General features: G+C 38.6%; 4 protein-coding genes and 1 long non-coding RNA gene across 29 annotated transcripts, besides 4 other annotated features; 3 read left to right on the top strand and 2 right to left on the bottom strand.

Moving 5' to 3' along the window:
* Positions 1-1,703: 1,703 nt before the first annotated feature.
* Positions 1,704-28,207, bottom strand: TRAF6 (TNF receptor associated factor 6). 2 transcript variants are annotated; one of them, NM_145803.3, is made up of 8 exons: positions 27,983-28,207; positions 19,654-19,746; positions 19,155-19,472; positions 16,425-16,575; positions 15,043-15,201; positions 12,911-12,982; positions 10,486-10,563; positions 1,704-8,585 (listed from the first exon to the last, which is right to left on the bottom strand). In NM_145803.3, the coding sequence occupies exons 3-8, from the start codon at positions 19,448-19,450 to the stop codon at positions 7,773-7,775; spliced, it is 1,569 nt and encodes a 522-aa protein (NP_665802.1). In that variant the 5' UTR covers positions 19,451-19,472; positions 19,654-19,746; positions 27,983-28,207; the 3' UTR covers positions 1,704-7,772. The 2 variants fall into 2 exon arrangements, with proteins under 2 accessions (NP_665802.1, NP_004611.1); NM_004620.4 differs by lacking the exon at positions 19,654-19,746.
* Positions 18,733-19,932: an enhancer, noted in NCBI's record as "CDK7 strongly-dependent group 2 enhancer chr11:36522348-36523547 (GRCh37/hg19 assembly coordinates)". NCBI's record gives its function as "activates an origin of replication core promoter dependent on BRD2, BRD4, P300/CBP, MED14 and CDK7 cofactors, with strong dependence on CDK7, by STARR-seq in HCT116 cells {active_cell/tissue: HCT116}" and the evidence as "EXISTENCE:reporter gene assay evidence [ECO:0000049][PMID:35650434]".
* Positions 28,026-28,075: an enhancer, noted in NCBI's record as "active region_4633". NCBI's record gives its function as "activates an Ori minimal core promoter by ATAC-STARR-seq in GM12878 lymphoblastoid cells {active_cell/tissue: GM12878}" and the evidence as "EXISTENCE:reporter gene assay evidence [ECO:0000049][PMID:35858748]".
* Positions 28,208-28,287: 80 nt separating the features above from the next.
* RAG1 (recombination activating 1) lies at positions 28,288-97,697 on the top strand. 8 transcript variants are annotated; one of them, NM_001377277.1, is made up of 5 exons: positions 28,288-28,472; positions 38,067-38,164; positions 41,318-41,379; positions 81,320-81,433; positions 91,226-97,697. In NM_001377277.1, exon 5 carries the CDS (start codon positions 91,240-91,242, stop codon positions 94,369-94,371), a length of 3,132 nt encoding a protein of 1,043 aa, NP_001364206.1. In that variant the 5' UTR covers positions 28,288-28,472; positions 38,067-38,164; positions 41,318-41,379; positions 81,320-81,433; positions 91,226-91,239; the 3' UTR covers positions 94,372-97,697. The 8 variants fall into 8 exon arrangements, with proteins under 8 accessions (NP_001364206.1, NP_001364207.1, NP_001427417.1 ...); NM_001377278.1 differs by lacking the exon at positions 41,318-41,379; NM_001440488.1 differs by lacking the exons at positions 41,318-41,379; positions 81,320-81,433.
* Positions 99,515-100,018: an enhancer, noted in NCBI's record as "NANOG hESC enhancer chr11:36603130-36603633 (GRCh37/hg19 assembly coordinates)". NCBI's record gives its function as "activates a minimal SCP1, AML or CMV promoter by ChIP-STARR-seq in naive H9 embryonic stem cells {active_cell/tissue: H9 hESC(naive)}" and the evidence as "EXISTENCE:reporter gene assay evidence [ECO:0000049][PMID:30033119]".
* On the bottom strand, positions 108,931-116,171 carry RAG2 (recombination activating 2). Of its 5 annotated transcripts, none has more exons than NM_001243785.2 (3): positions 116,037-116,171; positions 112,742-112,936; positions 109,878-112,130 (listed from the first exon to the last, which is right to left on the bottom strand). In NM_001243785.2, exon 3 carries the CDS (start codon positions 112,101-112,103, stop codon positions 110,520-110,522), a length of 1,584 nt encoding a protein of 527 aa, NP_001230714.1. In that variant the 5' UTR covers positions 112,104-112,130; positions 112,742-112,936; positions 116,037-116,171; the 3' UTR covers positions 109,878-110,519. The 5 variants fall into 5 exon arrangements, with proteins under 5 accessions (XP_047283341.1, NP_001230714.1, NP_001230715.1 ...); NM_001243786.2 differs by having other exon boundaries at positions 112,742-113,130; XM_047427385.1 differs by having other exon boundaries at positions 108,931-113,130.
* Positions 112,344-112,483: an enhancer, noted in NCBI's record as "active region_4634". NCBI's record gives its function as "activates an Ori minimal core promoter by ATAC-STARR-seq in GM12878 lymphoblastoid cells {active_cell/tissue: GM12878}" and the evidence as "EXISTENCE:reporter gene assay evidence [ECO:0000049][PMID:35858748]".
* IFTAP (intraflagellar transport associated protein) lies at positions 112,437-177,207 on the top strand. Of its 13 annotated transcripts, none has more exons than XM_011519885.4 (7): positions 112,437-112,527; positions 115,579-115,665; positions 128,016-128,174; positions 151,219-151,373; positions 153,986-154,052; positions 165,951-166,090; positions 176,954-177,207. In XM_011519885.4, the coding sequence occupies exons 3-7, from the start codon at positions 128,039-128,041 to the stop codon at positions 177,119-177,121; spliced, it is 666 nt and encodes a 221-aa protein (XP_011518187.1). In that variant the 5' UTR covers positions 112,437-112,527; positions 115,579-115,665; positions 128,016-128,038; the 3' UTR covers positions 177,122-177,207. The 13 variants fall into 13 exon arrangements, 12 of the variants coding, with proteins under 12 accessions (XP_011518187.1, NP_001263651.1, NP_001263652.1 ...); XM_006718138.5 differs by lacking the exon at positions 112,437-112,527 and adding an exon at positions 112,751-112,850; XM_047426341.1 differs by lacking the exon at positions 112,437-112,527 and adding an exon at positions 112,751-112,850 and having other exon boundaries at positions 115,583-115,665.
* On the top strand, positions 188,824-191,397 carry LOC107984325 (uncharacterized). The gene is made up of 3 exons (XR_001748186.1): positions 188,824-189,457; positions 189,933-190,020; positions 191,122-191,397. It is a non-coding gene; the product is annotated as an uncharacterized LOC107984325 (long non-coding RNA).
* The last annotated feature ends 22,361 nt before the right edge of the window (positions 191,398-213,758 follow it).

A 213,758-nucleotide genomic window follows, 5' to 3' on the forward strand; every position in this document is an offset into this window, starting at 1 on the left:
ATGATTTATAGTCCTTTGGGTATATACCCAGTAATGGGATGGCTGGGTCAAATGGTATTTCCAGTTCTAGATCCCTGAGGAATCGCCACACTGACTTCCACAATGGTTGAACTAGTTTACAGTCCCACCAACAGTGTAAAAGTGTTCCTATTTCTCCACATCCTCTCCAGCACCTGTTGTTTCCTGACTTTTTAATGATTGCCATTCTAACTGGTGTGAGATGGTATCTCATTGTGGTTTTGATTTGCATTTCTCTGATGGCCAGTGATGATGAGTATTTTTTCATGTGTTTTTTTGCTCATGGGTAGGAAGGATCAATATCGTGAAAATGGCCATACTGCCCAAGGTAATTTACAGATTCAATGCCATCCCCATCAAGCTACCAATGCCTTTCTTCACAGAATTGGAAAAAACTACTTTAAAGTTCATATGGAACCAAAAAAGAGCCCGCATTGCCAAGTCAATCCTAAGCCAAAAGAACAAAGCTGGAGGCATCACACTACCTGACTTCAAACTATACTACAAGGCTACAGTAACCAAAACAGCATGGTACTGGTACCAAAACAGAGATATAGATCAATGGAACAGAACAGAGCCCTCAGAAGTAACGCCGCATATCTACAACTATCTGATCTTTGACAAACCTGAGAAAAACAAGCAATGGGGAAAGGATTCCTTATTTAATAAATGGTGCTGGGAAAACTGGCTAGCCATATGTAGAAAGCTGAAACTGGGTCCCTTCCTTACACCTTATACAAAAATCAATTCAAGATGGATTAAAGACTTAAACATTAGACCTAAAACCATAAAAACCCTAGAAGAAAACCTAGGCATTACCATTCAGGACATAGGCATGGGCAAGGACTTCATGTCTAAAACACCAAAAGCAATGGCAACAAAAGACAAAATTGACAAATGGGATCTAATTAAAGAGCTTCTGCACAGCAAAAGAAACTACCATCAGAGTGAACAGGCAACCTATAAAATGGGAGAAAATTTTCGCAACCTACTCATCTGACAAAGGGCTAATATCCAGAATCTACAATGAACTCAAACAAATTTACAAGAAAAAAACAAACAACCCCATCAAAAAGTGGGCGAAGGACATGAACAGACACTTCTCAAAAGAAGACATTTATGCAGCCAAAATGCAGTCTTAAAGGCCCCCGGGCAGAAACCACAGCCCACACCAAGGAGTAAAATGGAACCTCACTTACCATTTCCTGAAGGAGCAAGTATTAGTTATTTCAAGTGAAAACTAGTGCCTGAAACTGTTCTCTTCCAATATAGTTAGTTACATAGTCCCCCAAATAGAACAACTATGAAGCAAAAATCTAAGTAGTTATTTCATTAAAAACCACCTGGGCCAGAAGCGGTGGCTCATGCCTGTAATCCATGCACTTTGGGAGGCCGAGGCGGGTGGATCATGAGGTCAGGAGATCGAGACCATCCTGGCTAACACGGTGAAACCCTGTCTCTACTAAAAATACAAAATAAAAAAAAAAAAATTAGTCGGGTGTGGTCACGGGCGCCTGTAGTTTCAGCTACTTGGGAGGCTGAGGCAGGAGAGTGGCGTGAACCCGGGAGGTGAAGCTTGCAGTGAGCTGAGATCCCGCCACTGCACTCCAGCCTGGGTGACAGAGCGAGATTCCGTCTCAAACAAAAACAAAAACAAACTAACAAAAACCACTTGGACTATCATATTTTAATATATATATTTCATTTTAATGAAGAGTGCTTTCTTGTAGACATTGATGCAGTACATAGGGCTGGTAAGGAAGTAGTAACAGTGCGGAGGGGGTAAGTATGTCAGTCTGGCATGTTTTCTTCTAAATTAATATTCAAAAAGGTGCCATTCAAGGAACACTTTTGGTCATACCTTGCAACCAGTACTGAGACATGACATAAAGTTAAAACTCCAGGTGCCTTTTTGAGATAAGTGTGAATCCACATTCACAACCTGGGTTGAGAAAGGTCACACTTCTCTACTTACTAAAATGGAGTCCTTCAATCTTAAGTCAGCCCAGCAATTCAGTTGTATTGACCTGATGGAGGCCATCCGAGGTTTCACTGCCATTAGGAGCAGGGCTTGTTTTATGCGCTCCGTGCATGCTGATGGTGCAGGGAGTGGTGGAAGATGTGCCACCTCAAATCTGGATAATTCCTTTAATCCCTTCCTTCAATACAACCTGCTCTTAAAACTGAACACTGATTTTCATTCTTTTCATGATTAGTGTTTCCCCACCCTTATCTTTGCATTCACTCCCTCTCATAAAGGATGCATTTTCAGAGTCCAGATGGATTAGGATAACTGCTTACAAATTCCATGGCAATAGTTAAGTTCTGAGGAAAAGCAGGCTTTGTGATAAGACCACTGGATGTCTTTCAATTTTCAAAAGTCAGATTTCATTCCACAGCTTGTCATACAGTTTACAGAATTATGAGAATCCTCCCTGGATTCACAGTGTCTTTCTTAATAGAGTCATACATTAATGAATGTTACCCATTATTTAATATTTAAATTTCAAATTCTAGTTTCTACTTTACAAGGAAAAGGACACGAAGACAAAACTGATTGACCCATGGTCAGTCAGGAGAAAATGTGTCTTAGCTCCTAATTTAGTGACCTATATGCTAAATTACACCTTTTCATCCCTCTGAGAACATAATTCTGGAAGCTTGTATAAACAAAATAGGCCCCAAATTACATTCTCACCACAGAAATTAGATAATTTATCAAGTGCAAAAAGAACACGAGAATATTCTGCACAATTTATCAAGGACCTTCAAATAAATCCATTACAAAAAATACCCCTTCAGGCAAAATAAATAAGACTGAAATTCAGCATAACAAATTTGCAAAGTTTAAAATTAGCTTAACGTGAGGGCTGCAATTCCAGTTACAAAGCAAATGTCCCAAGTTCCCCCAAAGAACTTAAGACAAATTGATTAAAGTTGTTCAGTTATTTTAGAATATTTTGTTTAGAGAAACCAAACTTGAAGTCTCATTAAAAGTAACATCTATCAAGTGATAAAGCAAATGTAACATAATATTACTGCAGATTCTAGGTCGTAGATGTTCACTATACAAGTCTTTCAACATTTCTGCATGTTTGGGAAATTTCATCAAGTGCTGAAGAAAAAAAGCAAAAAAAGTAACATCTGCGCCTTACCATCTAAAATTTACATGACAAGGTACCAGAAATTGGTCAGCTTCAACTGCTGCTTTCAATAAATGTTCATTATTACGTATTTGAGTGTGTGCAACGTGCCAGGCACTGTGGTAAGAAGAGGGGATTCAGCAGCAACCAGAACACATCCCCATTCCACACAGTTTACCTTCTCCTGGGGACTTGCATAGAAGAGAACTATGGTCACTGCTGCTTGGGCGATTGTCCGAGTGGGACAGCACCTACCTTCAGAGCTGCAGACAGTAAGAGCAGAGGCACATGCCCCAACTTCCCCATCTTAAAGGCAGGGCTAGTGTCCTGCTGAGAAAGCACTCTGAGAGAAGAAAAGCAGCACCACATCTCTCATTTCCTAAAATGCTTTTCCCACCTAGAATTATTTTTCAGGATTTTATGACCCGAATTTCCTGTGGGGAAAAAGCTTTAAAATATTACACACACAAGTGACATTTAGTGAAACAACCAGGCACCTCCTTGCCAAGTGTCCGTTTTTGACTGAAAGTGAAGGCTGTAATTGAGTGTCACAGTCTGCCAAGATCCATCCAATTTGATTTCATCAGATCATCTTTCTGGATACTGGGAATTTGTAAGTGCCAAGTACACTCTACAGGCACAAAGACAGAAACAGAGAAACTAACTTACAGTCCATCATGTCAATCTGGGAGTTTAGAAAAAGCACACTTCAAAATAAAAATATAAATGACTACTTATGGCTCCTTTTCATTTCCTTAAGGCATTGCACTGTTTAGGTTGTAAGCAACTAGGCATCACAAACAGAATCTGATGTTTTTGTTTTGTTTTGTGAGACAGTGTTGCACTCTGTCACCCAGGCTGGGGGTGCAGTGGCATGATCTTGGCTCACTGCAACCTGTGCTTCCCGGGTTCAAGCGATTCCCGTGCCTCAGCCTCCCAAGAAGCTGGGATTACAGGCATGTATCATGACACCTGGCTAATTTTTGTATTTTTATAGAGATGGGGTTTCACCATTTTGGCCAGGCTGGTCTCGAACTCCTGGCTTCAAGTAATCCGCCAGCCTCCACCTCCCAAAGTGCTGGGATTATAGGCGTGAGCCACCGTGCCCAGCCTAATAGTATTTTATATAAAATAATGAGTAGAACTTGAGGCAAGCCAAGAGAACAGTGTTAGTACATACAAGCAATTGTTCCTCTGTAAAAATAATGCATTCTAACTGTATACATAATTCATAAGCATGCTTAGTTTATCTAAGACTTACTGGTGTAAAAACGGTAATAGAGAATTATACTGTGACCTGTATAATTTTATATGGGTCACAATAATTAACTGCTAGAGATCGTCCAGTATCTCTGTATTATTCCATCATTAGAATAAAAAACACCTGCCTTCATTCTGTTTCACTTTTTTCTACTATTTATCCCCAAAATAAAAGTTAAATCATATTGTAGTATACCAATAAACAGTCTTTGCTGCCAATAGATAGTAATAAACTACCAAACTTCAAATCAACATTCAGACTTGTTTGCCAACAGCAAAATGTATGACGTGCAGCAAGTTTCATCCAACAGTGGGTTGGACGCTGGGCGTGGTGGCTCATGCCTGTAATCCCAGCACTTTGGGAGGCTGAGGCGGGCGGATCATCTGAGGTCAGGAGTTCCAGACGAGACTGGCCAATATGGTGAAACCCGGTCTCTACTCAAAATACAAAAAAATTAGCTGGGCGTGGTGGCGGGTGCCTGTAATCCCAGCTGCTTGGGAGGCTGAGGCAGGAGAATGGCTTGAGCCCGGGAGGTGGAGGTTGCAGTGAGCCGAGGTTGCACCACTGCACTCCAGCCTGAGCGTCAGGGTGAGACTGTCTCAAAACAAAAAACAAAACAAAACAACCTTTAGTTGAACATCTCCAGAAAAAAGTGGAAACAATTTCTTTTTTAATTTAGCAATGTCCCAGAATGATGCCAAAAGATAAATATGGTAAAAGGTGGTTAGTAACATACAACATAAAGCCCAAAGGCTTGTATACCCAACTGAGTGAAACTAGCATGTTTAAGAATAGAGTAGGAGATTGGGAAAATGTAAGGAAGAAACCAACTTTCCAGGTTAAGGCTTAATTCTGATTGAAGTAAAAAGTTTTCTATTTGGAATGACAGCTTGACTATTCTACTTTGTAGTCAAGATGAATGACCAGCATAAAATAACTGGCTGGTTTATGACAAAATGCCAAATGTTGGGGGTTAAAATTGCTCATTTTACTTAAGATGTGACCCAGCTGATAGACACTAAATTAGAGGAAAGTATCAGTGTCAGCAAAGAGTAAGTTAAAGACATTTTATACTGGCAAAATACTTTCCTAAGTATTGTCATTGTTCTGCTGGTTGGAACTTAATTTGAGACAGAATGTTATGGCTGGAGGGGACTCTAGAAATATCTGGTCCAAATCATTTTACAGATGGGAAGCTTGCTAAAAGCTGAAATTAGGCAAAACAACTTTTTTTTTTAATAAAGACTCTTGAGTTAGTAGAAAAAAATAGTATCACCAAGGCAGGAAATGACTCCTCTTTGTATCTAATGCACAGCCAGTGCTTTTAATAGAAATCTGACCAGGAAGCTTTTAAATATCATTTCCTTTTTTGAGCTGGGGGCGTGGAGATTAAATGTTTTGTGGCAACATTTAATTTTTTTCTCCGATAAAAGTACACATTTATTGTAGAAAATGTAAAAAATATAAGCAAGCGCAAAGGAAAATAAGCCAACAAAAAGTTTAGTATATTTCCTTCAGGCTTTTTCTACGCAAATACAAAAATACTACTGTTCAGTTTTTAAATGGAACTTGACAATTATTTATTCATTGTAAAATAATCACAGGAACAGCAGCAGTGTAGGTTTCCCTACCTAGAGGGTGGTATGCAGTGATTCTCAGGCGCTGGTTGGAAGGCACAGCTGAGGGACACAAACTGCCAGGAAGTAATGTGGTAACTAGCCATGAGCTTGTGGTACTAATGGTGGCACGGGAAACAAGGTCTCTGCTTGACTTTTATTTTCACTCCATAACAAACTCACCAGATCAGGAGCCTAAGGGTGGGTGGGGAGGGAGAAGAGAGAAAAAAGCAAAGGGAAAGTTCAAAGTGACACTCGCTGGGGCTGAAAACCACACTCCCCTGCAGATGAGGTCCTTGGCTTTCTCTTGAAATTAAGGCTGATCTAGAACGCTGGCTGGCGACTCTGATTTGGCCTCTCTGGGGGATACAATGTCATCTCTCATTACCAGACAACTTTAAATGGTGGATGGATCTTTAGATCCTTTATAAGCTTATACTAGTTGCGGGTCTCCCTGAGAACTAGATTCCACGATATTTTATATCTATATATAGGCCTTTAACAAATACATGATGGCACACAAAAAAATCATCTCCCTATTAGGAAAATCTGGTTACTTCCAGGATTCTACAGGATCCTTCTCAGAACCTGCAGTTGTTAGGCTACAGCAACATACTCAAGCTAAGTTGTGATACAACCACTGTGACTTCTAATCCTAGTTTGGTGACCTCCTAGGTATCTCCAATCATCTCCCAAGTTTTAAAAAATTCTGATTTTAGGAAATCAATTTTGTTCTTTTTAATCGAAATAAACCAGAGGGTATTCAAAAGAGCTGAAAACTTCTGGCTCACATAGCTTCTGTCACCACCAATGAGATGCCACATGCGCTGACTACTTGGGTCACTTTTAATTTTTATGTTGCTGATTGTATGTGTGCATCTCCTGTCTTGTAAGCATTAAACAAATGAAGACATATGCAGAGCTGTGAAATTCACTCTGCACTGAATAGACAAAAAGGGTTACATAGCATAACAATGAGCAGTTGGTATCCACGTGGTTCTCAGCATTATAAACTCTGGGGAAGATGCTACTTCGTAACCTCAAGGAAATAAGTAAGCAAGGCAGAAGGAACACTTAAACAAGTATTATTCAACAGACATGTTTACACTAAATAATTAAGGTTATATTTAGGGTTTAAACTCATCCCTGAATATCCTTAGTAACAACCTGGAGGAAAAACTGGGGTGAATGAGAACTTAAGTTTTCCAAGGATTATGGTTCAAATCCTCTGAAATCTATAACAGGTTAAAAAAATGAGAACTCAACTTTCTAGAGCAATAACTCTTCTCGAGGGCACTAGCACAAGGCGGTAGTGATTTTCACTTTTAATATATTACATATAATACTACAAAAAGACTGAAGTTTTAAGGAAAATCCATTATTATTAAAAGTTTAGTACTCTTGAGTCTGGACTTTCTGACAATAAAATACACCAGAGCAAAAGCCCAAGAAAGTACAACAAAGAGGTATACTAACTGGCAAAATAGCTGCTGCAACATGCCACAGGCACTTCAGGCCTAACATTTCTGAAAAAGCATGGAACGTGTGGATTCCCAGGAAAAAACTGCCTCAGATCATTTGTAACAGGAAGAAATAGTAAGTGACCTCTCTAACAACACTCACTAGTAGATATTACATATTTCCCGTGGCTTGTTTGTTTGCATGTTATTGAGAACAGGGCAAGGAAAGGCACTGTTTTCTCCAGGTAGTTGTTTTTGAGCAAGTGAGGGCAAGCTATACCCCTGCATCAGTACTTCGTGGCTGAAAACCCTCCCTCCGAAGGCTACCCATGTCAAAGCGGGTGGAGACCTCACAGCGCACTAATAATGTGTCATCCTTAATGAAAGTTCTTTGTCTTAGGGCTTCCAGATGCATAAAAGTTACATAGCCAAAACCTTTTGGGTTCCGTGGGATTGTGGGTCGCTGGAAAGCAAGCAGCTCTGGTTTGGCATCCATTATCTCTTCGTGGTTTTGCCTTACAGGTGCTTCAGACTGATCAAGAATTGTAAGGCGTATTGTACCCTGGAAGGGCCAAGGGAGGTGGCTGTCATATTCTCCTTGCATTGTGTGGACAAAAAGGGATATATAGTTTGCACAGCGCTGAGCAGTCGGTAACTGAAGGTGCAAGCGCATGCACAGTTTGTACCCGGGTTTGCCAGTGTAGAATCCAGGGCTATGAATCACAACAGGTTTCTCCTCTTCTTGACATTTCAAATGCATTCCAAAGTTGCCAATCTTCCAAATATAAATTCCATTGCACTGCTGTGCTTCGATTTCAGCAACTTTGTCCTCAAGGGTTCGAATGGTTCGTTTGAGCTCACTTACATACATACTCTGAGTTTCCATTTTAGCAGTCAGCTCCCGGATTTGATGGTCTTGTCTTACAAGGCGACCCTCTAACTGGTGAATAGTTTCCTGGAAATTCCGGACCTCTGAGATATACCCAGAGTCGGGTATAACGCTCAAACTATGAACAGCCTGGGCCAACATTCTCATGTGTGACTGGGTGTTCTCTTGTAGGTGGCGTGCCAAGTGATTCCTCTGCATCTAAAAATCAAGCACAAGCCTTAGGCTGGGAATAGATACCGTGAGGAGTAGGAAAAGGACCTGGCCAGGTCAAATAAGAAGTTTTCAAGTAGTCACACCACTTCCCTCAATTCTCTACAATTTTCCTTTGCCTTCAACAGATTCTTGATCCAATGAGGCGACTCTGCCTCTTAGTTCACTGAAAAACAGACTATCTGATGACTACTCTCCCAGCTTTCACTCACATAAATCTCCCTCCCACCTACAAAAAATGTATTTACACACATCCTTCTTTTCTAACTGAGATGCCTGTCCTCTCCAAGATTAACATTCTACCTGTGCTCTAAATGTTACCTGACCTGTTGCGACACCCCAGAGATTTTACTCAGTGATTTTTCTTCATCTTTAAACATCTCTTCCTCTAACACTTTCCTTTAGAATACAATTATTGAAGTCTTTCCCATCAAAAAAGGACAAACCTCTCTGAAGAGCTTTTGTCTCTCTCTAGTTAATATTAATACCATTTTTTTTAAAGTCAAGAATATAGTCTACCTGTATTGTCTGCAATTCCCAGTATACAAATCTATTGCAAATTGGAATTTCTCCTGGCACCATGCCATTCTAAGGTCATTAAGAACACCCTATTATACGAAAAACATTCATAATACAACAATTTTTATTATAAAAGGTCATATAGTCTTTAAAAAACCTAGAAAATATAGATGACCAAAAAGGGTGTTACCTAATATCTCACCTAACTTCCATTAACATTTTATTTCTTTCTTTTTCTCTAAGCACAATACAGAATTTTCCCACAAAATACAACCATACCATTTTGCTCATTTTATTTTTTAAATTATTAAATGTATGTTTGTTACACATAAGTCAGGGAAAAAAAAGTATAATGGAAAACCAAAAGTGTAACTGCACTCTCCAAAAAGAAAGACATATCATAAACAATGATCAATCTCAGACATTTGACACTACTGATCATGAATCTTGAAACTAATTTTGGAGACCATAATACTACTTTCTCTTTGCCTGGTTCATCTGTTTCTTATACTGTTTGTTCATGGCTCTTTTCCTTGGCATACTTCTCTTTCCTGTACATACGCCATATGATCTCAATCACAACTTCCATTATTACCACAAATCACTTTCCCAAATCAATACTCTGAGTCCTAATTTCTCTTTGGGGCTTAAGACAGCACATAATGCATGTCAGTCATCCCACCTGTTCCCTAGCTGGGTGAAGTCATTATCTGTAATTCAATACATTAAAACAGATTTTTTTTTTAAACTCTACCTCCAGTCAGTTCTTCCTGTGTTCACTCTTTTTTGCCGAATGGCCCTTCCATCTACCCAGTGACAAAGGCCAGAAACCAAGAGTCATTCTAGACGCCTCCCTCTCCTTCACTCATCACATTTATTTAGTCACACAGGCAGTAGATCTTCTCTCCTAAATATGTACTGGCTCCTAGGTCTATCTTGACGGTCATCGCCATAATTCAAGCTGTCTTCACTTAGGTATTCCAACAGCTCAGGTACTAGTACCCCCACCTCCACCTCAAATCATCTACATTGCTATTGGGTTGAACTAGCACAACACAAACTACTTGTAGTTCCTCAAATCACCATGCTCACTCTTTCTCACTGGTCTTCTCTCCTTTGTCTTCTTGGAAAACTATTTCACCTGTCAAGATTCAGCCCAAAGCATCATGTTTTGTCAAGTCTGTCTGAATGCTTTAGGCATTGCTAAGTATGCCTTTGCTTCTGCTCACAGCATCCATGAATAACTCTATTATATCACTTATTACACTGCTTTACAACTACATCTACATTCTTGTTGTTATTCTCCACTACATGATGTAAATATTTTTTTTTACTTATATTCAAGAATTAAAAGAAAAAAAAACCTTACCTTTTCATGGCAACCAAAAGTACTGAATGTGCATGGAATTGGGGCTGTAGGGCAGTCTAGATCATAATGATTAGGCATCTGAAATCCAAAACAAAGGCTGAAAAATCTCTTCCTTGCATATCATTTTCTAGTTTGATGCGATCACATTTAAACTGTATTGTCAATGGCTGCTTTGTACCACATTGGCAGTTGAATAGGTGCAGCATAAACCATCACCCACAAAAATTAAAAGAACATCTACTTTCAAAAGTTATAGAGAAAGGAAATATCAACATCTCATAATATCCCCTCCAATTATCCAAAATTCATTTCAAGAAAATGAATTTGTTCCTCTTGCTGGGAACTGGCACCCTCTAGTGGCACTTTACAGAAAAAACACCTAACAATAGCTACAAGTGCAAACTGGATTAAGACTCCCACTATGGTCTAGGCCATTTAATAGGAACCAGTCAACTGCATGCACTGAAGCCACTGACTACACCCATACTTGCCTCATGACCACCTCTCAAAAATCATCTTTGACCACCTTTCAACAATCTTCTTAACTTTTGTTAAGCTGGGCATATTTTAGCTACAATGGGGAGACTCAGATGTTAGAAGGTACTTTAAACACATTAATAGAAGCTCTAAAAAAAGTCTCAGTCCTGGATTTTGGGACTCTAAGACACATTCTCTAAGGTAAGATCCTTTATACTCAATCATATTTTTTCAAAGAGGTGCCAAATTCCCTTTAGAAATTTAATGTAGCTATAGTTGTAGATATTTCAAACAGGAAGTACCTGAGAGACCATTTATTATAATTCAATCCTTCATTTCTCAAGAGGGAACAGTGTAGAACAGGGGCCAATAAAATTTTTTGTAAAGGATCAGATAGTAAATATGGGCTGTACTGCCTCTGTCCTAAGTATTAAACTCTACCATTGTCATACAAAAGTAGCCATACACAAGACATACACACATGGGTATGACTGTCTTTCAATAAAACTTTATTTACAAAAACAGGTAGAGAGACAGATCTAGCTGGCAGGCCAGTTTGCTGATCCCAGATCTATTTAGAATGTCAACTTGTTAAAGATGAGAGGGCACAGTTAAAATCACAGTTTAAACCTAGGACTAAAACCCAGGTTTTCTGACTCTTAGCCTAGGGTTTTTTCTTGTATTTTCTTTTGCTGGGTTTTAATTTGTTGCATGGTTTCCTTTAAATGTTAAAAGACAGCAAAAAGGAAAACGAGTTAGGACTTCATAAGCAAAAGATGTTTAACACCTTCAAATTAAGGCTTTGTTGGAAAAATTAAGAGACTGTTAACAAACCAATGAAAAAGTTTTAAGGTTAACAAACTTGTCCAGTGACAGGTTTTGCTTGCTGCTTCTCAGTAAGGTATATCAATAATGATCTCTGGGTTTACAGATTTCATGGGTATATAAATATTTAATGGTTAATATTCATATTTTGTGGGTAAACTCCCCAAATGTCAGAAGATAGCAATCAGATGGAATTTTCCTTTCTCTACTAATAGTCAAAACAATCTTTGGGCTGGGCTTGGTGGCTCACACCTATAATTCTAGCACTGTGGGAGGCTAAAGCAGGTAGATTGCTTGAGCTCAGGAGTTCGAGACCAGTCTAGGCAATATAACAAGACCCCGTTTCTACAAAAAATCTAAAAAAATAAAAAATTAGCCGGGCATGGTGGTGCACGCCCGTAGTCCCAGCTCTTTGGGAGGCTGAGGTAGGAGGATCGCCTGAGCCAGGAATTTGAGGCTGCAGTGAGCCATGACTGTGTCAATGCACTCCAGCTTAGGCAACAGAGTGAGACTCTATCTCAAGAAACAAAAAAACCCCACCATATAATTTTCTATTACAATTACTACTTCTAATGATGCCCGGTCAGTGGCCTACAGGACAACTGAACAGAAGGGCTACAGGTCCTAAAAATCTGAAAACTTCCCTGTATGCCTCAGGGATTACAGCTACAAATATTATTCTCCTACTGAACAGAACTGCCTTCCTTTATTTCGCTGTTCCCTCTTATTCTTTCAGCCAATCTCTGGACACTTGAGATCCTCATTTCACAGTGTGTAAATATATATATATATATCTTAGTTTTTTCTTTCTTTAAATGGGGACCCTTACTTTTGATTATTTTTATCTTAAAATTGGTTTTGTTGGGAATTTTTATGAATATACAAAAGCACAGGTATTATGTTAATGACTTAGGAATTTTAAGTACTTAAAAAGGGCTGGATGTTTTGTTCTCCCTGAAAGTATTTATTACTTATATTAATTTATATAAAAAATTTTCACACAGCTCTAATACTTCTTCAATCTGTATTTCTTTGCCTTATTGATTTAAATTTTCAATTAAAAAACCTAATTCACTTCTTTAAGCTGTTTATGAAAATAATAATTTATGAAAATGAATAATACCTGTTCTCTGATGAGTATAGTATTGCAGTATTCACAGATGACATTTGCCAAAGGACAGTTCTGGTCATGGATCTGAATTTTATTAGAGAAATATAATTAAAGCATGAGAATATCTGAAAAAGTGAAAACAACTAATTTTGATAAAAAGCAATTTTTCACTATAAACAAATAAGGACATCAATTTGTACAAAGCAAAAGTGAGTGAAAGTGAGAGTAATATATAAAGGCTATTTTCTTTCTCTTTCCCAGTGTAATAATGAGATTCATTCAACTTTCCAGCTCTTTAAAAGAGCAGGGTAGTATATAAAAAATAATTTTTCAAATCCCTTCCTTTTATCCTGAGGTGGTACACCTGTATCTACTTTGGACATCATCTGCCGAGGCTATACTTCTCCAAAGGTAATCTTACAAAAATTTTCAGCAGCAGCATGACAATTTAATTAAAATTTCTTGTCAGTAGAGTTAAAGAACAAATCTTTTATTAGGACATGAGGATTTGGTGCTCAGTTTCTCATATGCCCCAGAAGGGTAAGCCTTATTTTCTAGAATATAATGACTTTAGTTGATGTGCTGAGAAATAATTAGCCTTCCAGGTTAAGTCAATCTAATTTACTAAAGTTTAGAAAGGAGTTGTCGGGCCGGGCGTGGTGGCTCATGTCTGTAATCCCAGCATTTTGGGAGGCAAAGAGGGCAGATCACCTGAGGTCAGGAGTTCGAGACCAGCCTGACCAACATGGAGAAACCCCATCTCTACTAAAAACACAAAATTAGCCGGGCATGGTGATGCATGCCTGTAATCCCAGCTACTTGGGAGGCTGAGGCAGGAGAATCGCTTGAACCCAGGAGGCAGAGGTTGTGGTGAGCCGAGATTGCGCCATTGCATTCCAGCCTGGGCAACAGGAGTGAAACTCCATCTCCAAAAAAATAAAGAAAAAAAGGAGTTGTCATTTTACTCTAATTATGACTGAGACTTCTCTACATTTATACCAAGTTAGCTAACTTTTTTTGAATATTTTATCAATGTAATGGATAAAATATGCTTGATCTCAAAGTGGGGAAAAACTGCCAACGTGAATTTATAAAAACTATAGTTTAAGGAAGTATCTAAGTAACAGAATAAAAACATAAATTATATGTAGGTTATTTTATAAAAGTATACATAGGATAGGGATCAAGGGCTTCGATTTCAGGGTTAGCTTTTTTTATTGGCAATATTAATACAAGTCTACTTAATCTATCTCAGTTTCTGAATATAAAAACTGTCCTATAATCATGATGCTGTTAGGCACTACCAAGTTTCTTTTTAAAAGATAAACTTTTGGCCTGGCATGATGGCTCGTGCCTGTAATCCCAGCACTTTGGGAGGCCAAGGCGGGCGGATTACCTGAGGTCGGGAGTTCGAGACCAGCCTGACCAACATGGAGAAACCTCGTCTCTACTAAAAATACAAAAATATTAGCCGGGCATGGTGGCACGTGCCTGTAATCCCAGCTACTCAGGAGGCTGAGGCAGGAGAATCGCTTGAACCCAGGAGGCTGAGGTTGTGGTGAGCTGAGATCATGCCATTGCACTCCAGCCTGGGCAACAAGAGTGAAACTCTGTCTCAAAAAAAGAAAAAAAAAAAAGGATAAACTTTTAAATTTAACATACAAAATGAGAAGTAAATACATTATATACGCTGCACGATAAAGTATCATCAAGAAAACATACTTTGTGGGTTTGATTTATTCTTTGTAATAGTTAGAACAACCTATTCTGTTTCTCAGAATAATTTTGTGTAGATCTTATCTTAATCTACTTGTTTGTCTCCAATCCAAAATTGGTTATTAAAATATCACACAGGAAAGCTGATCGGCATATGCCTTTCTTAGAAGTTCTGTTACTTGCATATCTACAATAGTGATAACTAGTATAAATGTTTTTTTAAGAAAGACATGCAAAACAAATTCTACACTTATGTACTAAAATGGCTTATTGAACCTTCTTTTTCTTAAAAATCATTTTTCCCAAAATTGATAATGTAGACTCAGAGTCGGAGTCACATCCTTATCTACTGCTAACCCCCTCAAGTACACATTTAAGAACAATATTTTAAGAAGTAGTGAATTTAACAAATCCAAGTTAGTACATGCCTCTTTATCTTCAAATGCCATTGATGCAGCACAGTTGTCACAAGAAACCTGTCTCCTTGGACAATCCTTCAGAATGTGAATATTAATATGGAATTTTTGGAAGGGACGCTGGCATTGGGGACAATCCATAAGAGCAAACTCACAATGTGCTTGATGATCCTATAATTAAAAAAATAATGGATTAGCATTAGCCAACTCTGAAGTCTTCTACATATAAGCTCTCCTAATCATATACTGTTCTCTTTCAGCAGGCTACTGAACCTACTTTGTCTAATGCACACCACAGAACCATTCACAATATGAACGTCTTTAGCGAATTTTTTAAAATGGTCATGGGTTGCAAATTTATACAAAGGATGTGAATTCTCAAGTTCATGCATCCAACTAGCAAAGAGTGTTGGAAAGAAGTCAGATTTCCTATTTATCAATTTATTACTGTGTCAAAAAGGCCACTCTCTTTTAAGAGCTAATAAGTAAAAGGAGCAAGTAGTATATCTGCCTTAAACATTTAATTTCAAATATAACACTAAATTTAATTTCTGGTAAAAATCACCAAGCTAATAATTGATCTATTTAGTATAAAAGCAAATTATTTTATAATCTGATTGTTTCTGTTAATCTGAAACTATAGGCGTATTCCACTTAGTTCATAATAAAATGCACAATTTAGAAAAACAGAAAAAAGTATAATGAGGATACTGAGATGATTACTTGGGAATTACTGCTTATTTCAAAATGACAAAAATGAAATTGCAAGATTAAAATGTGACACTTGTATTTTTTTTTTTTTTTTTTGAGGCAGAGTCTCGCTCTGTCGCCCAGGCTGGAGTGCAGTGGCGTGATCTCGGCTCACTGCAACCTCTACCTCCTGGTTTCAAGTGATTCTCCTGCTTTGGCCTCCTGAGTAGCTGGGATTACAGGTGCACGCCACCATGCCTGGCTAATTTTTGTATTTTTAGTGAGAGACGGGGTTTCACTATATTGGTCAGGCTGGTCTTGAACTCCTGACCTCGTGATCCGCCTGCCTCAGCCTCCCAAAGTGCTGGGATTACAGGCGTGAGCCACTGTGCCTGGCCGACACCTGTATTTAAAATGCTCCTCAGGTTTACTGCAGATAAAGCTTACCAAAAGCTTATGAAACAATACTGATTTTTTAAAAAAATTACTGCTGGGCAAAGCCAGAGTAGATAAAACAGTATATTTCTGGTTTCTACTTACATTTATATTCAATAATTAAAGGGTTGGCATTAATTCAGCAAGAATTTATTAACCAATCATCATATGCTAGGTACTGGCAATACACAGATGGACACAGCAAAGTCCCTATTCTGTAGGAACTTCCTTTTATACATGTGCTAACAGCTAGAAAAGAACTTTAATACCTCAAGATGTCTCAGTTCCATCTTGTGCAAACAACCTTCATTTGGACATTTCACCATCAGAGAAAGAATCTCACGTTTTGCAAAATTGTCTGGAAATAGTTGATTTTCCAGCAGTATTTCATTGTCAACTGGACATTTGTGACCTGCATCCCTAACAGAAACAAAATACACACAATTAGATTTAAAGACTCACATTAGAAAATCCAAACAACTTTAATTCACCATATATAAATTCTCCATTTACTGTTTCATAAGTAAAAACAATTTAACATATTATATTGCAGGTCACCAAAACAAACTGTCCTTTTATGGAGAGCTTACAAACTGTTCTTTTATGAAATGAGTACAACTAGCATACTGATAACCTATCAAAAGCTAAGGGATTTTTATATGGTGGGATAGATTCCAGCTTTTTGAGAAAAATTAGCTGAATAAGGTATTTTGATTGGTACAAAATGAAGTGAAAGAATGGGAATTTTGGCAGTCTGGCCTCTGTGTTGTCACACCTATATAATACACTAGAAAGATGGAATATGCTGCTCACAGTACCAATAACATGTCTATAATGCAATTGCTCAGTCATAAGTAAAAATTTAAGCACTTAGCAGTACCTCCGTGAGGTCACATTTTAAAGTTTACTCTGAAATAGTCACTATAACACTCCAGCTAACAGGCAACAAAAGTTTCCTTTATTTGTATGTCTAGGGTCCAATGTTACAGAAAGTTAAAGGACCTCTATGTCCTGCTTCTCAGTGGTTTATTCTTTCTTATGATGGAAAAAACTATCCTCAGAAAAAGAAAATGGGATTGTATTGAGATGCACTTTGATTCCTTGAGTGAACATACTCAATGAGAAATTTCAGAGCAGTTCCTTTAAGAACACTGGGGCTAAGTGTTCATTTTTAAAAAGCTTACAGGGAGACAGAAAAAAAAAAGCCTCAGACTTCTTTTTGTGGGTTGTATTTCCTTTTCAGACCACTGTCCCACTACTTTCATGAACATCTTGCTATTAAAAAGCTGCTGAAGATTAGCTACCTTCCTGGGCATGGCAGTGAGCCGAGATCGCGCCACTGCACTTCAGCCTGGGAGACAGAGCAAGACTCCATCTCAAAAATAAAATAATGTGGAGGTTGAGAAAAATCTACCCAAAATAGATCTTGTTAAGTCAGCGCTGTGTAATACATCTTTCCCCAAAATTGAAACAGCAGACATTATCTTTTGTGATTTAAATTAAGCCAAGTCCCGAGTATGGATGTAGTTACTCTTAAATTCAAGTTTTATAGAAAAGTTAATGTAAAAGTTGGCAGATAAAAACTTTGGAGACTAACAAATTGCCAGGACAGACTTATAATGAATTCACTAATATAACTAGATGGCTATTTATTGAAGAACATAAAATCTGCCCCCCTTCATCCAATTTTTTGTCCTGTATAGGACTCCTTAGTTACCTACAAAATTCCCATGTACTTTTGAATTATAGTAAAATGTATCTATTTCCATGGAAATTGCAAGTACTTTCATTCAGTTAAAGCAACCATGATTTACTGATCATCTACTATGGGTCAGGCACTATTTCCAGAACTTGGGAAAAATCAAGAAATAAAACAGATCTAATACTTTGCTCTCAAGGAGCTTATCATCCAGTGGGGCAGACAATAAACACATAAATTATTTGGTGCTTTAGAAGGCAGAAAGTGCTAAGGGAAAAAAGAAAATTAGGGCCAGGTGGAGAGATTGGGATTGTTCGGCAAGAAAGGTGGAACCACGCTGTGGTATAAATACGGTGGTGAGGGGACCTATGAGAAGGTGAGATTTGAGCCAAAGTGGAAGAGTTAAGGGGTTAGCTGTGGCAAGAGTGTTACAAACAGAAGAGCTAAAGCCACCACTCACCAAGGCAGGAGCATGCCTGACATGTTCAAGGGATAGCAAAGAGGGAATGAATGGGTAGAAGGACAAAGAGTGCAGCAGAAAAGAGGTCAGGAAATGAATCATGGGCCTATCACACAGGGTCTTATAAGGATTTTAGCTTTTACTCCCAGATACCCTGCTACAATGGTCTGAGCAGAGATGACATCATCTTACTTATTTTACTAGGTCCACTCCCGCTGCTGTATTGAGAACAGCCTGGAAGACAAGAATAGAAAGCAGGAGGCCTGTTAGAGAGCTGGTGGTGAGTCACAACAGGGTGGTAGCAGAGGGAGGAAGTGAGAAGGGACTGGATTTTGGATATATTATGAAGGTAGAGCCTTCAGTTAATACTTTCTTTAAAAATACTGGTAATTTTACAGTTGACCATACACTTTAGGTAATAAACAAGATTTAACATGCCTAAAATCACAATAACTGATCACTTACAGAGTCAGTATTCTTTGTGTGGTTGAGATTATCCTTATCTAGTAGCATCATAATTTAAGGTACATTTAAAAAATACTATTTTCTTTAAAGCATAGAGTCACTCCCCAGTCTGCATTAGAATTGCTTTAAGTAAAAGTAGCAAATTATTTACTTATTTATCCAAGGGTCAAGAGAGGAGGAGATTCAAGTCACTTTTCACACAACAGTGGAAACTGGGATAAGAATCTAACTTTCTCAATTTTCTGTCCATTGTTCTTTTTTCCTAAGTAGCTTTTTATGTGTAAGACTACTTTTGGGATGTTCCATGTTCTATGTAACAATGTTCTCTGCATCTGGTTCTGTTATAGGACACCATTTTTTCTTATGCTCACGTACCTTATTGATTTTATGATGCAGGCTTTGCAGAACCTATGGCCGCATGGCGTTTGCACTGCTTCTCGTAATGCCATCAAGCAGATGGGGCATTCATACTTGCTTTCCAGGGGTGGGTCAAACTCTACATCATATCCCTGGATCTCCTCCATAAATGAGCTGGAGAGGTTCCCCGTGCTGGCAGTTCCACCCACACTATCATCTTTTGTTACAGCGCTACAGGAGCTGGCCATGGCCACACAGCAGTCACTTTCAGACTGGCTGGATCCACAGCTGTTTTCACAGTTTAGCAGACTCATAGTAACTTGATTATCACTTGCTCTGTAGAAATAGCAAGAAAAAAATGCCTTTATAAGTAACACACACACTCACACCCCACACATATATATCATAGCTTATCTATACAAGTCACTTTTTAATTCATGTACATCAGCTGTATTAATGTTATTTACAGAAAACTTTTAAAAGTGTTTTGAGCTTTTTCATGACTATTATAAGTTACCTGATTCTCTCCTTCAATAAATATATATATTATTATTTGTGCAAATCACTTGGAGCACACAAAGAAAGCTGGGTCCCTTCAGAAGTTCATGATCTAGTAGAACGACAGCATATAAAGTTAAAAAAGGAGAAGCACCTCAGTTGTAATACTCTTCTATATCACAATTATCTGTTTACATGTTTGTTTCCTGTGATTGAGCTAAATATTTTAATTTCCATTTCCGCAGTACTTAGCACACGATTTTTCATACAGTAAGTGTTCACTAAGCATCGCTAAAGAACTTATCCATGTTGTTGAAGTTCCTTGAAGTATCCTGAGCTGAAGGGAATAGTATGGCTAGCAGCTCAGTGCCAGGAAAAGCAGTACGCAAGGAATCAGGTGATCATGTGCCACTGTTAGATGTGTGATTTAGTGCAAGTTACTTAACCATTTAGATCTTGGTTTTTTCTTCTAGGTCTAAAATTCTATAAGGACTTCCAAATGCTCAGTGTGGAGATTTCTATTAGGTATTAAAAATAGAATTGAAAAAGTGTATTTTTATGTCCTTCTGCCTTCAGTCAGGTCAAGTGACTATGTTTCATTATTAATGACTGGAAAAACAAGTGATGTTTTGTTTGCCTATGGAAAACTATTGGTTTCATGAGCAGATGAGATATCCTCAAATTCTAAACCATTATGGTATTTACAGGCGAGAAGCTAATATTTAAAAGCAATTCACAGCCCATGTAACCACAACTGTATTTTAAATAATTACTTTTGAAAAAAATTTCTAGTATGTGTCAGATATCATTCAAGAAACAGAATGTAGGCCTCCAGTCATATTCTCCTGCTTGTCTCACTTTTATATAAAATTCCTGGCTGCCACTTCACCAAATCGAGGATTAAGACAGTAGTACTCAATCCTTTTACCACTACAAATACCTTTTTATTCTTTTCAAAGATTCTGAGTAGCACTTGATGACCGCCTACAATGAGGTACTATTCTGGCTGGAAACGCAGTGCTAATAAGTGGTGATGAGCTCAGGTGCTGGAATTGAATGATACGAATTTAACTCTTTTCTTCCATTTATGAGCTGGGCAAATTATATAACCTTTCTGTGCTTCAATTTTCTCATCTGTAAAATGGTTCTAACAATAAAATCCACTTGAGTTACTGAGAAGATTAAATGTGTTAATATGTGCAAAGCACTTAGAACAGTGCCAGGCAGTAAGAATGAATTATTACAACAACTTTATGTAGTATTTAAGTTTTGTTGTCACCACTTATCAAAGTGGTAACTATGGAGCTTAAAAGGTTAAGTAACTTACCTAAGATTACCCAACTAATAAGTAACAGAGTTGGGATCAGAACCCACGTCTACCTGACCTTGGAGCTTTGCACTTTGTAATACACTACTTTTATCCATGTTTTGACCAATTTGTCCATGAAGCTGCATTTAAAATTTATTTGCCTTTATTTTATTACACTAAAGTGCTGGCCACAGCTACTATTAAACATGGTCTGTCCAGCACTACTACACTACATTGACAGAATTCCAAAGAATCTGCAAAGAAACTTGGCATGTGGTTTACTTAAGTTTTTTTTTTTTTTTTTGAGACAGAGTCTCACTCTGTCGCTCAGGCTGGAGTGCAATGGCACGATCTCGACTCACTGCAACCCCCGCCTCTGGGTTCTCCCGCCTCAGCCTCCCCAATAGCTGGGATTACAGGCGCCCGCCACCACGCCCAACTAATTTTTGTGTTTAGTAGAGACGGGGTTTTGCCATGTTGGCCAGGCTGGTCTGGAACTCCTCACCTCAAACGATCCACCTGCCCTGGCCTCCCAAAGTGTTGAGATTAAGGCACGAACCCCCGAGCCCGGCTGTGGTTTATTTAGTTTTGATACAGTATTCCCGAAGTTAAAAATAGCTCCCATGGCCTTGCTATATCTGATGTGGACTCCTAGGGAAGGTTCATACAGATTGAAAGGAAGCAAACAATGGCAAGACAGCAGAAAATAGCAGAACTAGTCACTACAGCTGGGTCGTAAAATACGGTATAGGGCCCCCTTTATACCTTCCAAATCTGAGGACAAATGATGCTGTTATGCTACACTAGGGTATATATCCTTTGTTATTTTTATTCCCATATACAGGCATACTCAGACATTTTGGATTCAGTTCCAAACCACCGCAATAATCCAAATACCATAATAAAGCAAGTAATACAATTTTTTTGTTTCCCATACAAAGTTATGTTTACACTATACAGTAGTCTATTAAGTGTGCAATAGCATTATGTCTAAAAAGACAATGTATATACCTTAATTTAAAAACACCTTATTGCTAAAAAATGCTAGCGATCATCTGAGCCTTCAGCGAGCTATAATATTTTTTGCTGGTAGAGGGTCCTGCGTCAATGTTGATGGCTGTTGACTGATCAGGTTGGTGGCTGCTGATGGTTGAGGTGGCTGTGAAAATTTCTCAAAATAATACAACAATGAAGTTTGCTACCATGAAGTATTTCTCTGTAGCATGTGATGCTGTTTGATAGCATTTTACCCCACGAGAACTTCTTTCAAAAATAGCGTTAATCCTCTCAAATTCTCCCACTACTTTATCAACTAAGTTTGTAGAATATTCTAAATCCTTTGTTGTTATTTCAACAATGTTCACAGCATCCTCACCAGGAGTTGATTCCATCTCAAAAAACCACTGTTTGCTCATCCATAAGAAGCAACTCCTCATCTGTTCAAGTTTTTTACCATGAGACTGCAGAAATTCAGTCATATCTTCAGACTCCACTTCTAATTCTAGTTCTCTTGCTATTTCTACCATCTTCAGTGACTTCTAATGAAGTCCTGAACTCCTCAAAGTCATCCATGAGGGCTTCTTTCAAGTTCAACTTCTTTCAAACTCCTGTTAAGGCTGATATTTTGACCTCCTCCCATGAGCCACAAATGTTCTTAATGGCATCTAGAAAGGTGAATCCTTTCCAGAAAGTTTTCAATTTACTTTGTCCAGATCCATCGGGGGCTCATTCTCTATGGCAGCTATAGCCTTATGAAATGCATGTTTTAAATAATAAGACTTGGAAGTCTAAATGACTCCTTGATCCATGGGCTACAAAATGAATGTTATATTAGCAGGCATGAAAACAACATTAATCTTCTTGAACATCTCCATCAGAGCTCTTGGGTGATTAGGTGCATTGTTAATGAGCAGTAATATTTTGAAAGGCATCTCTCTTTCCTGAACAGTTCTTGACAGTGGGCTTAAAATATTCAGTAAACTACGCTGTAAACAGATACGCTGTCATCCAGGCTTTGTTGTTACCTTTATAAAGCACAGGCAGAGTAGATTTAGTATAATTATTAAGGGCTCTAGGATTTTCAAAAGTGTAAATGAGCACTGGTGTCAACTCAACATTCACCAGCTGCATTAGCCCCTAACAAAAACGTCATCAGCCTGTCCTTTAAAATTTTGAAGCCAGGAATAGACTTGTCTGTAGCTATGAACATCCTAGGTGGCATCTTTTTCCAATAAAAGGCTGTTAAGTATACACTGAAAATTTGTTGTCTGGTGTAGCCACCTTCATCAACGATCGTAGCTAGATCTTCTAGATAATGTGCTGTAGTTTTACATCAACACTTGCTCTTTCATCTTGCACTTTTATGTTACGGAGATGCGTTTCTTTCCTTAAACCTCATAAACCAATCTCTGTTAGCTTCCAACTTTTCTTTTGCAGCTTCCTCACCTCTCTCAAACTTTACAGAATTGAAGAGAATTAGGACCTTGCTCTGGATTAGGTTTTGGATTAAGGAAATGTTGTGGCTAGTTTGATCTTCCATCCAGACCATTACAACTTTCTCCATATCAGCAATAAGGCTGTTTCACTTTCTTATTAGTGAGTTCACTGGAGTACCACTTTTAATTTCCTTCAAAAACTTTTCCTTTCTATTCACAATTTGGCTAAATGGCCCATTTTGACTTCTGATGTGCCTTCTTCAGTAAGCATAATTATTTCTAGCTTTTGATTTAAAGTGACAGACATGTGGCTCTTTGGTTTACTTGAACACTTAGAGGCCATTGTAGGATTATTAATTGGTCTAATTTCAATATTGCTGTGTCTCAGGGGAGTAGGGAGGCCTGAGGAGAGGGACAGTAAGGGAACCAGCTGGTCAGTGGAGCAGTCAGAGCTCTCACATTTATTAAGTTCATCATCTCATATGGGTGTGGTGCATGTACTCCAAAACAACAATTACAATAGTAACATCAAAGATCGCTGATCACAGATCACTATAACAGACATAATAAAGTTTAAAATATTCCAAGAATTACAAAAATGTGACAGACAAATACAAAGTGAGCACACGCTGTTGGAAAAATGGCGTGCAAAGACTTGCACAACACAGGGTTGACATAAATCTTCAATATGTTAAAAAAAAAAAACAAAAAAGTATCCGGGAAGTGCAAAAAACCAGTGCTATAAAATGAGGTATATCTGTACATTTCTGTGTCCAATTACTTCCTTAGGTAAATTTCCTAGAGGTAGAATTGTTGGATCAGAGGGTATGTAACTTTTTAAGCTTTCTGATAGATAATGCTGGTTATCTAATATGTATCAAAGACATTCTAATTTCCACTCACACAAGCACAGTATATATGCAAGAGTCCATTTTCTCTACGCTTGACAACATCAGGTATATTTCAGTCTTGAACCATTTTTTTTTTAAGTAAAATCACTTTTGAGAAATTAGTATTTGTTATTTGGTGTAGGACATATATCCAAGTGCTGGCCACAAGACAAAGGCAGAAATTATGAAGCTAGGTGTATCTTTTCTTTTCTGCCCAAATGTCCAGTTTAAAATATAGTTTATTGGATAGTCTATACACTGCCTGCTTCCAGTCCAGTTCAAAAGGCTTGAAGGTCTTTAGGTCTGAAGAGACCTTTTATAGCTAATGTGTTCCTAAGAAAATCTGTCTAATCAGTTATAATTCCTTAAAAGGAACTCCACTGTGGGAATGCAGTGTGACACATAAAAGTGAGCATGTTCAAAATCTATTTGCCTTCAAGTTTCACATTACTTTCCACGCTTTAAGATGCAATCCAGAAGCTTTCTATTTTCCAAATAAACTTTTTCATATAGTTATCCTTTAAGTCCACAGTATTTAGTTTCATGTAACTAGACATAAAGGGAAAATTAAGTTAAAAACAATTCTTGACTGCCACTTAGCATTTTTGTTTCCTCTTTCTTTGGTAAAACATTTTGTCCCTTTAGTTTTAAGAACTGCAATGACTTAAGGAAAAATCACCTAACTTAATTATAACGATAACTAACACTAAGAGAAGAACAAAAAGTGCTTTGTATATATACGTATATACACATAAATGTATATACGTGTATATATGTATATATACATGTATTATACATACATAAATGTATATATGTATATATACATGTATTATACATACATAAATGTATATATGTATATATACATGTATTATACATACATAAATGTATATATGTATATATACATGTATTATACATACATAAATGTATATATGTATATATACATGTATTATACATACATAAATGTATATATGTATATATACATGTATTATACATACATAAATGTATATATGTATATATACATGTATTATACATACATAAATGTATATATGTATATATACATGTATTATACATACATAAATGTATATATGTATATATACATGTATTATACATACATAAATGTATATATATATACATGTATTATACATACATAAATGTATATATGTATATATACGTGTATACATGCATATATACATGTATATATGTATATATACGTGTATACACGTATATATACATGTATATGTATACATACACGCGCGTGTATATATGTATACATACACGCGCGTGTATATATGTATACATACACGCGCGTGTATATATGTATACATACACACGCGCGTGTATATATGTATACATACACGAGCGTGTATATATGTATACATACACGCGCGTGTATATATGTATATATACACATACATACATGTATTATACATATAAACATATACAAATATATGTATATATTATATATGTGTATATATACACATATATACATGTATTTTATATATGTGTATATATATACATATATATACACACACTTTTTTTTTTGTCAGGGTCCTGCTCTATTGCCCAGGCTGGAGTGCAGTGGCACGATCATGGCTCATTGCAGCCTCCACCTCTTGGGCTCAAGTGATCCTCCCACCTCAGTCTCCCAAGTAGCTGGGACTACAGGTGTGTGCCACCAAGCCTGGTTAATTTTTGTATTTTTTTGTAGAGACAGGATTTTGCCATATTGCCCAGGCTGGTCTCAAGCTATCCTCCCACCTCAGCCTCCCGAAGTGCTGGGATTACAGGCATGAGCCATTATGCCAGGCCTAAAATAAAAATTTCTTACAGCCTCTATTCTAGTATACTTACGTGGCTTTCTACAGGAATTAATGAAGGGATGGAACAAAGTATAAATTGTTCCTTAACTTGTATGTTAAGAGTGTCCTGACTGTAATCCCCTTTTGCAGTTGCGAAATCTAGTATGATAAGCACTACCTTAAAGATTGTGGAACGTTAACTACTGCTAACTTATTTCAGCCGTAAAATGAGTAGTATTGAAAGCAGCCTTGTCATAAATCAAGACTTAAATTCACGAATTAGTATCTGGGTGTACATTATAATCAAAAGAGAATACTGTAACATGTCTTGGGGGAGGGGGAAGTAGGATAATCCACAAAAAGTTTGTCCTCCAAGGCAGATGCTAAGGAGGTATGTGCCAAGTTAAAAGAAGTCAACAAGTTATGTCTTAAATGAGTCAATTTTAAGTCAACTGAAATTCATACGAGTAAACATGTAACTTATTGAAGTAAAACCATGTAAAGAAAATATGAGAAATTATCTTTAATGTGCTACTAGCTTTAGAAACAGAAACTGTTTACCAGCTTCTTAAATTTCTAAAGTGTGAAGACCTACAAATGTACTCCAATGGCCAAGAGATGCTGCAAAATACTCAACTGTTGTGCCTTAACTTTGAATCCAAATTCAAGGGGCATTCCCCTTCCTGGGCACTATTTACTCTGCTCCAGGAGGCAAGGATTTGAACTTCTCTCCAAATCTAAGTGTCCAAAAGTTTACCGGCATCACATGCCCAAATTTATCACAGAGAAGAGCTCATGTTACAATTCTGAAATATTGTGGTGCATGCAGGCTGAAACTCTGATGTGATCCTGTACCCACCACATGCCGGACTCCTTCCTAGAGTCACAAAAGAGGCCACATTGTTCCTGCCTATACACTCAACCTCAAAATTTGAAAAGCCCCTCTCCCTTCCCTAGTAATCAAAGGAGAATGAATGAAATGATAGCGGCCAAGTTCACAAGGCCAACACAGAATTTCTTTACCAGTTTTTCTCGTTTCTACATGGAACCTGTGTAACAAGACATTCAGTAATAGTAATCTGCTCTCAGAGAAAGAAACAATTAAATACCATACAGCGAAGCTGCTAATACTTTATTTAGGTGCTTTCTGTTCACATTCAAGACAGTCCTAACTCAGCTGGAGTTCCCCTTAAGCCAAATACTAGGAACAGCTTTATCAACCCGGCGTCTGGAACAATCGCTCGAACTACCGAGTTTAGGGGCGGGGGAGAAAACATTCGTGTCATCTGAGCCTTTTTTTTTTTTTAAACTCGCTGCCTGAGACTTCTATAGAGTTCAACAGGGAATCCAAAAATAGCTTTCCCATGACAGTGACAGCCGGAGTCGCCAGGAACGTAAAGGATTTTTTAAAAATTTAAGCAGGTGTTTGCTCCAAGGAGCGGACAACTGCAGGAGGCAATTTCCTTATCTGGGAAGGGGAAAAAGCGGAGTTGAGGGGAGCGAGGTTGAGTAAGGCGACGCGGGGTTTTTTAGGGGGTGGAATGAGCGAGGAAGAGGAGGCCTGGGGAGCAGAGGTCAGGGGACAGGGAACGGTGTCCCCGACCTGTGGGAAGCGTGGGGACAGAGGCTGCGTCCCGACCTGCAGGAAGCGAGGGGCAGGGAACGGTGTCCTCGACCAGCGGGAAGCGAGAGGACAGGGGCGGCGTCCCCGACCCGTGGGAAGCAAGCGGGTAGGGGCGGCGTCCCTGACCTGTGAAAAGCGAAGGGACAGGGGAGGCGTCCCCGACTGGTGGGAAGCGAGGGGACAGGGACTGCGTCCCCGACCTGCCGAGAGCGAAGGGGCGGGGGGCGGCGTCCCTGACCGCTGGGAAGCGAGGCGGCGGCCGCCAGGAGGAGGCGCCTGAAGGAGACTCACCGTTCTAGTGCGCGGGGAGGCCGAACCAGGAGGGCAGGGCTCCCCCACCAACCGCACGACTCCGCTCAGCCAAGGCGCTGGTAGAGGACGGACACAGACACTGCGCGCCGAGACGAGGCTGCTTGGACGGCAAACTCTGGATCCAGTGGGAGCCTTCGCCACCTTCGCTGGCCGCCCGCAGGCCAAGCCCCAGCTGCGGACGCCACTGCTTCCGCCTTCTCTGCTGGCTGCGGGGAGCGAGGGGCAGGGAGCGCGCCGGGGAGGAGACAGAGCGGCCGAGTTCGGAGAGAGTGCCCCCTGGCGGTGATCCTCCAGGCGGACTGTGGCGCGGGCCGGGCGGCGCCCCCAGCCCCGCAGCCTGGCTTTCTTCCTGCTCGGGTGTCCCACCTGGGAATTCGTTGCACCGCACAGCCGAACCCGAGTGTGTCAATGGGTGTGTGTTGGAATGAGGATGGCGACGAGAAGATCCCTCCCGGAATAACTTAATTTGGTGAGCAGTGGCGACAGTAGTAATCCCAAACTGCGCTTTTATAGCACCCCTCTCCAAGCAGGAGAAAACCCCAGCTGGGCTAGATCGCTTGACCTTCAGGAATTCTTAAACCCCTCCCCAGCTCCACCCTCCTTGCCCAGGAAGTTTCTGCGATCCATAGAACCCTCTATTATTACCTGCTCTTCCCCTTCATCCGGTCCAAGGGAGTCAGCCCTTGCCTTAAATATTTCTTTGAATTTCCTGCCAAGAACACCAGCGCTTTGTCTTTCTCTGTCATGGGAAAACTATTTTAAATTCCCTGTTTAACTGGTCATAAACGTCTAGAGAATGTACCACGCGTTTTGCTGGAGAAGCACAAAAGAGTTTCATCCACCTCTGCATATTTGGTTCATCGTCCACCTCTTAGGGGAGGTTTTCCAGGATAGTAGTCATGCGTATGTATCCTGAAGCCAGAATGCTTGGTTCCAATCCGGTTTTTCCTACAATAAATGTGTGATTCAGGTAAAATACTTAATCTGTACTTGTTTCAGTTTTCTCATCTCGTATTAACATGGGGATAATAATAGTATCTACCTCACAGGGTTGTTGGAAGGATGAGATAAAATATGTAAAGAAATTATTTAAAACTATCTGGCCAGGCACAAATAGGCTCATGCCTATAATCCCAGTACTTTGGGAGGCTAAGGCAGGAGGATCACTTGAGGCCAGGAATTTGAGACCAGCCTGGGCAACATAGTGAGACCCCATCTTTACACAAAATTTAAAAATTACCTGGGTGTGGTGGTGCATATCTGTAGTCTCGGCTACTCTGGAGGCTGAGGTGGGAGGATGGCTTGAGCCCTGGCAGTCAAGGCTACAGTAAGCCATGATTGCACCACTGCATTCCAGCCTGGGTGACAGAGTGAGACCCTGTCTCAAGGAACAAACGAACAAACAAATAAACCCAAAACTAGGACATAGTATGGGCTCAATAAATGTTACCAATACTATATGTCCTACTTTCTGGCTGCCAATATTCATTAAAAATGCTTCTCTTTTTAAGAAGAATTTATCACTGGTTCTCAGGTTCTGTCAACCCCCTTTTAAAAGATTGTATTTTGAAACACTTAAGACATAAAAAGAGCACAAACATCTGTGTGCTCACCACCCAGCTTTAAAAAATAAAACATTGCCAGCCTTTGTGTATCCCTCCCTAGAAGCTCCTCTTAAAAATTAAATCTCTTATGGGATGGAAGAAAAGATCATTATATGAAATTGAGAGCTGGAGAAAAGGAAGAGCAAGAGAATCAGAGTTCCCTCCACTTCTTAGTGTGAGCTCTGGGGCAGGTTACATAACCTCCATGAACTACAATGACCAAAAACTATAAAAAAGGGGATAATGTCTACCTTACCAGGCTTTTGTCAGTATAAAATAATAAAAATCTATTGTGAGAGACTCCAGCACCAGGCTTTCAAAAAGATTAGGTGTTCTGTGTATGTTTCTTTACATTGTTTTCATAAGTGCCCTCAAGGGGCCTTTTCCTACTCCTTCAAATCCAATTTATTCAATATAGGAGAGAGTTTTAGTGCTCATCCATGCCTTGGGCACACAGGAAACTTACAAATACCATTTCCCTTTGCAATCAGGCAGGGCCACGTGACTAGTTCTGGCCTGTGAGCTATGACGAGAAGGATGCATATCATTCCTAGGTCAAAGCGTTTTATTTTCATTGCAAGACTGTTTCCCCTGTGTGCAACCAAGGAGCAAAGGGCAACTACAAGAGGGAAGAGATGTATCACTCAGTTGATGTATGAAGGGCAGTTGCCTTGGAAAGTCAATCCACCTGCATTGGACTTACGAGAGCAGGAAACAAACGCCTGTTATTTTAAGCCATTGAGATATTGGGATTGTCTTTTCTGCTGCATAGCTAAGCCTACTTTATGCACAGTTCTTTCTTGAATTCTTTCCTGATACTCGAAATAAGAAAGCCAAAGTTCTACTCCTGCTTCTGACTCTCATTGAAATTGGGACCTGGTCAGATGTCCTTATCTATAGAGTTGTAATGAAATCTATCCTGTCTTCTTTTCAGAGCTGTTATGAGTTCAAATGAGGTCATATGGAAAGATACCTTGCAAACTAGGAAGTCCTACGCAGATGGAAATAATTGAATATTCCTATTAGTAAAGTTACCTATATATAGCAACCACAATGATCAGGTTTCCTGAAAAGCTGCTATTAGATTGGTGCAAAAATAATTGTGGTCTTTGCCTTTACTTTTAATGGAAAAAATGCCAATTACTTTTGTACCAACCTAATAATTTAAAATATTTTGTCCAGTTGTCCTTATAAGTAAATCAAACATGAATAAAGATATAGTCTCCATATCTTCTATAGTTTCAATGCGTCCCCTAAATTTCATGCGTTGGAAACTTGATCCCCAATGTGGTGGTTTTGGGAGGTGGGACCTAATGAGAGGCATTTGGGTCGTGGAAGGACACTCTTCATGAATGGATCAATGCCATTATCATGCGAGTGAATTCGTTATTCTGGGAGTAGGTTCCTTATAAAGGGACAAGTTTGGTTCAGCCCCGTCTTTCTCTCCATCTCTTTCTCTCTTGCCTTCACTTTGCCCTCCAACATAGGATGACACAGCAAGAAGGCTCTTGCAAGATACCAGCCCCTTGAGTTTGGACTTCCCAGCCTCCAGAACTAAGCCAGTAAATTTCTGTTCATTATAAATTACCCAGTCAGTGTTATGCTGTTATAGCAGCACAGATTGAACTAAGACAATATCATTCCTGGGTTGCTGTTTCTCACATCCTATTTGAAAAATGAAATAGGAAATAGTTTTACACAGCTGAAGGTAGAGTTGGGAAGGTAAAACTTCCCCAAACATTTGGAAATAAGATGGCTCTCTACAAGTTGAATTATAAAATTATGACACAATTCATTAGCTCAAAATACACTTATTGAACAACCATTATAAGTGTGTGTGGCAGCCTGCCTTGAAGATGGTATTTATGCCCACGTGTAGTTTGCTTCCACAATACATAGGGCTGCCTCATGTAACAGTATATTAGTCTGTTCTCACACAGCTGATAAAGACATACCTGAGACTGGGTAGTTTATAAAGTAAAAGAGGTTTAATGGACTCACAGTTCCACATGACTGGGGAAGCCTCACAATCATGGTGGAAGGCAAAAGGCATGTCTTACATGGCAGCAGACAAGAGAGAGAATGAGATCTAAGTGAAGGGGGTTTCCCTTTATAAAACCATCAGATCTTGTGAGACTTATTCACTACTACAAGAACAGTATGGGGGAAACTGCCCCTGTGATTCAGTTATCTCCCACTGGGTCCCTCCCACAACACGTGGAAATTAGGGGAGCTACAATTCAAGATGAGATTTGGGTGGGGACAGAGCCAAACCATATCAAACAGGATATTGTGGAAATGACGGAATGTGCCTCCCTAGACTGGGCTATAGAAGACATTGTAGCTTCTGTCTTGCTCTCTCTTATTTGCTATGAGGGAAAAGCCCTGCCCTGTCCTGAGGACACCCAAGTAGCCCTTTAGAAAGGCTGCTGAGCAACTGAGCCCTCTTGCCAATAGCCAGACGATTGCTGAGGCTTTCTGCCAAAGCCTTGTGAGTGAGTCATCCTGGAAGTGGATCTTCCAGCCCCAGTCAAGCCATCAGATGACATCTTGACTGCAATCTCACAAGAGACCCTAAGCTGGAACCTACAAAAACTGTGATATAATAAATGTTGTCTTAAGCTCTAAAGTTTGGGTAATTTGGTACACAGCAATAGATAATTAATAGAATGTGTTAGGCACTGTTCTTAGCCCAGGAGATACAGCAGTGCAGCAGTCCCCAAACATTTTGGAACCAGGGAGTGGATTTTTGGAAGACAGTTTTTCTACAGAGCAGAGTGGGGCAGAGGGATGGTTTTGGGTTGATTCAAGTGCATTACATTTATTGCGCACTTTATTTCTATTATCATTACATTGCACTATATAATGAAATAATTATACAACTCACCATAATGTAGAATCAGTGGGATTTCTGAGCTTGTTTTGCTGCAACTAGACAGTCCCATCTGGGGGTGATGAGAGACAGTGGCAGATCATCAGGCATTAAATTCTCATAAGGAGTGTGCAACCTAGATCCCTCACATGTGCAGTTCACGAAAGGGTTTGTGCTCTTGTGAGAATCTAATGCCACAGCTGATGTGGCAGAAGGTGGAGCTCAGGCAGTAATGTGAGGATGGGGAGTGGCTGTAAATACAGATGCAGCTTCATTCCCTCACTCACCACTCATCTGTGAAGGAGAGATTTAAACTAAATACCTGAGTGATGGTTTCTGCATGCAAAGATCTTTCAGCAGAGTGGTCCATGCAGAGGGAACACCTATTGCAAAGGCCCTAAAGCTGAAATAAGCTACATTTATAATCCAGAGCCTTAAAGTCAGTGTGGTTGAGGCAGGGAGAAGGAACTAAAGCAGCAGGCTTCAGATCAGAGTGGGCATACTCCTGAGGGGACACAAAACTTTCCAGAAGGTGTCTGTGCCCAGCTGTTTTAAGGAGGTGACACAACCTGGGGAGACTGTGTGTTCAGAGAAGAAACGCAACCTGGTACATGCGATCTGGACAAAAACACCTGAGAGTCAGAATCTTTCTTGTGCCAGAAGCAAGAATAAGAATGTAGATACGCTAACCTTTTATGAAAGTATAGACCAAGAAAGAATGAGGTAATTAAAAGGCGAAAGAGGAATTCGATATGATGGGACCTAGGCAAGGTCAGAGATCTAGTGTGGCAGCTGTTTGGAGGAGGAGGTGCCTTGGATCAAAATCTCCCCCTGGTTGCCCATTTTCAAAGGCAGGCATTTTGGAGATGGCCTGATGTCATAATCTTTGAGTTGTTAAATGTTACAATTGCTACCAGCAGTTAATGAAGCCAAAGAAGCACATGAAAGGATATTTCTGAATACAGGATTCTGGCCTTAAAATACACTGTAAGTGTCCTAAGTTTCTCAGCAGCCCCCACCATTCCACCCTCTTCTCCATCCTCCCCACTACCGTACTCCATCAACATGAGGGAAAGTGCTCAGAGCAGTGGAGGGGCAGGGCAGTGGGAGGGGGTGACAAAGAGGGAAGGGAAGGTGTGTGGACATGTGGATTTGTGCAGGGAGGCTCCCGGGGAGACTGTACACAGTAATGGCAGGCTTTGGAGATGCACCTTTGGTTGTCAACTGTCCAGGCTAGAAGCAGAGTCTGAGCCACCAGGAGGCAGAAGTTTAGTTTTAGAAATCACATTGAAATCTACAAAAGTTCTCCAAAATTTCCAAGACAACGAGTTTTCCTTGGTAAAGCCCATCTACTAGCAAGGAATACAAATATGTGCCCTCCTTCTCCGTTGTCTTCCCCAAATCCAATAAAAAACCTAGGCTTTTTTTGTGGTCACGCTCATTTTTCCTGCTCTTGGATAAAGGAATGAGTCTATTTTTTTCTTAATTTTGAAGAAAGGGGAAGGTGGGCACATATCCACTGCATTGGAGCCAGTTTTGTTCTTAATTTTGCCGCTGTTCATCAAGCAATGTTGAGATGATAAATTCACCCAATTAACTGCTTTCCTTGAGGGAAAAAATGTACCAGCCAGAGGATGTAAGTATCTGATCTACTTGTGAATTATAGTTTTAATGCAAATGAATTGCTTTTGTCTGATTTGCCTATATGTTTCTTGTGAGCCGAGTTAGTGCCCAGACACATGGTGTGGTAAAAATCACTGTTGTGTTTTTTGTTTGTTGGTTTGTTTGTTTTTTTGAGACGGAGTCTCGCTCTGTCGCCCAGGCTGGAGTGCAGTGGCGCGATCTCCGCTCGCTGCAAGCTCCGCCTCCCGGGCTCACGCCATTCTCCTGCCTCAGCATCCCGAGTAGCTGGGACTACAGGCGCCCGCCACCACGCCTGGAGAATTTTTTTGTATTTTTAGTAGAGACGGAGTTTCACCGTGTTAGCCAGGATGGTCTCGATCTCCTGACCTCGTGATCCACCTGCCTCGGCCTCCCAAAGTGCTGGGATTACTGGCGTGAGCCACCGCGCCCAGCCGGCAGATTCAGTTTTTGAACTGAGCTAAAAGTCAGATTAATTCACCGAAGTAAGTACTACCTTATGAATTCTCTTTGTACCTTCCCTTCTGGACACATTTTTGAAAATTACTAAAATCACCCCAAACCTGAAATAAAGCAAAAGGATGCCTACATGTCCTTTCAGTATTATTGCTTAACATGTTCACCTAATAAATATTTATCTATGTTGGAGCATGTGCCTTTGTTTGACTTTGCTACTTACTGCTGGAATTACAGGTGTTAACCACTGAACCCGGCCCAAAAACGTATATTTAAGCTTTTGGTTTATCTGTATTTTGAAACAATTGGAGGTTTATCGTTTAGGAAGTGTCTGAATTTAAAAGCCTGGTTTGTGTATATTGCTGATGGTTGCTAGGTGTGGAGGCTCTCGCAGCAGCAGCGAAAGGAGAGAATCTGAGGCAGGACAGGAGGAAGTGTCCCAAACTGAGGTTTGAACTTGGTGGGAAAAACAGGATACTTGTTTCCAGTGTTCCTGATTCGAATTTGTGATATGATTTCCCAAAAAGGACACTAAATCACGATTAGTTTTCTTGAATTGCCCACAATGTAGTTGAAATAATGTCTTTTATGCAACAGTATTATTTTCAATAATTGCATATTTTCATCGCAAACATATTTTAGTTACAGTATGAACCAAATTGTCTCTTGTGAGGCTGACTGGAAAACTAATCCCAATTTATAACATTGTTTCTATAGAAGAATGTGTATTTTGTTCCAAACAACTAAATGCAAATGTTTTGGGGTGGGGGGAATATACAATTTTTTTAGAGCAGAGTCAGCCTACAATGAGGTTTATTAGAATGACAAAATTAGGTAAATTACAAATGGCTTTACTATCAAAGGAAATGGAAGGTTTGTGTAAGTGTGTGTGTGTGTTTGAGTGTGTTTTATTAATGCTATCATACCTTTTCGTTTTCTGTCACATATAGTAGGACACATATTCCAGACTCCTGCAATCTTTACCCACATTTGCCTCTCTCATATGGTGTGGTCGTTAATACCTTGTGATTATTAAGAACAAAATAACTTTCAATTTCAAATTGAACTTGCAGAATGCATCCACCAAAAAGTCACTTTCATCCCAATTCCTGCCAGAACAGAACAGATTTCTTTGTGGATTTACTAAGTAGAACATTGCTTTAACAAACAACATGAGAGTGTTCGCTTTTCTTTTTAAATTTTATTATTATTATACTTTAAGTTTTAGGGTACATGTGCACAACGTGCAGGTTTGTTACATATGTATACATGTGCCATGTTGGTGTGCTGCACCCATTAACTCGTCATTTAGCATTAGGTATATCTCCTAATGCTATCCCTCCCCCCTCCCCCCACCCCACAACAGTTCCCGGTGTGTGATGTTCCCCTTCCTGTGTTCATATGTTCTCATTGTTCAGTTCCCACCTATGAGTGAGAACATACAGTGTTTGGTTTTTTTGTCCTTGCGATAGTTTGCTGAGAATGATGGTTTCCAGTTTCATCCATTTCCCTACAAAGGACATGAAACTCATCATTTTTTATGGCTGCATAGTATTCCATGGTGTATATGTGCCACATTTTCTTAATCTAGTCTATCATTGTTGGACATTTGGGTTGGTTCCAAGTCTTTGCTATTGTGAATAGTGCTGCAATAAACATATGTGTGCATGTGTCTTTATAGCAGCATGATTTATAATCCTTTGGGTATATACCCAGTAATGGGATGGATGGGTCAAATGATATTTCTAGTTCTAGATCCCTGAGGAATCGCCACACTGACTTCCACTATAGTTGAACTAGTTTACATTCCCACCAACAGTGTAAAAGTGTTCCTATTTCTCCACATCCTCTCCAGCACTTGTTGTTTCCTGACTTTTTAATGATCGCCATTCTAACAGGTGTGAGATGGTATCTCATTGTGGTTTTGATTTGCATTTCTCTGATGGCCAGTGATGATGAGCATTTTTTCATGTGTCTTTTGGCTGCATAAATGTCTTCTTTTGAGAACTGTCTGTTCATATCCTTAGCCCACTTTTTGATGGGGTTATTTGGTTTTTTTCTTGTAAATTTGTTGGAGTTCATTGTAGATTCTGGATATTAGCCCTTTGTCAGATGAGTAGATTGCAAAAATTTTCTCCCATTCTATAGGTTGCCTGTTCACTCTGATGGTAGTTTCTTTTGCTGTGCAGAAGCTCTTTAGTTTAATTAGATCCCATTTGTCAATTTTGTCTTTTGTTGCCATTGCTTTTGGTGTTTTAGACATGAAGTCCTTGCCCATGCCTATGTCCTAAATGGTATGAGTGTTCGCTTTCTTATAACCAAGTAATGTTCATGTTCTGAATGAGCTAATGATACTACTTTCCTGAAGAAGATTCTGTAGGGGATATCAATTATGTTAAATAAATAATGTCCTTTGAAGATTTGATATATGCCCATTGGAAGATTTCTAAAATGGTTATTTGAGGGTGATAATGGTGGTAATTTTTTCTTAAGGCATTTATTAAGGACCATTTACATTTTTTTTTGTTGTTTTCTGCACCAGTAAGGTAGGGATATAAAGGGTCAATATTACAAGTCAATGGGCAACAAAGAATTTTAGCCATGACCAGACAGGTGTGTTTTCTAATGGGAAATCCCTCAAAACTAAGGTAGAGAAGTGCCAAAAATCGTATTCCGGAGAGGAAATAAAATATTAGACATTGGAACACAGTTGGAAACTGAAATTCAACAGCTTTAGTTGCATTGCTCTTAAAGTCACTTATATTTACTTCAAACACATCAAGCATTTTTATTTGTCATCAAATGTTTCAGGATAATATTAAAGAATGTACAGTTTCCTATCTATACAACTGCACTTATAGTAAATTAACTATTCCTCTAAGGTTGAACATTAGGTTATTTCTTCTACCTTTGCATTTATAATGTGCCAATGAACTTTTTTTGCATGAATCTTTGTCAGCATTTTAAATTATGACTTTAAGAAGGATTCCTTCAAGGGAAATTGGTAGGCCAAAGGCTGTGAATATTTATGACTCCTGTTACAAATGACTTCCCAGAAAGGTATCAGTTTGTGTTCCATCTGGCTCTTGGTATCATCCTATTTGTTCTTTCCAGGATTCTAAGATTGAGTATTGTCTTAAAAACCAAATGAACATAACCCCTCCACGCCCTCCCACCAACCCACACCCACAACTTTAAAAAGAAATTCAAATTCACAGACAAGAGAAAATAGTCATGTTACAGAAGATTATAAAATAAAAAGTAAAAATGTCCTCCTTAACATTTTGAAACTCAGCTCTACTTTCTGAAATAGCCACCGTGATTGGAATTTAAATTTAAATTGACTACCAATTTAAAAATTTAAAACATAGTCTTGCTGTTTATGTAAGAACTACATTGGGAAAGGAAGGAAGAGCTTACCCACCAGGGCTTGAGGACCACTATCCCACAGTTCCTAAATTCATCAACATCACAAGCTTTCTTTTGACAGGAGTGCAATCTGAAGCCACTTCAAAGAATCACCTTGTTTTCTTGCTGACATTGCAGTGGGGACGATGAGACCCAAGGACATTCAGCCAAGAGGGAAATGTGAGTCATATGTTCACAAACTGGATAAAGGCTATTTATTTTTTAATTTTTTTTTTTTAGACAAAGTCTTGCTCTGTTGCCCAGGCTGGAGTGCAGTGGCGTGATCTTGGCTCACTGCAACCTCCATCTCCTGGGTTCAAGTGATTCTCCCGTCTCAGCCTCCCGAGTAGCTGGGACTACAGGCTCGTGTCACCACGCCCAGCTAATTTTTTGTATTTTTGTATTTTTGGAAGAGACGGGGTTTCCCCATGTTGGCCAGCTGGTCGCAAACTCCTGACCTCAGGTGTTCCACCCGCCTCGACCTCCCGAAGTGCTGGGATTACAGGCATGAGCCATGGCGCCTGGCTGAAAAAGGCTATTCAAATGTAGTGATAACATATATTTGAAAAAGGTTACAGTATCTATCCAGTAAAACATATCAGATATATAAAAGGGTTACAAACTTTATCTAAGAAAGTGAAACATTAGTGTTATGAAAAGGAATTGCTGTGTTTGTCCAGGCCAGTGAGACATTAAAGATTACTTTGTTAGTTGAGATCTTAACTCTTAAAATATGGGACAAAGTTGATAGCTATTGGTTATGGAGGCTGCTTTCCTTTCCTTCTTTCATCCTACTTCCCTTTCTCCAGTTTATAATTTCTCAATGGTTTGAGAGTAAGGGGCATGTTATCCTTAAATATTTCATTACACTAATTATATGGTTTGGCCTGTGTCCCCACCCAAATCTCATCTTTTTTTTTTTTTTTTGAGTTGGAGTTTTGCTGTTTTTGCCCAGGCTAGAGTGCCATGGCATGATCTTGGCTCACTGCAACCTCCGCCTCCTGGGTTCAAGTGATTCCCCTGCCTCAGCCTCCTGAGTAGCTGGGACTACAGGCATGTGCCACCATGCCTGGCAAATTTTGCATTTTTGGTAGAGACGGGGTTTCTCCATGTTGGTCAGGCTGGTCTCAAACTCCTGACCTCACACGATCCGTCCTCCTCAGCCTCCCAAAGTGCTGGGATTACAGGCTTGAGCCACTGCGCCTGGCCCAAATCTCATCTTTCAGCTCCCACAATTTCCATGTGTTGTGGGAGGGACCCGGTAAAAGATGATTGAGTCATGGGGGCAAGTCTTTCCTGTGCTGTTCTCATGATAGTGAATGAGTCTCACTAAATCTGATGATTTTAAAAATGGGAGTCTCCCTGCCCAAACTCTCTTCTCTTGTCTGCTGCCATGTGAGATATGCCTTTCATCTACCATGATTGTGAGGCCTCCCCAGCTAAGTGGAACTGTGAGTCCAATAAACCTCCTTCTTTTGTAAATTGCTCAGTCTTGGGTATACCTTTATCAGCAGTGTGAAAAAGGACTATTACAGTAAATTGGTACCAGCAGAGTGGGTGCTGCTGAAAAGATATCTGAAAATGGGGAAGCAACTTTGGAACTAGATAACAGGGAGAGGTTGGAACAGCTTGGAGGGCTCAGAAGAAGACAGGAAAATGTGGGAAAGTTTGGAACTTCCTAGACACTTGTTCAATGGCTTTGACTAAAATGCTGATAATGATATGGATAATGTAATCCAGGCTGAGGTGGTATCAGATGGAGATGAGGAACTTGTTGGGAACTGGAGAAAAGGTGCCTCTTGTTATGTTTTAGCAAAGAAACTGGATGCATTTTGCCCCTGCCCTAGAGATTTGTAGAACTTTGAACTTAAGAGAGATGATTTAGGGTATCTGGTGGAAGAAATTTCTAAGCAGGAAAGCATTCAAGAGGTGGCTTGGGTGCTGTTAAAGGCATTCAGTTTTATAAGGGAAGCAGAGCATAAAAGTTTGGAAAATTTGCTGCCTGACAATGAAATAGAAAAAAAAAATCCCATTTTCTGAGGAGAAATTTAAGCCAGCTGCAGAAATTTGCATAAGTAATGAAGAGCCGAATGTTAATCTCCAAGACAATGGAAAAAATATCTCCAGGGTATGTCAGAGGCCTTCGCAGCAGCCCCTCCCATCACAAGCCCAGAGGCCTAGGAGGAAAAAGTGGTTTTGTGGTCCCGGCCCAGGGCTCCTGTGCTGTGTGCTGTCTTGGGACTTGGTGCCCTGTGTCCCAACTGCTCCAGCCATGACTAAAGGGGTCCAAGGTATGGCTCGGGCTGTGGCTTCAGAGGGCGCAAGCCCCAAGCCTTGGCAACTTCCATGTGGTGTTGAGCCTGCGAGTGCCCAGAAGTCAAGAATTGTGGTTGGAGAACCTCTGCCTAGATTTCAGAAAGATGTATGGAAACGCCTGGATGCCCAGGCAGAAGTTTGCTGCAGGGGTGGGGCCCTCATGGAGGACTTCTGCTAGGGAAGTGTGGAAAGGCAATGTAGGGTCAGAGCCCCCACATAGAGTTCCTACTGGGGCTCTGCCTAGTGGAGCTGTGAGAAGAGGGCCACCATCCTCCAGACCCCAGAATGGTAGATCTACTGACAGCTTGCACTGTTTGCCTGGAAAAGCTACAGACATTCAACACCAGCCTGTGAAAGCAACTGGGAGGGGCTGTACCCTGCAAAGCCACAGGGGCAGAGCTGCCTAAGACCATGAGTACCCACCTCTTGCATCAGTGTGACCTGGATTTGAGACATGGAGACAAAGGAGATCATTTTGGAGCTTTAAGATTTAACTGCCCTGCTGGATTTTGGATTTGCATGAGCCCTTTAGCTCTTTTGTTTTGGCCAATTTCTCCCATTTGGAACAGGTGTATTTACCCAATGACTGTACCCCCATTGTACCTAGGAAGTAACTAACTTGCTTTTGATTTTATAGGCTCATAGGTGAAGGGACTTGCTTTGTCTCAGATGAGACTTTGGACTGTGGACTTTTGAGTTAATGCTGAAATGAGCTGAGACTTAGGGGGACTATTGGGAAGGCATGATTCATTTTCAAATGTGAAGATACGATATTTGGGAGAGGCCAGGGGTGGAATGATATGATTTGGCTCTGTGTCCTCACCCAAACCTCATCTTGTATCTCCCATAATTCCCACGTGTTATGGGAAGGACCTGGTGGGAAATGATTGAATCATGGGGGCGGGTAGTTCTTGTGCTGTTCTTATAATAGTGAATAGGTCTCATAAGTTCTGACGGTTTTAAAAATGGGAGTTTCCCTGCACATGTTCTCTCTTTGCCTGCTGCCATCCATGTAAGATGTGACTTGCTCCTCCTTGCTTTCCACCATGATCATGAGGCCTCCCCAGCCATGTGGAACTGTAAGTCCAATAAACCTCTTTCTTTCATAAATTGCCCAGTCTTGGGTATGTCTTTATTAGCAGTGTGAAATGGGCTAATACAACTAAGAACAAGGAGAGTTTTCTATATAACTATAATATAATTATCACACTTGAAAACTTAACTTACATAATAAACATTATCCAATACACACCCATATTTAAATTTCTCCAAATGTACTTCAAATATTTGTTAGAGATGGATGTTTGGCTTGGGCTTCCATCCCGGATCCAGTCCAAGTTCACAATTGCATTTGCTGGCCATTGCATAATTTTTTTAAAAAAATTACACTTTCAATTTTGAGATCATTGTAAATTTACATGCAATTATAAGATATAAGAAATTCCATTTATGCTTTACTCGGTTTCTACCAATGGTAACATCATGCAAAACTGTAGGCTAATATGACAATATCTTGACATTCATACAGTCAAGATATAGAATATTTCTGCTATCACCAGGATCCATCCGTCATGTTGCCCTTTTATACCACACCCACTCTCTCCTCCTCTATCCACCTTTAAACCCCCCAAACTACTAATCTGTTCTCTATTTCTATACTTTTATCATTTCAAGAATTTTATATGAATGGAATAATATAGTGTATAGATTTTTGGACTGGGGTTGGCTATGAACATTCCTGTGGCAGGTTTCTGTGTGAACATAAATTTTCATTTTTCTGGGTTAAATCCAGGAGTGTAATTACTGAGTCATGGTAATTGCATTTTAACTTTGGAGGAGGGGGGAGGGATAGCATTAGGAAATATACCTAATGTAAATGATGAGTTAATGGGTGCAGCACACCAACATGGCACATGTATATATATGTAACAAACCTGCATGTTGTGCACATGTACCCTAGAACTTAAAGTATAATAAAAAAAAAAAAGAAAAGAAAAGAAATGGCAAAGTAGTTATTTAGAGTGTCTCTACCAAGGTACATTCCCACCAGCAATGTATAAGTGATTTAGCTTTATTTTAGACATCTGATAAATATGTAGTTATATCTCAATGTGGTGTGTGCTATTTTTTTTTTTTTTTTCAGACAAGGTCTCACTCTCTTACCCAGGCTGGGATGCAGTGATGCAATCAGTGCACACTGCAGGCTCCACCTTCCCTCGCTCAGGTGATCCTTCCACCTAAGCCTCCCAAGCAGCTGGGAATACATGCACACACCACCACATCTGGCTATTTTTTGTAATTTTTGTAGAGACAGTGGGTCTCACTATGTTGCCAGAGTTGGCCTCAAACTCCTGGATTCAAGCGACCCACCCACCTCGGCCTTCCAAAGTGCTGAGGATTACAGGCATGACCCACCACACCTGGCCTCAATGTAGTTTTAATTTGCATTTTCCTAATGGCTAAAAATGTGTAACATCTTTTCATGTACTTATTTGCCATCCATATATTCTATTTGGCAAAAATGTCTTTTCATATCATTTGCCCATTTTCTAATTGGATTGTTAGTCTTTTTTACTGTGATTCATTTTGAGTTTTTGTATTAAGAGATGAGACTTAGGTCAAGTCTTTTTCTTCCTTCCTTCTTTCTTTTCTTCCTTCCTTCCCTCTCTTTCCTTCCTTGTTCTTTTTTCCCTTTCTTTCCTTTCTCCCTACATCCCTTCCCCTCTTTCTGTCTCTTTTTCCTTCTTTTCTGTGTGATATCCAATTGCTCTAGTACCATTTGTTTAAAAGGCTGTTTTTTCTCTATTGAATTGTTTTTGCACCATTGTCAAAAAAATTGGCTGTACTTATGTGGGTCTATTTCTGGTTTCTCAATTATTTTCATTGATTTTTATGTCTATCCCTCCACCAATGCTACAAAGTTGTGATTACTGTAGCTATATAATAAGTCTTGAAGTCAAGTAGATAAATTCTTCCTACTTTAGATTTTTAAACTTCCCTAAGCTCTTTTAGTTCGTTTACCTTCCATATAAATTTTAGAATAATATTGTCAATCTTAAACAATTCTTGCCAGTATTTTGGTAAGAATTGTGTTAGATTTGTGTATTAATTTGTGGGAGAATTCATACTTTTACTATATATGAATATTTCAGTCAATGAACATGGTATGTCTCAATTTATTTAGATCTTCTATGACTTCTTTCATCATCATTTTGTTGTTTTCAGAATGCAAATCCTTTACATGTTTCGTACGTGTTTTGTTAGATTTATAGCTAAGCTTTTTTTGAGCAATTTAAATGATATTACAAAAATAAATAAATCATTTTCCAGTGTGCACATTTTCATTGCTAGTATATTGAAATACAATTTATATTTTTAGTGGTTATCTTATGTTGCTTTGCTAAACTCACTTTTTAAATTCTAGGAGGGTTTTTTTGTGAATTCTATGAGATTGTCTATATAGACAATCATGTCATCTGCAAATAGAAACGGTTTCATTTCTTTGTGTTTTGTATGCTTTTCATTTCCTTTTCTTGCCTATTGAACTGGCTAGAACTTCTAACACTATGTTATATAAGAACACTGTAATTGTGACTTTTCTTGTCAGAGTTGTTAGAATGGTCGATTACATTAACTGGGTTTTGAATATTGAACTAGTCTTGCATCCTTGAGATAAATGTTGCAAAATTCTTCTCATATATTGTTGAAGTCTGTTTGCAAGTATTTTGTTAAGAATTTTTTTAAGTTCTGGGGTACATGTGCACAACGTGCAGGTTTGTTACATAGGTATACATGTGCCATGTTGGTTTGCTGCACCCATCAACTCATCAATTACATTAGGTATTTCTCCTAATGCTATCCTTCCCCCCTCCCCCCACCCCCGATAGGCCCCAGTGTGTGATATTCCCCTCCCTGTGTCCATGTGTTCTCATTATCCAACTGCCAATTATGAGTGAGGATATGTGGTGTTTGGTTTTCTGTCCTTGTGATAGTTTGCTGAAAATGATGGTTTCCAGCTTTATCCATGTCCCTGCAAAGGACATGAACTCATCCTTTTTTATGGCTGCATAGTATTCCATGGTATATGTGCCACATTTTCTTTATCCAGTCTATCATTTATGGACATTTGGGTTGGTTACAAGTCCTTGCTATTGTGAATAGTGCCACAATAAACATACGTGTGCATGTGTCTTCATAGTAGCATGATTTATAATCCTTTGGGTATATATCCAGTAATGGGATTGCTAGTTCAAATGGTATTTCTAGTTCTAGATCCTGGAGGAATTGCCACACTGTCTTCCACAATGGTTGAACTAATCTACACTCCCACCAACAGTGTAAAAGCATTCCTATTTCTCCAAATCCTCTCCAGCATCTGTTGTTTCCTGACTTTTTAATGATTGCCAGTCTAACTGGTGTGAGATGGTATCTCATTGTGGTTTTGATTTGCATTTCTCTAATGACCAGTGATGATGAGCATTTCTTCATATGTCTGTTGACTGCATAGATATCTTCTTTTGAGAACTGTCTGTTCATATCCTTTGCTCACTTTTTGATGGGGTTGTTTCTCTTTTTTCTTGTAAATTTGTTTAAGTTCTTTGTAGATTCTGGATATTAGCCCTTTGTCAGATGGATAGATTGCAAACATTTTCTCCTATTCTGTAGGTTGCCTGTCCACTCCAATGATAGTTTCTTTTGGTGTGCAGAATCTCTTTAGTTTAATTAGATCCCATTTGTTAAGTTTGGCTTTTGTTACCATTGCTTTTGGTGTTTTAGTCATGAAGTCTTTGCCCATGCCTATGTCCTGAATGGTATTGCCTAGGTTTCCTTCTAGGGTTTTTAACGTTTTAGGCCTTATATTTAAGTCTTTAATCCATCTTGAGTTAATTTTTGTATAAGGTGTAAGGAAGTGATCCAGTTTCAGCTTTCTGCATATGGCTAGCCAGTTTTCCCAGCACTATTTATTAAATAGGGAATCCCTTCCCCATTGCTTGTTTTTGTCAGGTTTGTCAAAGATCAGATTGTTGTAGATATGTGGTGTTATTTCTGAGGCCTCTGTTCTGTTCCATTGGTCTATATCTCTGTTTTGGTACCACTACCATGCTGTTTTGGTTACTGTAGCCTTGTAGTATAGTTTGAAGTCAGGTAGCGTGATGCCTCTAGCTTTGTTCTTTTTGCTGAGGATTCTATTGGCTATGCGGGCTCTTTTTTGGTTCCATATGAACTTTAAAGTAGTTTTTTCCAACTCTTTGAAGAAAGTCAGTGGTAGGTTGTTGGGGATAGCATTGAATCTATAAATTACTTTGGGCAGTATGGCCATTTTCATGATATTGATTCTTCCTATCCATGAGCATGGAATGTTTTTCCATTTGTTTGTGTCCTCTTTTATTTCCTTCAAGTTCTCCTTAAAGAGGTCCTTCACATCCTTTGTAAGCTGGATTCCTAGCTATTTTATTCTCTTTGTGGCAATTGTGAATGGGAGTTCACTCATGATTTGTCTCTCTGTTTGTCCATTATTGGTGTATTGGGATGCTCGTAATTTTTGCACATTGATTTTGTATCCTGAGACTTTGCTGAAGTTGCTTATCAGCTTAAGGAGATTTTGGACTGAGACAATGGGGTTTTCTAAATATACAATCATGTCATCTACAAAGAGGCTTAGACTCCCACACAATAATAGTGGGAGACTTTAACACCCACTGTCAATATTAGACAGATCAATGAGACAAAAAATTAATGATATTCAGGACTTGAACTCAGCTCTGCACCAAGTGGACCTCATAGACATCTACAGAACTCTCCACCCCAAATCAACAGAATATACATTCTTCTCAGCACCACATCACACTTATTCTAAAATTGACCACAAGGTTGGAAGTAAAACACTCCTCAGCAAATGTAAAAGAAAAGAAATCATAACAAACTATCTCTCAGACCACAATGCAATCAAATTAGAACTCAGAATTAAGAAACTCACTCAAAACCACTCAACTACATGGAAACTGAACCACCTGCTCCTGAATGACTACTGGGTACGTAACGAAATGAAGGCAGAGATAAAGATGTTCTTTGAAACCAATGAGAACAAAGACACAACGTACCAGAATCTCTGGGATTTGTTTAAAGAAGTGTGTAGAGGGAAATTTGTAGCATTAAGTGGCCACTAGAGAAAGCAGGAATGATCTAAAATCAACACCCTAACATAATCACAATTAAAAGAACTAGAGAAGCAAGAGCAAACCAATTCAAAACCTAGCAGAAGACAAGAAATAACTAAGATCAGAGCAGAACTCAAGGAGATAGAGACACAAAAAACCTTTCAAAAAAATCAATGAATCCAGGAGATGTTTTTTTTGAAAAGATCAACAAAATAGACCACTAGCAAGACTAATAAAGAAGAAAAGAGAGAAGAATCAAATAGACACAATAAAAAATGATAAAGGGGATATCACCACCGATCCCACAGAAATACAAACTGCCATCAGAGAATACTATAACCACCTCTGTGCAAGTAAACTAGAAAATCTAGAAGAAATGGATAAATTCCCAGACACATATACCCTCCCAAGACTGAACCAGGAGAAGTCGAATCTCTGTATAGACCAATAACAGGTTCTGAAATTGGGGCAATAATTAATACCTATCAACCAAAAAAGTCCAGGACCGGACGGATTCACAGCCAAATTCTACCAGAGGTACATAGAGGAGCTGGTACCATTCCTTCTGAAACTATTCCAATCAATAGAAAAAGAGAGAATCCTCCCTAACTCATTTTATGAGGCCAGCATCATCCTGATACCAAAACCTGGCAGAGACACAATAAAAAAAGAAAATTTTAGGCCAATATTCCTGAAGAACATCGATGTGAAAATCCTCAATAAAATACTGGCAAACCACATCCAGCAGTGTATCAAAAAGCTTTATCCACCATGATCAAGTCAGCTTCATCCCTGGGATGCAAGGATGGTTCAACATACGCAAATCAATAAACGTAATCCCTCACGTAAACAGAACCAACGACAAAAACCACATGATTATGTCAATAGGTATAGAAAAGGTCTTCGACAAAATTGAACAGCACTTCATGCTAAAAATTCTCAATAAACTAGGTATTGATGGAACGTATCTCAAAATAATAAGAGCTACTTATGACAAACTCACAGCCAATATCATACTGAATGGGCAAAAACTGGAAGCATTCCCTTTGAAAACCGGCACAAGACAAGGATGCCCTCTCTCGCCACTCCTATTCAATATGGTATTGGAAGTTCTGGCCATGGCAATCTGGCAAGAGAAAGAAATAAAGGGCATTCAATTAGGAAAACAGGAAGTCAAATTGTCTCTGTTTGCACATGACATGATTGTATATTTAAGAATTTTTTATCTGTATTCAGGAAGGATATTGATTTAGAATTTTCTTTATGTAATATCTTCATTTCATTTTGGTATAAGGTTAATATTGGCTTTACAGAATGAATTGGGAATGGTTTTTTTTTTCTCTTATTTTCCGGAAAAGATTGTGTACAATTGATGTCGATTCCTTATTAACTATTTGGTTGAATTCTTCAGTGAAACCATTAGTTCTGGAGATTACCTTTCTTAAAGTTCTTTAAAATTACAAATTCAGTTTCCTTAATAACTATGCAACTACTTAAATTATTTCATTTTGGGTTAACGGTGGCTGTTTATGTTTTTTGAGGAATTAGTCCATTTTCGTCTTAATTGTTAAATTTATATGTGCAGAGTTGTTTGTTTTTATTCCCTTATTTTGCTTTTTAAATCTGCAGGGTCTATACTGATATCCCTGTTTCATTCCTGACATTGGTAACTTATTACTTCTGTTTTTCCTTTGTTCATCTTGCAAGAAGTTTTGCAAATTGTGTCCATTTTATTGACATTTTCAAATAATGAGTCTTTGTTTTATTGATTTTCTATATAGGTATGCCTTTTCAATTTCATTGATTTCTGCTCCTCTTTTTATTACTTCTTTCCTTCTGCTTGCTTTGACTTTATTTTTCTCTTCTAGCTGTAGGTTCTTGAAGTAAGAGCTTACATTTTTTATTTGAGACTTTTTCTCTCTTCTAATATATGCATTTAGAGCTACAGATTTCCCTCTTATCACTGCTTTAGTTGTGTCCTATGAGTTATAAGTTGTATTCTCATTTTCATTCAGTCTAATGTATTTTTAAAATTTCTTTGAAATTTTTTCTTTGACCCACTGGTTACTTAGGAGTATGTTGTTTACTTTCAAAGTGTTTGGATATTTTTTTCTAACTTTTTATTATTGATTTCTAGTTTAACTTCATTTTAGTCAGAGAACGCACTTGATATGCTTTGATTCTTTGAAATTTGTCGAGTTTCTTTATGGTTTTTCTTGATATATTTTCCTTAGGGCCTTCAAAAGAATGTGTATTCTGCTGTTGTTGGATGGAGTGCTCTGTAAATGTTGTTTAGCTCTTACTTGTTGATGGTGTTGTTGAGTTCTTATATCCTTGCCAATTTTCTGTCTAGGTATTACATCAACTTCTCAGAGAAGGGTGTTAAAGTCTTCAACCATAACTGTGGATTTGTCTATTTCTCCTTTCAGTTTTTTCAGTTTTTGTTTCACTTATTTTTCAACACATTGTTTGATGCATACACATTTGTTTGGTGCATACACATTTAGAATTGTTGCATCATCTTGATAGATTAAGGGTTTTTTTTTGCATTATATAAGCTCCCTCTTTGTGTTTGGTAATTTTCTTTACTTTGCATCTATTTTATCTGCTATTAATATAGCTACTTACTCTTGCTTTCTTTTGGTTAATGTTTACATGAAAAATTTCCCATTATTTTACTTTCAACCTGTCCTTATTATTATATTTGAAATGGGTTTCATATGGACAACATATAGTTGAATGTTTTTTAATCCACTTTGTCAATCTCTGTCTTGTAATTGGTATATTAAGGCCATTTTCTTAATGTAATTATTGGTATGTTATGGCTTAAGTCTGCTATTTTATTAGTTGTTTTATCTCTGTGTTTCATTTCTCTGTTTTCTTTTTTCTGTGAATTGCTTAAACATTCGTTAGAATTCCATTTTGATGTTTTATATAGTGGTATGTCTTTTTGTATAGATTTTTAACGTTTTTGCTCTAGGCATTACATTATATATATGTATATATATGATTTATATAAACAGTCTATACAGTCTACTGGTATCATTTTACTAATTTGAGCGTAATGTAGAAAACGTAACTCCTTTACATTTCACCATCAAACATAATTTTGGTGATGCTTTCGCCATCAAACATAATTTAGAAAACGCAAGAGGAGAAGGGAAGTCTATTGTATTTACTGATATTTTAGTTACCATGTGTTTTTTTCTGATGGTACAAGATACTTTGCCATTTCCTTTCTGTTTAAAGAACTTCCTGTGGCCATTCAATAACCTTTTTTCTTATCAAATGACGTGAGCTAGAAACTTTCAAAATATTTTATACTTTATTGCAATGCAAATGGAAGTCTTCCTTCTTCCTTCTGACTTTAATGGAATGCTTCTAATTTTTTTTTCCATTTAGCATGATGTTGCGTTTTAGATTAAGGAATGCTGATATATTTTTATCCACAAAATACCTTTTCATTTCTTAATTCTCCATTTATCTCTCAGGAAAGTAATGTGATTTCTAGGGCAGTTATATATATTTCTTTTTAAGATTATTTCTAGATATTTCATGTTTTTATTGCATTTATTACTGAGATATACTCCCCAAATATATCTCCTTTTGAATTTTCTTTCAATATATTATTTTGAATAGAAAATCACTAGAAATATTGGAAAAAAAGAAAGATATGGAGAAAAAACTGAAAGTTATTTTTAATATTCTAAACTAGAGATACTATGTGTTAATATTTTATGTGTTAATATTTTATCTCTGTCATTCCAGTCTGTCTGGAATATTTTTATGTGTTTTGTGGGAAGTATTATATGTGTTAATTTTATGTTGATCATTTTTAAATATCTATATTTATATTTTACAAAAATGGTACCACATTAGTATATGATATACTCTTTCCATCTAGCAATATATTATGAACACTTTTCTATTTCATTCAATAGCATAATTTTAATAACTTCATCTATGACAGTGCTTTCCAGAAATTTGTCTCTAGTACAGAAATCCACCTTATCTGTGGTTTTGCTTTCTGTGGTTTCAGTTATCCATGATTAACCGTGGCCCAAAAATATTAAATAGAAAATTCCAGAAATAAACAATTTATAAATTTTAAATTGCACACTGTTCTGAGAAGTGTGATGAAATCTTACCTGGTCCCTTTGCTCAGCTTATTTGCTGCTGTATATGCTGCCTGCCCTTCAGTCACTTAGCCAGCCACCTGTGTTATGAGTTTAAAAGATCTCAAGAAGAAAAGTAGGTACAGTACAATAAGATATTTTGAGAGAGAGAGAGAGAGACAGACAGCACATTTACATTAACTTTTATTACAGTACATTGTTATAGTTCTATTTTATTATTAGTTTATTGTTAATATCTTACTATGCCTAATGTATAAACTTTATCATAGGTATAAATGTATAGGGTAAAACTGCTGTATATATTCTGTTGCATATGCAAGAAGCTATTATAGTTGCAGAACAGTTTTCTGGGAGGTTGGACCAGCCCAATTGTTCCCTTTTTTTCACGTGTAGTTCTCAAGAGTAGCTGCAGAATGTGCTAGGAATGCAACATCCTGAGATAAGAGGGAACTAGCCACAACAACCTCGGTTCTGTTCTGGTTCCCCATAGAAACAGGATGTCCTTCAACACGTAGGCCCAGCATGTGATGTGACCCCATGGTATAAAACCCGAGGAGGGGGTGCTACTTTCTGGGGTCCCTCAGCTGCTGTGCTAGTTGAGTACTCGTAAATAAGATTCCATTTGCCCTGGGCAACTTTCCTGAGCCTTGCGAGATCAGCTTACAATGAATCCTCAGCTTATATTGCCCTTGTTGCCCATCTGTAAGTAATAAACCCAATTCATGTAACGGGTGTGTGCCTGTGTTCTGTCGAATTGAACTGAGGCATATTGGTAAGCAGTGCACAGTGCACCTACTTAACATTCAGGGGCATTAATTTTATATGCCCTTTACTAAACTTTTGTGAACTCAAAGACTTTTCAGTTTATTCATAAAATGTCTAAATAGGCAACCAAATGGAAGAAGAATAATGATAATTTTGTCTCTTCCTTTTCATGGATTATTTTTTAGTTCTGTTTCATGTCATGATCTCAGCTAAAATGTTTAGACAATGTTGAATAATGGTGAAAGTGTTTTGTTTCCCTTATCTCCCTCTGTTTTTTAAATGGGGATGCCTCTATTCTTTCCTTGTTAAGTAGTATTCTGGCTGATGTTTGATTTGCGATAGTAATCATTATTATTGATATTGAGATAAGCATCCTTCACTTTTGATTAAGGTGATCGTATGTATGATATTAATTATATTTAATTATTTATTAGTTACTAACAGATGTCCTAATATCCATCCAAGCATCCAGATAAAATTTCCACTTTTTAAAGTAATATTACTTTTTTCAGGTTTTGGTAAAGGCTTACACTTGATTCCTGAAGGTATTTTTAGCTCTTTAAATAACCTAAATCAAATGAATGTAGCATTATAATTAGCTTTTCCTAAGAATTTTGAAAAACTCATTGGTTAAAAAAAATATTGATCCCTGAAGACTTTTTGGAGGTAATTTTTAAATATTTATATCTATTTCATATTTATAATTATTCCATAATTGCTCTCTTCAGACAGGCTACTTCTTAAGCAATTTAAATTATAAGCAATTCAAATTATAGTCTTAGAAATTTTTCTACATTAATAAAATTTTCAGTTTCATTACCAAATAATTTTGTATGATACAGCAGGAACAGGCAAGATCCTTGCTTTCATGAAAAGTACGCTCTAGTGGAGAAAGAGAAAAAGAAAGCAACAAGAAACAAACAAAGCTTATTCATACAATAATAAACACCGTTTTGCTCACCAATTATTTCTAGTTTTCCTTCTGGCCATGGGAAGGCTGTACTGTCCTGCCCCCTTGGAGTTAGGTGTGGTCACATGACTTGTTTTCCCAGTGAAACGTGAGCAGAAGTCACATGTGTCACTTTAGGATGTACAATTTGCCATACTGGATATTTTCCACTGCCATGGCAATCCTCACTTCTGCCACATTTTATTGACCAAAGCATGTCAGAAGGCCAATCTAGAATCAAGGAGTGGGGAAATAGATTCTACTTCTTGTTGAGAGGATGTGCAAAGTTACATTGCAAAAGATGTAGGGAAGGGTGAAGAATTGTGACTGTTTTGCAATCAATGTGTCTACCACAATTATTTTCTCCTTTCATTTTTCTTTCCTTTTTAAAATTTATTTAATTTTTAAGCCTTTAAAAATTTTCAGTTGTATGCCTATTTCATTTATATTTTAAAAACTTATACATTTAGGTCTATCAATGTACATTTTCATAAGGCTTTTGGGGTATCCTACCAGTTCTAATGTGGTAGTGTTGCCCTGTAAATGGACTAAAATTATAATTTTACTTCTTTCTTTGATCTAATAGCCATTTAGGGTTATGTTTTAAAACATTTAGATCATCACAATTTTCTCTTTACCTTTGACTACATTATATTACATTTTGACTGGAGGATTGTTCCATAAAATTGTGTCATTTTGGAATGTATCAAGGTCTATCATGTGATCAATTTTTGTAAATATTCCATGGATTCCTGAAAGAAGTTGTTGGCATTTTTTAAAAATAGGGTGTAAAGTCTGAAATATATATATTTCAAGTTCAACAATTCCATGGATTCTGTGTCATTTTGGAATGCATCAAGGTCTATCATGTGATCAATTTTTGTAAATATTCCATGGATTCCTGAAAGAAGTTGTTGGCATTTTTTAAAAATAGGATGTAAAGTCTGAAATATATCTATTTCAAGTTCAACAATTCCATGGATTCCTGAAAGAAGTTGTCAGCATTTTTAAAAAATAGGATGTAAAGTCTGAGATATATCTATTTCAAGTTCAACATGTTAATTATAATATATGCATTGTTTAAATATATACTCACATATAGGCCAGATGTGATAATCCCAGCATTTTGAGTGGCCAAGGTGGGCAAATCACCTGAGCTCAGGAGTTCGAGACCAGCCTGGCCAACATGGTGAAACTTTGTCTTTACTAAAAATTCAAAAATTAGCCAGGCATGGTGGCGTGTGCCTGTAATCCCAGCTACTCAGGAGGCTGAGGCAGAAGAATTCACTTGAACCTGGGAGGTGGATGTTGCAGTGAGCCAAGATAGAGCCACTGTACTCCAGCCTGGGCAACAGAGCAAGACTCCCTCTCAAATAAATAAATAAATAAATAAAATAAATAAATAGATACACACATATAATTTATTACATAGTAGTGTGTTTTCTTATTACAAGTGAATTTCTGTCCATTTATAGTCTTTTTTTTGTTTTAAATATTTCAATGCTATATCATTAACCCATGAAAAATAATTATTGTTAGCTCATCATTGTGGATTATGTATAATTTAGTTTCTGGTCTCTATCAGGCATTCATCTCTTTCAGATCTGCTAGACCAGGTGGATATCTATCAAGTTCTCTTTCTTTCCTGCAGAGTTAACTAGGTGAGTCTTTCACTTCTTAGGGAAGCTAAAGTAATAAAAAATAGAAACAAGTGAATCATTTGTAGTAAGAAATATAAATGGATGGAAGTCACCTATTACAAGGGAAGGATAGGATTAAAACATCAAATCCAATTGTAAACAACTTAAAAAAATCTAATGAAATGAAGTACTATTAGTTAAAACTGGAAACAATTCAAATGGCTACCCACTGTAAAATGCTTAAGTAAATTTTGATATATTATACAATACAATATGGCAATGAAACCAACTAAAATAGACCTATACACAACAAATGGGCTGGATCTTAACCATCATGTTGAATGAAAGAAGCCAGAAAAAAAATTTATTGCTCTTTTATTTATACAAACTTCAAAAATCTTGCTCTTAGGGAGGTATTTATAGGTATTAAAAGTCTAAAATAAAACCAAGAAGCATTCACTCTTAAGATGTGAGTAAAAAGGAGCATCTAAGATGCTGGTAAGATACTATTTCTTGATTTGTGTGGTAGTTCTATGGGTATTTGCTTTATAAACATTAATCGTACTGTGCATAAAAACATTTTGTATGTGTAATATACTTCAAAGTTTTTTAAAAGACAAATAAGAAGAAAAATAGCATAGGTAGGTGAAAGGATGAGGATATATAAAGTAAATAAAATATTTATATTTTATAAAGTAAATAAAAATTTTATATTTATACTACATATATAAAGTAAATTTACTTATGTATTTATTTATTTTTTGAGACGGAGTCTTGCTCAGTTGCCCAGGCTGGAGTGCAGTGGCACGATCTCAGCTCACTGCAAGCTCCGCCTCCCGGGTTCACCCCATTCTCCTGCCTCAGCCTCCCGAGTAGCTGGGACTACAGGCGCCTGCCACCACGCCCGGCTAATTTTTTGTATTTTTAGTAGAGACAGGGTTTCACCGTGTTAGCCAGGATGGTCTCGATCTCCTGACCTTGTGATCCACCTGCCTCGGCCTCCCAAAGTGCTGGGATTACAGGAGTGAGCCACCGTGCCCGGCCAATATATTCACTTTAAATACAAAACAAACAACAACAATAAAACAATTCAGAGGCAGAAATCATTTTCCTAACTTTAGTAGAAATAAAAAATCTTTATACCTGTTGAGCCTCAGTTATGTAAGATGAGTAAGTTCTAGAGATCTGTTGTACAACCTAGTATCTATAGTTAACAATATGGTATTGTGCACTTTAAAATATGTTTAAATAAATATGTTTAGGCCTCGTGTTAAGTGTTCTTCACACAAAAGCAAAACAAAACAAAATGTAAAAGAACATAAGAAAATTTTCGGAGGTGATAAACATATTTAGGGTCTTGATTGTGGTGATGGTATCATGGGTGTATATACATGTCAAAACTCATCAAATGTGTACATTTTTGTGCATCAATTTATATTTTTTTAATCTATCAGTTATACCTCTGTAAAGCTTAAACAGAAGAAATCAAATAAAATATCAAATAGCATAGAAAAGTCATTTTATATTATCATACTTCCTTATCTTTGTGCTTCAAAGGTAAGTATTTTTCTTTGAAAAAGATTTTTTCAAGATCCTTTGTTATTCTTTAAATTTTAAAATTTTAATAACTTATGCCTTGAGGAGATTTCTGATCATTATCTTTATGAGAGTATGGTGATAAGCCCTAAAAAGCTAAAGCTTTGTTTTAGCTCTGGAAAACTGACTTTAATTACATCTTGAATAATGATTGCATTACATTTCATTTGATTTGATTCAGTTATCTTTGGGGGAACACCCACCATTTCTTGGATGTCTTTTCACCATTTCACTTATCCTATAGTATCTATCTCCATTTTTTTCCCTGATTATTTTCATCTCTTTATTCATTTCTTATGCAATCTTAGATCGTTCCTCCAGTTTGTCTTCTGCATTACGTTGTAAAATTGTCTTTTAAAGCATAAATTTATTTTATCCCTTCTGCTTGGGTGTTAGTTTCATTGTACTTTCTTCTTGGCTGATCTTCTTACCAAGGCCCTTACTTGTTCAATGGAGGCAAGTCCTTATAGGAACAAAAGTAAAAATGTTGCAATTTTTCTTCTGTTTTAGAAAAGCCTTTTCTACTAAAGTATTTGGTCATTAAAAATGTTTTTCCTTGTACTGTAGAATTTCTTCATAGATATCACATTGATTTTGTTCTATTACTGATCCTTGAAAGAGGAGAATTCTATGTAGAGCTAGTAGTGTTAAAGAACAGTATGCTGCCTATTTCTCCTATCACCATTCAGGGTGCCATCCAGGGGCCAGCTGCAGTCCCAAATGCTAGCTGCAGCTCCTGCTTGGGTGTAAAGCCCAAATCTACCACATATAGAAAAGGCAATGCTAGCTTTCTTTCCAAATGCAAAAGCAAACAAACTCACATTGAAATTGTTCTTGCTCTATTCGATAGGTTATTATTTGGAAGAATAAGAGCAAATGGGGTAGGTTTTTGGTTTGTTGTACACTTTGCAGGTTCCTTTTAGTTTCACGCATTTTCTTTTAGATGGTAAAACAAATACATGTTCATTGAACTCAGCATAAATCTTACATGCGTCTAAAGCTGCAGTTACGAAAAGGCACAGTGAAGTTTTCGAGCGGTTTTTTGAGGAGTCTTTAACCTTTTTTCCTCTGGCTGATTTCTTGGTTAGTGCAGTGATGCGTGGCTGAAATAAATTTTTATTCTTGCCTTTGAAGTCTGCTTCTCAAATACTTGTGACAGCTTCTTATCTGAGGCGGATTTTCAATTCAGCTTCATGCTCCAAAGCCTTTTTGCTCTGGGCTGCCCAGTTCATCAGGGTCACCTCCCTTCCCACCCATCTCCAAGCTGGAACCTGTCCATGGGGCTGTCCTGTCGCTCAGGAAGAGGCCTCAATTCAATCATTAATGCACTTTCTCTTTTCTCCCTCCCCTTACTTCTCAGTCTTTTTCTTCTGTTTTTCTTCCAGGCAATTTTCTCTGCAAAAATTGATGAATGGATTGAGACTCTTGTGGATTGAATTGTGTACCCCTCACATTTGTGTACCCCTCACATTGAAGCCCAACCCCAGTGTTATTGTATTTAGAGATCAGGCTTTTAGAAGGTAATTAAGATTAAAGGCGGTCATAAGGGTGGGGTCTTAACCCAATAAGACTGGTATCCTTATAAGGAAAGAGAAACACCACCAGGGATGCATGCACAGAGGGCTATGGAAGAACACAGCGAGAAGGCAGTCATCTGCAACCCAAAGGGAGAGGCCTCAAGAGAAACCAGGCCTGCTGACACTTTGGTCTTTGTCTTCCAGCCTCTGGAAGTGTCAGAAATAAATGCTTGTTTAAGCCATCCAGTCTGTGGTGTTTTGTTATGGCAGCCCTAGGTGACTAATATAGACTCTGTCTACCCATCATCTGCTAATCTTTAGAGACTTCTTCTGGGGATCTTGCATATGTCCAGTTTTTTTTGTTTTTAGTTTTTTCGAGACAGAGTCTTGCTCTGTTGCCCAGGCTGGAGTACAGTGGCACCATCTCAGCTCACTGAAACCTCTGTCTCCCAGGTTCAAGCGATTCTCCTGCCTCAGCCTCCAGAGTGGCTGGGACTACAGGTACCTGCCACCACGCCTGGCGATATTTTTAGTAGAGACAGGGTTTCACTACATTGGCCAGGCTGGCCTTGAACTCCTAACCTCAGGTGATCTGCCCACCTCGGCCTCCCAAAATATTGAGGTTACAGGAATAAGCCATTGCACCCAGCCCCAGTTTTTATTACTAATATCAAGTACTGCTGAAATTTTCTCTCCTTTTGAATGTAAATCACAGGTATTTTAAAGGGACATTTGGGAAAGAAGAATTCATTTGGTCTTCTATGAATCTCCTCTGAAACATTTCTTTTAGTTTCTGTCATGTCACTTAGCAGTTATGTTCTATTTTGTTCCATCCATTAATAGCAATAGCTTTAATATCATCTGCTCAATTAACCTGTAGCTTGCAAGCAGCAGGTTATTGTGTTCTATAATTCCTGTCTAGCACAATGTTTATGCTTAAAAGTGCTAGAGGGCTGGTCGTGTGAACATTGATCCTACAAATTGAGTCATTCTTGTTATACCTAACTAAAACAGAGTCGAGAAGCCGGGGGGAGAAGCAGTCAGAACACATAACATTGCTCCAAGAATGTAATTCTCTGCAAACCTGCCTACTGAAATTGCCTGCTGTAATCTTCAACCAGTTTTGTCTAATGGTTTCTGAGACAACCTGCTACAGCTCTAAGATTAATTTTACTCACCGATGTCACTTGCCAATTGAAGCTTGCCAGACCCCCAGAGCCTTACTAGTGCCAGTGAACTTTTCAAAGAGCAATACTTAACATTTCTTTTCTTTATTTTATTTATTTATTTATTTTTGCGACGGAGCCTCTCTCTGTCATCCAGGCTGGAGTGCAGTGGCATGATCTCGGCTCACTGCAAGCTCCACCTCCCGGGTTCACGCCATTCTCCTGCCTCAGCCTCCCGAGTAGCTGGGACTACAGGCGCCCGCCACCACGCATGGCTAATTTTTTTTGGATTTTTAGTAGAGACGGGGTTTCACCGTGTTAGCCAGGATGGTCTCGATCTCCTGACCTCGTGATCTGCCCTCCTTGGTCTCCCAAAGTGCTGGGATTACAGGCGTGAGCCAACGCGTCTGGCCTCTTTTCTTCGTTTTTTAAAATGAAACCTCCAATCTTCTCTTTGTTCTTTGGACATACCAAAGACTGCCCAGTCTCCGTGTATGGTCCGAACTGTGGTTCTTTCTTCCCAAATAAAATCTTACATTTCAGAGATTCGTCTCTCCATTTTTTATTTTGACTTCAACAGTTCATTGGTTTAAATCCTCAAATTGGACTCAGGGGCACAGTGATCTTGATCCTTTCTGTTTCCTACCTAGGTTTAAACGTGAATTCAGATTCCACAAGGTGTGAGAAAAGAGGGATTGGGGCCCTCTCCCAACAGACATGAGTATTTAGGAGTCCCCAGTTCCGGTTTCCACATGACATGATATGATGGTCTGTTGTTTTCCTCAGGGACCTAGAGGCAGATGTAGACAAATAGCAGGTGAGGAGGAAGGGTGGTGCTGAGCTGTAAACAACAGCTGCGGGCTGTAAACAATGGAGCTATATTAAGAAAGTCCTGCATCTGCAGCATTCGGTTCAATCCTGCCACCCACTGGGCGTACTCCTGAATTGACTTTCCATTGTCAGCTGATCAGTGACAGATGTGAAATGACTCGTTACACACACAGGTCACATTGGGAGGATTCTTAGACGTCATATTCTTTGGTGCTTCACAAAGTCTTACTGTGGCACATGAAATGATTTCAGATGGTGCACAAGATGATTTCACATGGACATATATTAATGTTGAACACACATTAACACTGAATTGCATTTCCAATATTCTTTCCATCTTTTTGGTTTTGGGATGGAGAAAGTATCTGTTTAGTGCTGGTAGGCCTTTTGACACTTCTGTTTATATTCACTAAAGGAAATAATGTATACAGTGGTCCATATCCAAGACAAAGTGCCTTGAATTGGCTTAGGTCAGCAAACGACATAAGAAACAGGAAATACTAGGCCCTTGCTTGGATAGCCGATGCCTGCTTGTTGGTCTCTCCCTTCTCCCTGTTGCCCCCACTCTTAGTTGCCCTCACCCGAACCAAAAGTTTAGTCTAATATAAAAGCGTGCTAGCCTGCAAAGTAGTTCATTCCGTCTGTTCTTAATCAGCCTTCCCAGCTACTTAGGTTATAAGTCAAATACTTGAAGAGCTTCTGAGCTAACTAGGATTGCAATACATTGTGGGCTGCAACAAAATGCAGCAAGACGACCCTAAAAAAAAACCACCTACCGCCCCTACCCAACTATCAATAGGCAATATCTGGGAAGATTGTGACCCCATAGTACTCAGCCTATGAGGAGCAGTGGGAGGGACCTGCGCACTAGGGGATAAATTGCTTGTTGAAACTGTGCTGGGTGTGCCTGCCTATCAGACACCCGATCTTGCAAGACTGTCATTAAAAGTCTCACTTTCACTGTTCTTGAGGCCTCTGAGTTCATTGTTAGGGTTTGGACGGATGAGTTTGTTTCTCACATTCACTATCTTCCCTCTCTTTATTAGAGAGCATTCTCTCTCCTACATTGTATTTCTTCTACTACCATTTGATATCATATAAAAGTCCTTCTTTATATGAATTAATTTAGCTGAACAAAGTGAGTCTCTTTAAAGACAAATATTAAATACATAACGCTGCAGGTGATATCTGGATAAGGGAATGATTGTGAAGGTTGTACACAGGGTAACATAGAGATGCTTGCATAGTTTATTATCGACCTCTATCTCCTCCTCTTTCCTTCTACACACAAAGAAACTGAGGCCTCTTTTGGAATGTTTTGCTGAGAGGCTGAGTTGGGAAAGTTGGGATAGACAGTGAACTAGTGGCATCTGTTATGACCAAGATGCCCAAGAGGAAGAGGGGCTGCCCCAGAAGTAACCAGAGCTTGGCATCTCTATGGATCTGGATCATGCCTGCTGTACAGAAAAGGTCTCTGACCAGCCACTCCTTTGCTTGTTCCCAGAAGACAGGGAGAAGAACAGTGAGAGGAGAATTGGGAGTGTGGCCTCCGAGGCATTGAATGGTACAGAAAACAGGGGACTTTCAGTCATATGAACTAGCCGTGCCACATGCAGGCAATAAAGCTTGGTGTCAATGGTTGTTGAGCTTGGGGCGATAAACCATGTTTTGAATTTTTTCCTTTTAATCAATCACATAATTATTGCTCTATATGTTATATACCTCCAGTGTAAAAAAAATAGAAAAAAACCTTATATATAAAATTCACATGCAAAATATTTACAGATCTCAGTTGTGCAAATAAGTCCATTTCTTTATTTTCCTAAGCCAGCTGAAACTCCATTAGGAATCCCCATCAACTCAAAGGCAGGAAAAATTAATCTAATCAGTGCCTCGTTTTCTCTGTCACTTCAGATTTGAACGAGTCACTACTGAATCTTCTTCCCCCATCTCCTTCTTCCTTGGTGACTCCTACATTTCTGACATTATGGCTCAGGGATGGCAGATAGGGAACTGGCTAACATCCTCTCAGGGTCTCAGATGCTGGCTGACCCTCTCAGGGTCTTAGGTATAGCCTTGATTAGACCCCAGTCTCTGTGGACATCACCCTGGTCATCTGACTGTACCTCTGCCTCCTCCTTCTCTTTGGAAGTGTGAGGTTGCCTCTCAACTACTTCTGTGTCCTTTTCACCAGTCCAGCATCAGAGAACCCACGGTATGCTTGCCTCATCCCTCTGATGCCCTGTACCCCACACGGCTTTACTGCCTCTGCTGCTGCCAGGCCACATGCCGGCATGCCATAGCAGAACTGTGGGGTTTGCTCACTTTTCCAGGCTCTACCCGAAAAATCAGACCCTCCCCGCCCTCAGATCCCAAAGCTTATTGGGAGGTGGTTCTGTTGTGGCACTTACCCTGCTCTTGACTGAGTTAGAAGTGCAGCTTGGGCACAGGGGCCCTTCTTGGAGGCACTTACCAGCCTCTCTCTTGTTTGGCCTCTCTCTTCCATCTCTCCTTCTAACCTCCTTCTCTAGCTCAAGAAATATTGATAACATGCGGGAATAAAATGACTTACCTCTTAGTCCAGATTTATTATTTATGGAATACACTAAATTCAGAAGGCTTAGGTTAAGGCAAATCAACCTTTTTGGGGGGAACTTCTTTTCTGTGTAATGAGTGTCAACAGACTAATTAGAAGATGCTATAAAGATTTGTGGACAAGTTTTTATGTGGACATAGTATTCATTTCTCTGGGATAAATGGCCAGAAGCGCAATTCCTTGGTTTTATGGTAGTTGCATGTTTGATGTTTTCCAATTTAATAGACATTAAAAAAGAGTTTCAAAGATACAGAGAAATTGAGAAGATAGTACAGAGAATTCTCTCATAGCCCTACCTGGTTTCCTTTATTAACAAATTATATACATATGGAACATTTTCCACAATTCATGAACCAGTAAACTTCCTTTAGCCACTTTTTTAGGGTAGGTACAATTGGCTGAATAATGGCCCTCAGAGATATCAGGGCTTAATCCCTGGGACCTATAAACGTGGCAGAGATGGCAGATGTGATCAAGTTAAAGATTTTAAGTTAAGGAGGTTGTCCTGCATCATCCAGATGGACCCCAAATACAATCCTAAGTGTTCTTATCAGAGAAGAAGGGGGATTATTAACATAGAAGGGTCGACAAGGAGACTACTGAGGCAGAGATTGGAGTGGTGTAGCCACTCTGATAGAACACAAAGAAAGCAGCTCTAGGGGCTGGAGATAAGGAACGAATTCCACCCTAGAACCTTTCAAAATTGAAATGGTACCAGAGGAATCTAAGAATTTCTCTCTAGTCTAGTTCCCCTTTCTGAAGACAGCCAGTGTTAACAGGTCCTTGTGCATCTTTCCAGAGATATCTGATGCATATATAAGCAAAATATATGTTTCTATATTTTCCCTCTCTTTTCACCCAAATGATGTCATGTACATTGTTCTGTATCCTGCTTTTTCCCACTAACAATAACTCTTGAAGACCGTTGCATTTAAGTAGTTTTCTTTTTCTTTTTAATGGTTGATGTGGTCTGGCTACATGTCCTCACCCAAATCTCGTCTAGAATTGTAATCCTCATGTGTCGAGGGAGGGACCCTGTGGGAGGTGATTGGATCATGGCGGGGCTTCCCCCATTCTGTTCTCATGATTGTGAAGGAGTTCTCATGAGATCTGATGGTTTAAAAGTGTGTGGCGGATCCCCCCTCGTTCTCTCTTTTCTGCAACCATGCTTCCCCTTTGCCTTCTGCCATGATTGTAAGTTTCCTGAGGCCTCTTCAGCCGTGTGGAACTGTGAGTCAATTAAACCTCTTCTCTTTGTAAATTACCCAGTCTCAGGTAGTTCTTTATAGCAGCGTGAGAATGGACTAATACAATGGTTGCATTACATTCCGTTGAAAAGATAGATTAGAATTTATTTATCCAGTGACAACTTTAGCTGTTCTCAGTATTTTATTATTACAAACAGAACTTCAATAAATAATTTTTTACACATATCTTTTTTTGCATTAAAGTATATCTGAATATTCTTGGGATAAATTAAATAGATGTGGAATTTGTAGATCAAACAGTGAGTGCATGGGCTGAATTGTGTCCCCCCAAAATTCACATGTTAAAGCTTTAACCTCCAATCTGTCTGTGTTTAAAGATAGGATATATGAAGAGGGAGTTAAGATTAAGGGAGGTTATAAGGGTGGGCTTGAATTCAATGTGACTGGTGTCACATTTGTAAGAAGAGAAAGAGACACCAAGAAAGTGAGTCATAGAGAAAAGACCATATGAGGGCACAGCAAGATGGTCATCAGCAAGCCAAGGAGAGAGGTCTCACCAGAAACCAATTCTCCTGACACTGTGACCTCCAGAACTGTGAGAAAATAAATTTCTGTTATTTAGGCCACCCAGACTGTGATATTTTGTCACAAAAGCCCTAGAAGACAAACAGTGAATATGTAATTTTGACAATTATTGCCAAATTGCTGTCCATACAAGTTGGATCACTTTGTACTTTTTCCAGCTTCTGTTCTTCTATTGGCAGACATTTAGGCCATTTTCAACAGATTATAACAAACCATGATGCAATTAACATTATAAACTTAAAAAAATAAAGTTTAAGCTGTGTCTTAGAGATTCTGGTACGTTGTGTCTTTGTTCTCATTGGTTTCAAAGAACTTATGTCTTAATTTCATTACTTATCCAGCAGTCATTCAGATGCAGGTTGTTCAGTTTCCGTGTAGTCGTGCAGTTTTGAATGAGTTTCTTAATCCTGAGTTCTAATTTGATTGCACTGTGGTCTCAGAGACTGTTTGTTGTGATTTCCATTCTTTTGCATTTGCTGAGGACTGTTTTACTACCAATTATGTGGTCAATTTTAGAATAGGTGCTAAGAAGAATGTATAGTCTGTTGATTTGGGGTGGAGAGTTCTGTAGATGTCTATTAGGTCCACTTGGTCCAGAGCTGAGTTCAAATCGGGAATATCCTTGTTAATTTTCTGTCTTGTTGATATAATATTGACAGTGGGGTGTTAAAGTCTCCCACTATTATTGTGTGGGATTCTAAGCCTCTTTGTAGGTATCTAAGAACTTGCTTATGAATCTGGGTGCTCCTGTATTGACTGCATATATATTTAGGATAGTTAGCTCTTCTTGTTGCACTGATCCCCTTACCATAATGTAATGCTCTTCTTTGTATTTTTTGATCTTTGTCGGTTTAAAGTCTGTTTTATTAGAGACTAGGATTGCAACCCCTGCTTTCTTTTTGCTTTCCATTTGCTTGGTAAATCTTCCTCCATCCCTTTATTTTGAGTCTATGTGTGTCTTTGCACATGAGATGGGTCTCCTGAATATGCCACATCGATGGGTGTTTACTCTTTATCCAATTTGCCAGTCTGTCTTTTAATTGGGGGCATTTAGCCTGTTTATATTTAAGGTTAATATTGTTATGTGTGAATTTGATCCTGTCATTTTGATGCTAGCTGGTTATTTTGCCCATTTGTTGATGCAGTTTCTTCATAGTGTCAATGGACTTTACAATTTGGTATGTTTTTGCAGTGGCTGGTACTGGTTTTTCCTTTCCATATTTAGTGCTTCCTTCAGGAGCTCTTGTAAGGCAGGCCTGGTGGTGACAAAATCTCTCAGCATTTGCTTGACTGTAAAGGATTTTATTTCTCTTTCACGTATGAAGCTTAGTTTGGCCGATTTGAAAATTCTTTTCTTTAAGAATGAAGAAAAGAATTTTCTTCGGGCTTGCAGGGTTTCTGTGGAGACATCCGCTCTTAGTCTGATGGCCTTCCCTTTTGTGGGTAATCCGACCTCTATCTCTGGCTGCCCTTAACATTTTTTCCTTCATTTCAACCTTGGTGAATCTGACAATTATGTGTCTTGGGGTCGCTCTTCTCAAGGGGTATCTTTGTGGTGTTCTCTGTAGTTCCTGAATTTGAATGTTGGCCTGTCATGCTAGGTTGGAGCTAAAGCAGTGTTTAGAGAGAAATTTATAACACTAAATGCCCACAGGAGAAAGTGGGGAAGATCTAAAATCGACACCCTAGCATCATAATAAAAAGAACTAGAGAAGCAAGAACAAACAAATTCAAAAGTTAGCAGAAGACAAGAAATAACTAAGATCAGAGCAGAACTGATGGAGATAGAGACACACAAACTCTAAAAAATCAATGAATCCAGAAGCTGGTTTTTTGAAAAGATCAACAAAATGGATAGACTGCTAGCCAGACTAATAAAGAAGGAAAGAGAGAAGAATCAAATAGACACAATAAAAAATGATAAAGTGGATATCACCACTGATCCCACAGAAATACAACTACCATCAGAGAATACTATAAACACCTCTATGCAAATAAACTAGAAAATCTAGAAGAAATGGATAAATTCATGGACACATATACCCTCCCAAGACTAAACCAGGAAGAAGCCAAATCCCTGAGTAGACCAATAACAAATTCTGAAATTGAGGCAGTAATTTATAGCCTACCAACCAAAAAAAGTCCAGGACCAGATGGATTCACAGCCAAATTCTACCAGAGGTACAAAGAGGAGCTGGTGTCATTCCTTCTGAAACTATTCCAAACAATAGAAAAAGAGGGAATCCCCCCTAACTCATTTTATGAGGCTAGCATCATTCTGATACCAAAACCTGACAGAGACTCAACAAAAAAAGAAAATTTCAGGCCAATACCCCTGATGAACATCGATGTGAAAATCCTCAGTAAAATACTGGCAAACCTAATACAGCAGCACATCAAAAAGCTTATTCACCATGATCAAGTCAGCTTCATCCCTGGGATGCAATGCTGGTTCAACATACGCAAATCAATAAACGTAATCCCTCACATAAACAGAACCAACGACAAAAACTACATGATTATATCAATAGATGCAGAAAAGGCCTTCATAAAATTCAACACCCCTTCATGCTAAAAACTCTCAATAAACTAGGTATTGATGGAATGTATCTCAAAGTAATAAGAGCTATTTATGACAAACTCAGAGCCAATATCATACTGAATGGACAAAAGCTAGAAGCATTTCCTTTGAAAACTGGCACAAGACAAGGATGCCCTCCCTCACCACTCCTATTCAACATAGTATTGGAAGTTCTGGCCAAGGCAATCAGGCAAGAGAAAGAAATAAAGCGTATTCAGATGGGAAGAGAGGAAGTCAAATTGTCTCTGTTTGCAGATGACATGATTGTACATTTAGAAAACTCCGTCTCAGCCCAAATCTCCTTAAGCTGATAAGCAACTTCAGCAAAGTCTCGGGATACAAAAATCAATGTGCAAAAATCACAAGCATTCCTATACAGCAATAATAGACAAACAGAGAGCCAAATCATGAGTGAACTCCCATTCACAATTGCTACAAAAAAAATAAAATACCTAGGAATCCAACTTACAAGAGATGTGAAGGACCTCTTCAAGGAGAACTACAAACCACTGCTCAAGGAAATAAAAGAGGACACAAACAAATGGCAAAACATTCCATGCTCATGGATAGGAAGAATCAATATTGTGAAAATGGCCATACAGCCCAAAATAATTTATAGATTCAATGCTATCCCCATCAAGCTACCAATGACTTTCTTCACAGAATTGGAAAAAACTACTTTAAATTTCATATGGAACCAAAAAAGAGCCCATATGGTCAAGACAATTCTAAGCAAAAAGAACAAAGCTGGAGGCATCACCCTACCTGACTTCAAACTATACTACAAGGCTACAGGAACCAAAACAGCATGGTACTGGTACCAAAACAGGTATATAGACCCATGGAACCAAACGGAAGCATTAGAAATAACGCCACAGATCTGCAACCATCTGATCTTTGACAAACCTGACAAAAACAAGCAATGGGGAAAGGATTCCCTATTTAATAAATGATGTCAGAAAAACTGGCTAGCCATATGCAGAAAACTGAAACTGGACCCCTTCCTTACACCTTATACAAAAATTAACTCAAGATGGATTAAAGGCTTAAATGTAAGACCTAAAACCATAAAAACCCTAGAAGAAAACCTAGGCAATACCATTCAGGATATAGGCATGGGCAAAGACTTCATGACTAAAACACCAAAAGCAATGGCAACAAAAGCCAAAATTGACAAATGGGATCTAATTAAACTAGAGAGCTTCTGCACAGCAAAAGAAACTATCATCAGAGTGAACAGGCAACCTATGGAATGGGAGAAAATGTTTGCAATCTATCTATCTGACAAAGGGCAAATATCCAGAAGCTACAAGGAACTTAAACAACTTTAAAAGAAAAATACAAACAACCCTATCAAAAAGTGGGCGAAGGATATGAACAGACATTTCTCAAAAGAAGACATTTATGCAGCCAACAAACAAAAGCTCATCATCACTGTCATTAGAGAAATGCAAATGAAAACCACAATAAGATACCATCTCACACCAGTTAGAATGGCGATCATTAAAACGTCAGGAAACAACAGATGCTGGAGAGGATGTGGAGAATAGGAACTCTTTTACATGGTTGGTGGGAGTGTAAATTAGTTCAACTGTTGTGGAAGACAGTGTGGTGATTCCTCAAGGATCCAGAACCAGAAATACCATTTGACCCAGCAATCTCATTACTGAGTATATGCCCAAAGGATTTATAAATCATGCTACTGTAAAGACACATGCACATGTATGTTTATTGCAGCACTGTACACAATAGCAAAGACTTGGAACCAACCCAAAAGCCCATCAATGATAGACTGGATAAAGAAAATGTGGCACATATACACCATAGAATACTATGCAGCCACAGAAAAGGATGAGTTCATGTCATTTGCAGAAACATAGATAAAGCTGGAAACCATCATTCTCAGCAAACTAACACAGGAATGCAAACCAAACACTACATGTTCTCACTCATAAGTGGGAGTTGAACAATGAGAACACATGGACACAGGGAGGGGAACATCACATAATGGAGCCTGCTGGGGACTGGGGAGCTGGGGAGGGATAGCATTAGGAGAAATACCTAATGCAGATGATGGCTTGATGGGTGCAGCAAACCACCATGGCAAGTGTATACCTATGTAACAAACTTGGATGTCCTGCACATGTATCCCAGAACTTAAAAGTATAATAATAATAAAAAAAGGTTTTTGGTTTTCCAGTTAAGAATTGTATACCAAATCAAAAGATGGTCAGTTAATTGCTTTAATCAGGAATCCAAATTTGACCTACCCTAAGAGAAAAAAAGAGACTTATTTAGAACATCAAAGAGGCTCTAAAATTCCAAACATACCATGGATTGACCTGAACTTTTCCTTATGAGGTGACCCCACATTTTTAGAAAGGCATAGCTTCTAAGGACTAGTCACAATGGCAGAAGAAAAGATCTTCACATATATTGGTTAGGACTTATGGTTTTGAGGGTTAGATGACCCAAATTCAACTTGGGTTAAACAGGAAATGGAATTGCTTGACTCTTATTACAGAGAAGCCTGTGAAGTTGGAGTTTATTTCAGGCATAGCTGTGTCCAAGAGTTTAAATGATGTCATCAGTCTTTTCTCAGTGCCTTTTTCCTTCTCTTGCCTAGTTGGACTTAATTCTCATGTAGGTTTTTCTCATAAGATAGCATGATGGACTTTGGCAGCTCCAAGCATATGAGATCCTTTGGTATCACAGACTAAGAGAGAAAAAAGTGTCCTTTCTCTCTATTGTTCATATCAATCCCACAGAAGTACTCTGCCTACTTGGGTCATGTGACTAACCCTGGATCCATCACTTTATCTAAGGAATTGGGAACTTTTGATTGGCTGGCCTTGGTTCAGTGAAGGAGGCAGGGCCAGATGACTGATAGCAACGTCAGATTTACTATGAAAGAGGAGGTTGTTCTCAGTTGGCAAAAGTATTGGACAGATAGGAAAGTAACTGATAGCAACTCTCCTACAGAATATCAAATTGTAGTCAGAATGTTGCTTAGTGAGAATGCAGTCAAAGCAAAAGGATTTAGTTGGATGATTAAAAAGTGCAGTAAATTCAGACAATGATAATTTTAGGTATTCTTCTAGCTGTATGTGCCTCAATGATAAGAAAGTGGCAGTTTTTGGATTTATGACTCCCTTCCTTTGGCATGTGTATGTGTGTATCATAGGTCTTTCTGATTATAATTTTCTAAGTTTCCACTAATGGCTATATTAGTTTTCTAGGGCTACCATAACAAAGTATCATAGAGTAGGTAGCTTAAACAACCAACGTTTATTTTCTCACAATTTTGGAGGCTAGAAGTTTGAGATTAAGGTGTTAGTGGAATTGGTTTCTCTGAGGTCTCTCCTTGGCTTGTAGATGGTCATATTTTCTCTTTGTTTTCACATTGTCTTCCCTCTGTGTGTGTCTGTGTTCTAATCTCTTTTTCTAAGATCACCAGTCATATTGAATTAGGGCTCACCTAATGACCTCATTTTAACTTAATTACTTCTTTTTTTTTTTTTTTTTTATTATACTCTAAGTTTTAGGGTACATGTGCACATTGTGCAGGTTAGTTACATATGTATACATGTGCCATGCTGGTGCACTGCACCCACTAATGTGTCATCTAGCATTAGGTATATCTCCCAATGCTATCCCTCCCCCCTCCCCTGACCCCACCACAGTCCCCAGAGTGTGATATTCCCCTTCCTGTGTCCATGTGATCTCATTGTTCAATTCCCACCTATGAGTGAGAATATGCGGTGTTTGTTTTTTGTTCTTGCGATAGTTTACTGAGAATGATGGTTTCCAATTTCATCCATGTCCCTACAAAGGATATGAACTCATCATTTTTTATGGCTGCATAGTATTCCATGGTGTATATGTGCCACATTTTCTTAATCCAGTCTATCATTGTTGGACATTTGGGTTGGTTCCAAGTCTTTGCTATTGTGAATAGTGCCGCAATAAACATACGTGTGCATGTGTCTTTATAGCAGCATGATTTATACTCATTTGGGTATATACCCAGTAATGGGATGGCTGGGTCAAATGGTATTTCTAGTTCTAGATCCCTGAGGAATCGCCACACTGACTTCCACAATGGTTGAACTAGTTTACAGTCCCACCAACAGTGTAAAAGTGTTCCTATTTCTCCGCATCCTCTCCAGCACCTGTTGTTTCCTGACTTTTTAATGATTGCCATTCTAACTGGTGTGAGATGATATCTCATAGTGGTTTTGATTTGCATTTCTCTGATGGCCAGTGATGATGAGCATTTCTTCATGTGTTTTTTGGCTGCATAAATGTCTTCTTTTGAGAAGTGTCTGTTCATGTCCTTCGCCCACTTTTTGATGGGGTTGTTTGTTTTTTTCTTGTAAATTTGTTTGAGTTCATTGTAGATTCTGGATATTAGCCCTTTGTCAGATGAGTAGGTTGCGAAAATTTTCTCCCATGTTGTAGGTTGCCTGTTCACTCTGATGGTAGTTTCTTTTGCTGTGCAGAAGCTCTTTAGTTTAATTAGATCCCATTTGTCAATTTTGTCTTTTGTTGCCATTGCTTTTGGTGTTTCAGACATGAAGTCCTTGCCCACGCCTATGTCCTGAATGGTAATGCCTAGGTTTTCTTCTAGGGTTTTTATGGTTTTAGGTTTAACGTTTAAATCTTTAATCCATCTTGAATTGATTTTTGTATAAGGTGTAAGGAAGGGATCCAGTTTCAGCTTTCTACATATGGCTAGCCAGTTTTCCCAGCACCATTTATTAAATAGGGAATCCTTTCCCCATTGCTTGTTTTTCTCAGGTTTGTCAAAGATCAGATAGTTGTAGATATGCGGCATTATTTCTGAGGGCTCTGTTCTGTTCCATTGATCTATATCTCTGTTTTGGTACCAGTACCATGCTGTTTTGGTTACTGTAGCCTTGTAGTATAGTTTGAAGTCAGGTAGTGTGATGCCTCCAGCTTTGTTCTTTTGGCTTAGGATTGACTTGGCGATGCGGGCTCTTTTTTGGTTCCATATGTACTTTAAAGTAGTTTTTTCCAATTCTGTGAAGAAAGTCATTGGTAGCTTGATGGGGATGGCATTGAATCTGTAAATTACCTTGGGCAGTATGGCCATTTTCACGATATTGATTCTTCCTACCCATGAGCATGGAATGTTCTTCCATTTGTTTGTGTCCTCTTTTATTTCCTTGAGCAGTGGTTTGTAGTTCTCCTTGAAGAGGTCCTTCACATCTCTTGTAAGTTGGATTCCTAGGTATTTTATTCTCTTTGAAGCAATTGTGAATGGGAGTTCACCCATGATTTGGCTCTCTGTTTGTCTGTTGTTGGTGTATAAGAATGCTTGTGATTTTTGTACATTGATTTTGTATCCTGAGACTTTGCTGAAGTTGCTTATCAGCTTAAGGAGATTTTGGGCTGAGACGATGGGGTTTTCTAGATAAACAATCATGTCGTCTGCAAACAGGGACAATTTGACTTCCTCTTTTCCTAATTGAATACCCTTTATTTCCTTCTCCTGCCTGATTGCCCTGGCCAGAACTTCCAACACTATGTTGAATAGGAGCGGTGAGAGAGGGCATCCCTGTCTTGTGCCAGTTTTCAAAGGGAATGCTTCCAGTTTTTGCCCATTCAGTATGATATTGGCTGTGGGTTTGTCATAGATAGCTCTTATTATTTTGAAATACGTCCCATCAATACCTAATTTATTGAGAGTTTTTAGCATGAAGGGTTGTTGAATTTTGTCAAAGGCTTTTTCTGCATCTATTGAGATAATCATGTGGTTTTTGTCTTTGGCTCTGTTTATATGCTGGATTACATTTATTGATTTGCGTATATTGAACCAGCCTTGCATCCCAGGGATGAAGCCCACTTGATCATGGTGGATAAGCTTTTTGATGTGCTGCTGGATTCGGTTTGCCAGTATTTTATTGAGGATTTTTGCATCAATGTTCATCAAGGATATTGGTCTAAAATTCTCTTTTTTGGTTGTGTCTCTGCCCGGCTTTGGTATCAGAATGATGCTGGCCTCATAAAATAAGTTGGGGAGGATTCCCTCTTTTTCTATTGATTGGAATAGTTTCAGAAGGAATGGTACCAGTTCCTCCTTGTACCCCTGGTAGAATTCGGCTGTGAATCCATCTGGTCCTGGACTCTTTTTGGTTGGTAAACTATTGATTATTGCCACAATTTCAGAGCCTGTTATTGGTCTATTCAGAGATTCAACTTCTTCCTGGTTTAGTCTTGGGAGAGTGTATGTGTCGAGGAATGTATCCATTTCTTCTAGATTTTCTAGTTTATTTGCGTAGAGGTGTTTGTAGTATTCTCTGATGGTAGTTTGTATTTCTGTGGGATCGGTGGTGATATCCCCTTTATCATTTTTTATTGTGTCTATTTGATTCTTCTCTCTTTTTTTCTTTATTAGTCTTGCTAGCGGTCTATCAATTTTGTTGATCCTTTCAAAAAACCAGCTCCTGGATTCATTGATTTTTTGAAGGGTTTTTTGTGTCTCTATTTCCTTCAGTTCTGCTCTGATTTTAGTTATTTCTTGCCTTCTGCTAGCTTTTGAATGTGTTTGCTCTTGCTTTTCTAGTTCTTTTAATTGTGATGTTAGGGTGTCAATTTTGGATCTTTCCTGCTTTCTCTTGTAGGCATTTAGTGCTATAAATTTCCCTCTACACACTGCTTTGAATGCGTCCCAGAGATTCTGGTATGTGGTGTCTTTGTTCTCGTTGGTTTCAAAGAACATCTTTATTTCTGCCTTCATTTCGTTATGTACCCAGTAGTCATTCAGGAGCAGGTTGTTCAGTTTCCATGTAGTTGAGCGGCTTTGAGTGAGATTCTTAATCCTGAGTTCTAGTTTGATTGCAGTGTGGTCTGAGAGATAGTTTGTTATAATTTCTGTTCTTTTACATTTGCTGAGGAGAGCTTTACTTCCAACTATGTGGTCAATTTTGGAATAGGTGTGGTGTGGTGCTGAAAAAAATGTATATTCTGTTGATTTGGGGTGGAGAGTTCTGTAGATGTCTATTAGGTCTGCTTGGTGCAGAGCTGAGTTCAATTCCTGGGTATCCTTGTTGACTTTCTGTCTCGTTGATCTGTCTAATGTTGACAGTGGGGTGTTAAAGTCTCCCATTATTAATGTGTGGGAGTCTAAGTCTCTTTGTAGGTCACTGAGGACTTGCTTTATGAATCTGGGTGCTCCTGTATTGGGTGCATAAATATTTAGGATAGTTAGCTCCTCTTGTTGAATTGATCCCTTTACCATTATGTAATGGCCTTCTTTGTCTCTTTTGATCTTTGTTGGTTTAAAGTCTGTTTTATCAGAGACTAGGATTGCAACCCCTGCCTTTTTTTGTTTTCCATTGGCTTGGTAGATCTTCCTCCATCCTTTTATTTTGAGCCTATGTGTGTCTCTGCACGTGAGATGGGTTTCCTGAATACAGCACACTGATGGGTCTTGACTCTTTATCCAACTTGCCAGTCTGTGTCTTTTAATTGCAGAATTTAGTCCATTTATATTTAAAGTTAATATTGTTATGTGTGAATTTGATCCTGTCATTATGATGTTAGCTGGTGATTTTGCTCATTAGTTGATGCAGTTTCTTCCTAGTCTCGATGGTCTTTACATTTTGGCATGATTTTGCAGCGGCTGGTACCGGTTGTTCCTTTCCATGTTTAGCGCTTCCTTCAGGAGCTCTTTTAGGGCAGGCCTGGTGGTGACAAAATCTCTCAGCATTTGCTTGTCTATAAAGTATTTTATTTCTCCTTCACTTATGAAGCTTAGTTTGGCTGGATATGAAATTCTGGGTTGAAAATTCTTTTCTTTAAGAATGTTGAATATTGGCCCCCACTCTCTTCTGGCTTGTAGGGTTTCTGCCGAGAGATCCGCTGTTAGTCTGATGGGCTTTCCTTTGAGGGTAACCCGACCTTTCTCTCTGGCTGCCCTTAACATTTTTTCCTTCATTTCAACTTTGGTGAATCTGACAATTATGTGTCTTGGAGTTGCTCTTCTCGAGGAGTATCTTTGTGGCGTTCTCTGTATTTCCTGAATCTGAACGTTGGCCTGCCTTGCTAGATTGGGGAAGTTCTCCTGGATAATATCCTGCAGAGTGTTTTCCAACTTGGTTCCATTCTCCACATCACTTTCAGGTACACCAATCAGACGTAGATTTGGTCTTTTCACATAGTCCCATATTTCTTGGAGGCTTTGCTCATTTCTTTTTATTCTTTTTTCTCTAAACTTCCCTTCTCGCTTCATTTCATTCATTTCATCTTCCATTGCTGATACCCTTTCTTCCAGTTGATCGCATCGGCTCCTGAGGCTTCTGCATTCTTCACGTAGTTCTCGAGCCTTGGTTTTCAGCTCCATCAGCTCCTTTAAGCACTTCTCTGTATTGGTTATTCTAGTTATACATTCTTCTAAATTTTTTTCAAAGTTTTCAACTTCTTTGCCTTTGGTTTGAATGTCCTCCCATAGCTCAGAGTAATTTGATCGTCTGAAGCCTTCTTCTCTCAGCTCGTCAAAATCATTCTCCATCCAGCTTTGTTCTGTTGCTGGTGAGGAACTGCGTTCCTTTGGAGGAGGAGAGGCGCTCTGCGTTTTAGAGTTTCCAGTTTTTCTGTTCTGTTTTTTCCCCATCTTTGTGGTTTTATCTACTTTTGGTCTTTGATGATGGTGATGTACAGATGGGTTTTCGGTGTAGATGTCCTTTCTGGTTGTTAGTTTTCCTTCTAACAGACAGGACCCTCAGCTGCAGGTCTGTTGGAATACCCTGCCGTGTGAGGTGTCAGTGTGCCCCTGCTGGGGGGTGCCTCCCAGTTAGGCTGCTCGGGGTTCAGGGGTCAGGGACCCACTTGAGGAGGCAGTCTGCCCGTTCTCAGATCTCCAGCTGCGTGCTGGGAGAACCACTGCTCTCTTCAAAGCTGTCAGACAGGGACACTTAAGTCTGCAGAGGTTACTGCTGTCTTTTTGTTTGTCTGTGCCCTGCCCCCAGAGGTGGAGCCTACAGAGGCAGGCAGGCCTCCTTGAGCTGTGGTGGGCTCCACCCAGTTCGAGCTTCCTGGCTGCTTTGTTTACCTAAGCAAGCCTGGGCAATGGCGGGCGCCCCTCCCCCAGCCTCGTTGCCGCCTTGCAGTTTGATCTCAGACTGCTGTGCTAGCAATCAGCGAGATTCCGTGGGCGTAGGACCCTCTGAGCCAGGTGTGGGATATAGTCTCGTGGTGCGCCGTTTCTTAAGCCGGTCTGAAAAGCGCAATATTCGGGTGGGAGTGACCCGATTTTCCAGGTGCGTCCGTCACCCCTTTCTTTGACTCGGAAAGGGAACTCCCTGACCCCTTGCGCTTCCCAGGTGAGGCAATGCCTCGCCCTGCTTCGGCTCGCGCACGGTGCGCGCACACACTGGCCTGCGCCCACTGTCTGGCACTCCCTAGTGACAGGAACCCGGTACCTCAGATGGAAATGCAGAAATCACCCGTCTTCTGCGTCGCTCACGCTGGGAGCTGTAGACCGGAGCTGTTCCTATTCGGCCATCTTGGCTCCTCCTCAACTTAATTACTTCTTTAAAGAGTTCAAATGCAGTCACATTCTGAGGTACTGGTGGTTAGAAATTCAACATATGAATTTACAGGAAGGGGATACAATTCAACCTGTAACAATAATGAACCCTCTCACTTTGGTTAATATCTTTGTTTCATATTTTAATATGTATCCTCAAGTTTTGTTCAAGTTGGAAACCACTGCATTTTGTCTTTTTAATATGACCTTTCATGTGTCTGTTCTGATCTGTTATGGATCAAACTTTATAGTATATTGATCTTATAGTGTAAGTCTCAGGAGGTGAACTTAATTCCAATATTTTTAGGGGAAGGGTACCTTTTCATTACTCCCATGTAACACTTAATGTTTATTAAATACCTACAAAGCCCAGAGGCTTTGGTATATTGTGTTTCTATTTTCATTTCTTTCAATAACATTTTAAATTTTTAGTTTCCAAATTTCTCTTATGACTAATTTCCAGTTTTATTCCATTGTGGTCAGAAAAGATACTTGATATGATTTCAGTTTTAAAAAATTTGTTGAGACTTGTTTTGTGGCATAACATATAATCTATCCTGGAGAATGTTTCATGTGCTGATGAGAAGGTTGTGTATTCTGGAGGTATTGGATAAAACATTCTATAAGTGTCTGTTAGGTCCATTTGGTCTGTATTACAGTTTAAATCCAGTTTTGGTTGATTTTCTATTTTGATAATCTGTTAAATGCTAATACAGTAGGCTGCTGGTGTTTCCACCTATTACTGTATTGGAGTCTGTCTCTCCCTTTAGATCTAATACTTGCTTTACATATCTGAGTTCTCTGGTGTTGGGTGCATGTAAATTCACAATCGTTGTATCCTCTTACTGAATTGATTCATTTATCATTATATAATGGTGCCATCTGTTTTTACAGTTTTGGATTTAAAAGTCTATTTTATCTAATATAAGCGTAGTTACTCCTGCTTACTTTTGGTTTCCATTTGCATGGAGTATCTTTTTCCATCCTTTCACTTTTCATCTATGTGTGTCTTTGTAGTTGAAGTGAGTTTCTTGTAGATAGCACATGGTTATGTCCTGTTTGTTTTTGTCCATTCAACAGTCTATCTCTCTTAATTGAGGAACTTAATTCATTCACTTTCAATGTTATTATTGATAGGTGAGGACTTACTTCTGTCATTTTATTGTTTTCTGGTTGTTTTGCATTTCTCTTCCTCGTTTCTTTATCTCTTACTGTTTATCTTTGTGTGGTTTGCTTGGTGACAAATTTTAGTTACTTTCTCTTTCGCATCTGTGTATCTGCTCTACTAGTGGGTTCTATACTTTTGTTTGTTCTCCTGATGGTAGTTATTGCCCTTTGGCTTTCAGATATAGGGCTCCCTTAATCATTTCTTGTAAGACCAGTCTAGTGGTGATAAATTTCCTTTTTGCTTCTCTGGGAAAGACTTTGTTTCTCCTTCATTTCTGAGGGATAGTTTTGTTGGGTGTAGTATTCTTGATTGACAGTTTTTTTTATTTTCTTTTAGCACTTTGACTATATTATCACATTGTTTCCTTGCCCACAAGATTTCTGCTGATAAATATGCTGTTAGTATAATGAAGATTCCCTTATATTTGAGTTGACACTCTTCTCTTGCTGTTTTTACACTTCTCTCTTGCTGTTTTTACACTTCTCTCTTTGTCCTTGAATTTTGACAGTTTGACTATAAAGTGCTTCAGAGAGAATCTTTTGAAGTTGAATCTGTTTACGGGCATTTGAGGTTCTTGAATTCATATGTGTACATATTTCCTAAGACTTGAAAAGTTTCCAGCTAATATTTTATTAGAGTTTCTCTGCCTTTTCCCTCTCTTCTTCTCAAACTCCCATAATTAAACATTAGTTCACATAATGGTATTTTATAAAGTCCATAGGCTTTCTTCATTCTTTTTTATTTTTCTTACTCTCGCTCTCTCTTTTTGTCTGATTGGGTTATTTCAAAAGACTTGTTTTCAAGTTCAGAAGTTCTTTCTTTTGCTTGATCTAGTCTGTTGTTGAAGCTGTTGATTATATTTTTTATTCAATTTATATAATTCTTCACCTCCAAGATTTCTGTTTTTTAATGGTATCTGTCTCTTTGTTGAATTTCTCACTAAGATCTTGAATTGTTTTTCTGATTTTGTTAAATTGTCTATCTGTATTTGCTTGTATCTTGCTGAGTTTTCTTATACTCATTGTTTTGAATTCCTTTTCAGGCATTTCATAGATTTTCTTCTTTAGGGTCTGTTACAGGAGAATTCCTTTGGAGGTGTTATGTTTCCCTGCTTTTTCACGTTTCTTGTGTTCCTTTATTAGCATCTGTGCATCTGCTGGAGCAGTTGCCTCTTCCAATTTTACAGACTAGCTTTTGTAGAGAAAGACTTTTTCGTGTGAGTCTGTCCTATAGTGTCGATTGGGTAAAGTGGTTTGGATTTGGTTACCGGTGGCTGCAGTAGTGTAGTATCAATGTGATTTCTTTGGCTGTAATCAATATCAATGGTGTTTGTAGAGACAGTGATGTGGCTTTGCTGGGGTTGGGGAATGATAGGTGGACTGGTTCTCAGGCCCTGGTAGGGTATGTGTTGGGCATGGTAGCTCTGCTGGTCATCAGTACAGTATTGCCAGTGGTGGCAAGCATTGGGTGATCAGTCCTTGGGTAATGGGGGCATGCATGGCAGTGCCCCTGGTCTTAGGGGAGGTTTATTTCCTATTCTACACTACCTGTTTCTTGGGGTGCAGGGCACTGTGTGGGCTTAGGTTCAGGGTTTGCAGCTGAACCACTGAATCTAGATGGAGTCTTGGATTCCTGGCTTTGTAGTCTTTTGTCTGGTGGAATGATGGCAGGGCTCCAGGTATGTGGATATGCCAGGACACTGGCTTCCAGAACAGAATTCACTTTATTGGTGGCTCTGCTCTCAGCATGATGCAGTTCCATAGTAGCTTGGGTCCTGGGGAGGGAAGAACCCAGCATGATTTCCTACTCTGGAGCAATGGAGCTGTGTGGACTCCAGGCAGCTTTTGTATACTGGGCTTAGGGACTGTGAGGACCGTGGGGACTGTGGGGGTCTTTTGTACCTAGGATTTCAGGCATCTGCAGTGGTAATGAGGACTGCTAGGGATCTCCTGACTACCTTTCCCCCTTTTCCCCACTATAGGGAATCCCTCTTGGCTCTGAGCTGATCTTGACTGGGTGCTTCATTTCCTTCTCTATACTGCCATCTTGAATCTCCATGATTCAGAGGGTTTCGTCACTTCCTTGCTGAATTCTAGTGTTCCGCGTTAGACGCTGTACTCAAAGTGTAGTTATTTGTTTGTTGTTTTGTCCTTCTTTGTGGAGGAGGTGAGCTTTGACACTTCTAGGCAGCCATCTTGTTGACAACATCTTCCATGTACCTTCCTTAGGCACAATTATACTGTCTCCATCCTGCCATACTCAGGTACTTATGGTGTTGCCCAATGTCTGGATTAAACTGGAAGCTGGAGGTTGAGGGTACTCTGGTGATGCAGTCCAAATGGCTCATTCACTTGGAGCACAATGTGGGGCTGAGGAAGGAAAAGATGGATTTTCTTGGGGCTTCTTTACACCTTCCTTTCCACACTGTACAAGGTACCTGGTTCTCCAGGCCTTGTAGGCAGATGGGTGAGCATGGTCTCCTACAACTTCCTTTTCCCTGGAATTCCACAGAGGGAACTGAGGATGAGGTGAGGTCTTTGGATGACCTACTCTTCAGCCTTTGATGCAAATTTCATCACTCTTGATTCACAATCTCGTTAGCTCTTTCTGCCCTACCAATTACTCCAGATTTGTTTATTAATTTTTTTTTGTGTCAATATGGCTGGATCACAGAGTGCTGAGATATTTGGCTAAACATTATTCCTCGGTGTGTCTGTTAGTGTTTTTCTGAATGATATTAACATTTAAACTATTCGACTGAGTAAAGCCCTCCCCTATGAGGTGGGCATCATGCAATTCATGGAAGAACCAAATAGAACAAAAAGGAGGAGGAAGGGTAAATTTTTTTCTCTTTCTACCTGATTGCTGAAGCTGGAGCTGGGAAATTATTATTTTCCTAGCCTTGGACTAAGACTTGTTCTTGCTCTTCAGACTTTTGGATTGGTACTGAAACTATAACACTGACTTTCCTTAGTCTCTAGCTTGTGGATGGCAGAGTGTGATAGCCTCCATAATTGTGTGAGCCAATTCCTCATCTCTCTCTATTTTATTGGCTCCGTTTTTCTGAAGACCCCTGACTATACAGCAGTGTCTAATGTGTCTAAGGTAATATTTTAAGCAGAGAGAATGGCCAATGTCAGCGTATCCGGACATTTTGAGGACCAGCAAGGAGGCTACTGTGGCTGCGGGTAAGTGGGAGAAAAGATGGAAAAGGCAGGGAAAGTCATGTTCCCTGTTGGCCCTTGAGAGGCCTTTGGCTTTTATTCTAACCATGATGGGGAACCATAGGAACCATAGGAGGGTTTTGATTAGAGAAGTAAAGTGATTTGACTTATAGTTTTAACAAGATTAGAATTTGTTGACTGATTGGGCATGAGGATTTAGAGGAAGAGATAAATGAAAGATAATTCTAAGAGTTTGCCTTGAAGTGTAGAGTTGCCATTAAGCAAGCTGAGAAAGACTGTAAGAGGAGTGGATTTTGGAGGAGGATTGTGAGTTCTTGAGATAACATTGTATTTAACGGTGTGCAAAGCATCTCAAATGTTTTAACTCACTTAATTCTGCCAAGAACATTACCAGCTTCATATTATTATTCTCAACTTCAAATGAGAAAATGGAGTCAGAGAGGTTATGAAATGTGCCCCAAATCACACAGGTTGCAAGAGGTGGGGCTAGAATTTAAAGCAATGTTACGGCACTCCAACACCTGGGTTTTTAACCAGTACCCCACACCACAGCTCAACATTAGATGGATAATAATGGCCATGATAACCATACTCACTCATTAAGAATGAAGCCCAATGAGTATCTTCCAATTTGACCTCTTCTTCTTCCTCCTTGGGTGGGTGGATGAAGGAAATGCCCAAGATAAGGGACCTGATCTCCACTGTGCTAGTTGGCTTGGGCTACCATAACAAAATGCCATGGACTGGGTAGCTTAAACATAAGAAAATATATATTTTCATGGTATGGAGGCTTGAAGTAGAAGATCAAAGTTTGATTTATTGATTTATACCAGTGGTTTTCCTGGTTCTCCAACTTGAAGCCAGCAGATTGTGGGACTTCTCAATCTCCATAATTGTGTGATCCAATTCCCATAAGGCAGGTGTGATTTCTCGGGAGGCTTCTGTCCTTGGCTTCCAGACAACTGCCTTCTTACTGTGTCTTCACCTGGTCATTCATTTGTACACACACACTTCTGGTGTCTCTGTGTGTATGTCCAAATCTCCTTTTCTTATAAGGATACCAGTAAGATTGGATTAGAACCCACTCTAATGACCCCATCTTAACTTAATCAACCCATTTAAGGCTTGTGATGGTTAATCTTATGTGTCAGCTTGACTGGGCGAAGGGATACCCATATAGCTACTAAAACGATTCTGGGTATGTCTGTGTTCATACTTCTGGAAGAGATTAGCATTTAAGTCAGTAGACTGAGTAAAGAAGATCCACCCTCACCAATGTGGATGGGCATCACCTAATGTGTTTAAGGCCCAGATAGAACAAAGAAGTGGAGGAAGGGCTAATTTGCTCTCTCTAAGCTGGGATGTCCATCTTCTCCTGCCCTCAGACATCCGTGTTCCTGGATCTCAGGACTTCGGGCTTGGACTGAATTACACTACGGATTTTCCTGGTTCTCCAGCTTGAAGACAGCAGATTGTGGGACTTCTTGACCTCCATAATTGTGTGAGCCAATTCCTGTAATAATCTCTCTCTCTCATAGCAGATTTTTTTACAAAAATAATCAGAAAATGATGCTCCTTTTCCATCTCTCTCCAGAAGCACTAACTGTTCATAAGTTGAAAGTGAATATAGTTTTTAATTAAAATTTATGAAAAATTTAGCAATTGTTCTCATTATATATAAAACAAAGCCACATAGTTATTATAGTTTAAACATAATTAAATTAAATTAAAGCTAAAGCTCCTTTGTCTTAAAAACTAACCCTTTCTTATCCTCAAAAAAATATTGTGAAATTTGAGAGCCCTCACTGAGGCAAACTGGGCAGTTGCCTAGTTTGGCTTTTTGTAAAGACATTTATTGGTATCCTGCAATTAGGCATTCAGGCCATTATGTTTACTGTAGAGTTGAGAAAGCTTATTCCCCAAACCTGTATATTAGCTCTGAGAAATTTAGGTCATGTTCCTCCTATGTCAATGTTTGAACTCAATCTGTGATCTTATGGAGGTAAGTAGGATGAGGAGGCAAAACAATGCCTTACTATTTTGTAAGGTTTGGAAATGGAACAGATGTCTCCTGATTAGAAAGGATATTTAGCAATCTTATACACCGGCCTTTACTCTCAGCTCTTCAAATTTTCTCATGAAGACATGGTCCTCATATCTTCTCTTGTTTGAGGAATAAGGAGAAGGCATTTATTACACATTTTCTGGGACTGGTCAGGATTAGCAAGACAATGAGAATGGAGTTCTGTGTTGTCTCTTGACCTTTGTGGAAGACTGGAGTTAATGAAGTGTGGGGTCTTGTGCAAATTACTTTGACCTTTTAAGCTTTTGGCTCTGTTTCCTAGTCTATAGGAATTATGGGGGATTTCTACAAAGGTAAGTGATGGTGGAAGAGGGGGTAGGGAGAATAGAGATTGGGATAAGGGGAAGAGGGAAGAGAAGAGAAGCAAATACATGATTTCTTCTTAGCCAGTTCATGGATTCAACAACTTCTGAGACTTTTTCTCATGGCTTTTTCTGATAGTCAAGAATATAGGCTTTTCTTTGCCCACACGGTGGCACTAGCTGCTTAGAAAACAGTGTAGCTAAAATCAGAAAGCCCGCAGCAGATCTCCTGAAAGCATGGAGAGTGAGCTGCAGCCGACGTTTAGAGCAATTAATAACACATTAGAAATTTTACTAACAGGGGTAATTCACATTGAGTTAATTAGAAAACAATTTTAAGACAGAGAAAGTGGGGGAGAAATGAGCGTGTGGAGACGCTGTCTCTCCGCCGCCAGTGCAGGGTGGCGAGTTTGCATGCTCACCCAGGGCTCCGATCTAGCGACGACCTGTTAAGGTTCTGCTCCATTGCCAGCTTGAGTTTCTTTACCGTCTAAGATGCATCTTGGATGGGTTAGGGAGGGATGTTCCCTTTTCAGTGTAGTGGAAAGAACGTTGTCCTGGGAGCTGGGAGATCGGATTTGTAATGCTATTTCTGCTACTAATTCCCTTCTGTGACATTGAACAGGAACACTTTGCCCTTCAGGAATAAATAAATAAAACACATGCGTTGGGGCAAGTAACCTCTAAGTTCCCTTCTAGTTCTGGCTTTCAAATTGGTGATGTTAGAAGACAAGAGTTTTGCTAGTTAGAGATGTATAGATACATGCTTATGTATGTAATCTCAATGTCCGTAAACAGCATCTGCTGAATTATGATAAGAGCTCAAAATGCAGCGTTCACACACTCAGACCATGGCTGCAGGAGTAGATTTTGATTGTTATCAGCAATTGGAACTCATTGCTGTCTGGGAAGAGATTGAATTTGAAAAGGTCTCTTAAAAGGGCCTTTGGGAGCCAAGGGGAATAAGTGTAGGCAACCTGCTCAGGGGGGTTGGGGCTTGGATGGAGAGGCAGGTGAAAGCAGGGATGCAGGGAGCACATTGCCTGGAGGAGCAGGGCCAGTGAAGGGCCTGTCGGCACTTCAAGGACTAACCACAGCTAATCACTAGTCTGGGAGGTCTGCGCTCAAGGCTGGAGCTTGGCATCAAGTTGTCCAGGCTCTAGTTCACCCTTTTCGTTCTTTGTCTCTTGCAACAATTGGCCAATACATGTCAGCAGTGTTTTATTTTTAATTTGCTTGGAACAACATGGATCCTAGGCAGCTCTGTCTTTGCTATTTCATGATGCAAGTTAAGGTTTGCTTGTCATGTGGAAAAGATTTGAAATAAAGACAGTGGATAAAATGTTAGTGTCCAGAGGGACAATGGGCCATTATTTAACTTGTTTTTTCCAGGTGATCCAAGGGAGGTCTTACTTCTCAATAGGAGACAAGTGACTTGATTTCAACACGGATGGGAGAAATTGGGAGGTGAAATTGGGAGAAACATGGAAATACTGGTGATGTATACAAATCCAGACTTTTATCAAACAGAGCAATTAGAAAACTGTATCTTCATAGGCACCCAATATTTTGTTATGTCTCATTTAAAATTCATTAAGTACTTTATTTGTAAATATTGTGATTTTTCCTAATTATAAAAGTATACATGACTGATGAAAAATTGAGCAATACAGAAATCTATGTTAAATATGATTTGAAGAGAGAGAGAGAGAGAGAGAAAGCTCCTCCCTTATCTGGTCTGAACCTCACACCTTCACCATTCTTTGATGAGTCCATTTGACCAGCTTACTTTTCCAAGAAAAATTGAAAAGGATTCCATTTATAAATTATTGACCTCAGAGAAATTTTCTAACTCTGCTTTGGAGGTTATGGGCAACCAACCAACTCTGTTCACCGTAGACTCTCGGTGCTAAACCAAGGAAAGTCCAAAACAAACCAGTGCATTTTGTCACTTTAGTTTTACATAACTTCCAAGTGAACCTACAGAACTGAAGCCTGATCCTTGAACTTGCTGCTTTGTTCTAATACTGTGGGATATTATTATTTTGCTCTTTCCTTCAAGGGGAAGCATGAACATCTGGCCTTTTCTTTTTCTTCCTGTAAGTCCATTGGAGATGCAAGATTTTAAGGAGCAGGAGGATGGGGGGGGAAGGACACCCTCTTGCATGTAAGTCATGTTATGACTCCTCTCTACTTGACCTCATTGTGTAAGGAGGGCTCAGGGCCACCTGTTGAACATGAACACTGTCTTCAGGAAATTCTTAGCTCTCACCTGCCTTTCTCGCCATGTTGCCTCAAATATGACCCTCAGGTAAAGGCTGCATCTCCTTGGGGAAAAACACACTGAAGCTCCTAGAAGCCACAGACCAGTTTCTCCTCTCTCCCAGTGTTACTGCAGTGGCTTCTGCCTTGTCTTTAGTGAGCAGCTGTGGCCCCAGGGCTGTTGTGTGGTTAAGTAGGTCCAAATGCGAAAGAGTGGGAGATGTAAGAGGAGCGTCGAATGAGGGCAGCACAGAACAGTGAAATCCTTGCACCTGCCTCCTTGACAGTTTTTGCTGAGAATCAGACAAGCAAGGAATCTCTCACTTATTAGCTGAACACAGAAAGACTTTGGGGATAAAGCTGGTCTGAGAATTATAAAGGGGTTTTGAAACAGAGACAGAGGTGTGTATACACCTATTCATTCTTGAATTATCCTTAGACTATTACTACAAAGTGGCTTTCATTATTCTCCTTTCATGGTATAATGGAGTGATTAGGAACATGAGCTTTGGAATTCCACCCCACCTTCACTAAGTAGTGGCTGTGTGACCATGGGCAAGTCACTCCATTGCTCTGAACTTCTGTTGCTTCTTTTTAGACATAATATTATCAAATGCGTATGACTGTTGTGAAAATTAAATGACACATAAAACACTTACAAGCCTAGCCCATTGCTCTCAATAATGGGGACTAATATTATTAATCTTAGGTTGCAGGTGATGAGATTGAAGTTCCTAAAGTTTAAGTAATGAATCAAAGGCCTGAGTCAAGATTTAAATCCAGGTCTGTTGATGTCCATACTCGAGTAATGTTTAAACTTACAGTAGTTACAAGGAGCATCAACCTTCCTCAGCAAGATTTGACCAGGTTGAAAGGTTCTGAGATTGTTTGGATAACATTTCAAGATAATAATAAAAAAATTCCATAGTGTTGTTAATATCTGATGAACATCTACAAAGAGGCAGACATCGTTTCAAGTATTTTCCTATAATAACTGTCATTGTATAACATTATTGACTCTTTGAGGTATATACTACTAGCCTTTCCTTTTTACAGATGTGGAACTGAGGCACAGAGATATAGAACCCTGGCAAAAGCTGGGGCTTATACTGACTGACAAGACCATTTCCAACCCAAACATTCTCAGGGAGGGAACTGGCAGCCAGTGCCCCAGCAAACTCTCGCACATGGTTCTACACTCAGGCCCCCCTGAGCTAAGCTTCCTAAAGAGCCAGGTGGCAGCTGGAGCTGGGGTCTCCTGGCCCATGATTGGCTGCCATCATTTGTGGTTAGCCCTCCATGGTGGGGGAGGCTGGGAAGGACAGTGGAAGCTGATAAACAGCTCAGCAGCATGTTCTGAGAAACAAGAGGGCAAGGAGAGAGCAGAGAACACACTTTGCCTTCTCTTTGGTATTGAGTAATATCAACCAAATTGCAGACATCTCAACACTTTGGCCAGGCAGCCTGCTGAGCAAGGTAACACTCATACTTTTCATGCCTTGAGCCAAAATATTTATTACATTTTTATGTTTCTAACTAGAAGTGCTTGAGCTTTTTTTCCTTCCAGGTGATGAGGGGATGGAATGAGCAAAGCTACATCAATTTTTTTTTAATGTATGAAAATAAAAAAGGTACAAGAGGCCAAGTTTAGGGCCACTGAAGGTTCATAGAAAGATGCAAAATATCTGAATTACTATAAATGAATGCTATTGTCAGAGGAAAGGTTTAAGGAGTGCTTCTTGAATGAATGTGTACAAATCAGCAGAAGGTAAGGTGTGAGACTCTTGGAAATGAATACTGGTAGTTCAGGTGAGAAAAATAATCAGGAACATAATAGGGTGGGAGGAAATGTATGGTTTCCCAGGTATTAACAAGTATTGCCAGGCATTTCCTGAACTAGATTGGCCTAAGTAGGAGACCAATGTTTCTCAAAATATTCACTCATTTTAGAATCACTGAATGTTTAAAAATGCAATTTCTGGATTCCTTCCCAAACAGCCAGACTCTTTGGGACCTGATGATCTGCATTTCTTTTTAAAAACAAACTCGCTCATGATTCTGATTTGTATTAATTTTGAGAATTGCCATGGTAGAGACCCTGCTTTGAGGTTATGTTCTTGAGTCAGGATTCCTGGCCAGGGATTGTGATGATATATTTCTCTTTCTGAAGTGGTTCATGCAAGAGGTTGTCTGAAGGAAGAGCAAGAATTGTAGTGTTATTTTGTGGATACTTGAGACTTATAAAAAGGCTTTTTATTTTGTCACATTTTTGATACATGATGTTTGGCAAAAAACAGACGATAGTATTTGCAGAGTGAATGAATAAGTGGAACAGGTGTGATAATGAGAGGTCACACTTGAGCACACAGTTATTACTTGGAAATTGTGTACAGACTAAGTTGAAGATGTTAGGAGGGAAGATTGTGGGCCAAGTAACGGGGTGTATGTGTGTGGGTATAGGGTGGGCAGCTGGGATGGAAATGGGGGGCTGCTGCTGCTGCTGCACCCTGGCCTCCTGAACTAATGATATCACTCACCAGAAACTACTGTTCCTGCACTGTCCAAGCCACCCCAAACTAGTTTGTCAAAATGAATCTGTGCTGTGTGGAGGGAGGCACGCCTGTAGCTCTGATGTCAGATGGCAATGTCGAGATGGCAGTGGCCGGTGGGGACAGGGCTGAGCCAGCACCAACCACTCAGCCTTTGAGATCCCGAGGCTGGTCTACTGCTGAGACCTTTTGTTAGAAGAGAGGAGATCAAGCATTTGCAAGGTTTCTGAGTGTCAAAATATGAATCCAAGATAACTCTTTCACAATCCTAACTTCATGCTGTCTACAGGTCCATATTTTAGCCTGCTTTCTCCATGTTCATCCGAAAAGAAAGAAAAGCTAAGGGTGGTGGTCATATTTGAAATTAGCCAGATCTTAAGTTTTTCTGGGGGAAATTTAGAAGAAAATATGGAAAAGTGACTATGAGCACATATACAGCTAGTCTTTAAAACAGTTTTATCCAAAATAAATGTATCACAAAATTAATAAAAATAGTTACTTGCTTGTTTTGAATAATTCAAATGATACAAAAATTAATAAAATAAAAAGTGCAAAAGGCCCTCTTATCAATGCCAATTCTATTTTTTTCAGAAATTAAACACTGTTAAGATTTTAGTGTGTATCCTTTCAGAATTCCTGTGATTTCATATATGTACAAATACAAACGTATCTACATAAAGGGAATCCTACTATACTTGCTATTGTCATTCTATTCTCTGCTTTTTCATGTGAGCATCTTTCCATGTCACTGATGCATACAGAAATTGCACATATGCATCAGTGCATACAGAAAATTAAATTTTCTGCATGGTTTTCCACTGTATGTCTGGACCATAGTTTATTTAATAATAATGCCCTTTGGGTAATTATTTATATTGTTTCCTGCTTTTTCAAAGTAACAGCTTTTGAAACAAATCTCTCTCTGTCTTTATATAAATATTGTTGCATTCCTGTGGAAATGTTTCTATTGGATAACTTCCCAAAAGGAGATTTATTGCATCAAAGATAATATATTCAAAAATTTTAAAGATATTGCTAAATTGTCTAGTAGGTATTTTATACCAATTTATACTCCTCCCAAGAATGTATGGAGATATCTTAATTTCTCCATGCCTTCATTAATGCTGAACCATATAAGTAGTTTTAATCTTTGCTAATTGAATAGATAAAAAATATCTAATCTAAGTCTAGTTCTTAAAAGTTCTATCTTCTACCAAAAGTAATACACGTCTATTTTAGGGAGTAAAAATCACAAGTAAGGATAAAAAATAGTGCAGCAATAAACACAGGAGTGTAGATGTCTCTGAACATACTGATTTAACTTCCTTTGGATAAATACCCAGTAGTAGGACTGCTGGATCATATAATAATTCTATCTTTAGTTTTTTTGAGGACCTCCATACTATTCTTCATAGTGGCTGTACTAATTTACATTCCTACCAACTGTGTATGAAGGTTCCCTTTTCTCTACATCCTTGCCAGCATTCATTATTGCTTGTCATTTGGATACAATCTATTTTAACTGGGGTGAGATGACATCTCATTGTAGTTTTGATATGCATTTCTCTGATGATCAGTGGTGTTGAGCACCTTTTCATATACCTGTTTGCCATTTGTATGTCTTCCTTTGAGAAATGTCTATTCAGATATTTTACCTATTTTAAAATCGGATTATTAGATTGTTTCCTGTAGAGTTGTTTGAGCTCCTTGTATATTCTGGTTATTAATCTCTTGTCAGATGCATAGCTTACAAATATTTTCTCCCATCATGTGGATTGTGTCTTCACTTTGTGGATTGTTTACTTTGCTGTGCAGAAGCTTTTAACTTGATGCAATCCCATTTGTCCACTTTTGCTTTGGTTGCCTTCCACAGGAGTATTTAAATAAATGTAGTTTGGTAGATTTTGGTATAGTAATGCAGGCCAGTGGGAGTCAGGGGAGAAATGTGTAGGGAAGTGAGATAGTTCTAAGGATCCTACAAACATGCCTTATGATTGACTTACTCAATGTGAAAGTCAATATTAAACTTGATGAGCTCTAGAGATGGTCATGCATTTTAAAAAGAATTACTCAAAATATTGTCTTGGAATACCAGAGAGCAAGTGCTTTAAGTATAGGCTGGGAAGTAAAATGCTAAAGGAATGAGAAGGCATTTGGGGTTGAGTTCAACCTAAGAGGCAGGGGAGCCACAGGGAAAGACCTAGCACCTGCCACAGAAGAGAATTAGGAAGCAGAATTGAACTATAAGCAATTTTGAGGTGTTCGTTGGGCTGCAGTTGAAATATTTTTTGAGGTTAATGAGACATTTGAAATGGCCGTGTATTGTTTAACTCTTGCATAGTCCTGCATAGGGAACAATCTAATAGGATTTCTCTGTGAATCAAGTCTTAGAAATTTGCTTTTAATTTTTATGAAAAACGCCCATTTCTTTGTTTTTGAGACAGAGTCCTGCTCTGTCATCCAGGCTGGGTTGCAGTGGCGTGATCTTGGCCCACTGCAATCTCTGCCTCCTGGGTTCAGGCAATTTTCCTGTCTCAGCCTCCCGAGTAGCTGGGATTTCAAGTGCCTGCCACCATGCCCGGCTAAATTTTTTTGTATTTTTGGTACAGATGGAGTATCACCATGTTGGCCAGGCTGGTCTCGAACTCCTGACCTCAAGTGATTCACCAGCCTTGACCTCCCAAAGTGTTGGGATCACAGGCATGAGCCACTGTGCCTGTGCCCCAAAACACCAATTTCTGATGTGTGATGCATGTAAGATAGAACAAACTTCAGTAAAGCGGGGACTTGAAAAGAGGCTTTGGTAACAGCTGTCAGCATTAACCCTTGCCCCTCCGTACCTCCTAATCCCACCCCTGCTCAAAGTATGTTCATCTGAGAATTTGTCTCCATAACTATGTGACTATAAAAATTCTCATCGATTTTGTTAGTTGATCAATTGAGGGAAAAACATATGTTACTTGATATAACTGGTGGGTCAAAAGAATTAACCCAGGCAAATTTGAGATAGGTGGATGGGATGATGGATTGAAAATACAGCTGCTCTCTTTCCAATCATGTACTAAGTAATTTGGGAAAGATTGATCTAATTGGGTCTAGAGAGTACACTTCACATGGCATTGTTTGACTTTTTTTCTGCATCGCTAGCGATCTGTGCATTACAACTCAAATCAGTCGGGTTTCCTGGCATATGTAATTGCCAATGTTTTTTACCAGAAGAGAAACATTACTCCCACCTCTTCTTATTATGTTACAAACTATAGTGCTAATGACCATCGACCAACAGTGACTTTCAGGATGACCTGTGTGAGTTTTATCTGAAACCATGTGAATTTTTCATCTTAAAAGTCCCTTAGAATCTCAGTCTATGTACACTCAGGTTTGTTGCAGGTTTAGAGTTCCGTGTTTTTTGTTTCTAATGTAGACACAGCCTTATAATTTACAACAGCATTCACTAATTAAAATTGTAAGCATAATTACTATCCACGATACTTATTATTAGTTTGCATTCATAAAGCTCAAAATTCACTTCATCCTTTCAAGTAGTGAATAATTAGTTTCTTTGGGTTTGCAGCTTTATCATCCTTTTATGACCCATTTGGAAGAAATAAACAACCAACCCCCTGGAAGACTGCTTTAAAAAGCTGGAAATACATTGTCCAGCTAGTACAATGAGGCTAATACAATGTGGAAAATATTACTTTTCTTTGATTTTAGTAGCCTGTTTATCTTTACATTTACTGAACAAATAACTATTGAGCACCTAATGTATACTGGGACCCTTGGGGAGGCAAAGATGAATCAAAGATTCTGTCCTTAAAGACCTTAAGGTTTTTGTGGAAGGAAATAAAACTTTACATGTATATATTTAAGCACTTATATGTGTGTAACAGGTATAAGTAACCATAAACACTGTCAGAAGAGGAAATAACTCTATGATCAGCACCTAACATGATATATTAAGGTAGAAGATTTAATACATATCTTTTGGAATACATGAATAAATAATTGAATGTATTTATTTTTATTATTTATAAGATACATCAGTGGGATATTGATATTGGTCTTAATATGACTTGTTTTCATTGTTCTCAGGTACCTCAGCCAGCATGGCAGCCTCTTTCCCACCCACCTTGGGACTCAGTTCTGCCCCAGATGAAATTCAGCACCCACATATTAAATTTTCAGAATGGAAATTTAAGCTGTTCCGGGTGAGATCCTTTGAAAAGACACCTGAAGAAGCTCAAAAGGAAAAGAAGGATTCCTTTGAGGGGAAACCCTCTCTGGAGCAATCTCCAGCAGTCCTGGACAAGGCTGATGGTCAGAAGCCAGTCCCAACTCAGCCATTGTTAAAAGCCCACCCTAAGTTTTCAAAGAAATTTCACGACAACGAGAAAGCAAGAGGCAAAGCGATCCATCAAGCCAACCTTCGACATCTCTGCCGCATCTGTGGGAATTCTTTTAGAGCTGATGAGCACAACAGGAGATATCCAGTCCATGGTCCTGTGGATGGTAAAACCCTAGGCCTTTTACGAAAGAAGGAAAAGAGAGCTACTTCCTGGCCGGACCTCATTGCCAAGGTTTTCCGGATCGATGTGAAGGCAGATGTTGACTCGATCCACCCCACTGAGTTCTGCCATAACTGCTGGAGCATCATGCACAGGAAGTTTAGCAGTGCCCCATGTGAGGTTTACTTCCCGAGGAACGTGACCATGGAGTGGCACCCCCACACACCATCCTGTGACATCTGCAACACTGCCCGTCGGGGACTCAAGAGGAAGAGTCTTCAGCCAAACTTGCAGCTCAGCAAAAAACTCAAAACTGTGCTTGACCAAGCAAGACAAGCCCGTCAGCACAAGAGAAGAGCTCAGGCAAGGATCAGCAGCAAGGATGTCATGAAGAAGATCGCCAACTGCAGTAAGATACATCTTAGTACCAAGCTCCTTGCAGTGGACTTCCCAGAGCACTTTGTGAAATCCATCTCCTGCCAGATCTGTGAACACATTCTGGCTGACCCTGTGGAGACCAACTGTAAGCATGTCTTTTGCCGGGTCTGCATTCTCAGATGCCTCAAAGTCATGGGCAGCTATTGTCCCTCTTGCCGATATCCATGCTTCCCTACTGACCTGGAGAGTCCAGTGAAGTCCTTTCTGAGCGTCTTGAATTCCCTGATGGTGAAATGTCCAGCAAAAGAGTGCAATGAGGAGGTCAGTTTGGAAAAATATAATCACCACATCTCAAGTCACAAGGAATCAAAAGAGATTTTTGTGCACATTAATAAAGGGGGCCGGCCCCGCCAACATCTTCTGTCGCTGACTCGGAGAGCTCAGAAGCACCGGCTGAGGGAGCTCAAGCTGCAAGTCAAAGCCTTTGCTGACAAAGAAGAAGGTGGAGATGTGAAGTCCGTGTGCATGACCTTGTTCCTGCTGGCTCTGAGGGCGAGGAATGAGCACAGGCAAGCTGATGAGCTGGAGGCCATCATGCAGGGAAAGGGCTCTGGCCTGCAGCCAGCTGTTTGCTTGGCCATCCGTGTCAACACCTTCCTCAGCTGCAGTCAGTACCACAAGATGTACAGGACTGTGAAAGCCATCACAGGGAGACAGATTTTTCAGCCTTTGCATGCCCTTCGGAATGCTGAGAAGGTACTTCTGCCAGGCTACCACCACTTTGAGTGGCAGCCACCTCTGAAGAATGTGTCTTCCAGCACTGATGTTGGCATTATTGATGGGCTGTCTGGACTATCATCCTCTGTGGATGATTACCCAGTGGACACCATTGCAAAGAGGTTCCGCTATGATTCAGCTTTGGTGTCTGCTTTGATGGACATGGAAGAAGACATCTTGGAAGGCATGAGATCCCAAGACCTTGATGATTACCTGAATGGCCCCTTCACTGTGGTGGTGAAGGAGTCTTGTGATGGAATGGGAGACGTGAGTGAGAAGCATGGGAGTGGGCCTGTAGTTCCAGAAAAGGCAGTCCGTTTTTCATTCACAATCATGAAAATTACTATTGCCCACAGCTCTCAGAATGTGAAAGTATTTGAAGAAGCCAAACCTAACTCTGAACTGTGTTGCAAGCCATTGTGCCTTATGCTGGCAGATGAGTCTGACCACGAGACGCTGACTGCCATCCTGAGTCCTCTCATTGCTGAGAGGGAGGCCATGAAGAGCAGTGAATTAATGCTTGAGCTGGGAGGCATTCTCCGGACTTTCAAGTTCATCTTCAGGGGCACCGGCTATGATGAAAAACTTGTGCGGGAAGTGGAAGGCCTCGAGGCTTCTGGCTCAGTCTACATTTGTACTCTTTGTGATGCCACCCGTCTGGAAGCCTCTCAAAATCTTGTCTTCCACTCTATAACCAGAAGCCATGCTGAGAACCTGGAACGTTATGAGGTCTGGCGTTCCAACCCTTACCATGAGTCTGTGGAAGAACTGCGGGATCGGGTGAAAGGGGTCTCAGCTAAACCTTTCATTGAGACAGTCCCTTCCATAGATGCACTCCACTGTGACATTGGCAATGCAGCTGAGTTCTACAAGATCTTCCAGCTAGAGATAGGGGAAGTGTATAAGAATCCCAATGCTTCCAAAGAGGAAAGGAAAAGGTGGCAGGCCACACTGGACAAGCATCTCCGGAAGAAGATGAACCTCAAACCAATCATGAGGATGAATGGCAACTTTGCCAGGAAGCTCATGACCAAAGAGACTGTGGATGCAGTTTGTGAGTTAATTCCTTCCGAGGAGAGGCACGAGGCTCTGAGGGAGCTGATGGATCTTTACCTGAAGATGAAACCAGTATGGCGATCATCATGCCCTGCTAAAGAGTGCCCAGAATCCCTCTGCCAGTACAGTTTCAATTCACAGCGTTTTGCTGAGCTCCTTTCTACGAAGTTCAAGTATAGGTATGAGGGAAAAATCACCAATTATTTTCACAAAACCCTGGCCCATGTTCCTGAAATTATTGAGAGGGATGGCTCCATTGGGGCATGGGCAAGTGAGGGAAATGAGTCTGGTAACAAACTGTTTAGGCGCTTCCGGAAAATGAATGCCAGGCAGTCCAAATGCTATGAGATGGAAGATGTCCTGAAACACCACTGGTTGTACACCTCCAAATACCTCCAGAAGTTTATGAATGCTCATAATGCATTAAAAACCTCTGGGTTTACCATGAACCCTCAGGCAAGCTTAGGGGACCCATTAGGCATAGAGGACTCTCTGGAAAGCCAAGATTCAATGGAATTTTAAGTAGGGCAACCACTTATGAGTTGGTTTTTGCAATTGAGTTTCCCTCTGGGTTGCATTGAGGGCTTCTCCTAGCACCCTTTACTGCTGTGTATGGGGCTTCACCATCCAAGAGGTGGTAGGTTGGAGTAAGATGCTACAGATGCTCTCAAGTCAGGAATAGAAACTGATGAGCTGATTGCTTGAGGCTTTTAGTGAGTTCCGAAAAGCAACAGGAAAAATCAGTTATCTGAAAGCTCAGTAACTCAGAACAGGAGTAACTGCAGGGGACCAGAGATGAGCAAAGATCTGTGTGTGTTGGGGAGCTGTCATGTAAATCAAAGCCAAGGTTGTCAAAGAACAGCCAGTGAGGCCAGGAAAGAAATTGGTCTTGTGGTTTTCATTTTTTTCCCCCTTGATTGATTATATTTTGTATTGAGATATGATAAGTGCCTTCTATTTCATTTTTGAATAATTCTTCATTTTTATAATTTTACATATCTTGGCTTGCTATATAAGATTCAAAAGAGCTTTTTAAATTTTTCTAATAATATCTTACATTTGTACAGCATGATGACCTTTACAAAGTGCTCTCAATGCATTTACCCATTCGTTATATAAATATGTTACATCAGGACAACTTTGAGAAAATCAGTCCTTTTTTATGTTTAAATTATGTATCTATTGTAACCTTCAGAGTTTAGGAGGTCATCTGCTGTCATGGATTTTTCAATAATGAATTTAGAATACACCTGTTAGCTACAGTTAGTTATTAAATCTTCTGATAATATATGTTTACTTAGCTATCAGAAGCCAAGTATGATTCTTTATTTTTACTTTTTCATTTCAAGAAATTTAGAGTTTCCAAATTTAGAGCTTCTGCATACAGTCTTAAAGCCACAGAGGCTTGTAAAAATATAGGTTAGCTTGATGTCTAAAAATATATTTCATGTCTTACTGAAACATTTTGCCAGACTTTCTCCAAATGAAACCTGAATCAATTTTTCTAAATCTAGGTTTCATAGAGTCCTCTCCTCTGCAATGTGTTATTCTTTCTATAATGATCAGTTTACTTTCAGTGGATTCAGAATTGTGTAGCAGGATAACCTTGTATTTTTCCATCCGCTAAGTTTAGATGGAGTCCAAACGCAGTACAGCAGAAGAGTTAACATTTACACAGTGCTTTTTACCACTGTGGAATGTTTTCACACTCATTTTTCCTTACAACAATTCTGAGGAGTAGGTGTTGTTATTATCTCCATTTGATGGGGGTTTAAATGATTTGCTCAAAGTCATTTAGGGGTAATAAATACTTGGCTTGGAAATTTAACACAGTCCTTTTGTCTCCAAAGCCCTTCTTCTTTCCACCACAAATTAATCACTATGTTTATAAGGTAGTATCAGAATTTTTTTAGGATTCACAACTAATCACTATAGCACATGACCTTGGGATTACATTTTTATGGGGCAGGGGTAAGCAAGTTTTTAAATCATTTGTGTGCTCTGGCTCTTTTGATAGAAGAAAGCAACACAAAAGCTCCAAAGGGCCCCCTAACCCTCTTGTGGCTCCAGTTATTTGGAAACTATGATCTGCATCCTTAGGAATCTGGGATTTGCCAGTTGCTGGCAATGTAGAGCAGGCATGGAATTTTATATGCTAGTGAGTCATAATGATATGTTAGTGTTAATTAGTTTTTTCTTCCTTTGATTTTATTGGCCATAATTGCTACTCTTCATACACAGTATATCAAAGAGCTTGATAATTTAGTTGTCAAAAGTGCATCGGCGACATTATCTTTAATTGTATGTATTTGGTGCTTCTTCAGGGATTGAACTCAGTATCTTTCATTAAAAAACACAGCAGTTTTCCTTGCTTTTTATATGCAGAATATCAAAGTCATTTCTAATTTAGTTGTCAAAAACATATACATATTTTAACATTAGTTTTTTTGAAAACTCTTGGTTTTGTTTTTTTGGAAATGAGTGGGCCACTAAGCCACACTTTCCCTTCATCCTGCTTAATCCTTCCAGCATGTCTCTGCACTAATAAACAGCTAAATTCACATAATCATCCTATTTACTGAAGCATGGTCATGCTGGTTTATAGATTTTTTACCCATTTCTACTCTTTTTCTCTATTGGTGGCACTGTAAATACTTTCCAGTATTAAATTATCCTTTTCTAACACTGTAGGAACTATTTTGAATGCATGTGACTAAGAGCATGATTTATAGCACAACCTTTCCAATAATCCCTTAATCAGATCACATTTTGATAAACCCTGGGAACATCTGGCTGCAGGAATTTCAATATGTAGAAACGCTGCCTATGGTTTTTTGCCCTTACTGTTGAGACTGCAATATCCTAGACCCTAGTTTTATACTAGAGTTTTATTTTTAGCAATGCCTATTGCAAGTGCAATTATATACTCCAGGGAAATTCACCACACTGAATCGAGCATTTGTGTGTGTATGTGTGAAGTATATACTGGGACTTCAGAAGTGCAATGTATTTTTCTCCTGTGAAACCTGAATCTACAAGTTTTCCTGCCAAGCCACTCAGGTGCATTGCAGGGACCAGTGATAATGGCTGATGAAAATTGATGATTGGTCAGTGAGGTCAAAAGGAGCCTTGGGATTAATAAACATGCACTGAGAAGCAAGAGGAGGAGAAAAAGATGTCTTTTTCTTCCAGGTGAACTGGAATTTAGTTTTGCCTCAGATTTTTTTCCCACAAGATACAGAAGAAGATAAAGATTTTTTTGGTTGAGAGTGTGGGTCTTGCATTACATCAAACAGAGTTCAAATTCCACACAGATAAGAGGCAGGATATATAAGCGCCAGTGGTAGTTGGGAGGAATAAACCATTATTTGGATGCAGGTGGTTTTTGATTGCAAATATGTGTGTGTCTTCAGTGATTGTATGACAGATGATGTATTCTTTTGATGTTAAAAGATTTTAAGTAAGAGTAGATACATTGTACCCATTTTACATTTTCTTATTTTAACTACAGTAATCTACATAAATATACCTCAGAAATCATTTTTGGTGATTATTTTTTGTTTTGTAGAATTGCACTTCAGTTTATTTTCTTACAAATAACCTTACATTTTGTTTAATGGCTTCCAAGAGCCTTTTTTTTTTTTGTATTTCAGAGAAAATTCAGGTACCAGGATGCAATGGATTTATTTGATTCAGGGGACCTGTGTTTCCATGTCAAATGTTTTCAAATAAAATGAAATATGAGTTTCAATACTTTTTATATTTTAATATTTCCATTCATTAATATTATGGTTATTGTCAGCAATTTTATGTTTGAATATTTGAAATAAAAGTTTAAGATTTGAAAATGGTATGTATTATAATTTCTATTCAAATATTAATAATAATATTGAGTGCAGCATTTAAAAATTAACGTCTTTTACTTTGAGAGAAATACAGAATAAATTTGGTGGTCTTTGGATTAAAGGACAATAGAATAATGATTATGTGTAAAATTTATCCTAATGTAGGATGAAACAATTTTTTCCCCCAGATACATAGGATAAATAGTAAATCTTTTTGTTTATTAACTTTTTTGAGACTGGTGAAAATACAGACTTATTCTCCAGAAAATTCACATACTTATTGTATTAGGCCATTCTTTTTTCTTTGTTTTTTTTTTTTTTTTCTTCTTTTTTGAGACGGAGTCTCACTTTGTCTCCCAGGCTGGAGTGCAGTGGTGCGATCTCAGCTCATTGCAAACTCCGCCTCCTGGGTTCAGGCCATTCTCCTGCCTCAGCCTCCTGAGTAGCTGGGACTACAGGTGCCCGCCACCATGCCCGGCTAATTTTTTGTATTTTTTAGTAGAGATGGGGTTTCACCGTGTTAGCCAGGATGGTCTCAATCTCCTGACCTCGTGATCCACCCGCCTCAGCCTCCCAAAGTGCTGGGATTACAGGCGTGAGCCACCACACCTGGCTTATGTTAGGCCATTCTTGCATTACTATAAATAAATACATCAGACTGGGTAATTTATAAAGAAAAGAGGTTTAATTGGTTCACAGTTCTGCAGTAAGTATGGCACTAGCATCTAATTCACCTTCTGGTGAGGCCTCAGAAAGCTACAATCATGGCATAAAGGGAAAGGAAAGCAGGAGCATCACACAGCGAGAATGGGAACATGGATGAGGAGGTGCCACACAATTTTACACGACCAGATCTCATGTAAACTTGCTGAGCAAGAACTTGCTCATTATCATGAGAATAGTACCAAGCCATCCATAAGGGATCTGCCCGCACAATCCAATCACCTCCCATCAGTCCTGACCTCCAACACTGGGGTTACATTTCAACATGGGTATTGGAGAGGACAAATATCCAAAGCATAGCATTCTGCCCCTGGCCTTCCAAATCTCATGTTCCCCTCATATTGCAAAATACAATCATCCCTTCCCAACAGTCCCCCAAAGTCTTTACTCATTCCAAGTATCAACTTAAAAGTCCTGAAGTCCTAAGTCTAGAGTCTCATCATTGGAGACTCAAGGCAAATTTCTTCCTGACCCTGTAAAATAAAAAGCAATTATTGACTTCCAAGATGCAATGGTGGTACAGGCACTGGATTGATATTCTCATTCCAAAAGGTAGAAATTGGCCAAAAGAAAGGGGTAATAGGCACCACAGAAAACCCAGAAGAGCATACATTAAACCTTAAAGCTCCAAAATAGTGTCTGTTGACACCATGTCCCACATCCAAGGCATGTTTCTGCAAGCGGTGGACTTCCAATGCCTTGGGCAGCTCCACCCCTATGGCTGCGCAAGGTGCAGCCCCCACAGCTGCTCTCAAGGGTTGGAGTTGAGTGACTGCAGCTTTTCCCTGTGGAGGTTGCAAGTTGCAGGTAGCCATACCACTCTTGGGGCTAGAGGGTGGTGGTCCCATCCCACAGCTCCACTAGGCAATAACCTGGTAGGGACTTTGTATAGGGCCTCCAATCCCACATTTCCCCTCTGCATTTTCCTAGCAGAGGCTGTCTGCAAGTGCTCACCCATAGAGTAGGCTTTTGCTTTAGCACCCAGGTTTTCTCATACATCCTCTGAAATCTAGGGTGAAGCTGCCAAGCCTTATTCTCTTCTGCATTCTGAGCACCTGCAGGCTTAAAACCATGTGGAAGCTGCCAAGGCTTATGGCTGTGCCCTCTGGAGCTGCAGCCTGAACTGTATCTGGGGCCCTTTGAGCCAAAGCTGGAGCTGAATGGCCTGAATGCAGAGAGCAGTGTCCAAAGGCTGTGCAAGTTAGCAGGGCCCTGGGGCTGGCCCCTGAAACCATTCTTTCCTCCTAGGCCTCTGGGCCTGTGACGGGAGGGGTTGCCTCAAAGATCTCTGAAATGCCTTCAAGACCTTCCCATTGTCTTGGATAGTAGCACTTCGCTCCCTTTTAGTCATGCTAATCTCTTTAGCCAGTGGTTGCTCTGTAGCTGCTTGAATTCCTCCTCTATCACAAAGCCAAGCTGCAAATTTTCCAAACTTTTACATTCTGCTATCATTTTAATTATAAATTCCAAATTTAAGTCATTCCTTTGCTCCTGTATTTGATCTTAGGCTGTTATAAGCAGTCAGGCTACATCTTAAATACTTTGCTGCATAGAAATTTCTTCTACTAGATACCCTAAGTCATCACTCTTAAGTTCAACCTTCACAGATCCCCAGGATGTGGACACAATGCAGCCAAGCTCTTTGCTAAGGAATAACACAGGTGACCTTTACTCCAGTTCCTAGTAACTTCCTCATTTCCATCTGAGACCTCATTAGCCCTGGCCTTCACTGTCCATATCTCTATCAGCATTTTGATCATAACCATTTAACCAGTCTCTAATAAGTTACAAACTTTTCCTCATTTTACTGTCTTCTTCTGAGCCCTCCAGGCTCTTCCATTTTCACCTCTGCCTGTTACCCAGTTCCAAAGCCACTTCCACATTTTTGGGTATCTTTACAGCAATGTCCCACCGCTTGGTACCAATTTTCTGTATGTGACCATTCTTGTATTGCTATAAAGAAATATCTGAGACTTGATAATTTATACAGAAAAGAGGTTTATTTGGCTCACAGTTCTACAGGTTGTAAAGAAAGCATGACACTGGTGTCACATACTGAAAGTGGGAGCAAGGGGTGGGAGTAAGGTGCTCCACACTTTGAACAACCAGATCTTGCATGAACTTTTAGAGCAAGAACTTGCTCATTATCATGAGGACAGCACCAAGCCATTCGTGAGGGATCTGTCCCTGTGATCCAATCACCTTTCACCAGGTTCCACTTCCAACACTGGGGATTACATTTCAAAGTGAGATTTGGAGGAACAAACATCCGAACAATATCACTTATACACTCAAAATTTTGGTCAGAGTTGTTGACTTTTCCAGGGTCACTCAGAAAATGGCAGAACTGGCTACAGTCCAAGTGCTTTTAGTCAGTGCTTTTAATAATAGTAATAAATAATAGTAATAATAGCTACCATTTTCCAAACATTTTTTTGCTAACCACTTTGCATACATTTTCTTATTTGATCCTTTTGAGGTGGATACTCCTATTATCTCCATGTTACACTTGAAATAACTGAAGCTTATCTCAGCTAGAAAATGGCAGAGCCACATCCACACATTTTTAAGTACCATAGACCCACCTTAGCTGCAGGCTTCCCAGCTCCCTTCCAGTCAGGGCTGAGATTCAGTCTGGCTGTCTCTCCACAGCTATACCATTTTTTAAAAAATATTGAAACATGTTTGTATTTGTAGGTAAATAGCCCTGTGGCCCAAGACCCAAGTGCCCTTATGCTACTCTCGCAGCCCTTCTCCATCTTTCAGGAACTGTGGATCACTCCACAATCCAGCAAGTAACTTGCAGCACTGCCGGAGGCCTCTGGACCTGGGTTTTTAAATATTTGAATATTTGAGTGCTATCTCTACCTTTCAGAATGTAGCACCTTTTTACCTTTTAAGACCCAGGTAAGGTCTGCATCCTTCTCACCCTTTCTAGTTACTTCAGCCTATATATTAAATACATATTTGTAAGATGCCTTCTATGGGCAATGTGGGCTTGGCACAGGAGATACAGTGGTGAAGAACATAGACAGTTTCTGCTCATAAACAGCTAGGGAGGGATAGACTTCAAATCAACAATAAGACTCTAAATGCATAGCCGCACACTAGTAGGTGTTATGAAGGAAAAACACTAAATGTGATCAGAGCACAATAGGTGCATTATGAAGTATGATAGGACAATAGAATTTAACCTGCGGTATCAGAGAAAGCATCTAGGAAGAAGGAACTTTTCAGTGGAGACTGGGAGAATGAGTGGGTGAGGTCAGGTAGGTTACCTGGATGGAGTGAGAGACCTGGAGTAAACTTAGCCTGTGGGAAGACTCTGTGAGGAGAGAGCAATTGTCAGTGTTTAGGACCTGAAGGAAGGTAAGTGCACAGGAGCAGCCTGAGGGAGGCGCTGCTCTGGAGAATCAGGCAGAGGTTTTATCATGCAGGACCCAATGGACTTGAGTCCCACCAGAAGTGCAAATGGAAAAACTACTGAAGAGTTTGAGGCAGGCCATGAGTCGATCCACACCACACCAGCAGTGGGGCACAAGTGAAATGCTTTTGGAAGCTATAAAGTGTGAGGGAATTGATCCAAGTTTAAGAAGCGTTATGCATATAAATCTAAATGATGGAGTAGCAATTTCAAGCATTTTTTTTCTCTTCAATGATACCCTGCCTCCTAATTCACATGTCTCACTTCTTTAGATGACTGTGCCCAACTCAAGGCAGGAGGAGATGAAGGAAGGTTCTGCAGTCCTTGATAGCCTCATTTTTAAAAATGAAGTCAGCGTTTCTTTCTCTGGCTTTTTTCCTTGTTTCTTTGGAAATTTTCTTTTTTCCCCCTTTTGGCCTTTATATAATCTTTTTCTTCTTTTTGATGATGACAACATATTTGTGCCATTGCAAAATACATACCAACTTACTTGGAGGCCAAGACCTGCAAATTATTTTTATACTAAGGTCTGATCAAGGTCTAAATAAATACCTAATCTCACATAGATTTTTTTCATCTTTTTCCTCAAGAAACTAATACACTTTCATAATACAAAGTTGATGATTATCCATATTTTGCACACACACAAACCCTACCTCTTTTGCGTTATCACTATACATTTTGCATAGCATTTCAAATAGTCTTTTCTACATTTCCAGTTATCTTGGTCACAACATCTCTTCAGCAGGGCAAAAGAAAACACAGGTAACTTAGAAATACTTTAGCCCAATTTCTTAATTTTCCCAGTATATCCCAAGTTAAAGGAAAAAATGAACTGTTATTGCACGGACAGCCTGGACTACACAGTTTCAAATTTGTCACCCATTGCTATGAGTTTATTATTCTATTGTCCACAACTCTCTTGTCCTGCCCCTTTTCCCCATTCTATAGTGAGAGTATTGATTCACTAAAGGTGAGTCTGATGTTTTATATTTCTTTTGCAGTTCTCATAATATTTAATGTGAATCTTGGATTTTCAATAAATGCTTACTGATGGATACCCTGAATGAGCCTACTGGTAGAGGAATTGAGCCATGGATTCAGGGGATTTTTATTCTTAACCAGCCTCTTAAAAGGACTGGTATTGATAACTTTTCTATTCTCACAAATTGTGATTTAAGTGAATACACACATTTTTTTTGGATTGATATCTGGAGACAGGATGAAGAATTGCTTTTCTTAGAAGTAAGTGTGCAATGTTAGATGTTTGTTGACAGAATTAGGTTTGAAAAATGTGCTATCATCTATGGTAAAGTCCAAGTCAAAAAGCAGTATTCTATGCTAGAGTGGAGTTTTGTGGCATGTAAGTAATTTGGAATTCTTGTCACTGTGTATTACAACGGCTGTCTATTCTATTAAAATTTACCATGATATCTATTTTAATCCTGTGTGATCTCTTTTCACCAGAAAGGAGAATAAATATAACCTAAGAGCTCATCTCCTTCTGTGAATTTTGCTGTACTTTTGATTTCCAAGTTCTGTGAGATATTTTAATTGATCAAGATATTTGGAACACATAGTTTATTTCCACAGCTCCTCCTTCATGTATTAAAGAATCAGAAAGATAGTAAGACAATAGCTGCAGAAGTGAATAAATTTCAGTCCCTATAGAGTGAACGTAATTCAATTCAATGAATATTCATTGAGCAACTATAATGTATGAGAAGCTATGCCTTCTGTTAAGAACATGCAACTGAGAAAGAAACTTTCCTTTCTTTTAAGGAGCCCATTATCAAATAGCTTCTCTATTTGAAGATCAGGCATATACATAAATGTTTATAAGTTGACAGGTGCTATAAAAAGAGATGGTTTGGATAGAGAGGTGAATATTCCACACTTTTTAAACGAAAGGCTTTACAGAGAAGAACTAAATCTTGAAAGATGATAGTTATTAACCAGGGAGAAGGACTTTTCAGGTGGAGGATTTCCAGCATTGATAGAGAATGAGTACTAGCAGTGTGTGTGTAGAGGGAAGGATGGGCCTACAGAATCATATTTTGCCTTAGTGAGACATTTGGATTTTTTTTTCTCATGGAAGATGGGAAAGCACTGATGAAAGAGTTTTCATCAGTGAAACATCAGATTTTTATTTTTGAATGTTCATTGTGGTCTCAGTACAGTTAGAGGATTGGAAGGAGACAAGGTGAAGGCAGGGAGACCAGTTAGGAGATTGTTTAAATAGTAAAGGCAAAAGGTAATAAAAGGTAAGAAAAGCAGTGGCAATGAATATACACAGTGTGTATATTAGTCCATTTTGACACTGCTGATAAAGACATAATTGAGACTGAATAATTTATACAGGAAAAAGAATTTAATGGTCTTACAGTTCCATGAGGCTGGGGAGGCCTCACAATCAAGGCAAAAGGCAAGGAGGAGCAATTCTTGTCTTATATGGAAGGCAGCAGCAAAGAGAGAGCTTGTACAGGGAAGCTCCACCTTATAGAGCCATCAGATCTCATGAGACTTATTCACTATCATGAGAAAAGCAAGGGAAAGACCTGCTCCTGTGATTCAGTTACCTCCCACCAGTTCCTCCCATAACACATGGGGATTCAAGATGAGATTTGGGTGCAGACACAGCCAAACCATATCACACAGCATGTACTTTTGTTTTAGCTTACAAGAGCTATTCTGGTACCATTCATTACTATTTCAGGGTAAATGGGGCTATTGCAGTTGGGATGTTTAAAATATATACTGTGTCAGATGCTGGCTAAATGCTTGTCACTTACAGTTCCCTTTTATAGACACATAGTTAAACTACATTTCCCAGCCTCCTTGCATCTAGGTGGGGCCATGTGACTAGCTTTTGCCAATGAAAGTCAGAGAAAATGATTTTATCATTTGCAGGCTGAAACATTTACAAGTGAGTGTGCCTTCCCCACATTTTCTCTTTCTCTTTCTTTCTTTTTTTCTTTTTGTATCTGAAGTCTTGGGGGACACATGATGGAGATAAAGATGGTAGAGTTGCCAAACAGAAAAAGCCTGGATCCCTGAGACAAATCTTGGAGGAGAGTCACTCAGGTGAATAACCTGATAAGAACACCTGCATTGGATTTTCCATGAGCAAGAAATAAACTTTAAACGACTTACTGAAGTGTTTCAGAGTTTTTGTTACAGCAGCTAGTGTTAATTATCCTAATACATATTTTCCTATTCTTACCTTTGCCATCAGCCAGAAGTTTGTTGGTTTCATTTAAGCTCATATCCCTTGCTTCTTTAGTTGCTTTAAGCTTTTACTCTCTCTCTCTCTCTCTCTGTGTGTGTATATATATATATGTGTGTGTGTGTGTGTGTGTGTGTGTGTACATATCTATGCAATATCTATATAAACACATGTATATTTAGCACTAGGCACTCTGCTGGATACTGGAGATTCAATAATAATAAACAATTAAGATATCTGTCATGATGGAATTAAGAGATAAGAAGAGGAAAAGAGAAGTTATAAGTAATTATAACAAATGTAACAAAGTATAATTAGTGTTCTGCTAGATAAAGGATACGTCACTTTGGTTACTCACAATAAAAGGCAGATGCAACTCAGTAATGTATTTAATTCAATTCAGCTTAACAACACTTTGCCTAAGGTATACCAGGCATTATATTAAGTACTTGACATAAAAATAATAAAAAACATTGTTCTAGTCCTCATGAAATGCATAGTTGTTTAGAAGAGTCAGACACTTAGAATACTTACCAAGTAGTACTTTTTTACTCATTTAGGTGTAACAACAGAAATAATTACAAGATGTTGAAGCAGTACCAGGGAGGATGTGATGGACCCTGTGTTATATAATACTGTGAGATAGTACTTGACTAGTTTTCCTCCTAGATCTTTCTTTTATTCAAGATTTGAGTGTGAAAAGTCTATGCTTTGGGAGCTGGTGCATTGGCTTATTCCCATAACCCTAGTACTTTGGGAGTCTGAGACAGGAGGATTGCTTGAGGCCACGAGTTCAAGATTAGCCTAGGGAAGATATGGAGACCCCATCTCTGCAAAAAATAAAACTATTAGCTGGGTATGGTGGTATGCACCTGAAGCTCTAGCTACTCGGGAGCTGAGGTCAGAGGATTTCTTGAGCCCAGGAGTTAGAGGTTGCAGAAAGCCATGATGGTGCCACTGAACTCTAGCCTTGTGTGACAGAGTGATACTCCATCTCTAAATAAAAGAAATCTAAAAAGAAGAAAGAAAAAGAAAAAAAAAGAAAAAGAAAAAATAGTCTATGCTTCATGGGGAAATGGAAAATATTAGCATTATGTTTTGAAGAGTATCTGATGAGTAAGAGCTATTCTGTCATGCCCTCAGTCATTCAGTATTCATTCTTTCATGCAATAAATATGCATTTGGTAAGCATGATGACAAGAAACTGTTTCCATACCTAGATAAAGATTTTTGAGAAGTGAATTCGAGACAAAGATGGAGTGAGTAGACAATGTGGGTCCCAGGGAAAAGAACTCTTTGTACAATATACCTTGGGCTGAGCTGTGGAGTTGGGGAGAGCAATAGGAATCCCAGATTAGTTTCTGGGAGTCAGGAGCAGTGAGGATGTGCATCTTACTTCCGTGATAGGGCCCAGGAAAGCAGTAACATCCAGAGGTGAAATGGTAGTGATGTGTGTTTAGCCAGTGATAGTTCGGACGAGAATCTGTGGTCCAGAAAGCTGCAAGAGTAGTAAGATGTGCCCAAGAAAGGTACAGAAATAGACAATTTCCTAGATGGTCCCAAAGAGACCATTTGGCCATGCTGGGAAAGGAAGAGGCTGAATGATCTCCTTGTCATCATGTGAGCCCACCAGAGACCCAGAAAGCAGCATAGAGAGGGCTAGACATAAGGACGACTTGCAGTGAAGACTGGGCTGCAATTCAGGATCATCCTCCAAGTCTGATAATGGCAATGGATGTTGTAGCTGAAGTTAATGAGGAGGAATGATGACCCTAAGGACCAGACACTTCACCCTTCCTCACCCCTCTCCTGACAACTCAGCATTATATTTCTCCCTGGAACTTGGATGAAAGGTTGGGTAAAAATAGGTAGAACTCTAAAATTGTTGAAATTGTATTTCCAGCATACAGTCAAAGAGATGCATAATACAATGTAAGCTGAGTTAGAGAAAAATACAGCCAGGTTTATTTCTTGCACCCTGAGTATGTAAGCTGTAAAAGATAGTGGGTTCAGAGAAGGCTTCTAGAGGGAGGAGGTATCTAAACTAGGATGTAAAGAGTGAATAGAACTGGGCCAGATGGACCAGGGCATTAGCAGGAGCTGCAAAGTGCAAGAGGGAAAGTATTCTCTGCAGAAGGAACAGCTTGCTCAAAGGCCCTGGGGTTTGAAACAACCAGGGGTACTCACTAGGAGTGTTATCAGTTTGGCATTTTGGAAATTGAGTATAAAGTGCGAAGTGAGTAGTGGGGCTAAGAAATAAGCCAGGAGGGAACAGGTCAATGGACCGTTCATACTATGCTAAATGAGTGATTTATCTCTTTACCAAACTTCAAGTTCTTCGTTTTATCAATTTATGGTCTACCAAAAAGAGTATTATTTCTGACAAATCTGATCTTATAATTTGACTTTCAATGCAAGATGAGATCACATACCATCAATTATATCTTCTAATCTAGATTGTTTTATTAATCCTCTTATTAACCATAATTCAAGACCATTAGTCTTCCTCCCATCAGGCTACCTAAAATATTTTTATGTAGTCCTTGACGATGTGTCATCTAGATTTTGTATTTGTCAGTTGGAATGTGTATTATGTATGTTTATTATGGTAAAATCTCTGGCAAATACCCTCTTAAATAATTTTTACTCAGAGTGTCTGGATTTATTTCACAATGATAGAGAATAATGAAACTATGTTTTTGAACACAAGTATAACAAGAGTATACATTATTTTTCAGTTTATAATAATGTGCTTGGCCCTTATAACTGCTTACTATATGGGCAGAGCAGAATATGATTTTATTTTACTGATGAAAAATTGGATCCCTGGCCCCTGCCTGCCTCTCTGGGCTCATGCCATTCCACCCCTACTTGTTTACTGTGTTTTAACCAGGCTGACCTTTCAGTTCTTCAAAAGTAGCAAGCTTCATCTCTCCCCAGAGCCTTTGGAATAACAATTTCTTTTTCTTTACACTTTCCCTTTCCCCTAACACATTGAACTCACCTGTACTTAGAGATGTGTATAGTCCCCTAAAATGATTACCCTGGGAAGTCATATACTTATTTCTTGATACTACTCCTGTAGTCTTGTGCAAACAATTTTGAGACTTTCCTTTAAAACCCATTCATAAGCCATATCAGAAAATCCATTTTGTTAGCTTGTATTCACACTTTGTTTTTGACCTAAAGTGGTAGTGTAATACTGAAAATCTCACTCTGCTAGATTTCAAATGACACTTGTCTGTTTCCAGAAATTAAATCCATCTTTAATGAAGAAAGAGGTACAGCTGTTGAACATCTTCAAGGGAATGAATCATGGATTCTGAAGGTGATTGATTGAAATGTGAGTCCCTGAAACATTTTAGGCAAAGGCAATATTGTTGAAATAGGTGTCTGCTCTTCTAACACGGCTCATTTGAATGTTTGCATCAGCTTATTTGAAAAGCAGTGACCGTTATCTTAAAGTCACATCGAATAAACTGATTGCTGAGATGACATAAAAAAGACTTAATTGTACTCAAATATATAATCTGTATAACCAATCTGCATGCTCTTGAAACACACACACACACACACACGCACACACACACCCTCCCCCAAAAGCAGCTATACTGGTGAGATCTGAGTTTGACTATGAAATTCAGTGAGTTCACAACTGAATCACTTAGATTACCATATCTGGATCTCATTGGCTACAAAATAAATATGTGGTAATAATTCTTTAGCCACCAAATCACTGCAGACAAATCAAGAAGAGAGAATATACCTACTCCTTGGGGAAATTTCACTTTTGGACTCTGTAAAGGATATTTTCGCTCCAACTTGTGCCATTTTCTACTAACAAATAGAAAAAAAAATCAAAGTGGAGTGATCCTGAAAAAATTAGTTTAATTTTGCCGTTATTTAGGTAACATATCTTAATAATTAGAGTAAATCAATATAAATAGAAGATTTTTATATTTTATTATTTTTATATAGGTGATGGAAACAACAAAAGATCAAATCAATGTGCAACAATTGTTCAACAGGAATATTCAGCGAGCAACATTATTGAAACAGAGTGAATATGATTCAGTTTATCAAAGTTAATTTCAGTATCTGGGGACATGGAACTTTCAGCAGAAGAACTTGTACTCCAGCGTTTCATCTCTTGCATAATTCATGTTTCCCGTAAATTTGTTAGTTGTACCTTACACACTGTAGACTTTCAGTGAGGAGTAAGAGTCTTCACTGTAACTGTGGCTGAAGCTCTTAAGATAAGGTTTTTCCAGAAAATTTTTTTTTCCGGAAAATATTTCAGGAGGAAAGACATTTGTTTCTAAGGTCATCTAGTTATCAACTGATGTCTTGAACCCTTAAAATTAACAGTCATTTTAACTAGTTTCATCCTAGCGAGTGTCTAATTAGACCTTGGCAAGATCACTGATTTTATAATATTCACTGGCAGCAATCTCCACATGTTAACTACACACACACACACACACACACACACACTCACACAAATACATTTCTTTTCCTCCATTTAAATCTTCTGCCTGTAAATGTCATGAAATTCTTTAAACTTACATTATTTTGGGAAATAATATTATTCTTCTCCATGAGATTTATTTGGTGGTCCTTTCTTATTGTATTCTTACTCACTTCCTTTTTCCAGAGTACTAAGTAGCAATGGGCTCCAGTTTTCCATGAAAATTCTCACAAATAATTAGTTCAAATGACTGACTTTGGCACATCATTCATGCATCATATAATGGGGAGGGGAAATCCTTAAAGAAAATGCATACAAGTAATTCAGGAAAACATGTCAAACTTGATGTAGATTATTTATTTCTTCTTTTGTGTCAGTGGAGAACATTATCTATCTATATGTATACATATATTTATATTTATATCTACATCTGTAAAGCTATGAGAAACTAACTTGTTCATGGGCATAATCCAAAGGGTTGCTTGAAGGTATATAAAGAACACTAATGTGGGATGTAGTAGATCTTGCTTTTAAGTTTTGGCCAACTGCCGAATTGTTATGTTGCACAAAATAATCAATTTAATTCTTTTGGGTGTTAATTTCTTTATTGGCTAAATTTGTCATAAACACTTTATAGGTTATTTGTTACCAAGACTTATATAATAAATATAAACATACCTCGATGATTATTACTGCTTCTGGGTGTTTAAGGTTTGTTGAATAAAAAATCAGATCAGAAATCCTCAGTGAAGAATAAATTAGTAAATTGAGTATTTGGGTAAAATATTTTCAAAATGTATAGGGTCTAGAATGACTTTATTTATCATTGCATTATAAACACTTTTTTCTGGCCCTTAATTCATGTAACTAAAAGAAAACATAGGCATTTTAAATAAACAAAAATGTATTTTTAAAATCAATGTTATGATTTTAAAAATAGATTCAAAAATTCCATACACCTGAATCTGAAAGGCTTTTGCAAAACTAATCAAACAACCTTCTAAGAAAGGATTTCTTGGCAGGAGTCAAGATTTTTCCAGAACCTTTTTTACGGAGGGATTTCATTGGAGGCTTTTTTAAGGGTAGGACTCTTTGGGGAGTGTGTAGAGCTCTTGCTATCTCCACATGCTCATTGCAGTAATACTTGTTGCTTCCTGCTGACAGATGGATGAGTGTGCGTTCTGCCAGATCCATGCACTGAGCATGGACCCAGTGCCCATCCCCATGAGAGCAGTAGATCATGGCGGGTTTGTTGAGCTCAGTTGAATAGAATGGTACCCAAGTGTTGATATCCACATCACAAGTAGGGCAGCATGTAATCCAGTAGCCTGTCTCAGACTCATCTTCTTCATCATCTTCATTATAGGTGTCAAATTCATCATCACCATCAAAACTATTTGCTTCTGCACTGAAACAAAATTCTTCAGAGTCTTCAAAGGGAGTGGAATCCCCTGGATCTTCTGTTGATGTTTGACTGTTTGTGAATGTTGTCTGCTCTTCATTAGTATCATCTTCAGCACATTTCAACATATAGAAATAGAATCCTTCTGAAACAACTTGTTTATTGTCTCCTGGTATGCCAAGAAAAACAGTTCCATTTCCCATGTTGCTTCCAAACCATATCTTGCTGTGCTTAATGTCTGGGGTCCAATCTGGGGTCTCCATCTCACGAATTTCTATCTTGTTGTCCTCTAAAGAGATGATGTTGCAGATCATTCTTTTTTGATTTTCAAGCTGATAGCCACCAACAATAACAAATTCATCATTGTTAGTTTGAGTCAGGATTGCACTGGAGACAGAGATTCCTCCTGGCAAGACTGTGCAATTCACAGCTGGGCTACCCAGGGGAAGATCAACCCTTATTCTGTACAGGTTGGCAGGCCGGATATTATTGGCAAGTGAATGTCCTCCTAAAATATAGATGGTGTCATTTTTGGCAATAGAGACATGAAAAGATAGCCCATCCTGAAGTTCTGGAAGAATGTATGATGTAGCACACCCAAATTCAAAATCCACCAGGAAAACACAGGGCAGGCAGTCAGCTACACTATTCCATTTTTCTGTGGTTCTGTGGGTAGAAGGCATGTATGAGCGTCCTCCAAAGAGAACACCCATACTTTTCCCTCGGCTGTACACCACATTAATGGAATGACCATATCTGGCTTCAGGAACATCTCCTACCAAGTCTTTCTCTGTGCAGCGAAAAGTAACCTTTTTGTTGTTCTTGCAAACAATAGACATGACATAAATCTTATCTGAAACCTCATTGTTTGGTGTTTTCCCTCCATGGATGATGTATTGATGCTTTTCAGACTCCAAGCTGCCTTTGAATGTGCAAGTGGCTGGGTAGCGAAGAGGAGGGAGGTAGCAGGAATCCTTAGAGAAAATTGTAGGCTTCAGTTTGACATGGTTATGCTTTACATCCAGATGGAAAACTCCAGTGGGGCAGGATCTTTTGGGCCAGCCTTTTTGTCCAAAGAAGAAAACTTGTCCATCAAAATTCATCAGTGAGAAGCCTGGCTGAATTAAGGCTATGTTATTACTGACTGTTACCATCTGCAGAGACATAGTTTCTGATGGTACGTAGATTTTTGTCTGAAAGAATTATAAAATAAAATGACTTAGAGATCGCTTCATATAATCATCGTATTTAGATTCCTTCACATGTGAATAGCATTTTTTTAAGTCCTCCCACACGCTTGCAGTGGGACTGAATGAGGAAAATCCAAGGAGTTAGGTCAGTAAAGAGCCACAGAACCTTTACTGCCATTCCATCCAAGGAGCTGGGACATGTTTTAGCCACGGACTATATGCTCCCTAGGATTTCTGGGAATTGTAGTCCTTTTCCGTAAAGAGTCACCATGCGTCAGCTGAAAGAACCACATTTCCCAAGAATCCGTTCTCTCTGGGATGTGTAGCTTTGGAAATCTGTCTTTGTTGCTCTGGGAGAGGGGACTCCTGGAATGTGTCTGTGAATAAAGACTAGCCGAAGGTGCGAAGTGACTAGACGGGAGCAAAGGAGGAAAACTAGGGAATGGGAGGTGAGAGTGGCTGACACCGACCCAACGTCCGGGTTGCCGGAAGGCTGCAGCGCCCGGAGCGGTGTCGGGCAAACCGCTACCCTGGTATTGCTGGAGCCTCTCCTGGGGACTTTTGAACAGGTGACCCGATAGGAAGCACAACTGCTTCTGTTGGAGTGCGGTTACCTGGAGACCGCAGTCTGAAGGGACTCCCGGCAGAGATGTCGTTACGGTGTCCTGCCTGTCTGGATGCTTAGGAGCGCGACTCAAAACTACACCCCTGACGACCCTGGAGGTGCTTGGGGCGGGAGGTTGAAGGGGGCACCGAGGTTACAAAAGCCGTGACTGTCTTACAGAACCGAAAGATGGATCTTTGAATCCCTAGAGTGCAGGGGAGACATTGCCTGTTAAAGATGTTTACCACTTCTACATTTAGTAATAGAAATACAGTTATTAGGTTTTAACGAGTGCACTTTGAAGGTCCTTTGTTTTCTTCACTGTTTTTACTCCTGTTTTTAGGGTTCTTTTAGGGAAGCAGAGAAGGTTCCTAAACACATCTTCTTTTCATCTTCATTCTAGGAAAATAGAGTTAGTGGCTTTTTCACATCTTTCCAGTCCAAGAACTTTTGGGTAATTCTTTAATAATTCTGTAGTAAGTAAGCAGGGACTAAGCATAGAAGTGTTTGAATTATTCAGAATTTCATACTTGTGTTACAACAAAAAGAATATTTACTAGATGAAGGAAGCTTGATAAATTTCTATTTTATTATTGTTTACCTTAGAGAGTTGTGGAATACACTCCGTGTTTGCAGTGTGATGTCCTGTGCACCAAATGTTAAAGGAAACAAAACATAGCACAGATTTCTTGACTTTTAAGAGTTAATTCTTAATATGCTTCAAAAGCAGTATAAACAATGGCTGAGTGTGGACTCTGAATGCTTACTGGCTGGATTCAAATCCTGGCTCTGCCACTAACTACATGACTTTGGGCAAGTTATGTAACCTCTGTGTGCCTCAGTTTCCTCATCTGAAAACTGAGATAATAATTTTACCAACCTCATATATTGATGTCAGTTATGATTAATAGTTGAATATACGTAAAGTACTTAGAACAGGGATTTGCATATAGTAGACGATAGTTATGATTATTTTAAAATTTACCAAAAATAAGGTCTAGTGCATACGCACCTGCCAGTAATGGCAGTTGATAAGGTTGGAGAGGATGAGAAGGGGCTTTAGGATATGGGAATCAGGTCAGTGGGTATAGACAGATAAACATTTGAACTAAAAGAATTGGATAAACATATATGATGAGGGTGCTGGTAGTAGTTAATTTATTAACAGAAGATAGTTAATATTTTATTCTTCTTGTCACCCTTTGTCTAACTGGGGATAATCTTGGTATATATTCACTGGGCTGTTTTGAGAAATAAATGGGATAGCACGTGTAAATCACATAGAACAGTGCCTGGCACATAAACACTCAATAAATGTTAATTGATACTATAATTTATCTAATTTATCTTTATTCCTCCTGCAAAGATTCCTTGGACTATTTAGAATCTCTGGTCACTCTAATGAGATGGTAGTGTTTTTTTTTTGTTTTTTTTTTTTTTTGCTTTAAAGAACTTCTGTAGATCAGCTGTAATTTACTGCTAAATAATCTCTTGTAGTTATTATTTTCAGTCTACTTGGGAGACTCGTAAGGGGGTGATCTTTCAACAATTATCTGGTGGGTTATTAAAGCAGGTGAGGAAATGGTGTCTCAGAAGGATTATTATCAAAGTTATGAAAACAAGCCTGTCTCCCTCAGTTGTATATTCAGCAAACTGCCCTGCTTATAAAATAATCTAGGCAGTGTTTTATTTATATCATGGCCTACCCAAGCCTACATGAGGGAAGGCATCTGAGCAACTATGAAAAATGCTATTCATAGAAACTAAAAGGAGACATTATTGACCCTCACTTCAGAAAACTGTAGGTGATTACACTCAGCCTGAGTGATTATGATCAGAGAGTTGTCCCATTTTGGGTGGGGGGAACACCAAAGCCAAGGCCTGCTTGTTTCAAACACCTGTGATGACTGTTATTGAGATACAAGGCAAGCCATACAGTGGTAATGGATTCCAGATCCAAAGGGATTTTTCAAGAACAGTTGTTTTAAAGCAATGTTTTTATTGTCGCCTCTTGGTTTCATTTTAAGGTTGCTGTAGGAATTGTGGCTTCTCGTAAGTGAAAACATGATTATTGTAGATTACACAGAAACATTTTCTTGGGCAAGACATAAGGAGGATTGTCCATTTTTGTAGCTTAGTCTAGGCCCCTAAAGATTTTTGAAACAGGGCTTTTGACCTGTTTTCCCTTTGATGCTCTGCTTTTGGCTCATTTCATAATTTCAAGGCCCTAAAAACAGTGGTAAAGTTTCTTATTGCTAAGATGAATTACCTCCTCTTGTAACATGGTTCAAGTGTGAGTAATTAATTTTTAGATTACTCACTTTAACCAGATGATGTATGCATTTAAAGAATAAACAGGAACATTGAAAGTGTTTTCACATGATTTTGCCACATTTGGTTTTTGAAATTTTGCTTTATCAACTTGAATATATTTTTCACTGGAGTAGACCATTGTATCTCTTCCATAGTTTCAATATGACTGTATTAGTCACACCTTGGTTTTTAAAAAGAGTTTTTAAATGATTATACTATATCTAAAATAACCTACTGAAGTCTTTTCCTTTTAATAGGCTACATAAAAACAGGCAGATTTAAAAGAATAAGATCCTGTTCTTCAGCTGAGGGAGGCTTCAAGGTCAACACATTAAAGATTCTTTGTAAAGGACAGAAATATAGGACCAATAAATATATACAATTTTCCCAACCCCATGCTAACATTCTTCAGCAGGGAGATTTTCATTTATTCTCTCTGATGCTAGGGCATAGTTGAGTATAATGAAAGGACTCATAGTATGAGGTCTGGGTTTATAGTTCCTAATATCTGAACTGACTTTTTCTTTTCCAAAGAAAGATACTGTACTGTGAAACATTAAATCTTGCTGATCCGTGCTGGCCATGTTTTCTTGATTGCTCCAGAGTAGCAAGTAACCTCATGTAAGTAACTTCAGGCATTTAATGTGTGAATAACAGTATCTTGCACTGTTAATCAGGTTTGAGGCATATATTATTTTATTTCTGCTGGCAGTAAAACCAGGATTAGGTCTTCCTTCCTGTCTTAGGCCAGAGAACGATTTATGTACGAAGATTAATAATAGTGCTCTAAAGGCCTAATAATTAAATCCCTGAAGCAGCCAGAGAACAGAAAGCCCCACATTTTCCAAATTCTACTCATCCCTTCCCTATCTAGACACCAAATCCACTTGTGACTAACACACTGCCAAAATGTGGCATCTTCATTCCCTTAAAGTTTACTAACATAGGCTCCCATTTTTTAGCTTTGGTAGAAATGAAGGTATCAGACCTACCTGAAGGCCAGAGGGGCTGCTCACGCCTCTCTGAATCTTTGCCGCTAAACCAGGTATTAATTGTCAGCACTTGGGGAAGATTCACTGACTGCCCACTATGACTGTGGCAAGCAGAAGGCTGACTGTAAAGAGAGTGTGTATGTGTGCCTACAGATGTTCTTATGAACACTGATCTAATGGGAGTAACTGACTGTGACCTTTTTTTTTCTTTCTTTAGATGGTTGAGGGAGATACCCAACAGGGTGTACCCTCAGGATTTAACTCTTTCACTACTAGCAACAATGGCAACACAATTCACTATTTGTACAGATAAAAAGAAATCTGGGCAAAACTTGATTTTTAAAAATTAAGAACATTTTAGAAAAACACAGAAGAAATACATATAGTTTCTATGGTTTAAATAAACACTATTTTGAATCAAATGAGAAAGTATTTGTCCTGAAGCAGAGACCACTAATACCAGTGCTATTCATTTTAACTTTGAGGTACTCTTTTGTGGTCTCATTTTCTTTAATGCAAGGCTCAGAAGGAAGGAGTTGTAATTATTCGAGGCCCTCTACCAACTTTATATCAGGCAGCTACTGAGTAATAATACAGTGTAATGATTAAGAAAATGGGCTTTTGGGGTCAAGCTCACCTGGTTTTCTTTGCCAGCTCTGCTATTTTTCAGGTAGTAGAGTCATCTTAATCCTTAAGCCTCTGTTTTTCAGGTAGAGTCATCTTAATCCTTAAGCCTCTGTTTCTCTGTCTCTGAAATGAGGATAATAGAAATATTTACTTCAAAAAGTTGTCGGGAAAAGATTAAATGAGATAATGTATGCAAAGTGTTCAGCCAAGGAAGAGTTTAATATTCCATAGTGATCTTGATAGCAAAAACTACCTTTATAATTTCTTTTATTTTCTTTTTTTTGAGATGGAGTCCCGCTCTGTCTCCCAGGCTGGAGTGCAGTGGTACGATCTTGGCTCACTGCAACCTCTGCTACCCAGGTTCAAGCGATTCTCCTACCTCAGCCTCCCGAATAGCTGGGATTACAGGCACACGCCACCACACCCAGCTAATTTTTGTATTTTTAGTGGAGATGGGGTTTTGCCATGTTGGCCAGGCTGGTCTCAAACTCCTGACCTTGGGTGACCCACCTGCCTTGGCCTCCCAAAGTGCTGGGATTACAGGAGTGAGCCACCTCGCCCAGCCTATAATTTCTAATAGTAGCATAATTTCTAAATGCAACCTAATTTACCTAACCTTCCACTATTGTTGGTCATTTGATCAGTTTCCATATGGCTTAGATGATAAAATGTAATGATCAGAGCTAGGCAAATCTGGGTTTGAGTTTCAGTTCTGTGACCTTTTTGAGTGTCAGTTTTCTTATCTCTAAAATGGCAATAATAACTACCTTATTGTAAGGATTAATGGATTAAAATGTCTATAGAATGTACATAGTAAATCTTACCTAATGATGAAGATGTACATATATTACCTAAATATATTTGCATAAGTGACTAATTTTTTGCAAAATTTTAGTGTATATTTTCAGGGTTGATTTTTTTTTAAACAGATGTATGTAGCTCAGTTGATTGGTTGATTCTCATCATTTGAAATGTCGATCCATCCTTAAAAAAGCATCGTCATCTCTTCTAGTTCCTTCTGTGATGATTTTTTTAATCTGCAAAAGGATATTGGGTTATTTCCCTAACCTATTTATGTGTTATATAAAGTGTTGTATAATGATTAAGATACTTGAAATTACAGCAACCATAAGGACAACTGTCATAAAATTGATATATTGGATGTCTTCACTGTAAATACAAAATAAGAAATGCAAAAATAGAAACCATGGATAGATTTAGATGTGTTTTAGCCTTTGGATTTTACTAACATCAAAAAACAGGCAATTTTTAGCATAACAATTAGTTGCTGAATGGGTTAGTTGTCTCTTGACAAGACTAGAAATTAGTAGCACATTTGAAAATGGGTTTTAAGACTCCAAGTCCTTGCTATACCATTAGGAGAGCATTAGACTTACAGTGATCTCATACAAGGTTCCTGATCTCCAAAAGTCCTCAGCATTGAAACTAAATATAAAATAGTAAACTATATTTATTGAGCATCTACTATGTACAAAGCCATGTGGAGAATTAGAAAAAAAATCAGACACAGGTCTTGCCCTTAAAGCAGGGGTTGCCAATCCCTGAGCCACGGACAGGTACGGTCAGCAGTCTGTTAGGAACAGGGCTTCACAGCAGGAGGTGAGCCGCAGGCCGGCAAGCCTTACTGCCTGAGCTCTGCCTCCTGTCAGATCTGCTATGTGGCATTAGATTCTCATTGGAGTGTGAACCCTGTTGTAAGCTGTGCATGTGAGGGAGCTAGGTTGTGAGTTCCTTATGAGAATCGAATGCCTGATGATCTGAGGTGGAATCGTTTCATCCTGAAACTGTCCCCCTCACTCTGGTCCATGGAAAAATTGTCCTCCACGAAACTAGTCTCTGGTGCGAAAAAGGTTGGGAACTACTGCCTTAAAGAACATATATGATAGTAGAATGAAGCAACTTTTGGTTGCAGATGAACATGCCTTACATTCTTCCCACATTCAGCTTTTCTTAAAAGTTCTTCGAAGTTCATTAAGAAATCACAGTTATAAGTTGCTCAGCCCATTTTTAAGCCTTGAGGCAGAGTAAAACAGAGTAAACAACCTTTATCTTATGGGAAAAATAAAAACTTAGTAATGGGATATCCTGGCCTAGTAATTGGACAAAAAAGGAAACATAATTGGAAAAAGAAGATGGAAGCCAACCTCAAGCCCCATCCCTTTATTTTTACACTCAAACTACTCAGGATCAGAAAAGTTTACATAAATTGACAAGGGTAACACAGCTGCAGTGGTCTGTGGATATGATGGGTTGGAGGGAGGCAGAGGAGAAAGACTGTTCTGTGAACTCATGACAGTGCATTTCAAGAAATGTAGTGCATCTCTCAAGCGTTTCCATCCCCATTTTATAAATGGAGAAACAGCTTAAACTTCATTGTCTCTCAGTGAGTTAACAAGTGTTTGCAATAAGGTCAGTGGCAACTTTTCATAGCATTAGGATAAGCATAGACAATGATTAGTGTTTTACTAAGTGGCAGATTTTTGAGGAAATAAGATAAATTGTGTTGGAAAGGTAGATGTTTGGCTCGTTGAATGAATTCCACAATAGGAGCCACAACTGAAACTGACAAAGAAAAGAGGAAGGAAGAGGAAATGTATAGAAGGAAGCAATTTACAGTTAGTATGATGTATTGTCAAGAGAAGAACATGACAAGTGACTTGACATTTTTTATTTAAAGCAATTAGTTAGATATGGCCACCTGACCAGAATGACTGGTATCGTCCTAAAAAATTTCATGATCTCTGATTTAAGGTGGATTCTTTTCTTGAAAACAAAATAGAGAAAACATTTCAGAGGAGTTTTGCTAGAAAAATGTTCTTGCTAGAAAAAATTTACTGAAATACTTTATTTTTAGAGAAGGAAAGGAGTTAGGAGTTTGTGATTCTTTTTATTTTTTATTTTATTTATTTATTGATTTTTTTGGAGACAGGGTCTTGCTCTGTTGCCCAGGCTGGAGTGCAGTGGCATAATCTTGGCTCAACTCAGCCACCACCTTCTGGGCCCAAGTGATCCTCCCACCTCAGTCTCTCAAGTAGCTGGGACCACAGGTGGACACCATCATGCTCAGCTAATGATTTAATTTTTTGTAGAGATGAGGTCTCACTATACTGGCCAGGTGGTCCTGAACTACTGGGCTAAAGTGATCCCCCATGTTGTCCTTCCCAAGTGCTGGGGTTACAGGCACGAACTGTGCACCTGGCCTGATTCTTAATTTCTATCTTTGAGTATAGAAACCATATTGGCAAAAAGAAATTATATATATATGTGCATGTGTGTGTTATGTTTTGTACATTGAGGCAAAATTGCAAATAAAGTATTGAGTGAAATTGGAAACTGGGGAAGCATTGTATTACCTCTTATAGCCCATTTATTATTCCACAGTCTTAGGAATTTATAATTCAAAATAGCTGGGAAACAAATCTAAAATCTTACTTCTTTTAAGAGAATGCCAAGTGAAATAGAGGTTGATTTTATTTGCAAGATCTGGTATTTTGAAACACTTAGAAATGAACTCCTAGGTGATTTAGTTCAGTTGGTCTACACCTGCTCCTAACCAGCTGTGTGGGTTTTGCTTTAGAGTAGGCTTCTTGGTATTGTTTAAAGTCCTGTGCATTGTGCAGGTGGCTAACAGGCTCAGGAAGTTGGAGAGAAGGGGACAACTTTAATTAAGAGTGGATGCCTTTGTGTCATAGTATGCAGTATAAAGTAACCTTTAGTGGGACATTGTATCTTATATGAGGGTGGGATTAGGTTTGAGCTAATAAATCTTTTATGATTGAAATATTGTGTGATTATAGAGCTGTAAAGTTGACTCAGAAACCTTACTGCTTTATGGATTCACAGTTTTATCAGGAGTCTTGAAAAAAGTGTTCACTGAATTACTCGCCGTTACTACCCATAACTCATTGATATAGTTGATAGCATTTCTGAGGCTAGGAGATCAGTTTTGGACATGGCTGAAATATGGGTATGGCAAATTTTTCTTGATAAATGTCTAGAGGTCAGTTAGCGTGCTTATAGGAGTTTTGTTAGGGGGTGAAGATAGGGTGTTTACTTGTAATTCCACACAACTCTAAATGATTAAAAAAAAAACAAGCAAAAATGGTAGTGAAAAGGCATTCTTTTTGATTTCAAAAACAATGGATTTCCTGAGATTTGTCTTATGAGTATATCCTACAGATTCCATGTACACAGTTAATCTGTTTTTAAAAAATGATAGGGAGTGAGTGGGGAGAGTTCAAATGCTTAATTGGTTTGCATTTTTCTTTGTTTAAAAGAATTAATAACTGTGTAATTGAAAACAATCTAATACTTAGGTGACCTGCCTCAGTGAGTCAATGCAGACATTTCTGGATTGACTTAAACAGCTAGGAGGAAGAGTATACTTGGGGAAATAAAATGGGTATTATACAATCTGCTGGTGAACAGAAGGGCTTAATGAATGATAGCCTCAAGAAACCTCATTAAAGTAGCTTGGGTGAATGAACAGGAAAGGGAAGCAAATTTTTCAAGAGGAAAGTTTCTGTTTATGCATGTAATATTATAGATTAGTATTAGTCTCTCTCCCAGAGCTTTCTGTTGGGGGAAAACAACACATCTGGTTCCAACATTCTTGGTAAACTTTTAGTGATAATTTTCTTTTCCTAAATATCTTTTGTTTTAATTGAGTTATCCTTCTTTTCTGTTTCCATCCCCCATTTTTAAGCTAAAAAAAATTATAGATTCACAAGATGAATTCACAGGAGGTTCCAAAGAGGTATATAGGGAGGGCCCATGCAGCCTTGGTCCAGGCTTCTGCAATGTTAACATCATGCATAAGTTTAGTATAACATAAAAATCTGAGTTATTGCTATTACAGAAACAGAGTATTGTATAGAATATGTAAATTACAGCCAGGCACAGTGGCTTATGCCTGTAATCCCAGCACTTTGGGAGGCCGAGGTGGGCGGATCACTTGAGGTTAGGTGTTTGAGACCAGCCTGGCCAACATGGTGAAACCCTGTCTCTACTCAGAATACAAAAATTAGTCAGGTGTGGTGGTGTGCGCCTGTAATCCTGGCTACTCAGGAGTCTGAGGTAGGAGAATCACTTGAACCCAGGAAGTAGAGGCTGCAGTGAGTAGAGATTGCTCCACTGCACTCGAGCCTGGGTGACAAGAGCAAAACTCAGTCTCAAAAAAAAAAAAAAAGTCAATATGTAAATTATAAGTCTCTTTAGGGAAGGACCTAGATCTGTTTTTGTTAAGGCATCCTTTGTGCTATCTTTGTTTATAATCTGAACCCACATTTTAAAAATTATATGCAGTTTTTAGGATGGATGTGCTCCCTTTTCCTTTAGGTGAGAATTTGTCAAGGGGAAATGTATAGCTATTAAGACATACTTCTATTACTGCTGCATGGAACGCAATTCATCTCTCTCTTAAAGCTTTGTAGTCAACAGTAATCCCCAAACCTTTCCTACCTCCTTCCAAATACTTCCTTTAATATTCACAGCAAAGGGCTATACCTAGGGCAATTTAATAATATATGGAAGTCTAGATGCTTATACTATCAACTTTTTTGGTGATAATGAAGAGGTCTATGCCTTTTACATGTTAGAAAAGGCTGTTGATAAAAGCTCATAACTTGAAGTGCAGCGTATACCTTGATGCTAGAATTGTATGTTTTTTATTTCATCCTGATGAAAAACAATAAAGGAGTGTAGGTTCTTTTCTGTTTTGTAAGAGATGTTTTGTTTTATATTCTGCTTTCCCTTTATTCCTTTTGTTTCTTCTTTTGTTTTCTCATTTGTATTGGTAGGTCTCTAATATATAATGATGTAATATGTGCTCAGCCTGTGGCCTTTTGAATGTTATTGGGGTATGGAACATAAATGGAGGCATGAATATACCTGCCAGGGTAAGATTGCTGCTTTGTGCTTAATTTCCTGATGGCTTCAGATACACTTTAAAGTTCATAATCATGAGCATCTCATGACTATTTATGATGAGAGAACCACCCATTACTGCTCATCAATAGAGTCATTAGTTGACAGAAACCCCACATGAAGTTTCTTTCCCATACTCATTTATTCTCTATGATTGGACTAGATAACCTTCAGGTTTCTCTCAAGTCACAGAATCTGAATTTCTCACTGGATGTTTTTCTTTCTTCTTGATATTATCTGAAAGACAAAAAAATTAGAGGATGCAAAATTGTTGTAGTTCAGTCAAGGAAGAAGAAATCAGTTCATACTAGATCTGTTCTAATCACATCTGTGCAGCCTATTAAATCTCTGCAGTTAGAGTGCAGTTTGGTCTTTTGGAGATTTGACCATTTACACAAATATAAAAGGACACACACCTTGTGCAATTGTTGCAGTACAAATGTTGATGGTTTTATTTCCTTAGGCAAAGTGATAATATTTTGATAATATCCCATCTTACCTTTCAGTATAGCAGTAGATTCTTACTGAGCAGAAGATTACCATTTTGAGTAAGTGGGCTTTGATAGACCTGCACAACTCTCAGAGTTTTTAACCACCTCCCCCCTGCCCCCCCACTTTTTTTTTTTGCAGACATATAACCCTAGTGCTGTTAAAAAGTACACTGTGCACTTTCAGAGAAGCAAGCTTGTGGTGATTTGCTTTTTTAGGTCTACTACTCTTGTGTCTGAAAGTTGCATTTTGTTTGAGTAAGTTCATTAAGCAGGGACCTGAAAGTAAACATCAAAGGTGTGCTGAATCAGTGGTGACAATTTCATGTATCATATTTCATAATAATGTTCTTTCAGAGAGCACATAACATTAACTAGCTTAGGTGGTTGTTAGCTTCATTATTTGATAGCAGAAAACAAGACTTAAGGGAGGTTATATGATTTTTCTATCTCTCAGTGACTTGGCAAAAAGTGAACCCTATTCCTAACCAGGCCTGTGGTCTTCAAGTGAAGTGTAGTAGTCCATGGAGCAGTGCATGCTCCCTGTATTTCCTTCTGGGGGCCATGATTGTGAAAGTGTTGCTTGTGATTTACCAGCAGATATTTATACACATTTACTTATCACAAGACGTTTTGAGTCTTTCATGTGGAGCTCAAAGCCTTAAAACATAAAAACCAAAGCAAAACAAAGAATTCTGTTATCTAGGCAAGTGTCTCTCTCTCTCTCCCCCTCTTTTTCTTTTAGAAAAATACTTCGTGATAAAAACACAAAAGTATGTGAATGGTAATTGAAAATGCATTGCTTCCTTTTAGAAACCCACTAGGATTTGCATAAACCACTTGGCTGTCTGATAAGTCATTATCTGTTCTGTCAGTCCCTGGGGACTTTTAATATTAGGTTTATATTTTTATAGAAAAGGCAAGTTCTAAATTTGAAGATGGGTATTGTTAAACTCTTCAATAATGACAGTTTGTGAAACTGCATGTTCCAAAAGTCCTTTAAAAAGTCAATAAGGCCACGCGCAGTGGCGCACGCCTGTAATCCCAGCACTTTGGGAGGCCAAGGCAGGCGGATCACCTGAGGTCAGGAGTTCGAGACCAGTCTGCCCAACATGGCGAAACCCCATCTCTACTAAAAATACAAAAAAAAATTAGCCAGCCATAGTGGCAGGCGCCTGTAATCCCAGCTACTCGGGAGGCTGAGGCAGGAGAATTGCTTAAACCTGGGAGGCAGAGGTTGCAGTGAGCCGAGATCGCATCAAGAGCGATACTCTGTCTCTAAATAAATAAATAAATAAATAGTCAATAAAAACATGTCATCTCTATATTGGGATAACCACACAAATAAAATTAAAGGCCTAGAAGGATTTTGAATTTGTGCTGGCACAATCTGTTAATTGTTTGCTTTCAGTACTACTGAGATGTGTTGGATAATGCTCAAAATATGCCAGTTTAAGAAGTGGAAAAGAAGGTTAAAGGAATTTCTATTAACACTCTTAAAGCATTATGAGAAGACATTTACAGGAATGGAAACCACAACCTGGCTGCATCTGTTTGGTATTTGTTTGCTGAAGTAACTTACAAAGATGATTTTAAAGAAGAGATTGATAAAATAAAATGTTGAAATTTTTCTAGGCTCCAATTCTGGAAAAGCAGATTGACGTTGAAATTCTTGTAATAAAGTATACATCCTACTGTAGTGAAATAATAGCCACCTTTGAGTTTACTTATCATTATTTACTGTCTAGCTACTGCAAACACAGTTTATTCAGCTTTGCATTGCTAAAGCCTGGTGGTGTTACAAGTAAATGTGCATAAGCCATAACCAGTGCTTTTTCGTGTATCTAATTTTTTCAGGTACAAATAGCTTGAAACAGTTTCTTTTGTTTTAAGTTGATACCCAGCTACACTTTTAATTTTCACTCAATCCTCTACAACTCTATGCTTTATCTGGGGTTGTAATACATGAGGAATTATCTTGATTTATCTTTAGGTAACATCGCTGCCTTCAAAGTTGAGTGGGCACAGTTATAACAGGTCTTTGTGTAGGCAAAGGACAGAATATTAAGACTGATCCATCATCATCATCATCATGGCTAACATTTTTTGAGATGCCATGCGTACTCGTTTAATTTTCATAGTAATCTTGTGAGGCATGTGTAGTTTCACGATTCTTTATTTAAACCCTCAGGGTCAGATGTGCTTCAGAATTCAGAACTTTTTGGAGTTTAGAAAGGTAATCAGTGCGTGTGCCATATATTATACAAAATCTCTAGGCTGGTTCTGGGAAAGCACCTTATATGCAAGCATATTGGTATTTCTACAGGGAAATATATGAATAGTAACGCTGAGTAGAATAAAAGGCATAAGTACTCTCATGTTAATTCAATCAGGTCTTGTCCCCAAATGCATTTGGGCATTATCTTATGAATTTTTTTTTTTCCTGAGCTTTTTGGTATTTTGGAATTGAGGTTAAGGAAATACAGACCTGTACAGTTGTAATCCCCCCTTTTCTTTTTATTTTTTTTGAGACAGAGTTTCGCTCTTGTTGCCTAGGACGGAGTGCAATGGTGTGATCTGGGCTCATCGCAACCTCTGCCTCCCAGGTTCAAGCGATTCTCCTGTCTCAGCCTCCTGACTAGCTGGGATTATAGGCATGTGCCACCATGCCTGGCTAATTTTGTATTTTTAGTGGAGACAGGGTTTCTCCATGTTGTTCAGGCTGGTCTCAAACTTCCAGCCTCAGGTGATCCACCTGCCTTGGCCTCCCAAAGTGCTGGGATGTAATCCCTTTTTATAGATACGGGGAAACAGAGACCCAGAGAGGTCAAGTAACTTGCCCAGTGCTACACAGTGTGTGGCAGAGCTGGGCTGTGACTATACAGCTATTTGACAGAATAGGCTAGATCTGCATATACTAAAGTGGTGATATGTCTATGATAACTTATTAAATTAAAGCTGTAAAGAATAACATATAATATGGTTCCATTTTTAGAAAAAATCTATTATTCTCTATAAACATTATAGGGAAAGATTTAGAAGTATATTCTTTAGACTCTTGACAGAATTTACCTCTGATGGTTGGGAACTGGCAGAGTCAGGAGATACTTAAAGGTTTTTAGAATTTTATATCATACACATGCTATTTGTATTTTTAAAATGATAAATGTATAAAGGAAAAGTGGGAGAAAAAGTTAACAGATGTTTACTCTTGTTTCAGATAGAAGGAAGCTTGGTGCTCTCCCTTCCTTCCATTATTGGAGAAACCCCTACTTTTTATGGTCCCCCATGTAGTATACTGGCTACTTAGGCAGTAATTACATGTCTGCTTTCTGTAGATAATTTTCTCAAAGCTATGTAAGAAGAATACTTTATGCAGAATGAATGGAGTTTAACAAGGTGAAATATCATAAGTGAAAATGAAGTCCAAACTGTGCTTGGATTGAGGCATTGTGTCTTAGCTGACAGGTGTTCAGTTAGCACTGTGCTAAATGAATGACAATGTGGAATGGCCACTACCAGTGTGAATGTGAGCTCTAGCTGTATAGCATGAGTGGAATATTGAGAATGTGAGTCAGTCTAATCTCATCATATCAGGAGTCTTGTGTTCAGTTGTGGATGGTATATATAAAGGGATGCAGTCAATGTGAAATTTTTTCCAGATAGATTGATCAAGAGGATTTAAGGACTTGAAACCATGTCATATAGGGCACGGGTGAAATAATTGAGCAAGTATAGTTTAGTGTTTTGCCAGCTTCTAGCAATGCTTGACTGTTGTACTTGCTCAAATGAGTAATGTTAGCTTAATATTGATTGACTGCCAGCTCTATGCCACATCCTGAGCTATCAAGCATTTGGGATACAAAGATGAAGAGATGTGGACTCTGCCTTTTATGTCTCTGAGTCTAGTAGAGAACACAGAAATGTACACAACTGTTTCCCATACAGCATGATAAATTTAACAGTAAACCCTAGTACAGGAGCAGCACAGATAAATTAAGATTAACTCTTCCTGCAGTAGTGGGAGATGGGGGATAAAGTCTTCAGAGACAAATGGAATTCTGAGCTGGGTTTTGAAAAATAAATTTGTTACAGTGAATGAAATGAGAAGATTGACAAAGGATGGTATAACCTTGTTCAAATATTTGAAAAGATGTCATGTATAAGAAAGACAGAAATTTTTCAGTACAACCTCAGGGGCTCAGAAACCAGTTGGGGTAGAGTACAGGGAGAAAGATTTAGGCTTAATTTTAAAAGTTTTTAACAGAGCTGTCCAAAGGCTTTTTTGGAATGCTCAGAGTTACCAGTCCCTGGATGTGTTGATGCAAAGGCAAGTCAACTGTTTGTCAGTGATAGTAGGGAAGGGGGGGAGTGGAGTCACCCGATGAATAGAGTGACAGTGAAGTGTTTAAAGGCATGGTTTCTAGGATCAGACTTCTTGAGCTGGCACTTCTCCATACTGACTCTGTGACCTTATCTAGGACTGTTAAGATAACTAACAAAAAAATTGCTCAGAACAGCACCTGGTACACAGTAACTGCTAAATAAGTCACTAAGCTATTGCCATTGGATGGGTGGTTAGTTGAGTACTCTTTAAAGTTCCTCCTACCTCGAAAGACTTTGAGTTTCTAATTGTGTAATTGGGTGACAATAGTCATATGAATATATGACAATATTCTTATGAATTAAGAAGATAGTAATGAGCAGACTGAAGCAAAAAATAAAATTGTGATAGTTAACAATTCAGCAGCAAAGATATGAATAAAACTCTGGTCTCTTGAACTAGAGGTCACTGCTCTAGTAACTATCTTGATCTTTGTTTTGGAGCCTTGGAATTTTTCAACCTACCCATCCAGAATATTTTCAAAGGGGCTGGTATTGCCTGATTCTCTCTAGCTGGTATTTTTCTGTCTTGCAGATACTGTGGCCTCATGAATAGGAATGTCTGCCCATATGTCAGGATTGGAAATAATGGATGAAGATCAATTAATCAAAGACGTCTTGGATAAATTCCTTAATTGTCATGAGCAAACATATGATGAAGAATTTCTGAACACTTTTACTCATCTTTCACAAGGTAAAATGGAGAAGTAAACTTTCTGCAGCAATGGAGATAAATAATTTTATTATAAGTGTATGTTTTTGCTGCCTCTTGAGAAAGACTATTTAGTGAACATTCATTCCATTCGTTTATCAGGTAATTCTTACTAGGGCACTCGTGACTGATGCCCTAATGTTACTGATGATATAAATACCAGTCTTCATACATCCAAGAGTTGTGTGATGGTGTCAGAACCACAGAATTTGATAACTAAAAATGACTTGAGAAATCATTTAATATAATCCTTTTATTTTTTAAGAAAGCCAAATGCAAAGAGTGGAGGTTGTTAAAAGCCTACTTTAAAAAATTTCAAAGAGAAATAGTATAGTATAGACTATGGGATTACACTGCACACTTCTGGATCCTGGGATCACCACTTACTGGCCATGTGATCAGGGGCAGGGGTAGTTTTTGAGTAAAAGAGGAATAATAATAGTACTTCTCTCAAAGGTTGAGAAACGTTAATTGAGATAATCCATGTGAAACTCTTAGTGTAGTGACTAATACATAATAAGTACTTACTGAATGTTAGGTATTTGTATTGCTGTTGTGATGCTGCTGCTGCTGCTGCTGCTGTTGTGGTTTCTGTAGAATGGAAACAACCCTTTAGACTGGATGTGATGAGGCCAAACCCATGTTGTGTTTTTCATTATTTGTTTTGTTTCCCTCATCCAGTGTTATTGCTTATTAATTGAGCCAACGTTTGAAAGTTGGGTAATTTTACACGAAAATCTTGATTTGTGTTTTTTTTGGGGGGATCCAGTGAGAAGATCTGTTACTTCCTCATGGCAATATCAACTAGAGCTCAGGAGCCCTTGCCCAGTGAGCTCCTTAGTTTGTCACGCTCTCTGGCACTCACACAGTCTAAAAATGTGAGCTTACATTGTCTACTTCATTCATTCAAGTGGCCCCCTAGGCATTTGAGTTGTTATCTTCCTTCTGGGTTCTGCTTCAGATTGCCATCAGCTTGCTCTCAACCTTGATCCTTTCTGGGTCATTGATCCACATTTTTGAGACCATTGGTTCTCTACCTAGCTACACATTAGACTCACCTGACTCGCTTTTAGAATGTATTGACATCAGAGCCCACTCTAAAGCTCAGCTAGGATCAAGGGATTCGTATTTTATTAAAAAAACCTCCTCTGGTGCTTCTAATATGTACTCAAGGGTGAGAACAGGGAGTTCCATAATCTCTGAGGTCATGACACTCTTAAGATACCTGACTTCATGATTTGAGTAATGTGTCCCAAAGAAATGTAAAACAAGAGTAGTAGTTATAAGGAAATTATAGTTATAATGTATAAATGTAAAAGAAAAGTAGTAGTTATAACGAAAAGAAAATATGATTCTAACCTGTTTCTTTTATCAGGCAAGATATAATATAATTGATATCTGTTTTGTTTACACTTAAACAAAAAACATAGATGTGGTGATTTTTGTTTATACTTAATGGAAATGAAAAATTTAGGAACTAGCTAGTTAACTTTGACGCTGACTGTGAATGATCTGTTTGGACATAACATGTAGATCAAATTAATCTTGATAATGACCAAATTATCTTTTAGTCTGTGCACCTGGGTTTAGGAAGATACCTGCTTTGTTCGAGACTAATGATTTAGTTTGTGTTTTCTGGACCCAAACAGCAATATGAATGGCTGTGGTGGGGTGGTGGAAATAAGGGTAAAATTGGCAGAATTAATGAATTTTGGTATGCTAATGACATTTTGATAATTCACATTATTTTGGAAATCATCTGTAAGGCTGACTTTATTTTTGTACCCTAGAAGAATAAAAACTTTTTGCAAGGACTTTGATATATTTAGGGGGTTATAATACATTTACTTTTATGAAAAGGGGTCTTATTCTGTTTTCGAATTCCAGTATGATCATTGCATGCTGAGAAAGAAACTGTTGCAGATGTGATAACTTCATTTTGGGTTCAGTTTTGGACCCCAAATTGATCTGAAATAAATGATGATGCAAGTCACATAAACTGCATCTCCAAGCACACTAGTTGTTTTTTTTTTTCTTTCAAAATATCCCTAGGCACCAGTGCACATTATAAACTAATGACCTGAAAAAATTCCTCTTAAAGCACAGAGTTATGAGTGTAAAAATGTGTCTTAAATCAGTAAGTGTCCTTTTTTCCCTTTAAACATTTAAATACCTTCTGAGAAACCAGGACTTAGGGACAGGTCTGAGAGTTGAGTAATAGCCAGCAGAATTGATCAAGGTAAATGTGGTTAGTTCTGTTTAAGAAAGGCATTAAAGCTGTATTTCCAAAATTCCTATTTTCCCTGCTTCTTTCCAGGCCCTTCATTTGTCTCAATGTGTTTAGTTGTTTTGTTGATACACACTGAGCCTTTTCTCTGTTAAAGTAGTTATCACCATGCATACTTATGTACGTTTCTTTAGTAAGTTTAGTTTCTCAAGTCCATTACCATTTCCACTGATTGACTGTTCTATTTATTTTTATAATAGTTATACACCAGAATGCTTATGGGATTCATTTTCTTTCTAAGAGTGTTAAAAGGGTCAGTAATCCTATTAAAAATATTTCTCTGGAAAAAATTAAATTATAGCCTTGTTGAAAGAAATTCTCATTACTGCCTCAGACTCTTGGAAAACATTTGGAAACTGTTAATATTATAGCATAATTCTCACTACAGTACATTTATGTTGATTACGTTTTGTGGTTTTTTCTTTTTTAGAGCAACTAGGTTTTTAAACCGTGGTACATGTTTGATAGTAAAGACAATGTTCTATCAAAATGTTTAAAGAGACATATTAATTATTAGTTTTAAACGGCCAATTATAAGTGAATTCTCAATAGCACCTTCAGTTCAGGAGGGTAAATCAAATTCTAAGATATGTATTAGAAAATTAGCATGCAGATTTTTAAAATAATTGGTAAAGACATTGTTATGTTGTTGACATTGTGGACAAAGATAAGCAGCTAAGTTTCAATCTTTTGTGTCTCAGTTTCTCTGTGAATGTAACTAATTTATAGGACTTTCTAGAATATCTGTTTAAAAGGAAAAAAAGGCTTCTTTCTTCTTGCCTGTCATATTGCTATCATGTTTTCTAGGTTATAGAAACACTGATGTGAATACTTATATTTGATTTTTTATTTAATTAATTCATTAATTAATTCTGTGAGTGTCTTGTTATGGTCCAGATATCATTTTAGGTGCTGAAGATTAAAAAGTAAATAAAATATAGTTTGTGTTCTCAAGCACTCATAATCCAGTGGTAGAGATAAATAAGCAAGCAGGAAATTAGACTAATGCATGATAAGTATCACAGTGGAGACTGAGAGCTTATAGGAGGGCCACCCAGCCTGTGTTTGGAGGGACGGCAATAAAGTCTAGTCATCAGAGGGGCTGCTTGAGATGAGTCTAGGATAACTACTGAACCCAAACTTGCCTTGGGCTTCAAGACATTAAGTAGAACCAGGAAAGTTTGACAGAAAAGAGCTGAAACTGAAAGATGTTAAAATGCCTCCATTGGTGATGGTTCTTTGGGTCACGGTTGCATTGATTTTAGTACTGATATATCTCTATCTCCTTTAAACACTACGTCTTCAAGACGAATATGTAGCCTTGTTTTAGTAAAGTTTAGAGTTACTTCTTTTTTTGTTGTTGTTGAGTTTTCTTTTTTTTTTTTAATTATACTTTAAGTTTTAGGGTACATGTGCACATTGTGCAGGTTAGTTACATAGGTATACATGTGCCATGCTGGTGCACTGCACCCACTAACTCCTCATCTAGCATTAGGTATATCTCCCAGTGCTATCCCTCCACCCTCCCCCAACCCCACCACAGTCCCCAGAGTGTGATATTCCCCTTCCTGTGTCCATGTGATCTCATTGTTCAATTCCCACCTATGATTGAGAATATGCGGTGTTTGGTTTTTTGTTCTTGCGATAGTTTACTGAGAATGATGATTTCCAATTTCATCCATGTCCCTACAAAGGACATGAACTCATCATTTTTTATGGCTGCATAGTATTCCATGGTGTATATGTGCCACATTTTCTTAATCCAGTCTATCATTGTTGGACATTTGGGTTGGTTCCAACTCTTTGCTATTGTGAATAATGCCACAATAAACATACGTGTGCATGTGTCTTTATAGCAGCATGATTTATAGTCCTTTGGGTATATACCCAGTAATGGGATGGCTGGGTTAAATGGTATTTCTAGTTCTAGATCCCTGAGGAATCGCCACACTGACTTCCACAATGGTTGAACTAGTTTACAGTCCCACCAACAGTGTAAAAGTGTTCCTATTTCTCCACATCCTCTCCAGCGCCTGTTGTTTCCTGACTTTTTAATGATTGCCATTCTAACTGGTGTGAGATGGTATCTCCTTGTGGTTTTGATTTACATTTCTCTGATGGCCAGTGATGGTGAGCATTTTTTCATGTGTTTTTTGGCTGCATAAATGTCTTCTTTTGAGAAGTGTCTGTTCATGTCCTTCGCCCACTTTTTGATGGGGTTGTTTGTTTTTTCCTTGTAAATTTGTTTGAGTTCATTGTAGATTCTGGATATTAGCCCTTTGTCAGATGAGTAGATTGCAAAAATGTTCTCCCATTTTGTAGGTTGCCTGTTCACTCTGATGGTAGTTTCTTTAGCTGTGCAGAAGCTCTTTAGTTTAATTAGATCCCATTTGTCAATTTTGTCTTTTGTTGCCATTGCTTTTGGTGTTTCAGACATGAAGTCCTTGCCCATGCCTATGTCCTGAATGGTAATGCCTAGGTTTTCTTCTAGGGTTTTTATGGTTTTAGGTCTAACGTTTAAGTCTTTAATCCATCTTGAATTGATTTTTGTATAAGGTGTAAGGAAGGGATCCAGTTTCAGCTTTCTACATATGGCTAGCCAGTTTTCCCAGCACCATTTATTAAATAGGGAATCCTTTCCCCATTGCTTGTTTTTCTCAGGTTTGTCAAAGATCAGATAGTTGTAGATATGCAGCGTTATTTCTGAGGGCTCTGTTCTGTTCCATTGATCTATATCTCTGTTTTGGTACCAGTACCATGCTGTTTTGGTTACTGTAGCCTTGTAGTATAGTTTGAAGTCAGGTAGTGTGATGCCTCCAGCTTTGTTCTTTTGGCTTAGGATTGCCTTGGCGATGCGGGCTCTTTTTTGGTTCCATATGAACTTTAAAGTAGTTTTTTCCAATTCTGTGAAGAAAGTCATTGGTAGCTTGATGGGGATGGCATTGAATCTGTAAATTACCTTGGGCAGTATGGCCATTTTCACGATATTGATTCTTCCTACCCATGAGCATGGAATGTTCTTCCATTTGTTTGTATGCTCTTTTATTTCCTTGAGCAGTGGTTTGTAGTTCTCCTTGAAGAGGTCCTTCACATCCCTTGTAAGTTGGATTCCTAGGTATTTTATTCTCTTTGAAGCAATTGTGAATGGGAGTTCACTCATGATTTGGCTCTCTGTCTGTTGTTGGTGTATAAGAATGCTTGTGATTTTTGTACATTGATTTTGTATCCTGAGACTTTGCTGAAGTTGCTTATCAGCTTAAGGAGATTTTGGGCTGAGACAATGGGGTTTTCTAGATATACAATCATGTCGTCTGCAAAGAGGGACAATTTGACTTCCTTTTTTCCTAATAGAGTTACTTCTAAACTGCTGAAAGAAAAAGGCAATTTCTTTTAATTGCCTTCCACACCAGGATTACCACATGATCCCATTTGGGAAGCATTTGCTCCTACCTTTTAGAGTGGTAATTACTGCTCATGTTGCTGTCACACAGAGATTGTATAATTAAGAAGCCAATGACTTAGAAATTGACATTAAATCTTTTCAACTCCATTTTATGACATACGGTAACTGTCGGGAGTTACAGTAGTTATTTCCAAATCTCTCTTTCTCTCTCTCACATGCCTAGGATCCAGCTTTCCAAGTGATTCTAGAGTTTTTATATTGCCACATAATAACAGCTTTCTATTCACTGCCATAGTTGTCTACTTTAACCTGTTTTCTTCTGTGTAGATCAAAGATTTTATTTCAGATTTTGATATGTAATTTCATTCTTAGTTTTCTTTATGCTATTCTCATTTCACTTGCAATGCTTTGTGCTTTTAGCATTTTATTGTTCTTTTAACATATCTTTGAAAAAAATTCCTGTCAACTCAACCTCCCTTTTTCTCTTCATACTTGTTAATATTTGAATTGACTTTCCTATTAGGTAGAACATTGTGTGTCTGAATGTTCAGGACAAATGGCTATGCCTGTGGCTTTATAAATTGCTGGAGGACTGGCCTTTGATAGTTCCAAACTCTCGGAGTTTCAACACCGTTGAATAGGTTTCAGTTTTTCTCAGATTTTAATAATATTGTATAATCATGAGATTAATCTATATATACTTAATTCACATTGAGTTATTTAAGGAGCGATGCCAGTGCTTTTCCAGCATTACAAATTTCATGAATGGTGTAGTAACCGTATGATTTGTGATCATACAGGCCTGCACTGTCCAACACAGTAGCTACTAGCAACATGTAGCTATTGAGTATTGGAAACATGGCCAGTGCTACCCAGGAACAGAGTTTTAAATTTTAATTACTTTAAATTAATTTAAATTTAAATAAAAAAACTGATATTCAATTCATTTATTAGAAAACTTTAAAAGGTGTTTGGGACAACTTGGGTAGGTGAATCCGTTTCTTTAAAATGTAAACTTTATGAAATCTAAATACAGATCAAGTATTTCTGATGAAAATTTACTATCTGAATTGAGACATGCCATAAGCATAAAACATACACTGGATTTTGGAGACTTGTATAAAAATAGAATGTAAAATATCTCAATATTTTTATATTGACTATATTTGAAATGATAATATTTTAGAAAATTGATTTAAATAAAATATATCATTAAAAATGATATTACTTTTTATTTGTATATTTATTTGTATATATATTTATTTATTTGTATATTTATTTTTTTGTATATTTATTTATTTGTATATTTATTTTTAACATGTCTACTTGAAAACTTAAAACCACATATGTAAGCAGCTCTACTATTGACAAGTAGTTCTCAAACTTGGCTGAATATCAGGAGACTTTTGTGATGGCAGACTTTTATGAAAGTATAGATTTCCAGGCTTTTGGCTTATTAAATGAAACTATAAACTTTTATATAAACTTTATATATAAACTTTTGGCTTATTAAATGAAACTATAGCAAGGGGTCTAAAATTTTTATATTCTCAAGGCTCTGTAGGTGATTCTGATGTACCACTAGTTTTGAGAACCACTGATTTAGGCTACAGATTCTCATAAGGCAGTCTGTTAAAAAGCAGGACTGTCTGTACTGCTTTAAAATACCAGATAATTGCTTAAAGTGTGTTTCTGTTTCAATTGTAGAGTTGGCAGAGACTGTCTAGTGCTCTTTATTTTAGATTCATTTATGGATATATTGCTAAGTATTTGTCTCGAGTAACTTATTTAATTGCCACCATGATGCAAAGAATTAGCTATTATTCTTCCTTTTTATAGCTCAGGGAACTGAAAGTCATTGTAGATTAAATAATTTGCCTGAGGTCAGATAGGATTCAAACTCCAGACATCTGACCCTCCTCTGTACAATTATACCTCTCTCAGAGAAACATCTGGGAGTGAGAGATTATTAAAAAACAAGTCTAATATTACTACTGATAGCAGCTAACATTTATTAAGTTCTAGGGATTAATGCTTAGCTCTTCACATGTATCATCTCGTTTAATCATTATAATGACCTAGTGAGTTCTTTCGTACATTTTAATTTTTATCATTTTATTATTTTTAACTTACAGATGAGGAAACCAAGGCATAAAGTTAGGTAGCTTGCTATTGTGGACTGAATTGTGTGCCTCCCAAATTTACATGTTGGAGCCCTAACCCCCAACGTGGACTGTATTTGGAGATAAGGCCTTTAAAGAGATAATTAGGGTTAAATGAGGTCATAAGGGTGGGCCCCAACCCAGTATGACTGGTGTCCTTATAAGAAGAGATGGAGTTAGACTATGGTCCTAATCAGATTTCAAAGCCCACACCCTGAACCACTTTGTTCTCTGCCTTCCGTAGGGCATCGGGCAGTTCTTCTCAAGACCTGGGGTCACTGGTGTGTAGATAATATATGCCAACAGGAATGGATGTGCTACCTCAAAATACACTTACCCTGTCTTCTCTAGAGTATCATCAGCTCCATACAGCTGGTGTCTTGTGGGTTTTCACCACTATTACACTAGTGTCTAAAGCAGTGCCTGGTGGGGCAGAATGTGTAGATGCTTAAATATTGGTTGAATAAATGCAGTGAAAAGAAAAGAAGAGAATACAGAATGACAGGCTGGCAGACAGGAGGGCCTTAGGTACAAGCCTGAGGAACACCCACATTTAGTGGATGGCACAGAAGGGAGAGCCTGAGAAGGAGGCTGTGTAATGATGCTCAAGTTTGGATTTTGATATACTATGTAATTGGGAACCATAGTAGAATTTTAAAACAAACAAACAAAACCCATTAATACACATTGCTCGTGATTTTGAAAGGTAGAGCAAAGAAGAAGTAGAGAAACATCTGGAGTCAGGGAGACTAGCTGAGGGCTAAGGAGAAGTACGTTGCTGGAGGTCTGGACTAGGGTAGTTGGGGAGAAAATGGAAAGCAAAAGGGCCTAGGAGACGCTGCCAGTGAAGGAATGACTGACAGCACTTAGTAACAGGGTACTGGCAGAGGATTAAGGAGAAGAAAGAGTCAAGGAAGAGTCACAGGTATTTTGCCTGGGAGATACTGAGGCCCACAGAGGCCAAGTGACTTCTTCAAAGTTACACAGTTCTCATTTCAGGAGTCTTTTAATTTTTTTTTTCTTTATTGAGCGTTCGTTCTGTCAAGAGCTTAGAATCTTGGGTTGGGATTTGGTTTACATTTCTGGACTGATAAATTTTGAGTTGTCATTTCAGCCAAAAGAATATCACTACTCATACTTGACAGCTTCTAAAAAATGTAATTAAAAATGAAACCGGTGACAGCACATAAAACAACACATTTCCGAAGTTGACGTATCATCTTGGTCCCCAAAGCTATTTTGAATTTGAATATTAGCAATGCATCTTTAAATTTCCATGAGGGTGCAAAGAGAGGCTTTTCCCAATCTGAAGAATGAATTTAAAATCTGCTGTAGAAAAATACCAGAGAGAAAAATATAGAAAGCAGCTGTCCCTCTTACCAATTTCAGAGCAGGAAAGGAATTTCAGTAGAGCATAAAAACAGCTTTCTCTCATAAAAGAAAACACAACAAGAAAAATAATCCTTGCTGTGTAGCCTTTTGCAGTTATTTTCTGTCATGTGTTAGATAGAGACCAGAGGGCTTAACATTGTTTTGATACCCTTGCATCTGGCAGATTGCCTGTCAGAGGAAGTTGGAAACGAACTGACCAGCTTTATGCTTCCAGGTGGCACTGAAGCCACATTTTCAGTGCCGTTGTTATCAGTCATTTAATTCCCTACTGAATATTGAGTGGTGTTTTTAGTTCACAGGCCATTTGCAGTGCCTTTCTGTTTCCTTTTTAACGTTAGCCACATTAAGAAAAAAAAGGCAACTCGGGAAGCGCTTTTGCAAATGTGAATTTAACAGTAAAGAGAAGATAATTGAAAATATCATGGCAAATAGCAATAAACTTACTTTAACTGAAGACATAGGCCATGGGGATAATGTTACCTTGAGAGAAATTTGCAGAAGACGTCATATAAGGACTTGCTAATAAAAGTAACTAGGCAATTAAAAAAATTAATTAATCTTGCATCCCAAGGGAGCGAGTAAGGAAGCGGTGTTATTTTAAAGCTTTTTATTGATGTGTTTTTTAGTATTGCCAAAAAGAATAAAAGTGTAAGAAAAAATGTTGATAGTTTTATATTGAACATAAATTCAGTAACTATGTGTATGTAATCTCTTTATCACAACATAACATCAAACATCACATAGAACACTGAAGGAAAAAAATATTGAATGAAGTGAACTAATTTATAGCAGAGTCCTGTGGAGGAAACAGCATCAGCAGCATTAACCTGTTTTTTCTCTTTGGGGGAACATCTGCAAGCTGTAATTAAGCAATTTTCATTTGTTTCCCTATTTCTTTTGTCATCACTAAATCACTACACTTAGGGAACAAATTGACAAATTATGAAACACACAAAAATTGCTGGTTCAATTGCAGAAGGAAATTTCCCCTTTCAAATTATGACAGATTTTGAGCTGATCAAGCCATTTTGTTTTAGATATATTAGCATAAACCTTCAGCTGAAGTTGTTATAATTCATATTCATTTCAACATGAATATTTGGTTCATAGATAATCATTTGTTTTTTGTGACTGCTGGAGTTTACATGTAATTGGATAAGGAAAGAAAATGTATTTAAATGTGCATGACATTTTGAATTATAATCATTAAATTTATTTTTGGCAGTGTTTTTAATGCACAGTATTTTGTTCCAATAATTACCTTTTCTAATATGCGTTCTCAGTGAAGACATGGGAATTAAAAATATGTATTTTTCATACACATAAAAGAATCATTTTCTTTGATTCTTTGAAAAGAATGAAATTGTTTGATTTACTTGAAAAGATACACATCTTTTCAATTTATTTATATTTGATATATTTTATGTATACATATAAATTAGAGAGTTGAACTTTTGTAGACAAATGGGATTTTAAACTTTTACAGAATGAAAGAGAACTACTAATAGTTAAATAAACTTTTAAGGTGGTCATTATCAATCTTTAAATAGCCAATTTAAACAATATTAAGTGGGTGCATATTTGTTTTATATGCATTTCTCTTTAACTTGAGACATTATTTTTATTCGTTGTTGCTAAGTGTATCATTACTTGAAGGGAAAGGGTAAATTGTTCCACTCAAAACTGAGGTGGTCATAAGACAGTGTCCTTTGATTCAATTGAATGGGCATGTTTCAGATCTGAATGGTTTTAGCAAAATGTTCTTTTAGCCGTGAAACAATAATATTTTCTTTGAAATGGTCAGCTAAACCCAAAGGGATACAAACAGGAAACTTTATTTTAACCAAACTCTTATATGAAAATCAAACCACAATCTGTCTAGTATATGATTTTTAGTGTCTTTTTTTTCCTTAATTTGGATTCGTTCCAGAGGAGGTACATTTAAGTGACGCCCATCAGCTTACTCTTCTTGCAGTTCATTGCATCCTTAGCACAGAGAGGAATCATTATATCATTTTCATGTGTTTTCCAGACTTAATTTGCCTTTTGCATTCAATTTTGTTGTATATGAACTACTGTTTAGAAGATTGGGGTTGTAGGGAGTCATCTGAGTGTTGAGTTTAGTCCCTAATTATAGTGTCAATCCAGGTCTTCTTGCTAATGTTGAGGTCATTTCAGTATTGATGATTCCTTCTGTGTTTTAAGCATTGAGCTAGAATCTGGGAATACTCAGATGAACAAAACAGGGTCCCTACCCTAGAAGAATTCATCAGCTGATATGTCATTCCTATTGCAATCTGCTTATAAAGGATGGTGTGATTCCCAAATGCTCTAAATGTGTGAAGGCAGAATAGCAATCTATATGTTTATAGATTGTATAGTTAGAGGTTGATTTGGCAAGGCAATATTAACTATTTGCATAGTATTGATGAACATCATATCCAGAATATTGCCATTGGTTTTGGGGTCTCAGTTTTAGATTGAATAAACAGCCTATGAGTTAATAAAATAACAATAAGAATGATTAGAACAGTGGATTTTCAGACTTTTTCCTTCTTATTTTACTTTAAGCTCTTGTTCTATTTTTTATTTTTTTTTTTGTGAAGGCTCTCCTGGAGTTTCCTGATAAAATGAGAGAATGTGAAAGACATATATAATTTAAGTCTCCTCTTGAACTGCTCTAATCCAACATGCCAATGTTTGAGTCCTATATTCTTACAAATGTGTTCAGCAGATGTTATTCTACTTTAGAAAGTTTGAAAACTTCTTCTAAGAAGTATTTACTTTTTAAAAAAGAGGGAAAAATTACTCCTCCTAACTTTCTCCAGTGTAGGTGAGTTAAAGAGGTTGCCTTAAGTAAATGCAACTTTTTGTGGTAGGCAATAGGACATGATCTTACGGTGAAGGAAAATCTTTTAGGTTGCAGATATTTAGTTTTATAAATAATTTACTATGTTGCTTTTATAGTTCTCATTTTGTTACGGGCAGGGCCAGTGTAATGGGAAGGGACACTTCAATCCTTGGATTCAGAAGACCTGGGTACTAGTCCAGGCATATACTAATTTCTTAAGACCACAGGCCTGTCACTTACTCTCTGAATCTGTAAATCAGGGCTAATTCTGCCTGTTTGGTATGTCTCAAATGGTTGTGGTGAGAATCAGATGAAATACACATGAAAGTATTTGGTAAATTTTAAAGACTTACTCATGTGTAAAGTTTTATGATTGGGGTTCTATTTCTCTGATACGAAAGAGAAAAACATCAAGGTTAAATATGAAAGGAATCTTGAATGTAAATATAAAAAATGTAAAATATTGTCTACAGTGTTAGTTGTTTATACCCCATTTCTTGAAGTAGTTAAAACCAACTATGTATAGTACATATTGTATTGTGTACATGTACGTGGTATATTGTATGGTGTAAGAGTACAATTCAGGGAATGATCCTACACTGGCCTCTGGTGGATGGATGCAATACTATGTCTCCACACAATCATCAGGCAAATGTATTTACATGCTTTGACCAAAGATGAAGTATCAGATTCTTCTTTTTAATTATCATTGTTAGATTTTACTTCATGGAATCTTTACTTGGGAATTTTACCTTATGTACAAATCACCTGGAAGGTACTTATTAAAAAGTAGATTCCTAGGGATCTTGCCCCAAGATTCAGTAGTTCTACTAGTGTGCAGATCAGAAACTTTGACTTTCAGACCAGCTTTGAGAAAATACTCTAAATGAAATCTGGGAGGAGTTTAGGGAGATAAATGAATTTTTCAACACTTTTTGTCCATTTTTGTATATATTATATTTTTTTATGAATAAGGTCTGTAGCTTTCATGAAATTGTGATACTCCCCCCCCCACTCAAAGCATAAGAACAATTATTTTACTTTAAATATGACATTTTTGTTGAATGTCACCATTGTATATTATTTAAAAGGCATTTTGACAGTGAAAAAGGATGATGGGTTATAGGAATAATTTTACTGTGATCTTGCTGATCGCTAATACAGAGGCTAGGATATTATAGCTTACAGAATTTTAGGGTGGGCTTTAGTTTGGCACATGTTCTGTCCCAAGTCTGAAGGATTGTAGTGCATGTGTCATAGGTCAAAGCTACTCCATCACAGGGAAATGTCCTTGCTACTTCTGTCTATTGCTGCCAGAACTGTGTTCTCTGTGAGTGTTTTGCCATTAGCAAGTACACAGACAAGAGACTAGGGAGACCACACAGGCTGTGGAGGCATCTCATTGCCTGTACTTTCAGGAAATGCCCCTCCAATCATTTCGCTGTTTCTGGTAACTTTTCTGTTGTATATTTCGTACACGAAGGTACTTGGTAGTTTTAAAGACTTACGCAAGAGTAGAATTTTATGATTAGGGTAATTATTTGTGATTTAAAAGAGGGACATCAAAGTTAAATATTAAGAGAATCTTGACCTACAATAGAAAAAAATGTAAAATTATATATATGTGTGTATATATATGTGTGTATATATATATTTTTTTCCTCCTTCTTCATTATTTCCAGGAAAACCACTTTAAAAAGGAAGAAGATGCATGTAGGTATTCTCCCTAGATTGAGGATTAGAAACTTCGTTGGAAGAAATGCTTTTTTGCCTCTTCAAATAAAAGTATAGTTTTTAGTTTTTTTGTTCATAGTACAAAAATTAGAAAATACTCAGAGGTACCAGCACCCACACACCCATGCACACACTCACACCCACACACCCACAGTAAAACAATAACATACTCTTTCTATAGCAGTAGAATTTTTATCTACTCTATGGCCAGCCAAAATAAAGATTACATCCTAGTCTTCCTTGAAGCTGGGTATAGTCATTTGACTAAGTTTGTGTCAATGAGATGTGAGGGGCACTGGTATGTGCAACTTCTGGGTCATATCCTTAAGACACGTGCACTATTTCTTTTTATCCTTTTCCTCCTGGCTGGAAATTGGGAATCATTACAACAACTCCTTTAGACCCAGACATGGAGGCCATGTGCTTACGATGACAGAAAACTCCAGCAGCCTGAATCCCTGGGTCATTTCATGGAACAAAGCCTACCCACCTTTCCTAAACTGTTACATGAGAGAGAAATCAAATTCTTGTTTGAGCTGCTCCATTTTTTGTGCTTCCTTGATATGGTAGCTGAAATCAGCCTTAGCTAATTACAGAGAAGTGAGGTGTGTGCTTTCTTTTTCCTTTTCTTCATCCTATTGCTTGGAACAAGGGTGTGGGGGGGTGTCATCCTGGACCATGTGGAGAAGGTTGGTGCTGTAGTCATGGCAGAGCAGAAAGATAGAAGCCTGGGTCAGATGACTTTGTGGAGCAAGGTCATATTATCCTTGGATTATCTATATCTCTTACTGTTGCATGAGCGAGAAATAAACTTCCACTTTGTTTAAGCTGTTGTTACTTTAGGTGTCTTTTTATGTAGGCAAACTTATATGCAGTTAACTAATAAAGTCAGAGTCTATTGTCCTATAGATAAACCATGGTTGTATACATCCTTTCTGAAATTTTTTATGTTTATTAATATGTATATATGTATTCAGTTATTAGTTAAGAACATGGAAGTTGGAGACAACCAAGATTTGAATCTAAACTCTGTTACTTTCTAACTAGGTGGTCTTGGGAAACTTACTTAACATTTCTGAGCTTCAGTTTTATCATGTGTAAAATAGATATAATAACTTCTACTTCATTAAGTTGTTATTAGGATTAAATAAAAAATATATAAAATGCACATAAATATGTTTATTTATATTTATATTACCTGAATTATTTTAAAGGCTCAACCTAATATTTTCATTCATTTATATATTCAGCAAATTTATTATAATTATTTTATGAAAGTGGGCTTATGCTACACATAGTTTCTGTAACTTGCTTTTTTCCCCTCACCACTCTACAGATAAGAAGTAACTTGCTTTTTCATGTAACATTATATTATGAACACCTCATAGCAATAAATATCATTTACCAGTGTTTTGATGACTTCCTGGTATTCACTTGTATGGATATTTGTTTAGCCATTCTCTTTTTGTGGGACATTTGAATTATTTCTAATTTTTGGCTATTACAAATGATGCTACATTGCACGCCCTCATTCATTTGGTAAATGTTTGTTGAATATCTACTATGTGCTAAATGTTACTCACAGAAGTGAACAAAAGACACAAAGATCATTGCCTTCAGAGAAATTGTATTCTAGAAGGGGGAAACTGAAATTTGTATTCTAGAAAGGGGGAAAACAACCAGAGCACAGTATAGGGAATCATGAGTGCTGGCAGGAGGATTTAGGGTTGCAATTTTATATAGTATGATCTGGGAAGGTAAAATTTGAATAAAGTTGGAATGAGGTGAGTCTGCAGATATTTGAGGCCCAGGGAACAGCGAGTGCAAAGGCCAGGTCATAGCAGCACCTGCCCAGCTGAGGACCAGCAAGGAGGCCGGTGTGGCTGGAGTTGCATGAGCAACGGTGAAAGGAGTGTGGAAGCTGAGGTTAGAGGGCATGGAGGTAGGGAAAGATCGGGCATGGATAGCTTTGTAGGTCCTTGCAAGGGTTCTGGCCTTTGTTTATTTGTTGATTGATTTTAGTACTAGCGTCTTTGCACCCTTCTTACTTATGGCCTTTGGATACATTTCCACCCATGGAAATGCTGGTTCAAAAATCTGCAAAAATATATGTCCTCGATTAAATAAAAATGTTCAAGGGAATAGATCAGACATTTTTGGCTTTGCAGTGAAATCCTCACCCACGTACTTAATCATTTCTTTCGGATACATTCTTAAACATGGAAATGTGAGCTGAAAGATATGTAAAGTGTTATGTCTTTGAGTGAGTAAAAATTTTAAGGGACTAGATTATATGTTTCTTATAAGCAGAGGCCATGTCATATAATTTTCTTAACTCTTTTTCCAGCCTGGCAGAGTGTTAAGCACATAGTGGACTCTCAGTGTAGAACTTCCTGGTTGAAGGGCTGAATATAAATCTACATTTCAATCTTAATTGTTACCCATCTTTTAGAGTGGAGAATGAACATTTTACTTTACAGGAACTGTGAGTAAGTTCCTGACAGTGAGATCCCTGCTCTCCTTAGGGATACATTTTTGTGGGAATAGACAAGCAATGAACAATTTAGGAAGGTAATTTCAGATTATTTCATATAAATTTGAAGAAAACAGGCCATGTGATAGAGAGTGACCTGATCCTAGGACTCTGATGGTATGGTGGAGATAAGGTGATTAGAGAATTATAGCCTCAATGAGCATCAGCATTTCTACCATTGGGTGTGGAGGGAAGTTAAACTGCATAGTTACCCTGTGGTTTTATTTCATCATGTGGGGCAGCATGGAATTGGATTAGTAATGACAGTCCTTAGGTCAAACTCAGTATCATAATTAAGGGGGTACAGAATGTGGAAACACTCCAAATGTTTATCAACTGGTGAATGGAAAAATAAAATGTGGTACTATTCATACAACGGACTATTATTTGACAATAAGAAGGGAAGTGCATACTCCAACAGACAAACTTCAATAAGGTTATGCTAAGAGAAAGAAGTCAGGCTCAAAAGACCACATATCATATGATTCCACTGGTATGGAATATCTAGAAGAGATAAATACATAGCAACAAAAAATAGATTAATGGTTGCCTGTGGTTGGGAGTAGGAACAGGGAGTGACTGCAGATGGGCTCCAGGCACCTTTTTGGGGTGATGGAATGACCTAAAAATGGAATCGTGGTGATGGTGGTACAACTTTGTATACTTCCTAAAAATCATTGAATTGTACACTTAAAATGAGTGAGCTTTGTGGTGTGTAAATTACACCTCAGTAAAGCTGTGGGGAAGTGGAGGTATTGTTCATGGATACTTAGATACTTAGATCCTCCCTGGGTTCTTCACCAGATAAGCATGTGTCCTTGTGATCCTGGGTTTGGCTCAAGAACTAGGAGGATCCTGCTTGTCTGTAAATATTACCTATTAAGAAAATAAATCAGTTGTGCATAGACTTGTAAGTTTAACGTAGAAAAGGGCTGTGGTGCAAAAAAGAAACAAACTTGGATGTAACAGATTCTACCTTGTGTTGATATTGTCACCAGCAGCTGTTGCTCTGTTAGGAATTCTGGAGCCGTAGGAGGCTATGCTCAAATATGCTGCATCTGTTCCCAGTGTGGGCCACCTCTTTTGTGGTCTTGACTAAGTTAGTTGGGAAGGTAAGCTCATTTTATGGGATGGGTATGTGTGGCCTCTTGGCACCAAACTGTTTTCTACTTGACAGGTTGTTATCATGCTGTATTTGCACCCACCATCACAGAGATTGTTTAAAAAAAAAGTTATCTAGGGCATGCCAAATTATATGTAAAAGTATAGTACAGATTGCAGTGGAAAGATAACGTGATGATTCTGTGATATCTGGAGAGGAAACATAACCAGTTGGAGATAGTGCCTTCATTTTTGTTTTAAAAACAAAAGAGAACTCACTTGCGAACTCTTTTTTTTTTTTTCTAAATTTCTTCAGGCCACCATAGCTGAAGCTCCCTTTACTTCTCACCTGGGTTACTATGGTAGCTCCACACTTTCTTGTCTCTAGTACCTGAACCACTTTGATCCATTCTATCCATTTGTCTTCTTAGAGCACAGCTCTAATTGTGACTCCCCAGGATGTAGGTCAAGTACAGAGTTTTTGTCGGGCCCTCCAAATATACCCCGTCCATGTGTCCCCAAATCTTCCTGGAATAATCGGCGATTCTTACTCAGGCCTTGTGTGTTCCCACCTTGAGGGCTTTGCTCATGGAATTTTCCCTTTGTAAAATGACCTCTTCACAGTGCTCACCTGTTGAAATTGTAGCTATCTTTCAAAGCCCAGCTCAGATGCCTTAGTCCTATGTGAAGCCTTTTGTGATTCTGCCAAACCAATTATGATTTTACCATTCTTTGTGTTTCTATCTCTCTTATATCATCTGCCATCGGTGCCTTCTCTTTTGGTGGTTTGCATGTATGGCTTAACTTCCTAGTTTGTAAACTCTGTGAGGACAACAAGGACTGAGTCTTAACTGTCTTTGTCACCTTGCATATAGTTGATGACCAGAATATAACTTTTGGATTGAATGAGCTCCGTAACTCAGCCACCACACAGAATTTTTTTTTCTGTCTGAAAATAAGCTTTCAGAAACATTACACTCTGTTCATATTTTTCTCTCTGTAAGTGCCTAACACTGGACATTTCAAAAGTTTCAACTTACTGCTATTGTGTCCCTCATCTGGCATTTTTCACACACATTTTTCCAGACCAGGGTTGTGCATTTGTGCCTTGGCAGGTTGATGGCTATGACTGTGAATAATGAGTCAATTATCATCCAGCCTCAGGGAAAGCACAGTTATTCCTGACTGGCCAGACTGAGGTAATCCTCTCCTCCCTGTGCCCTTTCAAATGAGGAACATAAAACAGTTGGAATTCAGAGCACTGCAAAGGGAATTTAGACAAAGCATTTGTCTGCCGAATTTAGCTTCTTTGGATTTATTCTGATTTATGATTGATTGGTTTTTAAATTGCTTATTTAGTTCGAACGACTATCGCTCCAGGGGAGGCCAGATAACAAGGAGCATGTGATCAAGAAGCAGTGGAGTGAAGTAGTTTGGCTGGACAAATCAAGAGCAAATATTATTGTCCAGAGAAACATTGCTCTAGGCAAGGAGTGTAATGCAAAAATCACACCCTGACTTTCAGAGTACCCAACCTTGTTATAAGCATGATTGCTTATCCCCTATTCTCTTTGCAGAAGGATTTTTGCAATTGCCTAGTGTTGCACAGAATTGTCCCCCTATGAATTTTTCTTTCCTTCTAGCAATATATTCAATATCTCCTCTCAACTGAGAACATGCTCTTGATTTATATTGCTGTTGACCAGAGTGTGGAAGAACAGACACTCCGAGGTTGCTGGCAGATTTGGTTGTGAATTCTAATGTTGGTTGTGCTGATCTGTGAAAATTCTCCTGCAAGTGTGATAATGCTTCTCATTGCATGGGCACTAGTCTGGCTTTTGTACAGATTAATTTGAATTTTTAAAAAAGTTTCTTTCAAAATTGAGTTCTTTAAAAATAATCACTTTTATCTGAAAGATGTATAATCAATATGTGGTTAGTGTTTAATTTATCAAGACATCAAAAGTTTCAACCTTTTCAAGGTGTGTAACCTTTTTCTTTGGTCTGAAATTAGACCCTATAGGTGTGGTGGGGGCCTTGTAAGGGAGATCTGTTGGAAGCTTGTCTGTTTAGTATCAAAAGGAAATTGAAATTCCATTGCTTCAGAATAATGAAACCTCGAAAAACCTTTAGAAAAAAACTTTCGTCTCATCTGTATTGAAGTTTTGACTCAGAAATGCCCAAAGAAACGCTTTTTCAGGTCTCAATAACCTACTTGTTCTCTGAAATATTGCTGTTAGATTTCTAAACCGTATTATGTCTGACACTTATTTCAAAGCAAGAAACATTAGGGATAAGATGAAAGGGTGGAAGAGGACCCTGATGAAAAACAGAAACAGAAGAAGATGAGACGAACCCTTGGGTGGCACATTTGGATTTCACCAGGATTACTATAGGAAGTGGCATCTGGCTCTCTAATCAGACTTTCATCCACTTCAGATTCTGGGCTGTGCCAGCATCTGCCATTTTGACATTATCATATTGAAAAATAACTTTTTTCCCTATCTCATTGTGCCAAGATATTTATTATTTGCTGGATTTTAAAAACAACGATAAAAGCCTTTAGAAGGAGCACTTCTGGGTCTTAGGAGGGATATAGCATATATTCTTGTGAAACCAATTCTGAAGTTTAGGAAGGAGCCTTAAACTGTAGCTTTTGTCAAGAATGAACAAGTTCTTTTCTACATCATCCAGTCTGTCTTTTAAAAATGAAAACTTTCTGTTTATAAAAGGAGAATTTTAAAAAGAGTGGATGAGAATTTTTGTTAGACCTGAGATCCCAACAGTAGTTCAACATCAGGATCAGAAGCTGAGACTTCATTATATTTTGCTCTTTATTTCAAAGGAGTTTCATCTGGTTACCTGTCACATAACCTGGGTGTTTTATTGGAAATAGTAGAGAGTACACTGAGTGATCATGAGAACAAATAGAACTCGTCCTTGTAGAACATCTTTGATTTTCAGACATTGCTGTGCTTTTCAAGTATTTAAGTCAATAGATTATTACAATAGTGTTGTGCTGGGTACATAGTATTTTCTTAGTAATTACTAGATTTAGGTTATACTTGATTTAAAGGATGAGCAGGGAAAACTGAAACCGTTTCACCTTTTATTAGAATAGAGCACTGAGGCATGGCAGTAGCCACAGGAAGTCTGCTTTCCTTTGAACATTGATGAAGTTTGAGGAACCCTTTCATCCTTCAGTTAACTCCTATTTCCAAGTGTCTCCATGCCTATCTTGCTCTACTCTGCTACCAATGCTGTTTGCCCTAGGACTGATACAGGACATCTCTGTGGCCGTAAAAGTGGAAGAAGTCAGGGAGACTAAGTCCTAAGACCATTTCTTCCTCATTTATCTCATCTTGTATAGGGCTGGTTACTCCAACATATTCTTAGCAACCCTCCTCACACTTTGCTCAGCAACCCCCAGCCCTCCACCCACAGAAGCCAAGGTTGGGTGCTTCGCACCAGAATTTCCAAGGATTTATTGAGGCAAAAGGCAAGGGCTACCTCTCCCACTAGTAGCTAGTTAGAAGTCACTGGTGCTGGTGCAGTAGGCAGTAGTAGAGAGCTGGCCTGAGCTGGTGTTATTTATGGATGTGAACTTTTTAAAGAGAACGTGATGCATTTCATATTTGTGTTTTCCCTCTCTGGCTTATTAATGACGTATTATAGATTAGGTCACCTTATCTCTGTTTCCCATCAGTATATCTGTGTTATGTCCTAAAGATACCCTCACAAGTCTTAATTCTACCAGTGATAGGGTATTCAGAAGCAAACAAATGATGTTAACTGGATTTGTACCAGGCTGTGATCATTACAACAACATGAATCTCACTGATTTTGATGCCATGCACTGACAGGTCAAGAGAAACAAACATGGGCACTGTGCTGGGTTAGGCTATCTGTAACCCCTTCAGTTACAGATGTTCCTAAGGAACTCACAGATAAAACAATTGCTGAGTCTCTGGAACATTTTTATAGTAGAGGCTAGTAAGGGGATGGAGTAGGATTCTCCAACCCAACAATGGCTTGATTTCTGCCACTTGACTTTTTTTGAATTCCTTTATCACTCTTTTACTCTTTTAGTGATCATTGACGTAGGTTCCTGTACTTGCTGTTGTCAGAAGAAGCAAGTTTCAGTTTTGGAATGTACCCTGCACGCTTAGTTCTTCTTTGACTATTGTAAGCCATTCTTCTTTGTCTCCTTTCTGGCTCCCTGCCCCCACCTTTCTGCTCCTTTTTTCTTCTATTCTCTAAAGACCTTTTCTTTTCATTTACTGCATTAATGCAGGAAGCAAGGCACAGTGGTTAGGAGGATAGGTTCTAGAGTCAGAAGGCAGTGTTCAGATCCCCACTCTGCTACTTAACCATCTGTATAGCCTTGAGCAAGTTACTTTCTCTCTCTGTAGGCCTTGGTTCTTTAATCTGTAAAGTAAGGATAGTAACAGTGTCTACTTTTAGTGGTATTCTGAGGATTAAATGAAATGATTCATGAGATGCTCACAAAAGAGTGCCACTCAATGAATGTTAACCCTGATTATTAATTTTAATATTATTACTAATATTAAAAATAATGTTATGGCTTAAACTATTACCTCAGTGTAATTGATGAACAGATATTTACCTCCTGTGAAATCTCTCCCAGATTTTAACCTACATTTGCAGCTGCCTTTGGGTCATTTCCACTACGATTTCAACTGGCACTTCAAATGCAATATGGCCAAAGCTGAATTCATTCATTATCTTTTATCAAAATTATTTCATTTTATTTCCCCCACATTTCTTTTAATAGCATCATGATATAATTGTCTTAGTCTCTTAATTTAGGATTACTCTTAGATGCTTTCCTCAGCCTAAGTAGATAATCGTGAATGTACATGGATTTAGTACAAAGATATTCATTGTTTATAATTTTAAACAGTCAAGAATAAGGAATTGGTTAAATAAACTATCTTACATTTATATAAAGGAGTTCTTGATAACTATTAAAATTACATGGAATATTCAATAACCTGAAAAGAGATACTGCTGGCAAGTTGAGTTATGTACAGTATGATTCCTTCTGGATTTTTAGAAGTGCATGGATACGTAAAAAATATTAGATAGCCACTGAAAAAACTTTGTTGTGGCCTTTCTGGCTTGTAGGATTATGAGTGATTTTCATATTTTACTTTTTTCCCTCATAAGTTTTCTAAAGTCATCCATACATTGCTTTCATATAAAGAAAAAAATCCCTCAAATTTAGAAAAAGATGTGATAGGTCATGTCTAAGAGTCTCACAAATACTGTATTTTATTAACTTTTTAACAGCGACCAAGAACAGTGCTGGATATGTAATAGGCACTCAATAAATATATGTTGAGTGACATAATGTTATCTTTCTATCCAGTTTTAGAAATCACTTTTAACAGTTCAGAGTGCTTAATGCCTCAAGGGTTCGGTTTGTAGAGTTCTTTGAAAAGTATTCTTTTTCATTGGAAGAAACTTTCTCAATATACACAAAATAAACCAGACTTGGTATTGTGGATGTTTTCTAATAGTGCATAACTTCTTATTTCAGAGGATCATGTGTCCAAAAGGGGAGTGTTTGGAACTGATTCTTCAGAAAACATTTTTACCTCAGCAAAAGTTACTCATAAAAATGAAGCAGATGACTACCATCTTAGAAATAAAACCATCTTTCTTCGTACTTCATCACAATGTTTGGAAGAACAGGTAATACCAACATAGTACATGTATAGAAACAATCTCAGAAGAAAAGAATTCTTCATGAATCAAAAAAAAGAGACCCTACTAAACACTAGACAGTTATTAGATCTGTAATTCCTAATTCTAGAAGGAGTGCCATTGGGGCACTTTATTGAAAGTCATCATTACATATATTTCATAATGTTGACAGCTATTGTTTATGATGATAACTGGTTATCCCCAATTTTTGTTCAAAAGTTCTTAAGGATCTGCCATCTATAAATTATTGAAATTATTTCTTTTAGCTTGTCTTCTATTTGGGACAAAAGAGCTCCTTTCTCTAATTCTCTGTGTAAAATGGGACTTTCTTTCACCTGTCCTAGATTCATCTCTTTCAAACTCAAGATGGAATCGATTATCTTGTTTTTCTCTAATATCTGGTCAATAAATGTTAGATACGCTTTTTCTAATCTTGAAGACTTTATAGACTCTTCACATTCTCCTCAGCTATGATTTTTAATTATCAAGGAATTATAGTGGAAACTGTTCTGCTTTTTAAGCCATTTAAGTTTCTAATTTCTGCTTCATCATGTATTCCTTGCAATATTGTGGACAGAATTGTATATTGTGTTTTTTTCTAACAAGGGAACAAAAATCTCTGTGTTAGAAATATGTTTATATACAGCAGATGCCTATAATTCTTTATTTCCTGAACTTGCTTCCAGAGAGATAATTGTGGGATACGAACTTTTTTCACTCTTTACTGGCAATGACTGACCATTGGGATTATATTATATAGAGAGTCTTTAACCAGCATTTGAGGAACAGAGAATGGTTGAATGACATTGTTTTCTAATAACTTGAAAATGTTGTGTTACCATTCTCTGATTTGTTCATCAGAGGTTCATTGGGATGGGATAGGAGTGGAGAGTATTCCTATTTTACTCATGAGAAGACTGAGATTAAGTAGTCTATTATAGGTTACACTGTGGATGAGTCTACAGGACAGAAGTAGAATCAGAGCTCCTGAAACCTATTCCCTGACCTCCGCTATGGCTTACTGAATTTGGTCTGTTATGCTCAGCTAATTAACAAAAACGGGAAGGGGAGTTTTATCATCTGAAGGGCTACAAGATCAGCTTCTTTATTTTCAGTTGTTTCATTTTTCCATCAATATGTGATGGATGAAGGCCAAAAAGTATTTTTTCAGATAGTGATGGATGAAGGCCAAAAAATTGGCAGTTCTTTTCAAGGTGATCTGAATTGGGCAGAAAAGGTGAAGGTAAGGCATGTTTCAATTTTCTTGGCAAAAACCAAAAACACAACAAACAAACTAAAAACACAGGACTCATTTACTGTCCCTTATACAAAGTTGGAGAATTCAGCAGATTTTGTCCTTACAATTTTTTTTTATTAATTGATGTTTGAATATCTTAAACTATTCTTGGTCAGCTGGGTTCTGGATCTTTTTTCCTTAGAGCTTAATAAATGAAAGGGGTGCTTTGATAGAGAAACATGACTCCAGTCCCCATTAGCATACACCACTAAGTAAATAACAATATAATATGACAGAATTTCAAAATTTAGTAGTGAAACCATTATGTGGAAGATAAATTTTTGCCTTCACTTGGATGCCAGATAATAACTGCAGGTATGTACTTAAAAGCAATGGCAGTACCATTTAAAATTCCTATGTAATAGCTATGGTCTCGCAAGTAGAGCTGGGGGAAGAAAGACCCAGCCTGTCTTTTGAATTCCAATTATGAAATGTAAATTTGTAATTTTATGGTATTTTATTATGCACATGTTTAGGTCATGAGCATAAAAGGCATTGCAACCTTATTCCTTTACTAGGTCTCATTCATGCCAGTGGTGAGATCATTTTCTTATTTACACTCTTTGATATTCACTTGAGATGAATTAGTTCATGTCTAAATGTTACCATTTTGTTAATCTAAAATGTCTCATTGTCAGCTTGCAGTGGAAAGCAGTATTCCATGTGGAATAGTTTTTCATTGAAATGCTGCTATTGTGTCTGTAAAGGTCATTTGCCCTGCTTTTTACCTTTGAAGTAATTTTCAGTTTTATTTGCTCGAAAGAGAGAACACTTGAGTTTTTGCCCTGCTCACATCTCTTGTGATTTTGTTTTGAATGAACTTTTCTCTCCTGCTTTCTTTAGTTTCTTCTCTCTGGCTCCTCAGAGTGCTATCAGAAAGCACGGTGTTATGACAGTAGCCAGAGCCACCGCCACCATTTGCTTGACAGGCAAAAGCAATAAAAGGAAAACAAAACCCAGAAACACTGTTTTCAACTGTCATGGTGGTGGTATATATTCTGGGATAGAATCTGGAACAAAGTCCCTTTTAAAAAACTCTCAGACTGCTTTTTTCCCTTTCAGTGCAGAGGCCTGACTATGGTGCCTACAAAATCCAGGCCAGCTTTCAAATTTACTGCTTCTTTCAGATGTCTCTTGGGAAAGCACAGTGAACACAAAAGCCTTGAGCTGGGACTCAAGAGTTAATGAGAAAAGTGGATTCAGCTGCTCAGTTAGGTGTTGTGGAAGTGGATTCGTTGACTTTTCACTGCAGTTTTTCTTTAGGTCTATTCTGCTTAAAAATTATGTTAATTCTTTTTTCTAGGTAGATAATTTCCTAGATTTAGAAGATTTGGACATGGATGAAGAGATTAAACCCCAAATGAGTGAGGGTATGCTTTCTATTTCCTTTCTATACTACCTGACCTCTTTCTAGAAACTACAAATAAGGCTTTAGACAGCTTTCCTGTTTTTGGCAATTCTTACCTCCACCTCTCCTAAGACAGGAAGAACTAAAGTTGTGAGCTATTTTTTTCAGTAACAAAAATTTCACCTGAAAGGTCAAAGCTTTTTGAAGATTGTGAAACCTTTGGTCTTAAATGAAATAAAGATGTGCTCTCCCCCTTAACAATTCATCACAGGATTGATTCTTAGGTAATTGTCTCAAGTGGAGCCATTGTAAGTCAACTCTGTTTCCTAGAGGTACAGTCTTGTAAACTGAAATTATTTTTGAGGGACACATAAAATACCTATTAATCATAAAAATCATAAAAATATCAGAATTGATCACAAAAATAAGGCTGTCTTGCCTGGTATTAAAGGTTACTGAGGCTGAACCAAGTTTCAGTGGATTTGAGTGAACTAATGTCAAGGCCTTCCCACATGTAGAATAAGATGCAAAGCCTAGGCTGAAAATCTATGCAGGCTTCAGTGAACTATTCTAAAGAAAATAAAAGAAAATCCATTTTTTTGCTTTTAAAAATATTTATTATGTAAATTAAACCCTTAATACTAAAGATATATTGTAAATGTTTCTTCTGAGGCATTTTCCACATGGGCTGGATTGAAAAAGGCTTCATGCTAGTCTGTTGATGTTTATTTAGAGGAAAACTTTTTTCTTTCTAGTTAACATTTCTGGATAGGCATAGGTATCCTTTGTTTCTCGAAGGATGTTTGAAATATGTTCAAAATCAGGAAGTTTTTTTTTTTTTTTTTTAAACACTCATTCCTGATTTAACATGCAAGAATATATCAAAGTCAATGCCTAATTTTACAGAAGGGGCAGTTTCCACGGAGGTTTGGTTGTTGATGTTTAACTATTGTTTACTGTCTTTAGGTGGTCATAAACATGTTTTATGGTCATTAGTGTTGGGGGAGGATGGCTTATTTATAATCAGACAGAAGTTAAAGTGACTAGGTAAAGTTGGTTTAGGGATGGTGACTATCTGTACATTGGTTGTATAAACCTCTACTCTAGCTTCTTCAGCTGCTTGAATTTGAGAGGTTTTGGTAATTGGAAGAAATGAACATTTTTATTCTGCTTTCAAGCATCACACTACTCCGTGAAGGGATTGCTTCTCAAGCACACTATTAACCAGCAGATGTTGCAGATTCTTTACTTATTTGGTTTAAGTGAGATCAGAGGTCTAGAGGGATCACATCCTCCAGGGAGAGGTTCTCTAACTTTAATACCCTGAGTGGCTCTGAATTTCTATAATGAGAGCAGCAAAGGGACTCCAGTTGGATTAGAAGGGAGAGCTAAGGACTTGTCAGGAAGCTACATTTGTAGAGGAAGCACACTGTTTTGGGTTTTGGGTGATTTGGGGGAGGGAACCTTGTTAAAAATGCAGATTTCTGGATCTCCCTCCCAATAGAGAATCTAATTCAGAAGGTCTTTGGTGGCATCTGGTGATCTGCATTTTAACCGACACCCCCAATGATTCTAATATAATTAATTTGAGGATAACACGTGGAGACAAATGGTTCTAGTCTGCATGTAATACATATGCAATATAAAATAAATTTCATAAGAGGGCACAAAAGTACATGTTTTGGGTGCTTTTGTGATGGTTTAAATTTTTCACTTCTTACCAGTATGAGAACTCTGTATATTGACATAAACCAACATAGCCAACAGATCTGATTTTTGTTATGTCAATCTTTTTTTTTTTTTGAGATGGAGTCTCACTCTGTCGCCCAGGCTGGAGTGCAATGGCATGATCTCAGCTCACTGCAACCTCTGCCTCTCAGGTTTAAGCAATTCTCCTGCCTCAGCCTCCCAAGTAGCTGGGATTACAGGTGCATGCTGCCATGCCTGGCTAATTTTTATGTATTTTAGTAGAGATAGGGTTTCACTGTGTTGCCCAGGCTGGTCTTGAACTCCTGAGCTCAGGCAATCCACCTGCCTCGGCCACACCCCGCCCCACCGCCCGCCCGAGTGCTAGGATTACAGGTGTGAGCCCCCTCACCCGGCCCGTCAATCTTTTAAATCGCCTTTTTACCTTCTTCAGTATTTTCACATTGTTTTCTTTAAATATTTTTTTCAAGTTACATTTTTCAATTACCAGATTTATTTTAAAATATTGATAAAAACATCTTACTAGTATGATTTTTCCAGAAATCAGATAACAAGCCTTCTTGTATTTGTGTATAAAAGATTACTGAGGCTGAACCAAGACTTGAATGAACTCGTCAAGACCTTCCCACACATAGAATGATGTGTGAAGCCTATGCTGAAAATCAACCTAGGCTTCAGCAATCTATTCTAATTACTGAAAAGGCCACCAGGGCTTTACAATTTTCATAATGCACAATCTGGGTCATTTAAAGGGAAAAGAAATTAAATAGTTGGTGCCAAGGCGAATTTTAGTTTGGGCCTAATTTGTTTTACACTTCAGGAATGTGAGCAGAAGGCAAATATTTATATCAGATGGGAAATGTGACATTTTAAATAGTAAAGTTGCTTGTATAATTTTGGCAGCTGGGAGGTTTACTGATTAGATTCCGTTGTTATTGTTTAAGCAACAGATTTGCTTGGGGCAACAAGGAAGTGGCTTGCATATTGTTTTTCTACCATTGACTTTATTTGTTCACCCCATTCACTCTCATAAATATTCTCTAAGATTTAGGAGCATGATTCTTTTCTAATATTTGTTTTATCACTTGGCAGCCCAGGTGGAAAGATTGGAGATGGTTTTTCAGTGGAGCCAACTCTATTAAGCAATGGTATTAAGCAGTTTTCTGAGGGTAGCGTCTGCCACAGAGTTTGGTGCACTGTGTTTATTTGACATCAAGTTAACCTATTCTTCCTTTTTTGAATTTGAGATAAGGTAGTTAACCTGGTGACTGTCATGCCTCAGACAAACTGGCCCATACTTTTACCCAGCACAATTATTGTTTGGATCAGTTATTAGTTATTGTGCTGAGGACATTAGAATAGGAAGATTTTCTGTTCATCTTTATTTTTATGCTTCCTCGGTGGGCCCAGCCCAACCTCTTTTCTGGTCAAGTGCAAGTAGCTCAAGAGACTTTTTTTTTTTTTTAATCTACTTCTGAGATTCATACTGTCTTACACACATCTCTTGGTCAGCGGGTGTACTTATGGTGTGGCTGATTGTATTGACTGAGAATGGGCACTGATTCCTGCTCAAAGGTTGGCAGCCTTGTTTGATTTTCATTTTCAGGTTCTCCAGTACTGTACTTCTGCCTTAGTCCATTTATGTTGCTGTAAAAGAATACCTGAGGCTGGGTAAAGAAAAGAGGTTTATTTGGCTCATGGTTCTGCAGGCTGTGCAAGAAGCATGGAGCCAGCGTGTGCTTCTGGGGAAGCCAAAGGGGAACCACATGTGCAGAAACTGCATGACGAGAGAGGAACCGAGAGAGAGGGAAAGAGGTGCCAGGCTCTTTTCAACAATCAGTTCTTTTGGGAACTAAGAGTGAGAACTCAGCGAAAACTCACTCACTCTGGAGAGAATGGCACCAAGCCGTTCCTGAGGGATCTACTCTGAAACCAAGCACCTCCCTCCAGTACCTACCTCCAACATTGGGGACCAAATTTCAACATAAGACTTGCTGAGGCCAAACAAACCATATCCTAACCATAGCAATGTCCAGTCATTTTTAGTCCGTTAATGAGCAAGTGCATACAAATGATCACATCGGTTACCTCTTTTTTTGAAAAAAAGTTCATTCCTAATTTGCAACTTTAAGCAGCTTTAGGCCACCCCTGAACGACTAGGGACTCTTATTCAACAAATATTTAAGAACTGTGGCTGAAATCCTGGTTCCTCAAGTCCTAGGCTACCCTGGTAGTTCTCCAACACCTTTAAATAGTTGATTTTTGTGATTTATCTAGCTTTTCTAGTTGTTGATGGTGGGAGGGTTGGACTGACATTAGCTAGACCAGCAGACTCCTGAAGATGTGGTATAGGAACCCCTCAGAAACCCTAAGGTTGGCAGGTCATGTGTTGATGTTTGCATTGAAGTTGGAAAAGCAATGATGGGTGAAGATGCTGGCACCTTAGTGTGAATCAAGTTTGTGGCACCAAATTATACTAGCAGTTGTGTCATCTTCACTGTCATAAATTTATAATCAAAAACAAATGCCAGTTTCCACTGAAAATTTCTTGAAGTAGTAAAAATTATTAATTTTATTACATATTACATCTTTATTCTTAAGTATACCTCTTTTTAATGATTTTTGTGTCAAAATAGTAAGTGTTCATAAGGCACTTCTGTTACATACTGAAATACAGTGGTTGTGGAAAAACACTTGGGTGATTGAGTGGTGTGCTGAACTGGTTTATTTTTCTCTTTCATGAATCACCATTTTTATTGGAAAGAGTGACTGACAAACTATATTTCTCAAAAATGAATAAAGTGAGCCTGTCTCTTCAAGGCTAATAACTAATAGTATTCATTGCCAATGATAAAATTGGCAATGGATCAAGCGAAAATTAGATTTTTAGAGAACTCGTATCTAGTACTGTGAGCTTGACAGCTTCTCAATATTTAAAGGCTTTTCTGGCAAAATTGGTGATATTAACTAATGTGATTTTTATACTGTATAATGAAATATGTCAACATTTGGAAGATCTACATAACACAGTGAACCAATATTTTCCAAATGACCAATTAATAATGTTTACAAAATTATACATAGGGGAAAGATCCATTCAGTGTGCAAGATAGACCAATGGATTTTAATGTAGCAGTACAAAAAATTCACTGACAAGTTTTCAGAATGCTCATGGAAAATAACCTTTGAAAAACTCTATGATTTTTCAGATCGTGGTGTAGTATCAAAGAAAAATATCCACAACTATATAAAAAGACTATTAAAATACTCCTCCCCTTTCCAACTACCTATCTATATGAGTCTGGATTTTCTTTACTTCAACTAAAACAGTGTATTTCAAAAATTGAATGCAGAAACAAATAGGGAATCCAACTTTCTTCTGTTCAGCCAGATATTATAACAGATTCGAAAAAATGTAAAATAATGCTTCTCAATATTTTCTATTTTTAGAAAATAGATTTTTAATAAAAATACTTATTTTAATATGTAATTTGATTATTAGTAATGATTCCAATATACAAATATTGGAACACTTGTCAGTTTTAATTCCTGATATGGTGAGTGTTGATAGACATAACCCATGTAAACAAAAGATCTTTGAGATCTTCAATCATTTTTAAGAATAAGAACTACTGACAAGACTATCATAGCTGGAAGCTCTATTTAGAAGTTGCCTGTTCTCATTGGTTTCAAAGAATATCTTTATTTCTGCCTTCATTTTGTTATGTAGCCAGTACTCATTCAGGAGCAGGTTGTTCAGTTTCCATGTAGTTGAGCGGTTTTGAGTGAGTTTCTTAATCCTGAGTTCTAGTTTGATTGCACTGTGGTCAGAGAGATAGTTTTTTATAATTTCTGTTCTTTTACATTTGCTGAGGAGTGCTTTACTTCCAACTATGTGGTCAGTTTTGGAATAGGTGGGGTGTGGTGCTGAGAAGAATGTATACTCTGTTGATTTGGGGTGGAGAGTTTTGTAGATGTCTATTAGGTCCGCTTCGTGCAAAGCTGAGTTCAATTCCTGGATATCTTTTTTAACTTCCTGTCTTGTTGATCTGTCTATTGTTGACAGTGGGGTGTTAAAGTCTCCCATTATTATTGTGTGGGAGTCTAAGTCTCTTTGTAGGTCTCTAAGGACTTGCTTTATGAATCTGGGTGCTCCTGTATTGGGTGCATATATATTTAAGATAGTTAGCTCTTCTTGTTGAATTGATCCCTTTACCATTATGTAATGGCCTTCTTTGTCTCTTTTGATCTTTGTTGGTTTAAAGTCTGTTTTATCAGAGACTAGGATAAAATTGATAGACCGCTAGCAAGACTAATAAAGAAGAAAAGAGAGAAGAATCAAATAGACGCAATAAAAAATGATAAAGGGGATATCACCACCGATCTCACAGAAATACAAACTACCATCAGAGAATACTATAAACACCTCTACACAAATAAACTAGAAAATCTAGAAGAAATGAATAAATTCCTGGACACATACACCCTTCCAAGACTAAACCAGGAAGAAGTCGAATCCCTGAATAGACCAATAACAGGCTCTGAAATTGAGGCAATAATTAATAGCCTACCAACCAAAAAAAGCCCAGGACCAGACAGATTCACAGCCAAATTCTACCAGAGGTACGAGGAGGAGCTGGTACCATTCCTTCTGAAACTATTCCAATGAATAGGAAAAGAGGAAATCCTCCCTAACTCATTTTATGAGACCAGCATGATCCTGATACCAAAGCCTGGCAGAGACACAACAAAAAAAGAGAATTTTAGACCAATATCCCTCATGAACATCGATGCAAAAATCCTCAATAAAATACTAGCAAACCAAATCCAGCAGCACATCAAAAAGCTTACCCACTATGATCAAGTGGGCTTCATCCCTGGGATGCAAGGCTGGTTCAACATACGCAAATCAATAAACGTAATCCAGCATATGAACAGAACCAAAGACAAAAACCACATGGTTATCTCAATAGATGCAGAAAAGGCCTTTGACAAAATTCAACAGCCCTTCATGCTAAAAACTCTCAATAAATTAGGTATTGATGGGACATATCTCAAAATAATAAGAGCTGTTTATGACAAACCCACAGCCAATATCATACTGAATGGGCAAAAACTGGAAGCATTCCCTTTGAAAACTGGCACAAGACAAGGATGCCCTCTTTCACCACTCCCATTCAACATAGTGTTGGAAGTTCTGGCCAGGGCTATCAGGCAGGAGAAAGAAATAAAGGGTATTCAGTTAGGAAAAGAGGAAGTCAAATTGTCCCTGTTTGCAGATGATATGATTGTATATTTAGAAAACCCCATCATCTCAGCCCAAAATCTCCTTAAGCTGATAACAGCAAAGTCTCAGGATACAAAATCAATGTGCAAAAATCACAAGCATTCTTATACACCAATAACTGACAGAGAGCCAAATCAAGAGTGAACTCCCATTCACAATTGCTTCAAAGAGAATAAAATACCTAGGAATCCAACTTACAAGGGATGTGAAGGACCTCTTCAAGGAGAACTACAAACCAACTGCTCAATGAAATAAAAGAGGATACAAACAAATGGACGAACATTCCATGCTCAAGGATAGGAAGAATCAATATCATGAAAATGGCCATACTGCTCAAGGTAATTTATAGATTCAATGCCATCCCCATCAAGCTACCAATAACTTTCTTCATATAATTGGAAAAACTACTTTAAAGTTCATATGGAACCAAAAAAGAGCCTGCATTGCCAAGACAATCCTAAGCCAAAAGAAGAAAGCTGGAGGCATCATGCTACCTGACTTCAAACTATAGTACAAGGCTACAGTAACCAAAACAGCATGGTACTGGTACCAAAACAGAGATATAGACCAATGGAAAAGAACAGAGCCCTCAGAAATAATACCATGCATCTACAACCATCTGATCTTTGACAAACTTAACTAAAACAAGAGATGGGGAAAAGATTCCCTATTTAATAAATGGTGCTGGGAAAACTGGCTAGCCATATGTGGAAAGCTGAAACTGGATCCCTTCCTTACACCTTGTACAAAAATTAATTCAAGATGGATTAAAGACTTAAATATTAGACCTAAAACCATAAAAACCCTAGAAGAAAACCTAGGCAATACCATTGAGGACACAGGCATGGGCAAGGACTTCATGACTAAAACACCAAAAACAATGGCAACAAAAGCCAAAATTGACAAGTGGAATCTAATTAAACTAAAGAGCGTCTGCACAGCAAAAGAAACTACCATCAGAGTGAACAGGCAACCTACAGAATGAGAGAAAATGTTTGCAATCTACTCAACTGACAAAGGGCTAATATCCAGAATCTATAAATAACTCAAACAAGTTTACAAGAAAAAAACAAACAACCCCATCAAAAAGTGAGCAAAGGATATGAACAGACACTTCTCAAAAGAAGACATTTATGCAGCCAACGGGCACATGAAAAAATGCTCATCATCACTGGCCATCAGAGAAATGCAAATCAAAACCACAATGAGATACCATCTCACACCAGTTAGAATGGTGATCATTAAAAAGTCAGGAAACAACAGGTGCTGGAGAGGATGTGGAGAAATAGGAACACTTTTACACTGTTGGTGGGACTGTAAACTAGTTCAACTATTGCGGAAGACAGTGTGGCGATTCCTCAAGGATCTAGAACTAGAAAGACCATTTGACCCAGCTATCCCATTACTGGGTATATACCCAAAGGATTATAAATCGTGCTGCTATAAAGACACATGCACACGTATGTTCATTGTGGCACTATTCACAATAGCAAAGAGTTGGAACCAACCCAAATGTCCAACAATGATAGACTGGATTAAGAAAATGTGGCACATATACACCATGGAATACTATGCAGCCATAAAAAAGGATGAGTTCATGTCCTTTGCAGGGACATGGATGAAGCTGGAAACCATCATTCTCAGCAAACTATCGTAAGGATAAAAAAACCAAACACTGAATGTTCTCACTCATAGGTGGGAATTGAACAATGAGAACACTTGGACACAGGAAGGGGAACATCACACACTGGGGTCTGTCGTGGGGTGGGGGGAGGGGGAGGGATAGCATTAGGAGATATACCTAATGTAAATGATAGGTTAATGGGTGCAGCACACCAACATGGCACATGTATACATATGTAACAAACCTGCACGTTGTGCACATGTACCCTAGAATTTAAAGTATAATAATAATAATAATAATAATAAAGAAGTGATCTGGACGGCTAAAGTGTTTTTTATCTATATCCTTTTTGTATTAGGATGCCCAGACTTTCAGGAAATGTTGGCCATTTTATGTGGTAACAAATGAACAGACTGGTTAATTTTATAAATATGCCAGGCAGATTTAATATTATTGTATATAAATTTTCAGATGTCAAGTAGATTGCTCACTTTGTACCAGTGTGTTAGATTACATGGCTGTAGTCTTTGACTTGCTGATCATTGACAAAATACAGAGACAAATGGCATGAATAGCTACTTTTTAAATAGTAGAATTTCTAAACACGTGGTTGAGAAAGAAGAGATTAAAATACTTCAACCAGTCTTGCCGTCCAACCTCAAGATTCATTTTTGAAAGTGGCCCTGATTCTATGATGCCAAGATGGTTGCATTTCATTAAGATGAAAACAAAGCCTTTGATTGTTTTAGAAACAACACCTATATGATCAGATTAAGTCTCTTAAAGCATTTCTGTTTCAGAAAGTTATACAGAGAACTTCAGAAATTTCATTTCCTACCATGAGTGAATACAGTATTTTTTTTCTCCTGAGAGAATATGAGTATATATATATAACCCACCCACGATTGTAAAAGGCTAAATGATTGCAGTACTTTTCTTTATAACATATGCCTTGCCAGGCTCTTTTCATTCATATTGTTTTTGCCCTTTTATAAATCTGTCATCTTTAGAGTTAGAGCCATTCAATTTTTTCTTGATTATTCTTTGATTGATTTTATATATGAAAGTCTTATTCCTGTAACGTTTAGTTTTTGAGGGTAAGGGCTATAGTCATTTTACATCATCCACAACATCTTATTGGCAGGCAGACTCGATACTTGCTGTTGAGTTTAAAAGTTGAGGTGTACAAAATTCCTTTTCTATCTCCAAGTATTTGTTGGGAATTCACTATGTATAAGGTGCTATGTTAGGCACTAATAGATATGCATTGGTGCATTTCGCTTTTATTCTGAAGAAACAAATGACAAGAATTTAAGACGTGGAGAATACTGAGTCTTGTTATTTTGAAAGAATTGTTCCCATGGCAGTAGAATTATTATGAAAGAAACCATTTTTGTTGAAAATCCTACCTTGGCAAATAGGTTAGAGAAGTGAAGTTTCAGTAAAGAAATTGCAGAGTTGTCCTCCTCACTGCACAATACTGTCAGCCAGAATGATGATTTTAAATAGCGCTGAAAGCAGAATTGATTTTGATTTCACATTTGAACTGACGTTTGCGCTGTCAGCCAATGGGTCAGGTAGATAATGGTTTTCATGTCGAGAGGCCCAAGCCTGTCTCTTGCTGCTTTCCTTGTTCGTGGGTCCCTCACCAGATTTGTACCAGTCCTAGGCTGTTACACGAGGACGCTCAGTGAGGGAGTTTGGCTTTGAACTCATAAATAGGTGCATTAGAAAACCAGTCTTCCCACCAACCTCATTGAATTTTAAAATGTTGTTTCTCTGGGTGTGAAATGTTTGGGAAATGTACTTAATGTTGCCTAACCATGCTAATGTGTTATAGTAGTGACATTTGTTGGTTCTAAGTTTGAGTGTTTAATTTGATCCAGTAAAATAAAATATGTAACAAAAATGCTTATTTAAAGAAAGTTCGTAATGTGACATTGTAGGATAAGAGCATGGGCTCTGTATGTAGATAGACTGTCCAGCTCTGCCGTTTTTAGCTGTGGGATATTGAGTGAGGCTACTGTCTCTTAGCTCATTGTCTGTAAAATGGGAAATAATAGAGCTTTGGGAGTATTAGCTGAGCTAAAGCACATAAAATGATGAGTATGTAAGTGTTGGCTATTATTATTGTTTTTATTTCTGCTAATTAATGAAATCATAGTCTAAGATTTCAGTAATTAGTCATAGCAGAATTGCCTTCTTTGCCATTTCCCCTCCACAATTCTGTTTCCAGGCTGTCTGTGTTCTCTGTTGCTGGAGTCATAAGAATTTTGTAATTATATTTTTTTGTGAAGGGGATATCTATAGTGTTGAGGGATTCATTTCAAATAAGTTTCAGTTTTTGAATATCAATACCTGCTCAATTATCTCCCTATACATGCTGCCATTTGCAGCAGTCAAGTCATGCTTGTTATTAATCACTTCCACTGAGAAGTTAATTAGTGCCTTAATTAGGATCATCTTTGAGAAGTAGGCAGCATCATCCAGAGTCCGCTCCAAGTTATTGGCTAGCTCCAGCAAGCCCTTCTGGTCCTATGAAAACAGGCTGAGGAGGAACCTGTTCTGCTTCTAATTGTTTTTTTGTCCTCCTTAAAGAAAGCTGTGGAAGATCATCAGTTGTCTGTGATGCATCCATGTACTATCATACCTGCAAAAATCAGGAGACATATCTGCTTATAATGGATCAATCAGAAAACCAAGATGGGTTATTGAATTCTTGAGATTGTGCTTAACAAGCAGGAAACATGTTGCTGCTGTTCTTTGCAAGTGTTGAAAATTAGACCATGCATTCTGAATATGACAGAATATTTCACTTTTCTGCTGAAAGTTAAAGTACTTTCCTTCTGGCATTACTGTTTTTTAACATATATTTTTGAAATATTGCCATATTGTTACAGGATGAAATCAGTACTCCATTTTCTTTCTCTTTATCCCTCCAGGAAAATATGGGAAAATGAAGCAAAAGTAACATCTTATCACCTTATTTTCATATAAAAGTAGAAATTGAGTTGAGAATAAAAGGGACAGTCAGGTTACTCCAAAAACAGTACTCCTCCAGACATTTTGGGGGGACTCTTACGTTTGCAACGATAAAATAAAAATAAATGCACTAATGGCTTCTATTATGAGGAAAGGGCAATCCCTTGAGTCCAGTTCCCAAAGGAGGACAGGCATTGTGAAATGGATCTACATTACATGAGCATATTTGCTTCATTTTCTTCGACTTCTGGGCATTTAAATGATTTAGGTAAATTGTGAACTTTGCGAAAGGCTCAGTTGAAATGTTTTGTATCCAACAGATTTGCTGCTGCTTCCAGGAGAAGTGGAGCAGGATGTAAGCACCAGCATTCCTTCCTGTATCCCTTTTGTGGCCCAGCCTCCTACCTGTGAAGTGAAGCCAAAGCCCAGTGTTAAAAGAATGGACAAACAGACGGAAGAGGTACTCCACAGGGAATTCAGTCATTCTCCACACTGCCTTGATTTTGTAATTCATCCCTTCAAAGAAATGCTGCATGCTTCTGTATTTTTCTAACATTTGGGAAAATATAAAATTCAAGTTGCTTAATTGGTCCCTCTCACAGCCATCTATCTCAAATGCATACATTTCTTTTTAAACACATAGAGCAATTATGTTTTTATGTGGAAACCATTTTTGTTTTACAGTGTATGCCATGCCACAGATCAGTGCTACCCAAGGACTACACAATAGAAAGGACGGACAGTTTTCTTGCCCTTTTTAGTTTGAACTGGCCGTTTTTATTATTACTGATAAGGTTCTATAAACTTTTGAATTAGTTGAGGTAAGGCCAGGCTGCTATAACAGAGAATCCTAATAATAATTCAATGGCTGAAAAGAGATAGATGTTTATTTCTCTTATTTACAGCCTATATAGAGCCCTTAAAATGAGCAGGTGGCTCCTTTTTGGGGGGTCATCAGGGACCCAGGTTCCTTCTTTCTGGATGTCCATTATATTTTAGGACATTGTCCTCACCTGCGTGTTCCAGGTCAGGTCATCATCGTACCTGGAGGGGAGGAGAGAAGAACATGGGGGCAGCATGTTTCCCCAAGGCTTAGGACTCAGGGTCCTTAATGTCGGCTCACATTCCATTGGTGACCACTTAGTCACATGTTCATACTGGCCACAGGGGAGGCTGAGAAATGTCACCTAGAGATGAAAATGGAATCTATGCCATATATTTACTCTTGCAAATGTGCAACTTGAAAGTCATCTTTAGCTATCATTTTGCAGCTCTTCTACATATGCTTAATAAACATGTATCAATAGAGACTGTTGCTAGTGCTGGTAGTGACCTTTCTCACCCTCCTTACTGGAACACAAAGCAGGATCAGGCACAAGAAGTTGTTAAGGGCTCTTTATTATTGCTTTCTAACAAAATCCTTAGGGTCTTTTTGGATTATTTAATCATGAGGTACTAGTCTTGTTACTAAAAGATATTCTGTTATAGAATTAGCCATTCAGTCATAAATAATCCACACATTTCAGTTTTAAATTGCCACTTTCTAATAAGTACTTTTGTTCACTGACATCATGAAAGTATATCCAGGATGCGTGCAGGCTTATATTAAACTCCCAAATTGATTACTGGCTAAACTGGTAGGGACAGCCACTTTTCAATATGCTTTTTGAATTATAGATTGCTTTCTCTGAGTTGTAAAAAGCTAAAATTATAAGACTATTTCTAGAAGGACTCAATTTCTTTTTTAAGATTTGTTCATGCTGTTGACTTCACTTGTGGCCATAAAAGTTATTGGACCAGCCAGTAGACATGGCACCTAGTACTTTTATAGAAATACAATTTTATTTCAGTACAATTTGAGAATATATATAATCTAGTACAATTATAGAAATTGTTACAAAGTGGTTTTAATTAATGGGTTAAAAAAACTGAATGATTTCTGGAATCTATCAAATAGCAGTATAAATCAAGTTGAGACCCCATATATGGTGGTATATTTAAGAGGAATATAAATTTCCTACCAGACATGTGGACATTTTAAAATGTTGGAATCAAAATGATACAAGCCACAGATGAACAACTTCTGCTGTTTTTTGAATATCTGAAGTAACATCTTGGTTGGGAATTTTTATTTCTAATTACTATTTTTTAGAGTAACTTTTCACAACCGTCTAGAATCACAATACAGGTTGAACATTCCTAATGGGAAAATCCAAAATGCTCCAAAATTTGAAACTTTTTGAGGGCTGACATGATGCTCAAAGGCAATGCTCATTGGAGCATTATGGATTTCAGATTTGGGGATTAGGGATGCTCAACTCGTATATATTCTGCAACCCTTCCAAAATCTGAAATCCAAAACACTTCATCCCAAGCATTTTGGAGAAGAGATATTCAACCTGTACTGTACCAACACTGCCTTGGTTTGATAACATTCATCTTAAAGCACCCAGTGCTAGTAAAAGAACATAATCATTAGTTTATAGCAAATGGGTCCTGAAGGGCTTACTGAAAGGCCATTTTGGGATTAGAGATGATGGTTTCTTTCTGTGATTTCAATCTGAAAAGCTGAAAATGTATTCTGGATGTCCTTCCTAACTTTCTCTTAATTGCCTATTAAGATTCCATCAACTTTCTGATATGAATTGGACCAACTCAATGTTTTACCTAATTTTGTTTTTTTTAATTTTTAAATTAACATATAATAATTGTATGTATTTATGGGGTATAGTGTGATATTTTGGTACTATATATGTGTATGATCAAATCAGGGTAATTAGCATATCCATCACTTCAAACATTTAACATTTATTTGGTTCAGATTTTTTCCCTAATTTTACCACTGGTTCTTTTTTTTTTTTCCAAAAAAAAAATATATTTTTATTATACTTTAAGTTCTAGGGTACATGTGCACAACGTGCAGGTTTGTTACATATGTATACATGTGCCATGTTGGTGTGTTGCACCAACATTTACATTAGGCATATCTCCTAATACTATCCCTCCCCCCTTCCCCCACCCCACAACAGGCCCTGGTGTGTGATGTTCCCCTTCCTGTGTCCAAGTGTTCTCATTGTTCAATTCCCACGTATGAGTGAGAACATGCGGTGTTTGGTTTTTTGTCCTTGCGATAGTTTGCTGAGAATGATGGTTTCCAGCTTCATCCATGTCCCTGCAAAGGACATGAACTCATCATTTTTTATGGCTCCATAGTATTCCATGGTGTATATGTGCCGCATTTTCTTAATCCAGTCTATCATTGATGGACATTTGGGCTGGTTCCAACAATTTGCTATTGTGAATAATGCCGCAATAAACATACGTGTGCATGTGTCTTTATAGCAGCATGATTTATAATCCTTTGGGTATATACCCAGTAATGGGATGGCTGGGTCAAATGGTATTTCTAGTTCTAGATTGCTGAGGAGTCGCCACACTGTCTTCCACAATGGTTGAACTAGTTTACAGTCCCACCAACAGTGTAAAAGTGTTCCTGTTTCTCCACATCCTCTCCAGCATCTGTTGTTTCCTGACTTTTTAATGATCACCATTCTAACTGGTGTGAGATGGTATCTCATTGTGGTTTTGATTTGCATTTCTCTGATGGCCAGTGATAATGAGCAGTTTTTCATGTGTCTGTTGGCTGCATAAATGTCTTCTTTTGAGAAGTGTCTGTTCATGTCCTTCACCCACTTTTTGATGGGGTTGTTTTTTTCTTGTAAATTTGTTTAAGTTCTTTGCAGATTCTAGATATTAGCCCTTTGTCAGATGAGTAGATTGCAAAAATTTTCTCCCATTCTGTAGGTTGCCTGTTCACTCTGAGGGTAGTTTCTTTTGCTGTGCAGAAGCTCTTTAGTTTAATTAGATCCCATTTGTCAATTTTGGCTTTGGTTGCCATTGCTTTTGGTGTTTTAGACATGAAGTCCTTGCCCATGCCTATGTCCTGAATGGTAATGCCTAGGTTTTCTTCTAGGGTTTTTATGGTTTTAGGTCTAACATTTAAATCTTTAATCCATCTTGAATTAATTTTTGAGTAAGGTGTAAGGAAGGGATCCTGTTTCAGCTTTCTACATATGGCTAGCCAGTTTTCCCAGCACCATTTATTTAATAGGGAATCCTTTCCCCATCTCTTGTTTTTGTCAGGTTTGTCAAAGATGAGATGGTTGTAGATGTGTGGTATTATTTCTGAGGGCTCTGTTCTGTTCCTTTGGTCTATATCTCTGGTTTGGTACCAGTACTATGCTGTTTTGGTTACTGTAGCCTTGTAGTATAGTTTGAAGTCAGGTAGCGTGATGCCTCCAGCTTTGTTCTTTGGCTTAGGATTGTCTTGGCAATGCAGGCTCTTTTTTGGTTCCATATGAACTTTAAAGTAGTTTTTTCCAATTCTGTGAAGAAAGTCATTGGTAGCTTGATGGGGATGGCATTGAATCTATAAGTTACCTTGAGCAGTATGACCATTTTCATGATATTGATTCTTCCTATCCATGAACATGGAATGGTCTTCCATTTGTTTGTGTTCTCTTTTATTTCGTTGAGCAGTGGTTTGTAGTTCTCCTTGAAGAGGTCCTTCACGTCCCTTGTAAGTTGGATTCCTAAGTATTTTATTCTCTTTGAAGCAATTGTGAATGGGAGTTCACACATGATTTGGCTCTCTGTTTGTCTGTTATTGGTGTATAAGAATGCTTCTGATTTTTGCACATTGATTTTGTATCCTGAGACTTTGCTGCAGTTGCTTATCAGCTTAAGGAGATTTTGGGCTGAGACGATGGGGTTTTCTAGATAGACAATCATATCATCTGCAAACAGGGACAATTTGACTTCCTCTTTTCCTAATTGAATACCCTTTATTTCTTTCTCCTGCCTGATTGCCCTGGCCAGAACTTCCAACACTATGTTGAATAGGAGTGGTGAAAGAGGGCATCCCTATCTTGTGCCAGTTTTCAAAGGGAACGCTTCCAGTTTTTGCCCACTCAGTATGATATTGGCTGTGGGTTTGTCATAAGTAACTCTTATTATTTTGAGATACATCCCATCAATACTTAATGTATTGAGAGTTTTTAGCATGAAGGGCTGTTGAATTTTGTCAAAGGCCTTTTCTGCATCTATTGAGATAATCATGATTTTACCACTGGTTCTACACACATACATAATTGTATATAGAATTATGTGTATAGAATTACCTTGCCTTAGTTACTTTATTTTGATGAACTTTGGAAGTTTGAAGCTGCTTCAAGCTGCTTTGTTCTGTAGACAGAACAAAGAGAGTTGTTATTAGGAGGATGAAAATTTGTGATACCCACCCTCTCCCCGTGAAAACTGTAGGAGAGGTCATAGAAGAAACTTGTGTGGTATTTTAATAGGAGCTCTCCTGTTTTTCCAATTCATAATAGGACTCTAAAAATTTTCACCTATAAAGACAGTTTATTTACCATATTACTTTGTATAGTAGCCTACAGCTAAATGCTGCCATTATTGATGTAAGCATTAGTTCTATTTTCTTTAGTTTGCCTATGTGGTACTATGAATGAAAACAATCTCTCCATCAACAGTGTCTCTGTTAGAATAAGTCACATGAGAAATTTTAAGGGGACTCAAAGTTTTCCAATAGTGTACAAATTTTATTCCCTGAGAGGCTACAAAAAAGTTTCAATTAGATTTGAAATTAGACACCTGAAATCCACATATTTCTTTCAGCTCCTTAGGCAAAAATAACAAGTTAATAACTTAATTCATGGTTGTTTTTGTTTAGCAGCAGGGGACTTGGTGTTCCATTGCACAAAGTCTTTACTGAAATAAATCATAATTTCAGTTTGTAATCTAAAAACCTTGGCATCTTATAGCTTTGAACTCTAACACGAACTGAACTTGAAAGAAGAGAATTTCCAAAGTATGCCACAACAGCCAATAACTGAAATATATACATAGAAATGCAACCTTTCTGTATTTGAAAAGCTGTCATTTAGAAGACCGCAGTGATATCTTCTGAATTGCGGTATGCCCCTACCTGGGCTCACTTTGAATTACTTATGTGTCTCCTGTCTTGGAAGACTAAATTCACTCATGCATGTCATCATAAGCTTATGTAATTAACATGCAAAGTCAGAACTAGTGCCGAGCTCAGTGCCATGCATATAGTAGGCATACAGTAAACATTTATTAAATGAACACATAAATAAACAATAAACCTCACCACTAAATGGGAGTGATTTTCTGGTATACAGTAACAACGTGGTTGGGGTCATTCTGTCTTTTCTATTTGTTCATTCCCGTCAACATGTAAACGTGTTTAAGTCTTTCCTATCCTTAACAAAATGAAACAAAACAAGGAAAACAAGCTTCCCTTCATCTTGGACCCCTCTTTGGTTACTGTCTGTTCTTATGTCTCTCTTTTCATCCAGAATTGAAAAGCTATTAGACTCTTCAATATATTGTAAAATATCCTTGGCTTCAATTGCCTGCTTGGATGTTTTCAGAATGAAGGCGTCAATTGCTTTATGATTGCCAAATCCAGCGGACACTTTCCAGTCTTCCTTTTAATGGATCTCTCTACCGTGTTTGACACCATTGACCTTCCTCTGGCACTCTTGCTTCATTGGTTCTCACTTCACTTTTCTCCTGTGATTCTTTATTTTATTTTATTTTATTTTTTTATTTTTTATTATACTTTAAGTTCTAGGGTACATGTGCACAATGTGCAGGTTTGTTACACATGTATACATGTGCCATGTTGGTGTGCTGCACAGGAGCCCAAATGTCCATCAATGATCTCCTGTGATTCTTTATGTATTTCTCAAATTGTGTTTTCCCCGACTCCTTTGGGTTTTCTCTCCATCCATCCCTTATGAGTTGGTGTTCCTTTGCATTCTGTGCTTAACCTATAGTTCTTCCCAGCCTACATACTTGAATCCGTCTTCATCTCCAAATTGGTATCTCTAGCTTCACACCTTTTTTTTCAGTTTCAAGTTTGTATATTCAATTCATCTAGATTCCTTCAGGTACATTCAGATTGAACTCTGCTTATCTTTACCTGCTTCCCTTTCTGCATTCTTCCTTTTTTTTACATTTCCATATCCAGTCACTTATCGAGTGCTGCCAATTTCACTTTCTACGGATTTTTCAAATCTCTGCTACCAGTCCCCTGTTCTCATGATCTCTTACTGAACCGCTTTAGCAGGTTCCTGAGTACTCTTCTGGCTCCAGGCTTATCCCACTCAAATCTACCTTCTGTTTAACCTTCATAGTGACCTGTCTCATATAATTTCCAACAGGGCAGGGCATTTTTTTTCTTCTTTTTTACTCCAGCACCTGTCTCATTGTAGGTACTTAATAAAAATTTAATGGATGAAGGAATTTATCTGAAATGCATAGATGACCAAATGTTTTCCCTGCTTTCAAAAAATTCTTCAGTGACTTTTCATCATCTCTAGGATGATTTGGCACCATATTTGTCTCTTGCTACTCTCCGACTTACACTTTGTGCTCTGACAATGCTCACCTACTTTCAGACTCACAAATATGAAATTCTGCATCTTATTTCCATGGTCTGCTCATGGAAACTCCCCGTCAGCAAAGCTCTCCTTTGTCAACTTGTAAACTAATGTTTACCCTTTAAGAGTCAGCTCAGATATCACCTGTTCCAAGACGCCTTCTCTGATTCCTTCCCAATCCCCTCCAACTTAGTCTGGGTCAGGTATTCCTTCTGTGTTCCCATCACCCTGTTCTTACCACATTTTACTCTAATGATTTGTTTATGTGTTTATCTCATTGTTTGTGATTTCATATAGGTCTTCATCTTTGTATCCCCAGCACCTAACACAGTGACTAGAATTTAATAGGAATATAGAGTTTGTGGAAAGAATGTAAAATATCTCAATGATTGCAGGAGGCTATTCCTCTGACATTTCGACTCAGGGATGTACTGGCCACATTACAGTATATCTCCAAAATGGTTTAGAGTGTCCTGAATGTCATGTTTTGGCATTGCAAATGTGACGTTATTACTATTTTTTATTTCTTGCTTTAGTATCTCAGTATCTAACTGATTGCCTAGAAAATCTAATAGCTGCTGTTGATAACCCTTAATTTCTTAGTGAAGAAATTTATATTTTTAATTATATTTTTATACATTGAAGGATATTATAAATGAATAATCTTTGTGTTAACATTATCTTTACTGACTTGCTGAAAACTTTATTCCATGTTATTGTTATGGTTAGTACCAAGTGACTGATGAAGAAAATCATCCTCCATGACAGAGAAGAATGTAAATGTATTTAAAAAAAACTTAAAGGAAAATAAGATGTTTCTATTTTTAAGAATAAATTTCTACATCTCTAGTACCATAAGTTTGGATATTATAGCCACAAGGTAGTTTGAGACCTCAGGGAAGGGAGAATCTTAAGAAGGCAATGGGTTGGGCCGTATCTATAACCAACTTGGCCGTGGGAGCCCTGATCAGAGTTTAGAAGTAAGTCCGAAATACAGGCCTTACTTTATCTGGGTTGCTAGGATGAGGTAGGTAATAAGTGAAGTGATGTGTGGGGAGGCTAGTAGGATTTTCTGGAGACTGGCAAAACTCAATCAAGAGTAAGAGGCCAGGTACAGTGGCTCATGCCTGTAATCCCAGCACTCTGGGAGGCTGCAGTGGGTGGATCACTTGAGGCCAGGAGTTTGAAACCAGCCTGGCCGACATGGCGAAACCCTATCTCTACTAAAAATACAAAAATTAGCCAGGCCTGGTGGTATGCACCAGTTGTCCCAGCTACTCAGGAGGCTGAGGCAGGAGAATTGCTTGAACCTGGGAGGCGGAGGTTGCAGTGAGCTGAGATCATGCCACTGCACTCCTGCCTGGGTGACAGAGGGAGTCTCTGTTTAAAAAAAAAAATAGAAGAGTAAGTGAAGCTTCTGCACTTTCCTCTCTATGCTTCTGTTTCCCTTTTTTGCATTCCTCTATTGGAGAGCAAAGCACGTGATACTGAAATCATTCCTATACTTTTGTCTTCTCCTTGAAGTTATGAAACCTTGTAGACACAGATTTTGCTATAATCACTTTATGTTCCCAGAATCTGCTATATAATAAATGTTTATTGAGTGAACAAGTAAAGGTAAGGGAGGTGGGGATTGAGGTTATTTGTGTTCTGTAGAGGGAGTCGGGGGCATGGTATGGTGTCACTGAGATTTTAACACAGCAAACGGATTTGTCTAATTTGAAATTGTATTCTAACCCCTAAGTGAGAGGTGGGTGAAGACAAAGTGACTGCATCTAGTGAGGATGGCTAGTAAGGTGTAGGCAGGTTTTAGAGGCTTGAAGGTAGAATTTAAAGACCTAGTATAGGGGACACATGCAGGTATAGGCAGCTTGAAGCTTAATAGACATGTGATGAAAGGCCTTTACCCAGGCATGAAAGGGCAGCAAAATTCCCATCAGACTGAATATATTGGTGGAAACAGGTTCTCCTCCTTATGTTTTGCCAGGATCAGCTAGAATCGGCTCCAGATGGTGTTGTAGCCAAGCCTGCAGGCCTCAGTACTTACTGCTGAGTAGAGCTGGAGACAGCAAGAACAGTTAACATTCAGGAAATGAACATCTTGTGTCATTGTGTGTGTGTGTTTCTGCATTTGAGCCATCTAAGCAAGATTGTCCCACTGTCACTTTGGCTGTGTTGATGATAAATTTGATCTCAGACAGTGATCAAAATGGACTGATCAGCCTTGCAGGCTGATTTGCTTTTTGTGTACAGCTGGGTTTTAAGATAGTCATGGTATTACATGTAGCCTTGAGTACAGTTTTCTAATGGTAGGCTGTGAGAATGGATCATCTTATTTAGAAAAGGTCTTCTCTCCAAAGGCTGTGACTTGGCTTAGTGGAAACTTCAAGGTTGATTCTTGCTGGTGTTTCTGTTGAGCAGGTGAGGCTTTATTTGAAGCAGATTACCCTGGATCCAAATATTGCTTCTCTCCCTTACTAACTGTGTATTTTGGGCAAGTTACTTAACCTTTCAGAGCTTTATAAGGTAGGGGTAACAGTGACTACCAGCAGGGTTGCTTGAATATCACTGCTGATGCCACGTGGTTCCTAGTATCAGGGCTGACACATGGTGGAAACTCACCGTGGCAAACTCACCATGGAAACCCAGTGGCAGTTTTGTCAGGAAAGCACTAAGGTCCTTTCTGATAAACAGGAAATGAACGCATCTCCAGAAGTTGTTCTCCTGCTGATTTTACTAACAAAAGATGATAAATGGCTGAGCGTTTGCTATTAGCACTGCACACCTAACTTCAAAACATAACTTGTGGAACAGATAGGAGATAACTACTCATTATTTTTTCTTTCACCTTTAGTAACAGCAGATAGTTTCTGAGCTACATGCTACATTTTTACGAACATTGCATAAGCCACTCAATGAGATCATCTTCCATGCAAGAATATTTAAAGCTGATTATAGCTTCGGGACATTTTTTCATTCTTGCATAAACCATAGTTTTCAATTATTTCAGCATCACTATGCATATTGTGGAGCTACATAGAAGTACTGGATGATTTCATTGTATCACACACCATTTGTTTTTGGAGAGGCTTTTTAGGGGGCGATACAAGAGATTTAAGGCATACTCTTGGTTTATTGGAAAATATGCTTTTTTATCTGCCTTCCTTTAGGAAGTCTTTAAAACTCACAAATTATGAATAGATTCAAAATTATTACATCTCTTTGTAACTACTTTACTTATAGATAAACTGTAATATTTTTAAATTCTTGGTAGAAACAAAGAGATCCTGGACTTTTAAATTTAAAATATGTTTCAAGTTTTACTGTTATTAGCCAAGAGTTATAGGTATTATCTGAAGAAGTATATTCAATGTAGGGTATTTTTATCTTTAAAAAGTAAGTTTTATTAATATAGATCTTTTTTAGCAAATGGTGAAAATCTATTTAAGGTTGATAAAAAAATCTTAGTGTATATTTTTCTCACATTTTAATATAACTGTTGGTTTTTCTGTATGCTTCTGTAGTCCTGACACTACAAGTGGTAAAATGTATAATGAGTATATGCAAGGGAGACTTTCTGATTCTTGCCTTGGGCAGCATTAGTTAATGATATTCATTCAGATAGAGCATGGTACAAATGGAGCATATTAAGAGGCTTAAATTAGGTCAAATTGAATAATTAAATTTATTTCTTTACTTAAAAACAGCTTAATCAGCTGAGAGTGCTGAAGTCTGAAAAAAGGTTTAATTAAATATTAATAGGGAGTTAATTTTTCAACTTTATCTTCATTTACAATGATTGTGTATGTTTTTTCCTCCTTTGTTACCTTTTATAGATACTTGGAGATGAAGTTCAACTTTTTTCACTTGATGAAGAATTTGATTATGACAATGTGATGCTAACCTCCAAGTTTAGTCCTGCAGAGATAGAGAACATCAAAGAGCTATGCAAGCAGCAGAAGAGAAAGGACACCAGCCCAGACTTAGAGAAATCCTGTGACTGATTCACAGAGGCATTTTGTGTGTGTGTGCTTATTTTAATTTTGTTCTTATTCTAGCAACATTAGAATAAAAGATAAACCTACTATAATTCCCTTTGTGGAAATTTACATGTGTGCACTCATTTATCAGAGTTACCTGTTATTAGGGATATAGAGCAACAAGGCCAAGGAGATTGCCGCCCTTACAGAATTCTCTCTCGCCATGTCATTGTTGCATCTTGTGGCTGGTTGGAGGAGATGGGAGTGGGAAATGGGAACAGGAATCAGCATCTATGGAAAGATCCATTTTGATGAAAGCATTGCACTAAGTGATGTGGGGTGCTGTATCAAAGGTCAGAAACATGATCCCACTTTCTTGAGAGTAAAGAACAATTGCAGATGAAAACACATTGTAGCATATTAGAGAAAAATTGCCAATATGAGTAGGTCTGGGTCCTAGCTGTCCAGAGATAGTGCTATCAATGTGAGTGTTGTTGAGAGATTAGGCTTCTGGAATTGATTGGGAAAGGCTTTACTTAAAAAAGTCATCTGAGAATTGATGATATGTCACATATTAAATTCTTGCATTTCATTATTACCATTAAACCATGTGTGATAACGGTTACAAAATACAAGGAAGATCTCTATCTCCAGAAGCTTAAAATACAACTTGAGAAGGCAAAACAACTAGAGAATATAAAAACACATGATGAAGCGCTAATTATGTAGCATACCCATACATGCATTAAGGCAAGGAGAAAAGAGGGATGAAGGCCCAGAGGAAGGGGGAGTAATATGTTTCAATGAATTTTTATTATTGAAGGAATTACTAACAAATTGAATGTACTTAACTGATTTTCTTTTCTCTTTCTTTTAAGCACACTTTGTTTTTCAGAGCAGTTTTATGTTCACAGAAAAATTGAGGAAGACAGCATCGTTTTCATGCACCCCCTGCGTCTCCCCAACTTAGACTTCCTTACTATCAATATCCCACACCAGAGTTGTTTTTTTTGTTGTTTTATTTTTTGCGATTAGTTTTCTTTTTGTGTGTGTGTGTGTGTGTGTGGTAAGAACTTCACATGAGCTCTACTCTCTTCAATGTTTAAGTGTACAATACAGTCTTGTTACCTATATGCACAGTGTTGTGCAGCAGATCTCTGGAATGTATTCATGTATAACTGAAACTATACCCACGGAACAGCAACTCTCCATTTCCCCCTTCCCCTAAACCCTGGCAACCTCCATCCTACTTTCTGCTTCTATGAGTTTGACTTTATAGATAGCTCATATAAGTGGACATGGGGTATTTGTCCTTCTGTGATTGACTTATTTCACTTAGCATAATGCCCTTCAGGTTTGCCCATGTTGTCGCATATAGCAGGATTTCCTTCTTTTTTTAAGGCTGAGTAGTATTCCATTTTATGTATACACTACATTTTCTTTATCCATCCATCAATGAACATTTAGGTTGTTTCCATATCTTGGCTATTGTGAATAATGCTGCAGGCCTGTGCTTGTATGCACGTACTTGTGCTTGTGTGTATGAGGAATTGTGTGTGTGTGTGTTTTGAGTGTGTATATGTATTCATAAAAACACCGTTTATATTTTTTACAAAAGAATGCTCTTGATTTCATGTTGCCCTAGAGTCAAGTGTCTGCCACATTTATTTTTACTTATTCAACAAACTTTCATAAAGCTCCATTTGTGTGTTCAAGCTTTATGCTAGGCAGTGGGGAGGATACAGGCAAGTTAGACATGGTCCAATTAAGTACGGAAGAGAGATGTATACACAAATAATTACAAGCTATATTGTCCAATATAATAGCCACTAGCTGCATTCTAGTACACTAGAGTACTTGAAATATAGTGACTGAGAAAGTTTCAGCTGTTATTTAATTTTTATTTCAATTTAAAATAGAAAACTGATATTTGATTCAGTTATTAGAAAACTTTCAAGTACATTTAGAACAATTTGGGTATGTGAATCTACTTTTTCAATTATACATTTTATGAAATGTAAATGCAGATCAGTTATTTTGGAAAACAGCTTAGTGTATTAGAGTTCTCTAGAGGGACAGAACTAATAAGATACATACATATATATATATATATGAAGGGAAGCTTATTAGGAGAATTGACTCTTACAATCACAAGGTGAAGTCTCACAATAGACCGTCTGCAAGCTGAGGAGCAAGGAAGCCAGTCAGAGTCCCAGTACCTCAAAAGTAGGGAAGCCGGCAGTACAGCCTTCAGTCTGTGGCTGAAGGCCTGAGAGCCCTTGGCAAATCACTAGTGTAAGTCCAAGAGTCCAAAAGCTGAAGAACTTGGAGTCCAGTGTTTGAGGGCAGGAAGCACCCAGCACAGGAGAAAGATGAAGGCCAGATGACTCAGCAAGTCTGCTCTTCCATCTCCTGCCTGCTTTATTCTAGCCACGCTGGCAGCTGATTAGATGGTGCCCATCTAGATTGAGGATGGGTCTGTCTCTCCCAGTTCACTGACTCAAATGTGAATCTCCTTTGGCAACACCCTCACAGACACACCCAGGAATGATACTTTGCATCCTTCAATCAAGTTGACAATATTAACCATCATAGCTTAGTGTCTGAATTTAAAATATGCTGCAAGTATAAAATATGTATTGGATTTCAAAGAATTAGTAGTGAAAAAATGTGACTTTCTTGTTATATTTTTTGTATTAGTATATGTTGAAATGGTCCTATTTTTGATTAAATAGTTAAAATATATTATTAAAATCCACCAATTTCTCTTTACCTTTTTCATGAGACTACTGGGAAATTTGAAATTACACATGTGGCATGCATATTTATATTTGACAGCACTTTAGTCGACGATAATCTTAGTTGTGAGACTGGTGTATACCAAGAGCTACTGGGACAAAACATTTTGGAGTTTTTAAATTATGCTTTGGAGAACTAGGGACTCCTCACAGAGAAACTGATGTTTAAGCTTGGCTGTAAAGAATTAGTAGGAGTTTTTGAGGCAGAAAAGGGGGAAAAATATTATGGTCCAAGGGAATAATGCACAGAGGTGTAATGGAGTGTGACAAACTATTGCTTGGTTAAAGTAAAACCATAGTTTTCTAGTGTATGGGATAAACGGGATAACTGCAGGAGAGGAAGTTGGAAATGTAGGTTGGGGCCAGATTCTGCAGGCCTCGTGTGCTGTAGACTTTATTCTCTAGTTGATAGGGAGCTATTTAATGTGTTCATGCAGAGGAATAACACGATCAAAAATGTATTTCAGAACGGTAACTTCAGCGTGAATGTGAGAGGTAAAATGAATATAGGTCAATCAGGAGACAAGTTCGAAGGATAGTCTGTGTGGGTAAAAGTGGAGGGCATAGATTGGATGAGGTTTGGGAGCAGAAGCAGCGAGGATTTTTGACTAGTGCATTGTGGAAATGAGAGAGCAATTGTGGGGTTAAGACAAGATTTTAGTGTGCAATCTATGTACTCTTTGACTTGAGATAACCTTGTTATATAATTGTTCACAGGAGTGGATACTCTTTTGGCTCTCTTTATATAGCCTTTTGGTAGTTTCAATAAAACAGACTTTACTTTTTTTTAAGAGACAGAAGTTCTGTCACTCAGGCTGGCGTGCCGTGGCACAATCATAGCAGCCTCGAACTCCTGACTCCAAGCAATCTTCCCACCTCAGCCTGCTGAATAGCTAGGACTACAGGTGTGAGCCACCATGTCTGGCTATTTTTTAAAACATTTTTTTTCCCACAGAGACAGGGTCTCACTATGTTTCCCAGGCTGGTCTCTAACTCCTGGCCTCAAGTGATCCTCCTGTTTTGGCCTCCCAAAGTGCTGGGATTACAAGCGTGAACCACTGCACCCGGCCAAGACTTCATCATTTTTACAACATCTCCATTTTATGGACTTAAATAGTTTTATAATAGAAGAAACAAAACCACCTTTTTAAGTGTTTACAAAGAACTACATTTCAGTGAAGTGTTTCATTACTCAACTAGGCAGAGAAGACGGCAGGTGGAACATTTCTATCTGTAGGGTTGGTATACTATGTCTTGGCTTCATTCCTCTTGACAATTTTTGATCCCTGAATTATTTGAGGGGAAATTGTGTATTATGGTGAAAGTGACAGTGGAAAATGAGTCCCTTAAAGTCTTCGAATGAAATTGTTTTGTCTCCATCGTACCATTACCCTTGCCCTAACTAGCAAATAACTTCTTCATGACTGCCTTTCAGTCTTAGCAATCCCTTAAATTGATGGAAATGGTATGTTTTACACTGGTTGGCAAACCCTAACCAAGTAATCCTGCACTTGTAAGGATGGAAAATGTTTACCTGGATTAGGCTGTGGCAACAAAAATAAGATTAATAAAGAGTAGAATATAAGGAGAAGCATCTGGGTGTATACACCAAAATGGGAGGGAAGAACACGAAAATTTTAAAAGTACCTTTAAATAATGTGACCATTGCAACACGAACTAAATCGAAGTAGAGTAAATATCACTTCAAGCCTGTGGCACCAGTCCTGGCTTGTTCAGCATGGTGACACACTGAGAGATCTTACTACTTTCAGGATCCATCTTGTGTGGCATAGCACAAGAAGAAGAAGAAAAATTCTGCTCCAATTTTGAATTTCCTTGACTCCCTTTGTCAAGAATTCTCTTTTATATTCCTCCAAACACATACAACTATATTCTCATTTTGTTTATTTATTTATTTAGACACAAATCTCCCTCTGCAGTGGCGTGATTATAACTCACTGTAGCCTCGAACTTCTGGCCTCAAGCGATCCTCCCACTTCAGGCTCCTGAGTAGGTGGTACCACAGGTTCATGCCACCATATCGAGCTAATTTTTAATTTTTTTATAGAGACGGGGTCTCACTATGTTGCCCAGACTGGTCTCGAACTCCTGGGCTCAAGTGATCCTCCCACCTTGGCCCCCCCAGAGCACTGGGATTATAGGTGTGAGCTACTGCTCCTGGACAGTATCCTCTTTTTTTAAAAGTTCTTTTAAAAAAGAACTTTTCCCTGTGTGTTAAGTGACTGTGGTTGAATTAACATACGAAAAAGTTAAGGGAAAACATTTTCATTTCATTTGCTTGCTTCTTGGAAGTTGATGGTAAGTGAACACAGTAGCATGTGAAATGACGTGAAAGAGACCATCTTACTGAGAATTTTCTAGAAAGATATTTCTCCATATGTAAAAAAACAATCCGTCCTCCTCACCATGGCTTACCCAGCTTTATGTAATATGGCCCTTACGTGACTCTCCAATCTCATCTAGCACCATCTTCCTCATTTTTTACTGTGTTCTGGCCAGTTCGTATTATTTTTTGTTTGTTTTTCAAACACTCTGCCTTTTTTCCACCTTAGGGCTTTCATTCTTGTTTTTCCTTCTCATTGGTCTTCCCTGGTATTCATTTGGCTGGATCCTTGTTATTATTCAGGCCTTAGGTGAAATATATCTTCCCAGAATCTCTCTCTAACAGCCCTATTTAATCTTTTTCCCACAAGCCTCCATCCCTATCACTGTGCACCCTTGTTTTGTTTATTATCTGACTCTCCCTTTAGAACATGAGCTACAAGAAGGCATGAACCCAGTCTGCCTTTACATTGCAGCTGCCCCAACCCCTGAAAAGGCCCTGCAGTAAAGTAGGGGTTCAATAAATATTTACTAAATGAATCAAACCTAAAAATATAAGCTTAGCAGCTTGAAGAACTTGGAGGTCCATTTCATCAGTTCAATTTGGTTAGATGTATATTGAGCACTTTTTGTATTCAAGGCATACCTAAGTGTTTTACTTCCTAGACTGATAAAAATCTGATGGCCAGTGCAAATTTGGGAAGCCTGGCCTGTTCTACAGAACTGTTCCATGTTCAACAAGTTTCTTTCTTTTATTCATCAGAATCCCGTAGAGAATTGAGAGAAAGTTCGTTCTCATGGGAACTTTATCCACTCCTCAATTGCTCTTTTGAAACTTTGTTATGACGTCTTAAATTGAAAATCCTATTCAGGAGCAATTCATGTGGTGTAATACTGATATTAATGCAGGCATTATTAAGAAATTATTTTTAGGCAGCTAGAAAGGGTGAAAGTTCTCAGTGGAATTTTTTTTTTTTTAATAAAAAGCGATCCCCGAAACATTTCTTTTCTAACAAAAAGTGTCTTGAAAAACCAGACCTACAAGCATTGATATGCCAATGCCAGCAGCTAAAAGCCAGGTCCACCCAATATGGCATCTCCCACCCTCTTTTCCTTGTTACCATGTGTGCCAGATGTCATGGCAGCCTCCAGATAAAACCACGTGTACTGGCATCATGGCCGCCACCAGATGGAGGCCGCATTTGTATAATAAAAGATAGGGTGGGAGGGCCAGTCTTTTCACGGGCTAAGTAAATGGCACACCTGGTCAACCCAATCCCCTGAGGCCTATGTAAATCAGTCACCGCCCCCTCAACTTTCTGTACAAACCAATTGCAGTCCGCCACAAACGAGGCCCTCTTCCACCTGCTTTCTCAACACGAGGAAGCATTTTCTCTCTCTTTTCTTTTTCTATTAAACTTGCCGCTCCTGAACCCAATCCTCATGTGTGTCTGTGTCCTGAATTCTTTCTTGACTGAGACCAAGAGCCAGGGTATATACCCCAGACAGTGAAGCCATTTCATTTTGGGTTCTTGCCCAGAATCTGGATCAGAACAGAAGATAGACACATTGGAGTGGTGAGTATGGAATGAACCTCAAATCCATCCTTTAATCTCAAGGCTCTCTTCCAGCTATCCTGTTGCTAAATTTTCCTTTCTTTTCTATCCGCGGTTGCTACGTCTATTCTCTGTGTATGTGATGTGTGGAAATTTTTACAGTTCAGAGAAACAGGTCTGTTAGAAAAGATCGGCAAACGTGGCAGGCAGTAACTTAGTAAGCATCTCTCTCTACCATTTATCTGGTGAGCACATGGTATTTCTAAGCCAAAAAGCGCCTCCTAGTAGAAATAGAAATCCTCTTCATGAGGCATGTTGCGGGTCCTTCCTTTGCCTTACAGTGCACCTTCCTTTTGCGCCACCAGAAATCAGGCTCTAAGCCCCCTCTGTGAACAGGAAAGTTCTGCCTTCAGCAGTTAGGAGTAAAATGTCCTCCATAGCCAAATTTTAGTTCTGATGCTGTCCCAACAGCAGGAAAACGGCCATTCAGTCCCTACATTCTTTTAAGAAACTTAGTCTGTTTCCAATTAGAACAGTACTTAATTAATAAGAGGATTTTAGTTTCAGAGGTTAACGGGAACCGTTTTTCTAAGAGTAAATGCTTTAGCATGGGCCATAATAGCAGAATATAGGGTTCAATCTAGCATACCCCCCATTAAAGGGGCCTTGCCCAATTACTTAGTTTTTCTTGAGATTCATTTTTTTTAGGGAGGCACACAGGTCACACAGGTCTAGGAAGTCAAAGGGAAATCATAGGCAGAGGACTACAGCTGCTTGGAGGAGCACAGCTAGGCCCAAATCTTAGTTCCTCTGGTGCTGTGGCTTGGAGGGTCATGCCTGCAATCATGGGTGGCACATTTAACATGGTGCCATAACTTGGGAACCAAAAAGAGAAAACAGTCATGGGGATGCTCCCACTGTCTTCCCCTCCATCCTGGGTCACAAAGAAAGGAAGGAGACTAAAAGAACGCTTTTATTCTTGCTTCCCTTTCTAGATGGGTACTGTCTTCAGCCTGCACTCCCCTGAAGTGCATTCTGAGGTGCTGGGGGCATCTTTCACCCTGAGACTTTAAAGAAAAAGCAGCTCATTTTCTTTTGCATAAGGGCATGGCCTTTTTACTAGACCTTTGCAAGCATTGCAAAATCAACCCAGCTCTTTTAGCAATCATATCAGGCAGGCCCAACGAGAATAATTCCCCGAAATTAGAGAAGCAAGTTCCAGGGGAACCATCTGAGGATCCCTCTTATTTGGGACCCCTTCAAGTTCCCTTCTCATTATAGGATCTTAGACAAATAAAAGGAAACTTAGGCCAGTTTTCTGACGACCCTGTTAAATATATAGAAACCTTCCACAATTTAACTCAGGTCTATGGTGTTTTTCCTTCTTTCACAGTTTAAAATGGATCTTTTATAATGTTCTTCCAACCTGGGAAATGTTAATTTTCCAAACCTTAAAATGCTTGGCTTAGAGTTGAGCTGGGGGGAAGGGAATCCAGAAGCCTGACATTCTGGAAAAAGAGTAAAAATTTACCAGTCGAGGCTGAGCGCAGTGGCTCACGCCTGTAATCCCAGCACTTTGGGAGGCCGAGTCAGGTGGATCACGAGGTCAGGAGTTTGAGACCAGCCTGACTAACATGGTGAAACCCCGTCTGTACTAAAAATACAAAAATTAGCTGGGTGTGGTGGCAGGCACCTGTAATCCCAGCTACTCAGGAGGCTGAGGCAGGAGTATCGCTTTAACCTGGGAGGCAGACGTTGCAGTGAGCCGAGATTGCACCATTGCACTCCAGCCTCGGCAATGGAGCGAGACTCTGTCTCCAAAAAAAAAAAAAAAAAATTTACCAGTCGAGCTTTTGGCTTCCCTCTCCCTGTGCAAACTGGTAAAAAAGATCATAAAAATAATGACAAAGGATTTGTGAGGTTGATCTTAAGCTGTAGCCAATCTGGTGTGCTTTGTGTGTCTTTCTGTATGGTTCTGTCAAAAGAAAGACCATCTTAGGTTAGGATGCAGGCCCAGGACCCCATAAGGCTGCTGTTCATTGCCAGCTCAACAAAATAGTAACAAACTTGGCTACAAGCCTCCATCTTGTTTCAAGTCCTTCGGAACATGACCTGTAACCACGTAGGAATTCTTTGTTTTAGCCTCTGCCATTTTAAATGGTGGCTGTCTTCTTGTGCTAAGTCAGTTCCTGGGTGAAGGCCACAAAATCCGATAAGCCACTTTATTGATTTGGGTGGTGCCAGCTCAAGGGTAGGGCTTACAAAATATCTTAAGCACTGATCTTGAGAGCAGCTGATGGAGGATCGGAGTTTTGTAGCCTCCAGCTGCTTGGCTCCTGGGCCATGGTTTTTAATCTTGTGGCTAGTTTCTTGGTCTGGTCCCCAGGCAAGAAGGAAGTATATATGATGAAGTGGCTGTTATCATCTTTGTTTTAGACTATAAACTGTAAATCAGGCTCCTCCCAAAATTGGTTCGGCCCACTCCCAGGGATGCGCAAGGACGACTTAGGGGCTGGAAACAAAATGGAGTTGGTTGGGTTGAATCTCTTTCAGTGTCTCAGTGACAATTTTGCAATGATGGTTTCAAAAATTGCCTGTCACCCACTTTGAAGATATCTTGTACACCTGTGGTTAATCATAACCTAATTAAGGTTTGTTGGTTTCACCTGTGAGGTTACTTTTTGTAAAGTTCAAAAGCTGAAAAATCTTAACTGCTTGGCGTGGCTAAAGTAGAGTAACAAGGGATTTAAAAGGATTTTCTTAAACAGCACTCAGCTTAATCAAAAGTGGATATTCAAGTTATAGGTATATTTAAAAGGCCTTTATGGTTTTCGCTTCTTGGATCTTGTTTTTCTGGAAAAAGGTTTTTTTCTTCTCAGTCTACTGAATTATTTTTCTCCGTTTTTTGTCTTGCCACACTTAATGCATACATGAGAGGCCCTAAGATAACTTCTGGTAGCATGGGACTCCGTGGGAAAACAGAGGAGGTGCCACAGACATTGTTTTGGGAAAAAAACCTCTGTTTTCCTCATGAAACCCCAGGAATTAAAAGCAGATACTTCCCTCTCAAAATCAAAGGCTCTGTTCTGTTTTGCCTTGTGTTATCTGGCCATTTTGAGTTTTGGGGGTATCAAATTACTTCACATTAGGAGAGAGCTTTGGTGTGTAATAATTAAGTAAGAAATACACTCTTTAAAAGATGGCTCTCCCTCCTTTTGGGGATCCAAAAATCCAGCATAAAAAGGCATCCTTAATTTTCCAGATCTGTCTTTACCTGTGGCTGTGCTTGCTTATTAGTCCCTAAAGATGCATGCCATCCCGGCCCTGTTCCTCCAAGGGCTCCACCCTGAAGCCAGTAATCCAGTTATGAAAGCGTCAAATAAAAATCTTACAAGTGCTGAATCTTCTGTCTGTGTCGCTGTGTATGTGTTTTGTGTGATGTCTATAAAAAGAGCTCCAATTAATTGGCTTAAAGAAAAAATAAGCACTGAAATATTTTTTAGTTCGTGTGACTTTAATATTTAAGCTGGTACATAACTAAAATCACTTACTGGCTGGGTGCGGTGGCTCATGCCTGTAATTCCAGCACTTGGGAGGCCTAGGTAGGTGGATTGCTTGAGGTCAGGAGTTCGAGACCAGCCTGGCCAACATGGTGAAACCCTGTCTCTACTAAAATACAAAAATTAGCTGGGCATGGTGGCGGGTGCTTGTGATCCCAGCTACTAGGGAGGCTGAAGCAGGAGAATTGCTTGAACCCAGGAGGTGGAGGTTGCAGTGAGTTGAGATCGTGCCACTGCGCTCCAGCCTGGGCGACAGCAAGACTCTGTCTCAAGAAACACAACAACAATTAAAAACACTTACTAACCAGGCTTTTCACCAAAAATAAAAGTTGCTAAGAGTTAAGAGTGCAACATGTATTTGAGATCATTAAACAGTTTTACATTCAAGGCATATAAAAACAGTGAAATGTGTTTTTTAGTAAAAGATTATAAGAAAGCATGGAAATCCAAATTTTGCCCAGGAATAAGGGATTATCTTACATTTAATAAGATAAAGCTAAATGTTTAAGTAAGTTGTGGAAAGATTGTAAAAATTAATCTTGCAAAAATGTGTAAACCTAACTAAATTCAAAAGCATATTACATGGTCTTTTCATAAATTGAGCATTGAAATAAAAGCACAACAAGGGTGTCTTAAGACACTAATCTGCCCGTTAGTAAAAGAGGTTATAAAGGGCTTGTAAAGATTTCACCTCATGGTCAAATTGGTTAAGATTAGATGGAATCATCTATAAGCTTCCATTTAAAGAAATTGGGATTGATATCAGTAAATTAATGCAAGGGTAAAATTTTGCTTAAACAGGATTTTCATGTAATAATAAAGGATAATAAAAATTTTTGCTTTTTGAGTCATCGTTTTGGCAAAATAAATAATTTATGGCAATTTGGAATTCTATTTCATAACATCAAGTGTTTTAAACCTCTAACATTTAACAGGCACCCAAAAATCAAACTTTAAGTTTCAAAATTGTCTTTCCTGATGCCTGGCTTTCTGGATGGTTCAGAGGGCCCCTGAAACATTCAGAAAAGAGGTGAACAGGATTATTTGACATGTTTTGTCACATGAAATTGCCAAAACGATGTCCAATCTTCTTTAAGTTATATTTTGATGAATAATACTAACATATGTTCCAAAATTGTATGGGATTTCTAAAATTTTAATGTCTAAATATATGCTATCAATAGTAATTAGGGGTAAAGTTATAAGCCATGGAGATAACTAAATTTCTTTGTCAGTCTTTTTTTTTTTTTTTTTTTTGAGATGGAGTCTCACACTGTTGCCTAGGCTGGAGTGCAGTATCGTGATCTTGGCTCACTGCAAGCTCCACTTCCCGTGTTCATGCCATTCTCCTGTCTCAGCCTCCTGAGTAGCTGAGACTACCGGCACCCACCACCATGCCTGGCTAATTTTTTGTATTTTTAGTAGAGACGGGGTTTCACCATGTTAGCCAGGATGGTCTCGATCTCCTGACCTCGTGATCAGCCTGCCTTGGCCTCCCAAAGTGCTGGGATTACAGGCATAAGCCACCATGCCCAGCCTGTCAGTCATGTTTTTAACTGTAACTATCCTGGAAATTTTGTCATTCAAAGACCATTTTGTCTTGCTTTGTTCCTTCTTAAAAGATAGGTTATAATCAAGCTATAAAACTTGAACAGGTGTTCTCAAATGTGAGTTTTTAATAGCCTTGAAGATTGTAACATTGGAATAGAGAAAGAATGTGTGGGACTCATGAAGAACTGAAATGTTCACGAATGTCAAGCAATACAAGAGTTAACTAAATGGACTGCACTCAGAAAGTTAAAGCAACCTTTTTGACTTTTACTTGGAATGTTGCTGATCCTTGTTTTGTTTTTCAGAGTTAAGAAAACTTATTTTAAACTATTTATGGCCTTTAATAATTGAGTAAGGTATACTCCTGCAAACAAAATTTGGAGCACGTTTGTTTCTGTCTGCCTGGTTCCTCTAGAAGTTGGAAACTGCCTGTGAGTACTCTTAACTTATGGAAATATAGTTGTTTGCATCAGTGCAATAAGATCCATTTTTCTTTTTCAACAGGACACAACTGGAAAAGCTAGTTATTTTACCAAGGCTTTGACCGAAAGGGTATGCTTCCCTTTAAGAGTCTATCTTTACTTCCAGTGCCGATAAAAGCCTCTTGGGGAGAACTGGCCTCATCCCTTGTCTACACAGTCCCCGCACAGGGTTCCTAATCTGTGGTCAGTAAAGAATGTCACTTTCTAACAGGTCCAGGAGCTCCAAGTTTATCTTGGGACTCACAGGATAAAAACTCATGGCTGGGCTTTAAGAGGTCTTATCTGAGATTCCTTTTGAAACAGAGTGCCATCAAAGCCAATCCAAAAGGCTTACATAGAAATAATTATTCTTACTGTACTTTATGCAAATAATCAGGCCAAATATAAAACTAAAGTTTATTCTACAAACAACACAATACTATCATAATTTGCTTTTACCAAAAATGGGGACTAGAGAGAGAAACTATGCTCTAAAGCTTATCATTATGCTCCAAAGCTTATCATACATTTGTCATTAAATCATAGTCTCATTAATTGTTTTTCAGCTTTTTGCCTACATTTTAGACTAACCCTGCTTATTCCTGTGAATCAAGTGGTGATCTCCTGCAGCTTGGAAGAAACAAAAAGGCATAGGTAATGTGAAAATCTAGATCAATATGCTAGTTCTGGGCAATTATCCTGTAAATTCTGCCAGGTAATGAGAGTGAATAGGGTGCCCATAACTCAGAGGTTTCTTTGTTTAGGGAAATAGAACCAAGGAACTTTATAGATCCCCAAAGGGAAATTCTATATCTTAGCAAGTAAAATTTTAGATGGAAATTATCTACTTACACCACACTTGCAGGAATTGCTCTACTCACTCTACTATTTGTAGTAGAGCTATACACAGTAGCACTGTTTTTTGTTTTGTTTTGTTTTGTTTTTTTGAGGCTCAGTTTCGCTCTTGTTGCCCAGGCTGGAGTGCAATGGCGGGATCTCGGCTCACTGCAACCTCCATCTCCCGGGTTGAAGCGATTCTCTCCTGCCACAGCCTCCCTGGTAGCTGGGATTATAGGCATGCGCCATCACACCCGGCTACTTTTTTATTTTTAGTAGAGACGGGGTTTTCCCATGTTGGTCAGGCTGGTCTCGAACTCCCAACCTCAGGTGATCCGCCCACCTCGGCCTCCTAAAGTGCTGGGATTACAGGCATGAGCCACCACGCCTGGCCGGTAGCACCTTTTAATTGAAATATTGGACGGAGAGTTTCCATTGCTGCAATATTTTTTGCTTAATTATTATCCTTATAGTAGGGATAATAGCTGCCAACAAAAGGGAAGCATGAAAGTTTTACTATCACTGAGTTTGCTAGAACTTCTTATTGGGTTTGGTAATATGTCACATCCTGGTTATGCAAAGGTTATAAAGGAAAGAGATTTTCTGTGGAAGTCATGAAAGGATTGATAATTGCAGGAAAAATGTAGCCAAGGTTAACACTAAAGTTATTCTAGCCACCCAATCCAATGCCACTTTTCCTAAAAGGAATGTTACTTTTATATGAATGTTTCTGATTATGTACAGCGACATCTAGTGGAGGCAAACTGGTATTACAATCCATTGGTGTAACTAACAGGTATCAAACTCTACTGTCATAGTTATGGTCTATAGGCCCTCCATTAACAGTGGTAATCTCGATACTCATATTCTAATCCTATATTTTAAACCTCCTTGTAAAATTTATCTCTTTTCACCTAGAAGCAATCAAACCCCAAATGGTGCTGCAGACAGAGCCACACATGGACACACCATTCTTCTGAGAACACTTAGATTGACCTCAAGAGGAGGCCCAACCACTGTCCTCCAACAAGATGCCCCTTTTTAGCAGGAAGTAGCCAGAAAGAATCGTCATCCAATACCCCCTAACGGCAGTTAAGTTTATGTCTGTAGAGGGGGGAAATAATACAGGAGTTATTAAGAAATTATTTTTAGAGGTTCCGAGATGGCTGAATAGGAACAGCTACAGTCTACAGCTCCCAGCGTGAGCGACACAGAAAATGGGTGATTTCTGCATTTCCAACTGAGGTATTGGGTTCATCTCACTGGGGCTTGTCGGACAGTGGGTGCAGCCCACAGAGTGTGAGCTGAAGCAGGGTGGGACATTGCCTCACCCGGGAAGTGCAAAGGGTTGGGGAATTCCCTTTCCTAGCCAAGGGAAGCCATGACAGACAGTACCTGGAAAATTGGGACACTTCCACCTTAATACTGGGCTTTTCCAATGGTCTTAGCAGATGGCACACCAGGAGATTATATCCCATGCGTGGCTTGGAGGGTCCCACGTCCATGGAGCCTCCCCCACTGCAAGCACAGCTAACAGAGATCGAACTGCAAGGTGGAAGTGAGGTGGGGGGAGGGGCATCCACCATTGCTGAGGCTTGAGTAAGTAAACAAAGCCTCTGGGAAGCTTGAACTGGGTGGAGCCCACTGCAGCTCAAGGAGGCCTGGTGTGCCTCTGTAGACTCCACCTCTGCGGGCAGGGCATAGCTGAACAAAAGGCAGCAGAAACTTCTGCAGACTTAAACGTCCCTGTCTGACAGCTTTGAAGAGAGTAGTGGTTCTCCCAGCATGGAGTTTGATATCTGAGAACGGACAGACCGCCTCCTCAAGTTGGTCCCTGACCCTTGAGTAGCCTAACTGGGAAACACCTCCCAGTAGGGGGCCGACTGACATCTCATACAGCCGGGTGCCCCTCTGAGATGAAGCTTCCAGAGGAACGATCAGGCAGCAACATTTGCCGTTCTGCAATATTTACTGTTCTGCCACCTCCACTGGTGATACCCAGGCAAAACTGGACTTCCAGCAAATTCCAACAGACCTGCAGCTGAGGGTTCTGACTGTTAGAAGGAAAACTAATAAACAGAAAGGACATCCACACCAAAACCCCATCTGTACATCACCATCATCAAAGACCAAAGGTAGATAAAAACACAAAGATGGGGAGAAACCAGAGCAGAAAAGCGGAAAATTCTAAAAATCAGAGAGTCTCTCTCTCCTCCTCCAAAGGAATGCAGCTCCTCGCCAGCAACAGAACAAAGTTGGATAGAGAATGACTTTGACGAGTTAAGAGAAGAAGGCTTCAGATAATCGGTAATAACAAACTTCTCCAAGCTAAAGAAGGGTGTTCAAACCCATCGTAAAGAAGCTAAAAACCTTGAAAAAAGATTAGACGAATGGCTAACTAGAATAAACAGCATAGAGAAGGCCTTAAATGACCTGATGGAGCTAAAAACCATGGCACGAGAACTACATGACACATGCACAAGCTTCAGTAGCTGATTCAATCAAGTGGAAGAAAAGGTATCAGTGACTGAAGATCAAATGAATGAAATGAAGTGAGAAGAGAAGTTTAGAGAAAAAAGAGTAAAAAGAAATGAACAAAGTCTCGAAGAAATATGGGACTATGTCAAAAGACCAAATCTACGTCTGATTGGTGTACCTGAAAATGACGGGGAGAATGGAACCAAGCTGGAAAACACTCTTCAGGATATTATCCAGGAGAACTTCCCCAGCCTAGCAAGGCAGGCCAACATTCAAATTCAGGACATACAGAAAACGCCACAGAGATACTCCTCAAGAAGAGCAACTCCAAGACACATAATTGTCAGATTCACCAAAGTTGAAATGAAGGAAAAAATGTTAAGGGCAGCCAGAGAGAAAGGTGGGGTTACCCACAAAGGGAAGCCCATCAGACTAACAGCGGATCTTTCAGCAGAAACTATACAAGCCAGAAGAGAGTGGGGGCCAATACTCAACATTCTTAAAGAAAAGAATTTTCAACCCAGAATTTCATATCCAGCCAAACTAAGCTTCATAAGTCAAGGAGAAATACAATCCTTTACAGACCAGCAAATGCTGACAGATTTTGTCACCAACAGGCCTGCCTTACAAGAGCTCCTGAAGGAAGCACTCAACATGGAAAGGAACAACTGGTACCAGCCACTGCAAAAACATGCCAAATTGTAAAGACCATTGATTCTAGGAAGAAACTGCATCAACTAATGAGCAAAATAACCAGCTAACATCATAATGACAGGATCAAATTCACACATAACAATATTAACCTTACATGTAAATGGGTTAAATGCTCCAATTAAAAGACACAGACTGGCAAATTGGATAAAGAATCAAGACCCATCAGTGTGCTGTATTCAGGAGACCCATCTCACGTGAAGAGACACACATAGGCTTAAACTAAAGGGATGGAGGAAGATCTACCAAGCAAATGGAAAACAAAAAAGAGCAGGGGTTGCAATCCTAGTCTCTGATAAAACAGACTTTAAACCAACAAAGATCAAAAGAGACAAAGAAGGCCATTACATAATGGTAAAGGGATCAATTCAACAAGAAGAGCTAACTATCCTAAATATATATGCACCCATTACAGGAGCACCCAGATTCATAAAGCAAGTCCTTGGAGACCTACAAAGAGACTTAGACTCCCACACAATAATAATGGGAGACTTTAACACCCCCACTGTCAACATTAGACAGATCAACGAGACAGAAAGTTAACAAGGATATCCAGGACTTGAACTCAGCTCTACACCAAGCGGACCCAATGGACAGCTACAGAACTCTCCACCACAAATCAACAGAATATACATTCTTTTCAGCACCACATCGTACTTTTTCCAAAATTGACCACATAGTTGGTAGTAAAGCACTCCTCAGCAAATGTGAAAGAACAGAAATTATAAAAAACTGTCTCTCAGACCACAGTGCAATCAAACTAGAACTCAGGATTAAGAAACTCACTCAAAACCACTCAACTACATGGAAACTGAACAACCTGCTCCTGAATGACTACAGGGTACATAACGAAATGAAGGCAGAAATAAAGATGTTCTTTGAAACCAATGAGAACAAACACACAACATACCAGAATCGCTGGGACACATTTTTTTTTTTTTTTTTTTTTTTTTTTTTTTTGAGACGGAGTCTCGCTCTGTCGCCCAGGCCAGACTGCGGACTGCAGTGGCGCAATCTCGGCTCACTGCAAGCTCCGCTTCCCCGGGTTCACGCCATTCTCCTGCCTCAGCCTCCCGAGTAGCTGGGACTACAGGCGCCCGCCACCGCGCCCGGCTAATTTTTTGTATTTTTAGTAGAGACGGGGTTTCACCTTGTTAGCCAGGATGGTCTCGATCTCCTGACCTCATGATCCACCCGCCTCGGCCTCCCAAAGTGCTGGGATTACAGGCATGAGCCACCGCGCCCGGCCTGGGACACATTTAAAGCAGTGTGTAGAGGGAAATTTATAGCACTAAATGCCCACAAGAGAAAGCAGGAAAGATCTAAAACTGACACCCTAACACCACAATTAAAAGAACTAGAGAAGCAAGAGCAAACACATTCAAAAGCTAGCAGAAGGCAAGAAATAACTAAGATCAGAGCAGAACTGAAGGAGATAGAGACACAAAAAACCCTTCAAAATATCAATGAATCCAGGAGCTGATTTTTTGAAAAAATCAACAAAATTGATAGACTGCTAGCAAGACTAATAAAGAAGAAAAGAGAGAAGAATCAAATAGATGCAATAAAAAAATGATAAAGGGGATATAACCACCAATCCCACAGAAATACAAACTACCATCAGAGAATACTATAAACACCTCTACGCAAATAAACTAGAAAATCTAGAAGAAATGGATAAATTCCTGGACACATATACCCTCCCAAGACTAAACCAGGAAGAAGTTGAATCCTTGAATAGATCAATAACAGGCTCTGAAATTGAGGAAATAATTAATAGCTTACCAACCACAAAAAGTCCAGGACCAGATGGATTCACAGCCGAATTCTACCAGAGGTACAAGGAGGAACAGGTACCATTCCTTCTGAAACTATCCCAATCAATAGAAAAAGAGGGAATCCTCCCTAGCTCATTTTATGAGGCCAACATCATCCTGATACCAAAGCCTGATAGAGTCACAACAAAAAAAGAGAATTTTAGACCAATATCCCTGATGAACATCGACGCAAAAATCCTCAGTAAAATACTGGTAAACCAAATCCAGCAGCACATCAAAACGTTTATCCACCATGATCAGTGGGCTTCATCCCTGGGATGCAAGGCTGGTCCAACATACGCAAATCAATAAACACAATCCATCATATAAACAGAACCAACGAGAAAAACCACATGATTATCTCAATAGATGCATAAAAGGCCTTTGACAAAATTCAGCAGCCCTTCATGCTAAAAACTCTCAATAAATTAGGTATTAATGGGACGTATCTCAAAATAATAAGAGCTATTTATGACAAACCCACAGCCAATATCATACTGAATGGGCAAAAACTGGAAGCATTCCCTTTGAAAACTGGCACAAGACAGGGATGCCCTCTCTCACCACTTCTATTCAACATAGTGTTGGAAGTTCTGGCCAGGGCAATCAGGCAGGAGAAAGAAATAAATGGTATTAAATTATGAAAAGAGGTTTAGTCTTGGGAGGGTGTATGTGTCCAGGAATTTATCCATTTCTTCTAGATTTTCTAGTTTATTTGCATAGAGGTGTTTATAGTATTCTCTTATGGTAGTTTGTATTTCTGTGGGATCGGTGGTTATATCCCCTTTGTCATTTTTTATTGCATCTATTTGATTCTTCTCTCTTTTCTTCTTTATTAGTCTTGCTAATAAATATTTGTTGGCAGACGACATGATTGTATATTTAGAAAACCCCATCATCTCAGCCCAAAATCTCCTTAAGCTGATAAGCAACTTCAGCAAAGTCTCAGGATGCAAAATCAATGTGCAAAAATCACAAGCATTCTTATATACCAATAACAGACAAACAGAGAATCAAATCATGAGTGAGCTCCCATTCACAATTGCTTCAAAGAGAATAAAATACCTAGGAATCCAACTTACAAGGGATGTGAAGGACCTCTTCAAGGAGAACTACAAACCACTGCTCAATGAAATAAAAGAGGACACAAACAAATGGACGAACATTCCATGCTCATGGATAGGAAGAATCAATATCGTGAAAATGGCCATACTGCCCAAGGTAATTTATAGATTCAATGCCATCCCCATCAAGCTACCAATGACTTTCTTCACAGAATTGGAAAAAACTACTTTAAAGTTCATATGGAACCAAAAAAGAGCCTGCATTGCCAAGTCAATCCTAAGCCAAAAGAACAAAGCTGGAGGCATCATGCTACCTGACTTCAAACTATACTACAAGGCTACAGTAACCAAAACAGCATGGTACTGGTACCAAACCAGAGATATAGACCAATGGAACAGAACAGAGCCCTCAGAAATAATACCACACATCTACAACCATCTGATCTTCGACAAACCTGACAAAAACAAGAGATGGGGAAAGGATTCCCTATTAAATAAATGGTGCTGGGAAAACTGGCTAGCCATATGTGGAAAGCTGAAACTGGATCACTTCCTTACACCTTATACAAAAATTAATTCAAGATATATTAAAGACTTAAATATTAGACCTAAAACCATAAAAACCCTAGAAGAAAACCTAGGCAATACCATTCAGGACATAGGCATGGGCAAGGACTTCATGACTAAAACACCAAAAGCAATGGCAACAAAAGCCAAAATTGACAAATGGGATCTAATTAAACTAAAGAGCTTCTGCACAGCAAAAGAAACTACCCTCAGAGTGAACAGGCAACCTACAGAGTGGGAGAAAATTTTTACAATCTACCAATCTGACAAAGGGCTAATATCCAGAATCTACAAATAACTTAAACAAACTTACAAGAAAAAATCAAACAACCCCATCAAAAATTGGGCAAAGGATATGAACAGACAGTTCTCAAAAGAAGATATTTATGCAGCTAACAGACACATGAAAAAATGCTTATCATCACTGGCCATCAGAGAAATGCAAATCAAAACCACAATGAGATACCATCTCACACCAGTTAGAATGGCGATCATTAAAAAGTCAGGAAACAACAGATGCTGGAGAGGATGTGGAGAAATAGGAACACTTTTGCACTGTCGGTGGGACTGTAAACTAGTTCAGTGATTGTGGAAGACAGTGTGGTGATTCCTCAAGGATCTAGAACTAGAAATACCATTTGATCCAGCCGTCCCATTATTGGGTATATACCCAAAGGATTATAAATCATGCTGCTATAAAGACAGAGGCACACGTATGTTTATTGCAGCACTATTCACAATAGCAAAGACTTGGAACCAGCCCAAATGTCCATCAATGATAGACTGGATTAAGAAAATGTGGCACATATACACCATGGAATACTATGCAGCCGTAAAAAAGGATGAGTTCATGTCCTTCGTGGGGACATGGATGGATTGGGAAACCATCATTCTCAGCAAACTATCGCAAGGACAGAAAACCAAACACCACATGTTCTCACTCATGGGTGGGAATTGAACAATGATCACACTTGGACACAGGGTGGAGAACATCACACACTGGGCCTGTCATGGGGTGGAGGGAGCCGGGAGGGATAGCATTAGAAGATATACCTAATGTAAATGATGAGTTAATGGGTGCAGCACACCAACATGGCACATGTATACATATGTAACAAACCTGCACGTTGTGCACATGTACCCTAGAACTTAAAGTATAATAAAAATAAAATTTTTAATAAAAAGAAATTGTTTTTAGGTGGCTAGAAAGGGTGAAAGTTCTTGGAAATTTCCTTTAATAAAAAGCAACCCCTAAAACATTTTTTTCTAACAAAAAGTGTCTTGAAAAGCCAGACCTGCAAGCATTGATATGCCAATGCCTGTGGCTAAAAACCAGGTCCACCCAATATGGCGTCTCCCACCCTCTTTTCCCTGTCACCACGTGTGCCAGGTGTCATAGCAGCCTTCAGATAAAGCCACGTGTACAAGCATCATGGCTGCCACCAGATGGAGATCTCATTTGCATAATAAAAGGCTAGGGTGGGAGGGCCAGTCTTTTCCTCAGCTACATAAATGGCACACCTGGTCAACCCAATACCTTGAGCCTTTGTAAATCAGTCACCGCCTCTTCAGCCCTCTGTACAAAACTGGGTTCCGCCACCAAAGAGACCCTCTTCAACCCGCTTTCTCAACATGAGGAAGCATTTTCTCTCTCTTTTATTTTTCTGTTAAACTTTCCGCTCCTGAACCCACTCCTCATGTGTGTCCGTGTCCTGAATTCTTTTTCAACTGAGACCAAGAGCCAGGGTATATATCCCAGACAATAGAGCCATTTCAACATTGCCAACATTGTGCACTAAAACATGTGGACTTAGGACCAAAGGGGAACTAGGAAGGGAAAGTGAAGTAGGTAGGAAGAACAATTTCATTTTTGTAGCTGTCTGTAAAGCAGAATCCTTTATCCATTCATTAAGAATGTTAATGCTCGTAAGAGTTATCAAAATTTAGAGGTTGACCTAAAGCCTAATTCCCCTGTTTTCTTTGTATTTTATGTATTCTGACTGCAGTGTAAGCCATGAGAGGGTTTTAAACAGAAGAGATGGGTGATTTTTACTTATATTTGAGGGAAGATGGGTGGAAAGGGAGCGGGGCTTAGGAGTAGGTGATTGAGAAGAGGTGAACCTAGAGGGGTGTGCAGGGCCAGATTGCACAGGGCTTTTTGGCTTTTTCTCTCTGGAATTTTATATGATCTCAATTTTATATTCTTAATATTCTGATTATGGTGATATGTGTTGGCATAGGTCTATTTTCATCCTTTGTGCAAAGTACTCAGTAGCCTCTTAGCCTGGAAATTTAGATCTTCAGTTTCGGGAAATTTTCTTGAAATTTTTTCTTCCTTCCATTTCCTCTTTATTATCTTTCCAGAATGTCCACTTTTCAGATGTTGAACTTCTTATATTGCTACTATAATGTTTTCCTATTTTGATTTGCTTGCTCTATTTTCTGAGATTGCGTCAACTTTATCTTGCTTATTTTTATTGCAATGTGTGTAATATTTTCTTTTTTAAATTTCACCTTATTTTAACTTTGCAGAAAAAGTCATTTCCTTTTTTTAAAAAGAGGTAAACACCAAGAAAACACATCCTTCTCTGCCAGAGTTGCAATAGCACTAGACTATCAGAACATGGAGATGAAGACAGTGTCTTATCCTCTTTATAAGGTTGAGTATAGTGCATATCGATGGGAAGCACATGAGTTTATAATGTTGAATAAATGAGCAATAGAGATTGGATGTATTGAAAGAGGGTCTTGGGTATTCTTCTCATGCTGGAGAAAACCTCAGGTGTGACCCAGTTGTAGCTAGGTAAGTTCTAGGATCTCTGACACTGAGAAAGGGAAGAAATGCATGAGTGTGTTGGGTCTTCTCTGGAGAGGGCTTTCTTGTGCATGCACAAGTCATTCATATGTTCAGAACATTGTACTCTAAAGCAGCAGCTCTTTCTCACCCAGATATTCCTCCATCCTGTTTATAGCACCATATTGGTGGCCAGAGCCTCTGCAAAAATAACCTTTTGATTTCAATCTCTCCTCTGTATTCCGCCTGCCATGATTCAGGCCTTTATTTTTACTTACCTCTTTTGGGAGCCTTCTTATTTTCTAATTAGTTTCTAAATGCCTCTATTCTCTCAATTCTAGTGTTTTTGTTTGTTTGTTTTTTGTTTTTGTTTTTGTTTTTTTTTCAGATGGAGTCTTGCTCTGTTGCCCAGGCTGGAGTGCAGTGGCACAATCTTGGCTCACTGCAGCCTCCGCCTCCTGGGCTCAAGCGATTCTTCAGCCTCCTGAGTGGCTGGGATTACAGGTGCACACCACCACGCCCGGCTAATTTTTGTATTTTTAGTAGAGATGGGGTTTCACCATGTTGGTCAGGATGGTTTCAAACTCCTGACATCATGATCTGCCTGCCTTGGACTCCCAAGTGCTGAGATTACAGGCGTGAACCTCTGCGCCCAGCCTATTTTTACTTATCTCCTTTGGAAGCCTTCTTATTTTCTAATTAGTCTCTAACTGCCTCTATTTTCTCAATTCTAGCATATTTTATATGAATCTTTGTGTTGCTATCCTTTTTTTAAATAAGAAAACTACCACTAGCTGCTCATTCTCTATTGAATTATTAAAAATGTATCAATTTAGCATTCAAGGACTCATTCTCATGCACCCCAAGATACCAACAAAACTGACTACAAGTGTCTCCTGAGTATTTCCTTCCACCTAATGCCTTTCTTCTTATTGTTCTCTCTTTCTGGATGGTCACCCCTCATTTCTGCCCAGGAAATTTCTGCTCATTCTTTAAGATGCATCCCAGGGGTCACTTCCTTCATGAACCTTTCAGATTCTCCCAACCAGGTGTCGTTTCATCCTCTACAGAGCCTTGGAATGATTGTGTAACACTCTTGGCGCTCATCACATTCCAGTTTGTATTGTAGTTATTTGTGTACAGGTTTTCTCTCAACCTCAAGGGCAAAGGCCAAATCTCATTCACTCTTGCCCCTTAGTAAAGCTCTGGATCTTGCACATTATGGTGTTCATCATTGACTTCATTTACTTAGGAAACCCAGGTTGTGTACTGCAGAAATGGATCACATGAAAATTTATATTCTTTCAACTAATATTTATCTGGTGTCTAGTTTCTTTGTTAACATTTTGTTACAGAATCAGATAATTAATGTCATGATTTATTAATCCATTGAATTTACAGTAAAGAAACTAATAAAAAATGTCTGCACAGGCTGCACCAGAATGTTGATTTATAGGGATAACAATCAGAAAGTTATTCTCTCTAGTACAAAAGTGGGGAAAAAAGATCAAACAATATAATTCTAATGTAAATAAATTTTGCATGAAGGAATATAGGAAGACATTTTAGTGTCAAAATAATGTCAAGTCAGTAATGAAGGTTATGGTACATGATATATAATTATAGTACTTTTATGTCTGCAAAAATGTGTAGTCTTTCTTTTTTTTTTTTTTTTTTTGAGATGGAGTCTTGCTCTGTCACACAGGCTGGAGTGCAGTGGCACAATCTCGGCTCACTGCAACCTCCACCTCCCGGGGTTCAAGTGATTCTCCTGCCTCAGCCTCCCTAGTAGCTGGGATTACAGGCGCCCGCCACCATGCCTGGCTAATTTTTGTACTTTTAGTAGAGACGGGGTTTCATCATGTTGGCCAGGCTGGTCTTGAACTCCTGACCTCAGGTGATCTGCTTCTTCGGCCTCCCAAAGTGTTGGGATTACAGGCATGACCCACCACACCTGGCCGTGAAGCCAGCTATTTCCAAGTGTCAATAAGTTCCACAGATTAGTCTGGGTTGCCTTTTTGTTTTTCTGAAGTTGAGTTTGCTGACCTTTCTCAGGGGAAAAACATACAGAATTTGTCTTTTTTTTATTATTATACTTTAAGTTCTAGGGTACATGTGCACAATGTGCAGGTTTGTTACATATGTATACATGTGCCATGTTATGGCAAGGACAGAAACCAGAATTTGTCTTAACTCCATTCTTTATTCCTTTTTGTTGTTCTGGCCTGTGGGCTTTGCCTACAGCACCTGCTTCTGCTTTCCGCATTTACTGATCCACTAAGTGTAAGTGTGACATATAGAGGTCTGTGTTGGTTGTTGTTTTGTGTTCAAACAGCTGAACATCTGGCCTCTCATGTGCAGGTGCACAGAACTCAGGAGAAGGGGTTTTAATTTAAGATAAAAAAAATAAGGATATGTGCTAGTTGCAGATGAGGGTTTGGGTGCTGGACTTAAGATGCTTCTGTGTTCAAAAACAAGGATATATGAGTCCCTTATATGTCAGGGACAATGTACAGTGCTGGTCATAATATTCATTTTCTGAAAATGTCTTCACTGACATAATGGCTTCTGATTTGTCATCCTGAACAAGTCTATTATATTTTATTTAGTTATTGTCCTCAATTTGCAAGGTTCATAAAGAGTTTCACACAGATGGCACCCAAAGTGCTTATTTCTCATTGTGCTGAAATTAAACTTGAATATGCTATATATCAAATAAATAATCCATTCCATGCCATTAAAAGAGTTTAGAATGAGAGATGAAATAAATTTTGCAAAAAGTGTGCCCACATGTTCATTTTCTCCAAATAGCATAGTCATTACATTTAAAAACAATCATTGGTCAAAATAGAAAGTATTAAGAAAATACTAAGTATCAATTGAGGTCTACCACATGTTCAGCAACAACTTAGGTGAGATGTGGGAGTAGGAAAAAGGAATACTTTATAACATCACAGAGAGGCAGATTTTGGCACAGGGAAGAGAAGTCAATGCAATACCTCAAGGAACCCAGTGGTGATCTAAGAAAACACTAGTTTGACCCATTGCCTCAATTAAGTATTTACCTTTCATAGCTAAGAAGAGAAGTAAATAGCCTTTCTTTATACTTTCTAGAAGTTGAGCTCAATGTTCTTTCGGAGAGAGCAGGCTCATCTCCATTATGTAGCGCCAATGACAAATACCTGTATATGTCTGTATTTCCTTGGTCTGTCTTGCTCACCTGTTAAGACACCTTGCTGCACAACAGATGGCACATGCTTATCTTGTGGCAGTGAAGAGTTGACATCAAAGGCCAAGAAAACCTTGAAACTCATCCTTTTCAGCCCACAAGAGCAGCTTCTCTCTACCACAGACGATGAAAGCTGGAGATAACAGGGGCATTCCCACCGCTGCACTCTCTCTTGTGGCCAGCTGACAGTTAACACAGGTGGGCGTGAGGTGCTGCCTACATTTTGAAGGTTGTCTATTGATGGGGAACACCACCTCTCTGAGCTCAGGCCTCTGCTTTGGCCCGTGGAGCTGCTGCTTCTGAGAAGTAACCAGGTGGTGAATACCTGCCTGCTTTTCAGAAAATCCGAGGTGGCTGTCAAAACACCCACTATCATTCAAAGGCTGTCAGGCAAGGTGGCCGTTTGAGGGGCCACTTTAGTTCTTGGTTTTTTTCAGAAGTCGAATTGGATTGCCAAACAGCTTGCTCAACTGCCTCTTCCCATAAGCTAGATGGGAGGAAGGCTGGGTCTGTGTAACTTGGGGTGCGCACAACTAAAGTGCATAAAAAGAGAAGGAAGTGTTAAACGAGTCTGCCATTCCCCAAGCAAACATCATTTCATTGAAATTACACTGTGCTATTTTATCTTGACCCACAACCAAATGGAACTTGTAATACATTATCACATACGAGATAGTTAGCTCATTAATAAAACCCCAGGCAGGAGATGTAAACAATGAAAACTCCCACACATTACCACTATAATGCACTACGATATTTTTCCTTCTTTTCATCAAAATTCTCCATGTAATTAAATCCCAAGTAAGTCAGCAAAAAAATCCTCATCTTTATTTATTGCACTTTTTTTGAAGTGAATTAGTTATTTTTCATACTGCTAAGTAGAAAATAAGCACAAACTCTGGGTCAGTGCTGAAAGTTTTCCTTATACACAATAAATATTTATTGAATGCTTTTGCTCTGCCACCGGCACTCAAGAATTATCAGTGAATGAGACTGAACACATATTAGTAATCAATGCTATAATGAACATCAATCTGATTGAAGTGAGAGCGAGCATTTGGGTGCTCAGAGAAAGCCTCACTAAGGAAGTTACCAGTAAACTGAGTCTAGGATGCAAGATGGCGCTGAGCCTGCCATGACCTGGGGAAAGAGAGCTACTGGTTGAGTCAATAGCTGGATTAAAGACCAAGTTCGGTGTTCAGAGGAACATGAGGAAGGCCTATGTGGCTGAAGTGCAGTGAGGAAAGGCAAAGTTTGCTAGAGATGAGATCAGACAGGTGAGGGCTCTGGAGACTGTGACGTTGCTGGCTATGATAGTGTATTGAATTCTAATCTCAGTGCCATGAGGAGCCATTAAGTTGTTTAAGCATTTACTGTGCTTTATACTTCAAGAGATCAACTCCACTTGATGGGTTGAGATGGAGTCAAGAGAATAAGCAGGGTGACCAGGTCACAGGTAGCCTTGCAGCAATCCAGGTGTGGGGTGATGGTGGCTTGGCTTGGATGTTATTGGTGGAGGTGCGGAGGAGTGGATGGATTGAGGACTTGTTCTGGTGGTAGAGTTGATCAACATATAGTATGAAATTATATGGAAAGAGTGAGTAAATGAGAGGAGTTGAGGCTGAATCCTAGGTTTTTGCTTCATAGGCTTCTCTTCCATCTCCAAGGGTTAAAGCCAGGGATAAAGAAAAAGGTGTTGATTAGGGGTTGAGATTTGTCCAGAACTTTAAAAAATAACACTTTATGATATTGTATGAGGTTTCATTCTCTATTATACCTCATGTTCTCTGAATTGGGTATAATACCTCTCTGACTTGGATAGCCAGGTGCTATCTTCCCTCTTTTCAAGTTAAAACCTGTGCATTATTTAATAATACAATCACTTTGCAATATCCCAGCCTCATTCTCAGTTATCTCAGCATCTAAAAGAGGTTTTAGGCCAGTCATATAAATATCATCTGTGCCTATAGCACCTAATGTAGACATAGAAATTGCCTAATAAATGCCTGAAATAAAATTGAATAGGGCTTTAGGGCAATAGTACTCAATGTGGTCTGCAGTCCTGGGTGGTTCTGTGAACTGTTTGTTATGAACCATTTGTTACTGCTCAAGGGGAAGATGAGTTTAGAAATGAAGAGACAACATTTAGAAACTTTTATAACAATTTGGAATTACTGTGACATCTAAGCAGCATTTATTTGTATTATATTTAATAAAATATCACTCTGAGATGGATTGGGAATTTAAAATAAGACAACACAAAACTGACCTTTCACCCCAGATAGTTTGAGAAGCACTGGTTGAGGGAATACACAATGTCATTGCCTTTCCAATTGAGAAAGATATATGTGATGGCATCCCATGACAGGTCAATGGCATTTAGGGGAAACAGAGCTAGTTCCTGCTTTCTTTCTTTTTTTTTTATTATTATACTTTAAGTTTTAGGGTACATGTGCACAATGTGCAGGTTAGTTACATATGTATACATGTGACATGCTGGTGCGCTGCACCCACTAACTCGTCATCTAGCATTAGGTATATCTCCCAATGCTATCCATCCCCCTCCCCCCACCCTACAACAGTCCCCAGAGTGTGATGTTCCCGTTTCTGTGTCCATGTGTTCTCATTGTTCAATTCCCACCTATGAGTGAGAATATGCGGTATTTGGTTTTTTGTTCTTGCGTTTTTTTCCAATCACAGGTGAGTCCTGGAGAGTCCAGGACTCTCCTGATGTAACATCTGTGAGTTTCTGAAAAGTGGAAAAAGGGAAGGAATTCCAGGAGTCCACATTGTGGGAAAGAATACAACTGAACTTGAATAGGCAATAAAAAACTTATGTGTGGAGAGGGCCAATCTTATCCTTGTTTCCTTCTAAGGAATGTTCTGTAAGCTGCTCCCAACAGGCAGTTTGAAATTGCTTTGCCCTTTCAGAAAGCCACAGAATTTGGCGTTAGAAGGCACTTTTGAGAATGTTTACTTCAATTCCCTCATCCTACAGATGAAGGGACTGATGTCCTAAGGATACCTTTTGAGAAGAACAATTCCCTTTGGGTCCAGAATCCCGGGATAGAGGGCACCTGCTGATCTTTTTCCCCATAAACCAAGCTGAGGTTGTGGGTCTGTTTTTCACACTGCTCATTTTTCAGGGTTGTGATTTTGATCATTTTCACAAACCTACATCCCTGTGGAGCTCATGAACCCATTTTAGTATCTTGTTTTGACATAAACTGAAGTCCTGTTCAGTTGTAAATTTGGGCTGGGAAAAATACAATCTCATGCTACAGCAGCCTTCCTCGGTTTGTACATCTGTCATTGGAAATATTTGCCAAGAAAACTTCATGCAGCGTTTTTCATGAGGAAACCAAGCAACAAGTGTGATTGGTCTATATCCCCTCTCCCTCCTCTTCCAGTAGGATTTTATGGGCATTTAATTGCTTTATTGAGGGTTTTCAGTTAGTGAATGAGAGGACAGGTTCTGGGGTCAGAAAAAGTAGGGTTTGAGTTCAGCATATTTTAGTTGGGTGATTGTATAGATAATGTATCTGCTATGGGCTTGCTTTACTCATCTTCAAAGTGGAGGTAATATTACTTACTTTGCAGTGTTGTGACAGTTAAAAGGAACGATCCGTGCATACACCTAGCATGCTGCCTGCCGTAAAATCAGTACTACTTGATAGTAGGTTGTTGTAAGCAGATGTATCTGTCAAGGGGAAGTGAATAATGAAAGCAGGGGACCAAGTGACCAGGTCGGCTGCCCAGTCAAGTCCGGTGTGAGGAGCATCTGTTGCTGAGATGTGGCAAGAGGCAACAGACTTTACTAGGTACCGAATGGGGTAAAGGGAGCCCCCAGGTGGGAGCTGCTAGTCTCTCTCAATGCCTTTATTTTCTGGATGGGCTGTTTCCCATGCAGGGAATTAGAAGTGGTGATAATACAACCTATCTGGGCAATCTGAGAGTGAGCCCAAGTCCTAAGCTGTGAGTCCCCATCCCAGCAGTTCATTTGTAAAAAGAAGGTAGAAGTCCCTGTGAAAGTTGGCCATAGCAGAGGACACTGTGCAAAGTAGAAATGTTAAAGGCAAGCAAATGAGGATAGAGATGTGGGTTGGAAATCAAGACAGGGGCCAGGTGGTTTACCAGCACAGAGGAAGTCAGGTCTCAGGGAGAGCAGATGTCTATAGCCAGGATTGGGATCTAGTGTGAGGCTCTCAGTTTCATACCCCTGTGCCACAGAAGGCAATGTTACAGCAAATGGAGCTGGGTTGATTGAGCACATCAAGCGTCACCGAGATGCGTGGTTTTAAGCACATTTCTCATCCCCTCCATGTCTCATTTTTCTAAGATGCAAATAGGGTTAATCCCTACCTTGCAGGTCTATAATAAGGACAAGAGAAAATGCATATTAAATGTCTATCGCAGTGTCAGGTATGTCCCAGATGGTAAAAAAGTTAGCAGCTATTCTTACTTATTAGTGCCTCTTCTGGTTCCTAAGGGATATAAAGTCCCTTGAGGTTGAAGAGTCCAGAAAGATGTATGTATGACAGTCCTTTCAAACTCCAGTAAATAGAATGGTTTACTCAGACTAGCGTTTCCAAACGCGAGTTTAGAATATTAAGGCCTTGAGATGCTGAAGAATAAAAGAGCTTTTATGGCCAAATATTTGAAATCTCTCCTTTTGGAATTTCAAGGTTGTACTCTAGAACAGTAAAGGCTCTGAGAAGTCCTGTAGTAAAGATGTTTTTGCTTAACCTGGTATGGAGCATTTCCAAACTCACTGTCTCTTTTCTTTTTTTCTTCATTCCTTCTTTCCTTTCTCCCTTCCTGTCTCCTAGAACACTCTTAAGATTTTGCTAGCTTTGAGTAAGGAACACTAAGGCCTACTTTGAATGTCTGAATAATCCATCCCCGAGTCTCAGCTAATGAAATCCCCACAGTTCTCCAACAGAAGTAAAAAGTATTGCCTGGAGAATATTCAGTCTTATTCTTTGTCAATACTTCTGAAAAACAGCTTTCTGTTCTGTGGGTTAGCTCGAAGCTGATTGGATTTTCTAGAATAACACTTCTCAAATCTTAATGTGCATGTAAGTCCTCTAGGGAACTTGTTAAAATACAGATTCTGGTCCTGCAGGTCTAGGGTGGGGCCTGAGATATTCTAACAAGCTCCCTGGTGATGTTTGTTAGAGAAGCAGACTCTCAGGTCTTACCCTGGATCTACTGAGTCAAAATATGCACCTTAACGCGACCCCCCCCCCCCGGTGATTTTTATGCACATAAAAGCTTGAGAAGCACTGGTCAGATCAGGGTTCCTCAGTCTCAGCTCTATTGACACTTTGGGCCTGATAATTCTTTGTAGTGGGAGCCATCCTCTGGCTTTTGCTCCACATGTCAGCAGCAACCTTCTTCCAATTGTGGCAACCAAAAATTTCTCCAGGAATTGACAAGTGTGTCTCGGGGAGCAAAACTGCCCCAGTTGAGAACCACCAGTCTAGAGCCATCGAACTGTCTCCTCTTTCTGTTCCTGAGCCATTCAGAGAGATTTTAAATGAGATAATCAAGTGACTATTGCCTATCCATGGTTCTCAGAGCTGCTGCGTATCACAGTCATCCAGGGAGATTTGCAGATTCTGGCTCACTAGATTTGAGGAAAATCTTAGAAACTTGTATTAAAAAAAAAAAAAGAGTAACATTTAATTTGTGTCAGGTACTGTTCTAGAACCTTTACACACATTAACTCATTTAATTATCATAAAACTCCCTAAGTAGGTATCAGTATTATTTCCATTTTGCAGGTTAGGAAATTGAGCCACAGAGTAACTTCTTAAGCTTGCAGAGCCAGTACTAGAACCTGGCTTGGGAGGGGAGGTGTCTGTCTTTTTTTTTTTTTGGCTGCAATTAGCTTTCTCAAAAGATGATTGTAGCAGTAAAAAAGGTTGAAGGTTGTCTGTTTGGAGTCAGTCAGCACTTGGGAACAGTGTCACAGTTCTGGTGGCCCTGATGGTGGCTTGTATGAGGACTATACAGCCTGACTCTCTCACCCTCTTGATAGTTATCTATTTCAGCACTTGGAAAGACTGGGCTACTGCCATTTTCAGAGTAGTGTCCTTATGCCAAGATTATTGCATTGTTTATTTCATATGGACATAGTAATATTGTTCACCATTCAGGACATTTTGACCCATTTCCCCCAGAAATTTGACAGAATTAATGGACTTTTCTTGATCCATTATTATCCCCCACTCCCCGAAATGTTTGGTTTACATCAGATAAAAGCTTATATCTTGAGTTTCCAAATTAAATCAGGGAAATGGAAATGATATACACTTCCTAGTGACACTTTATGAATGAAGAAATAGTCACTTTAAAAAATCCAGGGTTTATGTAATCAACACTAGTGTTACTGACATCTTTAGTCTATCATGAATGATTATCATTTATTTTCACCACACTTGATACAGAATGATGGTGTTAAAGCTATAATTAATTACACTGGTGAGAGCTGAATTGTGAGCCACATGAGAACAAGATAAAACTTTTAAAAGGCCTTAATGCAAGGTTCTTCACTTAGGTCCAAACATCCAGGCACACAAGTTACTAGGAATATTTCCTGGAATTACTTCTAGGATTAAAGCTGTTAAAAAATAATAAGAGCTAGAATGAATAAATATTTACTCTATTTCAGACATTGTTATAAGTTCTTTAAGTATATATTAACTCATTTAGTCTCTTTAACAGCGCTTTAGGGTAGGTGTTATTATTACTGGCATCTTACAAATGAGAACATTAAGGAACAGAAAGGTTGTCTACCTTGCTCAAAGTCACACAGCTGGCAAATGGCTGAGCTGGTATTCCAACCCAGGTGCTCTGCTTCTCGAAACTGGGCTCTGCATCACTCTTACTGGCTTTTGATTGGGATTATATCAATTCTCTGTGGTGATGCTGGTGGCCCTGTGCTGAATTGGGCACTTCCTATGTCCTACATTAATTTTTAAAATGAGGATCAAAGGAGTGTTTGTTATAATTTCATTTGTTTTACTGGCAAAATCTTCCAAAACATAGATTCCATGGAAGTGTGGGGAAGCATATGATAAAAGGGACCCTTAACCGTTGAAGATAGTGGGCCAACATGGGTGATGACTATTCATGGTACCGTAATGTTACTCCCCTGCAATATTTCCATGTCAGAGAAGAATTCCCTGGAGTTACTCAGGAGGAAGTTTAAGGGGTCACAGAAATGCTGGAGTAGAGATCTGGGACCAGGGAAACCTATTAAGGGTTCCCATTTGTCATGGAGGCTGCCATGTCTATTGTCTAAATAAGGCACTTCTTTGGCTTTCAGCAGAGGTTACCAGTACTCTTTATGGTGATGAATATTGCAAGTGAACACTTTTTTCAAGAGAACGGAGATGAACAAACAAGACTAGAAGTTCTTTCTCTCCACTGCTCTCCCATTCTAAGAACTACTAATGATCTTGTCCCTATCTGGACTATTAAAATACGTAGCTCTGAGCTTTTACTGAAAGAAAGAACATGTTTCCATCATTCTTTTTGCCCTCTTCTGAGTATTCTGAAGGAGCTCTGGTCAAGGGTTCCAGGAGCTCTGAATGTAGCTACTGGCAGCCCCATAATAAATTTACTACCTGAGTGTCCCACAGTTCCCCATAGCCTGGGAGCTATTTCAGTGGAAATTGTGATTTTCACTGAAGAAGTATTGCAGAACTCTGCTGAGTTGAGATATTTTGGAAAATCCATTCTTTTAGAATTCTCATTTAAAACCTAAAAAAAAAGATATGAAAATCAATTAACTTCACACATGAAAAAATTCCTCATATGTTTAATCTTCCTTTATATAATTTCTTGATTATGTTTAGAAGTAAATTGCCTTGATTATACCTTGGATGGAAAGGAATGTCTTTTAATTAATTCGAAACATGCTGTAGAGATGCTGATTTGTAACATAGAATGATAAATTGGGTTGAAAGCAATAAGTCTCTCTGATAGGAATGAGCTAGAGTTGGAGTTTTATGTTATTTTTGGCTGACTGGTGGACTCAGAGCTCTGCTTTCTTAAAGGGACAAACCAAAGAATTTGTGCCTTATGTGAAGGTCAGGCTGGATTTTATTGGCTTTTGGTTGCCTGATAATTTGTGAAATTATTTTGCCAACCTCACCTGTTTTTTTGTTGTTGTTGTTTTGTTTTTTGTTTTTAATAGACATGGTTTGACTAGGCTGGAGTGTAGTGATGTGATCATAGCTCAGTGCAGCCTCAAACTCCTGGGTTTAAGTGATCCTCTCACATCAGTGTTTTGAGTAACTGGGACTAAAAACGCACATCACCATGCCTGGCTAAATTTTGTTTACTTTTTGTAGAGATGGGGTATCACTATGTTTCCCAGCAGGCTGGTCTCAAACTCCTGACCTCAAGAGATCCTTCCACAGTCCTGTGGTTACAGGCATGAGCCACCACTCCTAGCCCTCTTCTTCCTTTTTTTTTTTTAAAGACAAATTACCAAAGTCATAAACTGAGACACTGGCATATACAAAGCTAAGAACTCTAATATATATTTGAATGACAGAGCTGGATAAAACAATTCTAGAACAATATCTAGTGGCTGTGAGGATATTATCTCATCTAATTTTTTAACTCACTTTTCAGCTGAGGAAACTTTGCAGCAAGATTAAAGAACCTGAACAAAGTCACAAGGTTAGTTAGTGGTTTTGCCTGGTTTCAAAGTCAGATCTATTTGATTCCAAACCTATGCTCTTAACTGTTCTGCTATGCTGCCTCTTCTGTGGCTCTTAGGAATTTGGGGACTTCTTGTGTGATTAGTGGCAAAATCCAAGTTAGTAAAGATGCTTAGTCTAACATTTTTGGTGCAAAAGTAATTGTAGTTTTTGCTATTAAAAGTAATGCCAAAACCCACAATAACTTTTGCACCAACCTAATAGGTGGCTCGTGAGTTTTAATGTAGGGATTTAGGTACCAGAGAGCCTACTGTGTCTTTTATTCTTTAGTTATCTTACACGACCCTATTTAAATTTAGGGTTGATAAAAGATTTAATGCAATAAAAAGCATTATTAGTCTTTGTTATGAGGCCACTGTTTATTTCCAAGTGTAGGGTAAATGCATCTGATAGCAATAATATAAGCATACCCTTAAAATGACCTGGTATGGCAGACACACCTGAATGTGTGTTCTGAGACAGGGAATCTGGGAGCGGCTGACCTGAAGTTTTCATTCCTTGTCTATGAGGAACATCTGAGCCCCTGGCCCATCCCATGGAACATGGGCCATACAGGGGATGGGGCCCTGAGTTTTGGGTTAAACGAACCCACCCAGTTAGAGGCCATTAAGGGGAGGGTGTTAAGTGAAAATGCTATATAAACTGCATGCTGTTTGTAAGTCGTTGCAGTGTTCCTGCCCAGCTTGCCGCCACTGGGCTGTATGCAGGGTGGTTCTTTGGGCCAGCCGGTGCCACTGGCCCATGCAGTTATCCTGTCCAGTCCAGCCACCACCAGACTCTCTCCCTTGTATGTAAGACCCTGATAAAACCCTGTGTCTCTTGGGCTGGGCGCGGTGGCTCACGCCTGTAATCCCAGCACTTTGGGAGGCCGAGGCGGGCGGATCACGAGGTCAGGATATCGAGACCATCCTGGCTAACACGGAGAAACCCCATCTCTACTAAAAATACAAAAAATTAGCCGGGCATGGTGGCACGCGCCTGTAGTCCCAGCTACTCAGGAGGCTGCGGCAGGAGAATGGTGTGAACCCGGGAGGTGAAGCTTGCAGTGAGCCGAGATCGCGCCACTGCACTCCAGCCTGGGGCCTGGGTGACAGAGAGAGACTCCGTTTCAAAAAAACAAACAAACAAACAAACAAACAAAAAACAAACCCTACGTCTCATTTGCTGGCTCCAGGTCACTTCTTTGGCCTCTTGAAACTAGTACCATCCCCATTGTAGTTGATAGGGGTTTGCCATGACACCAAGAAATTCTTCAAGTGTAAGTAAATGTATGGAAACTGTTTGTTTATTTCTAGGGTTTAAAGTATGTTGTGCCATTAAAACAATGAAAAACACTTTCAATGAGGAAATCTCTGAATATTTTGCGACAGAATTTTTTAAAATAGATCATCGGGGTGAGGTAGGGTGGTAGATTTATACTAATGTCAAAGAGACCCCTTTCTTTACTATTTGTATCCTGACTTCTTGAAAATCACTGAACTTGTTGGTTTCTCCCTTTCTTAACAGAAGGGTCATGGTTTCAAGAGAAGTCTCTCTTCATCAGAGAAAGTTTTATGAAAGTCAGGAGGGCCTGGAGAACTGTGCTTAAGCCAGATGTTTACTGTACTTTGAGATACATTGAGAAGATGTTAAACAGCTTCCAAAAGCCTGTAATTGATTAATATGAGTTATGTAATCCTCATTTCTCAGATGGAGAAATCAGGCCTATAATAGTTAATGTTAGAGGTTATCCAGGATATTGTAGAATTATTCTATTCTTCCTGATATTTAATTTCTATTTGGTTTTATTTTAACCTAAGGCAACTAAACATTCAGATACATTTAATTATTTTAATTCTATGGCATAATGTAAAATATCTTAAAATCACATATGTAATAAGCATGCAATATGTAAAATCTGGAACACACTTGCAAAGCACAAAGGAAGAAAAACCTCTTGCCAATCGAGTAAACTTCTCTAACAAACATAGGAGAAAAAAGTGTTATTATTGAATAAGCATTGAACCAGAATGGGATACACATCCCAGGCAATCCATTAAGTGATTTTGGCAAAGACAGAAAGAAGTCTCATGCTTTTACAAAGCCAGGCAGATGCAACCCATTACATACATGTTTTCAAGATAAACAAAACTGATCCTCAAGAGGACTTGCCGGCAC

The sequence above is a fragment of the Homo sapiens genome, chromosome 11 (assembly GCF_000001405.40).
Source record: "Homo sapiens chromosome 11, GRCh38.p14 Primary Assembly".
NCBI lineage: Eukaryota > Metazoa > Chordata > Mammalia > Primates > Hominidae > Homo > Homo sapiens.

Excerpts from the sequence above, each read along its gene's own strand:
- RAG2 (XM_047427385.1), bottom strand. The coding sequence starts at position 112,103 with ATGTCTCTGCAGATGGTAACAGTCAGTAATAACATAGCCTTAATTCAG.
- RAG1 (NM_001440489.1), top strand. The coding sequence starts at position 91,240 with ATGGCAGCCTCTTTCCCACCCACCTTGGGACTCAGTTCTGCCCCAGAT.
- IFTAP (NM_001276722.2), top strand. The coding sequence starts at position 128,039 with ATGTCTGCCCATATGTCAGGATTGGAAATAATGGATGAAGATCAATTA. Across the intron at positions 128,175-151,218 it reads TTTTACTCATCTTTCACAAG|AGGATCATGTGTCCAAAAGG; the intron begins GTAAAATGGAGA and ends TTCTTATTTCAG. Across the intron at positions 166,091-176,953 it reads TGGACAAACAGACGGAAGAG|ATACTTGGAGATGAAGTTCA; the intron begins GTACTCCACAGG and ends TACCTTTTATAG.
- TRAF6 (NM_004620.4), bottom strand. The coding sequence starts at position 19,450 with ATGAGTCTGCTAAACTGTGAAAACAGCTGTGGATCCAGCCAGTCTGAA. Across the intron at positions 12,983-15,042 it reads TGGCATTTGAAGATAAAGAG|ATCCATGACCAGAACTGTCC; the intron begins GCATGTACTAAC and ends AATAAAATTCAG. Across the intron at positions 10,564-12,910 it reads CTATACTCATCAGAGAACAG|ATGCCTAATCATTATGATCT; the intron begins GTATTATTCATT and ends TTTGGATTTCAG.